The sequence below is a fragment of the Ischnura elegans genome, chromosome 4, assembly GCF_921293095.1.
Source record: "Ischnura elegans chromosome 4, ioIscEleg1.1, whole genome shotgun sequence".
NCBI classification, from domain to species: Eukaryota; Metazoa; Arthropoda; class Insecta; order Odonata; family Coenagrionidae; genus Ischnura; species Ischnura elegans.
Window position 1 is genome coordinate 18157455 of NC_060249.1, and position 263386 is coordinate 18420840.

At 41.0% G+C, this 263386-nt stretch overlaps 1 protein-coding gene and 1 non-coding gene across 3 annotated transcripts; one reads left to right on the plus strand and one right to left on the minus strand.

Moving 5' to 3' along the window:
* Positions 1-6857: 6857 nt before the first annotated feature.
* On the minus strand, positions 6858-222104 carry LOC124157112 (protein expanded). Of its 2 annotated transcripts, XM_046531609.1 has the most exons (17): positions 222026-222104; positions 160203-160206; positions 109112-109270; positions 97508-97607; positions 69703-69782; positions 40491-40570; positions 36716-37034; positions 34169-34471; positions 31563-31628; positions 17677-17854; positions 16198-16479; positions 15402-15539; positions 13889-14562; positions 12883-13208; positions 11330-12044; positions 10147-10998; positions 6858-9300 (listed from the first exon to the last, which is right to left on the minus strand). In XM_046531609.1, exons 3-17 carry the CDS (start codon positions 109223-109225, stop codon positions 8488-8490), a joined length of 5040 nt encoding a protein of 1679 aa, XP_046387565.1. In that variant the 5' UTR covers positions 109226-109270; positions 160203-160206; positions 222026-222104; the 3' UTR covers positions 6858-8487. The 2 variants fall into 2 exon arrangements, with proteins under 2 accessions (XP_046387565.1, XP_046387567.1); XM_046531611.1 differs by lacking the exon at positions 160203-160206 and having other exon boundaries at positions 222026-222093.
* A 23309-nt stretch (positions 222105-245413) lies between these two features.
* Positions 245414-245485, plus strand: Trnaa-cgc. The gene has a single exon. It is a non-coding gene; the product is annotated as a tRNA-Ala (tRNA).
* Positions 245486-263386: the final 17901 nt, after the last annotated feature.

The following is a 263386-nucleotide window of genomic DNA, read 5'->3' on the forward strand; positions in this document are numbered from 1 at the left end:
ATGGATGGGTGAGGATAGGGTTCACCCCAGACTTAGGCACAGGTGTGTGTACATCACGCAGCCATGGTCAGTTCCTTTCACTGGCCCAACCCGCACTTCGAGGTTTTTATTTGTGGGTGTCTGGAGGCTTCACTCAGGATTTGAACAAGAGACCAGCCAAGCGTTCGTTCCATTCCACTAACCCGCGAGATCCGCCATCTTATTTTCAGCTGCCCTGATAAAAATAAACTCCTCCATTAAGGAGAGGTTTACCCTCCATTGAGGGTACAGGAAGGATAGGTTTACCCTTCCTGTACCCTTCAGCAAGGGTACACGAAGGGTATTTTAGAACATTGGTGGGTACGCTCTCTCCTTCCTGGAGGGTACGGGAAGGGTTTGGCCAGCCTCGATGAAGGGTACAGGAAGGATAAGTGTACCCTTCCTGTACCCTTCAGCAAGGGTACACGAAGGGTATTTTAGAACATTGGTGGGTACGCCCTCTCCTTCCTGGAGGGTACGGGAAGGGTTTGGCCAGCCTCAATGGAGGGTACAGGAAGGGTAGGATAAAATAAAAACTAAAAATCCATAAATTAACATAAAAATTTAAAAAATCGCTAATAAACTAAATTAAACGAATGGGGATGAGTTGCAACAGTGATTTCTAGAGTTATAGGGCATAAAAAAAATTAGCCTTCACGTGGTCTTGAACCCAGGACTTACATATTACAATATCACGAACTAGAGATTTAACAACCTTGGCTATTGAGGTTCTTGATAGCAGTTGTTTCTCAACGGAACTTATACTACAAAATCTTAAGATGAGAATCGCACCCGGGCCTATGTGGAAGAAAGCTGTGACTTTTTTCTACCACACCTATTTCGTTTCAGAAAATAAGATCGGCATTCTAATACTGAGCATCACTCTAGCGATGTCTCATTGTCAGCCACACAAATAGGTTACATCCTAAAACGTGAATGGAAGAACTTCTAAATGAGCTTTTTTCACACAATTACAGAAACTATTGTGTACAGTGGCGTAGTCAGGAATTTCGTTTTTTCGTTCAGGAGTTTCGTTTTGGGGGTCCAAAACCAGGTGGGAAAAGTTTTGAAAAACAGGATAGTAAGTATTGGAATTCAACTTATTCAAACACTTTTCACAATCGAAAAAACTTCAATAGTCAAAGAAATATTTTTTAAATTCATTATTTTTTAATATTTTGATTTCTATTATGAAGGAAAATGATTGTGTTTTTATACTTCGGGGGGGCGGAGGGTCCGAACCCTCCGGACCCCACCCCTTGCTACGCCACTGAATATGTATACTATTGTTTTCCTTAAGGAAATTTTAAAGATTAGTTGTGTAGCCCGTCTATATTTGCTTTCAAAGACTGCTTACGTTCTTGTACGGAACTCAATACTCTTTAGCAAGAAAAAGTAGCTAAGGAGAGTCTTTCAGGATATGTTTTCTTCAGTTATAAATGCTAAGTCCCAAGGAAGGGTACACGAAGGATTTTTCTCTCCTTCCCTTACCCTTAATGGTGGGTAGAGGAAGGGTACACGGATGGTAAGGGAAGGAGTTCCAAGGAAGGGTACACGAAGGATTTTTCTCTCCTTCCCTTACCCTTAATGGTGGGTAGAGGAAGGGTACACGGATGGTTAGGGAAGGAGTTCCAAGGAAGGGTACACGAAGGATTTTTCTCTCCTTCCCTTACCCTTAATGGTGGGTAGAGGAAGGGTACACGGATGGTAAGGGAAGGAGTTCCAAGGAAGGGTACACGAAGGATTTTTCTCTCCTTCCCTTACCCTTAATGGTGGGTAGAGGAAGGGTACACGGATGGTAAGGGAAGGAGTTCCAAGGAAGGGTACACGAAGGATTTTTCTCTCCTTCCCTTACCCTTAATGGTGGGTAGAGGAAGGGTACACGGATGGTAAGGGAAGGAGTTCCAAGGAAGGGTACACGAAGGATTTTTCTCTCCTTCCCTTACCCTTAATAGTGGGTAGGGCGTGGGTTCTGCAAGGGTAACTACCCACCATGAAGGATGCCACCCTTCCTGTACCCTTCCTGTACCCACCATGGTGGAGTTTATTTTTGTCAGGGTGACTCACAGCACTCTGCCCACAAAAACAGTGTCGATAGTGAATACAATGCCAGTACGAATACCCCCACTCGAACAGACTTCTATTCACGTCTGCTTCAATCGGCAGACTACATTACGCAATCCCCACGGAAGTGAACAAGGAATATTCTTTGAATCGGCGAAAGGCCTTGCAGGTGGTGCAGGCTTTTAGTCCAGATTCTGGATGGGAGAGGAACTCACTGGCAAACAGAATTGGGAAGGATAGATTCACAGGTAGTTCGCCTTCCTCTAAATCTAATAGACATCAAACATGACCATATCGCATTCTCCACTCCATTTTACCGAGTGCAGATACGACTCCTTAAGGTTTCTCACTGCATCTGTACATCTGATGCAGTGGCATAACTAAGGGGGGGGGGAGTGAGGGGATAGATCCCCCCCAAAGCCTCAGAGAAACAAAAAAAAATTAAACTATTGTCTAACTTTAACATATAATAACTGCATTTGCTTCAAATTAAAGATTACATATTTATTAATATCATGGCAGTTAGTCATTTGAGTAATTGAGATGAGTCATTTTTCAAAAATCCCCCCCTCCGGTTGCCTGGGTGGGGGGGTAGACCTCCCCCAAGGTCCCTCCATCCCCCCCAAAGCATATTCCTAGTTACACTACTGCTCTAGGGCTTATATGATTGCTGATTGACTCAAATAACCGTAACAGGTACATATTACCGTCGAAAATGGTAGATGGGATCACGAGAGGAAGATAAGGGAAATAGATTGTAATGCAGGGAGATTTCAAACTACTTTTACGGAGACTTTTAATCTTATAATTTTTTCCCAGGGAGGAAAATTTTTGAAAAACATGGTACTAAGTAGAGAGTTTTAAACTAGTAATTACGACACTTTTGGTAATCGAAAAAACTTCATTTTTCAATGGAATCTTTTGTAAATTCATCATTTTTCAATATTTGGTTTTCTTTTTTGATTCAAAGTAAGTGTGCTTTTATATTCCGGAACCCCACCTTGCTACTCCACTGCTGCCAGGTATAGTCCCCCCCCCCGTCACCTCTCAGGGCTATGCTCTGCATTGGTGCCAAAGCAATGTTTAGAGTTGGTCATGGTAATCCTCTTGGGGTTGGATATAAGAGACTAATATGAGGATCTACTACTACACCCCTGGCTGACAGAAATTTGGACCTGAAAATTCTGAAATCTGGAACGGCCCATCATATAATTAAAGCTACAAATTTTCATGTGTATGAGAAACTCAGTATGACCTCAGCAAAACCTAGTATCCCTCTTGGAAATTATTATTCATTGAATTCTAGGTATGTGTCCCAGAGTCACAGCTAGGAATGAAGTCTAAGGGGGGTATTTAAATAAATAAAAGATTGAAGCACTTTTCCACAAGATTTTTTAATGCGCACAATCCGTTTTGGCTCACTGATTCATCATCTGGTACAAGATGGCTCAGTCAGCATAATTGCGTTGTACGCATTAAAAATTCTTGTGGAAAAGTGCTTCAATCTTTTATTTATTTAAATATGTCTAACTTCCACCAATTGAAGCCTGAATCTGTTGAACTTCTCTAAGGGGGGTTTTAAGCGCAACTAATACTCAAGGGTTCAGGGGGTATGCAATACCGGCAGGGTATGCGGGAGGTGCGTGAGTCCTCTCCAGAAAATTTTTTAAGATAAATGGCTCAAAATGGAGACTTTTATGACTGCGTGAATAGTTTGATGTTTCAGTGGCATAGCCAGGAATTTCGTTTGGGGGGGGGGGGACCAAAAGCAGGGGGGAAAATTTTCAAAAAACAGGGAACCTAGATGAGGGTTTTAAACTAATTTTAACTCTTTTCAAAACTTCATTTGTTAAAGAAATATTGGGTATATTCATGATTTTTCAATATTTTGTTTTCTTTTATGATGGAAAATAATTGTGCTTTTATATTTCGGAGAGGGTCCGAACCCCCCGGACCCTCCCCAGGCTACGCCACAGTTTGTGGGTCATTCATCCCCCTAATATTAATAACAAAATTTTTCGCATTAAAATATTTTTATAAAAAAGTCTCCGAGCTCTGGTGGAGGGGGTTTATCCTCCAAAACCCCCCCTCGCTGCGCCATTGATGTAGCCTGCTTTTGGCCTTTCTTAATCTGCTCAAAGCAATTATGTAGCTGCACTCGGTGGGTAGTCCGTCTTAGTGGTATCCTTCTTCCTGGGGTACTTGCGAGAAATGCGGAGGGTATATTTTAACAAAATGTGGTAACTACGAAGAAAAACAATGCAAAGCTATTTTATTACATATCCATATGCAGTTTTTTTTAATTGATGTGGTTATACTGATTAATATTGACAAAATATGTTTATGTTTACTGAAAAAAGTTATAGTAATATAATAAGTTATAGCAAATTAAACGATGGAGTACGTAAGAGCCGATATATAAGACCCCCACACTGAAAGGGTTAAATAAAAACTAGAGGAATCCCCTGCTGTATTGGTGACCAACATTGAGATGATAATACCCCAGATCATGTGATCCCTGATGGATCTGATTGGCTGACTGCAGCAATAGAAGTTATTTTCATGCAGCTAATTTCGATAGGGCATTTTATTTAATTTAAATTAAATGCAAATAAGGAGAAGTACAATATTATATATAATATCTATTTATTTATTTAATCTAGCATTCCATCAACTAACCTTTTGTATTTCATACAACAATCAGGGGCTTTCAATATTTACTTCAGCCTTTGATTACTATCCAGCCAACTTAAGTACCAATTTTTTTATGTTTCTTCATAGCAATAGGGTGGTTTCCTATTATTTTTTTATTGCCTAAATCGAAAGATTATTACTCCTAAAGTACGTATTTCACACTTTTTTAATGACGATATCTATTTTTCGCGATTAAATGAAAAGTGAAAATTTTCAAGCTCGTGAAAAGGCGACGGCTAAGTATGTATGCCGGGAAAACTCCTGTGTGACGGCATTCTGATACCCGCTGCCGCAAGTGAGGTGACCTTGGGGTGAGGCTCTGAGCACTGATACGACGCAGGGTGCTAGCAGGTAGCAGAGTACCATGCTAGCTGGTAGTTCTTGGCTTAAATAAGGATTATTAATACCTCATCAAACGAGGAAAACTTTCCGACCTTAGCCAGTTTTAATAGGTGATTATTAAGACATGTTTCCCTGAGCTCTGTGCCTCATGCATGCATTGGTAACCTCAGACGATGTAAAGCTCCAATCTACTCGTATAGAAACTAGGTCCCTGTGACGTCACGTGGAGTGGCATTGCATGGGCGCCAATCTGGCCTTTTTCAATTACAGTTAAAATTGACCGTTGCCATTCGCCCAAACTGGTATTTCTAAAACCAAATAATTTGTATATTACGAATACACTAATGAACACTGGGTAATGAATCGCAATCAATGTTTTTCGTTTTCTTTGATGAAAGAAACTACCCTATAGTACGACATCGTAACCTCACATCTGACTCTCTTCTCGTGAAAAAATGCTACAGTTACTTAGATTATTACACCCCCCCCTCTGCCTATTGACATCCAACAGCAAATTTCTTCACTGCATCAAAAGTGGGTCCTTCAGATGCATTGATCTCTTGGCTTTCTTATCGCTCCACCTTCCAGCTCGCAAAACCCACAATACTGAAACTCTACACCAGTCCAAATTGAAACTGTCAATATCCCATAGACTTTTTTTACTGCTTATCTTCCCTTTTCAATTCCATCTCAAATACTTCATCCCTTGACCTCTGTGCTTCTCGCACCAATTTCAATAGCCAATTGCAAAGACTTTGTCTTTGATACTCACCTTTTGTATGCGTTGTATAAGTTAAAAATGATCGTAATTTATGAGCTTATTTTTGTACTTGTTTTTTTAAATAATATTGACATAATTTATTTTTATATAAAACCCAATGTAAAGGCCTTAGTGCTGTTTTAGTGATAAATAAATTGGTAAATAAATAAATGTTTACTTAGAGGGTGCGCCCTTCCAATAACTCAGAAAAATTGACAGAAGAGTCATCTCCTTTTCTCCTTCTCTCTGAAATGGATGAATCAATCGTGAGTTTTAATGGACTTTCTCCTTGAGGCAGCCTTGTCTGTTAGGATGAATGGCTACTTTCATTGGCATTTCTCCAAGTCCATTTATAATTGGTGGCTGACCCAACAAAGTGAGGACAAAGGGAGATATAAAATTATTATTAAGAGTACTCAAAAACTAATAATTGGAAATTATTTATTAGTGTATGTAAATGATGATGATGATATGTATTTACAATGAAATGATATAATTTTTTACAAATGCTACAGCATCCACTGATACCCACATGAAAAATAGAAAAAATGAGTTAATAGCTTTTGAAGAGGACACCAAAGAAGCTTCAGTATTACTTATATTTAAAATTTTGTGGAAGAGCCTTCTCAAGTGTCTTCTTCAAAGTAATAGTATCCACTCATTTATGCTGAAAACCAGCAATATACTTAGTGGAAAACCCACAAAAATATATACTCTTCTCATACCCTTAACTCTAGGTTTGAGCATCAAACACATGAGGAACAAAAATTTGTCTTTTATAGTATAAAATCAACATGGATTTCATGAAACGGACCAATGGTTCATACAATATATTCCCAAGATCCTAAAAAAATTAATAGAATCCAGTGGATTATTACAGGATATACATACAAATGAGGGTTTAGGATGCATCTGGAGATATATTTAAGAGGGTACATCCCTTCCTCTCACTGGTCGTAAATTTTCTTTTTTGATGACATTTTACTCCTTTGGAACTTATGGTATCATCTTGAAGTTTTCAGGGTATGTAGAAGGGAACTTTGTCAATATTTGCTTGCTTCTCAAATACCTAAAAAAATACATCTGAGGTAAAATTTAAACATTTAAGGTGCAAACATGTATTGATCATGGTCTACTTTATATACCCTGGAAATTTCAGGATAATTGCTTGAGTTTTAATAGAGTAATTTGTAAACAAAAAAGACCAGTAGAGCTGGAGGAATGCATCTTCTTAATGGGTAGCATGGCAACAATTGGGGAGATACATCCTATGGAATGCAATACACAATGGAATTATGAGGAAATGGAACCCTGAGTATCCGAAGCAACCAAGCTTCACATTGCAGATCTATTGACTTTTAACTATAGATACAAACATCATTTTCCCCGCCGAGGAATCAATTGTTCCCGGAGAGGCTTCATATAAAAATCTTTGATTAACTCTATAACTCATATTGACCCATGATATCGTATTTTACAAAATATTTGAAGATTATTGTGGTAAAAGGAATAGCACCAATGGTTTGATTAAATACAATGCACATACATAAAATTGTAACACAATGCCATTGAAGAGCTGGACATTCTCCATTTGAGCTGAGCTCAAAAAGTTGAGTCAATTATAGCAAGAGCATCCAAAGAATAAATTTTGGATTAATAAAAATTTGACTGTTTTTGTATTGTTATTTTAAGGTAAATCAAAATAAGGAGTTCGTGCTTATTACATAGAATGGCAGTTTGATCGGTGGGTTATTGCACAGAAAGAGAAAAACCAGAGGTTGCCAACCATTACATAATCTCTTCTTACTGAAGATACTTATATACTGTTCTTCAATTTTTAAAATTACTTTACTGGAGGTACCTTTATTTGCAAAAATAAAAGCTAAACATGCATCAGCATTACTAGGCTGAATTTAACATTTCCCATGCTTCAAAATAATCATTCAACTTTCATGTATATAGCATGGGAAATAAAAAGCTTACACCACTGAATATGCAACACCAACTATTAAAAATCATACCAAAATAAACAAAAATTCTGAATTTTCAATTTGAACTCCTGTTATTCTGGTACACACTTGAAATGGAGAACCAATTCAGTATACAACATGCAAACAACAATCGCAAAACACAATAGACAGGAACCTTTTCAAACATTGATTTGTAACAAATGGTTCTCTGTATTCAAATGTATGTACACTCCTTTTTACAAGGAATTTCACACAATAATGCACTCTGAGAATGCTCAGCTAATTTTCTAAGTTCTGTCCTCTCAGCCTCAAATTGTAGCAGTGCATGCCGTATTGCCATAATGGCGGCAGTGTAATATCATTGAACTTTTTAAAACATGGCATAATTAGCATCCATTGCTCACCAGTATTCACTTCTCATGCATCATGTCGCACAAGGTTCACGTTGAGAAGTCTTGTGTTCAATAGAGAAGTATTATAGCACAACCTAGAAAGAACTGCACTGACTTTTGCTTGAGCCCCTCATGAGATTTGCGATTCACCACAACTCCCTTGAATGGAATGAGAACAAGGCCAGAACTACTTGCTGCCTTGCATAGACGTCTTGCTAACCATGGAGAAGTACTCAAGCTGAAACCTTCAAGGAACCACACTGGACTTCTGCTTGAGCCCCACACGAGATTTAGAACTGCTCACAGTTGCCTTGAGGGGTGTGAGAACAACACCAGTGCTGCTTGCTGCTGCGCCCAGGGATGTTGCACCTGAAACAAGGGGCACCCTAGGGTCTTGGGGATGAGTGTGGGTGCACGACGACACCTTCCTTTGTGGTTTCGATATCTGCGTGGTCGAGAGACCTGACACGGGATATTTCTTACTGGGAGACACGCTGTATGAGTGCTTCGAAGACTTAGGAAATGCAACCAGGTTAGCTCCGGAACTGCCATTCGACGTCACCACTGAGCCCTTGTGCTCCGGCATATGTCCGCGGGGTAGGATTCTTGGTTTCTGTTCATCCTGGAAAGGATGGGGTGGGGTGGACATAAGCGATCCCTTGATGTCTGAGGGAGATCCTGCAGTCGCAGCACTGTTCCCATCGCCAGCCGAGGCCGACTCTACATGCCAAGACACAGGCCTGCCTTTCCCGAAGCCCCTGGGGTCTGCATCGCCCTGGTAACCCTCTCCCTCGCCCTCCCGCTGTCCGGGATGTTGCCCTACAAAGGCATTGGTCTGTTTGAGGAGGGAGCGGTCATTACAGAGTGCAGATATAAGTGGCAGATCGAGATTCTTGCTCTTCTCGCGCAAGGTCCGAATGTCCAGCATGCCATCCGCCTTCTTCGCCTCCTCAGAAGAGGAGGATGACGGAGACTGCTGGGGTGCAGACACAAGCGGTGGAGAGGTCTCGGGGGCAGAAGTGGTGCCATTGGCAGATGGGGCACTGGACGATGAGTTCACCTATGGGAGAGACAGGGAAGGACCCATGAGCAGGAGTGTTTGCTTCGCAGACTGACACAAAATATAACAGACATTTGAGGAGCTATACATATTCCCCAAGGTGTCAGGTATTTCCTCATAAAATGCTTAAGAATTTTCCTGCATTTCAAGCTTAGCTGGGTTACTTATTCTCTTATAAATCTGCCACTAAATAAGGTGATAATATTACTTAGGACAAGGATAGTACATCTTTTGGCGATTGAGTATTTAACTTTATTAAAAATTTAAGAGCCTACTAGCTCAACCCTTTGCCCAAACTACCGTCCCAGTTCTGCATACCAAAGTAATTTCTGCATGTGCCACATTGGGCAAATGTGCCATAGGTTGGCCATTCCCACTTTAGGGGTTACCGGCATTTTCTTAATAATGATGAAGAATTGATTTGAATTTCAAGCATGGTTGTGTAATTCACTTTTCCCCAAAGTGTATTACTATTTTTACAGGAAAATTTTAAACCAAATAATCTAACTTGAGTATATTTCATCATGTACATACATATATGAATGAACGATCTTCAAGACAATTGGGGAGCTAAATATTCCCCAGGATGTCTGGCATTTCCTCATGAAATGCTTTGTTTTTGGATATGGTGTTGGTATACAGAAAGCCATTACATAATTCTATTTAAATATGTGCTATTTCTTTCTCTTTATTATACAAACCTATTCAAAGATGCATACTTTTGTTGATTTCAAAAAGAGTTGATAAATATATAAAGTCTTTGCAAAACTTAGTAAAATGTAACTGTGACCAAAGCTTCAAGCCAGCATACTCAAAAGGTTATCTGAGAGTAGTAAAAGGACTTACCGAAGGATCATAAGGTGGTGGAGGAGGAAGTCGGTAGTACTTTCTTTCTGAAAGTACTCCTTGATGTTTGTCCATGTTGAGGATGTTGTCATCAGAACGAGTGCGGCCTAATTCCAGGTGCCCAGTGAGTGACGGGAGGGTTGGAATGTTGACCTGCATGAACTCTCCCTGATGAGCCTTGGCCATGGAAGACGGGAGCGGAGGTGGAGGTGGAGGAGGGGGAGAGGTGGAGTGATGGTCAAGCATGCCGTAGGTGAGGTTCTGTGTGGATGCTGAGTAGAAGGAGCAGGCGGGTGCAGGTGTGAGCGCGAGGCTCTGAGACGAGAGGAAGGGCCGCAGCCCTGGGAAAGGTGCCATCTCGGATATGTACGAATTGACAGTTGAGTTTGTGGACGTGGAGGCAGACGAACCACCCCCACAGGACAGGTTCTGGTTGGAGGCGTACTTGGGGGCAGGGACCACCCTGTGTTGCGGGAAGGGGACGGACGTACTGCCCGCTATGGCACTGGGCTGGGGGTGAATGACTCCGTAACCTCCACCACCCCCGACCACGCCAGAGACGTTGGGCGTGCTGCGGTACAAGACGCCCGACTTGGTGGGGCTCCTGTAAGGGGGTGGAGGGAGGTGTTGCGGCTGTTGTTGAACGGGGAAGGCGCCGTGGAAATGGTGGTGGTGGTGATGGGAGTTGTGCTGCGTGGGAGGTGGTTGCTGAAGGTTGGCCATGAGTGTGGAACCCTGCTTGGCATCCATGTACTCCTGTCGGCTGAGAGCAGGGTCCTTCATTGGATAGATGACATAGTCGACGTCCGAATAGAGTTGCTGTTTGTACTGCTCAATTTGGCTCTGGGTTACCTGTTGTATAGATAAGGCATACACTCGGTTAATGCATTAATTGCAAGTGGGAAAATTACTGATTCCTTTCTGATAAAGCACTTAATAGTACATTGCATTAACAAACTGAAGAAGGGAACGGGTTTTGTTCACATGTAATCAAAATCACAACTCTTAAAAGAATTCAGTTGATCAAAGGGGAAAGAGAAGTTACAAAATAAAAGAAATAATAAAGCCTAGGTTATGAATAAACATATTGCAGAGAAATTTGCATGATTTTTTATCCTTTGCCATTATTATCACTATGAAAAAAATTATCCCTGACACCATTCGGTTCATTGAAATTACTCACCTGGTTGGTGTACACAGTGGCGAAGGTGGGCTGAGGGGCGACAGGAGAGGAGGACGCCCCCTGCGTGGCGTGCTGTGCGAGACAAGGTGCCGCATGGTGGTGGTGATGGTGATGATGGTGCTGGTGCCTGTGACGTTGCGCCGCAAGGTACGAGGGCGGCCGGGACTGGTGCGCCAACAGCGGCGAGGGCAGAGGCGAGACGACAGGCGACACGGGCCCACGGGATGAGATGTGGTGCGACTTCTTGGTGGGCGAGTTCAGCGTGCCGCGCAACAGAGAGCTCCTCTGCGGCTTGTGGTGCTGATGCTGGTGGGTGTGGTGCCGGTGGTTGGCAGCCATCACCACCTTCGAAGCGTGAACGTCGAGGTAATTGTTGGGACCAATCACCGGGAGAATGGGGGAGTGGGCGGGAGAGGCCGTGACGGACGGCTTCATCTTGGCAGTTATGTCGTCCGCACAGCCGTTTCCCCCCATTGACAAGTGGCGGTGTGGGGAGGGCTGCAGGGCAACCCCCCTGGCGATTACAGGCGAGGCCAAGAGAGTGGCCGGGGGCCTGGGGTGGACCGCAGGAGGGTGAGTCCTTGCATCCCCTGGGGGATAAGCCCTGAGCTGTTGCTGCGCCGCAGTGGGAGAGGCAAAGCTGGGTGAGGCAGCCGATGGCACGCTGCTTGTATGTGCTGTGAGGATGCTTATGTGTGGCCTTGTGGTGATGAACCTATCAAGCAAAGGCATACTTGATGATAACATTTACAAGCAATAATGGTAGCAACAGGCTAAATCACAAGTAAACAGAATTCTGAAAAATGTCAAGCTGAGTTCATAGAGACAAAAATGTAATGTACCAGAATTTAATTCCATGTAAAACCTGTGACAGTAAAGAGTAAAATATAAAAAGCTCTTATAAAAAATTTTTTTTTTAAAACCAGCCTTTATATTTAGATTACAGGGGATGAGCAACGTTTATATATGACACAAAGCAAAAAAACTCAGTGACCCCGAAAAACCAAAAGTGACGTATTAAAAAAGTCACTATATTTATTAAATTTTCAGTGAATGGTAAGCCCCCGCCTATGTTTCAAAATGCCACCCCTATGCTTTTAAATGCCTACCCCTATGTTAAAAATGCCACCCCCCTATGTTAAAAATGCCACCCCGTAAAAACATGTTTTGGGGGGCTATAGGTTGACTGGGGGGTGGTTAAAGGGGGGTTGGAGAGAAAAAGTTATATTTTCATGTATTGTCATCGGAAATGAAGAAGTGTGCAAAATTTCAGCGTTTTTGCTTCACAGGAAGTGAGTCAAATTTCAGTTACAAGATTTGTACCAGACAAACAGACAAACAAACAGACAGGTTGGTGAGTTGATATAAAGGCTGGAAAAACAGGACCATTTCAACAATGATATGGTGAAATGCCTAAAAATAGTTTTATCACAATGGCTGCAAAATTTTCAATAAACATTAATGGGTATGCATATTACGTATCTATATTTAGTTTGCCTTGCGCTTGTGTGCTTGGTCAAAAACCAAGAATTTTAGAAAAGAAATAAACAAACCTTGCGTTGGCCTCAGCGGTGGTTGCAATTGGTGGACTGCGCAAGGAGTACGAAGACCCTGTTAGCATCATGCGGCCGTCAGGTTCATCCCCAGGGCTCGACATCCCCGACGCAACGCAAGCCATTGAGATGGACCTGGGAGCAGGGGGCTCAAGGAACAGGTGGTGCCCCCCCATTCGGGCTCCGCTGCTCTCGTCTCTGGGTGGTGGAGGGGGAGGTGTGGGGGAGGAGGCAAGGAAAGAGTCCGAGTCGTCAGTGGAATTGGAGGTGATGGGTCGCAGTGGAAGGCGCACATAGTCGCTGTCAGTGTCGAGCGTCGAACTCACCTACAAAAGATGGCAACAGTAGAAATAATTATGGATGAGCATTCACTTCTTGAAGATGGAACTGGTATCGTTAGCAAAACCAAAAAGAATTGGTAGCGAAATAATCTGCACCTTACCCAGCTTGAAAACATGTCTCGAGTGTAATATACTTAACATACCTTAGTAATGGTACCCTGAGACGAAGACATGACAAACAACTTCATGCATGAGATAACTTAAACACTAATTTGAACAGTTTCCACAATACTATAATGAATATTATTAATAAAGTTTGAAAATTATGCAATAAAATGAAACAGTTGATGAAAAATCAAAACCAAGAACAAGATCTTTATCAGGAACTGAATAGGAATAGGAACCAAACCATAATAATTGATTGTTTTCTTCGCATTATTAGCTTTGGTAAGTATCATATAAGTGATTGTGATTCAGAATGAAAATCGTTGGAAAAAGAGAGTCATGGTAAAAATTGTAGGCGGGTAGATGGGAAAGGATGGCCAGAAATGAGTTAGATGACACAGATTATTAAGGATGTACAAGAGAAGAAAAAAAGTCCCTATGAAAAGGCTAGTTGATGGGAGAGTAGAATGGAGAGGTACATCAAACCAACCTTGGGATTGCTGATATATGATGATGATGATGATAAGGATAATGATGAAAAATGACGGTCTTGTACTCACCGTGCTCCGCCTCCTCGGAGGACACCCGTATGTGTGAGCGCTCTGCACAGAGTAATCGATACTTTGCACCTCTTGGGCTGACGATGACGTCTCATCCCCTTGAGGCGCCATCTCCTCCGAGTCCTCCGCCCTCTCTCCTCCCCCCACTTCCTCTTCCTCCGTTTGAGCGGTCTCCGCTTCGCCGGGAGTCCCGCTACAGTCCGCGCTGTTCTGCGCCGTGTGTCCGAAAACCAGCTCTGAGGTGGTGCTGCATGTGCCGACCGAGAGATCAGAGGCCGTCCTTGCGTGTGGAGACCTCCTGCTCTGGTGGCGATGGCTGGTAGTGGTGGATGAGGCATTTCCCGTGCTAGTAGTCCGCTGGTGATGGTGGTGGTGGCAACAGGCGGGTGAAGGGCCCGTCGAGGAACAAGCCAACGAGAGCATCGAGTGCCCCGAGCACGAGCTGTGTGCGCTGCCAGCCCGTGTGGGGGCAGGCGTTGTTCCCGTGGGCTCCGTGGTCACAGCCGAGGATGTTGAAGGGTTGACGACAGTGGAGCAGGAGCTGGAGCACTGGCTGCCATCAGTGGGGGGTGTGGGGGCGCAGCTGGTCTTGCGTGGTGGCATTGCATTGCTGTTGGCCTCTTCATCCTCCTCTCCCTCCTCTTTATCCTTCTCCGAACTCTCCAGGATCCCATCTGAAAGGAAAGAAATCATCCCATGAGCACTACAACGGCTTTGAGTTTCATTCTCAGTGAATCATTGTGATTGGGTCAAGAAAAGCCAGGATGATATGCAGCTCAAAATGTGGGAGAGGAAGAACGTGTGAAGAATACAGTGACAAATTAACTTAAACAACTTTTGGCATATCTATAACATAACTGAACTATTTTTTCAGTATGATAGGTAAATCTAGTCAGCTCAGTAAAGTCAGTTGTGCTAGACTGAGGTGGCTTGGTCTGATAGAGAGAATGCCCAAAAATAGGGCAGTACAGAGGACACTCAGCCAGAGGCTATAAGATAGAAGATGGGGTGAAGATCAAAAGGTGGCAGGATTATTGGGAAGAGGAGCTGCAGCAAATGGGTATAAAGAGATGGTAACCTCTTGCTAATAAGAGAGATACCTGGAGAGGAATGTTTGATATGGCATGAGCTCTTTTAGGGCTGTAATGCCAGAGAGTAAAGTAAGTAAGAAATGTTATGATTTTACCCATACACTGATTTTTAAAGATGGAGCTCACTTTGGACTAAGCCTAAGGTTATTTAAGTGCTGATTTTCTTTGATGTACCATTAAAAAATATATTCATACATAGATAGTATAGAGTTGTGCTGAAAAGTGTAGGAGTTGGCCTTTAGTTTTAATGCCCCTGAAAATGGAATGATTAATATTCCAAATTGTTGGTGAAGATTTGCTGTTTCAATAAACAACTTTATAACCTGACCTTGAGAGAAACATCCCACATGTATTCTTCATAACAGTGGTGTGGTTACAATTTACTGGCTAAAACCCTTAATTCTCACATGGAGTCCACTCACCTTGGGAGTCCACTGATGGTGCTGGAGAAGGCGAAAAAGGATGTGGAGAATCTTCAATGTCTCGGAGGTGGGCAAGAGCCAGAGATTCAACTGAGGGAGCAGGTGGTGAGTTGATCATAATCTCCATTTCGAGGTCATCTACAAAGACAAAAGAATGACCATTGCAGCAATTAGTTATCAATAGTCCTAGGAGGCGATAACTAATCAACATTGATGAGGGGCAGAGACAAGGGTGGGATTGGATGGTATATAAACTCCACCATAGGGCGCTACATCCAGGGGAGGATTAAGGTCTCTAATTTGGGACACCACTTTCCTTTGCGCCTTGGTGGCAGTGGCTTAGACAGGAATTTCATTTGGGTGGGTGCGAAACCAGGGGAGAAAATTTTTGAAAAACAGGGTACTAAGTAATGGGTTTTAAAATAATTTTTACTTTTCACAATCGAAAAAACTTCATCAAAAAATATTTTGTTAATTCATGAATTTCCAATATTTTGTTTTCTTATATTAAGGTAAATAATTGTGTTTTTGTATTTTGAATGGGGGGAGAGGGGGAGTCCGGACCCCCCCCCCCCCCTGGCTACGCCACTGCTTGGTGGTATGCAATATCTATCAGCAATAATATGTCTGTTGCGACATTGAGCCTTCAGATTTAGTCCAATCATCTTTAAACAATTGTTTGTTGAGCTGGAGAAATAAAAACTTGCATTTGAGAGCCACTTTATAATTATATCTTTTAAGTTTTTACAGAAATCGCTGGGGGGCAGAATCGATTGAAGAGTAGCATGGGTCTCACCTTCGCTCTCATCAAGGCTCTGCACTCGGTCGGAGACAATGCCTGAGGTAGTGTTGGACGAGGTGTTGCTGATGACCGACACCCTCTGGTCTCCATGGCCCTTGCACTGGGAGCCGTGCGTGCCGTGAACTCGGTGGCCACCCACATGCCCAGGGAAGAGAGCGTGCCGCAAGGCATGGGCAGCAAGTGACACACGCTGGCTTGATCCCCCTCCTACCGAGCCTCGCTTCGACATTGACAACTCCAGCAGCAGTGGACACAGTTCTCGCATGCGCTTCCGTTCTGCCAAAAGATTTATTGATTAGTTTCAAATGGTTATGGGCATAGTCATGTGGGTGCCTCTTCACCCATGAACAATCTTGCAGGGGCTCAAAATAAACCTTGAAAGCCTTTACAAACTAGCAAAAAATGTACAATTTAAAATACTTAAAGTCAAAAATAAGAAATTTTCTTGTTTTTTTATGGCAAATTAAACTGTATAAAAATAATGGGAAAATTTAACATTTTAAAATTACTTTTATATTCATTGCATCACTTGCTTACACATAAAACTAAATTTATATGCTGAGCTCATAAGCACTCTTGTAACACACAAAAAATCCTGAACATAACATATGACTGAAATATCAATAATATAAGATTAGGTATGGAAGATTTTGGTTTCTCAAAAGGTTTACATAAGTTTCAGGCCGCCAGTTATTCACTTTCATATTCCTCGCAGGGTATCAAATATTTGCATATTAAACAATGGGTTGCGGGAGAAGGTACGTATTTCCCAGATCAGAAATGCAGTCAAACCTATGCTACTATTTATTATTAATACGTCACCTAATAGGCCTCAATGGAGTTACTATTACACATGTACCAATCATCTTATCCATCAGTATAATGAGATGCCACATGCTCTCACTAAAGAGCATTTGGAGTCATGTGAGACACCATATAAGGAAGGGAATGTGAATGTTTCTCAAAATAAGCAAAATCTAACTAGGATATCAAATAATATCAAGAATACCTCGTTTAAAACTTAAGTTATAACCTTGAATGTCCGGTATATATTGCACATGCCCTTACCAGCATATGCCTGAATCTCAAATAAAAAAATTATATCCGTCAATCAAAGAAAAAATATGAATGAGAGTGGTTCGTCCTCTAAATACAGTGTAACCTCAGATAGCTTGGATTCAGCACGATTCATTAGAGGCGGATTAAAATCATTGTTTTGCGGTGGCGGTTCACTACTTTCCGCAGCGCCTTGGAGGTATGCAATACCTCTAAGCAATAATGCGTCAGCTAAGACAAGTGGCTTTTGGATATTCTCCAATTATCATTAAGCTCGCGAAATGAAAACTTGTATTGGAGAGCCACCATAATGATTGCCATCTTTATGTATATTTTTTTTAGGAATTACGGGGGAGACGCCCTCATAATCCGTCCCTGTAGTTCACCGTGTATTCTCTGATAATTATATTTACATACCTTCGTCCTCGCGTCGCCGGACCTCTGCGAGGCGCGGCTGCATCGCCATGCTGAACTGGTGCGTGAGCCGACATAACAGCAGCAGGTGTTTGCTCTTCTCGTCGCTGTTGCAGTAGTATGTGAACTTCCTAGGGGTGCTACCCGGCCAATTTAGGGCACGGATCTCGAATTTCTTGCGCTGTCGCCACAAAAAAAGAAAATGTTCCAGTTAGACACGAAATTAAAAAATCCACAGAAGACTATTTTATAGGATAATGAGAGAATTAGGGACGCCCCAAGAGAAAAAAATCTTCTAATTACGTGGTGGTTCAGGAAAACACAACGGCGCCTCTACCCTGAATATGTCAAGTTCGTAACGCTAGTCTTTGGTAAACTCTGGGGTGGTGGGGAGGGCGTCACGATCAATTCAAAGTTATGTGATGTAATTTTTAACATACACACACACTCCTTGATATTTTATCTTTAAAATAACCATGACATAAGAAAGTAAATTTGTAAAAGCAGAGGCATATGAAGTAATACGGTAGCTCCATCCGGCCGGTAGCTTAAATGCTAAAAATGTTTCCTTTTTTCTGGGGAGGGCGTGCCCCCCTTATATACGTCCCTGATTCCGATAGCAATGTGATACACGCATATTGCATTACGTCTTCCCAATTTTCTTAACCCCCTTCGATATACCTAGGCCATCGCTCTTGATTTACGTCTTTACCGTGAAACCTTATCAAGTTTTTATTTATTTTTCACTGGTCGTATCATTGTTAATTACGATGCCAAGATCGCATACATGTAACACCATTTCCGGGGTGTCACGGGTGGCATTGTCAAGCTGATGTATAACAACCGGTGACATTAAAGAGTTTTATTCGTTTTCGATTACTTTGAATGCCTCCAGCAAACCGCTGGGAAGCCGGCAGCACGATCCGTTCTTTATAAGAGTCCAAATTTCCAAATTCATAATGGAAAATGTTATTGAGGCAAACTGGACGGTATCTAGTGCAACTTTGTAGAACATATAATTCACGTTGATACACAAGAAAAACCGGTGGTCCACCTGACGATGTATGGCATGCTATTTGGAGGAGGCGACCGATAGCTGAGGTAATTTGCGCCATGAGGAATGGGGTAGGTAAGGAAGGGTGGAGAAAAACCCGGCGTCGGCGTTAGCCTGCTCATAACAAAAGGCGCCAAGGGGACCAAAGCTTTACGTCCCATCCGACGGACGGAGTGTTGTCCTTGAAATGTCCTCCACACAACATTCACGCAGGGATCGAGCAGTCTCTGAAAATTCTCTACCACCGCCGGGATTTGAACCAGAATCCGTCGGGTGGGAAGCCAACACTCTAATCACCACACCAACCCGATCCCACTGACGATGTATATATGTGGAATAAAAAACCCTGAGGAAGTGCGACAAGTTTTCCTCGTTGGTTCAACGCGAATTATCAAACACTAACAGACAAAGTTTACTAAAATCACATTTCTGTTCCGGCATGGTGACTATTGAATTTAAAATTGTGAACTATTTTCCAATCAAAAGAAACAATATGAACACAAATGCTTCCGTTGGAATATAAGGCAATCAAACCCATCACGGATTTCCCACTTCTACACGAGCAGGGGGAACGTGATAGAATGATAGGCATAGTGCTTGGCGGATAATCGAAGAGTACCGAGTTCAAATCCCAGGTGAAGCCATTGGTCACCCCAAATTGAAATCCTCGAAAGGCGAGGTGGTCCAGGGAAAGAACTTTACCCTGAATGTGTGGAATTTAAATGCTAATACGCGGATATACTGAAATACATTCTGAAAATCCTTCTGTGCCATAATTTAAGACTACTGGGTACGCAAATTCGTACATTTTTCCTTGATGATAAAAATAGATATAATTTACGAAAATGAAAAGGAGACATCGTTCATTTTCGTGTATTAATTTCCACATAGTTGAGCCTAATACAATTGAACGAGATATCACTGTAAAATATTTCAAAAAGTAGGTATATCGAAATATTCAAAGAAAACATCTGAAATTATTTTGACTGATTTTTAATTTTATTTCCTTTGTAATTTTTTAACTCTCTGTACTGTCACGAACTGCTGAATTTTTACTTTTAAATAATGTTTTAAATATCTGTAAGACTAATTATTTCAAATTTCTTATGCTATAAAAGACTGACGCCATTCGATCTTATATACATGAATGTTCTTCATGCTCCACTAGACAGAATAGTCCAAGAGCATATAAATTTTATTATCATAATCCTGGTGTGCTCCACAATACCTCCACCCACATGAAAAACCTTCGGGTTAAACCCCTAAGTGATGTTGGCCTAAGAGATCTCGCCGAAAATCGCCCTTGTTTACATTTACTCGCGCAGCCGCAGCACACAAGCGACCGCCAGACGGGTGCACATGGGTCACCGTGACCTCTTGCGACCACAGGGGCGAAGCCGCGGCGGGAGGGAGGCCACGTCGTCGCATCCGGTCAACCAAAATCGGAAGTGAAGTTTCGAGGGATGTGCAACGCCGCATGTCAATTGTCTCCCCCCTCCCACTTCCGAACGCAGGGCTGCCAACAGTCGCGTCCACATCAGGCCTCAATCACAACATCATAGTTCACGCCTAAGTCCACGGATCATTTCAGCTAAATTTCTCTATGATATGGAAAAGTATAGGTTTGCTAGGACAACATCCCTCATGACACAAGATCATTTTTGTCCCGATTAGGTTCATCGCATCTAGACCGGATAGTTAACGTGTTGAATATTTCTAAAAGGCACCGAATTACCCCGAATAGCGATAACGATTTTTCCTAACGTAACAGTTATTAGGACAACATAGAAATTTTGACATAGTCTGTGAGCATGTTTTGTGGCCTGTAATACTCTTATGGATAGGTATTAAAACCAATGGCGAAACTATAGGGGGGATGCGGGAGATAGAACCCTCCACCCCGAACCATAAAAATAAAATTAAAAAAAATATTATTTGTATCGCTGCAATTCAAGTTGTTTGAAATGCTGTAAATAAGTGTTTACGTTTTCATTTAGCCTCTCTAATTTATTCATATTAGCAACTAAATTCCATAATTCATTAATTCTAACTGGTCTCTTTGATTATTACACCCACACTAGAATCAGACTGAATACCACACAAGTGTGGTGTGCCTGATCTGATCTATCTGATTCTGAACCATTCCTTACTCCAAATATAAGTCCTATTTTTGCCACTGAGCGACAAAAAGTTAATGAGAATGATTAAAGGGGGGTTTAGGTTGGTGTGGTGGCTAGAGTGTTGGCTTCCCACTCCGTGAACTCGGGTTCAAATCCCGGCGGTGGCAGAGAATTTTCAGAGACAATCCATGCTTGAGTGTTGTGTGGAGGACATTTCAAGCGCAACACTACGTCCGTCGGATGGGACGTTAAGTCGTGGTACCCTTGGCGCCTTTAGTTAGGCTAATGCCGACGACAGGTTTCTCTCCACCTTTCCTTACCTACCCTTCCCTCACGGCGCAAATGACCTAAGTTGTCGGTCGCCTCCTCCAAATACCATACCATACGATTAAAGGCCGCTGATAGATTATGCACGCTGACAATGGAAACCGAAGCCGGCAACCTAATATTTGCCTCGGCTCGTCGATGAATATGTGATGTAAGTCTTTTGGCAAGCGTGGGAAGAAAGGAGTTAAAAGATTTCAGTGGTGCTTTTCTATTCTCATCAGATCCATATCGTCGTGCTGCAGTCTGAAGAATATCTTTGGCATTTTCGAGTAAATCACTAGATCATTCATAATGGATCTACATCGGTCTGGCACGTCCCATGGTTTAAGCTGCTTCAGTATCTCGGAACCGAGATATCTGCAGTGTGCGTTGAACTTCTTAATTCTCGGTTACTACCGCGTAGGTTTCTGAGGCGATGACAATAGTTTATCGCCCTGAAGACGCTGGCAGTAGTGCCAGCAAAACTGTTGTCATCACCACAGCAACCTACACGGTGGTAATCAGAAATGAAAATGCTTCAATATCTTCTGAGGGGAGCGAGTGACCCAGTGGCTAGAGCTCTTTGCTGTGTTATTCAATCTGATCAATTCACCCAAGAGCCAAGTCCTAGTTGCGTCCTTTTTCATCAACATGCTACCCCACAAGCTGTCTCAATAGGGGTGTTAGGACACCAGCCGTTAACAAATTAAAAAAATAAACGCTTTGTCCAAGTCCCGCTTTTGGTTGAACTGAGCAGCAAAAGTTGATTTAGCTACGAAGTGAAAGAATACATTCGCAGCAAGCTTTTTCCGATCAATTACTACTTACGAGTAATTAAATGGAAAGGCTAAATTAATTTAAATTTCTCACAAAGAAGAGGAAATGGAAATATTTCTCTCTCGCAACCGTCGATTATTTTGTTTCTGGCTTCTGTTGCCTTATCGTAGTAAGCATCAACAAACGTTACAAATTGCCGCCGAAACTTCTTCCAGTTCACCGCCACATCACCGACAGTGCTCAACGCGGCCAACATTACAACTTGCGAAGCCATATTTCCTTAACTGGCAAGGACTCTAAGTATCGTCCTGTGAGCACGTACAAGTTCACTGTCTGTTTCACCGCTGCCACCATGTTTTATTACTTAAATATTTTCACAGATAGATCACATACTTTGTGGTACATTACTATCTAGCTTAGAAATCACGTGAATAGCTCTACATATAACTCCCTCTCTAGGGTGCTTAGTACATTACGAAAAAAACAAAAGAACATAATAATCTAACATAACATACTATACAACAAGTATAAATAGCTGTAGTAATTTTCAACATTTTTCAATTTGATGAACCAGTTTCAATGTTTTCTCACCATTATAAAGAAAATGCCTTAGATAATGATGCGAAAACATTGAAACCAGTTGAGCAAATTCAAAACTGTGGAAAATTACTACAGCTGTTTGAATTATTACTATCGATGAATGTCCACAAAGTGAACTCGTCGACAATCAATCTGAATCACAAATCGCACTCTTTGGAAACTTTTTTTTTTTGCTGAGATGGCAGCGAGATATCGTTTCCGAGCTGTTTCTACGGCAATCACCTTCGACTTGTAAACCAGGCTAAAGGGTGTCCGCGACTCACGTACCGACCAAGAGTTCTTTCTCTCCTCTTCGCTGCGGAAGTTTCCTCAGCAGCAAGGAGAGGGGAAAGTGTGAGGGAACGAGCAGAGAATACGTTAAGTGCAAGCTGCGCTCATATAAAATGCAACGCGATCCACTGCATGCAACTCGAAGAATACACTGTGAAAGTGTCACCGGAAACCATTCCAACCGAGCGATGTCAATCTATCGAGTGCGGATATCGACAGGGTTGTAGTGTGACGTCACATCAATCGGAGCCAGTGGCGCAGCGAGGGGGGGGGGGGGGGGGGGTTTGGGGGTTAAAACCCCCCCAGAGCTCAGAGAAATTTTTAATTTTAATCCATTTTACTTAATTGGATTGATATTACTAATAGAATAGTGTAAGGATTAATGAAATATCCCTCAGAAAGCCGTAAAACTCACCATTTTGAACCGTTTATCTTAAAATTCCGCAATTTATTAATCTCGCACCTACCACTTATCCTGGTGGGTATTCCATACCCCCCACACACACCGGTATTAGTTGCCCCTACCCCCCCCCCCCAGCCTTAATTCCCAGCTGCGCCCCTGATCGGAGCCAACATCAAACCAAATTCAGAAGATTCTGGTGTAATTGTGCGAGTACGTGAAATCGCCATCACTAATGAATCAAAATATTAGCCACTTCCTCAAAAAATAAACAGCTTCAATAGCAATCCAAGTTTAAACTTTGTGCACTAGTTTATACAAGTACATCAGGAAACTATTTTTATATTTGATTAAGAACTTTTCATTATTCTATTCCGGTTTCCTTTTCCTTTGAACGTTCTCGCCTGCCAAACAAGAGGTCGCGGGTTCGAGTCCCGCCTGGGTAGGTTTTCCCGATCCAGGGCATGGTCGTTTGTGTACGTTTAATTGTTACATTTGTTGAACACCCCGGTGTAAAATGGCCAATACGAGCTGTATCCGGTGGTTTGACAGTAAAAAAAAAAAAAATTTGCAACATAAAACTTGCAAATAGTACGCCGACGATGCCTAAAAGAATTGCGAAGCATCAGAAAGAGGCTCGGTTGATTTTTAAAAATACTGACCCATTTCCAATGATATCAATATATACCTATATCAATTCAAAAAAAGGCCCATAAATTTTCACCAGCTTCTTTTTTTTCTAATAAAAATTGAAAACTGTTCCTCCGTAAAAAGTAATATTGGCTTAAATTATTTTCGATTCTCGAGGAAATAAGTTATTACTAGGATTGATTTCGGAAATTTATATTCTTGATGATATCAATTATACATTGATAACTTTACAACGCATTATACTCGATTGAATTCAACTATACTCGACAGTGAAAAATCTCTTCCGCAAATAAATCTGCACTTATCTCCGCGCTCCAGTACTTTTGAAAACCAAATAAATACCGCCTTATTGGCACTATTGATCAAACTTCCAGGGGAAAGACCAAGGCATCCTCAATGCAATAGGATGGTTTCCTGTTATTTTTTTATTGCCTGAATCGAAAGATTATTACTCCTGGAGTACGTATTTCACGCTTTTAGATTTTTATATGACGATATCTATTTTTCGCGATTAAATGAAAAGTAAAAATTTTCAAGCGCGCGAAAACGCGACGGCTAAGTATGAATGCCGGGAAAACTCCCGTGTGACGTCGTTCTGGTTACCGCTGCCGCAAGTAAGGTGACCTTGGGGCGAGGCTCTGAGCGCTGATACGACGTAGGATGCTAGCAGGTAGCAGAGTACCATGCTAGCTGGTAGCGCTTGGCTTAAATAAGGATTATTAATACCTTATCAAACGCGGAAAACTTTCCGACCTTAGCCAGTTTTAATAGGTGATTATTAAGACATGTTTCCCTGAGCTCTGTGCCTCATGCATGCATTGGTAATATCAGACGATGTAAAACTCCTATCCACTCGTATAGAATCTAGGTCCCTGTGACGTCACGTGGAGTGGCATCGCATGGGCACCAATCTGGCCTTTTTCAAATGAGGATAAAGTTGACTCTTGCCTTTCGTCTAAACCGGTATTACTAAAACCAAATAATTTGTATATTACGAATACACTAATGGTGGGTAACGAATCGCAATCAATGCCTTTCGTTTTCTTTGATGAAGGGAACTACCCTATTTCCCAGGCCGAAAGATTTCTAACTCTCCAGCGTTCGAAATTATTTTTTTCTCCGTCCACGTGGGCGGACCGATTAGGCCGATGAACAAACCACCGAATAGCTGTCGTGCGCACCAAGAGTCCACAACTCTCTCCTAGCCAATCCATGTTCAGTGGACTCCCTTGAGTGGGAGGGATTTCGTTTGGTGCGTTCGACTTTCAGCTCCACAACACACTCATTAGTATCCATCGCAACGCAGGGGACACACACATTCACTATGGAGGGATTGTTGGTATTAGGAGAAAGCGACCGAGAGCTAAGGAAAATTGCACCACGAGGGAAGGGTTGAGACGGAAGAATGGAGAGAAACCTGGCGACGCGTCGGAATCAGCCCTCGTTCACACCTCATAACTTAGAGTAACTATGGACTTAGCAAATCAACAAGAGTGGCTGCTGGTTCTCAACGACTAAAACTGGGGTAGCTCGACTTATATAGTTAGGAAAACTCAAATGTCTCTTGAAATCAAACAGAGGTAAGGGAATAGTTTTTTCAGTTGAGAAGCATAAAAACTGCCGTAAGTTCTCCAACATCTATACGAACCATGATTGATATGCAGCTTCTGCTGTGACAGACGGTACATGTCATTATTGGTCATGTTCGCAGCAAGTCAAGTTAGGAGAGGATAAGTTGTAGTAGAGAAGACCTTAGCCATTTCTCAACGAAAGACGCCAAGGGCACAGTGGCTCAGCGTCCTATCCTAAGCAGGAGGTAATGTTATTCAAGTGCCCTACACAGGACCCCTAAGATGAGATGGCTGTGGTTTCTAAAGACATTTTCTGTTGGAGCCCAAAAGACTTCATGTGCCATCATGCATTTCAGAACTACATCCCAATTACTGGGTCATTTAGACGGCGCCGATCACGCAGCAAATTCGAAATTATCTCGAAAAGTAGAGACACAACCTTCATTAACCTAGGAAAATAGAAGATTTAAGAGGTGAAAGAGCCAAGACCCATGACGTAAAGTAACCAGAGATGGGCGAAGCAAGAAAGAAATAGTCAGTAGAAGGCATCCTACAAAAAGAAGGAACAACAAGCAGGTGACAATACAAGCGAAGAAGTAACGAAACAATTCATCACATGTAACATGTTTCTGCATGGGATCTAGGCATGGATGTTGACAGCAATAGGGAAGGGTAGCGTTGAAGCATTCGAAATAAGGTGTTGCCGAAGAATGATGACGATGAAATGGATCGAACGAGTAAATAATGAGGAAGTCCTAAGGAGAATGGGAGAAAAGAGAAGTTTTATAAAAACCCTATCAAAGACGAAATAACTTAATATGGAACATGGTGAGACGTGTTGGCCTGATGAATACAGTCATCGAAGGACGGCAAGAGAGGCAAATAACGGCCCCGAATGAGGTAAAAAATCCAAGTTATTAAAGATGTAAAAGAGAAGAATTACGTAAACAAGAAAAGGGTAACTGTTAAGGGAGCAGAATGGAGAGCAGTGTCAAATCAATCTCCGGATTGTTGACTTGCGATGGTGATTATACTACTGTGGAATTTTCTCACTTTCGGGGTTATACTGCTGGAGTGCACGCGGATTTCCCATGTTTAGTCATGGGATGGGTTCGCAAATTTGATATTTCCGGTGATTCTCCTCACGCCACTAGCTGACTTGACGGCGGGATTCCCCACAGCGGCGGTGTGGCGTACAGCGCCAAACGAGCGACATCAACAAGCCAGCATAATGAAGATCGGCACGGAACGGATCTCGGTTCGGCGTGTCTGAAGGTACTCACAAAGTGTCGCTTAAATATGCCTTACCAAGTTTGACGAAATTGTGTCATTAATAAAACCACTACTATTAACCGCGTGGTCTACCAGACGCCAGGTCATTTTCTCTTCTTGGCCCAAATCGTAATTTCATAGTTGGGAAACTCATATTCCTTGTATCTTGTTACTTTATAATTCTGATACAGTCACCTATATGATTCTATATTTTGTCACACTTATGGAATTAATTTTGATATTTGTTGTTTTCGGAGTCTGGTAGACGCCACGCCACAACTTGAGTTACAGGCTTCGTGATATTCATCTAAAAGTTTTTAAATACCTTTCTAAGTAAAACTAATAAATATTTAAAGCATTAAATTTTGATTAAGCGTCTTATTGCTACGAAATTTTTATTGTAATCAATTTAACACCTTAATAAAACTATTATTGCGAAGAATTGATCATGGGTCTCACATTATTTGAGTGAAGTTTGGCGCATAATAAATACACCGTTTGCCCCTCTGCTACCGTGCGGCGCTGGCATGTTATAACTCGTGCACGAATCGCTTATGACGCTACATTTTTGTTTTCTATTAATAACTAGTACTTTAATTTGCATGGTAGCATTTTCGTGTCCTAAGCACTCTACTAGTTTATGATCTGACCGCGTGTCGTTGACCTGTTCGCTTGGCCTGTGTCTCATGGCAAGCGAGTGCGTTTCTGATAAAGGCTAGGATGAGGGCTACATGCCTGGTGTTGAATCAACCCGTGCCAAGCACCCTGGTGTAGGCTTTCAAGGTACCTAATAGATGAGTATGAAGCGTCAGCAATCGTATTTTTCGTTTTAATCCCATGCTTATTCCATTAAGAAATACTGGGTTGCCACTATTTTGCATCACTTAACATAAGCGTACATTTATCTTGCCTTCCCCCTCTCCCGAAAATAAATCGTATGTAGAACACTGAGCGATCAACTTATCACCACTACTAACACTCAATCCATGACTGAAGCCCACACCTCAGTCGCAATAAATCTATCTCTTATCCACTGGAGGGGAGGCATCCCCTACCTTCCCCTCTTCCCACATTCCTCCGCGTGGATAAGCGCCATCCGGAGCGGATATGGAGAAAGGTATGTACCCAACAACACCCTACTCTCCGCGCCTCAAAAGGCAACACCAAATAAGACTTCCCTCTCTCTCTCTCCCAATCGATAATAAGCGTGAAATATTTTCGAGCGATGGTCTCGTCTTCAACCATGAGCATGCAGAGAATACGGACGAGCACAAAAGGCTGTTGGAAATCGCCCCACACGTGATCCAACACAATCCAAGTTTTATGTCATCGTCAGGTGCAAGCGAACATCATAGAGGAGGGCCCAATCCGTCCCGCAGAAGCTTTATTAATGTTGCCACTTTGAGCGCATTATAATCGGTTTCCCTCACGCCATAGGCCAGCGCACTTATATTTCCCAATCATACCTTTTGGGTACCTCAATTCGCAAATTTTGTTCTCCGACATAAATTTAATAACCTTCAAAAGTCGCTTTTTCGTCAAAATTCGGTTATGACTAAATGTAGGCGGCCAATTGCCGTCCTGTAAAAATGAAAAATAAAAAGCCTCAACTATTTTACAGACGAAATGATTGCATCACCAACTCCTGTAAAGCGAGTGCTACTCAGCCACTCATACTCCTCGATTATCGGCCGCACGTGGCTCGCTGTTATTTATATCCTTGTGATGGATTCCTTCCCTCAGTGAGCGATTCTACCTCAGCGAGTTAATGAATCGGCACTCTCATGACGCCACCAACTCAAGAAAATCTGGAAACAACTTTCGCGATTTTTTGAAGTTTCAAAATAATTATAATAATAATTCGTTTTTATTGGGAGAGAATTGGACCATTAAGTCCCATCTCCCACCTAACTCCTTGTCACACGTTAAACATTTGCAGAGGAATACTTTGTCAAGTTACCCCTTACATTAAATGCAGCCGAATTATAAGAAAAGAGACATAGAAGCATGCTTTAATGCAAAGAGAACAAAGCTACAATTATCAAACGTGAAAATCTGTGAATAAAAGTGGGAAAAGCCTAAGAAACTAGACTTTCGCCCTTAATGGAAAAAACCCACAGCCGGAAAACGAAACGTCCACGTAAGAAGGGGGCGTGAAAAACGAGCGAAAACCTACTGAGAAAGAGATACAATGAGAGATTTAAAGAGAGAATGACTGAGTGGGGAAGATTTTTTCCGTGGTACCTTTTCTCCGTACTCTTAGCATGCGAATGTTGACGGTTATTGAATTTCGGTTCGAGAAAAAAAATTTAGCGAATCGAGGGGCCCAAAAGAAGAGGCTGGGAAATGTTCGCGCGTTTGGCCACGGTGCGAGGGTACCCAACTCAAAAGAGAGCCCGTCATTTTTCCTACAGCATTCTTCGGGCGAAGGAATTCCAGGTGACGTCATTGGCGAATATCTTCCCCCGCCCACCCTGATCTCACCGGCGCATTTACGCGCACCCCTGACCCTGGAGGAATTGGGGGAGGGAGGGGAGAAGAGGGGGGGGGGGGTTAAAACGGAACAACCGAATGAAGAAACCATAAAGAAGCACGGAGTGACCTCAGGGCGACCTTCCCTCCGGCGAAAAAGGCCAAGTCGAGGTCTTACCCTCCCCCCTCCCTTCCTTCCGTCCTCCCCCCCGCCCTCCTCTCTGCATACCTTTAAACGAGCTTCCATCGCCGAAACATAAGGACGTTCCACCGCCCCCGGAAATTCAAAACAACTAATAAACAACAAAGCTATCGCACTGTTCACAACCTCACTTTAATTTTCAACGTGTTTCAACGCCTCGCGTCATCGTCGGGAAGACTGATGTCGAACCACTCACGGACTTTTATTTAAGTTAACCGAAATTCCGCGAATGACGCTTATGATTTTTAAGGTAAATACAGCGCGATGACTTTTTTAATCAATTGTTGTCGAGAGGTACCCGTTTAAATTCAACGGGCAGTGAAGAATGTGATGGCTTCGTAATTATAAAAGAAAGTTTCATTGTTTACTTTGGGTTTAAGTAAAAAAAGATTTATACACGATAAAAAAACCTAAAAACCTTGAAAATTACGCAATATGTTGAAACCATTGTCGATTGTTGAGTTTTGTATTAAAAGTGTGTAAATTACCATTTATATTATTTTGTCATGAATATATCGAACTTCCACAAATTCAAGCCTGAAACGATTTATATCACAGAAGATTTATTCCACGACCTATGTTATGCCTACATAATATGCCTACTACATGTTCTTGCACATATTCTTTATCTACGAAAATATCCTGTCTCACTCTACTAGTAATTAAATGTCTCTTCTTCCTCCAATGCCATGTAGCCACTATCTATTCTGCAACATGAATTTAAGAGATAGGTGAGGAGAATATTATTGACGGCCTTACAGCATTAAAATAAAGTTATTTCCGGGGAACCTTAAAGAACTAAGGGGTGAATATCAAGTAAAATATATAAAATCTCTTTCGAGTTCATGCCCGGTCATAGCATAAAAGTCTACCGAAGAAAATGGCAAGGAATGATTTTCTTAGGCGAGTAAAATATTTGAACTTTATGGGACAAAAACAACCCCAAAAATTGTTTCCCGCATACTCACTTAGTATACCTGTACATAACAAAGGAAATATATTCTCAAAATTTCATCGCTTTATCATCAGTGCATTGATGTCGTGCGTTGATGTGCATTGATGCGGCTGTGCGTTGATGCATGAGTAAATCAGTCAGTCAGGACACGTTGCTTTATTTAAGAGATTATAGAATGCTGTGTCAACCACATAACCACTGATGCTTTTGAATTTATTCAAAATAAATACTTAATCCCCTTTCAGCTTTCAAATTTGAGATACTGTGGTAATAACAAGAAAAATTAGCCCACACAGCTAACAAGTTATTCAATAAGTAAAATCTGATGCTTTCCCGGCGAATATATTCGAAAGGTTATTCGGGCTTCCAGCCGGGTGTCTCCCTCCATTCTGCCGACGTTTCGGAACACAAGTCGGGTTCCATCCTCAGGGCTAATGAAGTTATTCAATACTTAGGTAACGTATTCCGACTTCAATGATAGATGCATATATATTCTAAGAAATAAGTTAGTGTTACGGTGAGGAGTTTACCTTACACATCGATGTTGACAGCTATTGAAGTCCGCTGTTTACAACTAATAGACTCGACTCGTACGCGAGAACACTGGACAGTGAAGAGAGTACGAATCGATTGAGGACGAGGTCGATGTTGATTCGATTTTTTAAACGACGTCGAAGCAATTCAACTTAGAAAACAAAAGGAATCGATTGGTGCTATTGATCGCTTTCGGAAAACGTCGATTTCACTACGCAGGCAAAGAATGTTGATACAGTTTGCTATTTTTTACTCTGCCTCTTATGAGGTAGGAATAGTTAAGACATGATTCGGAATATTTTTCTTCAAATCAGGGGATATTAAAATATTTCCCTTCCTGCGAAGGCTACCGCCATGAGTTGGTTGCTGTAATGGTTTCCGGGTTTCCACTGCGTTTTTATGATTGATGACGACAGTTCAGCCGTAATCAGACATAAAACAACGCGGTGAAAACCCGGAAACCAAGACAGAACATTGGCCTACCGTCGCCGTCATTTCTTTCGTTTTGACAATTTAGCAATAAAGACGTTATTTCCAAACTAAAAATTTCTCAAAATCGGAGAAAAGGGTGGTAACATCTACGTATTACTATACAATCCACCTCAAGGGAGTTCAGTAGGCGACAAAATGTAAACCCTATGATAAACGAGATTCCATGTGAACCCGAAACCAAAGCGTAGACCATAGTCTTTCGATCTCACTCACCTCAAAGCACAGCTTCCCGATGTTACTCCAGAGGAAAGTCGCCATCACAGCTTTCTCTTCGTTCTCCTGGAAAATCAGGAAGGAAAACACAACGATTAGGTCTAATTATCATATAATTGAAGAACATGCACATTCTTGACATTCTCCGACTCCACAGAACACTTCACAATTTTTCGGACTTTTCCACTAAAGGCATTGATAAAAAAATTTTGAAATTCCAGAGAGGAAAAATTATTTTTAAGAAGTAGAACACCAGGAGCAAATTCGGAAGTTTTGGGTTGAAATCTCGGTCAAGGCAAAGGAAATTTATCCTCTGCGAAATGTTTGCACTTTAAGCGTACAAATTGCAGAGGATTGCAAGCCGTTATCCCTTAAATAATTCCTTCATAAAATCTGTTATACATAAAATACAAACGAGATTAGTGGGTTTAGAGAAAGAAACTTAAATAAAATGTATTAAAATTATGATAAGAAATTAATTTTTAGGATAATTGGATACCAGATAAAGAGCATAACCTTGGGTACAATCGTCAATATAAGTATTTGGTCAATTACGTAACAGGCACATGATATCTGGAGGAAAAACTAACTTCCTTCTGACTATAAAACGTGAGTCGGGCACATCTCAATGGAAACTCGTCATATTTCCCTGATGCTGACTTCTGAAGTATTCTCTTTGATATCATTCATAGCTTCCTCGAAGAATAGTATAATATAACTCCAGAGAATGGAGAAAATAGCATTAATTCAAATATTTCACCATAAACTTGCACGGTACGATTTTGTATGAAATTGATAAAACTGAGTAATAACTCCACAGAAAATTAAATCACTGCATTCGTGCTATCGACCGCTTTCGCCGAACGTTTGTCATCTTCAGGAACTCTCAGCATTATTAGACAATAAATACTCTCGGAAGAAACCAATCCTTTGAGTAGATAAGGTGATTAAATTTTCCATGGAACCTTAACCACATTTTATCATTCATAACAACAAGGTGGATATTCCACAAATCAGAGTCCGAGGCTATCAAAGTACTTTTTCCCATCTATTCATACCTACAATTTTCCTATAATTGCCTGCTCTACACGTGAATAGCTACCAAACGATAACAAACTCAATTCTCAACTAAGGTGACAAACGGTCAATACACCATTGGAATGCAGGACCAAAGAATTACGACCCATATACACACTAGTCAACCGATTAGTACTCTTAGCCTCAGGCGGGTTTATACCACTTCAATTCCCTGTTGATGATTGCCTAAATCCATCGAAATACCAGTTTCAGAGATACAATTCCTTCCGTATTTAAATTCCCTGGCTTCGGACGCATTAACTTAAACCGATCAACAGCTCAGCTTAATTACTCCAAACGATTGAGGGCCCCATTTCGTAACAAAAATATTCGGACAACCTGATCTGGCATCATGAGCAAGGGTAACTGTGGGAAAACTCTGCGTATACTGCAAATTGAACTACAAATCGTAGTCAGTGTCAGAAAAAAATATTACTGAATCGAGAAAACATTTATTAAGGGGAACCGTCATTAGATTTCCATGAATTCCCTAAAAATCAAATAAAACCTGTGACAGCAGAAAACTACCATTGAAAGGACACCCTTGTACTCGCCATTCAGAGGAATCACATGTAAAGAGTTTCAAGAAAAGGCTGTTGAAGACTCTGATCTGGAGAGTGGGGTTTTGCGATGCGGAAGCATAGTCACTTACGAAGGAGGAAGATAAAACACTGGAGGCGTTCGAGATGTGGGTGTGGAGAAGAATGGAGGAGGTGAAGTGGACCAAGAAGAGGAGCTCCCAGTTTTTAAAATGTCCTTGTAAATGAGGACATTTTAAAAACAGAATTAAGCGAATAACGCCAGCAAGCAAGGCAAGCGAGGGAGGGATAGGAAGAGAATAGGATTTACAGATGTAATGAAAGAGAGTAAGCCTTCTGAATTAAAGAGAGAAGTGTAAGAGGTGAGGGGAGAAGGGCCGGCTCCACGTAAACCTACCTTACCCGTTGAATGAAATAATTCCCACGGCCGTACTCTTCCAAGTTAAGTATTGGGTAGGAAAACGTAAATAATTGAATGAAATACGAATAACAAACGCTCTGAGAAAAGGAAGTAGTGATCGGTGTAATAATGATAATAATGTGGTGGTTATTGCAGTATAGCGAAAGCTAACGGCATGGGGATCGGGTTCGTGTGGTGGCTAGAGTGTTGGCTTTCCACCCGGCGGACTCGGGTTCAAATCCCGGCAGTGGCAGAGAATTTTCAGAGACTACCTGATCCCTGCTTGAGTGTTGTGTGGAGGACATTTCAAGCGCAACACTCCGTCCGTCGGATGGGACGTTAAGCCGTGGTCCCCTTGGCGCCTTTCGTTAAGAGTAGGCTAATGCCGACGCCGGGTTTCTCTCCACCCTTCCTTACCTACCCTCCCCTCATGGTGCAGATGACCTCAGCTGTCGGTCGCCTCCTCCAAATACCATACCTACCATACCTGCTAACGGCATTGCGCAGTAGACGATTTTGGAATTGGAAGTCTATAATAATAACAAATGTGTTGTGAATGCAGGAATGGCGAGGGTTGGTACTGCACTCACCTCGTATATCTCGATGCCTTTGGCGCAGATGCCGAGCCACACGGGCAGGTTGTGGGGTCCGGGAGTGGAGGAGGCCGAAGTGCCGCCCGTTCCGCTGCCCGGCGAAGACGGCTCCTGCTTCTTGCTCTTGTTGAGTCGGTAGAGGTGGAGGTTGAGGCGCAGGGGCGAAGGGATGGCGTCAGGGGCCGAACAGGAGGCCATCGCCGCCTCGCGGATGTACTGCAGCTCCGCCTCGCTCTGCGACAGGCCCCGCAGGCCGCGGTGGTGCGCTTCGACCGCCCGGACCGCCAGAGTCTGCTCCAACTGCAAACAAGGCAATATTCATTAAAGCCAGCTCGGAAACACAAAACACTCGCCAAACCACGAATACAATCTTCTATATTATTTCTACTGTATAGATACCTTTTTCTAAACTTATACGCAACCAAACTCTACAAAAGAGGTACCAAAATGCATAGAATTTATCAGAGAATATGCAACGGCATATCTTACTCCATAAATATTGCTATTGTTTCCTAAAATTGATTTTTAAATGATTAAAAAAAACAAAAAACCTGTGAATATTCCTGACGTTAACGGCGCACAAACTGATACATTTGTTCATTTGCAACAATATCTCGCATTCCTTAAATAACTTTTATCAAAATGCGGCTGATTCCACATTCAAGTCTCTTGTTGATACATAAGTATGAGTCATCATGTGCGTTTAACAGAGGATAGTGTAATTACTTCCAGTGTTGTGTTTAAAGAGGCCCTCTGACCTCAATTTGTACATGAATATTCCAATTAAATTTGTGCATAAGACCCTGCCTTTTTTCTACATTTTAAAATTAGAAACGCGCCTATCCCTCTGTGGACCTGCATTGAAAAGAGCGGGGGAGGCCGCTGGGAGCGGGCGCAGCACGCTCGTAGAAAAGTTATTCTGTAATTACGAACGGAAATAATCACGTGAGGAGAGATATTGGATCCTTCATTGAATAATTCACGAGTCATTCATTGCGCAATGCATTTTAAGATCTACCGTATCTACCCTGGAGCCGAGGACTTAAAATGAAAATATATCGAGTAATTCGAAGTTCAGTGATCGTCGGTCGTTGAAATCACTCGAGATCCTACATGTATTGAGGGTTGCGTTGTAACCAGGGGCCTATCCCTTCCGTTTCTTCGCGGGGAAGCCTTCGTTACCACGTAACTCTTCTATCCGACAGTCGGATTCAATGCCATTAAATTTTTCCTTCACATACATCAACTGGAAATCCGAAAGAGTTCGGTTGACTTCAAGTGCTGTACGGTGGTTCAGAATGCCGAAAAGTACGGCACGGTAACCTTTCGAAACCAATGTAAAATGCACATAGGCTTTGGGGTCGCTGAATTAGAATTTGACGTCGGGAATATAAAACAATTTTGTAAGCAATACAAATATGGAATTGTGAGCGAGAAATCCATTATACCTGTCATCTGTAAAGTCTACCCAATATGGAAGATTTGTTCCATAAATTCTTGTGGTGCTAACAAATGAAACTTGACGAATATCTAGCACGATATTTATAATTTACTGAAATAGAGATATCAGCTATCTACTACTTAACTCCTCATTCCAAGTTACTTACAATTGATGCATACAAGTATGAGAGTAGGCAGGAGCAGAGTTGGAGATTACATTCATTTTTCAAGCACAACTTACGCAACTGCAAACTTCTTTACGGTATCGAATATACACTTCCCAGCTTAAAATAAGAATAATAATCTGAATGACATGTTTTTGCAAAGCAAGATGCCAGTAAAACCGTACTGCACTTTTTTCTAACTGATTAAATTTCACTTTCGGTAATATACACTTTTCGATTAACACTTTACCATAAACATTAAATCAGCGTAAGTAAATTATTCGTTGATTAAAATTTCATTTCATTAAACACTGACTCATTAATTGTTTCTAGTTTACAGAACTCAAATAAGAGCAATATGAGCCTTCTGTGGTGTAGGCTTATTCAGCTGTGCACTGGGGAGTCCGACGTGCACTTACCTTCAGACCAACTAACCTTCCGCCCTTGTGCCAACTAGCGTGTTTCCAGGCACTGGTTATGACTCAAGCCAGGAATTTTCCTGACACATCTTATCCGTCAAATGTTTTGGAGATAAAGTTCATTTTTGGGTCTATGCCTTATTTTTCGGAGTATATGGACTACAAAGCGCCGTCGGATCCGGATTTCGTGATAGTTTGTGGTTGTAGACGATTTACATTTTTGACTAAAACCCAAAATTTCAGGCTCTTAATCATATGGTTCAGCAGACTGGTTTTCGGGGTTACCACCGCGTAGATTCATCTCAGTAGACGACAGTTTCGCCGGCATTGCAGCAGGCTTAATCAGGTCATTGAAGTGAAACTACTCCATTGACCTGAAGAAGCCTGTTGCAATGCCGGCGAAACTGTCATCTGCAGAGATGAATCTACGCCGTAGTAACCCCTAAAGCCAGTCTGCTGAATCATCACCACACCGCGAAAGCCTACACAAGGATTTCTATATCATATGGTTTAAGTCTCACCTGAGGTGGTAGGTATTCGGAGGGTGCGAAGTAGGGCTCGCTGTTGGCGGCGGCCACCTCCTCGTCCGTCGCCTCCTCGTCCTCCTCATTCTCTTCGCCGGCGTCGCTGCCCCCAGGGGGCCCCCGGTCGCCGCGGTCCGCCTGCAGGGCCAGCCCCGCGAGCAGGCACAGCGACGCCAGGGACGCCCCTCCGCTCCCTCCCCCCACATCCTCCGCATCGCCGCCACAACGCGACGCCGCGCCCGCCGCCTGCCACCGATCCGCAGACACGGCATTCTCGCGCAGCTGCAGGTAGTAGTGGTGCCTCGTCACCTTGTCCCTGCAAGAGAGCCGCGACAAGGATTAGTAGGTGATTTTCGGAGAGGAATATCTACCTTAACGTCAGCGGTGAAAAAGAAAAGTATACATAAAATTGAACTAAGGGGCTTAGATTTGAAATTATGTATATCCATTTAATTTTTACACAGCCATTCTTTATGCACTAGGTGTTATACTTACACTTTTTCTATAAAAAATTATGCTTTAAGTATATGTATATATATTTAGAAATTTTGTTGGAATGTATTAGACTTAATCTTCTCTATCAACTACTATAGCTCGATTGACTCGATATCTAGATGAAGAATCGATGGCCCCTTAAGAAATTCAATAGGTCTCTTCACATAACCTATCCATCGAGTGCTTCTCTAGAGGAATAGCTTTTTTCTTCGATATCCTCTTTATGCTATCATTACGGTTTTTAACCGAAATTTATATTAATGAAGCTATCGATTTTCAATATGCAATGCAAATACTCCTTTGGAAAAATTGTAAATAAATGGACCCCTAAGCACTCATTGCCCGGCTAAGGACATTTTTTATTATTAAATTGCGCCCTTTGAGGCAACATAAATCAAGCTTCTTCGGGACGGAATAGCTAGTAAGGGGCCTTTCAGTCGAGAAGTTTTTAATCTCCCAGTAAACATAAACAAGAGTGCTCTCGGTGGCTGATCATTGACCAAAATCTACGGCCACGAATCAAGGGGACAACATAAAGGATGCCCCAAGTTTGTCTCGTAAACGCTTGATTCATGTTGCCACTACAAGTTCATTTAAAAAATGTCCGCACCGCTGCGATGAACGCGGAGCGAACCATTTATTTTCAATATTATCCGGTGTAGAATTTTCAATCAGGAGGAATAGCATTGAAAAATTATAAACTTAAAAGAATTTATTATTGCTCATGTATATTGCAGTTAACAGCACTAGTTCTGATATGGGTTTTGGTTTTTTTCCCCGGCGAACAATTGCAGTAAAGTTTTCTCGGGTTTCGCACCGGGTCTGATGACGATGGGGGAGTTTTTCAGTGAAACGTTGGAAGGAGATATGGAGGACCTGACCCGCTGAGAAACTCGAGAAAACTTTACAGCACTAGTTGTGGCTTTTTTCTCCGTAAAATTCGGATCGCCCATTCGTCACCGTCGGGAGAGACGAAATAACATCACATTAGGCGGAAGACCGGAGAATTCCATATTGTATTCGCGCTTTTGGCCATCTCACCCTTTAGATATACTCTTCTGTTGGTAATAATCGGCGCGGCGGATCGAAACGTTATGCCATATTTTATGTCAACACAACGATATCTCTGAGATGGCTAAAAATATTCCAACTAAACACAAAACAGCGCTTTTGGCGGTGCTTGGAAGTATTCCGATTAGTTTTCATTACTCCGGAGGGTTGATTCCAGATTGTTGCAATACAATCGGCATTGGTTTTGTTTGAAAACTTTTACCCCAACGACTGCTACGATAGCACATATCGCAATCGGACTAATAATTTTCCTTCGAAAAAATTCCAAACGCGTTTTAAACCAATCGGAACCAAACTTTCGGGATGAAAACCGATCGGAATAATACCGAACACCGACAAACACACAACCCCTTCCCCCCGACATGAGTATCAATCGCAGCTTACAAGAAATGGATGCCGCGCCGATAGTATTGTACTTTAGACGGAGACGAAGATTTTGTTTACAGTTCAGCATGGAAGGAAAATGTATCGCACCCTCTATTTTAAAATTCGTGGTTACATTTTTTTTATGCTCATCTTTGAAATTCCGTTAGTGCTTTCAGAATACCGCCCATTCCGTGAGCCTAAGGTTCGCCTTGAATGCCATTCTTATTTTTTCACTTTACCGTTCGCCGAGGCGCGAGTGATTTACTGTGGCCCGTTCTTATCGGCCGCACGAGCCGAGTCCTCGCCCACGCCTCCGTCCCACTTTGAGTGGTGGGTGGGGGTGAGGCGAGGGTGGGGGGAGGGGGGGGGGGGAGACATGACAATGAGGAACAAATTGAGGAGAGACGGTCGCTCTTGAATTCGGTCCTGTTAGACGCGACGACACGCGCCAAATAAGCGGACACAATAGCGACCCGAATAATTCCAACGTCCTAAGTCCGGTTTAGTGAAAAATTTAAATTCAGCGCTGAACAAAACATTAGTTTCACAAGTTTTTCCTGGATATACACAATTGCTTATACCACTTATTTTTTATCAGAGCGCGACCCGGGTTTCAATGAATTATCATCAATATCATGAATCATGATTAGCGCCTGAATTTGATGATAATTCATTGAATTAATTCATTCATCAGCGCGACTCGGGTTTCAATAAATTATCATCATGATTAGCGCCTGAAGATGATGATAGTTCATTGAAACCCGGGTCGCGCTCTGATAAAAAATAAGTGGTATAAGTAATTGTGTATATCCAGGAAAACCTTATAATGGAATACCACAAAGTAAACCAAGAGCTAGTGAATTAGTTTCACAGCTTTGGAGCGTTCATAGGAAAATATTATCGTGGACTGGACGCCATCTGTAATTCTCCTCAAGAACTAACCCCAACTGTAATTCTTCTGAAGGCTACCCCAGGAAGTAGAACTCGGGACTCTTTGATAAGAAGCGAAGCGTCCATCCAAAAGACCACCGAGCTCTCGTGTGATATTACCAGCATTCAACAATTGATAGGTTCATTTCTATTTTACATTAAATACGTAGTGTGGTAATGCAGCCGGGAGTAATTGGGAGGGGGAAAAAACGAGCCACCACAATAAAAGCTTGTTTACATAAAAATAAGACTATACATGTCTTCCACGGCACAAACTCACAAATTCAAATTTCTTCAATAACTAAGTGGCACATGCGTAAGCAAGACAAATCAAGCTGCTTTTTGTCCTCGCGGTATTTTTATTGGCGTGTGAAATCAAATGTTGACACAATTTTGACAATATAAAACAACTATGAAATTTACATTACGATTCCGATTCACTCAGGATTTTTTGTTACTGATCAGTAGAACTAATAATAAATCAATTCAAAATAAAGAAATTTTCATATTTCTAATTTTATTATTGTTGTTCAAATTGAAAATTGACTGTATTCCCCAGCTCGCCAGCATGGTCATTGTGTTTTTTTAATGAGTGTAATTGAAAAATTAACTTTTAAAAGAAATGGTAACCAATTTTTAAATCATTCACGTACGCGTGTAACATATATATTTTGAAAAATAATCACAATTGCCTACTTCCAGGATGAATTTGAAAAGAATGGCCCCACTAAATGCCAATTTATTGATCGATATGGGTTAAAATAATTATTTGTATTTGTGAAAAGTAGAGTAAGAGGAATTTAGTAAAAGGACCAATCGAGATCCTTACTAGATTAAAAATGAAAAAATCACAACTCATATTCATCTAGACAGGGAAGTTGTTGAGAAATCTTCCAGACCAACAACTAACCTGAGTAACAGGGGGCTGTCCACGTAGAATTGAAGCCTGAAATGCAGCACCAATAGGGGGCACCCGTTGGCATCCAGGCCCTGGAAAGAGAGAAGGGAGACAAATTAGTCACTGATCAAGAGGATACAGGCGTACTTAACTTAAGACGAACAACCAGGCATGAAGTAGCCAGGGCAGGGCTTTGGGGGCTTCAGCCCCCAAGAAAGTGTTTCCCCTCAGGCGAGACTGCCCACGATACATCCGCTGAGGGGACCCCTAGCCCAGGACCATCCATCCTATGACACTGCAGTTTTCGATTAAGCTGCATTTCATTAGTTACGCCTAAGCACGTCGAAGAAAAAAAGCACAATCCAATATCCTTTGCAACAAGGCAACGTTTAGTGATAAATACACAAAAAGATTCAAAGGATGAAACTGAGCAATGAAAATCACAGATGAGTTTAATATCAGCATAAAGTCCTTGCGAAGAAAAGACACAGATGCATGATTAGACTAACTGCCGGGCCTCCGGGCAGGTAGACTGAGTACACCCTGCCCCTGCGAAAATAACCAAAGATATCTATTGATTTCAGCATCATGAAACCGAAATTAATAGTTCATCTAATGAAATGTATTGTTTTCCCATGCGTGCGAATCGACAACAAATTACCAGCTAACGCAACCCGCATACCACCAAGCAAATTGTCGTCTACATGCACGCGTGCCTTCGCAGGCATAAGTGGGCGAGTGACCCTCATGCACGGCGAGCAACAACAGCCGTGATGGCTTTTGGTCATTCCATCATCCCAAAATTAAATCGCGTTCGCATGCTATGGAAAACTGGGCCATGCTCTCCAGTCAGTTCTCCTATCAGCTAATCTTTTCACACCTACGTATTTCTTCTCTTTCACATCCTTCTTTACTTGTTCCATATATTTTGCTCGAGGTCTTCCTTTTCCATTCTTGCCTTCCACTTGTCCCTCGACGATTGTCTTCATCAGGCTATCATGTCTCAAGATGTTGCCAATAAGGTTGTTCCGTCTCCTTGTTAAGGTTTTCATGAGGCTTCTCTTCTCTCCTGCTCTTCTTAGGACTTACTCGTTACTAACTCGGTCGATCCATTTATTCTTCAACATTCATCTGTAGCACCACATTTCGAAGGCCTCTATCCTTGCTTTCTCCGCTGCGGTCATTGTCCATGCCTCACTTTCGTATAGGAGCATACTCCAAATGTTGGTTCTTATAAATTGTTTCTTTACTTCCATATTTAAGTTTCCCGCTGTAAGCAGGTCTCTCTTTTGGTGGAATGCTCTCTTCGCCTGAGCTATTCTGCTGATAATTTCTTTCTTACTTCTCCCGTCACTAGTTATCTTGTTTCCCAAATAACTAAATTCATCAACCTCTATCAGTTTTTGCTTCCCTATTTTAATGTCAGTCATGATTTTATATTCTTTAAAATACTGCCCTTGAGATTCTAAACATTTTTTCCAGCGACTATGACAGCGACATGACCGGTGAGAGCCCAGGAAGGCTTCTTCGGGGACCTCTCACAAGGTCCTAGTCACGACTGATTGTGTCTCTTCCATGGATGAAAAAATGCGTATATAACGTCATGCCATCCGCACAATGGGGGGCATAAATGTGCAAAAAGGGGGGGCCAACACTAGTGTTCATGTTAAACAAATAATAACTACTAAAATGTTTAGTTTTAGTACAGTGTTTCATGTAGTATTTGAAAAACATTTATTTCAAACCTTCCTGAGAATCAAATAACTTTCTGTGCGAAAACTAGTTCATTCCAAGAGATCGAGAGACTTTTTATTACACCCCCAAAGTTGCCACACCCACATTAGTAGTCAAACCTAACTTGACCGGTAGATTACGTGTGCTATGGTATCAAGAGCTAACTGCTAACTTCTCCCCCGCCCAAAATCCTCGACGTACAACAAATAAAAATAATACCACAAACAACACGTTGGAACCTCAAAAAAAAAAAAAAAAAACATGATCGCACAGCCTCTCGGGAACTGTCTTGGGAGATGAGTTACGGTATAAACAACACTTGGGACTGGCACAATGGGGTGGGGAGAGAGGATTGGAATTGGGAGGAGATGAGGAGGGGGCGCGGTATAGGAAGATGTTGAATTACGAAAAAAAAGAGCTGCGGCGCGCGAGCACGAATTCCCGTCTCGAAGGTTAGGGAAGGGTTTGAGGAGGGAAGGGGTGGGGGAGGAGAGGAGAAGACCAGTAGCCGTCTCCCACCCCAATCCCTCCAACCCCCCGATTCCCCTCGCGACGGCTGAGAAGCGATCCCCCGCCCTCTCGATGCGAAACAAATTTCATCCCGTTTCCTGGTCTCCTTCTCTCCGCAGGGCGACGGCCTGAGGGCACATCAGAATACCAAAGGTAAGGCTGAGGTAAGACGCCGCAGTTTTGAGAGTATTTATATGATTCTGTATCAACCGGGATAAAACATCATGTGAGATGGTACATGTTGGCCGATGTTTTCCTAGTACGTTTCTGACATTCTCAGGGCTAAGGCAAGATGCAGCAGTTCCGATTATCCGGATACGTACATGATTCCATTTCAATTGACATAAAATATCGAGTGAGATGGTGCATGTGCACAAGGTTTTGCTAGTGCTTTTCTGGCATTCTCGAGGCTGAGGCAAGATGTCGCAGTTTTGCCTACCTGGATATTTATGCGATTCTGTATCAACTGGGGTAAAATATTGACACCAGGTCAGACGGACCATGCTGGCCGACGTTTCCCTGTAGTTATTTTCCAGCAATCTCAGGGCTGAGGTAAGATGCCATTTGTCAGTCCGAATATTTATATGATTCTATATCAACGTAGATAAATTATTTACACCGGTTCAGATGATGCATGTTACCGACGTTTCTCTAAGTTTCTCTTTTGCCAGTTACACAGTTCTGTTTATTCAGATACGTATATGATTCTGTATCAACTAGGGCGTCGCTGATCGGTGTTACATCGACCAATAAGTGTTTCCCTTTATATTAATCGGTTCCAAATCTTGCTTAAGAGTAGGCCTAGATCCGTGTTGTTGTTGTGGAGACGCTTTTCAACTGAGAAACCCCCTCCCTCATCCCCCCAACAGGAGACTGAGACAGTTGAAATGCGTCTCTTAGCCTTCATCGCGTTGCTTAGCCTACGAGATGCACAGATCGGAAAATTCTCATTCCGACTGTTATCTGTTTGAAATTAGTAGGACTGTAATTTTACATTTAATGGGGATACCATGAAAACTCCCTCATATAGCATTATTTGGGTTGATAATATTTGGTTGATACCGTTAATTTCTATTCGATAATTATCATGGTTATCAATCAATCGCCATTGATGTCTCATGATGCGTACTTATCATTTCATCCAATATATTGGTATGTATCTATATTCATAAGAACATTGTTAAAATAAACACGTCGATCGGAATGCATTTCATTCACTCCGTCTGGTTATTTGTTCTCTTAGTTACAGTAATAAATTGACGTTTTAAATGAATGAGAAGTGGCCCATTAAATAAGCCATGCGAATAAATATATTTGCTTATGCTTCTCGCACTGTGCCATAAGAATACTGACGAAGAATTTTATTTTTCTCTGATGATAATAGCTTAATATTCCGTCTCAAATAATACTAATGCTTTCACCACTTCATGAATACTATAAATTTAATTTACTTGGCACATAAAATGAGGAGTGCGACGGACATGAAAGTTAAACTTAATACAACTCTGCCATAAAGGCCGTTTTACACGGGGCACGGAATTGCGCAGGTTAGAGCTGCATTAATTTCTAAAATGGCGTGGAATTGCGAGAATGCACGAACGAAATTAGAACAGGGGCTATTTTGCCGTCTCGCATCCACGCATGTGTTCTCGCAATTCACCGCTTTACGAGACGCAATTTTGATTGCGCCTTCGCACGTACGTCAGATTGCGCAATTCCGTGTACCGTGTAAAACGCCTTTAAGGCGTCAAAATTGCGTCATGTAAAGCGGTGAATTGCTAGAACACATGCGAGAATGCGTGGATGCGAGACGGCAAAATAGCCCCTGTTCTAATTTCGTTCATGCATTCGCGCAATTCCACGCCATTTTAGAAATTAATGCAGCTCTAACCTGAGCAATTCCGTGCCCAGTGTAAAACGACCTTAAGAATACCGTCGGAAGAGCGTTCCCCGCGCTTCGCGTAGGCCGTAGCTGGCCGTAGGAATAAAAGTGGGGGAGGTAGTGTCCCGGCCTGTACATCTCGGAGGCTACGTTACAAACCTCACCCCACCCCCCTCTTACAAAAGAGATTGGAGGGGAGAGAAGAGGGGAGCGTCCCAAGGCCGAGGACGATTCCTCCATTCCCCCCTCCACACTCGAAACGAAAGAGAGAGAAAAAAAGAGAGAGAGAGATTCGGAATGGAGATAGGAGAGGGAGGAGAGATGGAAATCGCAAGAGGCCAACATCGTCCCCACCCGAAGGAGAGCGACACCCAGCCGAGGAATTTGGATGGCCACAATACACTACAGGAGGGAACCATCTCCTTTGGTGAACTCACCTCGGGTTTTACGCCGGGTCAGATGGTACATATAGGTCGACGTTTCGCTGAAGTAATTTTCTACCTACCGCTGGATTGAGGTAAGATGCCGCATTTATGTCTACCTGGGTGTGCATATGATTCTGTATAAAACTGAGCCATCGCTGATTTTGCCATGCCTTTTTCATTTTTTGGTACCTAATCTTAAGGCCGTTTTACACGGGGCACGGAATTGCGCAGGTTAGAGCTGCATTAATTTCTAAAATGCCGTGGAATTGCGCGAATGCATGAACGAAATTAGAACAGGGACTATTTCGCCGTCTCGCATCCACGCATTCTCGCATGTGTTCTAGCAATTCACCGCTTTACACGACGCAATTTTGATTGCGCCTTCGCACGTACGTCAGATTGCGCAATTCCGTGTACCGTGTGAAACGGCCTTTACATAGGCCGTGCCCTTGTCTGCGTTGATGTCATTGCTGTCCTCAGTCACCAGTTGACACAGAATCACGTAAATGCCCGGATAGAGAGAACTGCGGCATTTTGCCTCTGGCCTGAGGATTCTAGAGAAGAGTAATGGCGAAACGTCGCCCGATGTGAACCATTTGACGCGGTGTAAAACCCGAGAATAAACCACCAAAGCCATCCGCCGGAAATGCCTGAAAGCTTATATCTAGGGAGCCTCCGCTGGCGAGCAACTATCCCTGGATGTCAATAGCGCATGCGCAAGAGAGAGCGGGGTAATTCCACCCAAATATAGGCTCGCACACAAACTTCTTTTAAATGCCTATTGTGATTGAGATCGAAAAAAGAAACTTCACATCATACTCTTCACTAGCCTTCTCTTTAAATTCCCACATAATAGGATGGTTTCCTATTATTTTTTTATAGCCTAAATCGAAAGATTATTATTCCTGGAGTACGTATTTCACGCTTTTAGAGTTTTATATGACGATATCTATTTTTCGCGATTAAACGAAAAGTGAAAAATTTCAAGCGCGCGAAAACGCGACGGCTAAGTATGAATGCCGGGAAATCTCCGTGTGGCGTCTGTCTGGTTCCTGCTACCGCCGTGTGAGGTGACCTTGGGGCGAGGATATGTGTGCCGCTGCGATGCAGGCGTCTAGCACGTAGTAGAGTACCTTGCTAGTAGTTAGCGCTTGGCTTAAATAAGGATTATTAATACCTTATCAAACGAGGGAAACTTTCCGACCATAGGCAGTTTTAATATGTGATTATTAAGACATGTTTCCCTGAGCTCTGTGCCTCATGCATGCATTGGTAATATCAGATGATGTAAAACTTCTATCTACTCGTATAGAAACTAGGTCCCTGTGACGTCACGTGGAGTGGCATCGCATGGACGCCAATCTGGCCTTTTTCAAATGAGGATAAAATTGACCATTGCCATTCGTCTAAACCGGTATTTCTAAAACCAAATAATTTGTATTTTATGAATACACTAATGGTGGGTAACGAATCGCAATAAATGCCTTTCGTTTTCTTTGATGAAGGAAACTACCCTATTATCCTTCCTCCAGCTCTTCATAATCCATGAACGCTTCCTTTGCATAACACAAATCTCTTCCCGATGTATTTATCGCCGTGTCAGTTTTTCTCTTAAGTGCCGCCCAAAAAGTTGATCTAATCAACCTGCCCAAGTTTGTGCCGGGGTAACTCCATTTTGCGCTTCACATTCCTGGCTCACGATGATTTAAAAAAAAGACGCATTACTTTGTTCTTCTTACGATTTATCTGCATGACATATTCATCGCACCATTTTTCTAACGCATCTACCAGAGCCTGAAAACTTCTCGCCGACTGCCTAATCAATGCCTGATCATCCGCGAACCTCACAGATTTAAACAGCAATCCTCCAACTTATACTCCTGCCTCTAACTCACCCCATACCTTCTGCACTAATTCTTCGGCATACACGTTAAATAGCAAAGGCGATATTGAACAGCCTTGTCTGACACCTCGACCAATCCTTTTCCACCCCAACTATCTGTTCGCTACCATTACTTGAGAAGTCTGAAATATGTAGAGATTACTAATGGGTCGCCTATCCCTCCAGTCCACACCTATTTTGCATAAGGATGCCGATTAATTGAAAATATTCTACTAAATAAAATGCTTTATCAATAGTACGAATGAAAAAAAGAATAACATAAATAGAGTTTTTTTCTTTCTCGTGACGTCTATGTTGAACATTCATTTGTGTATTGGTTGAACAATTGAAAAATTGAAAAAAATTGAATTGAAAAGAAAGAAAGAAGAAGAAAAAAAAGAAGAAAAGAAACTCTTGAAGAATTAAAATGCAAATGATAGCTGTTTCGGCATGTTTATACACCATCATGAATGAATATTGAGAAGATAAATTCAAAAAGAATATAAAGAAAGAATTTTATTTAAAACGCGAAAGACCGCAATGTCCTGCGAAACTTAGAACATTCATGGTAATTTAAAGCTAACCAAGCGGGAAACCGATTTAGCCTTTAATTAGCATTTTCCACGGAAGGCAGGCATGAAAACTCCACATCAAATTACGAGGAAAGAGCGACCACGATTCGAAGGGAGAGTCAAGGGCAGCAGCTGGGTACGGCGGTTTCACTTCCGCGACTGTCCATTCATTCATTGCATGGCACGAGGGGAGGGAAGGGGTGGTTTTAAAAGACAGCCGAGGGAACGGGAGGGGTGGGCCCACATGCTGCCCACCAATTGCGGAATTTAAATTTCACACTTCTCCAAGATTTTAAAGAAAGATATTTTTGGCAATGAATATTTCTCGAGCTTCCCACCAGATGAGATATTCCATACCTCCTTTCAACGTTTCAATTAGCGACTAGTGCTGTGCGAGAGTCTCGTCTCGGCAGTCGAGGCGAGACTTTCATTTCCCGGCATTGTAGGGACGAGACTATCGGCGATAGTCTCGTCCCGACATCATTGTAAACTCTATTCTCAACTGATGGTGATTTGAAATTCTCGCCTTTCCCGAGAGTCTCGACGGGTGTCTAGTAGTCTTGACGGGTCGAGACTTCTCGAGTCTCGTCAAGAGTCTCGAACCAGGCGAACTCTCGCCGCGCCGACAGTCTCGTCCCGACAATGCCGAGGAATGAAAGTCTCGTCTCAACTGCCGAGACTCGCGGGTGGTCGAGAGTCTAGCACAGCCCTATTAGCGACTCGCTCATCGTCCTCAGAGATTCCGGAATCCATATGGAATCATCATTCTCGATATCAAATCCTATCATTGGACGTAATTAATCCCTGAGGAGGACGGGCTAGACGCTAATGGAAACGTTAGAAGGTGATTAAGGAAAACTTACCCGGCGTGAAAAGTGAGAAATCTTCACTGACATTCTTCGCAAGGTAAAAACAGGTATCAAATCACAGATATATTTTATTATAAGACCAAAACGCCAATTATCGCATGAATTCTTAAATGGGAGGCCTACAATACGATTTCTTGAATTATTAAAATTGAAAATTTAAAAGTATTCTTCCCCATAAGGGAGGTTTAGATTGAGGTTTTAAACATCTACCGGGTGAAAATGTTATGTCTATCCGTTCGACAAAAGATATCTCTTATTTTAACGTTTATTTCGAACCTACAAACAGTGAAGTTCTGAGATTATGTTATCCGTATAGCTCAAAAAATATATCCTCTCTTCATTTCACAAACAATCTAAGCCTAGCTTCCGGGTCTCCCAGCGGCTTCCAGTATAATTTATACAAAAGATGTGTAACGCTATCTGTTTCCTCGCAGCAGCATTTGACGAATATTGCATCTTTCCATTTTATAGTGTTTAGTTCATGGATTAAATCTTTCTGCCCAGAATCTCATATCCAAGCCGCATAATCGAGGTGTGGCGTGCGAAGTGCGAAATAGCACCTCTTTTTCACTTTTTCAACTGAAAACCTTCTCACAACACGTTTTACAAATCCCAGCTTCTTCGCGGTAGCGTCCCCGCCAGTCAACTCTTAAGGGCGCAGGTTCGAATCTCGCCGCGATGGGATATTAACCATCCGGAGATTGTATTAATAAGTTTGTTCAACAAATCATCAGTCAAGAAAAAATTGCTCTAAAGTTATACATCTGCTTGAGTGAAGCCGCCATTATCAAGACCTGTTCAAGAAAAAATAGCATTGAAGTAACAGTAGTACTAAGCTTTCGATAATAGTGCCCAAATGCCAGTGGCGGCGTTCATAAAAAAATCATGACCGAACTTGGAAGCGAAATTAACGCAAAAATCAGGGGTGGGGAGTTTGGTTGATTTTGATTTAAATTTAAATTTTTAGAACACGCAGTGTCGTTGCCATTTGCTTTTTGCGCTTTTCTTCCGTGTTTTATTTACTCTGCCCGTGTAACATGGAATAAGGCACCCCGGGATGATAAATGTCATGGAAAAATTATTGAGTGGAGGAGTAAGCTCCGAAAATGACATAGAAGCAGCTAAAGAGCAACCCAACTCGATTTTTAATGCATGCTGTGTGTGCTGGCAGTTTGCTGTTAGTTCTTCCGAACCATGATAGATGGTGACCAGGACGCGTTAATTTTTATATAACACCCCAGAGCTTTGAAGTCCCAAGTGCCTTAATTTTTCGAAAAAGAGCAAGTATACGCTCGACCGATCTTTTTAGGTAACACATTAATAGCTTTCACCTTAAGCTATTATTTTGAAATTTTCAGGGTAGGTACATCATGAACATGTTCAAAATATCTTTATCTCATATTTGAAATTTACACCTCAGTTATTCTTTGGATAAATATTTAGAAAAATAAACGGATACTGGGAAATGTTGACAAAAGTATCCTCTGTATACTCCGAAAACTTCAAGACGCAAGCGTAACGAAACGAGTAAAACATCACCGCAATATCAGCAATGACCAACGGCGTCAATCTGTGGAATTTATGGCTTCATCGTAAAAAAAATAAAAATTTTAGTCAACTCTATACTTTTTTATTTTTTCAAACTAGGTTCCTTCAATTTCAGCTTGTCATAATCAGGAATTTTATAGGAATTTTATCTTGATAATGTGAAGCTAAAATTACTGAAACATGGGTAGGGAAAAAAATCGAGAGAGGAATTGACTTAAGTTTTATTATTTCGTAATAATATCACCACAACAGAAAAATTGTCGAGAGGGAGGAAAAATGATAATAAAAAGCTTTTACTGATGCGAGATAGAGACTGTAAAGTCCTTACTTCGATCTCATACCTCGCCATTTAGCTAATAATAAATATATACAGCAATTTGCATCATCTTCATAGGTCAACAATCCTACGATTGGTTAGACGTAACTCTCCTATCTGCTACCCTTAACATAGAGACTTATTTCGTCTCTGTTATATCCTTAATAATCTGTCATATGCAATTCTTTTGGGACCCTCCCTTGCTATTCGACCCATCGACCTGTCCTTCTAAAATTATTTTCATCAGGCATCAGCCAATTGAAATAATGCTTGAAAATTTCTAAATACAGTCAAGTGTAAAAACGATTGATAAAATGGTAGAACCGAGTATTGAGAAACATGGCAATGTACCGACACATTAGCATAAATTTTCTCTATGGCCTTATGCCAGAAATCTTTCGAGTCTGCCCCTTGTTTTCCAACCCGTTCACCTTTCCTCCTACGACTATTTTCATCAGGCTACAGTCAATTGAAATGATGCATGGAAATTTTCAAAAACAGTTAAGTGTAAAAGGATTAATGGCATTAAAGTACGTGGTGGTACAGAATATCATGAAGCATGACAACATGCTAATATAGCATAAAAATTTCCAAGGGTCGAATAGCGTCCTCAACAGTGCTTAATTTAATTTTCGCTTAATTTTTTTCCATAAAGCGGCCTTTTATTGTGTCGCCCTCGTCTGCCTCACGCGGATCCACGGAGGAGAAGAGGCGGCGCAAATGACCTCAGCGGCGGCGGCGGCATTCGCCTCCCCCCGAGGCCCACTCCGTCCTCGGCGGCAGAGAGGAGCGCTCGCTGCTTTTCGTGCTTCCATTTCTTTTTCTTCTTCTCCTTCGCTATTTCGCCTCCATCGCTGCGAAGGATAAAAGGGGGAGGCAGAGAGAGAGAGAGATGAGGCTAGGGGGGGGGGGAGGAGGAGGCTGAAATTCCCATCGCAGGAAAAACCGGTCTTGTGGAGGGCGGGGGAAGGAGGGGGATGGATGGTGTTCGGAAGGGCAGGGAGGAGAGAGAGGAGGGAGGAGGAGGCTGTGGCGCGCACAGTGGCGGGCCGCCGATGTTTGGTCCGCCTGAAACACAATCCGGAGAGCGCGGGCCGGCCACCAACGAAAAATATCATCGCACAGTCGAGGACGGTCCATATAAAAAAAATTAGCAATAAATAAATACATAAAATTAGTATTGCGGAAAAAATATATCACCACGGCTTTGGGGCGTTTATAGCAAAAAAATTTAAGAGAAGTGGGTGCGATCTTTTATTATTCTGCAGAATTATAAGAGCGAACTGCCGCACACATTAACATTTAGTTGAATAAATTCTTATCGCCGTATCGCTTGCATTTTCCGGAGTTTTCTCCACAATTCCACGTTATATCTACGTTATTTTACATTCCGAAGTGTCTTATTCCACGACACCTGGTTATAACTAAAAAAACACGGGTGAAAATCGCAGGAAAAAAATTATTACGACACTTCGCGTTCCAAGTTTCTCGCTAATTTTCTCGTAAATTTAAAAGCGACCAAATCCCATGCTAAATTTTACGCTATCTTCATCAGGATCCGCGCTATTTTTTTCTATGAACGCCGCCATTAACGTTTGGGTACTGCAATCTCACGCTGTGTTCACTACCTATGATTGATTGCTAATTTTTCTATAAACCAGGCTACTGGCACGTAGCCCGGAAGGAGGGCTTGGTGGGCTTTGTACCCGTCGAAATTTTTTCTACCGCGACGACTACCCGCGATACACCTTTTGAGGAGACCCCTAGCCCAGGGACACCTATCCATTCGAGACTCCATTTGTCTATATAGTTGAATTTCATAATGTCTGGCTACAACCAACGATAAATTCAACTTTCAGCATTGATCAAACGAAATGTATAGTTGATGTATTGATGCATGCATGCTTTTCCGATGCGCGCGAATTGACAACAAAATATCAGTATAGGCAACACGCATACCACCTAAGCTCCCCGCGAAGTTAATTTTTTTCTACGGGCTTACGCAGAGAAGCTGCTCACGAATGTGGACTAAGAGTTCTCCATGGTCCCGAGGCACGATCTCCGAGATACATCTCTTCATGTATCTAGGGGGTCGTGCCAGAAGAGGAGTAAATATTAGCAAGAGAGATTTCCGGTTGATATGGAAACCAAGATATGGGAAAATCTCGGATATAATAACACGATCTTCGCTGATTCATTAATATCTATACCTTACCCTGTGACCCACCTCTAGGGTATGAGGCAGGGGTTGAAAATTATTTCCCCGACATGCACTCGGCTGCATATATTTGCTGCCAAAATTGCATGTGCAACTATGTGGCAGTGATTAAGGTTCAATAAGCATGCGCCATTCCCTCCGCTATCTACGACGGTACTTCTGCCGATAGACATGCATCAAAATGAGGCCGTGGAAAAATGCTACTTACGCATTGGGTATTTAGTACTGCACGGGAAAATTATTCGTAGAAAAAAATATAAAAAAACGAAGTTACTAAACTATATAACTTGAGACTATTACTTTATTTCGCAGGGAATTTAAATTTGATTTCATAACGACAAGATAGTTGTATTCTATCGTAAAATCTGCTACAGGATAGTAGTTAGGTATATGGAGTATGCGATCAGCAGTGTTGATCATTTTCTCCATGGTAAAGGTAGGAAATGTAGGATAGAGAGAAACCCGGCGTTAGCAATAGTCTTTACGAAAGGCGCCGAGGAAAACCAAGGCAACAAGTCCCATCTGACGGGCGAAGTGCTATACTTGAACTGCTCATAACAAATCACTGAAGCAGGAATAGAAGTCCCTGAAAAATCCCAGCTCCCAACTGAATTAAAACGGATCCCACTGGGCGGAAAGTTAACACTGCCTACCGCACCAACCCGGTCGTGCGACCCGAAGGCGCCTTCCGACAATTGCTCACGATTTTTTTTCGGTTGAAATTTTTGCTATGTCAATATTCAATGCTTATGATGGAGAAGTGATAGGATGATGATATAATATATTTATTAGTTTCCCACACGTTCACTTTTCATTTCCCATAGCGTAGATAAATTGAGGATCACTATCCCTTGCTCTGAAATTTGAAACTCTATTTTCTAGCAAAAAGTCCCTTATTACCGCGATCATTATTTATAATCACCGTGCCATACGTTCAGAACTTAAATTTTGAGATTTAACTCGTAGGTTCTCTTGCTGAAATAAATGAGAAAAAATTTACACAACCGATGCAATTCCAAATATCCATACAGCTCCCAAACTATGCGTCACCAAAAACAATTACAAATAGGGAATGGCCCAACCTTTCTCTTTAAAGTCAAACAATCCAATAAATCTCCAACCCTATGACTTTTATAGGAAAGGTACTAACTGCTTGAGAAATACCAATAACACTGACGTGTTTTTCGAACCGAAGGATGAAGCTTCTTACCTCGCCGTATTACTCGGGCGTTGAAGTCTCCAAAACAAAATGAGAAACTGATCCCATTTGCGATTTTCTAGCGATACTATAAGATACACTCTAGGATATTTGCCCAATATCTACCGTGGATCAAGTATCACTCAGGCGTTTTTCGATCCGAATGGTGAAGTTATTCACCTCGCGCATTAAAAACTCCAAATGTCCGAAGACTTTACCACAGCATTGAACCTGGTACCCTATTGTCCGCAGCGAATATCTGTACCCAATTGCCAACCACGCTTTTAATTAATGGTCATTCGAAAATTAAATTCCGGTCGTAAATTAGTACGTGTAGTTTTAGTTAAGCCCCATTCACCTTAACATGGCGTTAGTATATTATTGATCCAGTGAAATTAATTTAAAATTCCTTCAACTACAGCACAAAACAGGGATCAAACGAGAAATATGTTTTACATGGAGCATCTTGTCGGTTACCCCAGCCTGTCTCCTCTCCCTAATTGAATTTCCCTCTTCAATCTACAGTAAGTTCCATTAGCTTTCATTGTATCTGTAAATCCTATTCTTTTCCTACCCCTTCCTCGTTGACCTAGAATTCTTCCCCCAAATACTGTTTTTTACATCTCCCCCCGCTTTGTGCCTGCTTAATTCAAACCCTATGTCTCCTCAGTATCTCATGTAGAAGCTTCATCCACTCAGCCACCGTATCCAGCACCTCGTCATTTCTCTTTCTCTCCCTCCACTTCACCTTCTTCATTCTTTTCCGCACCCACATACGCCTCCAGTCTTTCCTCTACCTCCTTCGTAATTGTCCAAGTTTCCGCACCGTAAAGCGCTACACTCCAGACCAGACTCTTCACTGGGCTTCTCTTTGCACTCCCTCGTAACGATACTGCCTTCACCTATTTTCTGTCCATGAACTCCTCCTTTGCAAACGCAATTCTCTTCCTGATCTCCTCACTTACATTCGTAGAGTATTTTCCATCGAGCGATGGGTAAGAACATTCACGCGCACCGATTCCGGGGATAAGAGAAGCAAAAAAAAAAAAAAAGAAAACGAGAACTGGAGGGAGCGGGAAGGGGATGAGGAGGCGTCATTCACGAGCAGACAAAACACGAGGATGGAGGGGGAGGAGGGAACGAAGAAAGCTCGGAGAGCGACCAAAAAGTTCGGAATGCAGGAGCGTAATTATAATGGGGTGGAAGGAGGATGGCCCAAGAGGAGACGGAGCGAGGGGCGCACCCCATTTGGCGGGAGGGAGGGGATTAATACGAGGAGCCGTCCCCTGCTCTGCCCCCCGGGCGTCAAACAGTAGCATCCGGCTACCGTGCGGCGGCGGCGTTCCCGGCCAGATCGCGTGGGTCATCCACTCTCCACCCCTCCTTCCTCCGGACACCCGTCCGTGGTGGTGGTGGTGCAGGGGGCCGCCGCGGTGGTGCCGGAGGAAGGGGTGCTCGGGGAGGCCGAGGGTGTGGCGATGCTGAAGGAGGGGGGAGGAGGGGGCTCTCCCCCTCTGGAGGGGACGCGTCCACTGGCGAGGCGTCCACCACCGTAGGGATACTGCCCATTCCCACATTCATCCCTCGGGAACATTGAGAAATACTGGAGGAATATTGAACACAAACTTGTTTGTGCGCTAGCTGAAGAATATGGGGCACTCTTAAAAGAGATGTGTTCTTATAGCATGGTCTTTGGAGGATGCGAACGACAGATGAGGTCATATGTGCTATGAGGGAAGAGCAGGGAAGGAAGCGTGGAGAGAAACCCGGCGTTGTGTTTGTCTGCTCTTAACAAAAGGCCTCAAGGGAGCTATGGCTTGACGTCCGATCTGACGGACTGGAAGCTGCACGAATAGTGCACTCCACAAAGCACTCAAGCAGGGATCGGGCGTCCTTTGAAGAATCTCTGCCACCCGAGGGGTGTTCTTAAGTATATGGAGTAATAAGCCATGGGTTAGTGGTAAGCGTCATTGATTATAGCTACGGCATACCGGGTTCGATACCCAATGATGGCAAGGGAGCGTTGTGGCCCAGAGGGTTGACCTTTGGGCTATATATCGCAAGGTCTTGGGTTCAAATCTTGTCTGAGACCTAAGAAAACATAAAAAATTACAAGCAAAATCCTAGAAGGCGATGCATTCCACAGAGAAGAACTACCCCCCAAATCTGAATGTGTGATATCACACGTTAGGGCATCACACGGCAGGGTATGAGTTGAGCTTCACCCTCACGTATTCAGCCTTCCGTTTGCATCACTGAGTGTCTATATAACGGCTCTGAAGGAGTGATGTCGCCTCCTAAATTTTTTAACCCAGTTAGGTCACGTTATTACTTTGGCAGAGGAATCTTAAAAGACTCAAGCATGTGTTGAAATGACAATGTTCTTATTCTCACAGCGTCGAAATGCAGTGACAAAACGCTTAGTAGCTGTAGGCAAGAACAGTTTTTACAGAACAAAGGATAATAGCCCCTATTCCAGGTACCTCGGGTGCCCATGCCTGTATCCTTCGCACACGGCGTTATTCCCTGCGGTCGGGGGAGCGACGGAAAAATGATCCGAAACAAATGAAGGGAGGTGTAGCGCGCGCGAAGAGAGAGAGAGAGAGCGGTGGAGACGTGTGGGGTGGGGGGAGGAGGAATTGGAATAAGGGGAGGGGAAGAAGAGGTGGCAGGGGATTGGCCGAGGAGAAATTGGAAGACATTTGTTATGCGCCTCTTCCCCGACGCCAGAGCCACCAACGGCCGGCAGCAGAGCGACGATAATGAGAAAGTATGCGCAAGGAACTTTAATAGCGTAGCCTGGAAGCTCTATAAATCGTCCGTCCTGTCATGGCTCTCCATATATTCCTTCCTCGCCCCTCCCGCCTCTTAACCCGCCGCCAACCCACCGCCGACCCACGCCGACCACCGCAACCACAAGCACTGCTCCCGAGGAAAAACGAACTTCATACCTTACGCGCTCTCCTCCTTTTTTTCACCCAAGTAATCACAAAATTCTTGCTCGGCGGACAGAAGCACCCGAGCCGTGAATTTTACAATGTAGGATTCTCTATTCAGCCTCTGGATGCAGGGGCGCAGCTAGGAATTAAGGCTGGGGGGGTTTAGGTGCAACTAATACAGGGGTGTGTGGGGGTATGGAATACCCACCAGGATAAGCGGTAGGTACGATATTAATAAATTGCGGAATTTTATGATAAATGGTTCAAAATATTGAGTTTTACGGCTTTCTGAGGAATATTTTATTAATCCTTACACTAAGCTATTAGGAATATCAATCCAATTAAGTAAAATGGACTAAACTTAAAAATTTCTCTGAGTTCTAGGGGGGGGGTTTATCCCCCAAACCCCCCCCCCCCCCTCGCTGCGCCTCTGTCTTGATGTATTGTCAACCTCCGCGCATTAAAATGTCGACACTCGCGCCGATAACAGCTGAGCGATCCGAATTTCAAGGAGAAAAATACCATAATAACAAAAAAAAATTCAGATTCATGCTGACATGTTTTATGGAATTCTTCAATTTTCAATGCTATACCACTCGAGTGCCAACACTCTATTGCAAATATTTAGAATAAATGGACCTCTCTGAACCCATCGCCAAACTAATAACATTTTTGAATGCCTATTAAAATGCGTTTTAAGTGGCAACATAAATCAAGTTACCAAGGGATTGGATTGGAACCTTCTATGCAGTACCCTTGACCCAAGCCAGACTCAGACTTTCAGACGACGGCCATTTTTCAGCGGTAAGAGGTGACCCTCGCGTATCTCAAGCCAAACACATCATAAATGCCTTGAAGAACTTGCTTAGGGATGGGAACATATTCCACGCATAGATGCACCTCCCTCTCCTTCCTCTACTTTGCGTTGACCCGTGTTACATTTCCTAAGTCGCCATAACACTCTGCTAGCTTCTCCTAGGCAGTTAGGCAGGGGGTGACTGATCAAGAACATTAAGTAGATACCCCAGAGTAATATCAGAGTATGATTTTATTAGAGTATGCATGCCATAATAATAATGATAAGACGTAAATACTCGTCCAGGCGATTTGATGTCCCACCAAGCGTGCGTCGCACCACGTAACATATCACTACAACATTAATACACTTACAGAGAAAGCTTAAAAACTGCCAACCATTAGTATCAAAACAAGTCAATTCATGTAAGATTACAACCGAATAAATGGTTAATAGTAAATGAAAAAAAAACAACACTCAACAATGATGAGTTGAGAATAAAGGCTAAGGAAGTACAAAAAGAACAACAGCAAGCAAAAGGAAAAAGAAAAAATGCAATTAGTCGTCCACGAGAGTGCCGCGATTAATTTCATTGATTGCTAAACTTTCTATCCCTAAGAGTACGAGGAAAGGATGCCATTTTAAATCTCCCAGTCGTACAGCCTATCTCCCTCTTCTTCTTCTTGCGATCTCCTCCACGATTGTCAGTCGGTTGTCTCAGAAAAACTCCTCTCCAAACATACTAAGTAAATAAATTTAGCCTACATTCTGCTCCACGCTATAATAAAGATTTCCATCCTGAATTGCCTAGTCTATTGCCTACTAGAAACGCTGCGCTGACTATCGAACAACTCGTCAAGACTTTGGATGATTGAGCTGTAATCTACAAATTTCAGCTATTAATCTTACCTCATAAGGGTCTAACACGCTCACAGTAAGGCCTCCCTTGAATCAGGTACTTTCTCTCTTTTATCTCTTTCCCAAGAATTCTCTTTACAGATCCCATTTTGCGACGTGCTTTACATGTACTTCGCGTATGTGATACTCGCGAGAGGTCCCGATTGAGGCTCGTTTTAAACAAATACGGTTCTACACGGCACGGTATACATTCCATTCTTTTTCGGTTGCATACGATATATGCGAAACGGCGTGTACGGCACATATTTCGGAACCTGATGAACACCGCATATTACCGAACGCTCCCACGGCACAAATCTATTTCCCAAGAGGCGAATATTCGTGTCCTGGGCACAAAATATAAGCGTGGCGTTCACATCTGCTCGATTCATTTCGTTTGTTGCCTGAGGTATACCCATTTCTGCTCACATGTTTATAAAACAAATGTGTGATTTACCAGAGATAATTATTACAAGATATCGAAATGAACAATAGATTTCATTAAATCATTTTCCTGAGATTTGATGAACGTAACAGGGTGAAATAAAAATGACTGGCAAAGAATTAATACAGTGACATAGATTACCCAAAATATCGAGAATATCGTTAACTTCAAAAACAATAAAAACGCAAATTAAAATGCGAAAAAATTATTAACCCGATAGTGGTAAATACAACAAACCTGGCATGAACTGCGAGCGTGTGAATAGGATAATTCGATTTCGACAACCAACGAAAACAAATCGAAAACCAGCCAGATGGAACTGAAAGTGTATTAAACCTACCTAATAGTTATTTTACTATTTCAGTATTATCAATACTCAAGGGAACTACAATGCTCCTTTTTCTTTTTAGCTGCGCCCTGCATTTAAGTACGTGTAGAAGACTGTGACAGCGGATTTATACAACATCACCTCAGAATTCTGATTGCTATTGTTGCTGTTGAAGTTTTAATAGTCGTCATATGCTGTCGCTAGAGAAATATTTTTTTTGAAACGCATGAGTCCAGGCAAATTATTGCGTAAGGCAGGACGTCTATACTATTGGTCGTTTTTATTTCAAGGATCCCGTCAAATCTGCAAGTGATCCCAGGTTATGACCAAGGTTATCTTTACAGGGCATTACCAGCCTTGCAAAGGATTCTATATAGGTTGTGTGTGTAACTGTTGTGGTCCCTTGCGAGGAACTATTAATCCATAAACCACCACAGGAGGGTATAATGATAGAGAAGCTGTAGTTGGTCCGTGTTGCTAAATCCTCTTTCCCGTAAACCAACGCAGTAAGTGTTTGTCTCTAGTAGTGACAAGTGGTCGAATATTTTTACAACCATTAGGGACCCTCTTTTAATTGTGCGATCTCAAGAGACCGCAGAGCTTAATTCCATTGATTTAACTGTGTGTGCCGTGAGCCACTCATTCCCCAAAAGTCGACGATAGAGGGAAAAAGAGGAAAGCGGCAAAGGGAGAGAACGAGGGAAGATGGAGTTGATACCGTAGATGTTCCCGGAGAGGGCGTTAAGATATGCCTCCTACCGTTGGCAGGTGAAGGGAGCGCGGCTTCTCAGCCCGTTCGCTACGTTTTTCTACCTCGAGTGAAGAAGAAACCCACAGACTCCTAAGATAAGTGCACCAACAAAAACTGAATAATTTCCCTAAATACAGTCCAAAAATACCTTGATAGAAAACTGTCGATTTATTTATCATGCACGCTAACGTAAAAACAAACAAAATAACAAACTCGGTTGATCAATATTGCGGACTGAGAAAAGCGCAACGGTAAACAGGCTTTGCTGGCTCCACGTTACAGCACTGACGCCCTCTTCACGAACCTCTACGGTGCTATCAATCAGCCGCCTTCAGGATTCCATATTCATGACTGAAACTATGATTTCGTCCAACTTGTTTTCTTCAAAACATACCATCTCAACAGATGTGATGGGTGCACTGCTAACAGTGACTACTTTGCCTACAGTGACATGGGGATCCCTCATCATCCAAACCCTGGAATCCGTACCCACGACGGCATTCCACCAACCCTGTGGTTTCGTACCTCCCAAGAGAGATGGACAACCCCTGATTAGAGAAGCGGAGGGAGGAGAGGTTGAAGCGACCAAGAGGAATTCCACCAGGTGTTCCTTCACAGATTAGCCACAGGCCCTGAATCCATAATACACGCATACATATATATATACACACTCACATATAAATATCACGCCCAGTCGAAATTAATCCAAGCTTCCAATTCGGATTCATGAGACTGAGTTTTTTTTTCCTCGGCACGAAAGGCGTACATATTTCATTCGAATTCTTTCCTCTCTCTCCGAGATAGATAAGGCTAGGACAGCGATCGTACCTTTTCGAGATTTCGGTCGAGAGTTGTGGGCCATTATTTATCGGACGCTGTCCTTTCCACAGCGAGCCCTTTCCATTTATTTCCCTCGAACTTTCACCGAGCGTGTTCTCATGAGAAAATAAATTGCAGAGGCCTTTTTTTTTAACAGAACGAAACATTTAAAAAGCTGGTGCGGTTAATCCACCAGACAGCTCTTCTCCATGACAGAAATTGAGGCTCTTGATGCATCTGAATCCGAGTGTTGAAGGGTACTGCCAAAACGGTATCTGATTAATAAGACGTCATGAAAAAGTTGAGAGGTTATAACTCCTCCAATGGCTACTTAAATGGTAGTGTAGCTTACTAACTTATTCATTCCACATTTCTGATTTTGTCTAATATTTCTAACAACAGGTTTTGCATGTTCTGGCTTCATAAGCGGATTGCCTTCATAAGAAGGATACAGGTTAATCCCATAGCTTATATATAATATTTGGCAGGCATGTTTCGTAGCACAAGTTCGTGGAAGTACATTTTAATCCCCTGATGCATGTTAGTAATGATTCACCCCCTTCCAAAAACTTCTGTAGGTGGCTTGCAGTGTTTTATGTAGATGTAGGAAGAGTTCTAGGTTTCCCAAGGATCCATTTGCTCCTATGCAATGGTTCGATGGACGGGGGCAGGGAGCGGGCCTCATTCTTTTGGCAGGTGGTTAGTAACAAGGGTGTAACATGGCAAGGGAATGAAAGCCATTCCACGTGATAGGGTCTGGGATTTTTTTTACGACGGGTAGAGTTTACACCCATAGCCCCGATTTCTCACGAAACTCAAGCTCCACCACGCTGAGAAAGAAAGTTATTTTTACGCGGCGGAAAAGAATGCGAGTTCGTGAGCTATTAATGCCATTTTCGGTAGAGCTACGGGAGGACTGCGAGGATGCGAGAGGATAAGACGCGAGGAAGGAACTGCATAAACAAAGGCTAAATTCCAATCCACTCAATCAATCCAAAATTCCAATGTGTACACTGGGCGTATTTAATTTTCTCCAGTGTCCGAAAGAGACGTCACTTTTTTCAAATTGGGGCTTACTTAACGACCGAAACATGGCCAGCAAGGCTGGTGCAGCTGAAGGCTTACTACGAAGCTAGCCTTAGTGAACAAACATGGTGGATATGAGCCAAACGTATGACCACATTACTTGTTTTAAACCGCTAGTTTATGGACCCAAGTAACACTTTTAAATCAAAAATGGTTTTCAATCATACTTAGAGGTCTAAAATATCTTACTATAATCTTTGACTCGTACGTCAACCTGGAGAGTGCATGTGCTAAAAATATTTGGATAGAGATAAGATTTTTTGGTTGTATTTAGTGCGTTTGGTTTTGTTCGCGGCCAATCGATAAATAATAGTGTATCAAAATTGAAGTGGGATGAGGGTGTTTTAGTACTTATGTTTTTTAATGAATTTATAATGTACGGAATGTAATGTACCACATCGAAATTGAAACTCTTAGTCGACACATTTTATCCACCATCCTGCTACCACAATAACTCCTCCAGCCTTAGTGTGGACACAAAAATTCCTTAAGCAACTTTTAAATGTACTAAGACAGCCACTTATATACAAATCCATAAATAAAATGCATATCCTCCAGCACAATCGTTAGGAAGAGATTTACTTTAGTTAGTGCATGCTATATACTTAGTTGGTGTACTTGTATTGAAATAAGGCAAAGTGAGCGGAAAACAGCAAAATTTCCGAGATGATAAATAAACTTGGATAGCGTAGTAGACTCGGCAGCTGTCCGGAAAGCCAAAGGTCCATGGCTCACCTCCCCGCATGGTAATTCTCATCATCTCAATTAATATCTCCGCTGGATCTCATCCTTCTTCATACGAAGTACACTCAATAATTAGGATCGTATTCAAAGTCGCTGACTATACAAGGGTTACCACCATTTATGCCTCTTGAAAGCCCCTTCTACGGGAATGAATATGCTTTATAATCTCGTTTTTGCAGTAAATTAACCTTTTACAATATCCTAAACATGATTGATGCATTATCTATATGTAATTGAAATAATGCATATGAATTAATATACTAATAATGTTCACAACTAGACCGGGAACATGGAGAAATTAAATTTTCATCTATCCGCATTCCACCAAAGTTGTATCGTATGGTATTTGGAGGAGGCGAATGACAGTTCATATCGTATGCGCCAAAGGAAAGTGTAGAGATAGAAGGGTGGAGAGAAATACGGCGTCGGAATTAACTTGCTTTTAACGAAAGGTGCCGAGGGGCCATAGATAAACGTTGAATCTGACGGAAATGGGGCTGTACCTACTTCAAATGCCCCACAATGCACTCAGGTAACGGGCATTAACTGAAGAATCTCCTTCATCGCCGGGATTTGAAACCGAACCCACAGGGCGAGAAGCCAAAATTATACTCTATACAACAAACCGATAGCCCTTCACAAAAATACTGAGAATTACTACCTCGCAACAAGTGCCAGTACGGAGAACAGAGAAGCGCAGAGGGAGCATCATCATAGGGACGCGGCCTAGAGGTGGGGGAGTAGGGTGCACGGCGCCGCATTGTGCGTGAAGAGAGCCCACAACCTGCATCCCACCGCCTCGCTGCGCCGCAGAGATTCCCCCTCGTCCTTGGCCCAAGCTTTTGAAGCCATCATCAACATTCCACCCCGAGCGGGAGATTAATAGTCGTGCGGCTAGCATCGCGATTTAGTCCGTTGATTGCCGCCGCCACGCCAGGGAAGGCGGAGGATAGGAGGGGAGGAGGCGGATTAGAAGGCATCTGGGGAATCCGCCACGGATCCGTCTCGGATCATAATGAAATTTACGATTCACGATCGCTTCCTTCGGACGGGGCCGTGTTTTCATTCCGTGAGCTACCACCGAACCACCTTTTAGTGCGAATAACCATTCTTGCCTTCTCACGCGCGACCTAAACGAATGGAATGGTCCGAGCAACCTCCCCGCTTTTACATCCCGTGCACTCGCTCGGGTATTGATATTATAAAGATCACACGGTATGTGGGGTTTTAAATCTCTACCCAGGGTTCACATCAACATTCCATTTTTGATTTTCCTTACTCTTATCTTACTTATTTTTCCAGTTCGAATTCCTTCGGATTCCCTGACTTTATATCGATGGCAAAGCAGCCGTATTGGAAAATAATATATACATATATATAACCATTCCTAAAGTGTAATGTATCCTAGTCAAAATTCAAAACCATGATTAATTGTAAAATCGATGCAGTATTTTCTTAAAAGTTTAATATTACTAAAATTATAAAAATAGACACAAAAAACTAAACTCATTCGTAGCTTGCCATTATTGCCACCATTGACCATCTACGGACTTAATTTTCGCAGCTTCTCAGGTGATAACTTAGCCCCCCCTTAGGCCTCCAGCTCAGCAAATATTTATCCAGTGGCCACTTCTTCGCCACCGACTCACTAATCCTTGACGAACGCAAGCAAAACAAAATGCTTATCTCGCCGCTCGAATGCATCAGTGCTCCACAACATCAACCACTATCATCACCTTCTTGGTGCGCTTTTGAAGTTTTTTCCTCACCAAAATCTTATTTCCCTGGCTTTCAGCGTTGATTTTTATTTCCCTGATATCCCTGACTTGTATGAACCCTACTATCGTTGTATATACTGTTTTAACGATATCGATTCGATTATAAAATGCTAAAAAAACGTCGGCCATGAGTTAAAATATGGACCAAATTTAAATATGTCGTCTTGAACAAAAAACAACCTCAGATAATTCACTGTATATTTTTCTACAACAAACACAGAGTTAAAAAAAATATAAAACTGCGCATTTACGGAAAAGGAATAAAAATTACTTCGGCTGTGATGTGAAATTTTAGACACGGCGTAGATATTACTTACCGATATCCTTTTCATTCCCTGATAGATTCTGACGGTTTTCAAGCTTAAGTACCACTTGTACTTGCTTCAAAATGCATAGGCATGCAAATTCGTTTTCCCCCAAAACAAATAAAAGACTAATCGCAGCTCAGCGGTTACAGAGCTTATTTATTTCTTCCACAGCATGGTATAATCCAGGCAAAAACAATAAATCTCTTCTAAAAAGTGCGCAGGACATGCAGACTATGGTGGTAGGGTGCGAGAGGATTAAAATGAAGACCATAAAAACAGCAACTAAGTCGATCGCAATAGGGGAGAGCATTATAATGTGGTATAATTAAGAAACGTTGGATTACGGAAAATTATCAGGATGATCGAGGTAAGATGGGAGCTGATTACGTGGGCGGAAAGCAACAGTAAACAGCAACGAACTATGTGAGGCCGAGGAGTAGCTCATTAACGGTGATCGGGTCGGTATGATATCGTCAGGTCACCAACTAATTAGTGAAAGGCCGGTGTTTTTTCATTGCGAATAGCTGGATAAGTAGGCAACGCAAAGTGGAGTGTTTGGCCTCAAAACCTAGCCAATAATATTTGGCACCCAAGAGATGGTGATCTAGGGTGCGAAATTAGCTGTGTTGACCTCTAAAATTGATTTTAAGGAAAACAAACCAAAAATAGCAAAATAGTTTTAAAAATGTTGGTACCATGGTTAATCTTTTTAGTTTGCTTTTAAATCAGACCGGATTTTCTTAACGCTTTTGCCAAACTTACTTCCAAGGGTGACTTTTTGGGAAAAATCGGTAATAAGTCATTGTGAATAATTTTCTTTATCCGTTTCTTTGCTTCCTACTAGTCTATATGACTGTTTTTATTGCAAATATTACAGTAGCATTAGAATTATACGATATACCCACTCGTTATTTCTAGAAAAATTAACTCTAGTAAATAAAAAATGAAATAAGTGGATATTGTGGTCGAATTTAGAATTGGATTTTGCTAACTTAAGTTTATGGTATTTATGAAAAAGTTTTTCAGCAAATAAAATCAATTATTTTCTTTTACGTATGGCTATACAAACATATAAAGCGATAAATCAACACAAAAATTGTTTAATCTGCCAATACGATGTCTTCATCTTCACTTTTATCTTCAATTTCACCTACTTCAGCTTCGAATTTTTTACAATAGTGTAATGTGAGAGAATACGAGGTGGCTATAGTAGAAGTTGAGATACTTGAGCGCTCTGTTTACGTTTGATCTGGGGAACTCGAACGCATGTTGGATTGAGTAGGCGTGCTTTGGGATTGTGCGGGAGGGAGGGTGTCCATCTAAGGGGAAGGAGGGGCGTGGAATTCGAGATAGGAATGCGGTGAGGGTGGGCGTAGAGGGTGGGACGGGCAGAGAAGGCATCCTCAATTATCGCGCATTCCTCATTACTCCCACGACCAATCCATCCGCTTCACTTCCTCCCAAGGCTGTAACCGATGAGAGCATAACTCGACATTGCCTTCATCAAATAAGGGCAGGAAAGCGCTGTAATTGGCTTCTGCGCATGCAACTAAGATTTTAACCTCGTAGTCAGCTAGCTTCGGGTGATGGACAAGTTCAAGTTGACGCTAAATTTGTAGCCTTCAGAAAGTAATTTGATTAGGTTCTGCATGCAAAGCACTTTCAAACTTTGGAAGGAATTCGGCATAGAAAAGCACTTAGTAGGCTGGATAACGAATTTTCGAACCGATCGCGAACAGAGGATTGTTTTGGATGGAGTCGGATGTGATATTATAAAAGTTACCTCGGGTGTACCTCAAGGAAGTCTTATAGGTCATCTTTTCTTCCTTCTTCAAATTAATGATAATGAAATTACTTTCGCGATTACTTGCAAAACTCGCCTTTTCGCAAACAATGTACTAGCATGTAGATAATTTGATGTAAATTCCAAGATATTGTCATTAGAGGAACACCTCGCTGCCATACATGGCTGGTGCTGAACTTGGGAGTTGAAATTAAATCCTGAACAGTGTATTTACATGAAATTTTGGGAAAGGGATATCTCTTCAAAAGTTATGCCACTGAATTCAGAGTTCGTAAAATACTCAGTAGTCAAACTCAGAGAAGGAGACTCAATGTTACTCAGGATCTCTCGTAAGGTTAACAAATATGCGAGAAAGCCAACCGTAAACTAGAATTTGTAATAATAATTCTCGGTAAATGCGATTGGAAGGTGAAAAAGAGAAGCTACCAGACACTAGTAGGGCCTCGCTTGGAGTAAGCTGATAGAGTGTGGGACCTTTATGAGGTCAAATTGACAGCTGCGGTGAATAGAGCACACCAATGGCGACCATGTTCATAATGGGTTGTTGCGATCGAAAGTGCAGCGTTTCCAATATGTTGGACAAGTTAGGCTGGGACTATTTACATTGGTGTAGAGAAAAATATACGCTTAATTTTGTGTTACAATATTATAAATAGTGGAAAATCGCGGGATAACTTGATGAATTACGGAAAACCCACGTGAATACCTGAACTTTTCGTTTTTTACTTTTAAACTTTAAAAAAAAAAAATGTTTTTTTCCACGAAGCGGCCTTTGCTCTTGAGTAACAGACGCCCAGGAATGGGGATTGATGTTTTGCGAGTGGGGCGATATTGGGGAGCGTTCATGGCACGCGATCATCGCAGAGGGGGTGCAGGGGGCAGGGAGGGGAAGGAGTTTGACCGGTTGGGGGGGTGGAAGTTAGAAGGGGGGTTTGAGGGTGCGTGGGCGGCGCGCGCGGCGGACGGAGAGCAGAGGGGAAGGACGGGGGGGGGGCAGTTGGCACACGACGACAGCGAAAAAAATGAATAAAAAGGCAGCCCGTGTCCCCTTCCCCTCAGCTGGGGGACCCGCTCTCGATCACTCCTCTCCCCGTGGACCAAACGCTCTCTCGCACGGACGGAGGAGGCCACAATGACACCATGAAATTCTTCAAACTCAAGTTCAAACGATTCAGGCGTGATATAGGGGAAGTTAGACATATTAAAATGAAGGGCAGTTGTTAGAACGTAGGTTTCCGCGGCGATGGTTTGATCACTGCATTTCTTCAGGGTTTCCTTCCGCGTCAGCTTGTTTGTGGACAACAGTTTCGCTGGCTATCCTTCCAACGTCTTCAGGTCGAAAGTGTCGGCTGTTGGGAAGCAATAGAAATTCAAAAAACACCATTGAATTTCAATAGAGAAGATGGATACTTCCTTCACAGCGCCTGGAAAAAGAGTCATCAAAGAGAGAGCCAATCAGAGAGAAGCGCCCAGTCAGACAGCCAATCACAGTGCAGCTCCCATCCAGCCTACAGTATATAAGCGAGGCAGAAACCAACAGCCGACACCTTCGACCTGAAGACGCTGGCAGGATAGCCAGCGAAACTGTTGTCCACAAACAAGCTGACGCGGAAGGAAACCCTGAAGAAATGCAGAGATCATGAAGGGCAGTTGTCTGTGAGACGAAAGGCATCATGCGCATTAATAATTGCGGAAAAGTGCAACTACCCTTCATTTCAATAGGAAACTAAATGTGTAATAAACTATCGCGCATTTACATAGGTTTACAAAATTCGCCTTTCGCGTCGGTGACAGGTAGAGCGATACGAATTCCACGGAGAAATAAATATTAATTAGTGCTGTTTACTGAAATTTATGATAGTGATGATGAAATCTATCAAATTCGTAACTTTTCCATGCTATTTCTCGCAATAGCAAGTGATTTTTTTGCCAGTATTGAGAGTAAATGGATCGCTCTGTATCCATTATCACGCTGCGTCACTTATGAAAATCGATAAAAATGTGACCAACAAGGCAAATCTAGCTCATGAGGAACGGGGAGGGGCCTCTTCGGTGTAACCTTCTAGTGTTAGTATTTCCCTCGTTCGAATTAAGCCTATGGATAAGAAGCCATCACAAAGGAAACCAATTTTGTAAAGGGCCAATGGAGGTGGCACCAAATCGTCGGGATACTTTTTCCTTCCAGTGTACAAATATTTGGGAGCTTGGTAGCCTAGTTGGTTGAGTGTTTGGCAACTGGTCGAGGAGTCTTGAGCTCAAATCCTGGGTGAAGCCATTGGACACCCCCAAACAATATCCTGAAAGTGAACGGTGGCAAAGAAAAAGGAACTTCCCCCCTACCTTGGATGTGTTAAATCCAAAACGCCTGTAGCTTAGTACAGTAAGGGCTCAACCTTTACCTAACAAAACCAACCTTATTTTTTAATCACTCATTGAGCGGATTTTTTATGTATGATCATTTTATTTGATATTAAAATGCTATTTTAACGACTCAAGCTACACTTTTCCGTCAAAAAATGGCTTTTTAGAATGGTATACTCATGATTAAACGTTTCAAATAGCGAGCCTATCATATAATTTTAGACGTGTACGTTCACTTAGTGCGCACCTGGGCTTTCATAATTTTCATCAAGAAATATGGTGTTTTGATTGAATATCATATATTTCTTTACATTCACACTCAGATTATTATTTGAATTAGTCTTTTAAATTTAGGAGGGTATAACTTCTTTTCATATTCCTGTTTCTAGTGCATTAATAATGCATACAATGTGACGTGTTACATCAAAGCTGAAGTTCATTGTCAACAAATTTCATCATCCACCCCACTACCGAAATAATTCCTCCAAGCTTCACATAGACGCAATGATTCTCTCAGCAACGCTTAAGACTACTTACATAGTCAATAATATGCGATTTGCTATTTCTAGTCTAAATTTTATTTATAACCTTCAAAACAACGCAGACAATGCAATTTCTTTTGGCTTGTAGTTCGTTGAAGGACGCATCGGTACGTAGGTATGTTCCCGTATCCCAGTATCCCGAAGACTTACTGGAGTATGTACATGGAGTAGAGTTATCACAAGCCTAAGTGGAATATACTTGGATTGAAATTCGGGCTTTGTCGGTATTTTCCTCAGTATTCGTAGGTTAGCCACATTTCCCCATCTTTTCCCTCTTCAACTCGTAGTAGTAGAAGCTCAGAGGAGCAGCGGCATCAGCAGCATAAAGCTGCGACAGAGGCAACAAATCCGTCCTCGAGAGATTGAAGAAGTCGCGAGAGGGGGGGGAGGGGGTGGAGACATGCGAAAACAGGCGGAGGGGAAGTGTCCAAACGGTGGACAGGGGGGGGGAGGGGTTGTCTCCTTCTCTTACCTGTCCGTGGGAGGACCTCCATGTCTTTGGTGCGTACTTGGAGAGCTTGTTGTCCGGGTCAACGAACAGATATTCGCCATCTGTGGGGAGAAGAAGAAGAAGGCGTGTCAGGAATGAGCGAATACATACACACATGAATGAACAGACCCGAGCCGTGGCACGCACCGAAAATAAAGTCATCTTAAATTACAAGGGAAATGATCTTAAGGCTAATAAAAACAATATTCATGCGTAGAATTTTAGTTTTTCCCCGGCGTATAGTTTGAAGGACTATTTCTCGGGTTTTCCAACGGGTGTGATTTAGTGGGTAGCGACTTTTGTAAGCCCATTTAAATGCGCGGTGAGTGACAACACATCCGAATAATTTTCTGTGGTAATATTCGTGACTTGAATGGTGGCTTTTGACAAATTATATTTCTTTTAGGCTGAAAATCCTGGACTATAGTATACATTTCTGCCTTTTTCTTGCGGCCGAGAAATTTTTCAGGAACTCAAACTACGTTCATTCTGGAAAGAATAGGTAGATTGAGTCAAAGACATAATCCGAGACCAGAAATCCTTGAACGTTATATAGAACGTTTCAAAGGCATTGAATGAGCATTGTCTTACGCGCCTCCTGTTCTTGCGAGCGAATTTACGCCCGATGAAGGCAAGCGACCGGTATTCCGTTACCGACATGCACGTTGAAAAGAGGAGAACTATGGGGCATGCTTATGATTCCCGTGATTTATGGTTGAGGTTAAAGACCAGTTCATGTAAAGAGATACCAATGAATTATCCGTAACAAACCTAAGTGTGATATTGTAGTACCAATATTTCAAAGGCGACGTTCATAGACAAATTTAGCGCGGAACCGTGTGAAACTGTAGTAAGAGTCAATCCGAATCATATCGTTCCTCTCTCCACGGTCACTTCAGCAGTAGAAATTTCGGCATAGGGGAATATTTATTGAAGGAAGCTAGATGTCGGAAATTGTTCTCTTCTTTTTTTAAGCAATTATTGACTACAAATCGCTAACGCTATGCATCAGAAAATCAAATCATGGCGATAAGTTAAATTTTATTTAAAAGTGCACCTACTCTATCCTTCAAAATATTTAAAAATGTCTGTGGTATCGATGGATAATGGAGACGATTTCTCACACTAAAATATGTACGGCTTATGATTAAAAAGTTGATATTTTACCCTGAAGTGAATACAACATCAAACACACGTAGCTTTTTCAAGGTCTTCGTCGACCCTGCATTAATTTTTGAATGGGTGGCATAAAAATTAGCAATCCAAAAGAGATTAACTGTTCAACATCCTTCAACCTAGAAACGCAGTCACGAAAATTCGTACTTGACAGTGGAGAGAGGAACGAGATGATTCGGATTATCTCTTACTTCAATTTCACTCGGCTCCGTGCTAAATGAATGAACGCAGCCATTAAGGTGTTGGTACTAAAATATCACGCTTAGGTCTCGTAACGGATAATTCATTGGCCTTTTTTTTAACCCTGTTACTGCTATTCTTCTTCCTGGTGTACTGGCGAGAAATGCGGAGGGTATTTCCATAAAATGTAGCAACTAGGAAAAAAAAATACAAATCTATTTTATTACATATCCATAAGCGTTTTTTAATTATTGAGGTTAAACTGGTTAATATTGAAAAAGCATTTTTACGTTTACTGAAATGAAATATATCAATGTAATAAGTTATAGCAAATTAATTAATGTATGTAATACGTAAGAGCCAATATATTGGCCCGCTGCACTTTTCGCCCGAGCGGCAAAAGCCGACACATCTGCCCGCAACACTAAAAGGGTTAATGAAACGGTAGATCACTATGGCGGACGCATCGATGAACAGGCTTCTCCTGGTTTCACTTGTATACACTAACGCCGTCTACAAAAACATCTACAATTCTATAATAAAAACAAGCATCTCCGCTATTACCAACTCTTTTCCTTCTTTCACTAAAATTGTGGTGCTTTCTAAGTCCATACTTATTCGGAACATTAGAAATTTCGGCGTAGGGGAATATTTGTTGAAGGACGATGTAAGTCGTCGTTCTATTTTTTTCAAGCTATTGATAACTGTAAATGGCTGACGCTATGCATCAGAATATCAAATCACAGTAATGAGTTTAGAATCTATATAAAAGTGTACCTACACCATCCTTCAAAATATTTGAAATTTTCAAAGGCATAGATGGATAAGGAAACAAACAACTCACAGACGATTTCCCACGGTAAAATATGTACGGTTTATGAATAAAAAGTTGATGTTCTACACATCAAGGGTAACTGCATACAACAATCATAGTTTTCGAGAGGAACTTAGCGATACCGCCATGTTCTATGGATGGTTGGCTTAAAAATATGCTACCCGAAAGAGGCTAACTGTTCACAAAGCTACCTGACAGTGGAGAGAGGAGCGATAAGTATTCCGATTGACTCTTACTAGTTTCGGCTCGGCGCATAATTTTTGTCTACGAACGCCGCCATTGAAATATTGATACTAGAATATCACGCTTAGGGCTGTTTCGGATAATTCATTAGCATTTTTTTCATAAACCATATCATTTCATTAGTATCTTTTACATCAACCATAACTCACGGGAATTATAAGCATGCCCCATAGTTCTCCTCTTTTCAACGTGCATGTCGGTAACGGAATACCGGTCGCTTGCCTTCTCCGAGCGTAAATTCGCTCGCAAGAACAGGAGGCGCGTAAGACAATGCTCATTCAATGCCTTTGAAACGTTCTATATAACGTTCAAGGATTTCTGGTCTCGGATTATGTCTTTGACTGAATCTACCTATTTCCAGAATGAACCTAGTTCGAGTTCCAGAAAAATTTCTCGGCCGCAAGAAAAAGGCAGAAATTTATACTATAGCCCGGGATTTTTAGCCTGAATAGAAATATAATTTTTCAACGGCCACCATTCAAGTCACGAATATTACCATAGAAATCTATTCAGTTAGACTATAAGAGGTGCTGTCACACCTAATGACCTCGCCGAAGGCGCGAACATGGAAACTGTTACGGTGAGTCCATCTCACCTCAACCAGTAAGATTACATGAGTACATACGTGACTTGCGCATATGTTCTGTTGGCGTCTGTAGTGTTTTTTTGAGTGAAAATGAACTCTCCGCGCATTTAAATGGGCTTACAAAAATAGCTAACCACATCGCTGACGGGTAGAGCATTCCGCATTCCAAGGAGAATGAGCTGTAATTAGGGCTGTTAACCAAAATCTATATTATTCATAATTAAATCTATTCAAGTCATTACTTTTCAATTCTATTCTTCGCGATTTAGAACACATTGAGAATAAATGAATTGCTCATCACTCGTCACCACGATGCGGTCATTAAAAAGAAGCAATTGAAACGCGCCCAAAGTAAAAACAGAAATCGAGCTTCTTCGGGACGAACTGGGACCAATCGAATCATTGCGTGCCGTGATCTAACAATAAGCCTAAGAATAATATGCCGTCACAAAGAACATTGATTTTCTCTCAGAATGATAGTAATACTCGGTGGTGACAGAACTGATAATTAACCCCTTCCACTTCGATTAATGTTTTGAATATCGTGCTCCTATTCTCCATTTTTTTGTGGTTCTCTTTTAAAAATGGTAGGTAATGAAATAATATTTTGTAATTTGTAATAAACATAGAACCGTGAAATAAAATATAATTATTAAGCATGGAGATCACAGCTATTGCTACTCGACTTAGATCATTTTAATCCTACCAATGCATCATGTTTCATGAAATTTATGTATACTATAAATGTTTTAACATTGTTAAGCTTTGAAAATAATTATATTGCTCCTCTAAATAGTGCTAAAATTATGAAAATCCGATGACGAGATACACTCGTCATTGCGCGGTTTGGCGTCGAAAGTTCATGACGAGCTGGACTCGTCACTACAGCGCAAGGGGTTAAGGTACTACTTTTGTCTCTCACTCAAGGTGTGGATAGGCGAAGCTCAGCTTAGGCTCAGCTTCAGCGAGTGAATTTTACAAATTCAGTGTTGGGGGGCCAATTATTTTCACCGGATATTTTTCGTGAGTGACCGAAGGCTGCGCCCAAGATTTGAACCCAAGACCCTTCGATCAGCAGCCGAGAGCTTTTTTAACCTACTGGCCACAGCGCTTCCAACTAACTTCGATGGTAAACTTCTTTCCCCAATAGTAAGTACACGCGTACACGGGAAAAGGTATAGGCGCAGATAGGCGCTGGTGCCGCGGAATAGAGGGCGCATTCCAGGCGAAGGTGTGGGGGATGGGAGGGAGGGGATGGGCTCGAATAAAAATAAGAAATTTTTCTCCCCTTCCTCCTCCCCCCCAGCCTCCGGGGGGGGGGGCGGGAAAATCCCCCCTTTTCTCTTCATTCACTTTTTTCCTACGGAGTAGCCGGATGGGAGCGGAAGGGGCGAGAGAGATAGAGGGAGAGAGAGAGAGAAAGAGAGAGAAATTACCGAGTACAAGTTATAGCCAGTTAATAATATTCAGAGATAACCCACTTCTGGGCCGTTTCCTCCACCTCCGACTCCATCCCAAGGAGTCCCTCCAATCTCATCTCTTCTCTACTGCCTGGGATGGATAGAAACCCTCTCTCCCCCCCCCCCCCAAACATTCTCGCTTCCGCCACTCCCCCCCCCCAATCCGCCCCCCGGGGGCCCTGACCAACCGGCGGGTCCACATTCCATCCGGAGCGAAGAAGAGAGAAGAGGGAGGAGGGGCGTCAGGGGAATGGGGAGAATGCTTCGGACGAGGAAGGGTGGACTGGGATTTTTGACTCATTTCCATGATTCGATTCATCACGCGGTTCCGTTCACTGATAACGAATCGTTCTTCTAATCTCCTTATAAATCGGTCAAAATGGACCAAATCTCCACAAATATTTCATAATAAATATAGGTAAATCATTAATTCCGGTGATCAGGTCACCACTCGATTCCCCTATCCGGTAATATTTTCATTAATAATAGAACGCCTCAATTAGGGAGAGATTGACTTGGTAAAAAACCTTTTTCCACCTAACCCCTCGTCTGAAAACAAGTACCTACTAAATATTCACACTCAGATGCAGAGTCAATTGAAATAATGCATGGAAACATTTAAATAAATCCAAAAGCAAAAAAACTATAAATAGCAGTAGAAAAAAATGGTGAAACATAGAATCACGACCATAGGAAATATGACAAATTAATGATACATCACGAAATATTAATGTTATGTTTCAAAAGATGTGTGCACGTTTGAGGGAAAAACCATAGTATTTTCTTTTTACATATCGGGGCGTCCATAAATTACGTGTGGTGATTTTTAGACCCTCTCTCCCTCCTTAGTGAGATATTGTGAGATTTGGGTTGACCCCACCCTCTAATCTCACGTTAGATTTTTCAAAATGCGCATTTTCAGTGTAAATACGTTATCTATGCTCAATTGCGTTGAGTTCGTTATTGATTGTTTAATTCTCTTTATTTAAGATTACTTTTTAAGATTACTAAGATCGTAATTTTACACTGTTTCTTTCGGAAAAAAAATTACGTGAAGCTTCCCAGGACCCCTCCCCCCCGTCCCCCACGTGGGATTGGGTGAGATTCGGCTTGAACCTTTCTCCCCCCTAAACGTAATTAATGGATGCCCCCTATCCTCCAAAGAAAACCCCCAACTTAGGAAAACACAAACACAAGAAAGGAGAGGGTGACAAACCTGCGGAGACCTACTAAGACGTAAGGGGTGGAGGGTAATGCGTACGATGTGGGCATGCGTAAGGATAGCACAGGATTTTCGAACCTTTTTCATGATTCGAATCACGCGATTCCGTACATGGTAATGAATCGTTCTTTTACATATCGTTCAAAATGGACCAAACTATCACAATTGATCCATTAATATTGGAACTCAGCTCACTTACCCGGTAGTCTTTTCTAACTTTTCTTTAGTTACTTGGGTATTTTATTTCTTATTAGGAAGTCGAAGGAAGAGAAGGAGGGAAGAGGAGCCTTATGAAAACCTTAATAAGAAGGCGGTATTTACTTCATTGACCATATCTACAGGTATAATGACCAGATGAAGACAATCGTCGAGGGAAAAGTGGTCGGTAAGAACTAAAAAGGGAGACCTCGAAGTCAAATACATGGTAGAGATGAAGTAGGATATGAATGGGAAGAAATACGTAGAAGTGAGAAGATTATCTTACAAGAGAACTGCGTGGAGAGCTGAGTCAAAGCATTCTTAGTATTATTGAACACTTATGATGATCTCCATTAATTATGCCCAGAGTAGCTCAATACGTAAGGATATCTCTTTCAATCCCAGATATTGTGATATATATATATATATGCATCTAGGCCAAGATAATTGAGAAAGCAGCGGAACCAATAGCGCATACTAATAGAGTGGTTTCCTATTTCTTTTTTATTGTCTAAATCGAAAGATTATTACTCCTGGAGTACGTATATCACGCTTTTAGATTTTTAAATGACGATATCTTTTATTCGCGATCAAATGAAAAGTGAAAAATTTCAAGCGCGCGAAAACGCGACGGCGAAGTATGAATGCTGGGAAAAGCCCGTGTGACGTCATTCTGGTTCCGGCTGCCGCTGTGTGAAGTCACCTTGGTGCGAGGCTATGAGCGCCGCTACGATGCAGGCTGCTAGCAGGTAGAAGAGTATCCGGCTAGTAGGTAGCGTTTGGCTTAAATAAGGATTATTAATGCCCTATCAAATGAAGGAAACCTTCCGACCATAGGTATTTTTAATAAGTGATTATTAAGAGATGTTTTCCTGAACTCTGTGTCTCATGCATGCATTGGTAATCTTAGACAATGTGAAACTACTATCTACTCGTATAGAAACAAGGTCCCTGTGGCGTCACGTGGATTGGCACCGCATGGCCGCCAATCTGGCCTTTTTCAAATGAGGTTAAAATTGACGATTAACATTCGTCTAAACTGGGATTACTAAAATAAAATAATTTGAAGATATTATGAATACGCGAATGGTGGGTAACGAATCGCTATCAATGCCTTTCGTTTACTTTGATGAAGAAAACTGCCCTCTTTAGTGCTAACACCTACCACGCCACTACGCGTACAATTTTGGCAGCACCTACATTCGTCTGAATGCAAGTTCGGGATAGCCCTTGCCACACACCGTAGAGGTGGCTCGCAGGTTGTCATGCAGTTTTCTTTTCTATCACGTTCTTGATAAAATTCCGTGTCTATTTATCTACTATTGGTCGTAAAAGTTTCCCAAGAGAAAGAGTAGCACCACAAATGCTTTAGGGAGACTTCTAGAGAGAAGTTCTATTCCCGTTACTTATCAATAGGGATCATTGCGACGACTGAAATAAAGAAGTAAGGCGGATGAAAAATGTCACTCGATAAGATAACATAATTGAGTAAAAATCGAACGACTCGTTCACTCAGACCAGAAACGTTCATTATCATTATCGTTCTTTCATATCCTAAATCTGAGGTTAGATCGGACATGAAGATCAAGCTGATTTGATCCGCAGCCTAAGCAGTGGAAAGAGAGACGCCGCCCGCCAAGGGACAACCAGGGTGACCACAGTTTTTCATATTCATACCCCTGTCTTTCCCCCATAACAACCACGAGGAAGAAGGGGACCAAATGAGTCTGAACAGCGTCACGGGCTTGGAGTATACAGTTCAATAATAACTCTTTGGTCTATAGAACTTTAATGACTCTATGGTCACGGGATAGCACATGAGCACCCCCATTACACCCTCGGCTGCGTAGACTATTGCGATTAGGGCTGAGCGATCCCTCTCCACACGGACCAAACTATCCCTCAAACAACAACAAACATACCCTTCTTTACCTCTTCCATACATTTTAATTCGAAGCCTCTCTTTTCCATTCTTAACGACCACTTGTCCCTCGACAATTGTCTTCATCTGGACATCATACCTATAGATACGGTCAATTAAGTAATTCCGCCTTTCTATTAAGGTTTTCATAAGATAGATAGTCCGTGGTTCGATTCCGGGTCAGAGGGAATCTTTTTCCATGCCAATTGTTGTGAAATTCACCGCCATTGACGCGGTAGGCTTGAAATACATCACACTGGTGAGAGCATTCTGAGATTTTTCCGAAATATTTTCCTCAAAAATACCTTATAATTTAACATAGGTTTTAATGTTGCCACATCCTCATCAGCATGGTACAAAATGAGTTAATTGTAGCCAAATTATCGGATCAGGTCACTCTGAGGTAATAAATGAACCAGAACATTAATGACGTCAGCAGCTCATGAAGAATAAGCTGAAACGTGTGCAGTTTTTCCTTTAAAAGTTACGAGGAAGAGGTAGACGTATTTTTGGTAATAACTCATCTACCGAATTACATTAATAAATATCATTTTTAGGTCTAACAATAAGTGAAAGACCGCATTCGAGGGTACAGGGAGGAGGTCAGCCGTTAAAATTTCGAATGTCGGCACCGCCGAAATCGTTTGCACAGGTAATTATGGCGGAAATTGCAAATTTTGAGAAGATACGACTCTTACGAGGACCATTATAAATATTATTTTTTAGGATGAGGGTCATAATGGAGATGGGCCCCTGAGCGACCGTGCTGCATTCCGCATGCACACGCGAATAAATCAGACGATGCACTTAACTGCACGACAGCACGGATGCAATGGGCGAAGAAGATTCGTGACCTGCATTGTGGGGAGGGGTGGAGTGGCCCAGGGGAGCGGTGAACACCCAAAGGATTGCTCAACGGCAAAGGTGACGTAGGGACGTGATTAGCAGTGAAGATTTCTCGGGTTTCACGCCGGGTAAGGTATTACATACCTCCTTCCACAGTTTCGATGAGCAACTAGCCGAAGGTCTAAGGAATAGGGTGGTTTCCTATTTTTTTAATTGCCTTAATCGAAAGATTATTACTCCTGGAGTACGCATTTCACGATTTAAGATTTTTAAATGACGATATCTATTTTTCGTGATTAAATGAAAAGTGAAAATTTTCAAGCGCATGAAAACGCGACGGCGAAGTATGAATGCTAGGAATATCCCATGCGACGTTATTCTGCTTCCGGCTGCCGCTGTGTGAAGCCACCTTGGTGCGAGGCTATGAGCGTCGCTAAGATGGAAGCTACTAGAAGGTAGCAGAGTACCCTGCTAGCAGGTAGCGCTTGGCTTAAATAAGGATTATTAATACCCTATCAAACGAAGGAAACTTTCCGACAATACGCAATTTTAATAGGTGATTATTAAGAGATGTTTCCCTGAGCTCTGTGCCTCATGCATGCATTGGTAATCTCAGACGATGTAAAACTCCTCATTACTCGTATAGCATCTCGGCCCCTGTGACGTCACGTGGAGTGGCACCGCATGACCGCCAATCTGGCCTTTTTCAAATGAGGTTAAAATTGACGATTAACATTCGTCTAAACTGGGATTACTAAAAACAAATAATTTTTATAGTATGAATATACTAATGGTGGGTAACGAATCGCAATCAATGCCTTTCGTTTTCTTTGATGAAGGAAACTACCTTATTGGACAATTGGATTCCTCAATCTCTGAGAACGATAGGCGAGTCGCTCATCTAAACGTTTATACAAAACGAAACGAGAAAAGATATTACACTACAAGTACGATTCATCTCCGAACCGACAACGTAGTAGAGATTACTACAACATAATTTTGAACTTTATCTAATGGTAAAGGTCTTTCTACTTGTTAATGGTAAGGTCTAGCAATCCACTGGTTAAAGCTTATCTACTTGGTAATGGTTTAGGGGCCACCATATTTTGAGAAGATGCGACTCTTATAAGGATCATTATAAATATTATTTTCTTTAGGATGGGGTCATAATGGAGATGGGCCCCCGAGCGACCATGCCATATTCCGCGTGCACACGCGAATATATCAGACGATGCACGTAACTGCACGGCAGCGTCAATGCAGTAGGCGAAGAAGATGCGTGACCTGCACGAAGGGGTCACCAGGGTCTTAATATAACAAAAGTCGGTGTATCTCCTGCGGAAAAGGAGGATTAATGCAATAAAAAAATCGCTGGCGAAAAAGTACTCATGTCTTGATGAAATCTCTCATAAAATCTACGGTAGGGTTAAGACAGTAGATTTTTCGCATTGAATTTATTAGTTTTTTTCCATCAACGACAGATACGCTACGCTATACGATACGAAATACGATAAAATAATTTTCTCTGGTGAGCGATTTGGAGATGTCTTTATGCGTTTTAGAGGTCTGAGGATTGAACTAAGAAACCTTACAGAGAAACTTAGACCTTTCTTTCGTATCGCGGTGAATTCTGATCATATTCCAGTCAAGTAACACGTGGAAGTCTACTTGCGCCGATTCTGCTACGCCAGCATACCGCGCATTACCTAAGCTGAAAAATATTCCCGTCCACCCAACATTCTTTCCTCATTCAACACAAGCCACGCCATGAAGGCGCCAGCGGAGTTCAACGCTTCACAAAAGGAAATACTCGAGAAATTGTATTTCCCACAATTTCTCAGCCCGCCAGAAAGTCCCGCGAGAAAATGCCCATGATTTCGTGTCAGGCTGAGTAGTCCGCCTTGAGTGTCGCATTTGCCGCCTTCTCGGAAGGAAATCCAATTTGAGGCGCACTCATAATCGCCCTCGACGGGAAGGAGCCGCGGCTTCCTCAGTGAGCCGAGGGAGGCGAAGTCTCTGGAAAGGTCACATCCGCAATGCACTACTTCAATGGTCAGAAAGGGTCAAGGCCGCATACTCAATATGGGTTCTACATTCAGACCGGAAATAGAAATTCACATCGAAATTGGGTACATGGAAGGGATTGATAAATTACTCAGAATTCGAGTCATCGAGCGACTAGAAAATGTAAAAAATCCAATCAATTACGATTTCAGAGTGGTCAGAGAAGTAGTTTCAGTTTTCGTAAGTGAATGAATTGATAATGATATCATAACAGTCTACTAAATTCGACGCGCGCAATACGTATCTCTTCCTTCGTGCTCAGAGTATAGGTAGAAGTAGGTTGGCGAGGACATAGGTTGGGGAGTAGATGCCACCCAGAGCCGGCTGACGGATCGTGCCAGTGAATTTGAGTAAGTTTGTCAACGAATGAAGCACATTTCCTTCCCTAAGCAAAGTGCATGATGTAAGTGGAAACCATGAGGTGGTATCCGGGGAGCAATCAAAGAAAGAAGTCTTTCTGCACCTCTCTTTTGCTACTCCGCGACTTAAAAATGTCAAGTGCACTATTTTTTTAATGCCGTTATTAACATATTAAAATAACCTAATGGCAATTAATTATTATCTCTATTCTATCGATTATCTAGAAAGAAAAGTCAATGTGGGCATTCAGCATAGATACGCGTGCCGCGTCGCTGTACTCTATGCTGCCAGCGGTCGGAACCGAAATCGACTGCAAGCCCGAATAAAGGATTTCAAATTAGGGGTCGCTTTTACGCGCAGGATTTTTCTTAGGATTCACAGCCTAGAAACCTACAAGAATGGTGTGGTTTAAGTCATCTGATTTTTATCTTCATAAATGTAAACAAAATGTCTGAGGACCAGCTTCGCCATTTTTTTTTGCATCTATGCTTAATCAATACATTAAAACAAATAAAAATCTTTGAAACAATACCACATGGAAAAAATGATTGTTTCTTAAAATATCAAGTTAATTTTTCCACTAGAAAAATCATTCAGAAACAGCGAGAGGTATAATTTGGTAATTTTCACTAAAATAGCAGGTGGGCAAGTTTCACGAACTATTTTCAAGCTTTCCCTATTCATATTGCTCAAGAGTAATGAAAGGAAAAAATTATGAGGCATATTATGCAAAAATTAACAGAGACTGTTCAGTGTTCATTCAAAGGTTCAACTACTTGGCTTAAAAATAATAACGATTTCGACGAGATTTTTGCCAGCCTTTTTCGATTAAAGCACACTGTGTGGCGCCTCGACTTTCACTCTCCTCAAACACTCGACTTTATTTCATTCGACGAACTCAATGGTTTCTCAGAATTCGAGTCATCAAGCGACCAGAAAAGATAATAAATGCAATCAATTACGATCTCAGAGTGGTCAGAGGAGTAGTTAATATTTTCGTAAGTGAGTGAATACGGGCATTCCATTGAAAATGATACCATAAAATTATTTATTGGTCGTAAATTGTAAAATTTACGAAGGAATGGCACACGACTCAAATTCCCTGATAACGTCCGCCTGCAGATATCAACTTATGCCTCCCTGGGCCTTCTCAGGGAAGGGCCGAATAAGAAGGTCTTCACCGCGATGAGTCGTAAAACGTTATCATAATTTCTAGGAAATATTAATTGAATCGCTCCATAATGCTAATACAAAGCCTTTCCACTTCACAAGATCAATGTCCCGGTCGAAAGAGAAGGTACGTCTTCATTATTAAAACCAATCGCTGCTCTAATTATTGAAGATGGTATTCCTCTAGTGCACGGATTTGAAGTTTTGCTGCTTCCTAAAACTAAGTAGGTGAATCGTCTAAACTCCATCACCAGTATCGGCTATTGCTCGTCCAACACAATCCTATTATCCTTATCTGTTAGTAGCTCGCTAACGGCTATTTCCCTTCGTTTTCTAAAAGCAACTTCACAACAATTTCGTTAACATTGTCAGTAATTACCACTCCAGCTTAATCCTACGATCCTCACGAGAGAGCAAACTGCTTACACATGAAGGTACTAGGAAGTTCTAGTTCCTTTCAAGAAAGATACACTTTTGCTAATAGTAACGATTAATACTTACGAGTAAGTACTTATTCCTATAGGCAACTACGGCTTAATTGTACAATATTGATATTTGGTTTGAGGACAGCTCTTTCGATTAAAAGAGGACCAAAAACAAATTTAGTAGCACACTCAATCCTATTGTTTTCAGACACATTATTTTAAAACATCAACTGCGCCGTCGAGATTTAGATGCTTCATACATTACAGTGGAATCTCAGCTGAAAGACCTTCAGTAGTAGGACTTTCTCAGTTGTACGATCCAAAATGCCTTACCACGCTAATCGATTTACAAGTAAATCAATCATAGCTCCACGACACTGAAAATCTGCTGACTGAAATGTGTCACTTGGACTAGGCCTACGGTGTTCTGTCAAGTCTTGACTCCAGCCAGTAAGATATCAATCAAGGATTATTTTAATCAGTCTAACCCCACCCTTATGCTTTAATTAAACCAAATAATGTTGTTGAATTTCATTTTAAATTGACTGATTTAGGGTAGAATATATTTATTTTAACAAATATCGCATAATAAGGTTTATTTTCTGCAAATGTGCCAAAGAAGTAAATTATTCTTATTTTAACTAATTTGTTTTTATGAAAAAATAGCTATCAGTACTGCTGAAGACAGCAAAATATGTAGTGTTTTAGAAAAGAGAAAATATTATTTTAATAAATTTTGTTTTCATTTTTTTAGATTTATTTCTAAACCCCACACCTCTAAAAATGGATTAATACCGTTTGTCATTTGTTTATATATAAAAAATATTTAGTTTAGTAAAATGGCTTTCTTAGGGCAAGACTTCTCGCGTGTACGAGGTTTTCTCTTTGATTCTGGAGCGTTATACAGATAAATTTGACCGAAATAGAACATTCTGCAGACGGCTTCATGATGTGTAGTCACCCACAGCACATGTAAATGGGTTTGCAAAAGTCACCTCTCGCGTCGCTGACGGGCAAAGCGAACCGAATTTCACGGATAAATACATGCTATAATTTGAATTTTTAACCGAAATTTATATTTGTGATAGCGTGATCAATCAAATGCATTGCGTTCCAATGTTATTCCTCACGATTGTAAATATTATGCAATAAGTATGAAAATAAATGCATCGCTCTCACCTCATCTCACATCGTCACATTTTTGAAAACCGATTAAAATGCGCCTAAAGCGGTAACAAAAATCAAGCTTCAACGGGAGGCATTGGTGCCTTCTCCACCTAGTCCCCTGGTACTACAACTGAGGTTCCACAGAAATATGTCGGCTTTTAGCTTCGTACCGGTGCCTACGCACAAATAGCCGAGTCGTCGGTAGACGTCAAAAAGAGATGGCGCACGCATTTGTGTCTTTTTATATCAATCTCCTCTCTTTCTTCCTTTCTTTCTCTTTCTTGTTGAAGGGAAGAATTCCGTCAGGAGGGGGGAGACATGGATGGAATGAAGGGGAAAGGGAACTCCCTCTAAGGGAGAGGTGGGGGAGGCGGGGCGTGTAAGTGGCGTGGTGGAGTGGGAAGTAGGGGTGGGGAAGGAAAGGAGCGGCGCTCACACAGGAATCTCCTTTGATCTTCCTCCGACGCCATCCCCTCCACTCCCTCCCCTCTCCTCCCTCCCCCATCGCATCCATAGATCCCCACTTGCTTCGCTCTCCTCGCCGCCACTTGACATCAGCCGACCAGTGGTCCATTCCTGGCGCGCCCCTCGGGACGAACCCCTGACACCGGGCAACAGCCCTTCCCTTTCTCTTTTCGGCTCGCTCCTGGCATTTATACGGGCTCGTGCCCCGGAATAAACGCTGAGAAATATTACAATAAATTAAAGAATTACCCCGCGTATATTTTAATGATAAATATAACATGTTCAAAAGCAAAAACGTGGTGCGCATTCTCTTTACATTTGACACTGGAGTAATATAAATTCACAATCATATATTTGAGATTTTAGTTGCAGAGCTGTAAAAAATATTTACAGAGATTAAAGATTTGATTAAAGATATATGTATTAGCACGTTTTTGCCTTTGAATATATAGTCTTTCAACTGAAAAATTTAAACGTGGAATCCTGAAACAAGGCGGGGTGATTTTATTTCCTTCTGCTGAGTTCGAAAAAAACGTAGGTTTTTAAATTTATTTTTTAATGTACTGTAATATTTTCCTCTTTTTAGTTCAAATAAAAAACTTGGCGTATAAGATAAATTTTAATCCATTGTAACATTATTTTATAGATTATATTTTGTAAAGAGGTCAATATAGCTACCAAAAACGTCTGCATAAAAATTGCGAAATAGTAAAGCCTAAAACGATGGAAGACGCACAAAGCAACAAAAAAAAACAAATAAAAAATATTAAAAAATGATCCCATCAGGATTCGATGTTAGAACCTTCTGATTTAAAGTCGGAAGCGTAATCCGTTTTGCCACTGGACCCCTAACTCTGATGCGAAGAACTAAATTGTTAAAATACATGCAGAAGGTGAGCGATTAATACAAATATTAAGTTAATTGTCAAAATTGGCGGCTCATACTGCCTCTGAAGAACTAGAAATAGCGTAAGAAAGCACTGCCACGTGGTTCTGATGTTTACAGAAAATTTTAAGTCGATATCAAATCGGGAACTGGGTTGAATTAGAGCAGCAACACTTTTCCCGGAAGGACAAACGCAAAAATAAGTTGATGACGTCATGATTTCATGCCGTTAGTGTTTCCGCTTCCCAGTTACCCATCGGTGTTGTGCGTAAGTCTTGTTCGCTGATAGTTCGTCGTTTATTATATAAGTACTCTTAATAGCAATTCCTTCTATCATTGAATGGTTCTGCCTGAACGAGTAATCAGAGCAAGAACTCCAATGATGTCACCAACTTATGAAAAAGGTGGTCAACTTTCGCGTTTTCTTATTTTATTTTCACCACACAACGGCTGAATCGGGCTTATTTTCGCAGTTACTTATCTTTACCTTCTTTTCAAGGTAAATGTTACATGAATTGCAATTTCGGATAAGTTTGAACTCCACTCTGTTACTTGGGCACAAAAATGACCAGCGATGAAAGAAGTAAGAACTATATTAACAGTAGAATAACTCAGGAATTGGGATCATTAAAAAACGAAGGATCTGCTCAAACAAGGAAATTCAAGCAAATAAATAAGGAAGCAAAACCCCTTGGCTGGAGTTTGTTTCTCTACTGAAGCGAGGAATGGAAAATGACAGCAACATAAAAATAGAAGGGATAGACATTCCAAATGAGGAACAACAAAATATTATGAGAATTAAATTAACCAAGTGAGCAATAAGAAGGTCCTAGTAAAAGTAGGAGAGAACAGGAGCCTTGTGAAAATTTTAAGAAGAAGACGTCGGCGACGGAACAACTATATCGGACATGTATTGAGGCATGAAGTCCTGATGAAGACAATCGTCGAGGGAAAAGTGGATAGCAAGAATGGAAAAGAACTATGAAAATAAATCTAATATGTTACGTAGGCTGAGACGAAGAAATAGTTAGGCGTGAATAGATAGATTGATATGAAACTTTATAGGAGAGCTGCGTCACACCTATCTTTCAAAAATTGACCAGTGATGATGATGAATTGTTCATAAAGACTTCATAAGTGGATTCATTATGATGAACTCAAAATAATGAGGACTACAAATGGCGATTTCGTTCGGAGTGCGGAACGGAAATTAACGCAGTCATTCATTGGTATCGATCAGTGAAATATAAAAAAGAGATACTCGGCAGTTTCTTTGTGCCAGTCCATATCAATTAAAAAATTAGACTGTACTTTTCCACAATAATTTTGCTGACCAACCGGTTTTTTTACACTTCTACGCCTTTTTCTAGGGAAATGAAAGTCAAGAGTATGGGAGTTACTTAACATAACCGGAATGTTAGGGGGGGATAAACAAAGAAGTCAAGTATTGCAGGGGTGAAATATAAAATGCAAAATCATAGGTGAATGCCATCCCTTGATACAGGCAACATTTTACCAATAATGATCATAAAAATTTTTAATCTATTATTAGAGAGACAAACTCGAGGTATACATACACAATATATAAGCAGAGGAAGATGGGGGGAGGAGAGGCAAAGGTGCGGCCGCTATGGGGGATTGGGGAGGCTGTCCCCGCCGCAACACAGTAGCCCCGGACATAAATTACCCTCCGTGGATGTAACGGGGGAGGGGGGAATAAGGGGGGGTTGCGGGAGAGGGAAGGCAAGGAGCGGTAGAATCACTGCGAGAGAAGAACGTCACCGGCCATGAAGACGTCGCATCTTAGCTTCTTCACTCGAGACCATAATCCACTGATAATTTAGTTTCGCCTTATACTGATAATTGAGGTAGTTATGATTTCTCCCTATCCCTTAAGATTTACCAGGGGTACTGCATAGAGGAGGCCCAATTCTATCACCTAGAAGGCTCATTTCTGTTGCCACTTCGGGCGCATATTAACCGGTTTTCAAAAATGTCCGCGGCGCAAAGAAAAGTGCAATGCGATCCACTTTCTTCCAATATTTTACATTATATTTCTGAAAGAAATCTGAGTGCTCCACAATGACCGTAGAGCTGTTCATAGTTTGTATAAAAACCAAGTAGCTGTGATCAAATGTGGACCCAACGATACTGAAGCAAGAATAAGAAAAGGGGTGAGACAAGGGTGTGCACTTTCCCCCATAATTTTTACTGTTTACATAGAGAAAGCCATCAATGAAATCAAGGAGAAAGCTTGGATGTCAATATCCATGGAGAAAAAATAGTACGCTGCGATTTGCTGACGAAATAGCACTCATAGCCGATACAGAGACGGATTTAAAGAATAATTTAACGAATATGGAAAGAACAATGGCCAGATATCAGCTGAAAATCAAAAAAAAGGAAGACTAAGATATTATGTAGTAAAAGAGATGAGGCTAAGACAAAGATTAACCTAGGAAAGCATAAGCTTGAAGAGGTAAAAGAGTTTTCTTATCTGGGATGCCGAATTACTAACGATGGACGAAGCAAGAAAGAAATAGTCAGTAGAATAACGCAACGGAGAGGGCTTTTTACAAAAAGAAGATTCTTCTTATAGCTGAGAATACAAGCATAGAAGTAAGGAAACAATTCATCAAATGCTACATATGGAGTATATTTCTCTATGGAAGCGAGGCTTGGACGTTGACTGCAGCAGAGAAGTCAAGAACGTAAACATTCGAAATATGGTGCTACCGAAGAATGATGAAGATAAAATGGATTGACCCTGTAAGTAACGAGGAAAGGCTAAGAAGAGTGGGAGAAAAGAGAAGCCTCCTAAAAACCTAAAGCAGAAGATGGGATAACTTAGTTGGGCGCATTTTGAGGCATGATGGCCTAATGAAGACAATCGTGTGAGGACAAGTGGAAGGGAAGAAGGACATGGAACGGTCGCGAATGAGATACATAGGACAGGTTATAAAATATGTAAAAGAGATTAAATATATCGCTATGAAAAGGTTAGCGGATAGGAGAGAGGAATGGAGAGCTACATCAAACCAATCTTAGGATTTTTGACTAATTATGAATGATTATTGCGAAGAACAGCATTGAAAAAGTTATGAATTTGATGTATCACATAATCAGGCACATGAATTTCGATTAAAACTACAAATTATTTTCCCGCGACTTTGCTCGTCAGTGATGCGAGTGGCGACTTCTGAAAACCCGTTTAAATGGGTGGTGGGTGACAACACATTTAGAAGCCGACTTGAGGATCCTCTTTTGCAATATGTGCGAGATCTACTTTGAAGGCCGAACATGAATGTGAATCTGCATACGATATTTCGGCCTCTGCATGTGCTGTCGCCCACAGCGCATTTAAATGGGCTTCCAAAAGTCCCCACTCACGTCAATTTCGGTAGAGTAATTCCGAATTTCACGAGGATATAAGATATTATAAGGGCTGTAAATCGATATCTATATTCATTATGATACGATGAAACGAATTAATAAACTTTCAGTGCTATTCATTGCCATGATAAGTACTGTATTGTAAATATTTATTTAAAAAATTCACGCTCCGCACCAATCGCTGTGCCACCGAAATAGCTGGAAACCGATTAAAAAGTGCGCAAATTGGTAATCTAAATCATTTCTACGGGATGGACTGGAGCCTCCTCCATGTTGAACGGTTAGTTATGCCTTTTGCACCACAATAATATATTCTCCACGTGCCAACTAGAGTATTCCGATCACCATGCCTCTCTACCAAGAGGACTGCATAAAGGAGGCTCCTGTCCATCTCGTAGAACCTAGATTCAAGACGATTCACTTAAGGCGAATTGTAATAGGCTTCAAAAATGTCCGCAGCGCGATAATTAAAGCTGAGTGATCCATTTACTCGAAATATTTTCAAAAGAGTATTTGATATTATGAGAAAGAGCGTTACAAAATTGATGACTTTGACAAGTACATTAACGCGAAAATAAATTTCGACTTACAGACCCAATTTTAGCTATTTTCCAAATTCGGATCGTTCTGCCGTCAGCGACGTGCGTGGCGACTTGTTTAAAATCATTTAAATGCTCCGTAGGTGAAAACAAAACTAATAGCCATATTGAGAACCCTCTATAGTAATATTCATGGAATGTTTCTTCGATGACGCACGTGGACGTCAAGACCCACGCCAAGCGTTTGGAATCAAAACTAGCTCACAACTTATTGCGGACCACGGTTATCCATGGAATAATCATGAGGAATCGAAATTGATAATCAGTGGTGGAGGATCCGGGAAGTCGGGCTACTCCTCTCCACGACACAAAGATTAACGAGAACGCCAAGCGAGAGGAATGACAAGTTAATAACGACTCCGTCTTGGACGATCCGCCTCCCAGCCGCCGTGCCATTTCCACATTAATTACTCCTCGCCTCCCAAAGTGATCCTCTTCTGCATGGCGTCATTGGATGTCCCGCCCCCAGGGTGAAGCCCGCGTGGGCACCGAAAGTTTTTCGCACGCCAACACCACCCTATTCTTTGTGGAGCGCATTCATTGCAAAGCCTAATATCTTAAGAAAAATCTCTGAATTATTATTATTATCTCTAGAAATCGTGAATTCGGTTTCGTAACTGGTAGCTCGTGACCCCCTCAAAGGACAAATTTAGGAGGGGGGATAACAAATTTGTGGGGGCTAAATTTTTTCAGAAATAAATATCGACTATTGCAATATTCCGAGTTCTGTAATCGGCGACCGCAATTACCAACGCCATTCTGCTTTCTTCGTCAGGTCGGAGGTGAAAATCGGATTTTAGCTCTCATTTTATGAAGCTTCCGTCCCTCCGTTAAGCGTTGTTTGGTTAAACCTATCTTCGTGGTCGTTACAAAATTACAACATTCAAAATCCTTATTTTTTCACTGACTTCTCGCCTCCTATCCTTTTCTCCTTTCACTTCCCTTGCCCTCCCGAGGATTTTTTTTTATCACTCTTCCTCATGGGATGGTCAACCATTTCACTGGGGACATTTCGCTAGAGGTAGCGTCACCCAAATGGGGTTCTTCCATCCTTTTCCCTTTCGCACGGATCCTTACCCTGGATGAGTCGGCAGGCTCATATCGCAGTGGTGCCTCCTTTTTACCTTCCTCCTGTCCCCCTCCTCCTGAAGCCCGGATATAAAAGTCTGGGACTTATGGGCCTGGCTTAAGGAGCGTAATCGCCCAGCGTTCCGTTTCGTTAGTGAGTCCAAATCCTATGCAGCGGAACCGACGCGAGTAAGACTATCGGTAGGCCTAAGGAATATCAATACCTGTCTGTGAATTAACTCTCCCGCTCGAAGTGCGGTAAAATTCTCATGAGCTGTCGTGTAAAAAAATCCCATGGGCTGAGAATCGAGCCGCAAACCTTTAGCTTTACGGACCACTGCGCACAACACTACGCTAAACAGATTCTCTAATTCCAAGGCAACTAACCACGAAATTTTCTCCATCGTGTACCATGTCTTTTTTGTGTACTGTCCAATTTCATTTTTCATGTCCCATCCCTTTTCACCAACGACACTTGACCTGATAGAAAGACTAATGCTCTCAGGTATAAATTTTTGTTCGGATTCTAGGTCGAATGTTGATTTGACTACGAGAATTTTCGGAAATAAGAATTTATTGACGAATAAGGCTTAAAATCTGCCTTATTGTGGTATATTTCATTTTTGTGGTGTGAACAGCAGTGAAATTAGCATTAATTGGCTTGGGAGATAAGTCCCCTGGACCGTGAATCGAGCTATGGAACGTGGCTTCCCGTGCCAATGCGCAGATCACCACGCCATCCAAGTTCCTTCATTCCATACACCTATTACCCTGAACATCGGCAAATTGGCGAAGGAATCAAATAACCAAGAAAGGTTAGGGGTCACTCCAGTGGCCTAAGAAGTCAAAGGTCTGCGGTACGATGTCATTGCTCATAACGCACTTAAGGAAAAATCAGCCTCACATCTTTGAGGCCTTGGAAAAATTAGGAAGTGTTTAATTCGTTTAGCCAGTTTTTTCCTTGAATCGACCTCAATGCTGGAAACCACTTCTCGGTCTCGAAAAGAGTGTCAATAAGTCAGATATGTCTGAGAGTTATTTATCCGGGTGTGTATGAAGGCTTCACACTCGATTGGAATCCAGTACCATTCGATCATCACCCCACCGCTCTACTCACTAGCCGCTACCTCACTTCGCTATCAGATATCGGCGATGAAACATTTTTTTATGCATGAAATGAACAGAATAATACGATGTATTTCAAACGGGATATAAATAAGAGAAGGATGATCTCTTAGAGAGGCGCTAAACAAAAATGCGAGGCATTTTCTTTCGAAGGCAAATAAATTGTTGGGTCGATCCTCATAAATCTGCGGAGGTTGACGGTCGGTCGATTCCGGGAGCCCACACCAACACGACCGTTGGGACATAAATTTCGGTCTTGAAATGTTGATCTTTCGAAATGTTTACGAGATAACTCTTTTGTTGCCCAGACAACGAGACGCGACCAAAAAAACAGTTGTTTCATCGGCGAGGTCATCTCTATAATGCGTATTTTCGAATGGAGAGAAGAGAGAGAAGTGATCCGCTTCGTTTCAAAACGGTATATCAGATGAAGCGAAACATTTGTCCATGTCATTCAAATTAACTGCTGCTTCAATAATAAGGGGTTGGAGCCGACAACTCCCGGCGGGCGAGAGAGGAGGAGGTGGAGGCGAAATGCGACGAAACGAATTCGGGAATTCCTTTCCTCGGATGATTAAGTAAGTGAAAGGCTTCATTTTATGCAATGGTCAAAATATGACCCCCTGGAATTGATTTGCATGGAACGTGAAATAATGAAAGTAAGGGACAAATATAATCATAAGTTCACATGAATTGTCTTGAAAAAAAAAACTCCCCGGGAGGGGTATGCTGATATGAAATTATTCCGATCGCTTTTCATTCGAAACGGTTGATACCGATTGATTGCAGCGCGATTGGCAATAGATATTCCTGAACACAATTTCACTCCAAAGACTGATTGGGAGGTGTCATAACGCCGTAAGAATGAAAAATTTCATGCGCAACAAATCATGAACTCATTCACAACCCATCGGAATCAACCGTTCGGCAAAATTCCGTTCGGCATCAAGCACACCCCACCTGGACCGTGAATCGAACCACGGTTCTTTTATTTTCCGCGTCTCTCCGCACGCTAATTTGTAAACCTAGTTCCTTTACTCCCATGTCATTTTTACCAATTCACATTCACAGCCAAGTGCGACCTTAGCGCTTGTGTGGGATGATCTGAGGCATTTTGGAACCCTTACTCCCTTGCGTTGATAGATCGCAAGGGCAGAATACCTAGTAATATAAACCTAGTCTATTGACATGGGAATCAAAGAATCTGAATCAGTTGTGATCTGCGGAGTAGCCCGAAAGTCCAAAGATATGTGGATCAATTGCCTGTCCAGGGAAATCTTTCTCAAGACAAATAACGTGAATTTCACCAACGTTTACGCCTTAGATTTGAAACCAGATATGTTTATTTTCAAATCTGCTACGTGAGATTTACGTTGCTTTCTACCACAAAATCATCACACAGTACACGGATCAAATTACCGTTATTCGCCTTTCCAACGCGCTGCGCACATCACTAGGCTATCTGGATTTGTTATTCTATAAGTTAATGATCGAAAAAATTGCGATAGGAATTCATGATCTCAAATGAAGTCAAGCATATGGAAGATAAGATTACTTAAAACTTTTTGTGGGGAACATGCAAATGAAATAATTGCGACAGAGCCCTAAAGAATCGTCAAAAATGATGTGGGAAGGTTTTTTGGATGAAAAAGTGAAAGAAAGGTGCTACTCCGCCGGTATGAAAAATTGGTACGCTCGTGAAGCACGGGGAGGCGGCTACCACTTTCTCTGGCTTACGAATTTTTACCAGAGATGATTAACGTAAATATACTTATCTGCAGCAGAATTTATGCAATCATTCGCAAAATAATTATTTCCCACAATCAGGAATGACGCTGGCGGAAGGGACAGCCCCTTATTACCAGGCAACCCACACCACATCAGTCAGACCTCTGGTGATTTCAACGACCGATATTCCTTAATTCCCTCCACTTCATCAAGGGCAAGCAGTATTTCTTGTACTCATTTTTTTCTCAGAAAAATGACCGTTAATTGAGCATAAAGTTACATTGACTAACTCTGAGCACATTTCATGGTTTTAGTTGCGATAATTTTTTATGTACGGAAGCTAGATCTATTCCTAACTGTTGGTTGAAAGCAACTTCACTCAACATATCCTTATGCCTCTTAAAAGCGAAATCCTGTAGAAAATATATGGATGTAAACACTTAATGGATTCCACACCTGCTTGCTTATTTTCTGGTAAACTCCTATCGGTTTCACCATTTTAGGCCTATCTATGGAGAAATACCTTCTTTTCCCCTCTGTGATGACATGAGTGTTGACACCATTCTGAGAAAACCAAACAAAAAGTTTTTTGCAGGAAAATATAATTTTTCTCTATTAAGTTAACCATGAATTCGCTCGCCAACCAACCACCAACCAACATAGCTATTGACGATATGAATAAAAAAAACTACAAAATCACGTGGATTAGGTCATATGCCTCGCAATACTACAAGGAGTCAACAATGCAATGAGCATTTAATTCAATACCCTGTAGGAAAAAATGTGACTCCTGGAAATAACTTCAGTGTTTATAACTAACAATGAAATTCTAAAAATTTTAGGGGTATCAAAAAGTTATTAACCGCCTGTTTGCAAATTTAAATTCGAATTACAAATGATGATTCATAAAATTGTTCAAATCACTTCATACGTTTCAAAACACTTTAAATATTTAGTTAAACACAAACTCTAAACTCAAATATCAGTAGTTTACAGAGGTTTGCTATTTCACGAAGGTCAGCTGTTCAAAAAATCTGTGGCTTAATAATTTGGAAACTATCACTTGTACAATAGTTCCAGTTCGATAGTTCAACAGTACAGATAGGTTTGGGAGCTGGAACGCGCACGAAACTGTCGTCCGCAATAAATGAGTCGACGCGGAATGAACCCGGAAACCAATCTCCAGTACAGATATGCATTAATTGAGAATTTCAATTATCTCAATTGTTCAAAAGAAGAGGTAGCGCGCAGGGTATCGTGTTGATGCATACACCTCTCAAGCCACGCATAGACTCGCATCGAGCAATCGGCCCGGGTGGCCAGCAGCCATGGCCCATGCCGTCGGACCTACTCCGGTCCTCCCCGCCACTCCACAGAGAACAGCCTCAATCTCCGAACAAACCCCCCCCCCCAATCCTGCGTTTCACCTGACCTTATTATTGGTGAGCCTTTGACGTTCCGTTAATTAGTTAACGCTTGCATTCCTCTCTCGGCTGGAAAGAGATGGGGCAGTGCTGAGCGGAGAGAGAGGTGGGCGGCGAAGGAGAGAGCCGCTAGGCTACCCTCTGGTCGGAGCGGAGAGGAGTGGGATGGGAGGCTGAATACGTAACTCCGGTAGCAGCCACCATATACATACGCACACATTTATGTATTTATGAGGACAGAGGTATACATGGCTCCCATGTAAAGGCACATATGTGGTATATACATATCTTCCATCCTCTCCAACCGGGCCAAGAAGCCGCCTACAGCCACCCATCGCCCGCTGCTTTTTGTGCCCTCCTCCACCTCCGGCCCATCATCATTCCAGCCCCTCATTCGTCCTTCCCCCACCCACCTCCCTCATCTTCTTCATCCTCCCGAACAGTGTTGCCAACATCATCTTTTGGGCGCTCTCTCCTCGGCCTGCCTTCCACGGAGATCACCATCCTATCTCTCTCTCTCCCTCCCTGTTATTCACGGCCAAGACGAACGAAGGGCCCGCGCCGGGCGCAGAATTATTTTAACTCGCCACCGTGGTCCAAGGGAAACTCGCAAAGAACACAAAACATGCACTACAACACGTTTTCATTACCTTCGAATCTCAACTGTTTTCATGACACATGAGCAAATTTAGAGTTACAGGTAATTTTCCACAAATACTTTAATTTTCCTTTCACAACCGGTTTGGATACATTTTTCATTATCACCAGGTGACAAATAGTATTGTCGCCGGCCGTGAAAAGAAAATTAAAGCACTTGTGGAGAATTGCCAGTAACTAACATTTTTCATTACCTTCAGGTCGCCTAATCAGCAAATAACAGTTGTTGTCCGACCAGCAGCCTTACTTTAGTTTTCGACGCGTTTCAACGCATTAGCCTCACCTTCAGGACAACTGACGAGGGACAACATCCGACAATATTATTATAACACCATGTTTCGCTGTTTATATCGTTTCATTCCGCTGAATTTTCTGAAATACCTCTCCTAGTACTCACTAATAGCAGGTTATCCGAGAAACATTCAGGTAATCGAATATATGAACGAGAAATAAATTTGCCCCACAATCTTCTCGCATTTACGTCCTCATCACTCGGACGCCGCATTCTACACTGTCACTACATTGCTACACCGTGAGGCCACTCAGAGGAATCGAGAGACAGGAGGCACGCCGCATTTCTTCACCAACGACACACACACTGACGGATGAAATCACTGAGACAAGCTTTGAATGCAAGAACGTAAAATCCCGTGGACCATGACGATTTTTCCGAAGATCGGGGTCGTACATTCAGACCAGAAATAGCATTTCATTGAAAGAATTCGGTAGATGGAAAGGAAAGATTAGTTACGACGAAATATAAATCTTTTTCATACAACCATTCTCTCCAAATTCTCATTTTAATTCATTCTCTAACAACATGCACCAAATCAATATCGTAAATTTTATATTCTAAATGCAAACCAACTACACAGAAATTCTATTCACTACGTATGAGAAATTTATAAATGCTCTCGTTTGTGAAAAGAAATTTAGGATAAGAACGTCCTCTGATTCACATTCAGTATTTTTTAAATTTATGGTCAATACGGCCAGCACCACTACAGTGATTATTAACGATATTTTTATGTTTCTTTACCTCTAGGGACTTTAGATGGAAGATGGGACTTTTTATTCCCAATCTCGCCCAATAAAGTTGATTTATTACTACTATATTTACCCCAAAAGTAACGGATTTGGGGGCTAAAATTTTGAATGTTTATTTTATTGTCTTTTTCTCAGCTATAAATATAAATAAAATTAGTTCTCTGTCTAATGTAATAATATAATTGACTAAAATTTATAAATGAAAGCAGCGGGATTAGAGGTAGAGTTCGCCACATCTAACCTATAATAAATAAAATTGAGTCCAATCATATCCTTAGTTTAAAACAAAAAATGCGGAAGTTGTTACGAATGTTTCATGAGTTACTAACGTTATCATCCAGACTATCGGAATAATTCGTAAATACTCCATGCAAGCCTGCCGTAATCGGTAAAAGACTTTTGTAAATATTGATGTTTAACATAGCTGAATTTTACCCATATCGACAAAAATAAATTGGTGAACGAACACATAGGAAACAGGATATAAGAGCCATCCGCACTCCCTCGAGCATGGTGAGCATTGACTGAGTGTCGGATATCGTCGCCATCGTCTCAGATGGCTCGCGTGTGCCACCGCACAATCACCATCGGCTGGCCTCGCATAAAGCCTCTTCCCCTTAGCAGCCGACGACAAAAAAAAGACGCTGGGAAGATGTCGATAAGAAGGGGGAGGAGGAACAGCAGCTTCAGACCCAGATAATAAAAGGTTTCCCAGAAGGCTGAGAGGGCAGTCGTCAGCCGGCGCCTCTGGGGAGGGACCCAACCCCTCAGGGGAATTCCCTGCCCCCCTCCGTATTCATTCCCCACATTTTTTCTATCCCAGTCCCTCCCTTAGGAGAGGAAAGGAGAGGTTTCCTTCGAAATTCAGATACACAGATTGCGCCGTCATCAGGAGATTCGTTCGCCGCCTTCGTTCGTTCGGAATGAGCCTAACAATCACAGAAGAAAAACACCCTTGCCCAATGGAGGGAGCGACTTAACGCCGCGCCGCACAAAAGGTTCAGGGAGACCGAAAATAAGGCATTTTTATTCTCGTATTCCATCGATAAAGGTGGGTTTCCACAGGCACGCAAATGGTGAAAATAAACCTTTCTCATACGGCCATTCTCTTCTAATTCACATATTTATTCCTTCTAGAGCAACATCCACCTAATCAATTTCGCAACTTGGAGACTTTAGGAGCTTGAACCCCCAAACCACCGAAATTTTTTTCCCCATGTCGACTACCCGCGATACATTCCCTGAAGAGACCATTCATCTCCAGCAGATGAATTACAATTATCCATCGTTCGTAATGCAGAATGATTTCCCGGGTGTTCCACCGGGAATAATTTTCGCTGGATAACGAAGTTTCTATGGCTAAGTCCCCCATATCCTTCACGGTATAATGAATCTACTGAATTAGTCATTAATCAACTGATATGGGTAATGAATGAGTAGAATGAGTCAAGTATAAGTGACCTTAACACCAAATTTATGGTAACGCAAAGCAAATGACGCATTTAAGTCATGAGATTAAGGATAAACAATGGATGGACTCACCTGTAGCGATCGCCAAGCCAAACAGTTCGGCATCGACCATTCCTCGGTTTCCAAGATGGAGGCATACCTGGGCGAAGAGCTCTTTCGCCCGAGATTTCGGCTGAAACGAAGAGAAGAAATTGTTAGAAACAAGCTAAACATTTTCAGACTCCACCAACTGCTAAAAGAGTACACAGCTTTTTCATAATAATCGTGTCACAGGAGTAAATTTCCTGGAATGAGCTCCACGGCCTCTGGATTGAACGGAAATATAAGAGCCGCATAAATTCTCCCATATCCGCAATAATTTGGAAGAGGAAGGAGCACGGAACGCTATTACCAAACAGGAATATGTCAACGAGTTTTGTGCCAATTTTTCGGATTCCAGGGTCTCTCAAAGCAATCACAGAACTTTTCAGTGATGCTCTTTTAAATAACCTGGGGCCCCAGCAAAGAGCACAGACTGGGGTGATACTGTAATCCCAAAAGACCACATTTGGAGAGCTCTTGGATCCTTTAATGAATTGTTCAATGAGTCATTCATTAATCGTGGCAACTACGATGAAAATGAACCCATAAGTGAGGAATTCAAGTGAGCCGTTAGTCGCGCACCGTAGGTGGTCACATATTGAACCATTGGCTGCCTCTTGGCTCCCGAAGGAACTACTTCATGGGGTGTTTTCCGTACTCCCACTCAAACTCATATTCCTGAATACTTCTGTAACCTATTCACCCTCAGAACTTTTGTTTCCGCCAGAATAAGCCGGGCCGACCTGAGCCTTCTCCACATGCCCCAAGCCCGAACCAACCAGTACATAAATTCCTTCCCGATTATAGCATCCAAGTTTTGGAATTCATAACCCCCCTCTACAAAATACTTCTCCACCCCAGAATATTTTGAGAGGAATTTGCACGAATATTTTAACATTTTCACTGTTCTTTTAAAATGTAAGAATCTTTGTGCTGATTAATCGGATTTTTTAAACCTATGTATTCAATCGCTCATGTGCATAAGTTATGCTTATTCCATAATTACTGAATTTGGAGCAGAATGTTATCTATTGTAACACTTATTTTCGAGTTGATTTGGGTGGTTTTGAGTTGGATTTTGGTGTGATCTGAATTTGGTCTAATGAGCGGCAGAGGTGGAGTGGGGCGATTGTTGTTGACGGCGGGAGATGGTGTGTAGGGGGAGTTTGATTGTGATAGTTGTGGCATACGGTCGTCTTTTTACCACGAGTTTGTTTAAATGCAGTGTAATAAGAACATTGTATGTGAATTGAAGAGAAAATAAAAAACGTTACACTATACTTATGTTTTTTTGCTCTTATTGATTTCCCAAAGCATAAATAAAACCATTCATTCATTCACCCATCCGCGACAGAGACAGTCATGGATCGTACGCACTCGTATCATAAGTGCCCTCCGTATGGAGGAAGTTGATACTATGGTAAGGGGATAACCTATAACTTACGATAACAGAACTTTAATTGGAACAAATGTGACATTAATGGCATATCACCTCCGCTGATATTCAACTCGAAGAATGTGGACAGGTGAGGGTAAACTTCCAACGAATCTAAGCCACTGCCGTGAGAACGACAGACATTCTGGGTAGGGAGGGAACAGTTGCTTTCCCTCGACCGCAACCTCATACTTAAAAGGACTTTTGTAATGGCCTATGTAAATTCCGTTTCCAATCATTAATAACAATATTTTTCACCGATACACTAAAAAAAACCGCTGGATAAAATCAACTTCCCCATGAAATATTCATGTAGGAATTTCCCTTTGCAATTAACTCACCTCACATTCATGCGAAACCTGCGTCCGACCAAAGTGCCCACAAAACCGAGTGTGTGATTTCATCCTTTTCCCTAAAATAAGGCCATAGCGAGCGTCCACCGATATTAGCATTGAAAACCAATAAAAACGAGCGGATTGTGAAACAGATGACTTCCTCGATGAGCCGAAGAGGTGACCAGTTTCACACCCAGACTACTTTTTAATCGAAAGCAATTAACTCGTCCAGTGTATCAAAAGAGACATGGCCTCGCCGAAGGAAAGAGACCACAGAGACGTAGTAGCCAGCAACGAAGAGGGCAGCCTCGGAATGCAATACTTCATCTACATCTATGTAAACCTATCAAGCCCTCAAGCTTTACAAGCCTAGATGGGCGCGTAGCTGCGGACGTCAGGACACTACCCGTTTAAAAAAAAAGAAAAGGTGCGCGTAAGAGATTTTGGACTACTGAGTCCCGCGCTGGCATACCTCATTAAGCCCTCTATTGCTGGGTGGAAAACAAATTCCCACGCCCATCCATTCGGAAAAATATCCTATTTTATGGTTTATGTCGGACCTAGAGACATGGTGAGGTTCAAAGTTGATGTTCTCTAAATGGCTCAGAGGGATATCTGAGAAAATTTTGCGATTTAACTGGTGCAAAGAGATATTGTACTCAGAATTCTTAATTCTTTCACGGGTGTAAACATCCTCAATGAGTTCATATTTTAAAAGAGTCAAAACTTTTCATATTCATCAAAATATACATCAATGCACCACAATCTATTTGTAGCCAGGGGTTTTAGGGGATCTGTGATTCACAAAAAGAACTGAAGGTGCACGTAGGAATAAATTGAATATATAGATTCAACTAGCATTTATTTAATTCCTCATTCATAGTTCGGGGAAATGTGAATTCCAAGGCCAATCCCTTCAGTAAAATGACTCTCCTATTTTATCATTTATGTTAGGCTTAAATACAAAGTAAGGTACCAAGATGGTGTAATCTAAGACGCTCAGAATTAAATTTGTATGTAGTTGCTCAAGTAATATCAACACACCATTTATTTATTTATTTTATTTATTTGCATCGCCCCGAAAACAGCTCACAAGGCCTTTTACATCGGAGGGTATAACATGAAACAACAACTATCACACACAACCATGCCCTGGATAGGGGCAACCTACCCAGGCGGGACTCGAACCCGCGACCTTCGGTTTGGCAGGCGAGGACTTTACCCCGCCGCCACCGAGGCCTCTGATTCTAAAGCGTTTCCCAGCTCATCAGTGCAGAAGCTGCGAAACGCTCTCTGATAGCTCCTAACAGGTTTTGTCGAATCGTGCCGATTTCATTAATATTTTATTAAGCTCATGGATTAAATCATTTTGCGCCGGATCCCTTACGCTCTCTGTATATTCAAGGTGCGACTGACTAGCGCGAACTAGTTTCGAATGGAAACTCTTTCGAGCTTCCATTCGAAATCCTCACCACAGCATGCTTAACGAATTTCGGCATCACCATGATTTTTTCCAAAAATAATTCGTATATGTGTTCCCGGCGACCGAATCAAAGTTATCATAACCTCGTTCAGAGCAGGGAAACGAAACAAAATACATTTAACTCCTATCACCCATCCAATAAGCATTATACCGGGTCACCAAGAGCATTACCAACTTCAGAAAAACGTCCACAAAATGTCTACAAACATTTCTGAGGGAAATATTTAAGTGGATAGGCTAAGTGAACAGACTAAGAGAAGAGGATAGATAAAGAAGTCACACGAAAAGTAGGAGAGGAAAAGACCCTAATGAAAACTAAGAAATAGGCGAAACAAATTCATCGGGTATATCTTGAGGCAAGATGGTCACGGACGGACGGAGATGAAGACAATTGTCGAGGGTCAAGTCGATCGCAAGAATGGAAAAGTAGGGACTCGAATACAATGCATGAAAGAGGTAATGAGGGATGTGAAAGAGAATAAATTGGTGATAAAATAATTGAGAGTAGCGCTGCGTCTAAATCTGTGTAACGAGTTTTGGCCGGTGAAGATGATGTTGATTATTTTCTTTAAACATTCATATGGACACATGATAAGAGGTTATGAATTCAGGAACCAATTTCTGCATTGAAAAACTAACAACTAATTCCAAAATTTTGAAATAACAGCAGAAACGACAAAAGATTCCTCCACCGGAGTAAATAGTTCAACTGCAATTCCAAACATTTCTGAGCATGCATGAAGCTGCATACAAAAAATGTGAGTGCTAACAGAAGAATCGGCTGTTGAAACGTGCACATGCAACCAACACAAATCCATCCACATAGAATAGTAGGATAATTCATCAAACACGTTGCACTCCTACCTATTTGAAAGTATGTGTAACCCGACAAGCAAAGATTCAGAATGAGTGAATAGGATTGGAGAGGTATGAGCTCAAGTATTCTCTCAGCAAACAGTGGTAGTGTCTACGTGATGGAAGGCCATTAAACGATGGAATTCGAGAAAGAGGTCGAGAGAAAGGGATTGACAAAGCACGCGAAGCACACGAAGCCTGCCTGCCGTATCGGGAGATTGCAACGCTCGTCCCGTCCTGCAACGACCGCACTTCGGGGGTATGTATACAGGCTCAGCGGAGAGCTCAACGCTCGAAAAGCATTAGAAAGATGTCCTCCAGTTTTTTTACGAATACTCTTTGAAGCTCAGTATTTATAGATAATTGCAAAACTGAGGCACATGATTTCTATAACACAGCATGCATTTATAAATTAGCACTTTTTCAACTACATGGGCAGACCGTAGCCTTTTTTCCTAAATATGAACGTCATTCGACTTCAATTACACCATTATTTGATAAAGACTCTAAGAGCTGATCGGTTGGCAGTAGTTTTATTTAGTTATATTTTTATCATAATTCTTCAGATGTAGCGAATATTTAATCACATTTTGAGTGTCATTTAGAGAATGATGAAGGTAAAATGGATCGACCTAGTAATGGGGGAGTGCAAAGAAAAGTGTTAAAAAGAGAAGTCTTCAAAAATCCAGAAGAAGAAGAAGACGGCTTAATCGGGCACGCCGTTAGGCATAATAACAGATGAAGATTGCCAATTTTCCATGGGGCAAAGAATGGAAAGAAAGTCAAAGGAAGGCCCAGAATGAGTTACATTGGTCACCAAGGATGTAAGAGAGAATAAATATGTAAATATATAATATTTAGGATTTTAAATAGGCCATCTGGTAGAACGTGTAGTGATGAAGTGCGTCATACAAATATTCGCATTTTTTTTCCTAAGACTTGTTTACATGATGAAAATACATGTAAATAAACAACGTAAATGCGTAAAAATGTTCATCATCGATATTGCACCGGGTTAAAACCGCAATTGCGCAAATATACCAACGCACATCCAGCAAATACTTCTGATTATATTATTCGATATGTTCTGATTTCGTGCATCCATCCGAGAATTTGTCCAGCCATGCACTAGCATTAGCAAATGCATCGTGTATCGCAGCTTTTAGGTGATGATAAATGTAATCCCGCATTTGTTTCGTGGGTGTATTCCGAATTAGGTGAGCGGAGGCTGTTTTTTCGACAATAAATGAAAATTGGTGACAAAAAAAAACAAGCCCATTCACAAGGTATTCTAATAGTGGAATCAACTGCAAGGGGGTCGCGGATGCAGATTCGGGCATTCATCTCTCCCTCTTTCTCCTCCCCTCCCCCTTCTTCCCCTAACACGCACGCCGTTTGCTGGAGCAGCACCGTCACGCTTCGCGCACAACGCGGACTCGACATTCCCGGACACATGATTCATCCGCCTCACCAATGACCTCCCTCCTTAGCGATGATGCGCTGCGCCATTCAAAACAAAAACATGCACAATATCTGTGACTCGGCCTCGCGATTATTCGACACGCTCAGGGCAGTTACTCGCCTCCTACAAATGAAAATGACCGCATTCGGAGAGCTATGGATCTTTACATGAATCGTTCTATGAGTCATTCATTGATCGAGACAACAACGGTGACATAATGAAAATTATGTCACCGTGGAAGTGAGAAATTTATGAGAACCGCTACTCGCGCGCTGTAAGCGGCCAATTGTTGAACTTTCTCCGAAACAATGTCAGTGAATCCATTATTCCCTTCGTCTTATTCACGCAATTTGTTCGCGGATGCATTCCAAATTTGTATAAAATATGACGACATTCGAATTTGAAATTTTGGAACCCAGAATAACCCACCAGTAATCCGGTGACCGTGGCTGGCAATCATATATTGACTAAAATAATTTCGTCAATTTTAAATTAAAGATTTTTCAGTGTATGTTATTAATAGGAGTCAAACTGACGGAGAAGGTTAGCAGATCATCAGGGACGAACGCCAGGGAGCCGAAGGAACAGGTTTGGGAAAGAAAGAAATAGATGGTAGCATTTCTTGCGAAGGTTACCGCAGTAAATGGTTGACGAGTTCATGTTTTCTGGGCTTAAACCGTCTGCCTTGTTGACGGGACTGACAGAAGTCTGACCACAGACTCCAAAATGGTTATGAGATAACAATAAAACGCGGCGCAAGTCAGAAAATATGATCGCATCGATGGTGGCAATAAACTTAGGTTCAATATATAGAAAAATTAACAATAAATTATACACGGAAATTAGCGTAAGAATCCATTATTTCAATAGCGGCTTTCATAGATATAATTAGAGCGGAACTTGGTGAAATTTGCGATAAGATTAGAGTGGGGTTAGGTCGATTTGTAATTGACGGGAATATCAGCGTGATATCATGGAACAAGCACTACCGTAGTCATTTTCTTCGTTCTCTTTTTCATCCAAGTCTCGTTTCCTCTAACCGTGCTTTTAGGATGGCAGCGCTGTGAATGAATTATTTTCTTCACTCTATTCACGAAATTGGTTCACGGGTGCATTCCAAATTGGGCGATCGGAGGCTGACCATCCGACGTCTTGGCCTTAGCGGTAAACGACAAGGTGCTGGGATGGGTGGGCGCCGCGCATCAGGGCTGCCGGAGGGGGCAGACGATTGGCTGCAGACACGGCGGCCGACGACAGATAGTTCACGCCCTACGGACGCACGGCGCTTGCGTCACGCATTGAGTAACACTCCGCGCCGGTGGCATTCTAGCATCGGGCACAATGCAAGCGCCATGGGATTCCCTTGACCCGCATTTTTTTGCTCCCCCATTTTTCTCGGGAACACACACTTTATGATAAAAACCGCTCACATACCTCTTCAGATGTAATTATCCTCGATGAGGCGATTTTTCCAGGCAAAAAGAAAATCAGTCTCCGAAAAAATACTGCAGTTTACGCACAGAAATACGAGAACTGAATTGCGATAAAAATCTAGCGTACTAAAAAGGCTCTTGGGACGAGAGCGCACTAGCGTAAGGCTTACTTTAAAAAATTTTTGTATTCTGCACTTTAACCTCTAAAAATATGCCCCGAGGAGTAAAATCAATATGATAAAAAAATCGACATTTTAGCATTTAAAATTCGCTCATAGGCCTTGCATAAAATATAAGTTAATTACTTAAAATCTGAAACGCAAAGCCATTTCTTTTGGGTGAATTATAAGTTATAGTCCATAAGTCCATAAATAGTTTCCAAATGTTTCCACTCCTGATGGAATTGCAAGAGGCTTCGAGGAAAATAGTAAAATAATCCAATTGAAGGAGTTTTAATGAAGATCAGTGTTTGGAGAAAATGTCTGATAGAGTTACCATACCATGTTGATCAAACGAGGATCAACTATAGTAAACGGGAAAGGAGATCCAAGAAGGAAACTGACTCACTGGGAAAAGTAATGAATAACTCTGTTAAGAAGGAACATAAGAAAGTCAGATGAGATCAGGGGAATGATTACAGAGGATAGCATCATATTTTCAGATCGTGAATAAGAATTGAGGTCATTAATTCTAATTCCGCACATAACCACAGAGGAATAATTTGGTAATGGCAAATTTCGTGCGTATTTTAGGTGCTACTAGAGCTTTAGCTTCGGTTTTTTCATGTATAGTTTCACATAATGTAAATTACCTATTCAAGTGGTAAAGCCGAATTGATACCATTTGTAGATTTGAATATGTACGGAAAAAGTGGTCTTGTGGAATGGACTTCATGCAGCTTTGGATATCGCCGCTTCGAAAACCCGAAATCGCTATTTCTTCAAATAATTTAGGAGGAAAACATTAGTCACGACAAAAATATTCATCATTTCCCTATTCAACCATTCTCTCCTAAGATAAAAATAAGATAACTCGAAAGTTGCCATCCACTTTTCTTGAGTTAGCGACGTCATTAAGTCTCTATGCATTTACTCGTTCAGGGATAATCTCACTATAACAGAATGCATCTCACACAAGAGTGTCAGCAGCAACGAACCACATGAGATCAATGCGAGAGGCCGAGGAGAAGGAATGAAGCGCTAATTCGCAAGGCATGAGTTCGCGACGTAATCAACTCGCCTACGAAAGGGGTTATAAGGCCATCGATTTTTCACCGTGGTAAGAAGGCCATAGGATCGAGGAACGATAAAATATGGGAGTCTTTACTATTTAAACAATTTCATAATTGCCACTATTGAAATTTTGGCGAAAGAGCCCATTTAGGACCACGTGAGGAGACTTCGACGGCCGCCGCTGTCGACCGTTGAAGTCTCCCTGTCTGCACTCGCCGCACTGTCTCATATGCCGACGCGGTTGACTACTTAACAGTCGGTGGGGATCATGAAAGGGCCACCGGAAGATTAGCGCTCTACGTGGATGAGCAGTAGCCGACAGTCAATGTGTAAATCACATAAATTAACCATTGGCTAAATCTCATTAACCTATCAGCGCCAATATTTTCGTTACGGAAAATGTTATTGGGAGGGGAGACTATTGGAATTCTCCGTAAATACCCCATGCAAACCTGGAAAGTCACTTGGCATAGCCAGTGTCTTGGCAAGCACAATTTCCGTCTCCTGTGAAAAAATGTTGACTTGAGACGAAAACAGCTTGTAGAGGAAACCCAACCTGAAATTCGCATAAGAATAAGAAGGCTATAGATGATGTAACTGGCATCAAACCTGAGGGAAAATTGAAGTATCTGGGTTCAAATACCAGCTAATGGAAATAAGTTTTTCTCGGCAATATTCAGGCATCAAGAACTGGAAGCTAAAGTTTCGGGAGTAATTGAAGCCATATCCAATTATATAAAATTAAGAACATCCTGTTTTCTCTGGATGACGAAACCATAGATTTGAAGGTAGAGGAATTTGAAAGGTTTATTGACAACTCCATTTGCTAAGTTCGAGCATTCCAAAGGATAATTCTACGCAGAGAATCTAAAGAAGCGAGCGCGCCGATAGAGTGAAAGCACTGGGACACTGGAACTCATCAAAGTGGAATGCGGAAAAAAAACACGTCACGCGGTGTGTTGCATCTGGAAGCGGAGCGATGGACAAAGAATGATGGGGATGAAACGAGTAGCTCTTCGCCAAAACAATACAAAGGAATAAAAATAGGCGGGCGGTGAGCACACAACGGCCGTTAAAATTGGAAAATATAACAGGTAACTTCTGGGAAAAGGCTTTTGACGGAGTTAAGCTTTTGAGGATCCTGAAATATTTTGGCACTACTTGAAGGATAGAAGAGCAATAAAAGAGGTGTATGTAAAAAGAAAGTTTTTGTTAGAGTGAGAAACGATTAGACAGATGAAATAAGTGTTGGGAAAGGTGTCAGGAAAGGTTGATGCTTGTTATCTACTATGTTCAATATTTATGCTGAATAACTAATCAATACTGACAATTAGTTCGAAGAGGCAACAAGTGAAGTGGCTGGAGGAAATTAAGACAGAGAAGTACGCAGATAATCAAGCAGTCCTGGAGGAATCTCAAGAAAGACTACTATTTTTAATGGAGAGTGCTGTAACTGTGGGAGAGAATTTGGAATGAAAAAAAGACTAAAGTCATGGGGGTAAACAAAAATAATATATCCATAGATGGAAAAATGGTCAATCAAGTGAAATATTTTCAGCATTTAGTAAGTTTAGTGACGGAAAACAGATGCTTTAGCCAGGTAGTAAGACAGAGAATAGTAATGGGTAAGAAAAGCGTTTGCGATATCTGCAAGAACAATTCAAATATAGCTCAGGAAAGGATTTGCCAAATGTTTTGTATAGAGTGTGGTGCGCTACGATAGCGATACATGGACAAAAAAAGAAAGATTGAAGATAACAAGAGAGTTTTGAATCGTGCCTGAGGAGGAAAATGATAAAGTGGAAAAAAGTGGACTGACCGAATAAAGAAACAGGAAATACTCGTGCGATTGGGCGAGGAAAGTAAACTGATAAATGAAATGAAAAAAATAGAAGATAACATTTTGGGGCATATTCTACGCCGTAGGAAGTTTTAAAACTGCCTCCTTAAACGAAGCATTGGAGGGAAAATAGGACAACGAGGAAGGGAAGGAATATGGCTGGGAATGCTCGACAGCATAAAAATGGATAAAGTATTAGAAAGTTCAAAGATGATGGTCAGGACCGATTGAGATGGGGGTCAGCCAGCTATGGGGGTCAGCAGAAACCTATTGAAAGCAGATCCACGGAGAATTAGAACAGATAACTCCAGGGTTAACTAGGTGAGACTTTTCCCTTACGGAAATCACTAAAAATATGTGAGGTTTACTGAATTTTAATAGCCACTACACGGGTTTCACCAAGTAGTAGATGTAGAGACTGAAGATGTAACTACGTTGTGAAACTCACGTCAGGCACATCAAAATTCGGTGAATCATACAAAATGTTATTCTTCAATTTCCAAAATTAATGAAATAAAAGGATCACCATGAAAGTTGCATATTAAAATATGTCAAATATATAAATTAGAGAAAAAGTGGCGGATAAAACAGGAAATAAAAGGCAGAAAATCACCAAAATCAAAATAAAAGCTTTCGCGAAGAAAATACTTCTCCAAGAAATTGTCTCAAAATGAGATAAAGCACTGAGCCACAAAAGTAAAAACTATAACTTCGTTATAATGGTAATATTGAAGCCCTTATTTTCGGAAACACATAGCAAAGTCATCTATTTATTTTTATTTATTTTTTGGCCCAATTTCAAGTCCCATACGGTGATGATTTCATAGAGGAAACCTTTCTTTGTGAAAGCTTCAGCTTTGCTTTAAGCAAATTTTCGTCGTTTTAACTAAAATTTGTAAATGATTTTTTTCTGATGTATTATTTTATTTTTTATGGCTTTGTTTTACATTTGATGATTTACTATATGGAGCCACGATAAAGGAAAATAAAATTCGTTTACGTTCATCCACTCTTTTTCCGACCATGCTTTTTTCTGACATGTCACAATGACACCGCAGAGGCGAAACCATGGTCGGTTGCAAAGGGACATTATGGAACTTATCAAGTGAATTTTATTTTCCCATCGGGTTCTAGTTTCATAGTCACCAACCTTAAAACACAATAGGCTTCCATTTCTATCCTTAAATTTTACTAATAGAATATCTCCATCATGAATTCGCGCAGCAATGAAGATCACTTATACGTAAGAGCATTGTTTTAACTTGTGATTAAAGATTGCATAAAGGTTCGAGCATAATGTTTACGATACGAAAACAATGCAAAATAGAGTTAAAATAGAAATTAACAAGGCTAAAAAAGTTCAGGGTATTTTCATGGATATATATTTTAAAACCACTAACCAGCCACTGCAATAAATTTGACGGATATATCTCGCGCACGGGTTTACTCAATTACGACCGCATTTTCAGTGACCCTGGGTCAACGAGATATCATTCAATGGGAGGGTATGGATTACTTACCTCGACGGTGAAGAAGAGCGTTTCTTGTGTGAGCAGCGTGACGGCGGCATACTTCTTGGGACTGGAGAGAGTGGTGCTGCAGGACTGCACTGGGCCGCTGACAGTGCTGCGCATGCTGCCTACATCCCGACACCCACGCCCCCTACCGGCCTACAACAACTGCAAACAGAAAAGAAAAAAGGAGTCAGAATATGCGTCTCGGATTTATATATACAAATATTCATCAACAAAATTTATTCTACAAACCACATTTGCCATCGCCGCAAAGACACGGCCCTTTCACTACATTCAGATTTAATGCACTGATTGATTTCAATAAAAATTTACTTAAATTTAAACCTAATTTCTTCTCATAAAACAGTTTTATGATAATTTTTTTATTATCCTCCCAACTCCCCAGCATATGTCCCCCGACTAAATAATAGCTGATGACGCCCATTCTTATTATAACAAGCTACATAGCATGCTGAGTAAGACTAGACAGGAAGACACTAGCCAATTGACCCAAACATATTTAAAATATACAAACGTTATCACAAATATTGCTAAAAATTGACTAACGACAGCATATTAGTACCATAGCCTTACCATTAAATCACAGTATCCAAAAAGTACACGCCACCAAAATAAATAATAACGTAAAATACATTGCTGTGGCGAAAGATACGTGAAGAATGCATTACGTAGATATGTTTCCAGTCGTTATATCTGCGACTGGAATTGTAGCGAGCGTAATGTTACAGCCTAATGATGATTTTACTCTGAAACGATGCCATGGTCGGAAATAATAAAGCAAAACGTGGAAACGGCAACGTTTTAATTCCATTAATTCCTATTCTCACCAACTCAAATCCGCTTAGTTGTAATACGCATCGAACGCAAGAATCAGGTATTTCCGCAAATAGATGGATTTATGTTCGCAATACGGTACCAAAAGTAAGGATATGAAGAAAGAATTACAAAAAATATATAATGAAAACCCGAGAACAATAAAATTATAAGTATAATAAACACTATAATAGTCTAGGATAAATTTTGGAAAATCCACACAAGGATTTTGTCAGATAGGTTAATGTCATCACGACCACTTACAAAAAAACGAAATTTTCGCACTTAAAGCATCATCATGCTATAGTCAATTTAAAATAAAATATTCTAAAAAGCAACTAATCCCTAACAAAGAAACAAAAATCATAACTGAAAACTTCTCACCTTTTTTTCAGAAAAGCAAAGCCTTCATTAATCGTTTGATTGTTCTGAGTTAGTAAATACTTGCTCTAATTGTCAGGTGGTGGACCAAATCACATGCTCAAGAGGATCTGTTCCGACTATAGGGAAGCATGATATGACGTAGCAAAATCGCTAACTAATGCAATGAGTTCTTGTGAATTTGTCCTTCCATCAAATTTTAGACTACAACACGTCATCATCTCCTCTTCTTTGTGAGAAAGTTAAACCAACTTTTGGCTTTTGATCCCCTATGATCAATAAAGGGGAAAAAACAAGCTGTAAGAGTAGCCAAATCAAAATATATCGTAAGCGAATTATCCTTAGCCATCGATTTCTACTGCGTTCAAAGTTGAACTGCTTAAATTTCGCAAATCGAATCAAGATCGAACATGTCCTCATACGATTCGTACTGTCTTCTCTGCAGTCACTGCACTGAACTAAAAGCTGAATTCTGATAGCCCCTCTCCAAGTGAAGCCAAGAAATTTCGCAAATGGGCATTTATCGTAGTGAAGTGCCTATGGAATTGCGCTCAATTTAAATAAATGGGACTTCGTGCTACCAATAACTCACATTTTTTCTCAGATCATATATTTCGAATGATATTGCGACTTGTAAGTTAAATACCTTGAATCCCAGACGACAGTTCTTTCGCCTAAAATTGTACTACTATTTCAACGATTTGTGCAAATTTTCCCATTTAATAATATCCTAGTATAATTTTTCCTGCCAAATTCTAGATTTTTTGCCACCCAATTTACCAGGGTGACCACTCGCGCCGCTGACAGGCAAAGCGATTCAAATTTCACGGATAAATAGCCATTAATAAATGCTCGTAATGAAAATGATAATAAGGATGATGTGATCAAGTCAAGCCATTCACTTAGAAAGGCTGCTCCTCGCGATTGAAAATATTACATTGAACATATTGATAATATATTGATCGCTCTGCAATCTTGAAATTAATATGGTAAATAGGCTTCCAAAAGCAAGACTTTTCACTTCTACAACGTTTTCTCTTTGATTCTAGTGCGTCATACACATGATTGTGACAATAGAGGATTTATTCTTCATCCGGCCTCCAGGTGTGTTGTCACCGACAGCCCATGAAAATGAGTTTGCATATATCAAATCTCGCGTCGCTGATGGGCAAAGTGATCCGAATTTCTCGGTGAAATAAGGCACGATTAGGGCTTTTTAACCAATATTTATATTTGTGATGATATGATCAGTCAAATTCGTAGGGATTTAATGCTATTCCTCACGATTAAAACGTTATACCGTAAGTATTGATGATATTGCTCTGCAATCTTCGTCGCGATGCGGACACATTTGAATGCACCCAGAGTAGCGATATTAAGAGAGCTTCTGAGAGACGGACTCGGGCCTCCTCTATCCAGTCCTCTAAGCTAAAATATTCAACTTTGACGAGTAAAAAATGCTTGTAGGCTTGTTTACACTATACATTAACACGTACGAGTTAATGTCTGACTGTATGAACGATTTATGTGGACCGGAAAGATACATGCACGAATACATGAATCAAATTATAACAGGTCCTATTTTCTGTTCATGCATTCGCACAAGTTGGGTATTTTAACACGGTGCATTGTGGCGTCCATTCTCGCGTTCATGCATTTAGACATTAACTTGTAGGAGCTAGTTCATCGTGTAAATAGGCCTTAAGACAGCTTCAGAATAATCGGAGGGCCTAAGAGGAAGAATAAAAGAGAAGCAACTGGGGTCCTTAGAGCAACGGAGCGCACTAATATCAGCACACATTGAAAGTGCAAATGCAAGGCCACGTGTGTATCCGCTTTGAATGGAAGCGAGTGAATGTCCGGCGAGGAATGATGCGGAAGAACGCGGCGCTATCGATTGGCGGCACACATTCCAGGGGATTCGGAGCGGGAGGAGAAGGTTTCGTGTGCACGTCCTGTTTGGGGAAGCCATACTAGCAGCTCGAGGAATGACTCTTCTGCCCGCCATTCCCTTTGAATCATGGAGGAGCTGCCGTCCAGCGGGAAATGCAGGGGTCACGCCTATCGCTCCATCAAATAGAGCAGAATCTCGAATGTAAATAGTACGGACGAAATCCCTCCAATAGGTAAATTTTAACCCTGTAATTGGAATGTAATGCCTGGTTCTTCCCCGTCTAAAAATAGTAGTGAAGATTTCCCCAATTGGATTCCTTGATCTCTGAAGACGATGGGTGAGTTTCTTGTCAAAATTTTGGAAGCAGATATCGAGGACCTGACCCGGTGTAAGACCAGAGAAATCTTCACTGCTGTAATTGGAAGTAAATTTGAATCCTCTGGTAGGTACATGTTGGCGATGGTTCATCCTCTGCCAAACACCTCCGTAGAAGGCTTTGATGGTAACATGTAGATGTAGATTAACCTAACTACCAATTGACGACGGATATGTAAATAAATTCTCAGTAACGTTTGACTGCATGCTCTTTTATGATGATATGTTTGATGGAGTCCAATTGCATGCTGCATGCTGGTGATTGATCACCCCCGGCAAAACACCCTAGAGGTGGCTCGCAGGGTATTATGTAGATGTAGATGCTTTGGTGAGGCTGCGTTTGAAGACATGAAAATTGTGTAAGTTGCCAAGGTTTTGTTAAGAATAGAATAGTGGACTGTTAATACAGAGATGGCTATAACTTTTATGATAATTCCGTAGCACTAGTCAGAATAAATAAATTTCGTTGAAAAACGTTTACCGGGTTTCTCTCTTGTCGAGCGAATGAGGGTGCAAATATTGAAATTTACGAATTATGCATAAAAAACTGAGACGACAAATTCGAGAAAAAAAAGATAAAATGAAATTCATTCTGTTTTCACTTAAACCATGTTCAAAACCGCTTGCAAACCTCCCCTGCATTCTTTTATGATAACCCTGTATTTCGGTGGTACACTTGGTTAGCAATTCGGCCGGAGTTGCTCGATAGAGTCCGCCGAATTCACTTTTGGAGGAGAGAGAGGGAGAGAGAGAGAGATTGAGGGGCTGCATAGCACGTGGGAGACGGGACGTGAGTAATGGAGAGGGAGAGTGAAGTTAGAAGCAGTGGTGCAGGAGGAAATTTCCCTTTGAGAGAACCAATTGAGCCGTAAGGGTCCCACTATCCTCTGGAGAGGGTACAGCGAAGTGACCGCTGCCCAGGGAGGGAGTGGAGAGGCGAAGGATGAGGAGGACCCAGGAGGCGAGGACCCTTCAACCCATCCTCTCCAATCCGCCATGCATCCAACTTTCGATTGCTAAATCTCAAAGGATATGTATACAAAAGCGCGCGTCGGCTTCAGCCCAAGGGGGGAAACAGCAAAAATCTACACAACCTGAAGGATCTGATAGGCTAATTAGGAATAGCGTTTGTTTTCTATTTTTTATTTCTGTGGAAAACTTTATTGGCAATAAATTTAATACAGAGGAATACGGTGAAGTATCAGGATTTTCATAAAATCAATTTACAAGTATTTCATAAGCTCTTTCCATTCCCCATACTAATACGGTAGTTGGGACTTCAATGCATACCTTGACTTTTCCTTATAGCAAATCCACCATGCAAACTCCAGAATATATATTATCTGTGAGGTTATAACAATGGACGCGTTAAAGGACAAAATATTGGTCTCAAAACCAGAACTCAATCATTAGGAGCTTGCCCTATCACTAACGTCTCAGGCCACTAGAGTACCCCGAGATAACTGGGTGAAAACCATGTCATACGAGGGATGATTCTATGGCATATGAAAAGTTTAACGTTAGTGCTGCGGATTGATACAAAGACCAAGTATCTCAATAGTGAAGTGAATAAAGTGAAATATCTGTATACGTGCATGATCGATGAATCAAACAGACTTTCCGTTCTGCTTTAATATGCATGAGATTTTTTTATTTTTTTTGTAGTATTTTAATAGTTTTACATTTTCAGACTGATGAATATTTTTTTCTAAATTCCCAGAGATTTTTGAGAAAGAGAGAGTTTTCCCAGAGAAGTTTGAGAAAGGGCGAATAGTCGGAGCCCGAAACGTCGGCTGACATCAATTTTCAACCTGGCGGAGAGCCCGAGAAAATCCTGTAAATATTATTCGCCAGGAAATCGTCAAATCGTACATAATTTTAATATTATAACACAATGTGCTCCATTTTCATGAAGAATCATCGGGTGATATCGATCGGTCGCCTGGGGCAGGTAATACAATCACGGTGAATGATTTGAAAGGAAAGCCTCTTACGTGCACCGCCGTGGTATGCTCATAATGCCGGCGCGTGTGCCCAGCCCACTTCCCACGATCCGCTTTCAATGTCGCCGGCCGGTGAAGCCTTTGCCGTGCACCCACACGCCCCCTCGCGTGCACACGCAATGCCTCACGTAATAACGCCCTTTCGCACAAGCAAAACAAAAAGATGACACCCACCCCATCGTTCAGTGATGAGAGGAGGACGTCCCTGGGCAGATGGAAAATACGCCGCCCCACGTGTTATGACACTAGTTAGAGTAAATGTGTTTTTTTTGTTTTTGTATTTTAGCAGTCATAAGATACAATGCAGTATACACCATTTTTGGGTGTCGACTTTTAATGCTCAACGTTGCGTTCCTTCTTCAGTCTCCTGAAGACGTTCCCAGCAGTACACCCGAAAACTGTTAATTGATGTTTTTTACATTTAGAAAGACTTCAGAATAGAGAATGCATTGAATTCTCCAGTTTCTGTCTAGGTTTTGAGAATTTTGCTGAAGGTATAGAAAGGCTCCTTCATTCCGTGTATATTTTTGAGTACCTACCTATTCTTTTCGTAGTTCTCTTTTTTATAGTGCGTCTCAATTGGTTAAAATATCCTTGCTACTGACAATGGCGTCGTTTAATGAGCCTGGAAGTCGCAATTCGTTACAAATATTCGGTGGATAGAGGAGAAGGATAATTTAAAGCAAAAAAAAATTTCCATATTCAACCATTCTCTCATTATGTTAAAACAAAAAACCAAGAACTCCGCCGCCCATTTTTCCACGAGTTGGGGATGTCATTGAAGTTCCGCTTCATTAACTGATTCACGGAATTAGCTCGTTGGGAGAAAAATCACCCATAACAAGCGGTGAACGACAAGGAACGACGCGAAAGCGATGCGCGAGGATAAGGAGAAGCTGAGGAGTAGCGACCCGTTCGGAAGGATTACTGACCTGACGTCATCCGCATATCCGCTAAAGGGGTTAATTTTTCACTGCGAATAGCTCGCCCTAGAATAGGCGAGAGATCGAAAAGCGGAAAAATGCAGGTGTCTTCATTTTTTAACTCAATCACAATTGGCAATAAAACACCTGGTGGGCAAGCTTATTAATAAAATGAATTGCTTCAGCCTTAATCGGGTGAAATTTAAACTTATAAGAAACTCAAAAGTTGCTTTTAATTTCCAACAAGCACTTTAATTTCATTTCTTGACCGGTTTCAATACACTTTTTATTATATCCAGGCTATGAATATAAAATAAATAATTTTTTTAGCCGGTCGTGAATTGAAATTAGAGTATTTTCGGAAAATTGCCATATCTTTTAGTTTTCCAATCAGCCTACTAATATCAAAGCGGACCACTCAGTTCCAGTTAGTTTTAAGTTACGTATTTTTATTTTTAAATACAATACCGGTCAAGGTATTTTAATACGAAAAATTTACGAATCCCTCCCCTTCTTCTCCCCTCGTTTTAAGTCCTTCCTTCAGTTCACAGTATTCCGTCAAATTCTTCCCCTCTTTAAGTACTCGCACTTTTCAGGCCTTCCTTCCCCTTTCTCCTTCATATAGCCACTGAAAGTTACTCTTCCTCACATGTTATGTTTCCACTTCCTCTTTCTCTTTCTTCACATCCATTTCACCTTTTCCATTCCCATATCTCGAAGCGTATTCTTTGTTTCATTTATGCAGAATTTCACGTCAAGTATAAAAAATACGATGCATTAAAATCACTCGAGTACTAACCACCTCCTTCTTCGGGGAATTTCCTTGACACTGATCAAAATTATTCCGATTGGATTTCACTTCAAACTGTGGATTGTAATGGGATTCGATTGGTTGCAATTCCATGGGAATGTGTTTAGAAAATTATCACTCCGACGACTCACTACTAGGGTTAACAGCATCTTCGATACGAAAATTTTCAAACACAACATAATCCGATCGCGTTGCTAACCAATCGGAATCAACTGTTCGGAACGAAAACCGATCGAAACAACTCCCCATCAGTGTCAAGCAGACCCTCTCTGGGGTAAAAGCAACGTGACATCTTCCGCGACGAAACCACGAAACACACACTGTGCGAGCCACCGTCCTATTGGTCGTAGGTTTTAATGCCCAAGCGCCAGCATAGGACAATCAAATCATGGAGTTGAAAATAGGAATCCATTATGGTTTCCAAGTTCCCACCACGTAGCATGATGTATGGTGAAGACAATTTCGCCGGTAATCTCACCAGCACACAATAAAAAGTTACTTTTTCACACAGTTCATTTAAGACGACCGGTTTCGTCGCAGAGGCGTCATCTTCAGGTACAGAAATCGTTCTTTTTATAGTTATTTAGTTGTTTATTCGTTCTAAACTAAATAACTATAAAAATAACGATTTCTTTACCTGAAGATGTCGCCTCTGCGACGAAACCGGTCGTCTTAAATAAATTGAGTGAAAAAGTACCATAACTTTTAATTGTTTAAAATGGATTTTCACAAAGTTAAGCCTGAAACAATCGAGTTTAATCTCACCAGCATATTCATATCAGAACTTCTGACTTAATGGTGCTTGCGCGACTGCCGGTGAAACTGACGTCATCAGACACCACACAACGCGGCGGAAACCCGAAAACCATGAAAGCACTACTACTCATCGCAGAAGCCTTCGCAAGAAAAACATTTGAAACTTTGGTGAAAATTACATGCACTTCATTCCTCTGACCAACCCCCTAAATTCATCGGCGAGGAATGTGCGGCCCCTACAAAGTTGCCCTCCACATGTTGTCTCCCCACTCTCGTGTGGGAACGTGTTTACGTCCGAGCCTTCAAGCAGCCTCTTGATTTCATCCCTTCCACCTCCCCAAATACTTTAACGCATGACTGAATGTCTTCTTGGAGGCGTCCGCCTTCATTTTTTCATCCAACCTTGCCCTCTCTCATCCCGAAATCAGTTCCAGGCAAATGCACGGAGGCATTCGCCTCTTATCTCCCCCCCCCCTCCAACCTTTCCGTCCTCCTGCGACCCTCACCCCCAAGTGGAAGCGACACGGTATCTTTTTCCAGCCGCTCGCCCAAAATTTCGGCACGCGATAGCCCCGCGCGTCGATTCGAGACACCGACAGGTCGCAAGCTCGTATTTTTTTCTGCCTCCAAGGCTCCCCTCCTTGGGGATGCGAGGGTAAATATTTAATGCGGAACCATGGTATATTTCAGAGCTCTAAGGCCTGGTTACGGGAAAAAATGCCCGCACCAGTTAATTTCTAAACGTATGAAAGCGTAAATGAACGACAATGCAACGTTAACCACCCAAATTGAGCGAATACACGAACAGACAATAGAACCTGGTGTAATTTGGTACCTGTATTTGTACATGTTCCGGTCTGCCAAAATCGTTCATATTTTCACACATTAGCTCGAAAGTGTTTCTGAATCGTGATCTCGCCACTTCGCAGTTATATTAAATAGGCCTGGAGCCGTGAGGCACTTGGGGCAACAAGAAAGGCTGAGATTGTTAGAGCTATTAAAAACAGATATCCTTCAGATAAACACGAAGAAAATAATCTTTAAGAAAATCACTACTTCCAGGTCAGACAGAAATGATAAAATAATGGACCTATTTTGCCCAACGAATAGGTATTGGTACTCGTTTTTCCCATGGTGAGATAAGGACTCCAATGAATTCTATATGGCAGTCACTGTCGCATACCTTCAACGCGCTCCATCCTTTTTTTTCGAACGGCAAGTGTTGTAAAAACCCCTACTTACACAACACGCCTATCTAGGCGGTTGTGGGATACAATGTAGATGGGATACCGATTTTTAAAAGTCAATAGATTGATATAGTAGGTATCGTTTGCTGAACATCGGTAACCGATTTATAATAAGTTTAAAATACAGTAAGGAAAAATTCAGCAATTCAGTAAGTTATGGAAATGATTTTAAAGAGAAGGTAGTTGAAAGTTTCCCCAAATGCTCGAAAACACGATATAATATTATTATTACTGGGTTTTCGGCGTTTAACCAAGTTACTTGAGAAAGCATGATGAACTTCTTCATTTTAGCTAGGAATGTTCTAATGAAGTTTTACTCCTCGTCAGCGCTGCTTCTGCGGGTTCCCGAATACATCGTGGCTTGAAAATAGGAGCTGATGCGACTTTGTTTTAAGTCATGTGCCGATTTCCTTCCTTTAATGCATAATGTGTTAAGACAAACAATGATTATTATCTTAACATATTCTACTTCACATAATATCATTTTCTGAGCTACATTTGACGAATGAAAGAAAAATAGAAATAGGCACAGGTACGTACATGTACAGCAAATGCCAGCTAAAGCAGAAACACAACAGGTCCATGAGAATAACCAAAATGGTAAACTTCCACACAATATTATTTATTTTAAAACCGACCTGGTTTCGACCCATTTTAGTTATTCTCATGGAGATCAAACATTTCCACAAGATATCCCCGGACAATGTTAATTATGAACATAACATGTGTACTAAACAAAGCGTATCGATACACCAGCAGATTTTAAAGGAATTCAAGAAGAAGATTGCGATACTTAATGCGGCGTTATCAACAGGAAATAACTGATGAGAGGATTGTTATGAAAGACTATAAAGTAAAGGCCATTAAAGAGGCCAATGTGGAGAGTGGCGCGGAGACGCGGACGCTGAAGGAGGACGAGGAGAGACCAGAAGTGCTCCAAATGCGGGGGCGGAGGAGAAAGAAGGAAATAATGAGGGCGGAGATGAAGAGGAATGACAAAGTGCATGGTGGGAGAGGCAAGAAAACATCTTTACAGAAGGAATGAAAGGGATTTGGGCCTAATGAGACTTGAAGAGGGAAATCGGCAGCGGGAGGGAGAAAGCCAGTATTATTCGCAAAGATTCCATGGGAGCCTACCGAACCCGGTAGAATACTTTAATTATAGTATCTACGGCAAATTGCAATGGATTAAAAATACATATAGTTTTACGGTACATATCGGTATATTTCTGTTCAATCCTGCCCGATAACCCGACCTTCTAAGTGGCAATGCCGCAGTGAGTGTTCACAGGCTCACAGCGACAGTGGCGTGGGGTGGAGGCTCATTCGCCGAGAGGGGAGACCACAGAGGCGGGAACCGCCGCGGTCGCCTCGGAAGATCGCTAAGGTTTCAAAGCGCGCACTTTGAAGATAATATGCGGTGGGCATCACAATCGATTACTCGCGTATTATTCGATCTCTCTGCCATCGACGCGGGATCGAAGCCACTGAACTCAAAACAATGGAATGTTGGTAGCTAAGTATCATGCACCGCGAACGGTAACAGTTGAAATCATGCTGAAATCCGACCAGGGCCTCCAAACATGGTCAGCTCTCATATATTTTAAATGGGGAAAAAACGCTAAATTCGATGCAAGGAATAGAGTATTTTGAGGAGCAATAACTGCCGCATGGGATCAAAGAAATTCGCTGGCTAAGTCGAAACCTCACCCGAATTATAAGACCTGAAAAAAGCAAATTTCAAAACTACGCCATTGATTCCTTCTCAAGAAGGCTAAATGCACAATTTTTTGACTTAATTGCGTAGGGGGCGTCAGCATTCCATTGCTTAAATTTCAGAACTGGAAGCGGATACGGAAAAATTTCACAGACCACGACTGAAAATATTATTTCAAGATATTAGGGAGGTTGACCCGAGATTTTATTTCAAGTATAATGTCATTTAAATAATCTGTTCAGAACATGATTTTCAAATAGCGATAATCGACCCATGACAACAAATATAAGCTTACAGGATTATATTTTCAGGAACTAGCTTTTGCATATCTGCATTATAATTCTGGTCCTCAAGGCGACATTCATCTATGTATGAGAAATATTATAGGTACTGTGTGCTGAAATAAAAATCATTTTGAAGTAAAAGCGGGGAGATTTTTTTTCGAGGATATATATCATTATATCGGTATATATTATAGTAGTACGATAATAAAGCGACAAGTAAATTATTTTCTCGATCGTGAAATCGATCATAAAAGGACATCTAAAATTTATAATGACAGTCGATAAGCATCGATTTCTTCCTTTCTAATGGCTACACCCAACAATATACATGTTGCGATTTTCTAAACTAATGACTAGAAAGTCGAGTTACGTCTCCGAGGATGCACCACTCTCGCTCGATTGTCCCTCCATGGGAACCAAGTAATTGCTTATAAACAACTCAACCGCCTTGAGATTATCTGGGTCCGTAGTAAAGTAGACCCAGGTCAACATTTTCCTGTATCTTGAAGTTGAAATTTTCAATTCAGAATTTTACCAGGAGTAAATTTTATATTTGAGAGAAAGGAAAGTGTAGACAAAAGGTCTACTCCATATATCACTCTATTTACAAACTGTGAATATTTAAGATGTTTGTGTCAGATTTAACGGAATAATACTTCACCAAAAATACAAAATACGACCCGTCTAGAGAAAAGGATTGGGGATTATTTGATGAAGCATGATCCAGGCTGATAAGTACCTAATGAACTCATTCGACTCGTTAAGATGCTAATTTAGATGAAAACTATAGATTTATTATGACTGTCGATAGACACTGCTGTCTTTATTGACACTAAGTTTTTTTTTGATATTACACTATTACTCATACCACTTATTTTTTAAATAAATATTTAATAAAATTTAATTTTATAAAAAAGGAGTGGTATAAGTAATGGTGTAATATCCAAGAAAACTTATAATGGAACACCACAAAGTTAGTAATGAGTTAGTTAATTTTGTTTCTTGATACTGACTAAATCAAGCAATAAGACAATTTTGTGCATTTCTCAGCCAAGAACTACAGCATGGCTAAACATCTATGTCCATGAACTATAACGTGCTATGAAGTGCCGAGTCGCGCCGCTCTAAGACAACTACCAGAGGCTGTTCTCACATTTTTAACTGTAAGTATAGTTATGTCAAGTCAATTTAGGCTGCAGTAGTGATAAAGGCTTAAACCTTTGCCTTCTCCTCCCTCCGCACCATCTCATCAATCCCATATCACCCCTCCCCCCAAACTCCACCGCCCCGAATTCCGCATTCCAACCGCATCCAGCGAAGAAATTAGTCTGTCGCATTCCCGTCCGCCTTTCGCTTTCCTTTCCGAAAAGGAGCGGCACCACCCCACTTCTCAAATTTCATCATCATCATCTCCGAGGGCCAGGCCTCTCTACGGACGAGGTGAAGACCCACGGCGTCCTCTGCCACGCACACGCAGATACCTCGCCCACGAGCACTCCTAGCGAAAGCTTCCGGGACTGCGCAGTAGATATGAGACTGGTCGAGTCTATTCTTTTAACCCTTTAAGTACTTCGGCATGTGCGAATAATAACTCGGGCCGATCTATAGGCCGTGCACTTTTTTAAGCTAATGTGAAAGAAAGATTTTTTCAAGTTATACGGAAGAGAAAAAACATATTTGAATCGATTATAAAATATAGAACACATAATAATTTCAACTTAAATATAAAGTACACTACCAACAAATGTTTCCTCAGTCTTATGTAACCCTATAGATGGTGTAAGAGTGTTGAAACCATAGTCGGAAGTGGAGCAGTATATTTAAGTGTGGAAATTACTATTTTTATTTTATATTTTATAATGGACCACCAATCAAAGCCTGAAAGGATTTCAAGCATAGTTAAAATTTTTTATCGATGAAGTAAGAATGATATGGGTAAATATAAAATTAGCTTCAACACGTGCTGTAATTTCCATAAAATTTGAAGTAAAACTGTAAAATTTAGTCAAAAAATGGTATTCTTCACGCATACCAGGTTAAAGCGGTTGGCACTGAAAGGGTAGCAACCTTGCAAAACCTTGTTGTAGCGGTTGAAAGGGTAGCAACGGCGAGCTAATGTCTACGCTTTGCACTGCCAACTTTGTCACCATCAATTAATTTAAATCTCCCAGCCATTTCAATGCAGCCATTAGCTGAAAGCATTTAAATTCACTGATAGGGAAGGAGTGGTAATGATGGAGCGTGGTAGTTTCGCGGGTAAACCGCTCGACTTCTCATCGGAGTTCAAATCCACGAAGACGCCTTCGAAGTGCGAGATGATACAGCGAAAAGATACAGCCCCCTTATCCGGCATGAGTGAAATCTATGACTTAGTAATGGGTGAGCTCTACCCTCACCTATCCGTACCAGCCTTCTGGTTGAATCACTGTTTGTTGTTCACAGAGGAGGGCTCCTCTCTACTCTTCATGAAAACGCTTTGATGTTGGTACCGATGGTTTGACCTAGCCACGCATCTACTGTTTACATGATCGAAGGTTGTGCTCCATAAGGAAGGAGTCCCTTGTTAATAACAACCATATTTTATGCTAGAGACACGAACGGACACTAGGCTGCGCGTGACCGGAGAGTGTTCCCTGAGATGCCGAAACGCGAAGGGAAAGTGGTTGCTAGGCGACCGGGGTGAGATGGGAGAAGTGTAATGGGATCGCGGGAGGAAGGGAGGGGTCGGCCTGGAGATTATCTCGTGAAAACAAGCCTCACTACCGTCTGGCGGACACGACATCCATCGGCGGCTCATAAGGCCCATGAAGACTGCCCACCAGAATCGCCCACTTTTAAAGACAAAAGGGAATGCCAGCGGGATCAATTTATTTCGCCTAATTTTAGAGCTATTTAACGTTTCCTAATCTAATTACGGTATTTTGAAATCTCGAAGGGTAAATTTTTTGGATAATTTCATTAGTGAACAAACCACTGAGAAACCCAATCACCTCAGTTGCACAATATTTTATCCGGCTGAATCAAGTTTTAATATGTCGGCCTCATTTTACCCAAAACTATCTAAATCGGACAACCTTTGGGATTCTCCGACAGAAATTGACGTTATCATCAAGAAAAAGTAAGATTACGTGATACAATATACCTTCCCGAGTGAGATTTTTAATTTGAAAGGATTAAAAACTTTTTACAGTAACTTTAACATACCTTCAACCGCAATACACCCATAGCTAAGACAAATTTAAGTAAGATTGATTATCTCAGAGTGTCGAAATTAGTCACTGCTGTCTCTAACTTTCAATATTATGAAAATTTGTCAACAGGAGGAAGTCTCTGATACAGGAAATGCCCTTTTAGGCAGTTTTTTCAGCGATATATTATTGCTCATTGTAATTCTAAACTTGCACGTTGACCTTATTTCAGGATTCTTTGACAAAATTAAAGGAGAGCGCCCGCAATGTAGCGGAATGATAAAAAAATTACGTCAAGAATGGCTCGTACCAAATGGGTCGAGCCGATAGCCAAATACCCGGTCTGGGAGTACAACTTGAGACGAAAATATAAGAAAATCAACACCTCTCCGTCATTCCCTTAACACTTATCCAACAAAATCACTGATTCCACGTCGTAGCACCGATTATTTGTACTAGCATGAGTCACGGATAATTATCGCTATCAAAAAACAACGGAGAGTTACGTAGGCGGTAACGACGACGATCTTCCTAGTGAATTTTACATAACTAGGTACTTATAATTCCAGAGGCGAAACTGAGAATTTGGCAACGAATGGCCAGTCTCATTGAGGATTCGCGGACACCATCACACCCGATTTCATCATACAATGTACTGGCGCCAACTGACATGCCAAGGGAGATGTGTCGGGACAAATGGAATGAGCTGTAGAACATAGGAACTACTTCACCGCTCTTAAGAGCTGCTCACTCGAATAATGGGAATCTATCGAGATTGAAAAGCGAAGACAAGCACATATGTGTTGTAGATACCTTCGCGTTTGTTACTGTAGCGTTTTGCACGAAGTTACGCCTGAAACAACTTCTTAAGTTTTTTAACTATTACCAGTACAACTCGCAGTACCATAACGAATTCAGGATCTTCCAACATTTACACAGAAGAAATTAAATAGTGCAGGTATAAGGACACATTTTTTATTACAAAGCAGCAAGTCAACTCCTTCGATTTATGACTCGATTGCCTAAGTGGTTGATGACATGATACCCATAAAGAAGCGTCTAAAATTACTTCAGGGTTCCAAATGTAAATAAACGATTACAATACAAATCATTAATACAACTCTCTAACAGTCCTCACAAAATTGGTACAGGAATTTCATGGAAGTAATTTTAAACTTTCGAGAAAAAATCAAGAATCTATTAGTAGCAGTTTCATGTTCATTAGTACCTATCCTGTTAATATATCCTTCAAGGATTTTCTTCGCAGCACAATTTTGTATCACGATGCAGGTGATCGCCCGTCTCCCTCTCATTATTTTCAAAATATTTCTTTCCAATAATTTCAAAGACTTCCACATTACTCTCGCGATGAACTCATTTGATGTCCATCAATCTCCTTAAACACAAAATTTCGACCTCCTCTGGCCTTGACTTCTCTACAACGATCAACGTTAATGCTTCACCAACATAAAGGAAGAGCTATGCTACGCATATAAGTGTAATGAATAGCATCGTGCATTATGCATCGGTGCATTGACGCAAACACAGCGCGCATTCCACATAATGATAACACATTCCACTCAAAAAAGTGTTCCACATTCAAACAATTTTGATACTTAATTTAAATTTTCAGATTTCCTTCGAAAAAATACACAAATTTCCGCGAGCTCATAGGGCACATTTTTGTCTCCTCAAGGAAAATTATAGTTTTAATTGACGCATCAATAGAAGCCGTATTAAATTATGTACACACAAGAAAACCCGGTAAAATTACAATAGAAGCATTTAACACCCTACTTTTTAATTTATCGGCACATTAATTGGCTTCTATTGAAGTAAAAATACGTTATTTAAATGAAAATGAATTCACAGTCATCTAAAACGGCTAGAAAAATGGTTGATTCAAAAATACACTAATTCACCAATATGCCACTTCCTCCTCCCTTGATCTCAAAAGTTGCAGAATGCAACCTGTAAAAGAGGTAACTTAATAACCAATTAATATTATTAAAGTATTCCACCGGTTTAGGTGTGTTTGCATGGTGCGTTTTGCGAATTAGCTCAGCCTGTCTCCCCTCCCAGATTGGACCTCCCTCTTCCATTCATAATAAGATCTATTACATTCAATTCCATCCACAAATTATATTCTCTTTTTCATCCTTCCCCTTTCATAAAACATTCCCCCGATTTAACATCCCCTCCCCGCTCACAATCAATACTCACTCCACCCAAACCTTCTGTCTCTTCTGTATCACACCGACAAGTTTCGTCTCCTCGCTCACCATGTCTAGCACTTAGTCGTTCAACCTCCACTCCGTCCACTTCAACTTCTTCATTTTATTACTCACATTTAGAACACTTCTAGTCCCTTCTCGCACTCCTTCCTCACCCTCCATTTTTCCGTACCGTAAAGCGCGACGTTTCACATCAAGCTCTTCTTTTCCTTTGCTTAACTCTTTAAAATTTAAATGAAAAAATTAAATTAAGCATTTGTTTTGAACACTGTTGTCGCGACGGTTCCTCCTGAAGGGGCAAATCCCGTCCACATGGATGGCCGCGACAAAAAAAAATGGGCAAAGCGGGAGCGAAGAGAAAGGTGAGAAAGTGAGGAATGCGAATAAGGGGGTGAGAGGGGTGGGGAGGAGGAGAGCGGTCGGTCTTTTGAGTGGGCGGCAGGAGAGGGGGAGGGAGTGTGGAGGCATTGGAAATATTGAGGGGTGGGGGAGAGTGAGGGAGTTCAGTGACCCGTGGCTCCCTCCGAAGGGTCGCAAGCAGAAAAGGAAAGTGGCCGAGGGGGGGAGGGATGCGAAGGGGGATGTTGTTAGGGGTGGGGCGCATACCTCGGGGGATTTGGGTGAAGCATAGGGGGTTGGGAATGGGGGGGGGTGAAGACGGAACCTCCCCCTCGCGCAGCGCAGAGATGGACACGAGGGAGCAGCGAAGGCGTCACTCGGAGGAACAACCACCCCAATGAGCACAAATATGCATGCAGGTGGTAGTCTCCGGGATTAAGAACGAGTTAGCATTCTGACAACTACCGAATAGTGATGACCGAAGTTTTAATACAACGTAACTTGGATTCTAATGAACAACTCACATGAATAGCTGTAATGCTAGAATTTTTTGCCAAAAGTATTTTTTACTGAATTTACAGGATCCATTACTTGCCCGAAGTTAGAATAGCATACAACTCGGATTCTAATAAAAAAAAACGAGAAACAATTGTAACGCTAGCAATATTTTGCCAAAAATATCTTTTACATAATTCATTAATTTACTGAACTCCAGATGGAGCAAACAGGCCCTAAACTGACTTCTTGACAAATAGAAAATAGCCATAATGAATCAATAAATAACATGACAAAAGAAAGTAATCAGATGGGCGCTACAAGAGACAGCTGAAACTATTGCGTGAGTCATATATATCAGTGTAGGTGACAGTGAGAGTGAAGAAATAGTAAGTTAAACGGTAAAATAAAGCTCGTTTGGAAATTGATTCACAGAACTTGGGTTGGTGCTTAGTTTCTATAGAGATGGTAAAGTCCCATATCTTTTTCCATCACCCGGTAGGTCCTCCTTTCCATCACTGAAACCGTATTTCAGCCAATCAGAACGTACGGCCGCTAAAAGCTATTCATTCTAACGCCACATGTTTCTTTTAACACAATGAGACTCGTACAAACGGAAACGGACGAAATATACGATGGAAAAAGGAGAGAGAGGGTGACCGCATGATTCAGGAAATGATGTGTCGAGTGATTACTTTTTTGCCCATGAAATGCTTTCATTTCTACATCAAATCTATAATAGGAGTTATCACTCTCAGGGACGAACAAAATTATCGCATGATTCAGGCTTCAGCCAAAACGTATTGACCTCTTTGATGAATATGGGAATGAATCCCCAGAACCGCAATGGGATCCATAGTAATTTCAATGAGACAAAAGGCTAGGAGAATCGAACCACTGGACGTCATTTTTTCCAGGTCATATCGGAAATCACTACGCTACTCAGCATCTCCAACAGCCACAAGTGTAGAGGCGCTGAGTAGCTGAATGATTTGTGAATTGGCCTTGCAAGTCTAGAGGTTCGATTTCCAGTCCACCTGATTCCATCATAGAAGTAAATGTAAACTATAATGCATAGAATAAATGCTCACGATCCCCATTATCCCTGCGATAGAATACAAGAAAATGGAACGAAGTTTCCATAACCTGCGTACCATTTCCTGCACCTAAATCAACATGATGCCCTCTGAGCCATCTTAAGGATGTGTGGCACGGAGTGACCAATCACAGCCATGAAATAGTTCCCCACATGCACAATACACAGTCATAAAGAGGATATATCATGATAAAAATAAAATGCACACATTTATTCAGGTGGTTTCAACTGACAAGCGTGTATCACACCCCGAAACTCGAGACTATAACACCAACACACATATGTAGAAACCAAAAATTTTTAACGGTTGGTAATTAACATAAGTGTAAAAATTTTTATTATAATTAACATAATTACGAAGGTTGTAATCAAGCTACGTGTTTAGGTACCGCGAATAACTATAGGTCAAACAATACTCGTCCGAGTTATTAAATTCTCTTTTATTTGTAAATTTCTCGGAGTATTCTGGCTGCGACAGCCCTAAAACAGCACCTTAGCATGTATTTTTGTCCTAAGCTGCTTCACCGAAAGCATGTATGAATTACTTTTATCCCCTCATTTATGCCTAATCCTTTAAAGATGACACGCATAAAACCCGAATTCGCTGGTAACCCTTGACTTAAACATAGAGATTTTCGAAAATTAAATCGCACACTCCGGATATTCCACCCTATTCTAACAAAGCTGGATATATTCCACGCCGCTTAGTCGGAGATTATTTCCCCTTGGCGTCAGAGAGGCGTCATTCGTGTCTCTATTGGAGGGAGTGGTCATCTTGAGTGAGAGAAAGCACGCCATTCAGGGATATGGAATGGGCACACAGACATAGTTGCCTCTTTAGGAGAATTTCATTGAGAGGATGTTTCAAGTGATCTCTTTTCAAGGAGAAACGACAATTTGAAGACTTGAAATGCATGCACTTCATTTAACCAATAACACAACATTAATAATTTATGTCATACTACCGTCTGCTTGGTGTGGTATTTGGAGGAGGCGACCGACTGCTCACGTCATCTGCGCCACGATGTAAGGGTCGGGAAGGAAGGGTGGAAAGAAATGGAACCTAGACGGCTTAACGTCTCATCTGACGGACGGAATGCTGTACTTGAAGTGATTTCCACAAAGCACTCAAGCCGGGATCGGTTAGTCTCTGAAAATGTCTGTTACCTCAAGGATTTGAACCTGGACACACTGGAAGAGAACCCAACACTCTAGATACCAGACCATCCCAATCCTACCGATTACATTCATTGATGAGAGGATCGTTGTATGAGAGTAGATATAAAGAAAAGCCTGGAGAAGAGTAAGATCTGGAGTGTAGCGCTTTAAGGAGAAGGCACACAGACACTGAAGGAGAACGAGAAAATATTGGAGTTTAAAAGATGTGGGAGTGTGAAGGATGCAGAAGTCAAAGCGGATGAAGAAGAGGAGGAAGGACGAGGCGCTGAACATGATGAGGAAGCTACAAGATGATATACGGGGGAGACAGAAGGTTTGGATTGAGGCAGTACCGAGCAGCGGGAAAGGGATGTTAAAATCGGTGATAGAGGGAAGAATGTCAGGTCAGCGAAGAAGGGAAAGGAAGATTACATGATTTTTAAATGGCATGAAAGTGAGCTGACCTTGTTATGGATTTTAGAGAGAAGTACAAGTTGGAAAGGGTGCATGCTCGGCTAATTCGCAAAATGATGCATGTTAGCCTCCCCTAACATACTTTAACAATAGTAAGTCTAACATTTAAGGTAGTCACACATGACACATGGAGCATTTAAATTATCACCCAGGTCTGTACCCCTTACCGCTCGTAAAATAATGCTTTGCATTTCTGAATGGAAACTGTCAATCTTAGCAATTTTTTTTGCTTAAATACTGAAAATAAAGACTATTTTCCAAAAACCAAATAGTGCTAGAGAAAAGAAATGTGTGCCACCGAAGCAGAGAGAAACAAAGAAATTTAAGACGCTGGAATTGTGATTCAAATGTGAATATTACATCAGTGGAGGCTTCAGTCGCATTTTCTGTCGCACGCATTCTTGCGTTAAAAATCAAGTATCAACTAGTAATTAGAGACAAGTTTTAAGCACGGCAATAACTTTCAAAGCTCTAAATGACTAACGAAAGAGAAACAAATCAGCATCCAAATTCAAACACAAATAGGAAAAAATAGCTGCTCTAAGTTTTCTGATTCACATCCGTCTGGCCAAAGAACTGTCGCACGTAGCGGAATGAATAGATAGCTAACCGTAGCCACGTAATTGCCAGTGGAATGGCGGTAACACCTACATTCTACAAGCATGCAGCTGGGTGTATGTTAGGACACTCTCCATAGGCATGGGTCGCAGTATATCATGTATATATAGAGGAATAGTACAGGGATGCCGACTTACAAAAAATATTGGGGGGCCCAAACCGGAGATCTTACCCCGGGAAATTTTTTAAGTAGTGAGTTTTAAGTTTTTTAGGCATTTTAGATGAGTCATATGATCAACATTAGAACCCTGATAACTGGAATCTCGATACGTGGACACTCCGGAGAAAATCGACAAGCCTGACACATTTTTTCCTCATACCCACAACGAATTTTGAGGGGGCTCGGGCCCCTCAGGCCCCATAGAGTCGGCGCCACTGGAATAGTACTACTCTAAAGTTCGAGATACATAATAATGATGATATTTTTAATACCTAGTAGGAAATGAATCGCCATCACACTGAGGCAACTTCTGCCTCACCTCCAAAGTGAAGGAGAATGCCCGCTTATGCTGAAGGTGCGTAATTAACGATCAGGACGCGCCAGCGTGGTGAATTTTTAGGATTATTTTAGGCATCGTCACAACTTACTCTGTCACGCAACAAGACGGCGCTGAAATAAAACCATTAGATTTAATGCGTCAGAAGCGGGAAGAGGACTCTGAGAAGGGTCCAGTCTTGCATACCGGACGGTTAATCAGGAGGAATGAAAAATGCGCTATGCTGCGGAGAAATGTGATAGTTTGCGACACGCTTCGCTATTTTCCTTCCCAAAGAATTCTCTCTAGTCCACTAGAGATAACGAGATTTAGAGAAAACGTATTGCTTGACAGCTGAACTCGTCGTGAAATTCCAGGTGACACTGGCTCTTCTTTACTGATGGAGACAAACGAATTTATTTGATGTTCTCAATGTTAATACCCCGACAAACGATCTTTCTAGAGCCATTCCAAAGCAAAAACATTATAGGGTAGCCTCATAATAAAAGTAGGTAATTACCCTGACTCCAGTTTTCCGTCGATCCACGTAGTAATTATCTAACAACGCAGGAAAAAATAACAGTTTATGGAAGCCGCTAGAGTATAACTCCTTCTTATAATTATATCTGAGGAAAATTTGGAATAAGCACTCCATCTACACAATCAATCTCTTGCTTCAGGAAAATTTTTAATGCGGTAGCATAGAGAGCGTTGCTGACACTTTGAGAGGAGATAATAAACTGAAAGGTGAAGCAAACAGAAAAGGGGAGGAAAACATTTATTTACGTCACGGCCAAGAAGCATTCTTATTCCTCTTCGATAAAGCTCGTTGTGAAATGAAATCCTCACGCTATTTCTTGCCGACGGTTTACCTTTCAGGTAAGATGTTATCCCCATTTGTTTTTTTTTTATCTATCTTATCTTAATATCCACGTTTTGGAAGATGTGCTGAAAAACATTCTCCATTTCTAAGTAAATAATATCTATCGAATGTAATACGGATACGGATGCGTTCATTACAACAATTAATGAAAAAGAAACAAAGAAATTGAAAAGGCTCGAGAGTGAAGCAACATAATTGAAAACATTACAGAAAGGTTAGATAGTCTAATTGGGTACTTAACATGCCAAGAGAGCGATGTTCAAATTGTAAATGAGGGAAAATATCATGGCAAAAACTGTTAAGCGAGATAAGTAGACTACAGGCGCAAGTGTTTTTTTGAAATGCAAAGATGCGATGACATTACTGAAACGTTTCAAATTGAATACTTGGGTTTAACTATATAATAAACCATTACAATAGGTAGCAACTCTTTCCATGAGATATCTGACTAGCTGACACCGACGATAGACATTGGTTACATGCTGCTTATATCGATATAAATTTTAATTCCAGCAAATATAACCCTCAAGAAAAAGGAGAAAGACAATGATTTTAATAAAAATCTATTTATAAATGTTATATTTATTGAATTGCTCCATTTTTTTTCAATAATTGCATTAGTATTTTTCATTGATAGTCTCTGTTTTTGGTTACTGAACAGTCGCCTTGAGCGCTCTTGCATTTAATCACTCCGAGGTTGCAAACCAATCATTAAAAATCTATATAAATCTATATAAAAATAAAATAAGATATTGAAAATCTAAATAAATATTAACTTTCTTTGTAATTGTTTCGAAATATTATGAAATCGACAGATTCGGCTTTTACTGGGTCGAAATTCATGCTTACTGAAGATAAACAACCTTTGTAAATTTTCATATAATAGCTTATTGATACGACGCGATTCGACACAAAGGTGTTATTCTTGAGTATAAAGATCGAGATTGACGTCTTGGCGTCGAAACGCGTCCAACCAATAAAATATTTATACTAATTCCGTGAAAATTTACAAAGGTTGTTTATTTTCATCGTAATATTATCTTAAAAATACTGCACCTTCAGCCGACTTGTTTACATTAACTCAAAGGTTTAAAACACCCCGGCAGGAAGGCCGCCTGTTGGCCATTACCGGCGATGGGAACGCTATCTCACACGAATGGCGCAATAGCGATAGACCTGGGAGCAAATGGATTCGAATGCTCCTCATTTTTCTCCTCCGATGATGGGTATGTGGATGGCTTGGGGTGGATGGGTGGATGAGACAAGGGTGGCGTTGGCTGGGGCCATTGGCGATTGGCGAGGGAGGGAGGCGAGGGGGTGAGATGAGGGGGGTTGGGATTCCGCGTGCAAGAACGGGAGGGGAGGGTGGCGGAGAGGGGAAGGGGAGGGGGAGAAGGGGCGATGTTCCCCCTCGTGCGGTGCGAAGGACGCCCGCATTCCTGAATCCCAAACAGAGGCGCAGAGAGGGAAGGGGTGAGTGGAGGCTTTTCTTCAAGAAGCTTTCGGAGAGGCTGCGAGGGGACGCGAGGCATATTTAAATAGGTTTTAGAGATTGGAAGGAGTGGTGGTATGATGAATAACATACGTACACCCGCGCCGTCTGTAATGTTGCTTTATTATATACGTGCTCCATGAACTTAATGTTGTACAAATTATTTCCATAAAATTGGAATGTTAAGACGAGGTATTCTCGTAGTCCGGAAGTGTTTCCATTTGCGACTGAGACAGACGGCACACTCGTGAATCGAATTTAATGAATGATAATGACATTAGTAGGATTCATGTAATAAAAGTGTTTCCTGAAATTTCATTCAGGTTTCTTTCAAAGTTGACTCCCTCTAAAATGAAACGATATACACGCACAGAATTATAATTTATCGAGGCGTCATTGTTCACCCAAGGAAAATCACTTCTGCTTATTAAAACAACTTGTCTGTTTCCACACTATTTTATTTTCACCGACCATGGTTTCGGCAACTTGTGCCATTGTCAAGGTGTACATGTTGCCGAAACCATGGTCGGTGAAAATAAAAGTGTGGAAACAGACAAGTTGCTTTAGGGCATTTCCATGAAAATGTCAACTATTTTTCTCAAATTTAAATTTAAACTGGAAATATTTTATCTTCATAAATCAGCAGCTAAATAGCTGAATTTTATGAAATCAGTATTTGAAACATTATTCAGAGCCTTATTAAAAGTTTTTAGATTATACTTCGATTCACAGAGTTTTGAATATGTTTGAAATCATTACTTTTAAGAGGTTGACGTGGCAGTAAATCCGTCACATGTTAATTTTGGGGATATTTATAAGGTATTCCATCAATTAATTTTGTTTCTCTACATGGACATTAACTTCATAAATGTTTTTTGATCATGCACAGTTAGAAGTTTTGCGACTTTTTTCTACTTTACAATTTTATCGAAATATCCCATCTCATAATTTCCTCTAAAGGTAATTCCGTCACCAATGGAATTGCCCTTTAATAAGCTGAATATCAAACATTTCCACCGCATCACGCCGGACACTGTATCTTTTATTTTTTAAATCACTTCTTTTTATCATACATGACATTATGACTTTTATTTGTGGCCTCTTCTCAAATCTTTCTCTGCTAATAGTTTATTAATAAATATGCATGTTTTACCTCTGGATACTTAATTTCATTATTTTCCCCATATTTTCAATGCAGTTTAGAGCGTTTACATTTACCATAGTCATAGTTCACTGGCAGTTCCACAAAATACTTTTCGAAACTACTTTATTCTACTATTCAACTAAATACTTTTTTCTATTTTAATTTTATCGCAAGATACGGATGTATGAGTATGCGATGGGCCGAAAAATTACTCTTTTTTGGAACGAATTCGCCCCCTGCCGGAACGTTGTCTCCTTACATCAGTCTCTCTTATCCATTATTTTTTAATTTGATAATTTTAGCCGCTGCCGCGCGAGCCCTGGACTTGAAAATGTTGCTAAAATTCCGGCTGAATTTGGAGGAAAATAATCATGGAGAAGAAATCACAACAACTTATATCGTCCCGGCAACAACTAATGATGAATATATCTCACAGCATTGTATTTACGAAGTTTAGAGTTAAACTTAAGAATTTCATAGTTTTCCGATGCGTGAGAATGGTCAACAAATTTCGAGAGGTGGCAACCCACACATCACTCAAAATGTCTAGCTACGTGTGGCTTCCCTTCAAATTTTATCTTTTGGAAGCCGAATTTCCGGTTAATGAACTACTTTGTTAAAAATAATGAAAGCGCTTCTTCGTCGACAACGCAAATATCAGTAAATATCAAAACTCCAATTTTTAAATCGGCGTTTTGGAAGATATGATGGAAAATACACTGCATTACTGAGTAAATATAATTGAAATACATAATAATTTATGAGCTAAAAAGTACAATAAATTCAATGTCCCCAATTTGTTATTATATTTTGTTTTGTTTGCAATGTTATTATATTAGTTTCATGTATATAAAACCCTCCGGAACCTCTTCGCTGTTAAACAAGACCTGTCACCGTCGTACAGCATGCAACAGACTCCCAATAAAATTTGCGCGATCGCTTAAAAAATCCTCGCAACAAGATAAAGATACCTGGACGCTACATCAGCCAGCTGCAGATGGAAGAAGATAGCCCGGAGCGAGCAAAAGAGCGGAGGTACGGCGAGAGAACGGTGGAATTGTAATTCAGGAGACTGCGAGAGGGGAGAAGATAGCGGCCGGCGTCGGACACGAAGGACGACCGGCGCGTAATATATGTGAGTGTGTGTATATACGGATGCGGCGGGATTTCACAGCTCTTGGAAAATGTGAAAGGAATCCCGAATTGATATTTCTCCACAGATCGCTTGCTGTGTGGTTGGGAAGCGTTCCCAATGGAGACGAGACACCCAGGCCGCACCTTTCTACTCCCTCCTTTTGAGGTAGAAACTTGTGGCATTCTTGAGAAGGCTTCCGCAGGCAACGGTTGATGCGATCATGATTTCCCGGATTTCACCGCGTTGTTTTCTGTCTGAGTATGATAGTTTCGATAGCAATACTTCAGCATCTTCACGTCATAAGACTGACTGTTACTTCTGACCCAAAGATGCCGAAACTATAATTACAAAACTTGTGGCGCTTGAATAAGGTGGAACACGCTTCCGAAGTGGCGATATTAATAAGAAGATACGAACGCGACTGCACGATTAGAAACAAATATGTTTCCCCAACATCGACCTGAAGATGCTAGTGGGATTTCAGATGAAACTTTCATCCTTAGACAATCAACTATAACCCGGATACTACAATCGCAAAACTTATGGCGTTTAACCAAGGTGCCATACGCTTTTTGTGTGGCTGTAATTATAGGGAGGTACGACCGCGATTGCACTTTTTTAAAACAAATAACTTTACCGCATGCCATTTTTCTTAAGTGTTAACGTCATAGACGACATTACTGCGGCTGTAAACTATCTAGACCAAATCTGACGTATAAACACAAAATATAAAAAAATCGACAATTTCATATTTAAGTTAACAGTTTTCAATCTATTTGAGCGGAACGCAGCGAAATAAATTCGTCAAAAGACAAGCGGACCGGAAGAAGAGCAAAGGGCGACCCCGAAAAATTTGCATTGCATAAGTCATTACGGACATAAAAGGGAAGAAGTAATTAAATATGAAACAGTTAGATTGTAGGAGAGCGGAGTGCAGGGCTACGTCAAAACAATCTACGGCTTTTTGACTTAATATGCAGATTGGAAATATATTTGATAACGTGAAATGAATGGTTCTATCATAATGACTGGACTCTGGCCGCAGCATCGGGATGGCGACAGTCTCGCGAGGACGCAGTAATGTCCAAGCCTCCCGCCCTCCCCTCTCCATTCATTGATTCCACCGGCCGCCGTAAGGGAGGGGGAGGGGACAAGCGTGTGTCGTCATCACCCCCCTCCCCTAGTCCACGCCGACACGAAGCGCCCGCTGATGGCACCGAGGGACCACTTTCTCCGCGCATCCGGTGACAAAACATTGGCGAGGGGAAAAGCATTTTCTAATCGGCTAAGGGGAAGCGAGGTGGCCCAATGGGTGAGCGAATCGATTTACATACGTTAGTGGTAGTACTATGGGCTCCTGACCAAAAGGTCAAAAATCAGTAGAAAATCATTCAAAGCTTCTTCACACCTCGAAGAAGTTACTCATGTTGTTGAAATAGCAAAACACCGGACAGTATATCGTGGGATTCGGGTTGGAAATTTAAATCTGCACGCCCGAAGTCGAAGCAAATGATTTTTTTCTCGATGAAATTTTCGCACTTGAAAAAACATTAGAAATTTTACTCCCACGGCGGCGCGTCGCTTTTCCCATAACGAACAGATACATTTGCCAGATATACTTCTAGCTGCTCTTGGGAGATGCATAAATGGGCGATGGGCGAGAAATTTTACATTATGTACCACCAATTGTTAATAAATTTATTGACTAATAAATATTATGGCCGTGGACAATACTGCTTGCAAAACTAGTGTGAGGGTTCAAAAAATATTTCGGATGAAAATAAGCTAAAGTTACCTTAAAATCTACCACTAAAATTACGGCATAATAAAACATAAAAAATGAAAAAAAAATAATAATATAAGTAATTCAGAGTGAGATTTTTATAATAAGTTGCATGACTCAATATCAAATTGTAGTTCACTTTGTCAGTGGTTTAAGCCGACGGCAGGAGTAATTTTAATCGTGTTTTTTTCTATTTAATAAGAGCTCATGAAATATCGTTTTCAATTCATAATAAGGTAACCCACTCCTATTATTATATTAACTATTGCTAGCATCAGCATCACACCTCAATTCAATTTTCAAACACAAAATAGTTGTAACCCACCAGTTTAGGAAATACGTAAAGATTACAATACTGTGCGAGATGATCCTGTCCTTTGGCGGGATAAAAATATTTTTGGTCTCTAGAATAGGTTTCACCCTACCTTCATTACATCCATAGGTAAGAAAAAACTTATGCCATGATACTCGTTCTATGCCTGAATTTTTAATAGTCTTGCTTTGAAGTTAGTGTTATTTTAAACAAATACAAGTTTCTGCTAATAATATTTTTGTGCTCCAGATTGTTAGCAAGGGTAGAAGCAAACCTTCCTCCGCCTATTAACTGAATCTCTTCCTAAAATTCACCAGCGTTTTTATGTTATATCAATAAACAAAAAATACAATGCTTTATAAAATCACTTATGAATGGATTATAATTTCTTCAAAACTATTAATTGCTAATTTACTAATTTCCTTTAAAATTGTATGTAATATTTATTTGATTGACAATGAATGTTCTTTGGATGTACCTCTGTGTACTTTAGAAAACATTTTGCAAATATATAAACAAAAAAAATAATCAGTAAGAATACCCACCACAAAGAAGCAAAGTAATACGCCGAAAGCTAAAACCAGACGAAGCCTCTGTCACACAGTATACAGCCGCATTTTTGAGACGCGCATACTAATTTCAACTTTCACTTCAGCGAGAGCTCAAGCGCACATGGAAGAGACACTTTAAACGTCACATTCTTCGGATGCTTCCCGATAAGGGTGCGTCCATTCATTACGCGAGTCGTTTAAGAAGGCAGACGGGTGGAGCCGAATTTCAAGTAGGAGAAAAGGGTGTCTCGGCAAATATCACGTAATTCTTTCCAACAGGAAATATAGTTAAATTTCCACAAGGCTTTAATTATATCTTTCTTTGATTTGCTAATAAAAATTAAACTACGTTCTACATTATGTTCTTAGGGTCTACACCATTATTTCAGTGCTATTAAATAGCCTTACATAAAAATAATCAAGCAAATTATTTTTTATATTTTAATCCAACGCAATAATTCACTGAGTTAGTATTAACACCGAAAATACAACTTTTAAAACTCTTACGAGAAATTAGGGGGATAGAGGGAGCAACCAAACTTCACGATATCTCACAAGGAGAAAGGGGGGGGTTTCTTCCCTTTTAATAATAATCTCCGTGATTAATGCTCGCCCACTCTATTTCCATGCGGTTAAGTCCATTATCAGCTCCTAATCTTGCATGGTTGGACTTACATTAGTTACTTGCCATCGGTAAATTTTAACGATCCATAGAAGCGTATTTATGTAGTAGTTGCATGGACAGATCCTGCCCTTGGAGAGAGCTAGAAACACCTACATGAATTACTAATTTTGTAAGTCAATATTGTCCACATATGAGGTACCATTGCATTCTCGAGATTATTCACCCCCTGATAAGGGGAGAGACTTTGGGGGCCTTAGCCCCCCAACAAAATTCCTCCCTTTGTGGCGACTGCCCGCGATAAATTCACCAAGGATACAACTGGGCAATTACCCTCTGAATTCTACTCAACTACTAAAAATTGTACATTATATATTAAGGCCACGTATCAAAAAATTGCTCAAATCAGTTAACATTCACTACTGCCGCCAGAGTACTAGTTTTAACTTTTTTTTAAATAATCAAGTGAATTTTGGAAACAAAACACCAACGGGGACAAAGAAAAATAACTACGGCGCCGTACCGATAAAAGCGAACGAAGGCAATTGATTTTATATTGTTCACTATGCGAACTAAACTTGTAATACCTATATTATATGAAATTTATTGCTTTCCCATCCATGGGAAATGAGAAAACATTACCAGTGAAGGCAACCAGGACACAACCGAATCCCTCCCCGACGCAAATTTCTGACCACTTGCATGCCCCCATGCAAACACCCAAGAGGTAGCTCGCAGGGCAAAGAGGAATTCACAGTTTTTCATTTCAGCGGACAGCCTGACGACCTCCTAGCTTAGCACACGATTGACTCACACCCTTTTGCCTGAAAGTCGGCCTCCCCAATAAACTCTCTCCGTTGGGCGAGCCGCAAGAGCGCGAGACGATCCGAACCCTCCCCTCTCCCTGCCCGCGTCACCACCCACCCACATTCCAAGCGAGGCATTCCCCAATCACGCCACACTGTCACATCTGTTCGCAGCGAGAATTCAAGGTGGACACCACGGCGCACAGTTGAAATAAACATACGACTATTTGGTGAAATCAAGGGGACTGCCCGCAAGGATATACACTAGTAGTTATATTCGTGATGATTAGGCCGTCCCCGGTCGTAGAAGCTTGATAACTTTTGCCATATTGGGAGAATTTTAATCGGTTTTCAAAAATTTACACAGCACGACCATTAGTAAAAGAGCGAGGGATTTATTTCTATATTTTTTTAATTTAATATTAAAATCATGAGTAATATCATTCACATTCACATACATTCACTACATCGACCCAGGGATGCCGACTTACAAAATATATTGGGGGGGCCCAAACCGGGGATCTTGCCCCGGAAAATTTTATAAGTATGTACTTAGTGAGTTTTAAGTATTTTAAGCATTTTAGAAGAGTCATATGATTAACGTTAGAACCCTGATAGCTCGAATCTCGATATCTGGGCACTCCGGGGAAAATCGACAAGCCTGACACATTTTTTCCTCACACCCATAAGGAATTTTTGAAGGGGCTCGGCCCCCTCAGACCCGGTGGAGTCGGCGCCATTGCATCCACATCATCATCACAATACATCGTCATCAAAATAACTACAAGGGGGCTAACTACAAGACCCAATTCCATTCCGCTGAGGGTTGATTTTTTTTGCCACTTAAGGTGCAATTTAATCACTTTTCAAAAATATCCGAAGCGCGGCGATGAGAACAAAGCTATCGAGTTATTCTCAATGCTTGAAATATCATACTTGCAATCTAGAGGAATTGCATTGAAAATTTCTATATTTCATCATTAATACCATCAGGATTATAAATTTTGTTTAACAGCCAAAATTATAAATTATTTCTCCGTGAAATTAGGATCATTTTGGCCGTCAGCGACGCGAGTGGCGACTGTCGCAAACTTATGTATTCAAATGCGCAGTGGGTGATTCTGAATGGAGATCTTTGAGAAATCTGGTGCTGGTGGCTGAAGATCAAATGGACGGATTATTTGCGCAACGGGATGGCGAACCATAGAATAGGAGAGAAAAAGGAACTATGAACTATGCGCCAAATAAGGAACCGGTACATGGACCATGTCGTAGGGCACGTTGATTACAAGGAAAAAATATGAAATAAAGTGATTAAATTTGAAGAAAAAGTTCCCCAGGATACGCCAACAAATGCGTACTTGGGGCACATCAAAGTGGACATGGCTTGGGGCAGGAGGGAATGTATTACTGCAATCTTAGAGCGTAAACGCAAAGAATGAAAAATATAGTGCATTTTCAGGAAAATATTCATAACTTCCATAAGCGACTGCAACTTCTTCAATACAGAATAACACATGGTGAGTAAGGTCAATTATCGAGTGGTTCAGAGCTATCTTGCTGAAAATACAGTATCATCCAATCTTAATAAATGCTTCTCCTCATCATTGTTGCGGTATTCGTTTCATCTTTGCTCTCAATTAGGACCAAGAAACTGTCGACCAATCAAGTCAGCCTTTTTAAAACAAAACAGCAAACACAAACAGATCCAAAACCACGGGAGAAATTTTTTGAAAAACAGGGTACTAAGTACAGGAAGTTTAAACTATGTAATTAAAATTTAAACAACACTTTTCACAATCGAAAAAAACTTCATTTGCTGAATAAATATTTTGCATATTCATGATTTTTCAATATTGAGGTGCACCAGAGAAAAGTGAAAAAAATGCCCTTTCTGATCCCAAACAAACATAGACCTTCAAAAAGCGAAAATCATTCTTCAGTTGCCATTGTATTATGATATAAGAATGTATCTGAAATAGCAATAGTATGTCACCATTCTTGGAATTAATCGCGGGTCCGGCCAGGACAGCTAATAGCATACTTCTCTATATTCTTATTTTTTTATATTATATTTATAGTATTATTTTGTTCTATTTGCGCTTGCACAGTATTATTTCTCACCTTATCTTTTCAGGTATGGTTTTACTCTATTTTTGCGCAGAAAATTCTTTATTTGATTCGCACCTTGAAGAGATAGCCTTCTTTTATGCCTCTTTAAGGAAGATCGCGAATAACATGTATGGAATAGGTAAAGAAAGATGCGAAAAAAAAGAAATGCGTAGGCGTGAAAGATTAGCTGAGAAGGGAATTGAGTGGAGAGTTGCGTCAAGTCAATCTTAGGATTGTTGACCTGTGATTATGATGTAATTGTTTCTGTGATATAGTGTCTTGAATTGCATGGAGCGTAAAATGTTCTGCGGGAGCTCATACCACCGGTACGAATGTTTACGTTATATTTATATTATTAGATACATATTTTTGATAACCATTTGGTGCTCACGTTGGGTACCTATTGCATTGCGGTGATTTGTTACCCCCTGAAAAACACCCTAGAGGTGGATCGCAGGGTATTATGTGGATGTATAGAGATTACACGAGTGCCTCCCTTCGCCAAAGGTTGGCCAGCATCTCTTTTGGCAGTGACTTTGCGTGGGCGCGCCGCTGAATGCGAGTTCGTCAACCCCCTTGTCGCTTTGCGGTGGGCGGCCATGGAAGGCACTCAGTCAGACGAGGAGCGCTTACTTTCGGGGCCCCAACGATAGAAGGGGAAATGTCTGCTGAGAACTCGACAAATAACGAGACAGACCACAGGCATAATTTCTAATACGCATTTACTAACAATTAAACGACTTGAAATTTTTGCGTAGGAGGTGAAACATCTCATGACAACACGAAATTTTACACCGGAATTGATGAAAGTTAAATTATCCAAGTATTATATATAACTATCTGCAAAATTTTACAACTATTCTGAAATAATATGACAAACGATCCACGGGCAAAAGCTTACACTCTTTCAGTTTTTTGTTGCAGTTTAAGTTGATAACTTTATGAAGCATATGGGTGAGTTGTATGCACATTGACAACTCTCGAAAAAAATGTTCGAAAAGTCCAAAAATACGCTGATTTGAAGGCATAATACGTAGCGTAATAAAACGTAGCGCATGGCAAATAACATTGCGATTACGAATACTAATCCTCCACAAGTGTACGGTTAAAATTCAGACAAAGGGGCTAAATAAATATTCAACGGGACGGACTGGGTCCTTCTCTAACTGGTCCTTCTCTAAGCAACAATGGGTCTTCTGAATCGTCAGGCGATACACTACAGGCCCGCGGGTAGAAGCATAGAACTACACATTCAAATACTAAATTAAAAAATATTCAAAATTCCACCAATCAACGACAAGTTCTCCGATAAGCATCGGTAAAATAAAAGCAAAATGAACAAACGCGGATACAGAGCGGTTCATAACACGAGGGGTGTTTATTTCTGTTATCGTAACGCTAACAACACTTCAATGCAACCATAAGTAGGGTCGACTGATCGTAATACGTCTAAAAAATAACCTCAGTTTACGTCTTTCTCAGAAAAAAAATTATATTACACAAAAAGAGATAAAACACACAAAAATGTATAAACTGACATAAAATAAGAAAATGGAAAAAAATTCGATAGCAAAAAATACAAAAGAGAACCGAAATTAATAAAAAAGAGGAAAAAGTAAAATCAAATTAAAAATTATATTCTATGTCAACCCCGTAATCATAATGTATTATTTTAATATGTGAGCCATTCATTTGGCACTTTACGGCTGACTTATAGCCAGTTAGTTCGTAGTTCTTCCTAACTTGAGAGTGCATAGCACGAGCATATAAGAGCCTCTTATCAAATTCTCCTTCACTTACACCGAAAAGATTAAACTGGTCCCTTAGCACTTCTCTTGTCATTCCCCTTTTACTCTTGCTATATCATTAACACCAAAGAGGTGGTATTCTACTCAGCATTGCATCGCCTTTCAACATGATGGCATAACGATGACCTGAGGAACCATCGACCACAAGATCTCTGCCTTTCTTATAACCAAAATTTAATACCTTTGCGTTGAATGGAGGTTAAATTATTATGTTTTAAATATATTAAGCATCTTTCCTAACATCTAACTCTAATGTTGTTCCAACTAATTACTCGATGTCCTGAAAATTATTTTATTTTTCATACATTTTCATTCTACGTCTACAAATACCCAGCGAGCCATATCAAGGGTGTTTGACTGGAGGCGAACAATCACCAGCATGCAAGAGGATCCAAACATGTGCAACACACCGTCATAACAATAGACTCGTTGTTAGGGTCCAATGAGAGTACAACAATGCGGACATCCTCTTTGTAGACTGATAAAAGTCAGAGAGATTCCATCCTAGCTAAGGTGGCCTCAGCGCTTCCATTCTATTTTCTCATTGTGTGGTGGCATCAGCGAATTAACAATGTTAATACCATCCACAACATAATCATGGGGATATTTGAAAGACATATGCAAGAAGTTATTGCATTTTATTCAAATTTACATACTACCCCGCAAGCCGCCTCCAAAGACGTTTGGGGGGACACGAATTGTCAGCAAAATAGGAAAAATTCACGCACGAAGTTCTTCCTGGCAATTATTTAAGTCCTATATTGTTCGTGGGAAAAACGAATTCCTAGTTCAGGTGTTGAATCTCTCTGGATACGGAATGGGTCAAGAGCAGCATCAGGCGGGGAGAAATCTTCACACGAGGCCACCATCCCCCTGACTCCCCCACTACCTGCCCCAACGGCCGTCCAGCAGGTGTTGGACGGCGTCCGCCAAAGTATGCGGAGGGGAAATCGCAGGGCAGAAGAAAGGGTCCAGGTAGACCAACCGTCCCTCGCCCGCCATTCCTACCGCCGCGCCGCCGCCAGGGTAATAGACAGCGAAGGGAAAAAACAAGCCGGAGGAAAGGAAAGATGGAATTCATTCGGAGGATACGATTTCGTGGAGAGCTCGCAAGGATCGAAAAACTAAAGCTGCATTCCAAATCTACACGGCAATTATAAAAACACCATTCAAAGTGTGGCGCTAGAGGAGAATAATGAAGGTCAAACGGAAGTAGACTAAGTATAGGATGCCTCATTCCGTTCCGCAGAGCCTATTTTTGCAGCAATTTGGGCGAATTTTAATCGGTTTTCAAAGCTATCGCCTATGAGCGATGAGTGATCGATCCACCTATTTTCATCATATACTCATCACGAAACCCTTCGCATGAGGACAGGTTTGTAATGGATGTAATATTTGTGCGTTATGTCCATGACTGGTGTTATGCATGGTGCATGTGGGTGTTGGTTGCATGTTGGTGATGGTTCACCCCCTGTATATCTCTTGAGAGAGAAAGAAAAATTTTATTTCGTAATCCCAACGCAGAATATTGAACAAAAATTTGACAAAAACTCGGAGGCTAATCAGCCTCGCATGAGCATTCTATAAATTTATAATTGAATGCTCGTCCGTATCATGCCGATAATCCGGTATTTAGTAATTAATTCAGTATATTTTTGTAAAGTAATGCAATCAAAACAAGAAAACATGAAGTGATAAAAGCAAATCAACGAGGCAATATATAAGCTATTAAAGAAACAAAAATTTTGTAACAAAATGCCATTTGTACAGCGCATTAAATTACATTCACTTCGTATAAATCTAATCATATACATGGGCGGAGCGGTGAGTGGCAAGCGAAGGAGAAAATAAGACTCAAAAACGCTGGGCGACGCTGATTTTTCGCGGCTTTTGTGTAGACTCGAGTTCCCAGCTGTTATGGCTATCTACTGAGGATTTCATGGCAAATATTAGGTTCAGGCAATTTTAATTCTCGTTCTGATCACTGCATATCATAGGCTTGCTTAAGTGGGGGAGGGAGTATGGGAGGGGAAAAGGGCAGTTTTAGAGACTTTATGCTTGGCGTTTTCGGAATGGGTGTAATCCCAAAGGGGTTGCAATAAGTAGATCATTTTGAGTCGCTGCAAAAGATTTTTCAAATTTCGGTAGGTAAGATTTTAAAGTGGTGAGAAGAGGAGTAATCTTCAGGTCTTTCCTGATGTTTCTATTACTCAAAAACTCTGGGAGTGGCCCGTAAAAGCTAAATAGGTGGCGGAGGGACGTGTGAGAGCGAGGAGAGTCGTCCTTTGGCGAATGTATGAATGAATCGGAAGGAAGGAAGCAAATCCGCTCTCGCGACGCCGGCACACGAAGTCACGCAGCCGAAGGACGCACCGGATGTGAAAGGTCATTATTCCGAGGGGGGGGGGATGGAAGGTAAAATACACACACACCTTCCGGGAATGCCGTTGACCTTAAAATACGAGAGAGAAACCGTCCATTGACGGGACCGGATATTTCGCCTCTCATTCAAAAGAGGGTGCGACTTTCCAAACGTGTCGCACATATTCCTCCAGCACTAATATTACAGTAGAGGATTCTCCAGTCCACCACTAGATATGCAGTCACCCATTCCGCATCTAACTGGATACACATTAGTCACCAATTGCGTCACGAACAGCCAAGTCGCGTTCGAATTTCACGGAGAACTACGCCATAATTAGGTAAGTCCATCAGGAAGATTTATATTCATGTTGTTTTAATTTATTCAATTCTTAACTTTTCATTGTCGTTTCCTGCAAGTTGTTTTTGGCATTAATGGGAAAGAATTTTCTTAGCATGCGTAACATTTTTATGGCCGTGTGGTGTGCATTTGGGAATCCTCCTGCATGCTGCATGCTGATGATTTGTCACCCCTTGCCAAACACCCAGACATGGTAAAGAGTACTATGGAGAGGTAAAAGTGCAAACATTGTGATTGCATGGATCGCTTTGGATTCATTCATTATTGAAAACCGATTAAAACTGGCCTCTAACTTGATTTTGGGAGGGACGTGGAGGTAGACGTGGAGCTTCAAAAAGCCACGAGTGTACAACTTTTAGTAGTAGTACCTACACTCGTGGCTTTTTGAAGTACAATGACGTATATTATTATAATTTTAGTACAATCCGAAGATTGGTATCAGGTATTGGTATCATCTCTTCCAGTACGTTCCCTCAGTTCTCTCATGTTCTTCTTCCCAGTTTTCTCCTTTAGCTATCCACAATACTACCCACACGAATATTTTCACGCACTGTTTCCGTATCTCCAACATAATTTTTCGAATCTCTCTTAGAGCAGAATATCGACCTTTTCATCATCAATGCCGTATTAGCTGGGGCTATATGACATTTTAAGACCTAAGCCATCTTTAGGGTGTTTTGTAGGGGGTGGCCGATCTCCAGCATGAAAGAGAATCGTTATAATCCCTTCCACCGCCAAATGCACTACTCATTAGGCTGCCACGCTGCCCTATGATTACAAAAACATTCTCAAATTGGCGGTCTCATCTCTAAAATACATGAAGTGGGTAGCGTGGTACTGCAGGAGGGGTCACCAGGGAGGGGGTAGGAACGAGCGAAAATTTCGAATTTCGAGGGGTTCTCGCCACTATAAAAAATTATAAATAAATCTAAATTGAGCATGCAACGAATAAATAGCTTAACGGCCAGAGAAAAAAAATAAGCGTAGACTCGACATCCTCTGTCAATCTTCTGAAGAACTAATCACGAACTACCCCGCACACTATATTGGCATTGAGTCGAGCGGTTTCTATGGTGCCTTACTGACATTATGTCCATGTTATTTTTCATATCATTATGTCTTCTTCCGCGATTCATGGTTTGAATTAACAAAGCACGGGTAAAAAGGGGAGAAAACACTAAGCAAAATGACTAAAACAATGCGCATTCTTAATAATTGACGAAAAGTACGTCCCCGTCCAATCACACTCAAATTCTTAGAATATTGATCATAGGGAGGGAAAATAAGGAGGCATACAACCATTTAAGATGGAAATGGAGAAAAAATCTCCACCCTCAAAATATTCTACACTTTCCTGTGGCAGATGGTGGGAATTACACCTCACCTAATAGTTACAATATTAAAGCTTGGGAATACGATTTGATTTCATGCGAATGAAACTGGCAGTTTCTGGTGAGATGCGTCGGAACCGATGCGTTACACATAAAATGAATCTCTAAAGTTCCACTAAACTTCATTTACTGACACAACGAGTTTTGACGCTTTCACGTTATTTTCCAAGGTGATTTTCATTTCCAAAATGAAGTGAAAGCATCGAAACGCCTAGTGTCATTAAATAAAGTTAAGTGGTTTTGCAAGACATCTTTAATTTATATTGATTTAAAAAGATACATACCAGCTACCAAGCCGGCCTGAAAATGTCGACAATCTACATCTACATAATACCCTGCGAGCCACCTCTAGGGTGTTTGGCAGGGAGTGATCAATCACCAGCATGCAATTGGACTCCCATATGCACACCACACCGTCCAAAAAACGTATCGTATACTAACAAATTATACTACTATATGCTGTTAGAAATAATAATAAAATTAAGAAACATGCATTAAGTTTTACATAGGTCAGTTGGTTACACTACAAGTCATGCATTCTATTTATGACTTCTATCGCGGCCGTTATAATCTCTTATTGATCGTGGAAAAAATGACATTCTGAATCTGTCTGTTCTACAATTTATCTCTCTTATTTTATTTATATGATCTGGTCTTCCGTAGTATGTTGGCGTCCGTAAGATATGGTTAACTTCGTTAGAAAAGACACTGCTCTTGAATTTATCTAAAAGGTTTAGTCTATTTTTCAATCTAAGGTCCGACAGAGATTCCCATCCGAGTTTATCTAAGAGGTCAGTTAGACTAACAAGACTATCGTAACGACCTTTCACATACCTGGCAGCTCTTCTTTGCACGCGTTCTAACTCTGTTATTAAGCCTTTTTCATGAGGGTCCCAAACACTGGCAGCGTATTCTAAATGTGGTCTAACAAGGTAAAAGTAGCTAATTTCTCTCACTTTGTCGTCGCACTTTCCTAATATTCTTTTAACAAAACCAATTTAACGATTAGCTTGACCGGTTATTTCTCGAATATGTTTATTCCACGATAGATCATTATTGAGTCTAACTCCTAGATATTTCACGGATTCAACAGCCTCTAATTGGATACCCCGAATTATATAGCTACGCTGTAGGTAGTTATTCTTCTTCCAGAAATTCATTACGACACATTTTTTCAAATTTAATTCTAACTGCCATGCATCGCACCACGCTTGGATAGCAGCAAGGTCATTCCTTAGTTCATCTATATCTTTGCTGGAACGGATTTCTCTGTAAACTACAGCGTCGTCTGCAAATAATCGTAACTTACTGTGTACTACTTCGCCAATGTCGTTTACATAAAGAAGGAATAGGAGTGGGCCTATGACACTACCCTTAGGGACGCCAGAAGTGACTCTAATCTCATTGCAGACTGCACCATCTAATACTACTCTTTGGACAATGAGGTTAGGCAAGAGGATTCTTTCTTCGCAAGCACTTTTTACGAAAGAAACTGTTGTCAGTGGTGTGCAAATGGCCTGGGATGTCTCTACTCTAGTAGACGAGGGGGCAAGTTCGTTCTTCGGGAAAGGGTTAGCTGGAGGGAGGGGAAGAGGCCTTGCTCGGGGGCGGGGGAGGTCGTCCCGTTGGGAGGCAGTTTTGACGGAAAAGCACGCGAGGAATGTGGAGGAATGAGTGACGGAGAAAGGGCGCGGACAATAGGGGGCCTTGGGTGAGGGGTCGACCGAGTAATCTATACATGAGAGCGAGAGGGGTGAAGTGCAGTGGCGGACGGCGATGTCCTCATGAAGCCAGTGCGGAGGGAAGCCAATGCAATCCTCCCCTTTTAACCATTCTCTGGAAAGTTTAAAATAAAAAAAGGCGAGAGTTCCCGTCCAATTTTTCATGAGTTACCGACGTCATAATAGTTCTGATTCATACTTACGTTAATCGAGTTCCTTTCATTGAGGCAGGGAATACCTCGTTATTGTTTAAACAGCAACGAATCATGCGAGACAAATGCGCAACGCCGAAAAGAGTAACGGAGACGCGGCTACATGCTTGGAATGAGTTTAATGAAGTCATCAAAGATCAGCGAAAGGGATAACACCGTCGTGATTTCGTCGCGAAAAGCTCGAAATGTGAGCGACGAGTCGAAAAACGAAATTAGTGATCTTTTTATTTTTCAAAGTCTTACCAAAGTCGAAAATTTAAACAAAATGGTGAACCGCGTCTCTGGCGGAAAACCATACCGAATTTCTCGGGGAAATGAACTACAACAAGGGCTGTTAACCGAAACTTGTTGATTTGTAAAAAATAACTTTACAAAGGAAACCAATTTAAGTGCGCCGTAAGTGGCATCACATTTTATAACGTAATAAATTGTCGATCGCTTGTAACTACGAAAAAGTAACTTCCGTACGGGGGAGGGGCCGAGGAAGAAGCAAGCATTCCCTGGGTCGCCGCCGCCAGCCGGGCGCGAATCCCACGGTGCGCGCCAAGGCCGCTTCGCCAATCTGGATTCACTGTGTGTGGCCGCTTCCGCAGACGCAGCCTTCGACTCGGGACGACCACGGAAGTGGGAAGGACGAATGAAGGGAGAATCCAGCATTTTGAGAGGTGCGTGCTTCAAAAATTGAGAAAAAATTCTACGCATATCTTGCTCACAGGAAAACTTCGATCATATTATTGCTCCCCAATATTGCTAATGTCTGCTCCCACAAATCTTGCCACCCTAAACACTGCTACGACTTTCTTTGCAAAATTCGTAAAATATAGAAACCCAAATCTCTACGACGCAGTTTTATCCTCTCTATCACTCACCACTCTCAGCCCCCTTCGTCTCACACTTCAATCAGATATAACACTCATTAAAAACGGCCGTTATGCTCACTTTAACAGTCCTGATATTATTTGCATCATCAACCTTAGAGTATATGCAACACCATCAAGTACCCCTACTCCACATGTCAACTCCCAGATTACCACTAATTAAACGCGATTTTTACCATCCTCTCTCCTCCTCCCAAACCCCCCAATTTTACGAGTTAACTGTGTTGTTTAAGGGGCGATTCAAATAAATAACAAGGGCTATGAACCTGGTGAAAAAATAAAATTAATGGGGAACACTCCGGAAAAGACAACAAGGCAGCTAAAAACAACAAGGCAGCTAAAAAACAACTCAATTTCAATACGGTCTGAGCGGCAGTTTGCGGTTAGTTCTTCATAATTACGATAGATTGAGTTAAGCACGCGTCAATTTAATTAACTAGAGCCCCAGAACCTTTAATCTAGCTTTACGCTCAATCACGTACTTACTCAGCGGTGTAACCTGAAGGTTGGTTTGGATAGGAGAGGGTAGAGATCATCTACATCTACAAATTACCCTGCGAGCCACCTCTAGGGTGTTTGGCAGGGGGTGATCAATCACCAGCATGCAGCATGCATTTGGACTCCCACATGCACACCACACCGTTCAAGAAACGTCCCGTATAATAACAAACTATACTACTATATGCTGTTAGAAATAGAATATAGAATAGAAATTCAGAAACATGCAGTAAGTTTTACATAGGTTAGTAGGCTACACTACAAGTCATGCAATCTATTTACGCGTTCTATTGCTGCCGTTATAATCTCTTATTGATCGTGGAAAAAATGACATTCGGAATCTGTCTGTTCTGCAATCTATCTCTCTTATTTTATTTATATGATCTGATCTTCCGTAGTACGTTGGCGTCCGTAAGATATGGTTAACTTCGTCAGAAAAGACACTGCTCTTGAATTTATCTAAAAGGTTTAGTCTATTTTTCAATCTACGGTCCGACAGAGATTCCCATCCGAGTTTATGTAAGAGGTCAGTTACACTAACAAGACTATCGTAACGACCTTTCACATACCTGGCAGCTCTTCTTTGCACGCGTTCTAACTCTGTTATTAAGCCTTTTTCATGAGGGTCCCAAACACTGGCAGCGTATTCCAAATGTGGTCTAACGAGGGAAAAGTAGCTAATTTCTCTCACTTTGTCGTCGCACTTTCCTAATATTCTTTTAACAAAACCCATTTTACGATTAGCTTGACCGGTTATTTCTCGAATATGTTTATTCCACGATAGATCATTATTGAGTCTAACCCCTAGATATTTCACAGATTCAACTGCCTTTAACTGCGTGCCCCGAATGACATAGTTACGCTGTAGGGAGTTATTCTTCTTCCAGAAATTCATTACGACGCATTTTTCCAAATTTAATTCTAACTGCCAAGCATCGCACCAAGCTTGGATAGCAGCAAGGTCATTCGTTAGTTCATCTATATCTTTGCTGGAACGAATTTCTCTGTAAACTACAGCGTCGTCTGCAAATAATCGTAACTTACTCTGCACTACTTCGCCAATGTCGTTTATATAAAGAAGGAATAGGAGTGGGCCAATGACACTACCCTGAGGAACGCCAGAAGTCACTTTAACCTCATTGGAGACTGCACCGTCTAATACTACTCTTTGGACGCGGTCGCTCAAAAATTCTCTAATCCAGGAAATGACATCTTCGTCTAGACCATAAGATTTCAGTTTTATTATTAACTTTCCGTGGGGTACTTTATCAAATGCCTTTTTGAAATCAAGAAAAATCGCGTCTACTGGAATGTTGTCTTCCCCGGAGACTAAAATATCGTGGGCGAAAAGCGCTAACTGAGTTTCGCACGATCTGCTTTTCCTGAATCCATGTTGATTTCCCATTAATAAGTTTTGCGCGTCTAGGTGTTTCATTACCGAGCTGACTACGATGTGTTCAAGGACTTTGCAAGAGATGGACGTTAAAGATATCGGCCTGTAATTAGATGGCTGTTCCTTGTCTCCACTTTTAAATATTGGCGTTACATTAGCGATTTTCCAGTCATTAGGTACTTCGTGTTGCTTGATGGATTTACTGAATATTAACTGCAAGTAGGGGGCAAGTTCTGAGGCTAGTTCTTTATATACGCGAGAAGGGATTTCGTCTGGACCAGGTGATTTATTTGGACTAAGCGATTTCAATATATTTTCTATTCCGAGCGTACTAATGTCAATAGCTGGCATCTTATGTAGACAGGGATTGTCATCGGTCTCGGGTGAGTTTTCGGAAGGCTCCGTGAACACGCTCTTAAAGTAGGAATTTAATAAATTGGCTTTATCGTAACTGCTTGTCAACACATCTCCATTGTCGTTTCTCAGCGAACATACGGTAGATCGTTTACCTTGAACTTCCCTAACATATGACCAAAATGCTTTTGGGTTATCCTGTAACTGCTCTACTAGTTTTTTTCTTTTAAAATTCGTGAACGCATTCCTGAACGCTTCCTTCGTGGCGGCTTTAGTCATCCTATATTTTTTAATTATTAGCTCGCGTTCATTAGCGGATAAATCCGTGCTGACTTTTTTCATTTTAGCATGACACGCTCTCTGTCGCCTCAATGATTTTCTCACTTCCGCGTCGTACCATCTCGGTTCGCTGCCTTCTTTTACTATTTTACTAGGGATGTAGCTATTTATTCCCGAAGTTACGAGCGAAAGAAAAGCTTTCCAAGTATTCTCTACATTTAACTTTAATACTGATTCTTGAAACTCGGGGAAAGCATTTTTCATATGACTCTTAAACCCATCAAAATTAGCTCTTTTAAAAATGAAAACTTTACGCTCTTTTTTAAAGTTTACAGCGGTATTTAGAGAAAACTTTGCAGTTACTACCCTATGGTCACTTATTCCTTCGACAGTGCCAACGTTTATTACCTGATGTGGTATATTTGTCGCTAATAAATCAAGAATATTTTCTCCTCTGTTCGGTGCGGATGCTATTTGAAACAATGAATTAGATGTGAAAGTGTGTAATAAAGCCTCGCAGATCACTTTATCCCTCCCACCAGGAATGAAGCTATAAGTCTCCCAATCTATAGAAGGTACGTTGAAATCTCCACCCACAATCAAGTTTCTTTCAGGATACTTGGATGCTACGCTGTTTATTTGATTTTGAAAATCCAACATTGACGTTATATCTGAGTTAGGTGGTCTGTAATACGAACATAATAAAATAGTTTTGAATTTTGGACATTTAATTAAACACCACACAGATTCAACGCTGGTCTCAGTTACGGTTATCGCTTGGCTGACGATTGAATTCTTTACAGCTATAAAAACTCCGCCCCCAACTCGATTAATTCTATCTTTCCGATAAACAGTGAACGATTTTGGGAAGATCTCATTGTCTGAATCATCATCTGTTAGCCAACTTTCTGTTCCAAAAATGACGTTACACTTCGTACTATGAATTAAATGGTGGAATTCGGGAATCTTATTTCTTATACTACGGCAATTAACCACAGCCACGATTAAAACTTCGGAACTAGTATTATTGCGATTCGGGAATAATGCTGATTTGCTTTTGTCGAATAGACTATTCACAGGCTCTATACCGCTGATAAATGGAAATGCATGTCTTATTGACACACTATCAAAATGACTTGAGCCTTGACTGCCTTTGAACGTGTTGCTCGACTGACGCTTCTCGTGCTTAAATGTAATACCTGAAACGCTGATTTTTCTCTCTACTTCTCTATTCTCATTTCTGGAAGAATCTTTGTCTGTGAAAAGTTTTGAACTTACCCCTTTATTTTTCAACCCACTAATATATCTACACTCTGCCCTACTCTCTACTCTAAAAAAGACCTACAGTGCTCGAATATGCTACTCGCTACACGACTAGCCGACTCGGCCGTGTAATGGACTCCCGAACGGTTCAGAGGGATCCTACACGATCGGATTGCCGGCCTAAGGTCCACAAAGGAGGCTCCGATGTCCGTGCAGAAACGACGCAGCCTCTGGTTTATGCCTTCCACTCGGCTCCAAACCAGAGAACCACGATCGATCCTCGGGACAAGACTACAAATCGAAAGCTCAATGCCGACTCCAATGGTCCCACCCACCCGCTTCACTTCGGAATTCAGATCCCGGAGGGAATCTAGAATTTCCTCAGATCCACGGAAGGTGGCATCATTGACGCCGACATGAGCCACGACCCGCAGTCTGGAGCACTTCGTGCCCCGTACCGCCGCACCAACCGCCTGCGTCACCTGAGGAACACCGCCACCAGGGATGCACCATGACGTTACACGGTCGCTTACACCCTCGCGGTCTGCCCTCTCCCGTAACGGGACCATCACACGACGGACATTGCTACTCCCTAACACTAAGATCACCTATGCCACAGGCGAGTGCAACTCACACATTCAGAGAAGGGGGAAAACAACTCCTTTTCCTGGACCACCTCAAACTTTGAGGATTTCTTTACGGTTGTTCGTAGGCTACACCCGAGATTTGAACCCAGGAAACTTCTATCAGCAGCCAAGCGTTCCACCCACTAGGCTACAACTTTTCGTTAAGCACCAAATTTAATTTTTTGCCATTTTTTTTAACTGGCTTTAGCGAGCCAGCGAGTCATGAAGAGAGTGCGCGCCAAAGTAGAGCCGGGTCCCTAATTTCCTTTCTCCGTCTCTCTTTCCCTTTCTTCAACCCCCACCCCCTTCCAAAGTTCCAACTGCCGTGGTAGAGCAGCGTCCTTCCCGGAGGAACGCGGAAAGGCGGGCGGCTGCCCCCTCACCCCACCCACCCTGCTCCAGGGGGCAATCACTGCCGCCCCCGACTCGAAGGAGAGTGAGAGAGCAGCCAGCCAGCTAGAGGAAGAATCACAAGGAAGATAGGGAAGGGAGGAGATAAGGCCGTTAAAGATGTTGAGCACGAATATTAAAACAAGAAGATTCTCCAGCGCTTCCTCCCCTCTACCTCTCCTATCCCTACCCTTCTCCTACGAAGAGTTGACCTCTAAACCAACGATAAACATAATAATAATTTTATTCCAATACTTTTCAACTGAGAATGTGCATGCGTGCGGTGCCGACAGTTGTTTCAAATATTCTTTAAGTCTTCAAATAACGAAAAGAACAAAGTTTTCTTCAATATAAGGTTTTGACAGCCATGCAATTAATACAAAGTTCTTCTCTATGGTATGTATTTATTAGAGATCCCATTCTTGAACGGAAACAGTAACCAGAAGAGTTAATTAACCATTTACTCGTAAGATGCTTGCATTCAAAAATAGATATGACAAATAAGTGCATAAATATTTATTTTCGTCTATGGAATGTTAACGGAGATATTTATAGCTGTGTTTACGCCCCACGATGCTTTTCATTAAAAAGAATCCTTCATTACACGACTAACGTGGTATATTTCGATATAACATTTTAAGTGCCACCAGGCCTTGGACAATTCTCACTCACGTGTGTAAATAAATATCGACTCTCATGTCGATGCTACGAGAAATTCATGAAAATATTTCAAGCTATATTCAAGCTGTTAATCGAAATTTCGGTCATCATATTTATGTATCAAATTCATAACTTCCTAATCCCATTCTTCGCGATGCTCTTGTTTGGCACTCCCCTAGTTTATGGTCTGACTGCGTATCGTTGTCCTGTGTGGTTGCCGTATCCGGTGATCTACATCTACATAATACCCTGTGAGCCACCTCTAGGGTGTTTGGCAGGGGGTGATCAATCACCAGCATGCAGCATGCAATTGGACTCCCACATTCAAGCCACACGTTACAAAAAACATCACGTATACTAACAAATTATACTACCATATGCTGTTAGAAATAAAAATAAAATTATGAAACATGCATTAAGTTTTACATAGGTTAATAGGCTACACTACAAGTCATGTAATCTATTTATGAGTTATATCGCAGCCGTTATAATCTCTTATTGATCATGGAAAAAATGACATTCTGAATCTGTCTGTTCTACAATATATCTCTCTTATTTTATTTATATGATCTGATATTTCGCAGTATGTTGTATTCCGTAATCCTAATGGTGGATTCATCTACATCTACATCTACAAATTACCCTGCGAGCCACCTCTAGGGTGTTTGGCAGGGGGTGATCAATCACCAGCATGCATTTGGACTCCCACATGCACACCACACCGTCCAAGAAACGTCCCGTATAATAACAAACTCTACTACTATATGCTGTTAGAAATAGAATATAGAATAGAAATTCAGAAACATGCAGTAAGTTTTACATAGGTTAGTAGGCTACACTACAAGTCATGCAATCTATTTACGCGTTCTATTGCTGCCGTTATAATCTCTTATTGATCGTGGAAAAAATGACATTCGGAATCTGTCTGTTCTGCAATCTATCTCTCTTATTTTATTTATATGATCTGATCTTCCGTAGTACGTTGGCGTCCGCAAGATATGGTTAACTTCGTCAGAAAAGAGACTGCTCTTGAATTTATCTACAAGGTTTAGTCTATTTTTCAATCTACGGTCCGACAGAGATTCCCATCCGAGTTTATGTAAGAGGTCAGTTACACTAACAAGACTATCGTAACGAAACGATAGGATTGCACGATACCTCGTAGATATAGAGATATATCTACATCTATATATACGAGAACCGTGCAAGCCACCACCAGAGGGAGTAGCACGGGGCGATTCCACATCAGGCAAGCAGCACTCATCCCAGGCGAGCTTGTTTGCCAAACCCAGGCCAAGATCACAGAGCAAACACTAATGATTTGCCTTCGTATTTGAAGATTCAGTGCGGATACATCGCAAGTACAAAGCTATGCTCCTATATAGCAAACACTCTATATTAAATTGCAGAAAAGTTTCTCGGGTTTTCCACCGGTTGATATCGTCCATGTCTCCCGACGTTTCGATCAGCAAGTCGCGGATCGAAACGCCGGGAGACATGGACGACATCAACCGGTGGAAAACCCGAGATACTTTTCTGCAACTGATACGCCGGGAAAACCAAAGACCATACATACACTCTATATTAAATATTGAGAACAAATAAATCCCTCGGCACTATACCCTACGCTGCCTACATTTATGAAAACCGATTAAAATGTGCACTAAGAAGCAACATAAATCAAGCTCCACAGGGAAGGGCTGGGGCCTCCTGGATATGTATAGTCCCGTGATGTTGAGGGTCGAAGTGTACGCGGCGAACCAACTGCTCGAAAACCTCAGCAGCCTCCCTCCCCGCCTCCCGCATCCTTCGCCTACATTCCATCCACCCGAACCGCCTTCAAACGTCCCAAACTTGTTTTTTTTTTCTTCTTCTCGACTGCTTTTCCCTCCAACGGCCGACCTCTCCTCCACCTGCTCCACCCCGCGAGTGAGTTCTCCCCCCGGGCACTTCACCAAACAACTGAAGACGCGCAACCCGCAAGGCTAATGATTCACCCCCGTATTTAATGATGCAGTGAGGATTTCTCAAGTAATACAACGCTAGGCTCCTGTCCGAAGGATACATCATCTACATGATACCTTGCCAGCCACCTCTACGTGGAAGGAAGTACGAGTATTTGTCGCCAACGTGAGGAGCTTGCAGGGAGTTCACACCATCTCATTGGACGGAGAGGAGTTGTTTTTGTCATTATCCCTTTACGGTCCATAACGATTGCAGCCATTTCATTGCGCAATAAAATACGTTTTCAGGCTAATATTAATGCGTAGGTTCCAAAAACATTTATATGAAAGCCATATCTCTAATAGTTTCCGAGATACATTCTGGGACGTTAAGTAATACCAATAGGGAGGTTTCCTATCATTTTTTATTACCAAAATTGAAAGATTATTACTACTGGAGTACGAATTTCATGATTTTAGATTTTTAAATGACGATATCTATTTTTTGCGATTAAATGAAAAGTGAAAATTTTCAAGCGCGCGAAAACGCGACGACTAAGTATGAATGCTGGGAAAACCCCGTGTGACGTCATTCTGGTTCCCGCTGTCGCCTTGTCCCGGTAACCTTGGGGCGAGGGTATGAACGCCGCTGCGATGCAGGCTGCTAGCAGGTAGCAGAGTACCCTGCTAGCAGGGAGCGCTTGGCTTAAATAAGGATTATTAATACCTTATCAAACGAGGAAAACTTTCCGACCATAGGCAGTTTTAATAGGTGATTATCAAGACATGTTTCCCTGAGCTCTATGCCTCATGTATGCATTGGTAATCTCAGACGATGTAAAACTCCTATCTACTCGTTTAGAAACTAGGTCCCTGTGACGTCACGTGGAGTGGCATCGCATGGGCGCCAATCTGGCCTTTTTCAAATGAGGATAAAATTGACCCTTGCCATTTGTCTAAACTGGGATTTCTAAAACCAAAAAAACTGTATATTATGCATGGACTAATGGTGGGTAACGAATAACTATCAATGCCTGTCGTTTTCTTTGATGAAGGAAACTACCCTATTCTCGCTCCCTTACGGTCCGGACATGGTCTCATAGGAACATATGTGCCCCATGACAAAAAAACACTAATTTTGTGAAAATTAAAGCATGGAGTTTTTCGTACTAACTCCACAGGCTAGGTACACATAAAGTCCTGTTATAATTGAAGTATTATTTTATTCTTTCCCGGAGAATAATGTGGGTACTCTTTTCTCGGGATTCCCACCGGGTTTATGTTTTTATAACGGCCAACGTTCCAAGTGCCGTCTCGGCACTCATCATCAGCGCTGAATATTGATTTATTTAATGTTTGGTTGCTAAGTCTCATTGTTGTAATTAATTTAGTTAAATAAAAATATATATATTTTAAAAAAATAGTAATAATAAAATAAAATACGATGCAAATTCTTTTATCGCACCTATATTAAACAGTCTAATTTCCTTATGTGGCCTCTTTATATAAGTGAATTTCTTTAACTGTAATTTCGAAATAATTTGGTAAACTGCGTCAAGATTGGCTATCTCTGTGACTGTAGGTGGCGTTAGTTTTTGATTTCTGCATTCGCGAATTTTCCCTCACTTCTAGAATCTTCTGCAAAACGGGTTTCCAAGTATTCCTGTTACAATTGACCTTCTCATTGATTTGTCATAAAATATCAAATTTCCACTTCGTAAACAGTATTTCAAGTGAAAGTTCTTAACAATGCGGAAACTACAATATCTACAGGATATCACAAAAAAAATTCAAAAATAGAAGCCCATACACTATTCTTCAATAGAATCAATTCTTACGATCATACACCTTCTCATTTAAGTTTGAGAGATTTTCAAAATTTTGGGACACATATGTCCCTTGGACATCAAAGGGATATACAGTAGATTCCGTTTAATGGGTCCACCGGTTACTTGGGGCAGATCTTGAAAAACAGAACCCAATAGAGGAATATCCCAAAGTATTCTCCGCTTAATTGGGACAGCATGCCGCCTTATTGTGCCATGAGTGGGCGACATAAATCCTATACTCACGACGAAATTAAATTTTTTTGTTTTCAGAATACTATTTTTTTATATTTTCCTCCTTTGATTTACTCTTATTTTTCACAAACGCTCCTATTCTTGCCCTATTTGAAAGCTCTTGTTTTTATACTATCCGCAAGAGGATAGGACTTTACAGGATAGTTCGCCTAATTGGGGCAGCCGCTCAATAGGGGCAAAGTGCACCAGTCCCGATATGTCCCAATTAACCGGAATCTACTGTATGTGTTTTTTTATGGATGTGTGGCGAGCATGTGAGGATCCTATAGCATCCCCCCTGCCAAACATCCTAGACCTCGCAAGGTACCTATCCTGTAGATGTGGATACCCAGGTATACCCAGATAACAGGAATACTACGATGCCACCACCACGTAAAGCATGGCATCGCAGTATTCCATTAAGCGCTGGTCGAAAAGTTGGCACATTGATATTAAATTGATAGTTCTTGAAATTCCTCGACGACGCATGAAACACAAATATCACTCCTGTTGGGGAAGACACAGTAAAAAGAGACTCACACGATTCAGTTCTCACACAATCGAGTCCTAACTCTGGGGAAGGTGGTGGTGTCACCGAAAATTTAAAAATCGTGTCAGTCTCTTTTTACCGTGTCTTTCCCAACCTGGGTAGTATTTGTGAGTGATGTCAAATTAAAATATTTACCACAACAGAGCGAAGACCTCGCGAACAAAAACCTTGGGCAACGTAAAAGGGAGTCATCATTGTCACTTACCACCCTGTAAAGAAACAGAAACGAAAACCATTAAAATATTGCCCTTATACGACAGATTAAATATGCTCGACGATAATTTGTAAAGAAAATGCAGATATATCCATATTAAAGAATAAGAAAATCTTGTAAGCCAAAATAATCAGGAAGGCAATACCATGCTATTTAAGTTAATTAAGATGTCAGAGGACAAAGATGATCTGGTGCTTTCCCGACGTTATCAATCGAATGAAATTCTCTCCGGTTTTCCACCGGCTGAGTTGCTCCATAACTGTCGACGTTTCGACCACCGATTCACCACCGAGGAATACTGCGATGCCACCGCCAAGTCAAAGCATGGCATTGTAGTGTCCTTTAAGGTGCTGGTCGAAACTTTGGCACATTAATGGAGCAGCTCACCAGGAGTAAGACCCGAGAGCATTTCATTCAAAGGCAGAGGAGCGATAAGACCCCAAAGTTTCATTTCATTTTTCCCACATTCAATAAAAACATAGGTATCGATAAAAGCCCATATCTTCACCAAATTGGACCTTTAAAGGATATACCACTCTTCCGAAAAATATTTAGAATTAACCAGAAAAGTTAACCAGACTTTTAGTCGATGAGCGTAAAAATGCTGCACTACCTGCATCAGTCATAATAGGGTCGTTCAATCACATCTGCATCTACATAATATCCTGCAAGCCACCTCTGGGGTTTTTGGCAGGGGGTTATCCATTACCCTCTGCCAAATCACATCGCAATTCACTTCAAGAATTAGGTAGATGGTAGGGAAAGATAAGTAATGACAAAAAAAATCTTCTTCATTCAGCCATTCTCTCATAATTTTAAAACAAGAAAATTGCCGCCCACTTTTCATGATATGGCATGTTTTAAGCCTGCCGCGTGAACGGCACCTGCGGAGAATTTACATTAATTCCTATGGAAAAAAACCGGACTGAGAACCTAACTACAGACATCTGGCTACCAGGGCCACTGCGCAGACCACTACGCTACCCAGGTTCATTAATTCCCATCGCATTTCTACCAAGGTTCACGGTTCTGACCTTGGTCCATCAATGGTGGCAAAGCTTGGGAATTAAGGCTACCAAGAAGCCGCTATCAAAGGTGTAGCCCATTATTGCGGTACCGTAGCGCTTGGCAGTAAATGAGGTATATTTCAAGCACCTCAGCTACCCAAAGTTTCGTTCGATTCCCGGTCCAGGGGAATTATTTCATTTGTATTTCATGTGAAAAACCGCCGCGCACGCGTCATGTTTGAAATAATACAACATTTACTTGCCTCCAAGCGCGGCGTTACGGCTTCAATGGGCTTTACATTCGGTAGTGGTTTTTTGGAAGCCCAAATACCTTTGCGTTGCCATACTAGATGGACCACAAGGCCCTACTGTGAACCACAGTAAAATTGCCGAGGAAATTTAGGATCTTGAATAGCATACTTGCCTGCGCAGTGGTCTCGATAGCCAAAGATCTGTGGACTACCTGTTTTCCTGTCCAGGAAATTTTTTCCCATGCCAATTAATGCGCACGTTTCATGAGACGGTGACGTCATCAGTTTTCATTCATTTTCTCAATCAAGAAGAACTTACGTGATACCGATGCATGAGGTACCAAATCTGTAGGAACCTGAAGGGAATATTATTTAAAGCGAACTTGCATTATTTGCGATGCTATTGGTGCATTAAGAAAGCATTAAAGCATTAAGACCTTGGAAGTCCAATGATTACACGCACGAGGCTTTATGAATGAATAACACCCTCATTCTTTCCGAGGAGCGTGGGAGAAAAGAAAAGTAATTCTTTCCGCTCAGTGAGCTCATTAAATTCTGACGATCACATTTTCAGATCTCGAAACCTCTGCACGCTAAATCTATCTTCTCATATTGAGTCGCCGGTGCCGGACGGTATAATTTTCAATTTCAATGTAGTAGCAATTAAATAAATCCTATATAATTTACAAAATTCCCATTCACAGTGATATACTTAGTTTCTCGTCCATTGGAAATGAGTGTTGTAATCCATCAGAAATTCAGGGGAGGATATTCTTAGTTAGCCTTCCTTTTTCTGCCTCTTCCCTGTCTTTCTACCAACCAAGCGTGATTTCCTCGCTAATTCTTCAACTTATCCTACTCAGTTTTTCTTCGAGGTTGAATTTCATACCGAAGACAGTGAATCTTCCTTTTTTTCTTAAATCAAATTTGACTTTTCTAATCTTAATGCCTATTCTAACGGAGAAATCCCAGTTTTCACGCTCATCGTTGTCGTGAGAGCATTATAGCACACACATTAGGCACTGGAATGTTTGGTAATTGCAATAACTCAAGAGAGTTACCCCGAAGTCCACTTCGGGGTAACTCTCTTGAGTTATTGCAATTCTCTTGAGTCATCATGACCCTTCTGAAAATGTTTCAATTCCGTACCAATATTTATTTCTACTCCTTCCAAATTACCACTTCCAAATCTTAGAATTCTCTGAGAGTTAGCATCAAATCACCACCAACCCTACGGTTCTTTAAAGAAAAATTATACGGCTATTTGAAGATCTGCATTTATGTTCGTTTTATATTTTTCTTTCAATTTTTTAAAATTCTCTTCTATGGACAATGCTTGGTATAACTATAATTTTTGAACGAACTATTAATTAATGATGCTATGTAAGCTTTAAACTACTGGTATTAAATATTCGTTCATAAGAGTTTTACTTCTTCCTTGAGAAGAGCATAAAAATGTTATTTATTTTTTCTCTTAGGGGATGCCACAGAGCATAAATAAATAAACCATTCATTCATTCTCCCGAAAAAATTAAAACCTCATTGACGAAACCAAGACAGCAAAATTAAAACATAAGAGTCGTAAGCAGTACGTAATCCGTTGGCGCATGAGTGGAATGAGACTAGTAGTCATGGTGGGAAGTGGGTCCCATCGACGAGAACCGAGGCCGGATGCTTTGCGGACCAACTTCCTTCGCTCGCCACACATATCGCATCCACAGTCGCTCCTTCGCAGCCGGTGCTCTCCACGTGATGAACGATCTCAAGCCCCGTTTATACAAAAACTTGGCGATCAATTTAAATTCAGCGCGTATGAAAAATTAGCTTCACAGCTTTGGGATGTATTTGAAAAAAATTAACGCAAACTCGACGCCATCTACCATTCATCTGCAGTTGACCTAAGTATTGATGGCAGTTTGCGCGTGAGAAAGGCCGCTGGAGAATAAGGGGGGCGGGGCCTTATGAAGCGCCGCCCGCTTACATCCGCCGCCACTGCTAATGAGGTTCATGGGAACGGGGGCAAGCCACAGTGACCGGCTGCAACACAGAGAGAGGCTGGTTTTCCCTCACAATTTCGAGTGCAACCCTTTAAAATAGGCTACAGGGAATAGATGATCTAAAAACAGGTCGATTGCTAGGATTTTTATTGATTAAGCTATAGCGCTGAATTTGTTTAAAAAAAGGTTCTTAAGTATTTGTTTACACGTCGTGCTACATCATTCGACTGTTACTCTTTACTCGTTACATGTGCAGAGTGTGACAACGTAGCACTCCGAAGAGAGTTCGAAATTGATTGAGGACGTAATCAACCTAGACTCGATCTGTGAGCGAAGTGGAAACAGTTTGAACGCAGAAGCAATCGATGGTTTACAATACATCGAAAGTGACAAACAATGATTTGACTACGGAAGCAAAGAATATAGTTACAGAATGTTTTCTTTCAGTTTACTACTAATGAGGAATCAATGGTGAGCCAAAGTTTTATTTTCACTGAAATCAGGAGAGGAAAATATTTCTCTTTCGCCGCTTTCATTCCTGTTGTTTTTATATCAGTGGCATTAAGAAGCGTATTGGATTACTTGGGACACTTCTGTGTTGATAATAGAAGCAAGATTTCGTTTTTCAGCAACTATAATATATCAGTCAACTTGCACTTCGATCGAAGATGACTTTGCTTGGTAAAACCCTACACGAAGTTCCATATAGTGACTTTTCCGGCATCAATGAGGCAAACATAGTAGTAGTAAGCTAATAATACTCAATTTTAATGGAATGGGTCATAAATAAAACAACGGCAAGAGGTCAATTCACCTCAAAACAGACGTGGTGACACTGAGAACCTCGTCAAACCAATGCAGCTTAAGTGAGACATACTCATCGTGAGCAGATATTAGTAAACATCTTGACCTCAGAGAAGGGTGCTAATGACAGTGGGAAAGATGCTAGTTACCCTTTGGGTTCAAATTGAATGATCTTATTATGTATACAAATAAATAAAACTCTCATTCCTCTTACAGAAAACTGACAAAATAACAATTATAATTATTGGAAAATTTACAAAAAGATTAAATATTCTACCCTAAATAATGTATGCATATGGCCGATCGATGAGAACGGACAAAAATTGACACTTGAAAAAACACAGAAACACATAGAAAAGGACACTCACAAAACCTAGCAGACGTTTCAGCGGGTTGACCCGCTATCTTCGGTGCCGAAGGTGAACTGTTGCAGGCGAAACGTCTGCTAGTTTTTGTGAGTGTCCTTTTTTATGTGTTTCTGTGTTTTTTTAAGTGTCAATTTTTGTCCGTTCTCCTCCATCGGCCATATACATACATTATCGCTTAGTGCGCTTTCCTCAAGATTTTATCTACCCTAAATAATGATCTACATATTTTAAATAGATGCACAGGGGATCGTTGGACTACTGATCGAAGTTTTCAAACCGATTGTGACCTCTCAAAAATAAAGTCAGAAATGGCGTCGAAATGAGCGATCTCTAAAGGATATCCATCCACTAACGGGATTCCGTGAAATTTTCTCGACTTCCCGCCCGAATTTCGGAGTGCGCCTCATATGCTATGCACTCGCTGAACTTTAGTAAACAGTGGAATGGTGACTCCCCCTCCTCGAGTGAAACCATGAAATCGTGAATTTGGTCATTTTGCCAAACACCTCTAGAATTGCTTTCCACTTCAATTCATTGGAATTCACGCCGCTTTGGACTTTTTCTCATCTCCTACACTTCGGATCAGATTGCGACTACAAACATAAATTACTTGGAACCCACATGACAGTTTTTTTTCACCAAACAATACACTATCCTTTCAACTGATATTATCGCATTTTCCCATTAGCATAGGAGTCTTCACGACTGCAGGGCTTAGACGAGCTTCACCCTGGGTTAAACTTCTCCCGTAAGCGGTGCAAAGCAACCAACATCCATCGTTTTGAGTTCATTACTCTCCCAGTGTATCCACTTTGAGATTTCGCGATATATCACAACACATTATTTCCGAAAATTGGTATATTTTACGCCATGACAGCTCTCGAAAACAACTCTTCTACTTCGAAATGCGACTGACATCCACAATTGAGTTACTGCTAATGTCATTGACACAGTTTGATCGAGATTATTCGATACACATGCAGTATTGATATGGCTGCATAATCCAACACGCCGCAGGCGCTATTGGAAATTTAATAGAAACCAATTAAATTAGCCAAAGTACTTTCTAGAATTGGTACTGATTTTGTCTACCCAAATCTTTTCATTGCCTCTGACATGGGTCATAACCCATCTCATTTTCCTCACATAACTATGTTTTCTTTTCACAACACAGTGGGCCACGTGACTAAAACTTCGTATAATAGATTATAAAAGCAAAGAACATATACACCAATCAACTTGAAATAAAAAAAAACTTATCTGATTTGGAAAATCATTCATTTACATTTGACGACATTATTTTCGCCGATCGGAGGTTGCCATGGCGGAGAGCCGGATTACCGGACGTATCAGATAATCTCAAGGCCACTAGTAGATTAGAGGGTCGAAGCTGATTTTGCTCTTTAAGTTTCAAATTCCGCCGATATTTTTACCACACGAGCAATATGTCACGAATTATACTGAGTTATTTCGGGATTAATCTGGAGAAATATTTGCATATAAGTAAACATTAGTTTGTCGCAATTTTCCAAAAAAACTTTTTGTTTTACAACACGACCGGTTTCAATGCATATTGTATTACCTTCAGGTGACTTATCAAGGTATCTCGTATAAATTCCGAGGAGGGGCAACGAGTAGGAGTAAGAATGCCCTACTCGTATCCCTCCAGGGTTTTTAAACGAAAAACTTTGAGAAGAAGTCACCTGAAGATAATACAGAATGTATTTTACACCTACGTGATACCCTGCGAGCCACCTCTATAGAGTTTGGCAGAGGGGTGATCATTGATCACTGATCAATCACCAGCGTGCACTCGGCAAGAGGGTATCCGCATGCACACCACAGAGTCATAAAATCTTGCGCGTAATAACACAAAATACATGCAAAGGCAAAACTTGACAATCGTTGGTAATTCCTATAGTAAATCCGTGGAAGGTTAAAAACGATAGAAAAAAGCAATGAGTCTTCCTAGCTATAGTGACGCCATTAATTCCATTAATCGAGATATCGTTCCTACCCAAAATAGTATGAGGAAAGAATGGTATTTTTTAAACCTTCCTGTTATGCAGTCTGTTTCTTTTATTTTCTTTTCACGATCATCTCGTGATCTCCTACTGAAACCAACCGTGAAGTAAATTTCATATTTTTTAAAAATTGCCAATAACTTCTAATTTACTACTAAGTCATCAATAACCAAATTTTACACGTAATACGTTTTTTTAACACGGCAAAATTTATCTGCGCCGTTGCAAACTGATTCCTATGTCGCAAATAGTGTCTATTCAACATACTATGGAATGAGATTTAAGATCGGTCTTTCGAAAACGGATTAGTACAGCAAAGCGAGGGTATATTGCAGTGCAGTCACATCGCGAAGCAAAGAGCATCACCCCAAATACACACTACCACCCCTTGCATCGAAGGCCCCAAGGCCACGAACGGCGACGGACGGTCCCAGCGGGAAACGGGGCTACCTATCCGTGCCACGGCATTCGCTCCACGCACATCGCGGCGGAAGGCCAAATTTCTGAGTGGGTACCGTTATTAGAGTGGAAGGCCGTCATTCCTCCATCGACCGTCTCAGCCACGTCGCGCGGACGCGGGGCGCAGGGCCGGCAACCACTCGGCGGACACTACAACACGCGCGATCAAAATCTGTTAGTTTTTATTCGTCTCACTAACGATTCTTTGGAAGGTCTTGCAGCAAATAAATAGGGCGTTCTAATAAAGATATCTCTCTATACCGCAAAAATTATACCCACAACATGTTGGTGTGGTGGCTAGAGCGTTGGCTTCCCTATCGGCGAGCCCCGGTTCAAATCCCGGCAGTGGGAGAGAATTTTCAGACACTGCCCGATCCCTGCTTGAATGGTAAGTGGAGAATTTCAAGCGCAACACTCCATCCGTGGTCCCCTTGAGGCCTTTCGTCAAGAGCAGGCTAATGCCGACGCCGGGTTTCTCTCCACCCTTCCTTCCACAACCTTCCCTCATGGCGCAAATGACCTCTGCTGTCGGTCGCCTCCTCCAAATACCACCACCAACTTTAAGGGCGTGTTCCTAAGCGCCTATAATCAATTTAATTTTATTTCTAGCTGACCAGATGACGTAGGAGAACGATCTCATATGACAATTAACGAACTACCTCCAACGCAGGAGACACCTAGCGGTCATCGCCGCGTAAATGACTTCGGTACAATGGGTACTAATAGAAATTCGATGCTCATTTTTCATTAACTCAGCGATGACCGCCAAGTGCCTTTTTTATTGGGAAGTAGTTCGTAAATGAGATCGTTTTCATTCGCCAATTCGTGAACTTGAACTCAACTTGATTATTGGCGCTTTTGAAAACTCCGTAAGAACAATAACAATAATGGAGGTTGGGAAGTAAAATCCGCACTGAAAATGTAGCATTGATCAGGTTACACGTTTATATCCACAAGATAATCAATACTTATGCATTAATAAAATTTGCATTCTACCCCGCAGGCTACCTCAATATTCGAGCGGCAAGAGGTGTAAATGTCAGTTTAAAAATTAACGCTACTCGAGTTCGAAAGCTTGTATCTCAATAAAAAGTAATTGCACGAAGAGAAAATTCATCTACAGAAAGGTTGTTTCATGCGTGTTAAGAAGGTTGACGAAGAAACATTTCCATCACAACATTATTTTATTTATTTACCCTAAGAAAAAGAAAAAAAAAGAATGAACAAAAGCCCCGTTTTCAGAAGCCACTACGGAAGGTGTAACTTTGGAGACTTGAAACTTTATTATTACTTTGTATATAACAACATAATTTTCAACCAACGAGAGTGTAGTATTGCTATAACCGGATCATAATTTTAGATAATTTGGCCGTTTTAAAGTCGGCCAATCACAGAAGACCTTACTTGCCGGCTGGAAGAAGTGGGGTGAGACACATGAATTACGGCTCACGCATCTTGCGGTTTTTGTTTACATAATGTGATGGAGTCAATATGTTAAATTTGCATTGATTTATTGAGAACATGTGATGGTTACGTCAACATTTTGTTGCGACATGTATTAAATTGTAGAGAAAAGTCAGTTTTCGACTTTTACGTGACTGTTTTTACACTGCCATTAACACGTATTCGGAGACACACGTATTCGGCCTTTGAAAAGGGATTTGTATTCGCTTTTTTTATTATCCCCCCAAATTATTTCACCCAAGCAACTATATATGCGTTTTTGATTATTAATTTCATTCCTAGGCGATGCTGGAATTTCTCTAACACTGAGTGTTTCTTCCTTGTACTGTCTTTGTGCCAATGAACTCACTTCCGATGGAAATGATATCATCATCATCTCCCCGAACAATACCGCACCGTCAATTGTTTTTTCCAAATCGAATATATTGAAATGCACTAAAGACTTACTAATACAATTACCAGCAATACGGAATTACTTATGCAACCTTTGCGACACAAAACACGAAATTTATTACAAGAAAACGGGAATATTACTTCCCGGAGACGATATAAGTTGAACAAGAGCTACATGGACAATGCATTCTTAATCGCCGAGAAAAATTCGGTGAATTTACCATTCCAAGTAAATTCTACTTTACAATGGATGCGTAATACTACCTTGCATAGGAAATAACCACTTGTCAGAATCCATAAGTGGAAGCGTATACCCCAGGTGATTGTCTTTCGTTAAAGATAATTATTGAATTCTTACCGTCTCTATTTTATTTACTGTACAGTGCCAACTATGTAATAATGCAAATGACTAATGGTGTCCGATTCAAGTTTGTTTGCAGCTGTATTTTGTACCAAAACATCATTGGAGCTGGGTGATCGTGACTGCGGATGAAAACACTTGAGCTTTAATTGACGACAGCAATCAAAATCATTCTTTCAAATTTGCCCAAGAAGTATAAAGATATTTCTGTACGGTTACTTAAGAAAAAATTCTGAAAACGAAAGTATGAAGAATATTTTACCTCATTTATTTACGGATGAACATTCATGGTTTCGTAATCTTCTGTTGCTTCTGCCATAATGACATATCGTGCGTCATTTGTTTTCAATACAGTGCAGGGACGATTATTTTAAGGCGCAGAAAAAAACTATGATCATCATAAGGTATTATTGCTCCATTTGAACACAGAATGTCATGAAAAATAACAGATAATCTTAAAAAAGTAAATTACTTCGGTGCTAGAATTCCACTCCGATTGTCTCAATGTATAATAAAGAATGCCTGAACCGAAGAGGCACTCGAACCAGTGCGCTGCAGCCCTTGATATTGGTCGTAGATTTAAACGACCAGATGATCTAATTTCTTGACCCGAGGAAAAAAAACTCACATTATTTTAGGATTGACTGTTTCAGACTTACTTAATAATACTTAACCATCCTTTAAATGAAAAAATGACGCAGTTTTTCATCCTGAAATTAATTTATTGGAAAGATTCAAGTTTAATTTGGTCTAAAATAATAGAATGAAAAGGAAATGTTGAGCCCTTATAAGCCACCAAATAAGAATTCAGAATCTCAGAATTCTGTGAGTCCATCGCCACGAGAAATAATTCATCGGCAAGAGTAGAACGATTGAAGCATCAGGTCATCAACCGATCATAGCAATGTTACTGCGTAGGGATGAATTTTGAGGCTAATTGAGGACGCGATAATTTTTAAAATTAGCATACTTATTCGTTCAGGCTTCAATGCATTTTTTCCGCTTGGAGGATTTTCTGACCCAAAAATATCCATTTCCACCACAGCGTACTGACTCGTGGACCATACTGGATTTTTGCAAAACTGCCAGAAAGTCGGATTGTCCCTTTCAGGCACTCCTAGGAGAGAAGCAAATACCTCCTCCTCCCTAGATTATAAAGGAATTTGAGGACGCGCTAATTTTTAAAATTAGCGATTTAGCATTGGTAGCAAAGCGCTACTTTCCGCTTCGAGGATTCATAAACCTAAGAATCTATTTCTACCACAAAATGCAGACTGGTGAACACAACGGGACTTTTGCAAAACTGGCGGAAAACTGGATTTTAGTCTCTATAAGCTACTTCTAAAGGGAATCAAAAACCTTCCCTGATAAAGGCCGATGGTATATGGCGACATAAAAAAGGCATCTTTATAAAAACAAGTTAAAAAAGACCACAGAAAGCGTTTGCCAACGCACAGTGGGCTGGAAGTGAAAAACAATGGATAAAATTATAGAATAATATTTTTCATCGTAGGAACCTGTAAATATGCAATAATATCAAAAAATGGTTGGAAGTCAAATTATTGGATAACAACTGCTAATATTCGCCGTTGTGTAGTTGAAGACCATAAAACATGACCAAACTTTCTAAGGATCGGCGGTTTTTCATTTTTCTTGGAACTTCATAAAGATTTATTAACTGACGTATTTGGAATATTAAAATGGGATGAACATGGAACCGTCTACTACTATAATATCTTTTCTTTTATTAATCTTGATTTCAGAGATTTTTAACTTAGTTTAAATGCCCCTACAATTCAAAACGTCGGACTAAGTTTACGTGCATTTTGAAATAAACTAGCGTTTAAAAAATATGTGTCGAGGAACTCGTTTCAGTGATCTATTAAAGTGATGCGAAAATATATCTTTAGAAAGTTTAAAGCCGCTAATTTTTTAAACACACGGCCGGGGCTATGGAACGCGCTACGGTCTTCATGAACACGCGGCTCACATAGCTTCGACTGACGACTCCGGGAGCGAGAGATTGTAGATAGTAAAGGCCAGCAGAGTCGCTGACGATTCCGGCGAAGCGGGCACGCATTATTGAGCGAGGATTGCGTGGCGCGGCCGTCCTTTGTTTTTTTTTTTTGTTCGAGCCGTTTCTCGGAATGCAAGCGCGAGAGCGGCGCTCAATCTGCCGCGGCGACGCACGAGTGGAGTGGAGTGGGAGGCAGAGGCGACCTTGGAGCAATCCTCGTTCGCGCTTTTCTCGGAATGTGTCGTACCGAGCGCCAGACCTCTCAACTCCACGCCATGCGGACTCCCGAGTAGCCCGCGCCGTACACACTACTAAGGTAAGGCTTAGACACATCTTTCACCAGGGAAGGACTTTGGTTCCATACGGTAAGGAAACGAATCAACAGATGCAACATATGGTGCATGTGTTAGAACGTAGGTTTCCGCGGCGATGGTCTGATCTCTGCATTTCTTCAGGGTTTTCTTTCGCGTCAGCTTGTTTATACACAACAGTTTCAAAGAAACTTTTAGTTAAGAAGTGCCGATACTTCCCTAGACAAATCAGGGAAGCAATTGAAATTCAAAAAACACCCTTGCATTTCAATGGAGAAGATGGATACTTCCTTCACAGCGCCTGGAAAAGAGTCATCAAAGAGAGAGCCAATCAGAGAGAAGCGCCCAGTCAGACAGCCAATCACAGAACAGCTCCCATGCATCCTACGGTATATAAGCGAGGCAGAAACCAACAGCCGACACCTTCGACCTGAAGACGCTGGCAGGATAGCCAGCGAAACTGTTGTCCACAAACTAGCTGACGCGGAAGGAAACCCTGAAGAAATGCAGATATCATATGGTGCATGTTTACCTATGGAAGCGAGGCTTGGGCGTTGGCGGCAGCAAAAAAGTCAAGAGTGGAAGCATTCAAAGTGTAGTGCTAACGAAGAATGATGAAGATAAATTGGATCGATCGAGTAAGTAATAAAGATGAGCTGAGAAGCGTGGGAGAAAAGAGAACTTTTCAAAAACTTTGAGCAGAAGACGAGATGTCTTAGTTTCTTAGTTGGCCACAAAAGGAGATATGATGGCGTTATAAAAACAATCGTACAAGGACAGGTGGAAGAGAAGAAGGGCAAGGGACGGCCACGAATGAGTTATACAGGATAGGTTATAAAGGATGTAAAAGAGAAGAAATACGTCACTATTAAAAGGCTAGCGGATAAGAGAGAGGAATGCAGAGCTGCATCGACCTAATCTTAGGATTGTTGACTAATGATGATGATGAAGGTATGGTAAGGAGAACACCGAGAGCAAGGATCATTCGCGCCATGTGGATGGGGTTGGGAATGAAGCGTAGTGAGTAACCCAGCATTGCTGCCTGCTGCTATCGAAAGTCATCATGAGGACCATATCACATTCGACGAACGTAGTGTTACACTTCAAGTATCCTCCACGCAAAAATCAAGCAGTGACCGGTTGAACTCGGAAATTTCACTGCCACCGCCGGGATTTGAAGCCCACTGGGTGGAAACCTAACACTATAGCTAACATTCCAGTACGATCTTCTTCTTGGTTCCCTCCTAGAAATAAGTTTACACTAAGTTTAAGACAAAAATCTGATTTACCGCCAAATTAGTGTCACTATGCAATCAGCACTACGAATCCGCACTCAGGGGCAAAAATCAACAATTAGGATTTTAAAAATCTTCAAACAGGAAAAACGTGCAGTGATAGCTGGACGGAAAATTCAAAGCGCATTCTCAACATTCATCCTTACGCTGTGCCATCTCTACAATCGCTGGTAATCGGCAGGATAGTAAAAGCTACCACGCAAGCCGCCTACATGGGCTTGTGGCAGGGGGTGTTAGGTCACCAGCCGTAGCAATAAAAGGAAATAAAATGAAAGAGCGCGTTGAAGAGAATTGACTACTGAGTCACACCAATGCCTTTATCTATCGTGGGAAAAAGTAATTCCTACACTAATTTGTTCGGAAAACATCTCACTTATTTCTATATTTGATGGACAAAGGCCGCAGTCCGTCCCGTAGAAGCTTGATTTATGCTGCCACCTTTGGGCACATTTGAATTAGTCTGAAAAAATGTTAGCAGCGTAGCGATGAGAGGAGAGCGGTCCTTTTTATTCTCAATAGTTACTAAATAATATTTAAACTCATGAGGAAGAGCATTAAATACTTATGAGTGGAAACTGATCAAACCCCCTCCATCAAAGAAACCTCATAAACACCACCAAGATTTTACCTGTCACGGAGTAGTACCTGTCACATGTGTAGGGAGATACCTACTCTGGGATCGGGGTTTAAAACTCCCGGACTTCAGATTAACACGTGTGGACGTGAGTTTTTCAATCTTTCTGCCGGCACAAAGTACCATCGCTGGGCGACAAGATCTTGACACTATGCGACATTCCTGTCGCCTCCCTTGCACGTTATTTTATGCACTGGTAATTTCGTTTAGTGCTGCGAGGGTGGGGGCGAAAGGGTGATGGTCACGCGTCCATTTCACTTGGCCGCCGCGACGAGGCATCGCTTCTTCGCCTGGGACGAGAGGGAAAGGTCCCTCGGCGCAGCTCTCCTCTTCTTCTTCTTCGCTTCATTTCTCCCTCCCTCGGTCGCCTTTCATCCGCATTCCTCACGCATTATGCTGCGAAGAGGGGAGGCCGAGAAGAACATCACCCCCCCCCCCCCCCAGCAGAGTACCCGCGTCAAGGCGAGTGGTGACGCAATCCGCGGCCGGCATCCGCGAGGGGGAGCTCCGTACACACACCAGCTCTCCCTGCCGTCACTTTATGCATTAAAGGTATTCCACCGGTCAAGGTAGAAAGAAATGGAACATGTCAACCCTTTATAACCCAATGTTGTTTCCAAGCAACATCAAAAATGTTTAAACTTTCAGCTCTATTTAGGAGATATCTAAACTAAATATTATTTTGTTGCGTAAATTTTAATGAAGAAATATTTAGATGCCAGGATAACTATCATTGTGTGTAAAATTTTCAAGTTTTCAAATTGAAAAATCTTGAAATTTGATTTCTTTCAGAAACAGCTCTGGGTTAGAAAGGGTTAAACTAATAGCCGTGTCCGAAATGCGTTGTACGTAACATTACTATTACCGTGCGGTGTGCATGCGGCGGTTCTCCAGAATGCTGCATGTTGGGTATTGATCACCCCCTGCCAAGCACCCTTGATGTGGCTCGCAGGATTTTTATGAACTACAATATATAATATAGCAAAATGATTCGATTCTGGCATATCATTTATCCAACAATTTTATACAATCATCCCAAATTATTGAGCCACATAGTTATCAAAACGATCAAAATATCATACATTATACCAGTAATAATTGATTGAAAAACCGTGGAGATGACGGAAAATCTTCTACTAATACCCAAAAAAGTAGTTAATTTACCAACTGCGAGGGTTACATAACTAAAGCGAGCACATCCAAACATTCAAGCACTCAACTTGTCCAACCATTATTCAAGAATGATCGATGCTACGTCATCGCTATGTCACACGCAACCATGCTTGACGATTCGGACACGGCTGTCACGACTTTGCTTCGGAGTAAAGCGTAGTAAGAGTGTCAGCCCCGCATATGTTTACTGCTCCGGATGGGTGAAAAATGTATTTTTTAAATGTAAAAACATAAATATCAAAACAAATGAACGAAAATTACACAGAAGAAAATCTTCTGCCTTGAACGTGATGATTTTCATGGTAAATTACTGTTCTCCGATGGAACTTTCGTATTCTGCTTGTCACTCATAAAAGTAAGAGCTTGTTAATTTGTGGTTTAATCACTAGATTAATTGACAGAATATAGAAAAATCAAACATGGATACCAAATTATTTTAATCAAGAAAAAGTAATCTACATTTCGATACTACCCAGCAAGCCGCTTCAATAGGCGCCTGACGGAGGGGGGGGGGGGTTAGGGCACCAGCTGTTAGCAAACAAGGATGGTAAACAAAAACATATCAAAAGAAGTAATGCGTACTGAATCCCTCCTACCATTTATCAATTTCATTAATGTCTCGGGGGGAAAAACGAATTCTATACCAATCCGCTCGGCAAAATCTCCCGCTTAATTCATCATTTCCGTCGCACATAAATATATAAGTAGTGAGGATCTAAGATGATTTTGTCCGTGTGCCTCTGTAATACATCTATTCTTTACCGATCAGGCAATCTAAGCGTAACACGTGGCCTTCGAGTCTCTACCTATCTAGTACTTGATTTCACCCATTCTAATACAGTAGACCAAATAGAACCTGAGTACACATAATATAGCCGTTTTCGACGAATGGCTCGGCATTTCTTTGTATAAAATTAAGTTCACGGATTAAGTCTATTTTCGCCGGATCCCACGTCCTCGCTGCATAATGAAGGCGTGGCCTACGAAGTGCGAAGTAGCACCTCTCTGCGACTTTTTCATCCGAAAACCCTCTCACAACACGCTTAATGAATTTAAGTTTCTTCAGGGCTCCTCCACAAATATTTCTCGCGTGTGCCCCCCACGACAGTTTTGAAGTAAATGTAAGTGCCATGGATTTTACTTCATTTGGAAATGGAAACTATCGATAGTATTTTGTAAATCATCCAACCTCCTCCAATACAGCTAGCCGAAAAACACTGAACAGCCGCAATCTTCGGGCGCGGAACACATAAATAAGTGAAATTTCGGCGATTTGGATTCCTGGGTCTCCGAGACTTGATCCGCGAACTGAATAAAATACAAATGAAGGCTGCGCGTTTCGTCAAAAACTGCTACGGGCGTACAGACAGTGTTACCCAGATGTTAAGCGAATTAGGCTGGGAGCCGTTGGAGACTCGGAGGCTGCGCGCTAGGCTTAGATTGCTTGAACAATTGAGAATGGGTATCTTTAAGAGCGACACAGAGAACATAATATTAGAGCCACACTATATTTCCAGGTCCGATAGAAGCGATAAATTAAGAGAGACGTTTTGTCGAACGAATAGATATGGGAATTCGTTTTTCCCCCAAACCATAAAGGACTTTAATAAACGCTAGTCCCACCCTCGTTAGAGCACTTCCTTTTTTTTTTTTAGCTGTAAACGGCTGGTGTCCTAACACCCCCTGCCACACGCCTTTTAGGCGGCTCGCGGGGTATTATGTAGATGTAGATGAATCCGATGAGCACGTCGCCATTCGAAACGTTGGAGGGAGAAATGGTAATTCTCAGCCGGTGTGATACCCGAGAGATCTCTTAGCCAAGAGTGAAATTTCCTGGTGAGGAGGCTACCGCGTTCACAGAACATTCGAGTCAAGGCGGTTGTAATAGCAAGATGCAGCAGGAGGCCCGCCAGGCGGTTGAGCACGACGCGACGCCTACGTTGAAGGGGACTACATTAAGGAGGCCCCAGGCCGGTCCCTTAGAAGCTTGATTCATCGGCAACATCGCTCGCTTTGTAATCAGGCTTTTTTAATTACTAATTAAAATTAATAATACATGATGAAAGCCGAGATCCATTTATTTCTAAAATATCCATTCGAGTATATCTACTCGCGAAGAATAGAATTGATAATTTATGTATTGGATAGTAGAGATACGTAGAGAAGTTTAATCCAGACAGAAGTTCTCGAGATGATACACAGACTGTCCCATAGGTCGTGTGTCATTTTTGGCCTCTAATTTTAGCAACTTGGCATCGAGTAATATCCATGAAAATTGGATCGAACACTTTAAAAGCCATGCATCGACACCTTTGTTGGTATGCTATTCTTTTTGCCATCTCTATGACCTTGACCGTAACCTTACTGGGTCAACAGTTGAATTTTCGTAAATAAAGTGTTATTTCCGGTTTTCTCGTGTCCGAAAACCTAGAAATTGACATCTTGGTCGATGAAATTCAGACTTTTTTCTGTCTCGATTTTTTTAACATTGAAACCCCATAAGGCAAATTCAAATTTTTTGTTTGGACCCACATTGTGAGGTCAAAACTCAAAATTGTAAAATTTTGCTTACACTCAACAAAACTTAGGACCTTTCCCCATCAGTACGTCAATTTTCATGAATATTGCTCGATGCAAAGTTACTAAAATGAGAGGTCAAAAATGACACACGACCTGTGGGACAGCCTGTGTATCATCTCGAGAACTTACGTCTGGATTATACTCCTCTACGGATATGAGGTATAGGAAATAACAGCAGGAGAGAAATTATGGGTGGAGGCACTCGAAATGGTGTGCTACAGAAAAAAAATTAAAATAGAATAGATCGACGGCGTTATTATTGATATAGTGCGGGAGAAAAGAGAAGCCTCCTAAAAACTATTAGAAGAAGACGGGGCACTACCTTATGACCGGCCTAGCAGGAGTGATGGGACTTAAATTCACAAATGTTTTCCATTTCCCATGATCCATATAATGTCCTAGAAACGTCGGCACATCATTCGGTTATTGCGCAGATGCGTTGCACATTCTTACTTACACCTGTGTTTCCCCACCAAACTTCTATTCAAATTTCACCCAGAAATTTGCTTCGTGGCGACGGATGCTTAGGAGGCATCGGGTTGCCCGTACTGTTAATTCGAAGGCATCGGAAAACCATAAATTTCACCAAATAGGCCGTAAATTTCGTTCACATATTGCAGAATGTTTTAGTTATTGTGGTTTTCTCAGAAACCGACGTATTTACAAAGGCTTGGTTTCCATAAGCGTTTGTTCCCGATATCCACCTGATTATTCGAAAACTTTCGGTAAAGACTAATCGACACCGTTTCTACGTGATTTCGTGGTAAAAGTTGATAAGCTGGCTTAATACGTTTTAATTGATTGCTATAACAGTCGACTGTCAGGCTCTAATCTTACGTGTGGACAGTGACTGCGAAGCACAAGGAGGCCACCATTCTCTTCGGAGTCACTGCCAACTCGTGAAAGTCGATCATAATAATCTACTGTCATAACAACTAACTCTGGCGTGTATAACCAGGCATTTAAATTTAACTGCATCAAAAACAATCGAGTGTCAAAGAAGAGGTGCTTCTTGGCTATTGTGGCCTTCTCAGCAGATGTATGGCGGGCAATTGCCACAAGGAGCCGCGATAAATTCCGAGGGGGGGGGGGCTGAAACCCCCTTGACTACGTGCCTGGTGAGGAGGCGAGAGAAATGATTGTGCTGTGCCAAGGAGGGCTGGGGGTGGGGTGCGCACTCGAAAAAGAGCCAGAATGAGAGGGTGGGAAGGGGGCAGGAATGTCGAAGAGGCAACAGCTCTGCCGTAACTGTTCATCAGCGTGAACAGAATGTCAAACCGCAAGAGAGAGAAAGAAAAAGGACGTGGGGACGAAAACAAAAAGGGGAACGCCTCTTGGAAGCGACCCGTGGGTAGCCCACGCCGAAGGCGCGTCGCGTCGTCCCTCGGAGAAGGTTCTTAAGAGTTCGAAAAACATATCGAGATTACAGGCGAGGTATGTTGTTAAAAAAAAATATTGCTATAAAAATATTAGGAGTTTAGACGGAGCCTCCGAGATGCACAAGCTAATGCACCTGTAACACTACTTTTTATCTAATAAATAAGGAAATTAGAAAGCCATAATCAAAGAATTACACTAAAAATATAGTTAATGGTCTAGAAAGTAACTCGTCTTAGTAAGCATGAACACGAGGAATATTAGGCTTTCCTTCATGTCACTAATGTAAGATTGAGAAGCCACAAATCTCTGATTACATGACGCAAGATGGGTCTGATTGGCTGATTCCGACGATACCGCTTGTTTGCATGTTGTTACCTCGATTCAAAATTTTATATTCATTAAATTAAACACTCACAAAAATGAAGTCACCCACGAGCAACATGATTTTAATATACATCTATAAATTAAAACTGTATCATCAAACCTTTTTCTTTTTTCATAGTTCATTGGAGTGGCATGTTCTTTTGTAGCCTCAGCCAAGGGTACATTGAAAAAATCCGTCCAGAAGAGGCACAATTTATGCCGCTACTTAGGACCCACTTTAATCGTTCTTCAAAAATGTCCGCAGCGCGACGATGAGGAGAGAGTGATCAATATATAATCGTGAAGAACAGCACTGCAAAGTTATGAATTCGATAGAATTGATATCGAATATAAATTGCGGTCATCACCCCAAATTAAAGGATATTCCCACGTAAAATTCTGACTGAATTGGGATTCCTATGCGCCTTGGTCCCTCAAAATCCACAAATTCGGACTGATTTACGTGCCAAGTAGAGGGCGAAGGCTTTGTTTGTACCCAGGGGGAGTTGTTCCTTCTCTGCAGGCTTGACTAACATAGGAAGTTATTTCGGAGATGAGAATGTAGATAGTACCAGGATTACACATTTAAAGAGCGCAATTGATTTTTTTGCAGAAAAGGGAAGAAAATAGTGTTACGGACTGTGGGAACAGGGAATTATCAACGCTTCCACGGTATTAAAAAGACCTTTGAGGCACGTGCAATGACGACTCCAAGGCTAACATAATTAATCTCCTTACATAACAGCAGGAAGTTTTAATTAAGTCTTAATCGTAATGCCCACTTAAACACTGAGTTTCAGCATGAAGCAGGTGATAGATATGATGATAGGAAGTAACGATAATAACCCGCCTAAAAAACATAATTTTTGAGAAAAATAAAAACTGGAGGGAATCGATGTACTTTAAAAAATGTTAGTACAAATACCATTTTAAAATGTTGAAAGGAGAACCTGAATAGCTGATTTGGAAACATCCCTCCCACTTGACCGGAATTCTTTGGTGAGGTTTTACAAGCGTGAAACTTATGCTAACATATTGAAGCTTATTACAACAGGGTATAAAATAGACCCTGGTTAAATTTCGTCTTTTCCTCAAATCAGAAAATCTGACCATAATATTTTCCCTTATTTCACTTTTTTATGATTGAGATGCAGGCAAATGATGACGAAGGTCGTCCACTTCATCATCATCATTACTCGTTAAAAATCCTGAGAATGGTTTGACGCAGGTCTCCACTTAATTCTCTTATCAGTCAATATTTCCACGCCTACGTAGGTATTTCTTCTCTATTACATCCTACTTAAGCTACTTCGTGCATTTTATTCGATTATTCTCATTTCCACTCTCGCCTGTCCCTCAACGATCGTCTTCAGCAGGCAATCATCCCTCAAGGTATGACCGATTAAACTGTGCCCGCCGTCTTAAGATTTTCACAATACTTCTCTTTCCTTTCCTAATCTCCTTAAGGCTTTCCCATTGCCCACTCGGTCGATCCATTTGAAATTTTCAAGATGATGGTTAAGTTTTGAATTAGTGTTAAGGCACCAAAAATGATAAAAATACGACTATTCGAGAGGAAGGGACGCGTATTCGCGAACTTAAAAGTCAATTCCATACTGACATAATCTGCATTTTTCTGAATTCACCACATCTTTCCGAGTAGAAGGCCCACGTTCAATACAGGAAGACAGCGCGGCACAGCGCTCCTTTTGATTCGCGCATCGCAAAGCAAAATCGGCGAGATTCCTCGCTTTTCATCACTCATTTCAAATACCCTGAATTTCCCCGCTTAAAATGACCAGTAACAATCATGAAAAATTCATCCCCATGGCACCTGCTATGTACGCGCGGAAAGGCGATAAAGCCTCTATTCATAAGGCATCTGAGCTTTGACTACACTCACACTACGAATATTACAATAGAGGATTCTCGAGGCTGCCACTAAATAATCTGTCACCCATCGTGCCATTCAATAAGTTTACAAAGTCGCCACTCGCGCCTCCGACGGCCGAATTCCAAGGGGAGCCCAAACATAATTAGGGCTGGTGATGGTTTTCCGGGTTTACACCGCGTTGGAAAACCATCACCAATCAACTAACCGCGGAAGCCTCCGTAATAACATAATTAGGGCCGTTAACCAAAATTTATATCCGATATATAACTAATCAAATGCATGACTTTAAAATGCTATTCTTTGTTAGTGTAATTACTATCCTACGATTATTGAAAATAAACGGATCGCTTTGAATCTATCGCCGAACTGAAGACATTTTTTCTAAACCGATAAAAATGCGAGTGAAGTGGAAGCATATACAAGTAAATATACAAGTTTTCAAGGGAAGGACTGGGGCCTCTTCGATGCGTAGTACCTTTGAATCAATTCAGATTAATGTAGCTGGAACTGATGTTTGGATAAGCGCGCGTGGAATTCAAATTATGAAATTTTGATTACTGAAATGCAATTTTCATTTAAATAAACCGATTACTCGCACGATCTTAGGAGCAAACTTCAAGTAAAAATTACTGTTGTTAATTACATTTCTATTACTTCGTTATATAAAATTACTGAAAACGTAGTGGTAATGAACTCAATACTGTATTTAGACGGCGAGTGAAGGAGTCCTCTCGTCATATTCTTTCTCACGCGGTGCGGCGGCGTCTTCTACGGCAAAAGTGGGTTTCCAGGTTAGGGGCCAGCCGCTTCCAGCAACGCACTAAGCGCTCTCGGACTCGGGGCGTATATAGATGGGCACGCACGCTCGAACCCATGCATCAAGGCTTCCGTTCCTCGCGATCAGTTATGTGGTGTAACGAAGTAAAAGTAATCAAATTACTACTAACGATCATATCTTTGGTAATTTTAACTTGCAAATGGATGAATTTTTTAACCTCTCCCACTTCGATTAATTTTTTGAATACCGTGCTCCTATTCTTCATTTTTTTGTGATTCTGTTTTAAATGGTAGGTAATGAAATGATATTTTGTAATTTGTAATAAACGTAAAACCGTGAAATAAAATATGATTATTAAACATGGAAATCACAGCTATCGCTACTCGACTTACATCATTTTAATCCTGCCAATGCATCATGTTTCATGAAATATGAATCATTTATTTATACTATGAATGTTTTAACATTGCTAAGCTTTCAAAATAATTACATTGTTTCTCTAAATAGTGCTAAAATTATGAAAATCCGATGACGAGATACACTCGTCATTGCGCGGTTTGGCGTCGAAAGTTCATGACGAGATAGACTCGTCATTACAGCGCAAGGAGTTAAATTAATTTTTAATTACAACCCACTCAAAAGATCGCGCGAGTAATCGTTATAATTGAGTAATCGTTAAATTTTAGTGGTCAAAAAAGAAAATTAGGATTCCATGAGAGCTGATTGAAAAGCAGTTCCAGGTACATTAATCTCATCCGCACGCGTTAATTTTTCATGCAATGGCATTAAATAATAATTGAAATTCTGATTCGCAATTTTGTACAACGCATTTGAGAAAATATTGAAAATCACTGCATTATGTACAAGAGAAAAATTAAAAGTAATGGTGATCGTAATGATAACCCTACTGCAGTGGCGGCTCGTGAGTCAAATGCTAGGGGGGGCGTACTCCACCGGGAGGTCATAATTTTTTAATATTTCGTGTATTTTATTGAGTGTTTACGGCAATCTAGGAATTAAATTTTGTGATTCCATATGTTCCGTTTTTTCAACAAAAATACCTAGTTTTCCTAATAAAGCTTGATTAATAAATACTAAATGCAGTAGACTCTCGGTCATACGGATCGGCTTAGTCCGGACTCTCGATTATACTGATCAGTGATCTTGAAGAATAAAAATATATTTGCTGCGATATTTTGCAAATACAAACGAAAATACGTAACTTTAGGTTTTAGCGCCTATATTCTTCGTGCGGATATGCCCGCAATACACTTCTGTTGTTCGTTTTGCAATCATAATGCGTTATTTGTCAAATCTATACAACAATTGCAATGATTTAGGTAGCAATGACACTTGTAACTCCTGAGGAGGGAGGGGAGTGTCACTGACTTCCACTAGGCAACAAACACTGCTAGAAAGCGCGCGCTTTGCTATTGCAGATGTAAACTTTGATGGCGGTGTTCGCGTTGCTTCTTGAATACAGAATGATTTAAAATCAATAACTAAATATTTATCACACATTTTTAACAAAATCTTAAATACTCACATGCCTTTAGTTATATTGCAGAAGTCCATCCTTCTTCCCTTTTGTCCAGCAAAGTGATCAATTACACGTTCGTTGAAATCAGCGCCGGACAACAATTTCTTTCCGATTGAACACATGGCAAGGGCACTAGTCTCTAAATAAACAAGGGGCGACACAAAATAGGCCGACGAAAAATACGACCAAAAAGAACAAGGTGCCAGGACACAGAATTGGGACAATTTTCCCCTATATTTCCCTAAAAAAAGGAGCACTGTTGATTAATTCAAAATTGTCTTCTTGAATGTACACACAACACTAAGAAACTTCTTAATCGGCAATTACGCACAGTCAACTCCTCGAAAATGGTGTCTGAACTCATTTCACTCCGTTCTTTCCGAGAGTCTTGCCGTTACTATAAGGACGACTCAAGGGAGATAGAAGTCGTGGTCCACTAATGCTGATTCAGCTGAGGGACGAATTTAAGGTCAGCAATAAGGCATTCAAGCAAACAAAAGACGTCATGGACCATCTCCTTGAATCTAAGATTCATGTGTGGTAAACACACGAGACGCCAACGGGTCGCATTAGGAATGACCGTCTTCGAAATCATTGCCATGATATAATAGAATATAAATTCTAGATCGTAAAAGAAGACGACTCTAAGCCACAGATAGGAGCCGTAAGGATCTACGCACTGATATGAACTCTTCGAAGCCACTTAAATCAGACCCAAGTGGACATTTTCCGTCAGACAGCTACCGCTCTGCCGCTGAGGAATTAGGTGAACATGAACTAATAGAACAAGGACGGCTAGAAAAATGATGCACCTACACACAAAAGGTGCATTGTACGTGGCACTTCTTGACATTCATTGAATGACTCTATTTAAAGTCACGTTTTACGGTTTAAATCATGTTTAATCCTTCACCCTATCAGGCACGCACCTATTTCTTAATTAAACTATAAATCAGAGGGGGAATGTTAACTGATTTTTCCTAATACTGCAGGTCTTTTGATAAATTTATCTGAAAAAAAGGTACCGCATTTCTAATCATCGGGAAGATATTAATACATTGTTAAGGCCTAAATATGATAATATTAGTTTCCCCTAGGTTCTTTAAATTCGTAATCATAACAGAACTGTGGCAAACAATCGAGAATAGTTTTCCTTCGTCAATACGGCCTTTAACTGGTTGGATTTTATGTGTTCCGGAATTCAAACACCAAAAAACGCTGGCATAATGGAATAATTTATTTACTGTAACAATACCTACCAGTAATTAAAAATTAAAATCGTATAACTACACCCAGTGCAGTGACCATTCTGATTCCGTAGGTCCCTTTTCTGTGGCAGCACCAAGTAGACGCCAGATTATACGCCCGCCGGCCTGCGCAGCGATGTCAACTCACTCGTCGCTCTGCGCATTCTCGGACGACGTCCCAAGACTTCCGTAAGACACGATGTTAGACGCGTCATAGCACCAGCAGCCCCCACCACTACCACTCTCCATATAACAGCATGGGGATGGATTGGGACGTTCTGGCCAGCGCCCCACGGCTACAAATACGAACTTCTCGCGCTATTTCTTTTCGTGTTTTTCCAACACTTTCGATGTATGGGACTGAAAAAACACTTTGATTAATCAGATGTATAATTATAAATTAATGGATATTTATTTTTTTATTTTTTCAAATATTTGGGAGGGGCGGCGTCCGAGAGTCCTTATGGGTAAACCGCCCCTGCCCTACTGACTACTTTTTCATAAAGTAATTATTAGTATTAAAATCCGAAGTTTCAAGTGTGATGGAGGGTAATTTAATTGATAGGAGTATTTAGTCATCATCATCATCATCACTGGTCAACAATCCTAGGATTGGTTTGACGCAGCTCTCCACTCAGTTCTCCTATCAGCTAATATTTTCACTCCTACGTATTTCTTCTCTTTCACATCTCTCTTTACTTGTTCCATATATTTTGTTCGAGGTCTTCCTTTTCCATTCTTGCCTTCCACCTGTCCTTCGACGATTGTCTTCATCAGGCCATCATGTCTCAAGATGTGGCCTATAAGGTTGTTCCGTCTCCTTATTAAGGTTTTCATGAGGCTTCTCTTCTCTCCTACCCTTCTTAGGACTTCCTCGTTACTAACTCGGTCGATCCATTTGATTTTCATCATTCTTCTGTATTGTAATAAATTACAATTTTGACAGTTTGATTGTAATTAAACCCAATTACACTTTTAATACTTTTAGTATTACTGTACGTATTTATTTGTGCCCTTCGCGGAGGAACCAAAAGTACTGCTAGCGTGCACGGCGCGAGACGATTCATCGCGCACACAAACGCACATCAGCGCTCCAATCGCATCATTGATGTATTCATTCATAGTAATACAATCCTATGATTGACATACGCGGCCGTTTAGATGAGGCGCAGGCGCTGCGTAATGACCTGTAACGACGGAGCATCCAACATAACAACACTACTATGTTCTATCTACCAATCACTCTAATTTTTGGTCTATTTTACGCAGAACCTATAGGTACCTATTTCAGGGAGAATTCGGTCTCAGATAGCTAAATAAACAACGCCCTCCATGTATGGAAATGATCACGATTTCTTGGAAAATTTTCCTGCGCCTATACAGTCATTCAAATTACTCCAACCCTTACGATTGGTATACTGCAGTCCTACATTCTCCCTTTCCGAAACAAGTTCCTTCAGTTCCCTGGTATTTTTTTTCTTTTAGTCCTTCTCTATCTGTTCCATGTACTAATTTCAGGGTCTTCCCAGGGGGACCAATTTTTCCCTCCATTATATTTCACAGGAAATTGCTATGACATGACAGTATGACCGATACATAGTTTCCTTGCGTCTATTCTAATGCTCTTTTGGATCTTAGTTCGCTGCTCTGATCCACTATCATTGATAAGGTATGAAACATATCATTCGCTCATGGCACTTACGTCATGACCTCTCCACTATATCCTTCTCTGACGCATGGAGCTCCACAGTTCTCCTACTTCATTAATTCTTCGGCACACCTCCCACTTCTCATCCTATCAATCCATCTCATATTCAGCACCCTCCGGAAGCACTAGGTCTCACAGGATTCAAGTATTTCCTGATCAACTTTGCCGATTTTCCAAGTTTCTGATTCATAAAGTGCCTCTGTCCACACCAATATTTTCACATACTGTTTCCTTGTCTCTATTCAAAAGCTCTTGGAGCAGGGTAGCGACCTTTTTGTAATGAATGCTGGTCTCTATACGCTGTGCTATCATTGGTAAGAAGTGAAACAAATTAATCGCTTACCGTCGTACTACGCCAGATGGGATAGTTAGGGATAGCCAAAGGAAATTGCCTGGAAAAAGAAACATTTAAGATAAAATGCTTTCTTATGAATAACAGCAAGAGTTTCGTAAACCTTTACAAATAATCAATCGCTACACTCGATAAGATTATGTGATGCATGGTGTTTCCTCTTCTTCCGCCTTATTATATTTGACTACCTATCATATTTCCTGCATTTATTCGTGACAACCTCTCTGTTTGATACTTGCCCTCCATTAAATAAGCTTATTTCAATTACTAACTGTAAAGAATTTTTAAGGCAGTCTCAAAACTTTTGGTGTAAATTTATCCTAGCTGTGCTCTTGTTTTGCATGGAGCGATGCATTCTTGATGGAACCTCACACCGCCAACATAAATGTGCGCATCATAAATTATATTTTATATCAGGTGATTATATAAGGTTTTCGTTTTGAATGACGCAGCAGTGGCAAAGTCAGAAAAAAATATAAACAAAAGTCTTCTGCGCATGAGACCAATTATGGAATTACAAAATCTTAAGTGACGGGATAGGCCTGATAAGTTCATTCCAACGATAGCGTTTGCTTGCTATTCATTTCAATTGGATAGCTTAATTCCATTAAATTTAATTCTCACGAAGAAATTACAGTTTTCCAATAAATTACCCCTCACATAATATCCAGCAAACAGGTTTAGGAATAAATCTATTTTTTCCCTCTGATGACTGCAGTTTAAATCAAAGTGGAGCCCTTTAAATTCAATTGTAGTGTATTTGGAGGAGGCGGCCGACAGCTAGCGCCATTTGCGCCACGAGTGAAAGGTAGGGCAAAAAAGGCGGAGGGAAACCCGGCATCGGCATTAGCCTGCTCCTTCGCCAAAATGACCACGGCTTAACGTCCCATCCGACTGACGGAGAGTTGAAGTACTGCGTATGAAACACCCTTCACACAGCACTCGAGTAGGAATCGGGGAACATCTGAGAAATCTCCGCCAGTTCCGGGATTTGAACCCAGACCCTCATGGTGGGAAGACAAAACTTTAGCCACAACAAAAACCTGACCATTTAACTGGACCACCAGGCACTTCTGTTGAAATATGTATTTTCTCCAGCATGATTGAAGTGTTGGCCACTAGGGTCTCTGTGATCGTTCTTACAGTGGCCAATAATGATAAACTATCAACAATGGACAGTGAACTCTAAAATGTTATTATATCAATGCGTAGTGTATTCCAAAACTATTTCCATAGATAATAACAAATTCAATGAATTTTTAGTGGAGATGAACGAAGTATTTACCAAGTATTTTAACCCAAAACCCTTCGTTCAGAAGCCAAGTTTCTTACCCCTATACACACCAAAATTTCAGGATGACAAGTGAAGTTTTTAAAGCAGAAATGTGTCAGATGGAGCAATTCAAACCCTTTAACATTAAGCGACCACGTCAGTGGTGCGAGTTCATTGGATAAACGACGCCCCACACCCTACTCCCCCCCCTCCCAACCCCTGGGGGTCACTCACTCACCCCCCTCTCCCCCGAGCAAGAGACAGCGAACAAGTCAGGGCCGCCACCGCCGGCCCTTGCGCCTTGGGGGCACCCAAACGAGCGAGCGGAGAAAAAAAGATAAGAGGCTGAAAAGGCGAAGTGAGGATCTAAGAATGTCAAGGACGACAGGTGGTGGGAAAGGAAGGGATAAAAACACAGAGGCATGCGGACATTTTCTCTCCCTCCTTCCCCCCTATACCCCTCCCTCTTACCTCTCCACCCCACCCTCCAACAATCAGAATTGCGCCCGAGAGAGCACACCTATCGCGGGCCATGGCGCGAAGCAATGGATGGGGCGACGAGACGAACAGTAGTGGGATGACATGGAAAAAGTGCCTTTTACGAAGTCATGATTTTGACAATTAATTAAGTAATACCATATCGTAAAGTAAGACTGGGGGGGGGGGGGTGTGCTTGGCAATATTCGAAATTAATCCGAGTGCTTTTCATTTCCAATGGCTAGCTCCGATTACTAAGCAACGCGATTGGCATTTGTTTTGTTCGGAAATTATCATTCCGATATCGATACGCGTCATTGTAGTGAGTCCTCAAAGTGAAAGTTTTCAAACACAACTAATTCCAATCGCGTTACAATCATGCGGACTTAACCGTTCGGAATTAAAACCGATGGGAATAAATGCGAAACTCCTTCAAGCTTATAGCCAAGCCTATCATTTTTGCCTCGTTTTAATTGATTTTATTGAGTATTCCACCTCTACATAAAACATTCAAGACAGAGTGCGTGTGGCTTTGCAGCGTTTGAGGTGGCACACTTCTAATTGTTTGATGAAAGAGGAAATAAGTAATGCATCATATTACTGACATTTATGAAACTCCAAGGAACGCCTTAAACAGTACTCTTCACTATGGTCATGCCAAAACAGAAAAATATTTAACCATAAATACTGAAATTCGCACCAAATCTTAAAGCCACCGAGTGCGTCCACCGAATTGCAGACGATGGGTCGAGGAGGCTATAAGGAGGTTAGCTGCGATATAAGTGAGCTTACTCGGCGATTTAGCAGTCATGGACAAAAAGCGACGACGTTCGGAGGGAATAATGTTCCATCCTTGGGTAAGGTAGACCATTTAAATGATACCAAAACCTGTGAAGGAGTCGTGACTTGGCGACGGAAGGCCGCCAACTATTAAGCTTCTTAAAACCTGGAGGAGTGGGCGGCAGCTCTTCTTCATGTGAGTGTAGGCGGACACTACAGTGGTCGTTATAGTGACTATCCTATCATTGCAGGCGGGGTAACATTTACTCTAACGGCTGTAATGCAATGTATAAGGCAAGGAGAAACAACCACACCTCCATAACTAGGATTCGCATTGACTCCAAGAGATAAAATAAATTTTTCTACGTAGGATATTGCTTTACAGTACGGCTAGTTTTTTTTATCAGCAGGAGACCATGAATGAAAATAATTTAGGTAAATGTAGTATTTCGTAAATTTTACCACTTTTACTCTTAACGCTACCACAATTACTCTAGCTCAAATGAATTGAATTGAAGTTAGTTTCCACAAACTAACTCAAACCCAACTGTCGAGTCAGTTCTGAGCCACTGAGACAGATCGGTCAATTAGTTAAGTTCCTCGTTATGTTTTCATCAAAATTGGGAATATTTATTTTTAGTCAGCAGGCTAACGAGGTAGTAAATAAATAAATACACGTAAGCAGTCTCCACCATTCCGAACTGAAGGGACGCATCTTGGCGCGGGGGCAGAGGAGGAGACAGCGGAGGCGGTGGGGAGGACGGCCGTAAAAACGAACACTTCTCGGAATGCATGCGCGACGGAGAAGAAAAGAAAACAAAGCGAGAAATATGAGCCAAGGATGTGGCTGAGAGAGACAGAGAGAGAAACTTCTCCTCGAGTCCTCCAGCAGTAAACGCTCAGCACGGCATCGTAAAGTCGTTTCGCCATTACTAAACTATTCCGAGGAAAGCCGAGGATTCCTTATACAAGCACTTGAGCATAGGTAGGAACGCGGTTGGTTCACTCCACTGAAATTGACTGCTATCGCTGAATCTCAAAAACTACGTCTCGCCGCTATTGTCAACACAAGCGTCTCATTATTACTATTGAGGTATTCTTCCAGTAAAGGTGGGTTTTTACGGAGAATTTGCGGATTATTTCGGCCGTCTACCTGGTTGGACCTTGCTCTTCAGTTTAGAATATGGCCTATTCCATTCCACTCTATCAATAAATCCTATTCTCTTCATTCCCCTCCTTCGCTTGCCTATCATTCTCCTTTGTAACACTGCTTTTAGCATCCCTTCCCCTTTCGGTTATCTCCCTCCGCTCTGTACCACAACGAGAAACTATCTCTCCTCCCTCACCATCTTCTATCTAGCATTTCATCATTCCTATTCCTCTCTGTATACTTCAACTCATGCATCCTCCTCCACACCCACATATACATTTTTAATATAGAGATTTCGAATGTAATTCTTTCGTCGTGCTATCAGGAATGGCAACGTTTTCTCGATAACTAAAATTAATGGTGTCACTGAACAAGATCAATGCATGGTTTATTTCTTTTTGCATAGATATTTATTTTTGTTCTTACTGCATTTCATCGGTATTTTTCATTTTATCAAATTTGACTATTTTTTTCCCGAAGTATCTTCGTAGTTAACTATTTAACGTTGTCCTAAGCTTGCATGGATATATTATATTAACTGTCCACCGTTAGGATATTTTGCCTTTCCATTTAAATGTATTTGTGTTATAAACCTGTGATGTATTGAGCGATGCACGCTAGAGGGAAACGGAAAAATACCTCAAACTCCGTCATAGTCGACGATAAAGTGACATTGGTGAAAGAGCCAATCGCGCAATTGGAGAGATATTGAAAACACGGAGAGAAACTGAAGGGACCCGCTTTATAGAGAATTGTAGGACGATAGCAAGATAAAACTGCACATTGGGAATAGATACGCAAAGCCTATGGCTTGAATGCTTCGGAGCAGAGGAGAAATGAATTTAATAATTCCCGACGAACAGCTGGGATAAGATACATCGGTCAAGTTTTTAATATGGCAAAAGACGAGATATGTATAAATATACTAAAGACTCGGGGATTGTCTCAAATAATCTATGTCCGTATTGATTAAAATTAGAAATTTCACAATATTCATGCAAAATCTATTTCCTCACGACGAGTTTTGTCGTGCACTAAAGTATTCTCAAGTTCATTATGGTTCTAAAAAACTCCCTCTCCCCTCCAAAAAAATCTTTCTCCCTCAACGCTCAATATTCTTACTTTGCGGCATCCAACCCCCACAATTCCCCCACAGCAAAAGGAATTATTTTAGGACGAACTTTCTTAATCACGATGCACTTGAGAATGATGCATCGTACAACGAAACGCGTAGTGAGGACATTAATTTTGTGGAAATATTGTGCAATGTCTACGTTAATCTATGCTAAGATTTTCCACCACAACGTCCTATAATGCATGTATGATAAGTATCTTCGGTCTGATAATACTAATGATAAGGACGTTATGAAATACATTTCGCAATAAGAAACGATGGAAAACTTCAAAGAGAATAAAGAATTAAAGGAATGTCATGACACAACAATGGGTGAGACATCCTTGACGTCAGAAGCTGAATGGTTGGTGTGCGGGAAAAACCCTAGCACTAACGCGGGGGAGTTACTGATAAGCTCAATTATTCAACCAGGCGGTAAGTTTGGATATCTGAGGTTAGAGCTCACCCCAGACTAAGCCGCAGCCCTATAAATACCGCGATTTCATAGTAAGGGGCGAGTTCCGTCACCTGGTCAACCTTAAAATTCGATGCTTTTGTTTTGAAGTTTCCGAAAGCTTTAAATGGCTTTTCCATTTATCCTTACTAATAAATAAATTGAAAAAAGTAATTTGTACTTACATTCTTTGCCTGTATAGTTAAATCAACAATTGCCGCTTGCTATGTATCCATAGGCATCGAATTTTACAACGTTCAAAGTTGTACTGCCTCAACTTCGCTACACAATCGAATATTAACCTCAATCGATTCGTGCTCTCTTTGCAGTGCTTTGCAATCGCTGTACAGCCGAACAGTCAAAATCGTCGCGAGAACCCGGCTTAAAGATCGCGTTCGATTTCACGCTAGGTCTTGAAACTCACCTGCGAAAGGGTTTACGGCCGTATTTTTTCGCAGCGAATATTACGAGAAAGAGAAGAATAACAATATGGCTATCTATATTTTTCAATTTTTATAAAAACCGATACTTAAATGAAAGTGGCGTGCGAGATAAGTTTTGAATAGCAAGACGCAAGCAGGAATTTATGACAGGCAGTCTCCCTCTCGACTTGTTCCACCCAGCCACCCAATTGTATCGAAAAAATCGTTTTGAATTCGTCCTCGCGCTCTTTAAAAAAATAAAATAAAATCTGAGAATGCAAGACGGGGCGCGATTAAATCATCGGCAAACAGTTCTTTTGCGAGAAGAAAATTATTTTATTGAACAACACACACGAAGGAATTCTACGCGGAGGGAACGGGTTGGGTCAGGATTTTTTTCCTTCCTCCCGGCTATTGAGTTTCAGTGACGTTATAAAAAAAGGTGAAGGAGCTGAAGTCGTAAACGTAGTCTCGCAGCGCGGGCAACGCAAGAGTAAGACCCATTTAGCAATTAAATCCTCCCTCCTGCTCTGTCAATCGCAACACATTCTCCCCTTCTACCCCAACTCTACCCCCCAAGAACTGAATAGAAGATAAACTTAAGACGCCTCCATTGACGTGTGGCGGGGGATGCTAGGACACCAGCCGTTAACAAAAAAAACAATTGCTGAATTCTACCTAGTATTATCTAAAGCCTTTATTTTTCGGAAGAAAAACAAATTTGGTCTGTGCAATGCATATAAGTACAAATACTTCACAATTTAAAGGAATTTTGGATAATTTTTCTTTCACTGAGATGCATGGTTTACAGCTTTGTTACAAACGATTTGTCTGATATAAAATACTTTTTAAGACTATAGCATATTTGTATGAATACAAAACACTTATGTACTATGATTTGAATTGAAATATTGTACAATATTCATGAGTGACAATGGCATCATTTATTTTAGTACACTGGTAGTTTTCTATCATTTAGATAATGAATTACAAGGATGTTTACGTTTTTTATTTTACGTACAATTATGATAACAATCTAGTTGCAATGTGGAAAAAATTCGTTAGGTACTCTTTCATCAATCCTCAAGCTACCAATGTAAGCTACCGATAAATTTTATTTATGTTTGTTTGTGTTGAATGTTTTATGAAGGTTTTGTTGAACCCTCTATTATTCTTTATCTTACTCTGAGATGGAACTTATTAAATTCCGAAACGTTGGTTCATAAAGGAATCTTTATCAAAGGAACTACACTCGTCATCAGGAATAATATATTGAATAAGAGGTCATTAACAAGGAGGCAGAAAAATGAATTCCCATATCTATCTGTTCGGCAAAACATCTCTCCTGTTTTATCGTTTCTGTCAGACCTATGAAGATATTAAGTTTCTAAGATGACTTTTCTCCATGTATATATCTGAAAGATGATTATTGAATATAATTAACGATAGTTTTGAGGCAATCTAAGTCAAGCACTTCGCCTCTTAGTTTCTAGCGGTTCCCAGCCTAATTCATCCAAAAGCTGCGTCGCAGTTGTTTTTGACGAATGATTCGTCAAGTTCACCGATGTATCCTTCATACACTGGATCCCACATGCTCTCTGCGTATTCAAGGTGTGGCGCCAATCACCGCAATCGACGTGTAGCAGGCGGTGTTAGGGCACAGGCCGTTTACAAGAAAATAGAAAAAGGAGATGCGTGTTGGAATTATATGCGTTTCCTGAGTCCCAATTTTAATTTATAATAACCCTTGATCCGAAAGCCCGGGTTTCAAATTGAATTCCAATACCAACCATTTCGGAAAATGTCACCCTCATTTGACCGTTTCCGTCGGTTCTAGACACATAGCGAAGTTCTAAGACGATGGTCCCCGTGTCACTCTGAACCAGATTAAGGAGAAGACTGTAATGGGTTGTAGCATACCAATCAAGACATTAAAACAAGGTAAATGAAACAAAATTTGCACATCACACGGAGTGAATTGAAATATTAAGCAATATCCGTAGAATATGTGTGAAAATGGCATCATTAATTTTAGTGTACTCGTAGTTTTCTGTCGTTTAAGATAATGAATTACGAGGATATTTACGTATTATAGGACAGTGCTTTCGGGTAGCCAATTACATATTTCCAATGGACAGTTTTCAATTTTTTTTACTTGAATTAGGTGTCATAATTCAATCTTTTTAGATTATAGACGTAAAAAAAATTTGGCTCGTGAAAAAAATTCTTGTTTTTGTAACCACCAGGCAAACTTTCGACAGAATGGCCCTGAACTATATGAAGCCCACGTGAAATAGATGAGGGGAACAGTGATTTTTTCCGAAAGTCGAAGGGACCTGGTGGTTTAGAGGTGGGGGCAAATACAAATATGGCAGGTGAGCGATGCCTTGGCCGAGAATTCTTGAAATTCCTTCCGAAATAAAAAAAATCATTTGAAACGTCTCGAAGAGAACGTTCACCTGAACGATAAAAGCCAAGGCCACGAGGAGAGAATGAATTCCTTTCTCCCTTCCCCCCCACTCTACTCCCAAGAGAAACGAGCATGCGATCTTATTTCGAGAAATAAAAGAGGAGGAGAGAAGGGGACACCGAAACCAGAGTTGAAATGTCGACAGAAATGAATCGCTCCGAAAGTTTGCTCCAAGGGGAGGAGGACATAGAGGTAGTCCAAGTCCGACCCGTACAAAAGGGATTGATTGATCAAAAAGTAATTAATTAAGCCAGGTTTGCAAGTCTAAATGGACTCCTAAAGTAGTGACACAAGAACGAAATCCCGCTACAATTATCTATACATGAAGAAGTGCCCCAAGAACGTCAATGCGCTTCGTGATGGCATTGGTAGAAAACGCGAGGCTCAAGCCACCTCGGGAGGCGAGTGGCGGAGGGTGTTAGGACACCGCTTTTAGCAAGAAAAAGGGAAAGAGATGCGCGCTACCTTTAGCCCCATTGCATTTATAAAAAAAAAGCCCTTGATCCTTCCGGATTACAAAACAAATTCCAACCCCAACAAGTTGTGCAATATACCATTCTCATTTCAAATAAAATGATACACCTGTATCACAATTGCCAATTTATGGTGCATTTATAAAAAGAAGTAATATAAATAACAAATCATAGGATCAAAAAACAATAATCCGGTACGTTGGTTTGAGTATTTAGTACATTATTGAGATAAATTTTCAATAATAGCATCAGATAGTTTGCAATCGAGTGGGAAATTCATGCATTTGATGGATCAAATCATCATGAATATTAAATGCGGATAACGATCCTTTACAGCCAAATTCCCTTTGAAATTTTTGAAGCCTCAGCCCTTCAGCGACGCGTGTCGACTTTAGTAAACTGATTTCAATGCGCGGTTTAGCTCTACATTCTAAGCGCTAGCATGAGCAATGGATAACAATTACCTTTCAGAATAATAGGGAGAACATCACCTTAAAACCTCACTATTTCCAGGTCTAGCAGAAACGATAATATACTAGACATATTTTGCTGAACGTATCGTTTCAGGAATTTGTTCTTCTCCGAACAGTAACGGAGTTCAAAAATGCAAGGTGGGACTCATTAGGAAATATCTCCAAGTCGCATTTCCCATTCTTTTTTTCCTAACGGCTGGTGTATAACGCCCCCCGATACAACACATTGGAACGGTTTGCAAGGTTCATTAGTATTCATAGATGAATAGTCAAAGTCATAGAATCAACGATAAATGAGGAACTTGACTTCGATGAATTATGAGACAGAATAGCAGTAACGCCGCGCCGTACGCCAGATATGTACGTACTTTTCCGATATTTCTTACGGTTATCATGATATTACGGTGAAACCTTAGTTTTCCTTAGGTCTCGGGCTGGGAGGCCCACGAGTCCTCCGCAGCACCCATCCAGATAAGGAGACTCCTTCGATGAGGAGTAAGCCGAGTGGGCCTCCACGGAGCTTTTTTCCGGAAATGGATGAAATTCCAGTGCGCGCGGCAGGGGAGAGGACGGGAGGGGGAGGAGCAAATGGGAGATCATTCGATTGGGAGACACTCTGAGGAGTGAGGTTGAGAAGAGAGGACAGGGACCGCCGCGGCACCTAGCATCCATCGTGTAAACAATAGATGATTTGCTACGTCAAAATATTGCATGTGTACAAAGTATTAATCATTTCTAATGGCCCTTTCGCACAACCTCGGTCGTAACCGAGCCCCGTACCGAGGTGGCCCTTAACCATCGTCTGAATTTGCATTGGTGAGCGAGATATCAGCCGTCCGTACCTCTACCACTTCTATACAACCTACCAGCGCAGCTAGCGCGGCAAAAACCAGAAAAAGCAAGTATGAAGTAAGTATAGTTGTCCTACATCATCAAGCGAAATCAACATGAAGTTAACTTGGTTATAGGTGCTTCTGAAAACGACCTATGCATTCTAATGGACAAGGTCAAGGTTAAAAAAATCATTTTTTCCTAGAGAGATCTGAGGCAATTGCAAACCCTTCGGAAACTGGTAATCATACTAGATACAATGAGGGTTTGGAAAAAATTGGATCGGGAAAACGTTTAGCGTAGTGAAGGTGATTATCAAAAGGAAAAGTACAATTATTCGTAACGCTATGAAATTTTTGTTCACAGGTCATTTATATTCAGAAGAGTTTCTTAACTTCGGCAGACGAGGGTAGCACTGGGTTACCACATTTGCGTGAATTCACGTTAGTTATTACCGAGATAGTAACGGAGCTCATATGAAAGGGGCAGGGCGTGTTCATTATAGTCAAAAATCAAGTGAATTTGATTTCGAGTTCAATTGATGCGTAGAAAAACGATTTCACAGGATAATTTGCCAAATAATTCCAACGGAAGGTCATCGTTCATTACTACGGTACATACTACGGGTGCTATAGGAAATTCGATACTCATTTTTATTAAACTCCGCCATGACCGCTAGATGTCTCTTCCTTTGGAGGTAGTTTGTTAATTGTAACATTACATAGTTGTCCTACGTCATCACATGAACTCCGCAACAAGTTAACTGTATAATAGACGCTTTTGAAAACGACCTACGCATACTGATGGCGAAAGTTAGGAAAAAAAAAGTCGTCCATTTCTTAAGAGATCTGAAGAATTTGCAATCCCTTCGGAAACTGGCATTCTCTAAAATAAAATGAGGGCACTATCGAACACAGTATAATACAGAACACCAGCCCCCTACGAGAGATTAATTTTCCAAAGAAATTAATCACCAGCGCGGCAAGCCGCGTACAAACCAGCAGCAACGGCTGAGAGCCCGAAGGGCGGAAAGCTGAAACCCGTTCCAAGAGAGAACGGGCACATCCTCACTTGCGGACAGTATAATACCATTATATACAATGTAAAGGTACCATGCCGCTTATAGCTATGGTCTACATAAGTACACTAACATATGGGGGTGATGATTGCATCTTCTCTACCAGACTTGATGTCGAAAGGTATCGTATGATTTAAAGAGAGGAGAGTTGCGGGGAGAATAGAGGACCAACGTGTCGGGGAAGAAGAAGACCAAGGTCTGGTTGAAATATCGGTAAATGGTTCAAAACAAGCACAATAAAAGAAAACAAACTCAGAAAATTCCTTGAAATTCCCAGAAAAATTGGGCTGGAAAGAGATTCTAGCAGTTGTAGAAAATTTCAGGTAACTTTTTAGTTACTGATATGTTAGAATTCCACCAAATTAAACCTGAAACATCTCTCTATACTTATGGTAGTACTGCCTAAACATATAAAATATTAATTACTGATATTTATACATTTGACGAATTGGCAACATGAATGAAGCTTCCTCAACGAACCCTTCATTGTAAAGATTACCGTTGGTGTTCTCTCAATATGCTCAATCAGCTTTTCGAGCGTAGCAAACTGAGAAGAAACAGAAAAAACACGTTGGAACATGCGGACAGAAATGAATTAAAATACTATGTATATATAACTACTGACTTAGAGATCAAAAGTGCCTTGTTTGCGTATAATGAAAGCGACGGTCGTCATCGCAAGTATGCTGTCAAGGTTGTCGTTATCCTTGTTAGCTCAGCGGAAAAGTAGCGGCCTCTTGGTCGCTGTCAGAGCCTACAACGACCGAGCCTACTCCCGCGAGTACAGTTGAATATAAATAATACAAAAAAGATTAAAATAACAAACTGTATACAAAAACTGTATAAAAATCACTTCTCAGTAAAAAAAAACAAGCTTTTCATCCCTCGGAAAATAAGGTGAAGGTGCTGATTAGGGTTATTACAAATGAGTGTGGAAGAGCGTGATAGGTAAGAATTGGCACGCAATATTAATATGCAAGAATAAAACACGATCTATGGAAACTCTGTGGTATTCCATCACAAATTTAATTAGGTGAGGAAACTTTTACTAAAACACATAAATAAAACTGGAACACGACCCGGGTTTCAACGTCTTAACGTCACCATCACGTGGTTACATATGCAAATCTTTATTTTATTTTTATTTTCTACTTTTAAGCGATGAATCATGTAGCCAATTAAACTAGAGCTGATAAAGACATTTACGCCAAAATAAATATAAATTTGAAACTATTTTTTTCATATAAAAATACAGTTACTTAATTAAAGCTCGATAGAAAAAAATTTCTAATACATAATAATTGAATATTGAGTCTTCATCAGAAGCAAGCAAGTGCGCAAACTTTCAAGCCGATCCGGCAAGGGGAAGTGGGTTAAAAAATTACAATATTCCATCGATTAAACAGATAATCAGACGGAGCAAGTTTAGAAAAAGCATGTTAAAATGTTACCAACTCGTGAATGTATCGCTGCAAAACTTATTGAGATGCCTTTATTTCCTCGTACTACAAGGGATAGCAATAGCTCCACAATTCATGACATTAATTGTGACACTCACTAGGACCACTAATTGCTTGTGTTTCTTTTCTACTTGTGTTTGCCGAGTCGGCCATCGAAACGTCGGGAAAGCACTTAATCTTTCTTCACAGACCATCTGTGTTTACCTGCTACTGCTGAATATCAAAATAAAAATACCTCTAAACACAGAAGCTAGAAAGTGACAGGAACAGTAAGGTTCATAACTGCATTTTCCCCACCCACTTTTCATATGAGGCCGAAAGTTATCTGTATGTACAGAAGTTTCGATTGGTTTACTTTCGTTCCGCGTGGTATAGTTTCGTCCGGAGTTGAAACGAAACTCTGCGGTGAATACGAAATGATTATCACAGCAAAAGTTTCTCCTGTAGGTCACTGGAGATGCTGGGTCACCCGCCGAGTATTTAAAAGTGCTCGCAAATTCATCACTCGAGCCGCTGACAGTCCGAATTTCTTCAAGGGTATAAGCTACAAATAGGGCTGCTAACAGCAATTTGTATTCTTGATGATCCCAAATCCATCGAATTCGTAACTTTTCATTGATTTCCTCGCGACACCAAAAACTCTATTTTAAATACTTACAGGAAAGAAATGGATCGCCATGAACTCTTTGCCTTTCAGTGCTGAAATAGTCATGGACACAGCCTCTAATTGACGGTTGCTTATAATTGCTTCTGATTGAATTTCCTCTTGCTCTATTGAGTTCCCGTGCGAATTTTTGCATTATGGTATTTACAATCGCGAGGAATAGCTTTGAAAAGATCTGATAGATGACATCATCAACAGTACGATTTAGGTAAATAGCCCTAATCCCTAAGTTTGGTTCGCGACTTGGGTAAACCCATTTAAATGCTGTAGTGGACGAAGCCGATCAGATAATCCTTCACTGAATTGTTCGCGTCCCTTGATTAAACCTCACATTTTCGTTTCGCTCTCAAGGTCGGAACAGAAGGTTTTCATTCTTGTGCTATTGCTGCGCGCAAGAATATTACGATAGATAACTCTCCAGTTGTCCTTTAAAAGTGTAACCATCCACCGCGCATTAAAATGTGTTAACAACACTCGTCTCTCGCCTCGATAACGGGCAAAACGAATCGTATATCACGGAAAAAAACTAAAATCGGGGGTATTAACCGAAATTTACATTCGTGAAGTATGATCAGGAAATTTCTTCAATTATCAATGCTATTCCTCGTGATTGCTCATATTATATTACAAATATTAAAAATAAATGGATCGCTTGACACTCTTAGCCGCGCTTCGGACATTACTTTTAAACCTATTTATCTGCCGCCAACATGTCAACATAAATCAAGTTTTTAAGAGGCAGACTAGGGCATCCTTCAAGAAGACCCCATGGCTGCGTGCAATGGTGGCACTTTTGACCTGAGACAAGCACCTTGGGCGGCAGACGGACGCTCGCTCCATTGGCTCCCGTTCCTCTGACCCGTTAACATTAAAGCTCTCGGATTCCAACGGCACACAGAATGGAAACCACACGCTGAGCCACGCCCTCCTATGGGCGCCCCCACTCCAGATACCACCGCCGCTACTACATATGTGATGAATGAGGAAACACACACTGAGCGATGGCGTCAACACGGAGAGAATGCAGCTATCGCCACGAAGGACGGTGGTAATTACTACGCCAAAGAGACTATACATAGAGGAGGCCACAGTCTCACCCGTCGACGATTGATAAATATAACCATTTAGCGCACATTTTAATCGGATTCCAAAAATGACCGTAGCGCTGAGATGATCGCAAAGCGATGGAGATATTCTCGACTGTTTTCAAAATAATAATTATAAAAATAATGGCTCCAAGATGGCTATTTATACCCGGAAACTGAAGGGTTTGTAATGGCAATTCAAGACAGAGTTATACGAACTCACGACTATGAAAAAAACATTAAAACTTGAAATTGCAGATAAATGTAGAAAATGTGGGAAGACGGGTGAATCCATTGAACACATAACTTCGGGGTGCTCAGCTCTTGCTGGTAATGACTATTTCAATAGGCACAACCAGTTGGCCAAAATTATCCACCAAAACCTAGCAACTACCTATGGACTTTTAAAAAATACTCCACCATATTACAAATAACCATCCACCCGCCGTACTAGAGACAGATACACACATTTTAAACTGGGACAGACCGATCTTTACAGATAAAACCATAGATTACAATAGGCCTGCTATTTTATTGATCCACAAATTACAGCAAAGAGCAAACATAGTCGATGTAGCAGTGCCACTAAATCACAATGTTGAGTCTACGGAAAGAGAGAAAATACAAAAATATCAGAATTTGGCCGGTGAAATAAAAAATATTTGGAAGTTGAAAGACGTCAGCATTCACCCACTGATAATCTCTGCGGAGGGAGTCTAGTCTAAAAGATTCAAAAAAGAAGTCGAAGACCTGGGAATTAAAAAACAACTGATTAACCTCGGGCAAAAAGCTGTTTTACTACAGACCTGCCAGATCGTGAGAAGATTCCTGGGTCGGGCATGATCGGACAGTGTAGGATAGGGTGAATTCTCTTCATCCGAGCCTAATCCTAATTTGTCCTAAGGATAGGTGAATATTACCGTCTGGTATAACCAGCTGAGAAAGTGCATGAAATAATAATAATATGTCTTTATTCGGGCTATTTTGAGACTAAGAAGTCCCCTCTTCCACCTAACCCCTCGAGAGCGTCAATGTATACATATTTAAAAACGGTAGATAAACTCTTACAGTACAAAAGATATACGATATACACTATTTATGAAATGTCAAAAAAGATAAACAAGTATACATGAAAACTTTGTGTAAAAAAAGATTTCTGTTTGTGGGAAAAAACATGAGGATAAGGGTGTAGTATCCTTCAGCGAAAAAGAGTTATCATTAAGAGTATCACCACAGAGGATTATTCAGTCGGTCACTACATGTGTTGTCGCCCACAGAGCATTTAAAGGTGCTTACAAAGGCACCAACGAGCAGATCGGCTCGAATTTCACGGGAAAATGACATTTGTTAACTTGAATTATTATCCGTGATGATATAAGCTATAGAATTCATAAAATTTTCATTCATATTCCTCGTCAGGACAGCAATTTTAGCAGCAAATTTAGGGAAAATATGGATTGCTCTGCCCTTATCTTCTCACTTCTTAAAATAAATTAAAATGCACCAAAAGTGGCGACATAAATAAACCTTCAACCAGAGGGCTTGAGGCCTCCTCCTTCATGAAGTTCCATTGGTTTCTTTACTCGCGAGAGAAAGCGATCAAAAGTTATGAATTAGATCGATTAATAACATAACGAATATTAATTTCGGCTTACCGCCCTCATTGTGCCTAGTATTATTTCCATAAGTTAAAGTGGTTAAAGCAAGTGAACTACCAACATGGAAAAAGCACCAGTCCGTTTGCTAGATATTAAATACGTAAATGTTTCCACTTAGCGCGCCATTTTATCCCTCTTCCAAAAGTCCCCAGCGTTGCAATAAGCGCATAGAGATCAATTTATTCACTAAGATTACAGTAAGGTAATTGCAATAGATAGGAGGAAACCATGGCAACAATAGTGTAAGGACGAGGAATCATGAGAGTGCGATGCACGAGGATGAGGAGTAGCGAAATAGCCCTGACCCGCTTGGCACGAGTTCGTGGCGTCATCAACTCATCACCGAAATGGTGTTTCGCCATTAATAACTCGTGAGATAGGCGACAAATCGAAAAATAGAAAAATACACGTCTCTTCAATCTTTAAACTGTGTCCCAATAAATCTAAAACGTTGAACGTGCTGATTTAGATATGGGGATATTATGAGTACAGTATATTTTTCAATTTCAATGACAAATGGTACTACCTTGGTTTGCCGGAGAAGCCACGTACCTAATGATAACTTGAGAACTTGTACCATGGGTCAAAAAAGTTTCTACAAAACTGGTGGAGCAACTTCTTCTTTTAGACAAAATTTGACTTATCGTTGCATGTTATTTTAGGACGAACACATGAAGATTGAAATAATTTTCAATGCCCATCTACAAGGATGTAGTGATCCTCATGGGATTTCTATGTGGAATTTCAAAAAAATCAAGGCGAGCGAGATTTTTACGACATCTTCTTTATTATGGTGCGATGAAGCATGGTACTTGTGCACGCGTATTCTCAGGAATATATTTCGGATTGACAAGTAAACAAATGCATTTGTCACAGTGATACCTTGCTCGATGTACGTAGCACATAGCAAGAAAACATTCAGCGATAGAGAAACTCAAATTTCGTCCAATAGCAAAAGTAGCCCCACTCTATTTAAACTAGATTGTTTCAGGCTTTACTTTGTGAAAATCCATTGTAAACAATAAATAGTTATGGTACTTTTTCACATGATTTATTCAAGACGACCGGTTTCGTCGCAGGGGCGACATCATCAGGTACAGAAATCGCTATTTTTACAGTTATTTTGTTGTTGTTTATCTGGTTGCTATTACGCCTCCACCTTGAGAAAAAGGGAAGAAGGATGGACTGCTTGGAGGAGATGGAGATTAGGAAGCACATCCAGAGTGGAATTTTAGCAAATGAGTATATTTTTGTCAACCATTTCCCCCTCTTGGAAATTCCCCTGAAGCTGAGTAACGCTCCAACCCCAACGCAACCCTCCCCTACCAACGCGTAATAGCAACCAGATAAACAACAATAAAATAACTGCAAAAATAACGATTTCTGTACCTGATGATGTCGCCTCTGAGACGAAACCGCTCGTCTTGAATAAATCGTGTGAAAAAGTACTATAATTATTTATTGTTTCCCACTCTATTTGTTGGGAAACTATTTGACCCATAGTACGTCAAGTGAAATGAATGGCATCGGTATCGCACGGAAGAGAAATTAATGAGGGCGAGTTGAAATGCAGAGCGCGACTCGGAGAGAGAAACAGCGGCATAGAATTCGGGGCAGGACAGTGCAGCCGTGGATTCGACCGCGGCGCCCGCCCTCTGCGCCATCGAACGCCTTTGGAAATACCGAAATTCCTCCGCGTGCCCGCAACCACCGTTGCGCTCGAACAGGGCCCACCAATCAGGAAAGACGCGTGGGTGGGGGATGGGACGCTCAACACGGAGTGGCGCCACCAGCGCGCCAAATGCACGCAACAGAGCTTCGATCTTGTAAATAATAGATGAGTTGCTAGGACGAAATATTGGTCCCAACCAGTTCCGAAGATCGAAACTATTTCACGAGGAGTTTGCTTTGAAACACTACCGTCACACGCCCCAAGAGTAAAGTTGAGCATGGCCAGTTCGAAACAATTCACAGAAAAGTAATTCAACTTAGCAATATTCCACTGAATATATATATATTATATTGATTTATTCAGGTGAAAATGGTTGAATGCACTGCTCCAATATCAGGGCTGAATAGATAGTTACCGTTGTTTACAGAGGGTTTGCTTTTGAATATCCGTGGGAGGTCAAGGAGTGGGGAATGGAAGGACAAAACGTGATCTTTGGTTATGGGTGAATTATGATGTGCCCCTTACGAAAAAGCCATCCTTCCGCAACACCTTATATTTAACCACTTCCTCTCCAAAGAGAAAGACGTGGATACAAGGACCAAAGTGAAATTTACAGACTTAGTGGTGCAGACTGCGCAGCTTCCTATTTTGGGCAAAGAGGAAGAAGTTTGGAAGTCTGTAAGGAATGGGATTTCAGCGATGAAACCCAAATTTAGTGACCATCCTGCAGTGATTGGCAATGAGATAAAACACAACTGCATCCGAAGTTAGCATTTCTTTTAAATTGCTCAAATTGGAGACAATCTTCCTAAATATCCTGGCAAAGTAAATATCGACCGAGAGTTGAAAGAAGAAAAATAATAAATTTCACTGGGTGAGGTTGAAAACTGGCGAAGATTCTGCTCCAAGAACGTGAATCCTCCGCCAAATGTTGACAATGGTGACCACACCCCAAAGCATGACATGACTGTTGAATACTCTCAGACAATCGGCTTGGATATGTGGCGCAATTCGAGGCCTTGGGCTGTCTCCTCCCATGACAAAACACTATCGCAAATGCTCATCGAACACAAAGAAGACACTCGGCAAGCAACGCAAAAAATAGGTCGTTGAAATTCCGATGTTAGCACATGGTATCAATGAAAGAATATAATGTTAACAAGAAAGCTACGTACGAACCAACCGACAAACGAATAACACTTTTTTAAACCACGCAACTGATTTTTTTCGACAATTAGCCAGAGTTGACTATAAATTTTAGGCGTAAACAACGAAAAAAGTGCTACGAACTTATTTCAATTATGACTTTTACTATAAGGGAGCGCATTTAGTAATAAATCGAAATGAATGATCCATCACAAGAAAAAGGAAACAATTAATACTAATGACAAAGTATCGATGTCAAATATAAGAATCCATGCGACTTCTCAGAACTATCAACACAATCGCCAAATAGCAACAAAAATAGTTTTTATGTAATTCAAGATATGAACGCGGAATAGCCGATGTTCCAGCTTTACGGAGTTAGCAGCAAGTGCTAAAATTCCACAAGGGAAAAATCATTCTCCTGGATCATCGGATTTCGAACCCAGACCTCCCGATTTTGCATTAGGTGCCCTACCACTAGAACTCGAAGGTACCTTCTTTCTCTGCAGAGGGGTGCGGGTTTTTATAGAGGGCCAGATGATTAATGTTGCCTGAAATATAATGCCTCAAAGCAGTATGGGCCTCAGTCCCGAGGCTAGAACCAGGACTTCAAACGATAGGGCGTTCACCATACACTTTATTGAGGGAATAATCGCAGAATATCCAGCGAAATACCGATGATGAGTCAACCGCAAGTTGCCTAGTAGTTGATTTTATAAACAGACAAACTGTTGATATTCCATGAGGAAATTAGTCACATCTTAAATACCTGTCTTGCAATTTATTTCCTAAATCTCCTTTTCATGATTCCTTATCCATAGTACCTACTCCGGTAAGCGAACGATATTTTTCTCAACTTCGTAGATCTCCCCAAGTTTTCTAAGTAAATTCAGCCCATATTTTGCTCTTTGTTATTGTAAAGATTCCCGGACTAACTTGCCTGACATATTGGTGGCGCTGCACAGTTAATCGATTCAAGTTAACATATATCAAATGCCTGCTCTGTACTGTGCTCCACTAGTACGTCATATTATCAACCCCTGCCTTATCATTCCTCCCTCATGAAGGCTAGTTTAAAAAAGAAGCAATAAGTATGAATTAGGATTAACGAAAAAATTAGCGTCACTACTTCAGGGTATTCATAGAAAAAAAGCGTGGACTGGAAGCCTTCTTTCATACTTCTGTAGGACAATAAACGCAAACTTCGGCAAAAAATATGATTTCTACGTTATTTTTCATTTCGAGGTTTCTTATTCCACTATTCACGGTTACACCTAACACAATTCAAATGCACAGTGCATGAAAATAAAGACTAGTAATCCAAATTTTCATGCTAATTTTTTCCCTTCATTCAAAATCGGCCAAACCCCACATTAATTTTCGCGCTCAATTAACCAAGTTCTGCGCTAATTTTCTTTTCATGAACGTAGGCAGCCTTCTCGTTAGCCATTGGCATAGGCTATCGATAAGGCTACCTACGGATAATTCAACGGTGTCAGGCGAGATGCTGTGGAATACATTGCGAGGAGAAATAAGCAAAATATTTTGCAATGTCCACTTAGACTCAAAGGGCCGGTTTTATAATGTCTAGTTAGCGTTAACCAGAACATGATACTGTCGTAACCTTAACTTAAAGGTATTTTAAAGTTAAAAGTAGTTCAGGATAACGGTTAGTTTAACGGGTGACTTCAAGTGGAATATATCGTTAACTCTGAATTTTATGCTCCGAAAAAACTTAACTAGATATTATAAAACCGGCCCTAAATTGAGTACAACGCGTTTAAACGCCACTGCGACATCATCAGATACAGGCAGATCAAATTCCTACACTAAAGGTATAGGATTTTAACTATATCTGATGATGACACAGTAGCGTTGTAGGTACTCAATTTCAAGTCTAATTGTAAGTGGACATAGGAAAACCTTTTCTTTATTAAACCAAATGATGTTTCATCGCTACAAATCTCTTTTATGCACTGTCCCGCAGATCGTGTGTCACTTTTTACCTCTAATTTTAGTAACTTTTCATCGATCAATATACATGAAAATTGGACTTATGGTGAAGAGCCCTAAGTTTTGTTTAGTGTAAGCAATATTTTACTATTTTGACCTGACTTGGGAACCCTTCAAAACCCATGTTTCCACATGTTGGTTTTCATAGTGACGTTTAACTCCATGACCTCATTATGACCTTTGGAGGTCAAAAAATGGACAATACGGATCTATGAGCAGCAAAACCGACTCTGACACCCTTTAAAACCTATGGTTCGACACGTTGGTAGTCACGATGGCCCGACGTTTACCTCTATGACCTTTGACCTCCGTATTAACCTTGGAGGTCAATTAGTGGATATTACGGGTATTTGGACAATAGCAATGACTTAGGCACCCGTTAAAACCTATGAATCGACACCCTTGTTGGTATGCTATTATTTTTGCCACCCTTATGACCTTGACTGTGACCTTACTGGGTCAACGGTTCAATTTTCGTAAATAAAAGTGTCATTTTCGGTTTTCTCGTGTCCGAAAACCCAATAATTGACATCTTGGTCAATGAAATTCAGACTTTTTTCTATCTCGATTTTTTAACATTGACACCCCATAAGGCAAATTCAAATTTTTTGTTTGGTCATTTGGACATTGTGAGATCAAAGGGTCAAAATTGTAAAATTTTGCTTACACTCAACAAAACTTAGGATCTTTCCCCATAAGTATTCCAATTTTCATGAATATTACTTTAGCTATTATTAATATTACCTATCGATGCAAAGTAGCTAAAATTAAAGGTAAAAAATGTGTCACGACCTGTGAGATAATCTGTATAATTTTCTATAAAACGGCCTAAAAATCCCATTCACTATCATCCCGCAATTTCGTCCGCACAGCGTAAACAAAAGTCCCTCACTCGTCTCCGCGGCTGACATGCACTTCCACTTAGCCGCCGACGCTGGGAGGGGAGATTAAGTGTTGCTGGTCCGCATGTGTCACAGCGGAGGGATTTTCCGAAGGGGGTGGGGTAGGTGATCCTCTCGCTCCGCTCCAGCGACTCCGCTAATGGGGAAAACTATGCGACGACCACGATTGGTGAAAGGAGGGGAGGGATAGGAGCAGAGGAGGGGAGAGCAGGCGATCGCAAAAAAGGCCACGCCTGACCTCGTAATACTACGTTCATCTCCGTAGGGACACGAGAATGTGTTCGAACCGTGATCGATTGAATACCGAACGCTAAAAGGGAGAAGCCATTTCTAGGGCGATTTTCGTCAAAAATAGAAGGCCTCCCTCCATCTAGAGCCGTGATTGGCATTTTATTTGTGTGTGTGTTTTTTTTAAACCAATTGATCCATTAAAGCTTAAGCTATCATCTGGAAATTTTCAGGATAAACAAAGTAGTACACTTTTTTTTTAATATTTGCCTGTTTCTCGATTGTACAAAGTTCTCATCTGAGAAAATAATGACGTCAAATTTTCAAAATTCAGTCACAAGCAAATTTTGGCCAGCGTCAACTTTTAACATCGTGAAAATTTAAAGGTGGTATCACATGTTTTAATCGGCCATTGAGTGAAAGTGTACCAAATCTCTTTCGTGTCACTAAACTAATCGTTATACTTCAATTACAAACCATTACCAATATAATCCATGCCTTTCGAAAAGAGTAGTCCTACGATTGTTCGCAGCCTTTAAGCAAGCTTACGATTCGTCTCAGAGATGATCGCAACATATTCTATTTCATCCAACGAAATGCTAGAGCAACTTTAGTTGCGTCAGAGATAATTGATTCCGCGAATGTTTCGATTTATCGAATCCATGGCTATTCAATGCAATTCCTCTCGAGTGCAAATACTGCACTCCTAACACTAATAAAAAATGGATCGTTCAGCACACCTGCACCCATCGCCGCGCTGAGGACATTTTTGAAATTCAATTCAAATGCGCCCATTGCGGCGACTTAAATCAAGCTTCTACGAGATGGACTACGGCCTCAATAATTTTCTTTTGGCTCCAACCCTTACATTTCACTCAGGATGAACGAAGCGACTGAAAATTTTAAGGGGACTGCATGGAGGACGCCCTACACCATCCCATAAAATCTTGATTTTTATTGCCACTTTGCTTGCTTTTAATTCGGTTTTCAAAATGCCGGCAATGCGGAGATGAGTGGAGAGCGATCCATTTACTCTCAATATTATCAATAGAGCAGTTGACTTTCAATGAATAGCATTGAAAAGTTATTTATTTGGTAGATTAAATCATCTCGAATGTAAATTCGATCATCAGCCCTAATTTTAATGTTTCCCCGTGATATTGGGATCTCTAAACTGTGAACGCCGCGAAAGGAGACCTAAGAAAACCATTTCAACTCTGTCTCTTACTAGAATTATCGAAATTGGAGATTTGTTATTATTAAAATGAATGTAGTTTCAAATTAATCAACATGTTATTTACACGTTTATATACATCTATATTATATATGTAAAAACTCCAACTTAATTTTAAGACAAAAAATAATTCGTAGTTCAGATCTATCTTCGATAAAGCTGAAACAAACATAAATTTTTATGACAAATCTTTAGAGATGTTGCTCAGAAGCAACAATCGGTTAAAATGCACGATTGGTATCAGCGCAATTATTATTGGCCCACCATAGAATTCTCTATAGCAAGATCTACTCTTGGGTTTGGCTTTCCCAGCCCAAGAGTCCGAGAGGAATTCTCAAAGGAAGCCGGCCCTTCCGCCCACCCTTTCCCTCCCCTGATCAAAAAAGGGCACGACCCACCGAGCAGCCCAGCGTCGTCGACTGCTTTCACCACCGCAGGAAAAGTAATTCATCCACTTCGCACGCATGCCGGCCGGGCGGAATGGGCACGACGGACAAAAAAAAAGAAAAGGAAACATTCAAGGGAATGTTTTAAGCCTTGTTTACACGTCGAAGTAAACTGCTACAGAAGTCGACTGTTTTTCACGACAAGTAGGTACTCGTGGAAAGGGACGTCAGATAACTGCCATGAGAGTACGAATCTATTCAGGACGCGGTTGATCTTAATGCGATCTTTTAGCGAAGTCAAAGCATTTCAACTTCGAACGTAGCCAATGGGAGACATTAGAGCTCTGCTCACATTGCGGTACAATGGTCGCACGCGAAAAATTCCATTGCAAAAGCGATTGAATGGAGGCTTGCACTAGAAAATAGGTTCCAATATTCTTTTTGAGAATTATATGTGCAGGCAACTTGCACAAATGGGTGTAGGAAGGTTTTCAAAGTATTTGTCGTGAAATAATGAGAGAGTGTTCGGAGGAAGACAAAGAAAGAACAGGTGGGTGAATTATACGAGGATTTAAGCAGGCAGAGGGTTCGGGGTAGAGAGAAACAGGAGAAAATGAAAGAAATGCAGGGGTACAGGCTGTGACGCCTATGTTGATTAATACAGAACATTTTTTCGGGTATCCATTGTTTGCAATGGGATTTTAGATCAGGTGAAATATAATCCAGTTTTTAATCCAGTCTTTGCCAGTGAAATATAATCGCCCCTAAAACAACAAATTAATAAATTGAAGTCAGTGGAAATTTACCATAAATACTTCAATTTCACCTTACGACAGGTTGCAATGCATTTTATATTATCTTAAAATGCAATATGAATCGAAACTGGTCGTGTAGTGAAATTAAAGTATTTGAGGATAATTGCGAGTACCTACCTCTTATTTGGTAATTTGTTAGCATTACGATAGATTACGCCAGAAACAACAGTTCACTCCAACATCAACACTTTTTCAAGAGGCTCTATACTAAAGCGCAATACTAATCATGCGAAACCAAAAACTACTGACTGAAAACCATTTCATTAGTATGATTCTCAGATGTAATTTGACCACTCTTTCAGTGACATGTCACTGGTCCGTGTTTACATGACCTACTGCCACAATGGTGCAAGGGAGACCGGGGTACATTTACGCATATTTTGGTTTTCGATATTTTTAGCAAGAATAATTGGTTTTCGATATTTTTAGCAAGAATAATTTTAAAACGAGAAGTACACCACTCGACAGAGCAATTTTTTGCCTACCTTAAATTGTAACTGTTTTTTCGCGTATTATCAGCAGCCCCGAAAGATGTTTGGGAAATGAAATACGTGCAAGCACACCAACAGTAAATGATGACTTTTTAAAATTAAATATTGAGGTTTAAATCAATCAAGCACTTATGTAGGCTTAAAAATACTGTAAATGTGCACGGGTGACATTTTTTCTGTAACAATTTCTTTCAAAAATTAGGAGGGAATTGAGTATTTTTTCGTACAAAAAAGAGTACTACTACCATTAAAATTAATGACGTGCATGAACAAATTTGAAAATCATTTATTATATACAAAATTATCGTGGCGCCTCACTTGGGCCGCGGGATGTGTGTAAACGTACACCCTCATCCTTTCTTCGCCTAATCTGGCGCTAGCATAATGATTATAAATATTCCAGATAGTTATAATAGACACAATGATTAGTAATAAATCACTCTTTCAAATGCAAAATCACAACTTAGTAAATAACTTAATTATCATCTCCGATAAATGCAAGAAAATATTTATTATCTTCGCTGAACGTTAGAAATCTTCCCCTCAAACTAAAACGTTTGTGAGTATAGCGCTGTTAAAGTTAAGAAAAGGACCGAAAGGAAACAGCATTAAAATATTTTGACTAGTGATGCGCTCTACCTCACGGTTTCTGAGCAATCACCAGTGAGTAGGTAAACATACCCCGTGTTTAAACGTGTCCCGTTCTCCCTTATGCATTAAAGGGTCTATGCAATCTGTCAAAGCATATGATCAAAAAGACAGCCACCTTAAACGCTCTTGCACGCACGTATTTACCATGTTTGTATGAGATCAAAACCCATGGAACTTGTGTAAAGATATTTTGTGTTGTGTGTCGGTTTGATGTCTTCGGAGACACTAGTTGTGGTCGGCCGTGGGGACGAAGCCGGACCAGAAAGTCGCAGACCGCGATGGAGGGAATGTCGTTCTGAGAGGGGCAAAAATACGGAGAGGTGGGGGTTAGGTAGGGGAAGGTTGGATTGCAAGAAGCAACTGCATTCCAACATCGTGGGAATCTTTCACTTTTTTGCCGACCGGAAGGCAACACACAGGGGGAGGAAAAAAAAGGTATCGCGCTAGCGTCAAAGCGAAAGGCTCTCAAACGACAGCACATGCGCGTAAAAATGCATAATTTGCGGGAAAGTGAAAACCAACCGTGTGCAGGTATACACTCACTCGCTCAAAATCAGTGTTTCTACACCTGCGTTCTTCCTCGGGAGCCACCTCAATAGGCCAACCAATTAGGCTGACTTTTACACTGGCGTTTAAATTCGTTCATCATGCAAATGAACTACAAATTTAAAACCCAACATTTTATGACACGATGTACCAATGCTTCCCACCAATAGGCCAACCGATTAGACCTAGCGTTTAAAAAAGAGAAGATGGTGCGTGTAGAAGTTATTGACTACGAATATTGCAAAAAGGATATTATTTATATCCAGCCGTGGAATGGATGTGTTATCATCCCATCCCTTATATTTAACTACTGAGTGCCACCCAATACTTTTACTGAGGTCCTTTCTTACCGCATGCTTGTGATGAGGAAGACGGTGTATTCTTTTCAAATCTATAATGTCACACAATCATACCGGTTGAGGCTGCAATTATGAATTAATTAATATCACATCTCTTTGTAGCAGGGAAGTGCATTTCAAGATTGGTGCGGTAACTGCAGTGCTGGCTTACTATCCAGTGGATGCGGCTTTAAATACGGGCGGTGGCATAGAATTTTCAAGAACTGACTAATCTCTGCTTGAATTTTGTCTGGAGCGCACTTATAGAAGAGAGAGGAAGAGCACTTCATCCGTCAGATTGGACGTTGAGCTGTAGTACCCCTTGAATCCCTTCGTTAAGAGCAGGCTAACACTTACGCCGGGTTTCTATTCATCCTTCCCTTTCAGCCCTCCTGCATTGGCGTAAATGATCTCAGCTGTCAGTCGCCTCCTCCAAATAACATGTCATTCCATCTTTGTACCACATCTACCATTACTTGGCTTATAAAAATTCAATTCATAAATTTATTTATTTATTGTCAAATTTCCCGTAAACAGCACATGACGGCCTTTTAGAACGAGGGTTTCCAATATTAACAAAGTACAACACAAACATCCATGCCCTGGATAGGGATCACTTACCCAGGCGGGATTCGAACCCACGACCTACGGTTTGGCAGGCGAGGACTTTACCCCACCGCCACCGAGGCCGGCCACATCTTGAGACATGATGGCCTGATGAAGACAATCGTCGAAGGACAAGAGGAAGGCAAGAACGGAAAAGGAAGACCTCGAATAAATATATGGAACAAGTAAAGAGAGATGTGAAAGAGAAGAAATGCGTAGGTGTGAAAAGATTAGCTGATAGGAGAATTGAGTGGAGAGCTGCGTCAAACCAATCCTAGGATTGTTGACCAGTGATGATGAAAAGAAGTTGGCATACCACAAAATGTTTTTGAGCTAAATTAAATACCAGACAGTATAATTAATACTTTTATACTTTCAGCACACAAAGAAAATTATATATTGACATTTATTGCCACGTCTTTCACCTACTAAAAGCACCATTCCGTTCCGTACGTCAGCATCGTGGCTATAAGCCCAGAGCGACTCGATTATTCTCAATTTTTCATAGGGGATTTACTCTAGCGAGGAACAGCATGGAAAAGTAATGACTTTGATAGAATACATCATCGCGAATATAAATTTCAGAGTCTAGATGATAGCATACGGATTGCACCACCGGCTGCAAGTGGCGAACAGTAATGACCTCTGGTGAATTCGCGGTGGGTGACAAAAGAAAAAGGGACCAACTGCAGAATCCCAGACTGCAATATAAGTCTACCCCGGAGGCAGCGGATTAAAAATTACAAATCCTTATCTTGGGGTAGTGGGTTCGAGTCTCACCTGAGTGAGTTTCTCACAGTTTCCACTCGTATGTGTAAAATTCTGCTGGGCACTGGGAAAACCGAGGATATGCCTTCTAGGTTTCTAGCGGCCGAATGGGCCAGGGAAAGACTGATCAGATTATTAACAATAAAAAAATATTCGTGCTCATTTCGAGCAAACATTCGTGATGGGAGCGATCCGCGCTGGAATTAGGAAACGCCGCCTATTCCCTGCCCGCTTTTTGTCCCGCAGGGTACTTTCACTGCTGGATTTTTCGGGGCCACAGTCTCCATATCCAGCGACGGGAAGCGGAGCAGTGCCCAGCGCTGGGACCCTCCTCCCACTGACCGGCGAGGGGGTGGGCGATGAGGGGTTATCGAAGGAGGTCAGGAGAATGGGCATCAAAGGATGAAAGGGGGGAAGCATCGGGTTGGAGTGGTGGCTAGTGGTGGCACACCCCGAAGATCCAGGTTTAAATTCCGGTGGTGGCGAAGACTTATCAGAGGTTGCCTGGTCCCAGCTTTCCGTTCGTAAATTTGAAGATAAAACCGAGGTCCCCTTGGCGCCTTTCGTTAAGAGCAGGCTAATTCCGACGACGGTTTTTTTTTATCACACTTTCTTCCCCAAGCCTCGAATGAGATACATGGGGCAGGGGATGAATGATGTAAAACAGAAAAATTCAGCATCTACACTCCACACCGCAAGCCGGCTCAGGAGGCGTGTGGCGGGGGAGTTGAGACACCAGCTTTTTAAGGAAAAAAAGGAATTCTCCAACGAAATTACGCATATCATTCATTAAAGCCCTTAAACGTTGGGGGAGAAACGAGTTCCCACAGCTAATTTATCGTTTATGTCGGCTCTGGAAACATATTGGGGTTCTAACTCGATGTTCTCCTTGTCGCTCTTAAAGATATCTAATTTAAAATGCTCAAGTAATCTAAGCCAGTCTAATCCAGTCGGCAATCTAAGTGGTGCGCTGCCTTTAATTATGAAGATGTTCAAAAACTTGCTGATGGGATATTGAAGTGAAGGACTGCTGCGTCCAATCAATCTTCGGATTGATGACTGACGATGTTGTGGTTTTATACGGTAGCATCAATAAACAAGATCATAACAGAGACCACGATAAGAAATCGAAGACTTTACCGAAATTCGCAACTCGGTGATGGAAAATTCAAACGCATGCCTTCTCTCGGACGCACTTTTTCAGTTTTCCTCGCCTTCCATGTCATTTTTTTCTGCTTGCATGTGTTCATTTCTGTCGCGGCGGTGCAGATTACTGGCATGGGCATCGTTCGGCGAAGGATTCCGCGTGAATGTTATTTCCGAACGAGGGGGAATTCTCGCCGCCGTGGAAATGCGAGCGGCTGTGTCGGCGACTCTGCGGCGTATTACTTTCTGTCTAATTGAGCGTGAAATTGAGGTGGAATCCAGCCGCGACCCTCTTCCTCAGCATTCTTCCCCATCGACGAATCGTGCACTCGAGAATATCCAAGCATATCGATATTAATACATGCACATCGGACTTTGTTTTTCTGGCCCCGGCTGCGAAATATTTACTCACGAATGTTAAAAAAAGAGGATTCTCAAAGGGGCCTATAAAACTGGTCACCCACCACGCATTTAGAAGGGTTTACAAATTCGCCACTCGTTTCGCTGACGGACAAATTGATCCGTGTTTCACGGAGATAAAAGGTATAAGTAGGGGTTTTAACCGAAATTTATACACATGATGATTGTGATCTGTCAAATTCATGACTTTTCCATGCTATTCCTCGCAATTACAAAAACTATACTGCAACATATTGAAAAAAAAAGAGGATCGTATTGCACTCATCACCGCGCCGCGGACAATTTGGAAACCCGATTAAAATGCGACCGAAATGGCAACAGAAATCAGCCTTATATGGAATGGAATTGGGCCTCCTCTATGCCTTTTCCTCTATCCTCTTTTATTCACCCATTTTAAAACAAACCGTAAAAAAATTAGAAACCTACAAAAACCAAACTCTCCGTATTCTCCTCCATATTTCCAAATTGATTCGCCCTTGCCGCCCACGGACTCCCTTCAATTAAGTATTTCATCAGGCCTCTCGTTACTAATTTTGATTTCAGGCACGAGACAACAAATAACACACTAACGATAGACATATGGGGCCACGATCGTAGAGTTCTCCGACACATATATAATGCATAATGCATATGCCTGGCGGTGTTGACATATATATAGTGACAGCCTAATTAAGCAAAAAAAACAATAAAAGAGAAAAAAATGAGAAAAATTTCTTATAGAACGAAAAAGAGAGATATATAATACGTTAAATGTTGCACAAAAACTCATACGAAGAAAGAATATAAAATGTGGAATAATTTGTTCGCAAATCCTATAAAAAATATTATCATTACTAGATGCTATTATAAAATTGTTAATGTCACTAGTATTCTGTTTCTAAAGTGATCTATTTTAAGAAATACGTTCCCTATTCTCATAAACACAACCCGGCACCGACAACATAATCAAATGTACACAAAATCAATTTCTATTGTTAACTGGCTGGTTTTGTTTTTCGTTAAGCTCAAAGGGACGGCTGTTGAACGGGGCCACGGTACGATCATTTGAAAATTTGAGCGTCTTTCTCAGAATATCCATCCAATTTATTCAATAATAAGGAAAATTCATCAATACTCATAGAAAATTCATTCGAATTCTGTTTCCTTCTGGAAAAAAGTCTAATAAGGCACATAATCGATGACATTACGCCCGTCACGCCTGAGTCAATACTTTTCAGCTTGAAAGTGTGACCTACAACCGTGCAAGTGTGATGACGTCACAGTGAATCGGATATTTCGACAGAGGCGACGGATGTGACGTATATTGTGTTAACGAATTCTCCGGTTACCCGCCAAGAGAACAATGGAACAGCAAGACAAATAATGGTAAATAACCACGACAGAGACATGAGTTTAAACACCGTTTAATCTTGCACCGTGATATGCACTAGGCAAATGGAGTTCCTTGGAAGCTTGATAATGCAATGAGACAACCCTAGCCAGCCTCCCATATTATATTGTATACATACTTGCTGAGTTTGGAGTATGAATTTATTACTCATGAACATTGTTATTTCGTCAATTTGAGACAAATTTAGTCATTTCATTCCCGTTTTCGTTGTGCGATTAAAATGCCTAAATTTATAATAGATAAAAAAATGATTTTTCTGTTTTTAATCGCTTAAAAAATAACAGTGAATGAGCAAGAAAAAATTATTTTGAATGCAAAAAAAAATAGCAACTGAAAAGTTTTTTTCCGCACTGTTTGAATCTCTTTCAATTGTGTCAAACCCGAAACTAAAAAAACAATAATTAATTAAAATTAAAACCCGCACCAGAACAGGGATCTAAATCATTGACATTGCACACGCTATTGTAGCGGTGTATACGAGGACAACAACAAATAGTAAAACTTCTAATTAAGTGAGCGGTAAGCATTAATTAAGATAGACCTATTAGGAGAAGTAGGACCCTCGCATATCTCATGAGGAAGGGAGGGACAATAAAGTAGCCCACAGCAATTGAGTATTAACGAGCGAAAGTTGGCGTGAGCGACAGAGAAAAGTGACAGATAAGAGCGGAATTCGGGGAATGCTCGCATCGTTTGTAAAAGATGCGAAATGTCAGATAACGGTTTTTGTTTACTCCAGTCCCCCCCTCTCCCCCGCCTCGCCGCCCCCGTCACCAAGGACTAGAGCCTCGGCATCCACGTGATCGGACGCAATTCCCGAGAAATGGAAAAAAAAAGCAACAGGTGATAGACCAAGCGTGAAAGAGAAGAAGAGAGGCGTTCGAGTCGCGATGAGGGTGATCGAAAAGAAAAAAAAATTGGAAGGAATCTCTCAGAAAGGGAACGAAATTTGAAGCCCAATCGCGAGACCGAAATACAAAAGGATTACTGGAAACATTGCGAGGTAAATAAGGAATGAGCCAAGTAATGTGACACAGCAGTTACGTGGGAAACATTATGGAAGGAAAAATTGATGGAAAGTCCCCGGAGAAAGACCAAGGAACAAACACCCAAGGACAGATCCAGAAGGATACGGGTTAGAAGAACCTAAGACAGGAAAAGGCTTATACATATTATACCATTGAAATGCTATATAAGTACGTAAAAGTTTACGGACGAGTGTTCACAACTTCGGTCAACCTTATAAGACGAGAGACTCTTCTTTTTCCTTCTCTAGAATTCTGTCCCCACAAAAAAACACCACATTTTCCGTCCTATTAATGCCATCCTGGGACAGTGCGGGATTTTAAGAAGACTAGAAAATACTGAAAGGACATGGATTCAGGAATACAAGGAAGACGATGGGCGAAATTGCATATGGAAACGTTGGAAGGAGACATGGAGGATCTGGTTCGGTGCAAAACCCGAGAAATCTTTACTGTTATTGCTCGCCGGGAAAGAACCAAACATTACATAAGAAAACAAAAGGTTGAAGAAATGAGAGAGTTTTGATACCTTTAAAGTCGAATCACTAGCGGTGGTCGAAACAATAAAGAAATAAGTCAGCTGAATAGCACTGAAGAGGGGACAATACAAAAAAAGCATCTACCTGCAGTAAGAATAGAAGCACAGAAGTAAGGAAACCATTCATAGGTAAGTAAGTAGGCTTTGCAATATGTGCTCGAAAACATCGTAGCAAAATAAACGAATTTATAAAAAAAGCATTACAGACTGGAAATTTTTCCATTTTTTATCACACAAGCAATTTCAATACATTTTGGACCATCATCGGGTATAACACAAAATCTATTGAAACCGGTGGTGGTATAAACATTTTTCCGGAAAATTCCTCATGAGTTTTGTTATAATGTCACATTCCTACCAAATGAAGTCCGAAAGCACTTTATGGACGAATATCAGAAGAAGCAACAAATGAAAGGAAAAGTATGTAATTATCTACCAATTTATTCTCGCGGTACAACTAGTTTCGACTACGCAGTTTACTAGTCACGACTATAGTAGTTTCGACTATTTCGACGTCTACACTAGGATACGGATAGGTAAAGGAATTAGTTTTCCCCCCTTACAATAAAATACTTCAATAAATACAAGGTGGGATTCAATACGCTCACCTCCTTTTCTTTACTTTATTTTGCTTTTTTGTTAACGGCTGGGGTATTTACATCCCCTGCCTCATGCCTTTGCGGTGGCTTCATTTCAAGATTTAGGTGGAAAAACACCCATTTTTCCCATATTTCTTCCGCACCTCAACTGGCAGGGCGGACCAAATCAATGGGGTGGACAGAAGAAGGAACACTTTTTCCACAGGAATTTCACATAACATACTCAAAATGAACAGTTCAGGGGCTCGCCATGGGTAGTCGACAGTCGTCATAAAGGGGGCCCGATCTTTTCAGAATAAACGAAAATGCAGACTCTCGTTTAGCATTTCTAGGAAGCATTTTTTTCTGACATTCAAATACTAAAATCTACATGTCTCCAATGCCTCCCTCTCTTGCATTCCATTTGTAAACGCTGAGCGTTCAACTAGTTGTACTAGTTAGCTAAATTACCAATATACAACATATACCTTCGTACAATGCATACTACTTAATCCATCAAATACCTATTATGGTTTCGGCATCATTGTAAAAAAAACGGAACGCTGGAAACAATTTAATATTTCATCGAAGACATAGTAGACCCTCTAATAGATCCCAAAATTGCATCCCTAACGTCATGCTATTACCTACATTATTTTAATGAATTTCCTCGGTATAAAACACGCCAAGGTTTTAATAACAGTGAACATAATAATAATGAATTCCCCAAGGCCATCAACGATATAAACATCTGTACAAAAACTGAATAGGAAACAGTCTATTACCTTTATAATAAATGGACCATAAGGTCGAAATAGGACAGTATATAACTTCAATAATACCGTCCAATCGCCCCAAGGATAAGGTATTACCTAAGAGAAAAAGGCCAAACGATAGCACATAACGTGTATCTCCAATGAAGCCTGTCATCAATTAATATGAAAACATTCATTACGTGGATCATGTCCGCATTCAGCTTTGTTTTCTTGTTTAGAGGTTTGTGGTCACGACAAAATTTTTGCCAACGCGTTGGCAAGGATTCAATTTGTTTACACACCGTAGCCAGGGCTTTAAGTTGATTGAAATACGTACTAAAATAAGTCAAACATTATGACTGTCAACTAAATGGCAGATGGCGATATTTTGTGGAACGGTGTGATTGTTAACACAGCCATAGACAATGCGTTCGTTTGTACGGTCCATTCATTTTCATTTACCGGCCCAGGATTCGAGAAACTATGTCATTACTATCATGTCACCTTGTTAATGACATATAAAACTGCGTTGGATAATAAAAACCGGTGGACCATTTCCCCAAATATAGAGTCCGATTTGGAGTGTAGCGTTTTATGTCGTGGAAACGTAGACCATGAGGAAAGAGGACGATGGAACGCATAACTATTTCACGATGTGGGCGTGGAGGATAATGGGGACCATGAATTGGATGGAGAGGAGAACGAGGGATGAAGTGCTGGACAGGTTGGGAGTGGTGAGCGGGGAAGGCATGTTGAAAACCCTGTTAGAGGGAAGAATGTTAGGTAAACAAGGAGGGGAAGGAAGAGAATAGGAATAATAGATAGAATGAAAGATTATGTACAGGTCTTCCTGTGGACCTAAGAGAGACTTTCAAGTAGTGAGGGTTGACAGACTGGGTTGATACGCAAAACGCTCAATGTGGTAGTATCATAACCTACCAGGTAAAATATCAATAGAGCACAGAAGACCCTCGGATTACGAAATCAATATCTTCCGGAAGATCAATCGTAAAGGGACTTCCATTGTATGTTGAATCTGCATTATTTTCGGACAAGGACAGTTTAATGAGAGCCTGGCCTTACAAATGTAACAAGGTTAAAAAAATGTTCTTCGTAAACAAGTTAAAGACGTAAAATTACACTCTTATGACATATTGTGCGAGAGTATACAAAAATCGGAATATTTTGAAATTTTATTGAGCGCGCGCAAAATCACGCGCGCCCAGCTCTTGAGCCGAATCCTGTGAAACTAAAAGCCACCGCAAAGCGGGGTTCTACTCGAAAGGAAATCTAGCATTCGTGATACAACATATTTATAAGTGGCTAGATTTGCTTTGGGGAGATACGGTGATAAGCGGGTTGCCTACCATACTAGCCATTTTCTGTCAAATTCATGCATTTAATTAAATAACCTATAAAGTAGCTATCTATGTTAATGAAAGTTAAAATCATCACTTGATACCACTGAAATGGCCGCAGGTATTATGGCTTGGTGTCCATAGTATTATGATCCTAAAATCCGCCTGATTAATTTGAAAAAAATTAGCTTTGAGCTCCGGAGGCATTAGTTAATGCTACCCAATTTTGAAAATATCTTTAAGCAACACTCAAAATATAAAGATAAACACTGGTATTCTACTTATGCATATTTGTATCCCCATCAAGAAAATTCGGAAGAGGTTTTTTTTAATTTGTCTTTTTCAAATTTAACTCATATTGCATTCAATTCATACCCATATTTCACATTGTTCTTGGTCAGAGGATAGGTGCCCCAGGACTAGTAGTATCCAGAGCGGATTTGTCACGTGCAATTACCGTAAGGGAAAAATTCTGAGGGGGATGATGCCCCCTGATATTGAGCTTAAGACCAGAAAGTTCTAAACGGAGAGCAAAGGGCAGCTTACCTTCAGCCTTCCCTCCTCCTCCGACTGGTTCTCCACCTGAGACGTAGACGAGACCGGGGGTGGCTACTGTCGGCATGGCCGCGGGGAGCTACCCCCGGGTCCCAAGGGGGTCGCAGGAGGGCCTCAGGGGGCGGTGGGGCCTCCGGCCCAGCCCCATGGCGAGGGGCGAGGGCTAAGCGGGGCAGAGAAGTGATCACCGCAGATTAGGACACGATATCACAACAACTCCACAGGCACTACTTCTTGGGATATTAAAACCACTGGAAGGCGCTAACAACAAAGAGAAAGTGGAGGGAAAAAGATATTTTTCCAAAGGGGACAAAGTGGCCACGATTAAAGGATTTTGATAGATATCGACAAAGAATGATATCGGATCAAACAATTACCGAGCACACCTTCGATTGCATATGATCATAATAGCGAGGTAATTCCTCCAAATTTAAAGGCATGAAAACAAATAGGAACACACCACAGACAGGTTTGGATACGGGTGGGACACTGGGGAGAACAATTCGATATAAATCACAAAACACATGGGATCTTCTTTCAATTCCCGTAATCCTCTCTCGACCGGAGTCGCACGGTGGGCGGGCAGATAATCCTCCGGGCAGCCCGCCTACCCGCACACTAACACACTGTACATCCTCCCGGAGTAAAGGCTCCGGGCCTTCAAGCGCACGCGACGGCCATGCGCGGCGTGTTGAATAATCCGGCCGCTGGCACTTGTAGGAGGAGGCCCCCTCCCCACAGTCGACCCCAATGGGCGACTCCACTCGGAATCCGTTGGGCGCACCACAGCCACTCGGCTCGCAGCTCCGGCACTGATAATCCTCGGGAGTGCGGACTGCGAGGGGAGACTGGTGGATCGAACGATCATCCGTCGGGGAAGACGCAGGTGAAAACAACCAGCGATGAAACGAACATTTTGAGGCAGATTCCCTCGGCCGGGGCGCCCGCACGGGATGAGGACGAGGTGGAACTCATGGGACGAGTCGTTTACTTATTCGCCCCGCACCGAACGTCTCCGACAATGCGGCGTGGAGAGTATTGTCTACCGAGACGAATCACATCGCGCCGAACACTTCCTCGCCTTGATATCCGCGCCAACAATGCGCCGAAGAGTTGTTGTTGGCACTCGCAATACCCCACGACAATGCGGCATGGACAGAGTATTGTTGTCCGAGACCAATCGCACCGCGCCGCACGCCTCAAAATGCGATTCCTGCGCCAACAATGAAGAGTAAGACCTGTGTTATTGGCGCTCGTAGAATTCCACGGCTAGGTTTCACAGAGCGGGGTCGCTCGTTGGAGGCCGGCTGCTGCCCGGGGCCGTGCGCAGGGATTTCGTTCGTTCCTCGGTCAACCGGTGGACGCCGCGATTGGAGGCTAGCGCGGCTGGCGTGGGGACAGCAAACCTTCCTTCTCGGCCGGTCACGGCACACTTGTTGAAGGGCGGCCGAAGAGAGAGCGTGGGGGCCGGGGAGGGAGGGAGAGAGAATGTTTGGGAGGGGTGGAATGGAACGCGGAGGGGAACAAAGTTTGAGCGCCCCCGGGGGGCGGGGGGATGAGGGGAGGGCAGCAGAGAATGCGGCGGAGGAGAGGAGATTGGAAAAGGTGAGCGGGGAAGGCATGCGTCTGCTTCTCTCGGCGTCCTCCGCGTGGACGCTGCTGCTCAAACGACAGCCATACACACGCTGCTCATTCCTCCATACCACTAAGGGACTTACTCCATACGCTAAAAATATACTCCACAATGCAACAACAAATAAAAGTTCAACATGCCACAATGACTAATTGTTCGCAGTACGTACCTCCATATCGACCATCTGCCTAAGCGAATTCTATGTCACCTCTTGCGATAAATGGAACTACATACCTCAAGGTATTACAAATGTGAATATGCTAATAGATTTAAAAATTAATATCATTATATGGTATTTAATTTGCATCACGTCATGTACTACTCTGTAACATCTATTTACTCATGCATATATTTATTGAGTATTTTTGTTGCCTTGTACATTGAATTCCCATGGTATATTAACATATGAATGGTATAATATTGTTATTAATATTAATGCACCGTCATCCTGTCATTGAATTAATTTTTTTTACTCAAGACATGCACCACTTATGTACAGTATTTTTGCTTCAAATGGACGAAAACGTCCCGGACTAATAAAATTATATTCTACTGTATGATGTGAAATTTTCTATACGCAAACAATGCACGGGTGGCGATTGCTGCAATTACTGTCCTTGTAAGAAGTCGGCATACCCGAGTTTGAAGTGTTGTATATAGGCAACAACTTAGTTTCGTTGCAAAGAAATGAACTAGGAATTGAATAAAATTTAATTCCACGTTGCCTCAATATCACCAGAAACTAATCCTTGCTCCAACATCTTTTTTAACCGACTTTGTATGAAAAAGGGTACTTTTTTTAACGCTGGAAAAAACGGTAGCTCCACTTTGAACCATATTTTTAGAAGCTTCTTCATGTTTAACATAAGAGCTGTAATAGCAAAGGAACGGAACGGAAATAATTTAGTACTAATAATTAGTATTTATATGCATTACCTAAACTTTGAGAAGATAGTATTAATACACATAATTTCGGAATGAAATCTACTGGACCATAAATTGGGTTTCACATTAAATTCCAATGTAAATCTTTAAGACCTGTGGCTACAGGCGGATACCGAAGATAAAATTTGTATCTACATACCCAGCGCACTACCTCTAGTGTGTTTGGTAGTCGAGTGAGTATTCACCGGGATGCAGCACGTAATACGTGCCCCACATGCGCACCACATGGTTATCAAAACTATTTATATAATAATATCATTGTAATCTAATGCAAAAAATATAAAATAATGAAAATAACACTTATGCAAGTGCGTGAACTCCCACTCAGCAGGCATTTCCCCAGACAACACAGCAACAGCATAAATACACGTAGGTACATATAAAGCGAAAATCTGCCAACTTTTACTAATTGTAAGTGAAGTAACTCCATACATGGAAGGTGAGAATGTGAAAGAGTCTACGAAGAAGAAACAAAGGTAAATTAATAAAAAATAATTAGATGAGAAAATTTGTCGAGCGAATTCAAAGAGGACAAAAAATAAAATGGAGAAATTAAAAAATGCAATAAAATGAAAATGCGAAAATAGAGTGAGAAGCGGGGAGATATACCGAAGAATTGGAGAAGAAAGACAACATTGGGTCATCCATACTCATTCCTCGCATAATTCCCTCACTGTTATTGGTGCCCTAGGTGAAAATTTACAACATGTAGTCAGTGGCAGATTAAGGTCGCTGTTTTGGTGGGGGTGGTTCATCACTTAGGAAGGTGAAAAAGTAAAAGACATGTAATATTTACTGATCGTCATGACACACCTTGAATATGCAGTGAGCATATGGGATCCGGCGGAGAAAGACCTAATCCGTGAACTTAATCAAATACAAAGGAAAGCTGAGCGATTCTTCAAAAACAGCTAAGGGCGTACAGAAAGTGTTACACAGATGTTAAGCGAATTAGACTGGGAGCCGCTAGAGACTCGGAGGCTTAGATTGCTTGAGATATTGGAAAAAGACATCTTCCAGAGAGACACGGAGAACATCATAATAGAACGGCATTATATTTCCAGGTCCAACAGAAATGATAAACTAAGAAAGATATTTTGCCGAACAGATAGGGAATAGGGATAGGGAATTCATTTTTCCTCCGAACAATAAAGGATTTCAATAAATGCTACGCGGAACTTCGTTAGAATATTTCCTTTCTATTTATTAAAGACTGGTATCCTAACATCCCCCGCCACACGCCTATTGAGGCGACTTGCGGGGTAGTATGCAGATGTACTTACTGCGGCGCATTAGTAGTACGCAATACCTGGCAGTGATAATGTGCCTGAGGTCTGATATACGTACACAAGTGATTTTTATATATTCATCAAGTATTTAAAAACATTGTTCCTTCGGCTGGTGAATTAAAAATATGATGGAGAGCCACGTTAAAAATTATATTTCCCGAAATGACGGCCATCAATCCCCTTAATCCGCCAGTGCATGTAGATATCTGACTGGGGTGAAAAGTAAGTTTTCCGTTCGCCGCTAATCAGATGAAATAAAAGAAAGCAACTGCGGCGTGCGTTTGTCCCTAGTGTCAGACCATCACATCAGGAGGGTTTTTCTGTGTTTCCGAATTTAAATGACCACATTCGGAGATTTGTCCTGATCTTTGCATGAATCGTTCAACGAATCATTCATTGTTCGAGGCAACAACGATTATACCGTGGAAATGAACCGCTCCCGTAGAAGAGAGCAGTCACTCGGGCGCCTAAATCGGTCACTCATTGAAATTCCAAGCAAACTTTTCCTGTATTACCGAATTTCAGACCGTTGGAAAAAGCAGCATAACATTCCAGACGTCAGCAGATATCAGTCAGACCCAGTTTAAGGCACCACCTAATATAAAGGCCTACGCACGTAAATGTAGGCAACGACACCAACGGCTCCCGACTTTCGGTTCCCCGAGTCAGCATCAGCATTCTAATAAGTGCGCTCCGTCGCTCTGTTTCTAAGTTGGCCACGTTCCGTGATAACTGTCGCTTCAGCTCTTGTGCTTAGCTCATCGATTTCACCCGCTTTAGTCTCGCGCCATCCGTCGGACATCAAAGAACGAGAGCTATGAGCCTGGGAGCGTAGCAGGCTAGTGGGTAGAGCACTTGGCTGCTGAAAGAGGTGTCCCGGATTCAAACCCCGGGTGAAGCCTTCGAACCCCCATCAAAATTCTCGAAAGCGAAGTGTCCAAGGTAAAAAAACTGTCCTCGCCCCCCCTACCAGGAATGTGTGAATTTCACATTCAATTGTGTGACGCCTGTAGCTTAGTTCGAGGTTAACTCTACCCTAACTCTTGGTTAACCTTGTGGTATTCCATTATAAGTTTTTCCTGGATATACACAATTACTTATACCACTTTTATTCGGCGGACGAGGATAAAAAGAAGCAGTGGTTCACAGTGACGTACCTCGATGCAGTTTCTCTGAAAACAGCTCATCATTTACCCAAGGACAAATTCCGCATGGCTTTTAAACCATATGCCACTCTAAGGAGACTGATCGTTAAATGTAAGGATCAGATAGACCGATTGGATAGATGTGGAGTATATTCATTGAAATGCAGCGATTGCAATGGTGTATACGTGGGACAGACAGGAAGAAGTCTTGAAATCAGGAAGAAAGAACATTTAAGTGCTTACAAACACAAAAAAGATGAAAAAAGTAATTTTGCTAAACAGTTAATATGTAACTGCCATAGAAGCGATTTTAAAATGAATATTTTTAAATTTTGCAATGACCGCCGTGAGCTGGATTCTAGGGAACAGTTAGAAATTTTAAAAATTATTGAAAGTCAGGACAGTACTCTTATAAATGAATATCTCTACCCATCCTTTTCCCCTATTCTGGCGTCCGTTCTAAAATGCATCAAGTAACTAGGTAACAATAAAATAAACAAATCATAATTAGCGCCTGATGATGATGATTATTCATTGAAACCCGGGTCGCGCTCTTATATAAAAAAGTGGTATAAATAATTGTGTATATATCCAGGAAAAACTTAACTCTACCCAAACCAATCTAAACTATCCTTCTATTCAAACCACTGAGTGAGTGATGAGCAAACGATACTTCCGCAGGAATAGTTCTCGGGTTTCCCACCGGGTATTGTTTTGGGTGCATGGTCCCAACGGTTTAACGGCTAACACTGCTACCGTTTTCTGGGGTAGAATTGATAAAATAGAAGGGATAGAATTCTTATCCAGCAGACGATGTCAGACTTAGCTGTTGAATGGATTAAATGGGGTAGAATGTATATAATAGATAGCATAAAATAGAAGGGATAGAATTTTACTCCTGAAGACGATGTCATACTTAGCCGCTGCAGCGTTGGGACCGTGCACCCAAAAAAATACCCTATGGGAAACCCGAGAAATATTCCTGCAGATCATATGCCAGGAAAAAAATTAAATTCTAAATAATACTCCCGTTTAGACGTATTCGTCATTCCAAACCATTATTGGCCACGAAGAAACATTTCTGGGTCACTGATGGTTAACCTCATTTTATTGATTTGAAGTCTTTCTAAACGATTTGTAACGGGTAAGGCAGCGGTCTTAAGGCCGTTTTACACGAGGCACTTACTTGCACAATCTGACGTATTTACGAAGGCGCAATCAAAATTGCGTCTTTATTGAACCTCTAATCCACTACGTACATATTAATTGAAAATTGTAAGCAAAATACTTTGTTGTTCCACGTGGAAAAATACTTTATTGTACGATCCTAGTTTCGTAGAGTTATCTACATCAAGTTCTTCATTAGTAGCGACATAGTACAGCCTTGCAGACTAATCATCGAGAGCGTTGGCAACGAAGGTTATTGACGAGGAGAGGAGAATGAACAAGAAGAGATTGAGAAAATTGGTGTGTTTGGAGTGACTTTTACGTAACTGTGTGTTTATATATTGGAAATAAATGTTCTTTCTAGTGTTCTACAAATAGGGATGTTTATTTTTCTACCCACGCACGTTACAATATGTTGAATTATGTGATAATAGATGTTATGACAACCACAGAGCTATAAGGGTTTCTCATTTTTTAGTTGCACTGTCCTAGTGGCCTATTTAGAAATGGGTTGAAAAAGAACAATATTAAGGTGTAGTGGGGCTGAAAAGGAGGGAGGAAGGGGTTGGCGCGCAATCCTTCGACAGGTGATCTAAACTTTTCATTCGGCATCCAAACGTTGTTCTGATGAGCTACCCAACACTTTGGTTCTCACACCCAAAGTACTCGTCCATCTTCTTTGGATGTAGCAACATCCAAAGTTGGAACATCCAACTCCTCATCACCCATTCCCTTTGGGTAACACAACCAAATGTATGGACAAGTCCTTTCCTTCACCTCAGGTTTGGGTGTGACACCCAAACCTACGATTCTCATATCCAAAGTGTTTTTTCAGTGTAGGAGTGCGAGAAGGAACAGGAGGCGTTTGCGATGTGGGTTAAGAGAATAATGAAGAAATTGCACAGGGAGGAGAGGATAAGGAACGAATAAATGTTTCAAATGGCGGATTGGGGGAGGAAACTTTTAGCTGATTGTGAGACTCAGGAGGAGATCGGCGGTCTGGATCGAACGCATACGAAGCAAGGAAGTAATGCTAGCATCCATGTTAGAGGGGAAAATGTTTGGTAAGCTGGGAAGGGAAAGGGATTTAATAGGAAGAATAGATATAATTACAAATACCCTTTTTTGTGAATCGAAGAGGTGTGATCGAATGACCTATGACAGTAGAATGTAGAGGCATAACTTTAATAATAATACCTTTAATAAAAATGGGGTCATTCACTCAGGCCAAAAATCGTCATTCAATCAAATAATATAATTTATAATTGGAAGAGAAAGATAATTAATAACGAAAAAAATCTTCCTCATTCAGCCGTTCCCTCGTAAGTTTTACATAGCAACGAGAAAGTTTCCGCCTTCTTTCTATGAGTTGGTGACATCATTTGTGTTCTAGTTCACTCACTCGTTCAGGATGTACTTTTCACAGATTGTGAAGGAAGGATTCGATCACAAGTGTCTAGACATCAACTACCCACGTGGGCTTCAACCACGATGAGAAGCTGTGAACCGCTCGGAATGAGCTCGCGAAGGCATTGCATATCTACGAAAGGGTTTATGCCGTCGAAATTTCGCCCCAAATAGCTCGAAAATAAGGGGATGGATCGAAAAAACGGAATAATAAGGGATTCTCTTTATTTTTTCAAACTCTATTAAGGCCTGTTTACACGGTACATAAACACGTACGAGTTAATGCATGAATGAATGAAGAATTTTGGTGGACCGGAACGGAAAAAATGAACGAATGTATGAACCAAATTGGAACAGGTTCTATTCTCTGCCCATGCTTTCACACAAGTTGGGTGGTTAAACTGTGCAATTTTGCGTTTGTTCACGCGGCCATGCGTCAACGCATTAGCTCGTACGGGTTAATGTACCGTATAACCAGGCATTAACAATTGACAAGTTTTCGGCAGGTGCGCAGCCACGTCGAAAGATGTCTTTACAAATATAATGTGGTCAGGACTTCGCCCGGCGTCGAAGTCTCCCAGAGCATTTATGACCCGCAGAGTAAGGGCATGTTTTTGTATAAAAGAATTTAAAAAAATAGATCCTGACTACATCTAAGAGTACAAGCATAGAAGCAAGGTAAAAATAATCATACGTGAGACATGTTTCTGTACGGGAGCGAGGCTGGGACGTTGACAGCAACAGAGAAGTCAAGAGTTGATTCATACCAATGTGGTGTGGAAAAGAATTATTTATACCAACTCTTGCGTGAAAAATTTCTTGTCACATCGCGTAAAGCGTGGAATTGTAAGACTGATTGAATGTAAAAACGAAGCTTTTCTTATTTCGTTCTCGCAAGTTAGAATCAAATGTTCAAAGCTTTGGAAGCCTTTATAGTAAATGCTGTCATCATCCATAGACCTTTACCTCCTTGTCATAAAGACTTAAGTTGTACGGCTTCACTTTGTAAAGAGTCAAACTGTCCTCAATGCTTCCGTTTTGAAAAGGTTTCCTTTAAATTTTAAATAATCACTTCCACCTCCATGTTGCACCGGGATCCAATACCACAGCTCCATTCCGCCTTCCTAACCTAGGCAGTAAATGACAATTCCGTTTCTTCAACATCATTACGCGGAAAATCTCCTCACCTCCACCTCAGTTGACTATTCGGCTGCAAGCCCTCAAACCTCTTTCATTCAGCTCCCACCCTTCGTGAAATTATATAAATACGACTCCTGCTCCGAAAAACGTTGGATTTTTGCCCTTTAGAGAAAACACAGTAAGTATCGGAACTGGTTGGTATAAATTAACGTTGGACAGAAAATTACAGAGTCATAATTACTTCCAAATACAGGTTTAAGTTACACAACTAGAATCATTAAGATCATGGTATACACATGTGAGTGTACATTGCTACATAGAAGGACAGTACACACTATAGTTTAGTTCCCTAGATAACGTTCTGACTTCGTTCTGAAGGTTATGTTATAATGCTTCTACTCAAAATTCATCTCCATCTACGTATTGCCTCGCAAGCCGCCTCCATAGGTGTGTGGCGGGGGCTATAAGGACACCAGCCGATTACAAATGAAAAGGGAATGCTCATGAATAAATGGAACGAAATTACGCCAATCATACATTTAAGGCCTTTACTTCTCGGGGAAAAAATAATTCCCATACATATCCATTCGGAAAAATATTTATTTCAATTTATCGTTGCTATCGGGCCTGGAAATATAGAGGGGTTTTAATACGTTATCCGTGTCGTTCTTACAATATATCTATTCTCAATTGCTCAATCAATGAGAACGTAGCACGCAGCAACATTACAGCTGTACGGCAATCTATTTTACCAGCATTCGAGTGTGAAAAAAGAAAATAAAAGAACGAAACGAAAATAAAAAATACGAAGTTGGCATTATCAATTATTATTATTATTATAAGATAATTATAAGAAATCATTTCCCTAAAATTATCATGGGTACATTCAGAAAATTATCAAACCAACGGAGCGATTTGGAACGGAATGAATTCGATTCGAAAAATTTGTGTGTTTTCCTCGAACTACTATTCACATGGATCACGCCATTCACGAGCTTCAAGCTATGGGGTATTTCCTTCAGGCTTGAAATCGCAACTCATCATAAGAAATCGATAGATCGAGGGAGAAGATAAATTACATTTTTTTCCTCATTCAACCATTTTTTTCGTAAGCTTAAAATAAGATACACGAAAGTTGCCACCCGCATTTTATGATTTGATGGCTTCGCTAAAGTTCCAGATCAGCTGTTCCACAACATCTCTCCGGAAAAAGTTTACTTCACTGGCTTCAGCTGCTCCCGCGCGTGTGCTGCTTAGGCCACACAATCATTTGTTCGGTCCCTCTAAGTGATCACTCTAGCGATCGCTTTTCGCGACCGGAAAAGTGATCGCTCTAGTGATCATTTTTCTGAATCACACGGTCCCTCCCGCCGTCGCGTCGCTTTTCGCATCATTTCCGATATCACAGCTCGTTGCCATAGGATCCGCATCACGAAAATATATATCGTGTTTATGTTTACCTATGTCGTTCCCACAATTGACAAACGTTGCGCTTCAATTTTTCCTTACGGGCATGCGTTCTGATTGGCCGATATGGGGTTTCAGTGACGGTTTCAGCGACGGTTAAAGCGACCAGATGAGTGATGAATAAAGTGATGGGGATTCTCATCATTGAAGTGATCACGAAAAACAATTGAGCGCGACGATCATTTCCGAGTGATCACACCAATGATCACTGGAGTGATTACTCGAAAATGACGATAAAAATGATCGTGTGATTCAGGCTTTAGTGACCATAACTCCATTGTTTTCAGTTCTGTGTATTAACCCCGTGACGTCACGTGGAGTGGCATCGCATGGGCGCCAATCTGGCCCTTTTCAAATGAGGATAAAAATGGATCATTGCCATTCGTCTAAACCGCTATTTCTAAAACGAAATAATTTGTATATTTTGAATACACTAATGGTGGGTAACGAATCGCAATCAATGCTTTTCGTTTTCTTTGATGAAGGAAACTACCCTATTGAAGCCTGAATCTGTTGAACTTATATGAGAGATCTTATACAGTGAACCAAAATGAGGTGGATAAAACCTCTAAGTCAAAAGTAAAATGATAAATGAATCCTAACTTTTAACACAATCAAAAAAAATATAAAAAAACAATGAGGCTATCACAGAGGGAAAGGTTTTGAAGGATATTTGGGTTGAGCTGTGGGTTGAGGATAAAACTGGATGTACAACCCCATTCCAAACTCTACTCCATTATTCTTCAACACCTTTCCCTCACTGATATCCTATATGTTATTTACAATGCTGGGATTTAATGATTAACTTTTCTTAATACTTAGAAAAAGTTGAAATGAAAATTCGGTGCTTCAATCTATCTTACTCTACGCCTATGTACCGTAATGCCCCTCGTCAAGCAGAGAATAGTCTCCCTTTTCTATTCTTGCAATCCATTTGTCCGTCGACGTCATCATGTCTCAAGAAGTGGCCGATTAGGTTTTTTCGTCTTCTTATCAAGGTTTTTACGGGGCTCTTCTTCTCTCCTACCCTTATTAGGACTTCCTCATTACTTTCTCGTTCGATCCATTTGATACTCATCTTCCTGAAGCTCCACATTTCGAAAGCCTCCAACCTTGATTTCTGCGCTGCTGTCGTTTTCCAAGCCTCACATCCTCGTACAGAGGCGTACTATGTTTAGACTACATGTATACTATGTTTAGATGCTATGTAAACAAACTTGACAACTCTACACCATTGCAGTAATTTGAACCCGAGCCCAGAGGTTAGGAATCCAACCCGATTTCCCGGGGCGTAAATATTAGGTACGTACTTACCAAGTCCATGGATTACATTTCAGTGTCAACTCAACACTGACAATGAGTAGAGTGGTCCTCGTTCGTAAGTCACAATCCCTTGGCTCCGTCATCTCCAGCGGTCTTCCTCATGATTCCCCGCATGTAGCTCAAGACTACGAGAATGTTGCAGAACCCGGCATCCACACATCCCTGCATCTGCAAACATAAAAATATTACTTGGTTTTTCACATTTTAATTCGCTCTAAATCTACCGGCAGGCATATCCGAATAAGAGGGTGAAAAGTCCCCCCTCCGGGATTTTTCCCGGACTTGGGGCATAGGATTCGGGATCAAAAAGGACCAACCTCCCCACACTTTCAGCCCGCTAGAGGCCCACCAGCCGAAACCATGGGCCGGCTAGCTCGAAAATTCGATTTCCACTGTTTTTTTAAATATCTCTGAATATAAAGCATATTTTTCAATGCAGTTTGCGGCATTTGAGAGTTTTCTTAATGGAGCAGATGCCCAATTTTTTTCACAACACTTCACTGGCATAAGGAGAAATGGCGTCGCTTTGAAAATTTTAAACGCTAGTTATCATAAAATATTTTTGAGAGGGCCACAAAAAAATGTGTTTCGAAGGAGTATTTAAATACCTTTCGCCTATTGCAATGAAAAAAGAATATTTAAGTGGTGGAAAACCTCGAAAAAAAAAAAATGCAATATTGGCCATTTTTGCAGTTTTTTCCACGACCTGTGCCCCCATAACACCCGTTTCATACCATCTTGAACATATTTAGTTCTCTCCTTCCGGTGGTGCTTAGGTGGTGTGCGGGTTGCCTATACTACAAATTTGCTCTCAAATTGTATGCATGGTAAATCAATGCATTTGATTAAATAAGCTATAAATTTCGTTTAAGTAATGATGACAGTTTAAGTAAGCGTTGGTTACCACTGGAATGGCCGTAGTAATAACGGCTTGGTCACCATGGGAATTCAATCGTGAAATTCAGCTGATTTTTCACTTAACACTTGAACACTTGAACATTTTAGAAACTTTTTTAAACATAAGAGCTCTGGCGGCCTTCGATAAAACTATCCTATTCAAAAAATGTCTTTGGGAAATGTTCGATTGATAACTACACTCATATTTGAATTTTACCTTGTCTTAATGCCTCTCCTGCCAGAATATTATAAGGAGAATACTTAAAAATGTTGTCTTTCAAATTTAACTCAAATTTAGAATAAAATAAAATGGTAAACTTCCACACAATTTTATTTACAAAATACCGACCCAGCTTCGTCGATCGAATTTGGCAAATAAACTCAATTGGCTTTCTCTTTATATGCAGTTTAGTCGTCGGAATCGATATATAAAGTGCTGTGGAATGTAATGAGTTTGTTTCACTCACAAAGTTTAATTTTCATGAGGAGTAATGAGGAGTTTGCTCCGAACAACTACCGTCACACCCCTTATGAGTCGCGCTCTGCATGCGCAAATTGAAACGATTACACAGCTGGAAAACATTTCATGAATGCGGTCTTTGGATGAAAATGTAAACAGTGACGTCAGTGGTCTAGGTTAACGTTAGGACCAACAAATTACAATGGTAATGTGTATAAGGGGCTAAATTGCATCTTATATAAGTAATTGAAATTTAATATTATAAAATTTAAATATGACTTGAACTTCATTGGCACTTAAATCAAGGTAAAACTTGAGCCACTTGTAGATACAATAAATTATATTTTATTTAAGACCGGCTACATCAGCAGAGCAAAGGACTCCAGTAAAGCGTCAAGACTGCACCGCGACACTTCGCTTCACGTTTTCTACAAGTACTATGCATTATACGGGGGTCTATGTAGGATTTTGCGGGTTTCCCTCACGTCTCGGTCGAATTTCGGTACATATGCCATCCTGAATAAAAGGAGTTTCAGAAAAAAATTTACCTTTACTACATGCTTACGCACAAAATGTATTCATAACAACTTATTACACAGCTGAGGAGGCGTAAGTAATAAAAGGTCCTTGCCGTTCAAACATACGTGTAAAAAGTCTCATTTTACAATGTAAATAACTACTCGAACGCTATCACGAGTCAGAAATGCCACGCATGCGAGCAAATCATTTCTCAATAAGTCACCTGCCAATATTTTCATACGGAGCACTATTTTTTTGCAAGTATTTTGCGCCTGAATTTATTTAAAATTTAACTGCTGATACCGGTGTTGAAAATTTACTTTTTATTTTATTCTGCAAACATTCCCAGGGACTGGTTTGTCCTAGACTCAAAAAAAATGTCTATCTACTTATATACCTAAGTATTCATGCATACTGGCAGCAAAGGAAATGAACGTATTTGAACTGAACTGATAATAATCTTTTTACGCATGCGATCGAAGACTCGCACAAATAGGCACCCCGCCTGTGATTTTTGCGCGTTGTCATCCTCCCCTCCTCCCACAGGCTCCAAAGGCCCCCTCCCCCTGGTCCCCTCTCTCCCGATCTCACCTTGGGGAGTCCAGACACGGAGGAACGCGAGGAAGGGGCTTGGCCGCTGTTGGGGCGTTGCCGCCGCCAGCGCCAGGGTGGGGGGACGGTGGAATTAAAATAAGCTGCTGCCGATGCGGAGGGACGTGCGTTCTATACGCACGCACAAGTTCATGCATCCAAACACAACAATCGGGGAGAAGACTCACTCAGCACAAAATATTTACGACGTCTCAAGGTAGGCGGCTGCAGGGGCGCAGCTGGGGGGGAGGCGGTTTAGGTGCAACTAATACCAATGTGTGTGGGGGTATGGAATACCCACCAGGATAAACGGTATGTGGGAGATTAATAAATTGCGGAATTTTAAGATAAATGGTTCAAAATGGTGAGTATTACGGCTTTCTGAGGGATATTTAAATTAATCCTTACACTATTCTATTGATAATATCAATCCAATTAAGTAAAAGGGATTAGACTAAAAAATTCTCTGTGCTCTGGGGCGGGGGGGGGGGGTTTATCCCCCAAACCCACCCCTCGCTGCGCCACTGGGTGGCTGAATGGCTGGGTACTTTCCCGATGGATTGTATTCATGAAGTAATGGCGAAGGATTCCGCGATGAGGAGTAGATACTATCAAGCATTCCGGATTCTTACCGCATTGTATTAAAAGCCGTTTTACAGAAAAAAATTAGCAATAAATTTCAATTCTGCACTTAAAGAAAAATAAACTCCAAAGATTTGGGGATGTTATAGAAAAAAATTAACGTGTACTCGACGCCATAAAAGAGGTCTCGTATCATACATCTCCAGAATTCTGGTAACAAACGTAAGCACACAAAGTATTTAAATTGAGTTGAATTGTTTCTTAACTGCATCGACATCTTTCCAATCTATGTTAGTTTTCATTCCGAGGAGTCTTCTTCCAAAATTCATGGCTACAGCTAATAAAGCACGGATGGAAAGGACATGAAAAAATCACTAAAACACTACGCGTTCCAATGCTTCACGCTAATATTCGCGCTGATATCACCAGATTCTGCGCTATTTTTTTCTATGATCGCCGCCAATGACGTATAGGTACTGGAGAATCACGTGAAGTGCTGTCTAAGCATAAGTAAATTGTTTTTAAATATAAGGCCGCCTTAAGTATGATAACGTGTTCAGGGCACAAAACGACAGGTTTTTTTTCCAAGGTTTTTGAAAAGAGGTGACTATTCACCAGCATGTAGCATGCAATAGGTACACCATATCGATGACTAAGTTCTAACAACACGTATCTCAAATTCGGCCGGTCTGAGACAGGTATCTTAAACCAAGCGTAATAACATTTAAAAAATAAAATACAAGCAAAAAACAACCCTGTATTTGCAAATGAATGCTTCTTTTTCAATTTTATGAACTTTTGGTTTTTAATTTCAGTGTGCAAGTAACAAATATTATACGTTTTCTTTGCTCTCCTGAAAATATGCTATTCTTGAGATAAGTGTTGTTAGAACTTAGCAATCGATATGCGTACTAAGTTGTCTTTAATAAGAAAAACAAATAAAGTAACACGTTCACACGCAATATATGTCATTTTGTCCCTTGAAAAGATGAAAGACTCAACCCACAGCAACGTTGGCATTTATAAACCTAATACCCTGGGGTAAATCCCTTTAAAACTAAAAGGAATCTTTCCGCATATTCGGGGAAATTTTTTTCTCAGAAGATTTTAAAATCACCCTTCCCATAACACCATGCTATAACAGAGTCGATCACGAGAATAATATATAGGAAAAAGAACGAAGAGCAGAGAGATCGAGATGTTGGGGAGGTTGGTAAGCAGGAGTGGGGGAAACACGGCTAAGAAAAGAATTCTTACCTTTGAAAGAAAACACACGCTTAAAACTTAAAAATGGAACCACTTGCACTCTATTACAGTGTTACTATGAACGTAACATTTACGTGGAATTTATAATGAGTGAATAAAGGAATGAACTCGGGGGTTTTAACAAAAAATTTCAGCCCTCTTCTACGCTTTGCTATTACCCGTCAAGAATGACGAAAAATGGAATATTTGCGTATTTTCAATAACGTTTGAGGTAATTCAGTGAGTTTTATTTCCACTCAATACCTATATTGGTATTTTATACTATCGGATAGATAAAAAAAGAGAGAGGGTAATTGGATTGCACATAATTTAAGAGGAAAGGGTATTTTCAATACAGGAGCCGAGGGAACACAGGTAGCAGATTAGAGATGAGTAAGATGGATACTTAAAATGACAGACGAAGAGAATATTAACATAAGTAACAAGTAAGTAAAGGAAAACAAGGAGGAACTCAGGTGCAGAAGGACGTATAGACACGATGGGGTAGGGGGTATGTGCCCCTGCAGTCAAAAGGCCTGCGGCCTAATATAGTCACTTTCTTAGGTCTTACAATTTTTGTCAGTGATTTGTTACCTATGGATGGTTTTTTTCTATTGGCTAGATTATATATAAGCAATATTTTTAATTTCACAGGAAAAACGAGCGCAGTTATAGTACATAGGTTACAATATAAAAATAAATTAAAAAATAGCCACGTTTTTCTAAGAGACTAAAAAAATAAAATAAATTTTGTATGATTCTGACAGAAAATTTTTATTCCTGCAAGGGATATTGACAAGTCTCCCCTCACCCCCGAGCGGTAGTAACAGACACCGACCCGGCTAATCGGTTGTCATAATATTTATTGCTGAAAACATAATTGTTCTAATCAATCAACCAAATTCTCGAAATATGAGTAAGGTGAGACTGCAGTTTCCCTTCGTACGCTTAAGAGAGGACAATACACACAATACTATTGCGTAGGTACTGAATATCGATTTCTAGTGGGGATAAGCAAGGACGCTTTTTTGCATCCTTATTTCATTGATGTAAGTTGAGTATAATGTGCTAAGTGAGATCCTTGGCATGAATTAGGTCTGGTACGACGAATTTTATCACATGACTCGCTTTTGCTCGCTAGGGGGCTCTACCACCCCCCAGGTCCCCCGAAAAATGCCTGCGACCTGTTATGGTCACTATGGAAGATCCTTCACGTTTTGCCTACTGTTTGGTTCGTTTACTTTTCAATTGGCCAGATTAGATATAAGCCATATTTCTACTTTCAAGTAAAACGAGCGCATGGTACGTAGGTTACCTAATGAAAATAAATTCTTACAGAAAAGCAACGTTTTACTGAGGGACTGCACTATTACTGCATTTTAATCGATAAAGCGTTAAACAAAGCGAGTAAACGCTGCAAAAAGTATAGTAAGAAATACCAGTTTCTAATCAAACTCATCGCAATTTGTATTCATATGGAGCATTGTATATTTCAGTTACTTTTACCAAACAAGTTTGATAAATGTAGTTGGTTAAAAACTGTCATCATGGCACCCCTCAGTACGATAAAACAACCAAGATCAAACGCATAATAAACCCGACGTAGCGTGAGCATATATGAAAGATTTTCCCCTCAGAAAACATTGTCCTGGTGGAAAATCATAAAATGAGGAGTTCAATGTAGGTTTCCTAAAAATAAATACAAAAAAGCGGAGAAGAAATCGGCCTACATAGGGTATTGAACACTGACCCCTCACGCCCAATAACAATCTATCGACCAGGCTGATCGGTTGCCATGATAAATATTATAAACACGTTCATTAATTATTTTTTTACATTACTCGACCAAATATTTGAAATATGAATTAGGTGTGACTGCAGTTTCCCTTCGTAAGCTTAAGAGATGATGATACACGCAATTGAATTACGTAGGAACAGAATATGAAAATCTAGTGCAAATGCGCTGAGTGGAGATCCATAGCATGAATTGGGCCTAGTATGACGAATTTTATCGAAAGATTATTTATCATGATCGCTAATGCACTTCAGGAAAGATGCCACTCTTTAAAGTTTTCATGAGCAGGGATACACAACCATCTCTTTACAGTTTTAATATCCGATATAATGCGCAATAAAATCATCTGGTGAGTAGCAGATGACAACATTTGATGAACAAGACATTATCGATGTCATGATTTCGAACAGTAGCGTAACTAGGGATAGGCTCTGGGGGGGATGGGATGGCCGGGGGTGGCGACCCCCCATCCCCAGGCAACGGGGTCCGGGAAAATATTTGAAAAATGACATGCCTGGAAATACATTTTACATCATTTTGGCACTTAAGACTTAACTTTAAGCAGATGCAGTTATTGCATGACAAAACTAGATCATATTTTAAAATAATTTTTAAATTTCTGTGAGGCCTAGGCGGGGGACCTAACCCCTAATCCCCCCCATAGTTACGCCATTGATTTCGAAGATATTTATAGCTAAATGGGGTAGTTTCCTTCATCAAAGAAAACGAAAGGCATTGATTGCGATTCGTTACCCACCATCAGTGTATTCATAATACACAAATCATTTGGTTTTTGAAATACCGGTTTAGACGAATGTCAGGGTCAAATTTTATCCTCATTTGAAAAAGGCCAGATTGGCGCCCATGCGATTCCACTCCACGTGACGTCACAGGGACCTAGTTTCTACACGAGAGGATAGGAGTTATACATCGTCTGAGGTTACCAATGCATGCATGAGGCACAGAGCTCAGGGAAACATGTCTTAATAATCACCTATTAAAACTGGCTAAGGTCGGAAAGTTTTCTTCGTTTGATAAGGTATTAATAAACCTTTTTTAAGCCAAGCGCTACCATTCAGCAAGGTACTCAGCTACCCGCTGGCAGCCTGCGACGTATCAGCGCTAAGCCTCGCCTCAAGGTCACCTCACCGGGCGGGAGAGGGAACCAGAAATATGACGTACGGAGATATTTCCCGGCATTCATACTTGAGCGTCGCGTTTTCGCGCGCTTGAAAATTTTCACTTTTCATTTAATCGCGAAAAATAGATATTGTCATTTAAAAATCTAAAAGCGCGAAATACGTGCTCCAGGAGTAATAATCTTTCGATTAAGGCAATAAAAAAATAATAGGAAACCACCCTATTACTTTGTTGCTCAATGAAACGTGATTTCCTCAAGACAAATAATTGAAGAAGAAATACCTATAATTGCACTTATTCTATTATTCACTTCCATTAATGCACCAGCTCGCGGATAACTTTGCACATTAAAAAAGGATATTAACAGAAAGAAGAACGTAAATAAAAATAAAACGTAATCGCCATCACAAAAAAATGAAAATAAAATCAATTGACCTACCTATCTTTTCAGGAAGGTTTGTTTAAAAAACTTTCTACTGTAATCGTGCATCTGCAACAAGACAGGAACTACACTCAGCACTTTCTAATAATAGATTGAATAACAACGGGGAAAGTCCATCATCTTGTCGTACTTCAGTCACTACATCAAATCCGGTTACTGCATCAAACTCATTGTTTATTTGTACTTTGCACCGTGAATCATCTGTTCATATCTGTGCTAGCTTGACCAGTTTGTTGTGGTTTTCCTGAGGTATTTCCACATTTGCTTCCTGTTCTTACTATCGTACGTCTTTATAAAAGCAATAAAGAGTAGGTGGATTTTGAATTCCCAATATTTTGACAAAATTTTTTTGACATTGAATATTTGGTGAGTAGTGGACCTTTGTTTTGTAAAGCCTGTCTGGTGTTCACCTACGATCTCTTCCAAATACCCTTGCAGTCTGTCATGAATTATTTTGGACAGTACTCTATAAGCTGCATTTATTAAAGATATTCCTCGGCAGTTGCTACAGTTTCATTCGTCTCCTTTCTTATGCATTGGAACTATTACTGCTAGGATGCATTATTTTGGTATTATTTCTTCATTTCAGATTTTTGCAATAAGTGCATGAAGCTTTGTTATTACAGCTATTCCTCCTGCTTTTGGAAATTCTGCTGGTATGCCGTCTCCTCCAGGGGGTTTATTATTCTTGAGAGCCTTTATTGCACTCTGTACTTCCTCCTCACTGGGATCTTGCATCTGTATTTGAGGATGCATATACACTTCTTGTTCGTCCTCTAATGAGGTCCCCCCAGCATTTAGAAGGTAGCTGAAATATTTCCTCAATATATTAAGGACTCCGGAATATATTACTATCCCTTTATTATCGACCTTTCCGCCATTATCTCTGTCATTCTGAGTATATAATGAACGATTGGAATGATCGTTGTTCAGGCACCGTGTTGTTTTTAAATTTCCTAACAAAATTAGTTATTTGTAGTTCATTTTTTTATTTCTATAGTATAAATTTTGGTATAAGCTATGATTTAGTTTTTCAATTAAGTTTACCGGCATTGTGCCAGTGCAGGATTTCATAATTGGTAATAGGGTGACTAAAGAAATTCTCCTCAATACATTTATTTGACCAGCCAGATATAATATTTTCTCCGTGTATTTTTTGTAAAATGTGGCTGTTTTAGGCTCTTATGACTAATAAGTAGATATTATTGTTTTCTTCATTTAAAAGGAACACCGTATTCTGATGCATAAATTGTTTAAATGCATAAAATGAATCATAATAATTATCATAACATAGCTACTATCAATAATAAGGAGAGGAACAATAACTTAATCTAGATTGGCCGTTAAATCAATGACAGAAGAAATTTAAATTAGGTGAGGATGGATCGGCTTTTGTCGAAAGTAAGCAAGCAAATGGACAAAAAATTAGTATGGATATGGAACAGCCGTTTATTCTGGTTATAATTAGCGGCCGCTAAGTCACGGTAGCGTAGAAATAATCTGTGCACGTCATATCGATGGTAGAAATAAGCATATTTCGTTACCATTGTTACAATATTTTTTACCAGCTAGTTATTGTTAATTGTAGCCAGAGATATCTAGATTGCACCCTCATCAATAATCCTTATTCCTGGACACTACTCCGAAGTTATTTAAAGGCATATAGAGGGCTCGGGCTGTAGTTGAAATTTTGCACCGAAGGGACCAGAATTAACGCCCACTTTCAGAAAAAAGCAATGAAAGTAATTCAGGTTACTTAGAGTGTTATCTATCGTGAAATAGCTAGTAGACTTATAGGCGACTCATTACAAATCCGTACATGGTTTGTTCCGTCCAGATAAGAGAGGGTGTCTTACGGAGAATATGGATGAGTTGATGGTTGATACTGAGGGGGTGGGGAATAGCGAGTCTTGGATATCGCCATCGCCCGGCGATAGAAAGGAATGACGTGGGAAAGCAAGCAGGAGGAGATCTGATACCGTCAATGGCTGGAGCCTTTATTTTGCCATTCCGCCAAGTTTCTGTGGCTCAGCCAAGGATTGGGCTGCTTCACGATTTTTTTTATTGTCGCGTGTCAATGAGTTTCACAAATGAAGAGACCCATATTGTTCCTTCTTTCGATCTGTCGCCTACCTTGTGAGCTGTAAGCGACGATTAATCGACGGCTTCAATCCCTCCGCAGATAAGTTGATGACGTCAAGAACTCCTTTCGGGAGGGTCACTAAGGGACATCTAATTACCGGATTAGCGCACCGATCTCAAGTGGCTCCTTGTTGTTCACATTCCTGTGAGCGATTCCCTCCCGATATGAAAGGTTCTCCCTAAGGAAGTAAGCCAGAATATTATTGGCATCACTGACTCACGAAAAAAGGGCGGCAACTTTCGCGTATTCTTACTTTAAACCAACGAGAATGAGAATGAATGGGGAAGATTTTTTCGTTGTAACTTATTTTTTTCCATCCATATACCGAGTTCTTTAAATGAAATACAATTTCAGGTATTAGTTAACCACCTCAGTGCTACTTAAAAATTAATGTAGGAAGAAGGGAGTACAAATTAAATCCTGAAGACTTAACAAATATGAAGAAGAAAGCTCATTGCATTATCCTAAAAGCAAATCTCTCAAGTGCACGGCATTACATTTATCGCTTTTTAAAGCATTGCACACGATATTCCACGAGAGTATTGGGCATATTTTTCACCATTATGTGGACACAATTCCACTTTGAAAAGCGTAATGTAAATATGTGTACAATTTAGAATATGCTAAGGCAAATGTTGAGTTTGGTCGATAATGCCGAGCATATATCATTTACAATCTTGTATTATCTGCAAGAATATCCAAAAATCTAGCTTTTAATTCGTATGGTATGAAGCAACGCATGCTGTTTGCATTCTACGATGAAGGTTCAGTATTTACAGTCATGTGATATCTTCCTTCAGGCAGTCAGATCTTCATGAATGTATGTTGTAAAACTCAAACAAACCATAAGTCACTTTGTTCAATAACTGAGAAAAATGTTCTATTTGATCTCTTTTCTCCAGCTGAAACACTAGAATGAAAAATATCTCGAAAAGGCAGAGGCTGAATAAATGGAAAATTGTGATTGTCAACGGCGACGCTTTGACAAATGTAATGAGTCCCATCATCGATTTAGGTGGCTGTGTCCATTGTTATCGAAGTCGTGCATGCACGGTAAAACTACATTATTCGCAAAAACTTCTTTTGAATACGATCGATTAATTAGGGATCGTTGAGTAACTATAGGGTGTGCGAAATGGAGTGCCAGGAATAATTCGGATTGTTCCGCGACTAAAAACTATTCAACGCCTTCTTCTAGAGTATATAATCTTTGCCTCGCTTGCTCTTTTAAATTTAAGCGGTGAAAACTTACCGAGGCCGACCTTATCCTCCAGCCTCGAGCCCAACTACATCTCGCGGTGCATTATGAAACTAAAATTATCCTCACGCAGGCAATTCCAACGCTCGGACGAAGACAAAGCATTTGCATGTGTAATACGGATAAACCTAACTATGTAATGTACATATGGTCGTGATTAAAAAGGATAACCTGCACGCATATTAGTCGATTAATTCTATCGATAGATCTTTCGACGTTTGTATAACACTGTATCAGTCATAAATTCGCATTGGTCCACTGGTTACTGACTTGCATAGGCATGACAGCAGCATGCTCCAAAGCATACCCTCATATAACCTTAATAAATAATAGATGTCAAATTAACATTATTAGATGGATCACAATTTCTTTCGGTCATTCGATAATCCTCCATACCCGTCGTGAGGCAGACTAATTATGAATTCTAAGCGTTTAATGCACCAAATGCAAAATATGTGATTCTATATACGACATTGCATGATTACTGTGAAGAGCACAATTTAACGCATATACCTAATAATAATGATTTGTTGATTAATCAAAGATTTCAAGAACGAACATTGACCTAAAACGTCGCCCGATCGATAACGGGAAGCAAGATTTGATAACCAACCTAAGAATGAAAAGCACAATAAAGGACCTTAAATAATCCAAACTCCAATTCAGAAAATGCGTTCCACAAAACAATGAGACAAGGCGTATAAAGAACCAAAATATAATACGCCGAAAGTTCTTGTGCGAGACGAACTTCCGCCTGATAACTACACTCCCAACGCCACTCTTCTCTCACCGGGGGTGTAACTCAGTGGTAGAGTGTCTGCTTCGCATGCTGAAAGTCCTGGGTTCAAATCCCAGCACCTCCACAACTATTTTTTTTCTCTACTTTCAACCAATATGGATATAAATATTAAGTACAGGCTGTAAATCTTCACCAACACGTAATATCTTTTTTTTCTTCAGTATCTATTCCATGTTTTCGCCTGAGCGTTTGTCCGCACTATGTAAACTTCACTTTTCCCCCTCAGACAACATGTTTTTCACATAAGAGGGTAATAGTTTTAATAGCTTTGCCGCACAGATGTGATTTGGCGACGAGAAATTTAATTTTTTTAATTTTCCTAATAAAAGGATAATTATTTTTCTAGAGGAAAATATATCCTAAATCCCTTTAATTCTGGGAAGAAAAAGCTCGAGCACTCCTGATATTGAATTGAAGAACATTACAAGGTACATATACAGAAAAATCATTTTTTAACGATCAGGAGGGGGTTATCAAGCGTCAGACAATTTTTTAGCCTATGAAATCGATTGCAAAATATTTTATGTGGAAGCAATTTTCATAATACGAAAGCTTCATGATAGCACGGAGAAGTAAGACAAATATTTCTCTCAGGAAATTTCTCTCTTTTTAAACGGGTTATGTTGAAACAAGAAGTACTGGATTTACTGATACCTCACGATGAATTGATCCAAATAGTATCGCGTAGGTGCCGAAAAAAAAGAATGGTTTCGCCACATTGATTTTCTTTATCCTACCAAAATATTCAAACGCTAATTAGTTTAACTTTCATTTTTTATTTTTTCAGGTTGGTGGTTTCCGGCGAGACTATGTGGAATTTGCTGAACATTTCGAGTAAATAACGTAAACTTTTTTCCACACAAATTTTAATTTTACTTCGACCATAATTTCCACGATTAACGTCATCTTCTGGTTTACCATCGGTTATCGTCATCTTCTGGTTTACCATCGGTTATCGTCATCTTCTGGTTTACCATCGGTTATCGTCATCTTCTGGTTTACCATCGGTTATCGTCATCTTCTGGTTTACCAAAATATGGTGATGACCGTCTTAAAAATAAATAAAAAAAATCCGTGGAAAAACAAAGTTTAAGCTTTTCATTAAGAAATGATTTTTTTTAGGTAAGAATGTTTTCCACCGTTATTTGGCCACGTGCGTCTCAAGCATTATTTTAAATTTTATTAGGGAATTCATTTAGGTATGCTAGTTTTAACCTTCGTCCCAATTTTTCGTGCAATGCACCCGCTCTAGTAGCATTCACTTCATTTCTCCTTCACTTACACAGATAAGTATCGGTACTGGTATACAACACATTTGTAAAAGTCATTCCCTATTTTTCAGGGCATATGAAAAGGTGGTACCATACGCGGTAGCAGAATAACGTCCTGACCAAAAAGCCCAACTGGTGAGGGAGCCGGGAATTCCCGTCGGGGCCCCCGGCCGGCCGCGGCCCTTCGAGGCCCCAGGGTCCGTTCCTGCCTGTAATGCATTTGTCCATCTCGTGTACCCGAGCATCTTGTGAGCGAGTGTTCTTTAAATTGAACCTGAGTGCAAGAACCAGATAAAAACCAATTTTGTCAAAAATGAGATCCCACAAACACATGAAACCCCTCTTCCCAGTTTACCGGCTGACATTTTCGAAAACTAACATTCCATTCTCTGAGGGCATGAATCATTATCTGTTTTTTTTCATAGAAACTTCACCACCGGTTATTATCTGGTTCTTGCTCTCGTATCTTAAATTCAGGATAGTAACTTCCGGGTCACATATCTCTTTGTCTCAGGAAGACCGGGAAAGTTTTACGTGTTCAAAAACTGTTGGCTTGTAATGTAGACAAGAATAAAATTGTGGGCATGTTTACTCAGGCATCTGAAGAACTGAAAACAATGTTACTTCACATTATAAATTGAACTCTTTCGTTTAAGTTGTTAAAAATGATCATGTAAATGTCTCAATCCATTTCTTTAAAGGGGCATTGGCCTTTTGTGGCCCCTTGTCCACGTGCCCGCCGGGGCCCTTGGATAATAATTTCGTCCCTGACTCTAAGTTTCATTACATTCCTCAAATAAATGGAACAAAAAAATAATACGGTTCCAACTACCATTAGTATTAAAAACTTTGTAAATTCTCTCGCAATTCTGAAAAATTAAGCAGTTAATAATGCCGAATTCTCTCGGACTTCCCAGAACAGTGAGTTGCTATCAGAGTTCAGTGTCTATGGGCACAATGGTGGTCAAAAAAATCTTTCTGGAAGCCGTGACAAATAGTTTTTCGGTGAGGAAACTAAGTGGAAAAATGTTAGCGAACATTTCACAAAAATCATTCCGTCCGGTAAGTGTCATTAGCCGTTTCGAGTGCACATTTTAGCTTCTTCTGTAACTCCTACGCAGTTCGTTCGCTAAATACATGCTACGTTTCCTCTATGGCTACCCCTCTCGAAAACCTGAAAAATCGAGGTATTTCGTTGTCTCTGAGAAAACATTAAATGCCAGGAAGAGCCATAAAAAATCTGGAAAAATAACCTTGGTTGTCAAATGTTGATTTTTCCTCGTCCTATTAAGCATACGTGCATCTTACACCGGGTACGAAATTGCACGAGCTGAAAATATTTCTCAGTGGGGCGTGCAATAAATTTAGTATTAAAGAAGAAGCTAATTTGCCAACTAGCGTCAATACGCTTAGAGCTGGCAGATAGTGGCGTAACAATGGGCATAGAGTAAGTATATACTTACTCTATGCTATGGGGGAGGATGAAGGAGATTGAAACCCCGCCCCTCCATTACCCTAAAAATGATTCTTAAAAATATTTGCGTATCAGCAGTTCTACCTGTTTGAAACGCAATAATTATTTATTTGTATATTTTGCCTCTATAATTAGTTCAACTTGCGCTTCAAGATCAGGATGTCGAATAATATAATATCCATGACACAAAACAGTATTTCCGCAACTATTATAAACACAAAAGTACCCCGAGAGTGTCAATACTCTTCATGATGGTTGACAGTGGCGTGAGTATGGAGGGGGGATGAAAGGGATAGTAACCCCCCCCCCCCCTAAGTCCTGAAATTAATAAAAAAATATTCGCATAAATATCAATCCATGCCAATTCTACCAATGCAATCCTACCAATTTTAAAGGCAGTAATTATTTTTTGTCTTAATTTGACCTCTCTTATTTGTTCAATTCGCGCTTCACGATCAGGATGGAGAGAGAGAGAGAGAGAGGTTAAATCCTAATTCACACGTATAAGTTGAATGCTAAATAGCAGTAACACAAAACAGTATCATACATATGTTATTATTATCAACACATAAGTCTCCCGAGAGTGTCACACAAAGATTTACATAATGTACCTATTCTAACAAATTTCTTCAATAAATCATCCTAAGTAGAGCAAAATTTCGCGCAATATCATTCCGTGTGGCGTGCTTATCAGTTTGATCAATCCTCTATAAGCCAAGTCACAGTTACGCCACACAGAATGAAGGAGGCAAAAGAGAAGCATTATCTTCTCCTCTTCTTTTTGGGAAAATTAAATTAAGTTTTGGCTTTGCTATTGATCCCTCATATGACATGTTTTGTTAAAAAGCATGCTGTAATTACATTCTTCGCTTGCGCATTTTAATCAACGTCGTCACTTGCGATATATACATAGTCATTGATTACTAAGGTATTTGAAGTTGAACTGTGTCAACTTTGCTAGTAGATCAAATGAAGATTTATCACGTCCTTAATCGGTTCGTGCTCTATTCGTAGTGTTTCGCAGCCTCTGTCCAATGCAAACACGTACGAGTTGAGAGAAATAGACCACTGCTAAAGCGACATTCGTCATTTAAATACGCCTTAAGCTAGATTTACACTTCAGCTATAGCAATCGACTTTTATGCTCGACTCGTACTCGTGGAGAGCGTCTGCAAAACACTGCGAAGAGAGCACGAATCGGTTGATGACTTGATCGAAATATTGGCGAAGCTGATGTCCAACCCAAAACGCAGTGGAAGTTAATCGCTATGGATGCGTTGCCAGCGGCAATTGTTGATTTAACTACTCAGGCAAAGATTATATTTACTTTTTGTAAATTTATGACTTATTATGGATCTATGGCATCCAAATATTTATTTGATTATCATAGAAAGAAGAAGAAATGGAATTATTTCTCTTTCTCAACTCCCACTTCTGTTTTTTCTACCGGAGTCGTCACCGAGCGCATTGGGACACCTCTGTGTAAATAGCGAGATTTACTTCTTGAGCCACTGATATAGCAGTTTACTTCGGCGTGCAAATTCAGCTTAATAGTATTTTTCATTCATCCGAGAAGATGCGTTGGTATCAACCAAAAACGATATGCCCAGTGCGCACTAACCACACGCTAAAGCTCAACCATGAACTAACCCACTACAACGCCGAAATACGCCAATAAGTATAAATAAATAAATTAGTCAACATGGGCGTACTCAGCGAGGGGCAGGAGGGGGCAGCTGCCCCCCTCCCCCCAGAAGCAAAAATGGCAAATGTCTTTGAGGAAAATAATATTTTTTCAAGCAAATAATTTTAAAAACTAATAAAAAGCTGTTGCAGTCCTTAAAATTTTGGTTTCATTCACCTTTTCCATGCTTAAATCTTACCTAAAACTTGAAAAACCATGGCTTGCCCCCCCCCCCTAGTTTAGATCCTGGGTACGCCCTTGTTAGTCAATAAGAGTGAACATTGCACACTATTCACATCTGAAAACGCATTAGCAAATATTCAACGTTAGTTTTTATTTCAATGTTCTTAAAAAAGGGGTTGGATCCTCTCATTTTGACGTTAGTCTCGAAGGTCTTAAAACATTTGCGTTTGCAAATGTTACGCACAAAAGTCAAAGTCACTGAAAAACATGTTTTGAATCAGAATGAATTTTAGAGAACACAGTTACTTATTCACTGTTTGCAGTAAGTAATTATCCGAAGTCCGTCACATGTAATAAAAACGAGATACATGAGCACAAAGACATAAAAACTTATGTAACTTACAATCCTATACTTAAGAAATTCCTCCAAAAAAATTCCCTATGTTTTTTCCCAACCCAACCCTATGTTTTTTCGTAACCATTTAATGTAGATTCAAATAAAATATTCAAGTACATTTAATGCGTGGCTGAAGTGACTGAGCACCAATTTTCTTTTCATTTCTAAAAATGCCAAGCCATAAAATTATTAACTGTAATAAAAACCTTGATCATTGAAATGAACTTGAATTGGCCATCTGAAAAAAATAAATATCCTTACTTTATTTGCTACATTTTGTAGTCCAAGCGGAAATGACGAACTCGTCTGCGGTTTTCAGCAAGTACCTATTTGTGTCTGATACGATAAAAAGTTTCCACCTTATCACACCGGAAATAATCCGTTTGCCGAGATATGGCTTCCATTGTTGGAAAAACAATTCTTCGTGATTTCCGCGTGTAACGTCCTTCCTCTCCGTAATGCAGCAGTTTCATGCGTACATATTGGCATTGATTCAAATACGCAGTTGTTTATTTTTTTATTCAAATATAATTGTGTCCATCAATATTGTTAATGGAAAAAAATATTCTGAAAAAAAATAATTTAAAAAATGACGAAAAAATTAAAACAAAACAATGGGAAAAATTATAAATTGTAAAAAAAATATAAATAATAATAAAATATTATCAAAATAATTTTTAAAAAATATATTTTTTTTCAATGGAAAATTATAGGTTATTTTCTGTGAACTTTTTCTAAATATTCAACAACTGTTTAGTATGTAAGTTTCTGCTAACACAAACACCACACTACCCCAATCAATACAAACAAATGAGCAAAAGAAAATTGTTATGTAATCTGGCTGGTTGTGGTAAACATAGTTTACCGATACGGCATAAACGCGCCTTCGGCGCGACATTTAATGTAAGTCCAATACGCAGTTACTATAAAAGTTGTCGATCTCAATGGAATCGTATATTCTGGCTTTCTTGATAGTAACATTAAAAGAAAGCTTGCCGATAGGATAAAAGGGTAAATGCCGTACGAAAAAGTGAAGCGGTACTCACTGTCACTACCGTGAGGATGAAGGACGAGTTGACCTGCAAAACGTCGGCATCGGCATACTTGTCTCGGCGAAAAATTCGATAAATATTCACTTAATACCTTCAAAACGTTTTAATTGCGTCGTCCACCGGGTCAGGGCGTCGATATGGGGAGATATTTTGATATTTAACTCGATAATCTCCATCTCCTCGATCTTTATCTTCAACTCGCCATGAAAATGATCCTGAACACAAGGATCGAAACGTAGGCGTCGGCCAATATGGACGCCCTGACCCGATCGACGACCCGAGAAAATTGTTCGGAAAAGATTTAAGCATCAAATCGTATTTCATTTAATGGCATTCGTGTGGAAAACACCAAATCCTATTCACCATAAAATTTTTGTTTACCGCCATTAAAATGAATTCTCCCTTGTATACTCCCATAGTCTTTGCTTTATCATTTCTCAAAAATTGCAATTTTTAACGCACAGGTGACTTAACTCGTGGAGGTTGGAATATAGAACGCGAGCGAAGTCTCAAGTTCTACTATTCCCCCGGTGTTTGTCACTACTTGATGTGGGGCTTCCTGCTCACACGCTTTCTCGGACTTTATAAAGTGCGTGGGAGTAGGAAGTATCGTGCACATACATAATCAGAATCTTGATTATTCATTATATTGCGTAATGCTCTCACATATCGATGGTCAAGAATCGAACCTTCTATCTCCATTTCATCTCAAAAAAATTAATGAATTAATAAGCGTTAGCCCGGAAGGTTGGAACTAGAAAGCAGGAGCATTGTATTTTCAGAAACGAACAATAATACTAATTATAGGTCAGCATGTTATGAGTAAGCGTTTCCTACATTTAAGCGGAAGACGATGGAGATATTTTGTAAATATTTTAACGTGAGTTATTCCTATTTCCGTCTTTTCCTCGGATGATGAAGAGTCCTCCACATCATCATTCATACCGTCCTCCCCCTCCCTATTTCCCATGATGCACTTGCATACTTGCCCACTCCCCCCTCCCTCGCCTTCCCTGTCCACGGCGTCCACGCTGTCGACGGAGATAAACGCAAGATAAACGCTCGGCCTCACTCTCGCATTGTTGCTTTCACGGTATCCATGGAAATTGCGCAAAAATGCTTGCGCGGCTATTTTGGCGCGCTTGAATTGCTGGAGCCTTGCCACCTCTCAGCAGTCAGCACAGCGTCCGTGCCTCGGCTCTTCAAAAAGCCTCCCCCGTCTCCGCCCCCGATCACCCTTCCCTGGGGGCAGAGGGGGCATAAGTGGGTTGGGGATTGTAGAGGGGTGCATGCCGATATAAATCCTCCGCACCGCGCAGGGCGAGAGGAGAACTAACCATGACCGGACACTTTAACGAGCAGGTGCGGCGGCAATGTCTCTTCAACGGGAAATATGTGCTCGCATGCATCTTCACTCATTACTCACTCGCCGATAATGATACCCGTATTAGCATTCCGCGCGTTAAGAGTGTACTGTCCTCTTGACATTTAGAATTTTCCTCAAACGCTTGCCCTGGAAACCTATGCTCATCGATGAAAGGTGGTCGACTCTACTTTAAATCCAACAAACTGAAAACAATGGAACGTTGGTTGCTATGCACCGTGCAAGGAAGCAGCTGGAGCCACGTTGAAGCTCGTCCGGGTACTCCAAACATGGCCGACTCCATGTATTTTAACTGCGAAAATGCAAAAAATTCGATGAAAGTAATCGAGCATTTTGAGGTGAAAAAAACTCGTCCGGGATCTGACAAATTTATCTCCTAAGTCGCCACCTTATCCGCTATTGTTACACAATCATTTAAAATTGTCACAATCGAAACACGAGTAGTGAGCTGTAGCATTAAATTATAGGCTATACCATAGGTGGATTTAGGGGATAGGGGGGCACGTGCCCTCCCCTAAACGCTTAAAAAAAATATACAAGATTTTTAATACGGTTATCATAACGTTCGTTTTATTTTTTGTATTACGGAGCCTCGATCATTTCTTTTAATATTAATAACTTTCATATAAAAAATAAATAGAATATTTTCTACAGTAATTGTTGTATATTGTTTTTAATCTAAAAAATTAGAAGACCTGTCAGACCTTTGCGCCCCCCAGAAAAACATCCTGGATCCGCCCCTGGGCAATACGATATCTTAGTTGATCATCTGGAGGTCCTCTTCAAGATGACCATATGCGCAATTTCTTAGGTTGATTTGGGGAGAATTTATCATTATTCCACCGTTAGAATTCAGTGTCTAATCATGATATCCATTGCTGTAATCATCGGGAGTGGTGATGATCGAAATTTAATCACCGTTACTGAAAAGTAGCAGTCACCGTTGGTAACTCAATACTCGAAATCACTGTGACTGGATCACTGGAGCCGGTGAAGATAGTTCAGGCTGCCACCAAAAGATGAGCGATATATCGCAACCAGTGATTGAAGAGAAGTAGCCGATCACTGCCTAAACTGACTGAATTACTAAATACTCGAAATCACTGCGACTGTGAATGCGGTGAAGATAGCTTCGGCTGCTACCATGGCTACCAACTACCAACAGTATAATAATAAAGGAAATATACAGTTAACGGTTTGAATCATGATGGTTTGAATATAAAGTATGTTTTTAAAAATGCCGACGAGATTTCAATGATTGCCACTAATTACTTCCTTTTTCATATCAAATTTACTTAAGTATCGTAATATAAACTCAGAATCAGAACTATTCCCTCAAAAACATATTTTGCCTAATTTTCCAATTTTTCAATACGTTAATTCGTTCCTTTTGCGGTGCACTCATTCATTGTGATGGGACGAAGAAGCAGGAATAGCAGCGCCACAAATCACGGCTGACTTTTACGACTGATTCTCCTCGGTGATCGCAATCACCGTTACTGATGGGTAGCAGTCACAGGTAACAAAGTGATCGGAAAATCACACTTCCGCTCATCACTAACCGGTAGAGTCTATCAATCTACCACGAATCGCAGTTTGACCCTTTTTTACAGTTCACATTCAGCCACTTACTCGTAAATTCAAAAAAAAAAAATTAACGAAATTTGCCGCCGTCTAGAAAAGCTCGCAAAGCCAATAGAGGAACCCATTGAGTTGATGAGGGAGTGAGTCTGTCATGGCACGTTCCTTAACATAAAGACCGTTTTACACGGGGCACGGAATTCCGCAGGTTATAGAACTGCATTAATTTCTAAAATGGCGTGGAATTGCGCGAATGCGTGAACGAAAGTAGAACAGAGGCTATTTTGCCATCTCACGTCCACGCATTCTCGCATGTGTTCTAGCAATTCACTGCTTTACACGACGCAATTTTGACTGCGCCTTCGCACACACGTCAGATTGTGCAAGTACGTGCCCCGTGTAAAACGGCCTTAAGAGAAGATAATAGTGATTTATGCGGAAACGCCGTTTAGCACTAACTAGAAGTGTGACGACACACCAGCCTCAACAGTGTCTTCAACTGATCTTAGGTCGCAACGAAAGTTTGCGTGTAAGTTTCCTTTCCCTTGGCAGAGGAACAATGGGTCCTTGGGATACGCACTTTCGCTGAAAAATCGGCAGGAATGTTTGGAAGCGCGCCATCTCTTAATCGTTGAATGGAAAGGCTTCCAACGCAACGTGCCCTCATTCACGGCCAGCAAAATGAATGTGGCGACACACTACTCGCCGAGAAAATTGTCGTTTTCAATTGTCGTGAGCCAAAGCATGACATTTTTACACAACGAAAACAAACAGGAAAGCAGGAAGGAAGGCAAATCGGGACAAAAATTAGCTACGGGATCTCACAAGAATGCAACCTCTATCACCATCACTCTTCAATATGCACGCGGAGGAGGTAATGAAGGAAAAAGAAGAACAAGTCATCAGAGGGGGGATCGGGTTGGTGTAGCGATTATAATGTTGTCTTCCTACCCAGTGAGTCCGGCTTTAAATCCCAATAGGGTGGTTTCCTTCATCAAAGAAAACGAAAGGCATTGATTGCGATTCGTTACCCACCATTAGTGTATTCATAATATACAAATTATTTTGTTTTAGAAAGACCGGGTTAGACGAATGGCAACGGTCCATTTTTATTCTCATTTGAAAAGGGCCAGATTGGCGCCCATGCGATGCCACTCCACGTGACGTCACAGGGACCTAGTTTCTATACGAGAAGATAGGAGTTATACGTCGTCTGAGGTTACCATTGCATGCATGAGGCGCAGAGCTCAGGGAAACATGTCTTAACAATCACTTATAAAAACTGGCTAAGGTCGGAAAGTTTTCCTCGTTTGATAAGTTATTAATAATCCTAATTTAAGCCAAGCGCTACCAGCCAGCAGGGTACTAGGCTAGCCGCTAGCAGCCTGCGTCGTATCAGAGCTAAGCCTCGCCTCAAGGTCACCTCGCATGGCGGGAGGGGGAACCAGAAATACGTCACGCGGAGAGACTTCCCGACATTCATACTTAAGCGTCGCGTTTTCGCGCGCTTGAAAATTTTCACTTTTCATTTAATCGCGAAAAATAGATATCGTCATTTAAAAATCTAAAAGCGTGAAATACGTACTCCAGGAGTAATAATCTTTCGATTTAGGCAATAAAAAAATAATAGGAAACCACACCATTGTCGCAGAGATTTTTGAGAGGCTGCCCGATCCCTGCTTTGCGGAGAGTACTTGATGTGCACCACTCCGTCCGTCGGATGGGACGTTAAATCGTGATTCCATAATCCACAATCTTCTTCCATGGTGATTCCCTTTGCGCCTTTTTGATACTTCTACAACACAAACGCTCACTAATCACCCACCGAATCAAATCCGCTCATCCAATAGCCCTAGTAGTACTAGATGAGCGGATTTGATTCGGTGGGCGATTGTTGAGCGTTGTACAGGGGAGGTACCGTTTTGTTAAGAGCAAGCTAATGTTGACGCCAGATTTCGACGAAAGACGAAAATATGATCTATAGACCTCATTGAACGAAATCGAAGTGTTCAATGAGCATAACATGAAACTTTATAAGAAGAAAACAAGAGCCTAGTATGCGGGGTACAGAAGGTAGTGGCATATATCCTCATGAAAGTAATCGCTCACAAGAGCATTTCAAAGAGCACTACAAGAACCACGAGAGACAAACAGGAGGTGGATTTGAGTCTCTGAGAGGCGGTGACCCGCTCCACATGAGCTCGTGACGTCAGCAACTTATCTGCGAAAAGGCCCATGGTGCCTTGCGCTATTTGCAGCGAATAGCTCGAGACGGATCGAAAAACATAAAATTACTTGAGCCACTTGGAAATTATGCATTCAGTCGTCTGCAACTTTCAAAACAATAGTGGTCGGCTAAAATCGATAAGTACTATCGATAGACGTATCGCTTCCGCACCTAAAATTCGCCGCATTCTTCCACCGTGTAAAGCAGACGTTTCACGTAATCATGCGCCTGAATTTCAATCGTATAGTTAAGAGGAGGAACTATCCCGGGAGGACTCTTTTTACACTTATCTGACAATCATGTGGGGAGGGTTGAATCCGCTTACTTGCTACCCCACTCCCGGTCGCCACGTCTTTGTTCCATCATTCATACTGATTCATACTAAGACGTCAGAGGGAGGTGAAGAGCGACTGGCCATAAACTCTTGCGAAGGTTTCCGCGGCGAGTACTGGAGGCAATCATGTTTTCCGGGATTCCTCCACGTTGCTTCATCTCTGATAACGACTTTTGCCGGTAATTGTAAACAGCATTTTTAGGTCACAAGCACTGGCGTAGCCAAGCCCAGTCTACATCAATTTCGTTCGGGAGCGAGTCCAAAACCAGGGGGAAAATTTTTGAAAAACAGGGTACATACTCATTGCCAGTGTAGGGTTTTAAAATAATTTTAACACTTTTCATCATCGAAAAAAACTTCTCTTTTCTAAAGGCCGTTTTACACGGGGCACGGAATTGCGCAGGTTAGAGCTGCATTAATTTCTAAAATGGCGTGGAATTGCGCGAATGCATGAACGAAATTCGAGCAGGGGCTATTTTGTCGTCTCGCATCCACGCATTCTCGCATGTGTTCTAGCAATTCACCGCTTTACACGACGCCTTAATTTCGGTGGGGGTCCAGCCCCCCGGAACCTCCCCCTCTCTTGACCTCTGGTCAGAGGTTTAGTATGGTCCAGAGTGAGCCTGTATTTATGCGTCGCAGTAGAGGAAGTTGCGGCCGTTTTTTTCAGTCAGCTGTGTTCTGACGAATAGATTCATGCCCGGTCAGCATCAAACTTCACTTCTGACCTCAAGATGCTGGCGGGATTGTTTGCGAAGCCGTAGTCATCGCACATAGAAGCAACACGGTGGAAGCCCGGAAAATTTTATAGCACCGACCAAAAACTACCATACCGGGAGTATAACCAGAGAAGAATAACATTATAAAAATCTACTGAGAAGGAAATATATAATACAAGAAAATCCAATACATTCACTAGCAAACCGAGCAAAACTTAGGCAGAGGGAACTTGGAGAGTCGCTCAGACTACGTTGTTCGTCAACCATCAGAGGGAACAAAAGATACTGTTTCTCCATCCTGTTACACCTATCAGTGGCTTAACTATGTGTGGATGAGGGGATAGAGGCCCCCCAAAGCCTCGGAGCAAAAAAAAAATATTTTAAGCTATAGTCTAGTTTTGACATGTAATAACTACATCTATTTAAAGTTAAATCTTTAGTGCCAAAATTATGTAAAAATGTTTTCTCAGGCATGTAATTCAGAAAAATTTTGCCGTTGACCCTGTTGTATCCAGGGTGGTAGCCCTGTCCCAAGGATAAGACATGTGAGGACGGGGCACGCCCGGCAGTTGTTGGCGGGACTACGCCATGCGTTGTATCGTGCATAGCCCAGAATTAAAAGTTTATTTCCTAATGGACTCTTGTGTTTTCCTGCAATAGAACAATTTGGCGACGAGGATGGGATATTTGGAGTCCGATACTGTCGTGGGTTATGTGTCGTGTGGTTGAGGCTTTACGTGAGTTTCGGGAAAAAAAAACTGATCGGTCGACCGCGCCTGTGGTACGTGCCATTCTGTATCTTCACGGACCTATTGCCTAAATATGAGTATAGGAGTTTTTGATCAAAGTGTCGAGAGCATCTCGACCTACCTTCTGCGCCTAAACAGCTATATGAGGACATTACGTCCTCCTGTTGAGGATCTCGGCAAGAAGGATTTCTTAATTGGTCACATAGGAGGGGCAGCATTGGAGAAGCTAGCTGTGAATCTTCACCCTCTCACACCGGACCAGCTGACTTACGAACAATTAGTGGAGGAGCTTAAGACCATATTTACACCGGTGCGCTTCTTTCGTGCTGAGAGGCTGATCTTTCAACGTCGTGTTCGAGAACCCAATGAAAGTTTTTCGGAGTATGCCCTGGCGTTAAAGAAGTTGGCTGCCACCTGTGATTTTGGGAACAGTATGGAAGATAGATTAATTGACCAATTTCTGTATGGTCTTAATAGTGAAGAAATAACCACTAAATTGGCTGGCGAAAATGTTCCTTTTAAGAGATTCGTGGCCAAAGCGTGCTATATGGAAGGATCTGCGGAATACGCCAAAAGCACTGGGGATAGTCCTGCCTCAGTTTCGGTAATTAATAAGAGATCTCAACCTCACTGTAAGCCATTATCACCAAAGAACATTGTGAAATGTTTTAATTGTGGAGGGCCTCACTATGCTAACTCATGTGACAAGCCTTTGAAGTGTACCCATTGTGGCAAGGACGGGCATTCAGTGAAATTCTGCCGTCAAAAGAGTAAAGATAAGTTCAAAATGAAAAAGATGGTAAAATCCGTGCTAGAACAGACACCAGAGGAATCTAGTGACGAAGACTGCCACAGGTATGTGGGGTTGTTGCAGTTGCATCAAGTGCAGGGAACCCAACGAAATCGGCGCACGTTGACTGTTCAGATTAATGGTGCACCTGTAACTATGCAAATAGATTCGGCCGCAGATGCATCCTGTGTAGGAGAAGATATTTATAAGAAACATTTAAGCCACTTGAAGTTGACGCCCACCTCTAGGTTATACAATTGTTCCAGTGCCCCCTTATCATTACTCGGCGAATGTCAGGTTAATGTTATGTTTGAAGGAATTGAATATGTGTTACCTCTGGTTGTGCACAAAGGGAAGTTTCATTGCTTGATGGGTCTTCCGTGGCTAGAAGTGCTTCCTATAAATTGGTACAGTCTTTTTCCAAAGAAAGCTGTAAATGTGGTTGCCAATGGTAAAACTGTGTTAGAGGATCTTAAGAAAGAGTTCCCTTCTGTATTCTCTGGAAAGCCTGGGCTAATCAAGGGTTATGTCGCCCAGATTGTATTGAAACCAGATTCTGTACCAGTTTTTGTATCTCATAGACAAGTGCCTATTCCATTGCGAGACAAGGTAAGAAAAGAGTTGGAAAAAATGGTTGAACAAGGGATTTTGGAGCCCACGACCAACACACAGTGGGGTACTCCAATTGTAGTGGTCCCGAAATCCAATGGCGAGGTGAGAATCTGTGGGGATTACAGTTGTTCAGTAAACCGTTGTCTGAGTATGGATCATTACCCACTACCACTGATAGACGATTTGTCTTTACTAAAAGGTGAGTGTTTCTGTAAAATTGATCTTTCTCAGGCATATCTACAGTTAGCCGTTGGTAAAGAATCACAATCTATATTAACTTTGAGCACCCATGTAGGTTGTTTTAAAGTAAAGAGAATGCTGTATGGGATAGCTTCTGCGCCCGCTATTTTCCAGCAAACCGTTGAAAAAATCTTACAGGGTATTCCTAACTTATTTGTGTATCTTGATGATATTCTTATTTATGCTGAAAATTGGTGTGACTGTTCCTCTGTTTTAAAACAGGTATTAGGGCGATTGGCCCAACATAACATTGTCATTAACGTACCTAAGTGTGAATTTTTTGTTAACAGAGTCATATTTTTAGGTCATGTGCTAGATTCTCATGGGTTACATGTTGAAGAATCTAAGGTTAAGGCTATTGTGAATATGGGTGCGCCTTCAAATGTGTCTGAGTTGAGTAGTTTCCTAGGAGCTGTCAAATTCTATTATAAATTCCTCCCAGATGCATCTACTTTTATGGAACCCTTAAATAAACTATTGAAGAAAGATTTCCCTTGGTCTTGGGGTAAAGAACAAAAGGAAGCCTTTGCAAAATGTAAGACAGCCCTTAGTAGTAGCCAGGTACTTATTCCTTATTCCCTTAAGTTACCTATTAGACTAACTTGTGATGCCTCTCAAGTTGGGGCTGGGGCAGTTCTATCTCACATTCTCCCTTCAGGGGAAGAGCGCCCAGTGGGCTTTGCCTCAAAAACTTTTACCTCCACCGAACGCAATTATGCTCAAGTGGAGAGAGAGGCTGCAGCAGTAATTTTTGGTGTCACCCATTTTAACAAATTTCTTTGGGGGAGAGAATTTGAACTGGTTACTGACCACAGTTCTCTCACAATAATTTTTGGGTCAAAGACTGGTGTCAAGCCCCTCGCTGCTGCACGTCTTCAGCGTTGGGCAGTATTACTGCATGGCTACAGATTTAAGATTGTGTATAAAAAAGGGATAAATATCCCTCATGCTGATGTTTTAAGCAGACTTCCATTGGCAGATGATACACCAGTGGAGTCTCCTGAAAATGTAATATGTTTAGTTAAGACATTAGGTGTACCTTTGAATGCCCAGTTGATTGTGCTAGCCACAGAAAAAGATCCTGATTTATTAAAAGTACGGATGTACATCCAGCATGGCTGGCCCTCTAAATGTGATGATCTGCGGTTACAACCTTACTTTAAGAGACAGTTAGAACTCTCTATTAATAACCAGTGTGTCACCTATGGTTCGAAAGTTTGTATCCCAAAAGCTCTACAACGTGATGTCTTAAATTTGTTGCATGATCAACACCCAGGAATGAGTAAAATGAAAGCACTTGCTCGTGGTTATGTCTATTGGCCCACTCTTGACCAGGACATTGAAATTATGGTAGCTTCTTGTGAGCCATGTCAACAGGTCCAAAACTCACTTCCTCAAATACCATTTTCTCCTTGGGCATGGCCAAAATCTAAGTGGGAGAGAGTTCATGCCGACTTTTGTTATGTAGAAAATAAGACATTGCTTATTGTGGTAGATGCTTATTCTAAGTGGCCGATTGTTGCAATTATGAAGGAAACAAGTTCTTCTGCAGTAATTGAAAAACTTGAGTCCATGACAGCTGCATATGGGTTGTTTAAAGTGTTTGTCTCCGATAATGGCCCACCTTTTCAGTCCCAAGAAATTAGTGAGTTTCTTACTAGTATGGGTGCCAAACATCTGTTTTCTCCCCCATACTTACCAAGAGCAAATGGTCAGGCAGAGAAAACTGTGCAGCATGTAAAACAGGCTCTAAAGAAATCGGTGCTTGATAAATCATGTGAAGTATTGTCCTTGCAGCGTAGGATTAACAAATTCCTAATGGCTTATCGTACGACGCCACACACTGTAACTAAGATAGAACCTGCAGAGTTATTCCTGGGGAGGAAGCTTAGAACAAAGTTGTCCCTATTAAATCCAATGAGCATTGTGGAAGACCGGGTGACTTCCTGTAATGAGAAGGTGGCCTCCAAACATAACACTAAATTACCGGAATTGAAAGAGGGTGATACGGTGTGGACACAGGGTGTTAAACACAATGTAAAACAATGGAAACCTGCGACAATAGTAAAGCAAGTGAGTGCCAAGTCCTTTGATGTCTTGTGTGATGGGAAACTAAAAAAAAATGTCTCCCTTAAATTCCTTCGTCCAAGAATTGTGTCCTGTGAAGATAAGAGAAATGAGTTTACCCCACCTGCTAATGTCAATACCGAGGAGGTTGCTAAAATCCCACTTCCCCAAAATGATATTTCCGAGTCAGACAGTCCAGGATCTGCTACCCATGAGAATACTCATGAACCCTTGCCTAGAAGCCCTGTATTGGCTAAGCCTTGTTCTACTCCCTTGAGTCGCCCATCACGAAAAAGGCAGCCACCAAAATATTTGAATGATTTTCTTATGTAATGTATCTTATGTTTTCATGTATTTAATTTTCATGTTTGTAAAGGGTTATTTTAGTGGAGGGGAGTTGTTGTATCCAGGGTGGTAGCCCTGTCCCAAGGATAAGACATGTGAGGACGGGGCACGCCCGGCAGTTGTTGGCGGGACTACGCCATGCGTTGTATCGTGCATAGCCCAGAATTAAAAGTTTATTTCCTAATGGACTCTTGTGTTTTCCTGCAATAGAACAGACCCATGACATTTTTTCTTTGTTTCAGAGTTCATGGGTAATTGAAACTTTTTTTCCCAAACAATCCAGAGGGCAAAACGGGATACTGGGTTGTGAGGAAATGACAGGCTTACGGAATCTCCGGGACCTACCTAAGCAATCATGCAGATGAATTTTAAACTTTGTTTCCCACAAACATAATTTCACAGATGGCCCTACAATGCTAAAAAGACGAAAAAAATCATGAAAACCCATAGATCTACGATATAGGTTTCAGCAAAGCCAGTGGCGGATACAGATGGGGGGCGCAGGGGGCGCGCGCCCCCCCTTTGCGGGGCCACCCGTATTGCCAAACATAGCAGAACCATAATTTTAACTTTTTTATATCATAAGATGGCATTGTCTTGAATGTGTGTTAAATCACTTTAGTTAAAACTTCTGAAGCTCTGCATGTGACTTGATTATTTTTTATTGCGATAAAAGTAAAGGTAACTCAAGATGTCTTTTGCGCCCCCCCCCCCTTGAATTTTCTCTGTATCCGCCACTGAGCAAAGCTAATCTCTTAAGCTTCTGTCGTTATGCCTTTCAGCTATCAGTAGTGATAGAAGAGGTTAAAAAAGATACTCACCGAAGAGAGATCACGTTTTCATGGATTTCTCTTTA

Coding starts and splice junctions, on each gene's coding strand:
- LOC124157112 (XM_046531609.1), bottom strand. CDS start 109,225: ATGCGCAGCACTGTCAGCGGCCCAGTGCAGTCCTGCAGCACCACTCTC. Junction 31,629..34,168: donor AAGGCATCGAGATATACGAG/GTGAGTGCAGTA, acceptor CTGATTTTCCAG/GAGAACGAAGAGAAAGCTGT. Junction 9,301..10,146: donor CACCACCTTATGATCCTTCG/GTAAGTCCTTTT, acceptor TCTCTCCCATAG/GTGAACTCATCGTCCAGTGC.